A 274,335-nucleotide genomic window follows, 5' to 3' on the forward strand; every position below is an offset into this window, starting at 1 on the left:
ATCAAGAATCAACATGTTACTATTTTTAACAAGAAATTTAAAAAAGATTTGTATTGTATAAGTATTATTTATCCAATACCCGCTAAGTGCGTATATGTATTCCAGATACATCTCAACTTCCTTTAAGCATTGGATACTGTAGTGTACCATTTGGTATAGGAATTCACAAGTACTGAAATTAACGGATTTAAGATGGTACGTTATATCCTGAACTCTAATGTCCTTCTCCATTTTACTCAACACATATAATCAAAGGAAGGAGATAGTTAGTTATTTGCCAGATCCTTGTTTTTAGTTTGAGCTCTGAAAAAGGGCGCGCCCTTTAAAGTACACGCGGCGCATGAATGAATCCTGGTTTTGTGACTAGCTAAAATTTCTGTTAAGCGTTGGCACGCTCTATATCCATGTTACTTTGCCTTAAAAAAAAGCTTTCAGTCTGGCAAATAAATACACTTCGCTACGTAGTCCCTTAAAATTGTATAAAAGAGGCACTTCTTTGATGTACAAATACGTAATATATCTGGAGCCGTCCTCAGTTTAGCTTCAAGTTCCAAACAGCAATAACCTCCTAATCTCCAAGGCTATTGACCCCAACAATTACTTGTACTCTAGTTCCGTCACACAGTTTCCGGTGCCTTATCACTCTACACTCTAGTGATAACGTTTTGTTACCGTTACTCTCCTAGCAGTTGCTAGCTCTATCACTAACACTGTCATTTCCACTATCGCTATAACCCTGATACCTCCTATTCCCTCTTCCTGTCCACTTCACTTTGCCAGAAATATCCAACGCTCATAGTTGAAATATTCCCATATGCATCGGTACATTTAGTACTTAAATGAAAAGCAATTAATAATACAGTATCCAAAATTAATGTGAATCTGCGAATAAAATGGAGCTGCCAATCGCAGCGATTTGGTTTAGACAGTTTTCATATTTGGCCGTAGTAATTCTACTCGAAGTGAACGCGGCAAGGATAAGTTTATTGCCGTGTTCAGACGGACGGGAAGAGAGAGGGATTTATTAAAATTGTAATACTGTGGTGCCGAGGGAAAACATTCAATCCTTCCTCAAGTTGTGAAATATAAGAATTTTCAGCTTGCCTAAGACTATTTTTCCGTTATAATAATTATAGGTTTTCATATGGTATTTTACAAGTGTTGCATCGAAAATTAAATTAAATTGAAACATCAAAGGTTGTTTTACTAAAACTCTCTTTGTAGTCTCTAACAGTTGACTGGAAATTCATTCACGAATTTCACAACTTGTGTTCGTGTACCAACAAAAGCTACTCTATAACATGTATTCTTTAGAGGGTACTAATAATACATTAGTAGTATGCAGATTTATCTGTCTACAGAGTTTACACGAATTACTGGATTTATGACTTGTATTGTTTCAAACACATTTAAAAGTAGTTATTAATTAGTTTAATAATGATATACTATTTTAATTAAACTTGTAATTATATATGTGCCAGTCGGGCTTGTTTTATTTCAAGGACGCTTTTCTCCAATCGAGCTTAGCCTAGAAGGTCTCCTCTTAAAGAAGAAAAATTATTATTCTTCCTATCGAAGATTGTTTTTACATCTTGTTTTATCGTAGTTCGAGGTCAGACTGGTACTTCAATCCTTATTTGTCAGTTGTCGTGTGGTGTACATTATGTAATATATATAATAAATGAACAGAACATAAACATTTATGTCATTAAATAAGGATGAATAAAATGGACAACCTTGCAAAGTTACCACTGAAAACTTAAACTTTAGCATGTTTAGAGCATATCGAAACTACGTGTAATTTATAAAAACATATATTAGACATCTTCTTACGAGAACAGAAAGATAGGAGGACATTTTTTTTAATAAGATGCGACTTAAAACTCGTAGATTCCATTACTCTTAGATTACAAGTTAATCTTCTCTGATAATGTAATCAGTGTAAAAAATTAGTTTTACAGTTAAAAGAACTTGGCCTTGTAATGTGGATTGTCCGATTTTTTAAAACAATGATTCTTGCATCATGATGCTTTACAGATCTTTGGCCCGAAGCCACCGTCGTCTAGAATAGGAACGAAGACTATACAGATTTAGCAATCGAGGCTGTTCTTTCGTGAATTACCAGGAAGTTTTCTGAACTGCCTCTAGTGGATAGACGAAAGGAATAACGACTTTGTGCTCTTTCTGTTGTAGATTTGTTGCTTTTATTTGGAGCTCTGCATGGCTGCTACCTATCAGGGGAAACTATAGATTCCAGGGTAATATATTTCGCTTGGCAGATGGTAATATATTTCGCTTGGCAGATCTGTTTGTTATACCTTATTTTGGAATGTGTGACCCGATAATTAAATGCACTGGGTTGCAAACACTTTTAACAATTTAGATTTTTTCGTGAACAACTTTGAATTTCTTACGCAGTTTGGTTACAGGTGATCTGTGACTGTGAGTACTATTGCAGTCAGATTTTTGTGAGAAACCCTCGTATTTCTCAAACGTTTAATCTTAGAACTCGAGTGCTCTACTGGTCAAGTATCATTGGTCAGAGGGAGGGAGGAGTTGGAGTGATTTAGCGTCTCAATTGAAAACATGATTTATGAGCATTTACTTTACTAAAATATCTTGTGACAATAAACTAATTGAAACATGATAAACACAAAACATCGATAGTAGCATTGTAAAGATTACTATCGTATAGCTAGTGAGACACTAATGTAGCATATAATCCTTTCAAGGCCAACATATGTTGTAATAGGCTACAGCACATCATACAGCAGACACAAAACTGGTACGAGCCGTGTAAGGACTATCGTCGTGTAAGTTAATATGGGTAGTAAGTTATTTATGTATACCCACTCGAGACCAATGCCGATTTTTAAATGTGGTAAAACATTACAACATACAATATAAATACCATAACCAAAGTAGAAGTAGAGTTCTGATAGACTTACATGATCGGAACTTACGGTACAAGTGTTATCACGGTCTTCGATTTTTGACTTGTAAATGAAACGATATTTATTAAATTTGAGAAAAATACGTAAATGATAAATGTTCATATTATCTATCTCATAACTGGATGAACTAGTTTGAAGTTCCTTGCTAAGGTACATTATGTCAGTTGTTTAAGATTTTAAAACTATTTTAAATGTTTAATTTAGTGTTGGCCTGCTGTTTAAAATAACACATTTAGTATCAAGTTGTGTTGTATTTCACACCCAACCCATTTTTTATGGGAAATATCACAAGGAGTATTCTTTAGGAATATGCCAATTGTTTACAGAAGAATTAAAACTATTCTATAACAAATGGTGTAAGATTCTGTTTATCAAAATTGTGAAATTTTGAGTATTTTATATGTGTAAATTAAATTAAAAGTTTCCGCAAACATTTCCTATAACGTTATACTAAAATTTGGGCACAACGTAAAATTTATGATGTAATATGTTCTTGGAAGTAGGAGGGAGTTCTCTCTTAATCGGTTGTCCATTTCATGGGGAATTTCTGTTTGAAACCATCGAAATTACTGATTTAGACGTTAAGTATTCACAAAATGGAGTGCGGAGCAGAGAACACACGTGGCTGCAGCTCAGGAGCAGGACACGTGTCTGACAGTTCACGCGTGTCCTCCGACCCACAGTACATCACTCCACTTCTAATTAGTAGTATTCAACCATATTTGTCTTTGCTTAACGGCCGCGTGCGGGGGAGCCGGGAACCTCTCAACCGTCCTCTGTGTAACGGACGAATGCCCTTCCACTACTGTACATCGATACATGTATATCGATTCTCAAAAATACAAGAAATCTAACTTTTACTTTATCCGGTTTTGTCTCACCAAACGATGAGAAATAAAAAGATTATCTCACGTGGTTATGTAACCCCTCCCGAATCTGTCAGGGTTAGCCATTTTCATAATTTAAGGCATTTTTTGTGCACTCAACTGACCCATCAAATTCGAAATGTAATACAATCAATTTTTGATTGGGTTGATTTTATACTGGTATTATATAGTCCCTGTATATTTGATAAGTGGTACCATCGATACCCCTACCCCTTCCAGGGTTGTCCATTGAGTTTGTTTTGAGAGCCCTTGCACATTTTTAATTTTTAATCGCAATGATAAAACACCGTCTATGTTAAAAATTGGTTGAGTAAAAATGTTGTATCGAATATGAATGCCGTCATCATGAAAATGTTCATTGGTTAAGACTGATTAACAAACTCAACCAAAGTATATGTAAGTACTATCTATGTACCAAGTTTAGTCTGAATCTATTAAGAACTTGGTTATCGTGTTCACAATTATTCCCGCAATGTTGTATACTAGTTGAAACTTAGTTCACCCGCTATATGGAAACCATACGTGATATAAGAACACGTTGAAACAAGCATTATTGTAAATTACCTAAGCATTCTAAAACATTTTTTTTATTTTGCGATATAATGCATAACTGATATTAGTATTTATATTATTATATATTAGTATTGGTATATATATATATATATATATATATATATATATATATATATATATTGTGTGTGTGTGTGTGTGTGTGTGTGTGTGTGTGTGTGTGTGTGTGTGTGTGTGTGTGTGTGTGTGTGTGTGTTCAAGTTCAAGTTCAAAAACGTTTATTTTCTTGTAATATAGAAAGACATACATATTCCATGAGTTCTGTTGAACTCGCGCGGAATAATTTTTTATACTAAAACGTACTTAAGAAACAATCAGTTGGCATGTGATCTATGCTATGTAGCTATTCTTCTATACAACTAACATAATTCACAAATGTTCATAATTTTATCTTTTTAAAATTGTAATGTGCAATTCCAAATCGCATAGTGTAACTATGAACCAGCTAATATTACCAATGTTATTCAATATTAAATTTAAATATAATAGAAAATAAAATAACAATGACCAAGAAATTTAAATATACGAATTATTAAATAAATAGATAAGTATAAATATATATATATGTATATAAATAACAATAAAATATAAATAGAAATAACAAGCTGTGTGTGTGTGTGTGTGTGTGTGTGTGTGTGTGTGTGCACGATCTATCTGAGATAGTAGCTACAAAATTGAAGAATCCAGGGATCCTATGCGACTCTCAAATTCCCTTCGTCATTCAGTATGAAAAAGTACTACCCGGGAAGGCACCTTTTCTAACCAGGAGTGAAGGAGCGGGAATAGATGCCTGCATGTTTTACTGATATTGTTTAAAATGGCACAAATTGGTGGTTTTTATTAAAAAAAAGTAAAACTTTTCACTTTTGCCATGACTCTTCAAGCCTCATTCACACAAGAAACTTCAGCCGTTCCATACGTCACCAGGTCACGTACCGTTATCTAAGTAAAAACGGTTGTCGAAAACTTCACAGCTTCAAATTTGTTTTCAAATATGCGTTGCAATCTCAATTGGCTCGTAATTTGTACCGAGGAATCACTGTATAAAAGGAAATGAATTAACTGCTAAAGGGTTTCGTCTACCGATGTTTAAAATTGGGACAGACACACCACATAATTATTGGGTCCAGAAAAGTTTACAACGAAACAACTACATGATCGACTCAAGTAACTTCTCGTTACAGTAGACAATACTTGGTGTGCGAATAAATAGTGATTAAAACAAGTAATAAAGCAGTAAAGTCTTAATGTTTCGACTTGTAATCGTGTGAGGAGTAGTGTGAGCGGTGTTTGAGCGGTAAGCGGTAAGCGGTGAGTGTGTCGTAACGTCGCGACTGCTGTGGTAGTGAGAGACGTCGGTGGAGGCAGTCAAGTACACATAGCACCAGCTATACAAGATAACCATATTTACAGTTGACTAATGTATTATTTATGGGAAGATGTTTGCAGACATCTGGTTGCGCAAGGCTCTAGATTGCGACCGGCATATTCACGGTGACAAGTAAACACTAGCAGTGGCTGGACAAACATGTCATTGATACCTTATCGCACTATCTCTGATTTGACTACCTTGACTCGCGCTGTCGCATCGAGGTAGCAGCTAGCAGCTACTCCGGCGAGGCGGTGCAGTTCCAGTCTAGCAGCTAACCGAATTTGTAACTTTCCCTCCTTCCACTAGCGTAACCAGAGAAAGATTTCAGAGGAGAGTGGGGATAAATAATGTATTTATGGTAACCATAAAGTAAAATGTATATCCATGTGTGGGGTTAGTAGCTGAAGTGTTCAGATACCCGGGTGTGGAAGATTAAAAGGGTTTCAGACTGCACAACAAAATTGTGACAAATTCAATAAATAATTAGGAATTTGTACCCGATGTCGCCCTGGATATTCGTCTGCGTCAATATTTCATTGTCCAATTTTATTTTAAACCAATATATATATTTTTTTAAATAATCCAGCTCCTTTGAACCATCTGTACATTTCTGTGTAATACCTTAAAATCTAAATAAAATGTAGTTTTTCAGAAAACTCATTATATCAATAAGCAGTTAATTTGGATTTCAGTCAGAAATATAGACAGTTTTCTTGTCACATAAGTGGTTGATTTCGTTAAGGAAGTACTAAAACAACGGCAACACACGTCAAATTGACTTATCGCCCAAGCTTTCCAATGCTTGGACATTGAAATATTAGGTTACATACTAATATTTAAAGTTACGACGAATGCTAATTGGTCGTGACTAGGACGATTGGATGAGAATCTAAGAAAAATTTATTGATTAAATCATATGGCTTATTAATGCAACTTAGTCCAGTAAAGTAATGACAAATATATTCGGTTCTTACATTCCCATTTCTCTGCCAATTGGGGGTTTTTATGAAAGAAATCAAACACATTGGTTATCAGTGCGCGTGGCAGTTGGTGGGTGACTCGAAGTCACTGAAACTAGTCGTGCCACTGTTCCTAAAAACACAAGTTTGGAGCAAGACGAACTGCCATAAAACGCATACAAAAGTTTATTTTTTTATATGTATTTTTTATAAATGAGACAAAAATAAAAAAAATGAGACAGGTGTAGTCTCATGGCAGGGACAGATAAGATCAAAGAGTGAATGGATTTACAAGAGCGACTGTGGTACTGGAGGGGAAAATTGTAGCCATAAACCAGTAGTTTAAAGGTAAAATATGGTTACGTATTTAATGATCGTTGATGAGTAGTATTTCAACGTAGAGGTTCGAATAACGCGTATCAGATGTAGGCTGCTGGAAAATATTTAGAACTGATACGATCATTCATCGATAACGTATAAACTGTCACTGTCAACCTACTCCAGTGTTTATGTATAAAACCTAAAATTGTATTATGAATACAAAACATCAATATGTATAGACCCATGTGACCGGTTTTTTTATATGTGGGATATACTTCATATTTTTTTATTATATGATATGCTTCCTGCATATTATATAAATATCTTTTCACCGGTTACCTCGACAATGAAAACGATATTCACTAGGAACGTGATAAAGAACTGGTAGACTAGAACACCCAGGGCAGTACTCAGCTTTGGCGGCACCGGAAAAGATATTCGGACATTCGGACAGGTCCCGTCCACACGGTCCCTGAATACGTCCCTGGTACGTGTGGCCGGGCCCCAGTAAAACTGTTCAGACAAACCGGTCTGAGTAAGGGGCTGGGTGAATACAACATAGTTTACAGATGACTGTGAACTAAGGAAGAGTTATGATTCGCGTTGGGCTCAATCAACTTATATTTTCGCGTTAGTGATTTTTGAGTTCCTATCTTTCTAAGCAACTGCTTCAGTACGTCATCGTAAGAAAACAGGAAAACGGCATGATGGTAATTAAACGTTCAGTGCCGCTGAAGTTACTACTTAATCGTCGTTGATTTTATTTTGTAAATAACATAATTTAATGCATGGAAAATATATTGATAAATCTGTAATATATTTCTATATATTTCTATAATAAAGAACTAGTTTCATTTTTCTTAAGTGGTACTGGATTATAGTACATACAAAAAGAAATTTAAAGAAAGATCCACCACCATCATGTGACGAAAATGAAATATTATTACATGTATGTTAATCTAGAGAAATTTCATAGCAAGTGTTCAAAATGACAATGACCTTGTAATTTCAGCTGTTAAATGTAATAATCTAATTTCAAAACACGAAAATAATTGTGCAGTATCATTTTAAATATTTTGGATAAGCTCTCAGACAGAACGCTCGTCCTGCCTCGTTGTTCACGCTCTTGTACGGGTATAATAAGCACACAGCGGAATGTATTTATCTTATGTATCTGTCCTCCCTCGTATCAGCGACGGTTCCCATCGAGTAATTATTGAGTTTTTGAATTCGCTATTAGTGTTGTATGGTGAACATCTCTCTGAATATCGCCATCTCTGTTATTTTGCCTCACCTGACTTTTGTAGTTCATAGGTATATTTAAGACTTAAGCTAAATTTAGACAGGAAATGTACTTTGGAATAATTCTTCTTTTAAATCGGAATTTATTGTAGATGCATATCACAGTGTAAACACGACAGTCCAATTGGAACTCTAATACTGTACCACACACACACACACACACACACACACACACACACACACACACACACACACACACACACACACACACACACACACACACACACACACACACACACACACACACACACACACACACACACACACACACACACACACATTATTTGTTTGTTGAATCTATTTATATATTTATGCTTGTTAATATTTTTGAAATTTATAATACTCTACTGCTGTTTTGATAATTATTTATTTTTAAATCTATTTATATATTTATGCTTGTTGATATTTTGAATATTGTTTGTTGATCTTACTGTTTTGGGTTGTTCATGGGGATAGAAAGTGTTCTGGCCAAAAATGTGATATTTGATATTTGATATTTAATATTTTATTATTTATATATTTATTTGTTAAAACTTAATATATTTATGCTTGTTAATTTTTTTTTTTTACCTCGTTTTTGTGAGATGGTTCTTGTTAAAATCTGGATTGTATAAGTAGTAAATTAAGTATATATTATGGGCTGATAGTAAGAGTATAGTATTTGTGCACCATGGTGGAAGAAAGCATAAAAATAAGAAAAAAAACCTTGAATTGCCAACTGCATGTATATTTAGCCTAAGTTATTGCATTATGTTGTAAATAAGTCACACGTGCTTCCAAGCACCTGACTCTGTAAATGTATGTACATTTTTGAAATAAAGGTTTTTGTAAACTCTGTAAACTCTGTAAACTCTGTAAACACACACACACACACACACACACACACACACACACACACACACACACACACACACACACACACACACACACACACACACACACACACACACACGCGGGTATTGTAAAATTTCCCTCGTATATGTGTTAATAATATTGATTTATTCCCTCCTTGCAATTTAAGATTCTTGAGTTCAATGACTTAAGTGCAGACTGATGAACTGTCTGCACCCCCCCCCCCCACCCCTCACAGACTGGCTGATGCCCTTGTGGGGATAAATTCCTAGAAAAATATTTTACATTTATTCTTGTTATTTACTTTGTATGTGACATTGATGGGAATAAACGCAATCAATCAACAATCAATGAATGACTTTCTTAATTCTGAATTATGTAAATAAGAATCGTTACAATAGACCAATGTATTCAAGATGTGTATGTAAAAAATCCAATTTCAGAGAATCACAATTTCTTTACTTGACATTTTCGAAAGTCTTGCATATACTTAAGACATTTTTTCGACCGTCTCGATATTTGAAATGTAGTATGGATCCAGTATGGCCCCTCGGACAACAATTAAAGCGCAACCACTGTTTAATCAAAGGAAAACATATTCATTGATAATACCTAAGTATTGGATATTCTTCGAATTTCCTGATATAGACGTTTTGTTTCATTTCGATTGCATAAAAGTCGACTCTCTTAGACTTTTGGATATGAAATCATGTGAAACTGAGTCATTTATACTAAAACTAAGTGAGGTGATCTTTGTACACTAGTTATTATTTGAGGTCGACTCATTAATAGTCATATGCCAAAGGAACAAAAAGGGTCTCTATATTATGTTTATTGAATTCGCACTGGTCAGGTACATTTACTGAGTAGAACATGCCACTCCTAAACTCTTGCGCTCACTGAGCTCCAATTTTTTACCCCTAGCCAGCCTATGTTCTCCAGTATTTTGTTTCCATGACAATCAGAAATGTGATTAGACTATTGCTCCACAAATAGCACATTCCGTACTCAATTCTCATCTCCCAGAAAATTTATGATAATCAATATGTTGGTTTTATGTGTAAATTATTAAAAGTACGAGTTAAATTTCATTTATATAAATTTTTCTTTAGACGTCCCTTAACATTCATATTCAGGATGAAATTTACCCATAGACTTAAAGTTGATAAATAGAATATTTACCTTCTCTTATTTACCATAAATTATAATAATACAATTAAATAGTAATATGAACTTTCGAGTCTTTTAGGTGGATTTTATAGAATATGCCTGTCGCAACCACCATCGGGGAGATATTTTTATTTTCTCCGAACATGACCCTTAGAATCCAAAGCTACCACAATCCGAAAATGTACAATATATATACGAGTGGGCTTATTCAATATAACGCGAGCTTTATGTTGCGTTGCATTATATTATATTAAGATTAGCTTATAGTAACTGCCGTAATTATCACGGCACACACCGTAACTACTTACTGTATATATGGACACCAGTATTAATCAAAAGTATCAGTTATTCTTAAGTAATACCTTTGCTTAAAGTTATTACTCGTATTTATCTATCGAGTAGTAACATTAAATTGTTTAATGAAATAACAAGAATAACAACGGGTTAAGTGTATATTTTAATTCTACAACGTTAAAAAATGATAGATTCAAAACTGAATAAATACTCATTAAGCTTGAATACCTGTTTTGGAAGATCTGCAAAATTACTAAAAAAATATCTCGTCTCTCCCGACAGTTTTAAAGAGAGTCTCCTAAAATAGTGAGGACCTGAGTTAATAGGTCCTCTACAATATCCTCTGTTAACACTCCAACAGGATTGACAACCGAGATTTAAGCTACCTTGCAGGTAATTGGGCCGCTATTTTGTAAGCTTATCATATTTTTATAAGCTTTATCACCTTTATAATTATAATTTCATAATACCCTTGACAATTTCAGTTATACACAATGTAACACAAATTATTCATTAAATTTGTCTTAATTTGTATAAATTATTTGTAAACATTCATACATTAGCTAGACTTGGCATTCATAACATTAGTTCATCTTCTAAGAAAGGAACTGGTTTATTGTAAGGTCTATAAGTGATAATTGTAACCGAGTCCAAAAAGGTTAAGCTTAAGGTGCCATGTATGTTCTATATCAATTATCCTTTAACACACATCTGTAGTACCAAAGAAAATTAATAGTATTCCAAAACGAGTTGAGTCATTTACTTCACAAGGCAAACGAGGAATAGCAAGTGAAATAATTATCAAATTTGATAAAAAAAAGAATTAGCGAGAAGTTTGTTACTTATCAAACCGTTTTCAAACCAAGTAATTGTATACAATGTTATACATCAGATTAAAAACAAAACTTATTAACAACTAAATTCCTTCAACGGCCTCATCATAAAAACCAACACGGTTTCCAACATCCAAAAGAAATGGATAGTTTTACTATACACGTATTTGTGACATAAATCTTAACGAAAATACTAAGAAAGGGCGAATATTTAGTTTTCACTTACCATACAGTTATAATACACAAAAATACAAAACTGTACGACTTCAAGACAAGGACATCTAATTAAAATTTTATAAATTTTAGAGGTTTTTTTTAGTTGACAATACTGAAATAATTTCAATAAAACGTAACTCACCCAGAGTAAAAAAGGAATTTCTATTTTATAAAATATTTTCTTTAATCAAACTCATCCAGATCAAACATATAAAGTTTGAGAACATTGCATACAGTTAACACTATTTTAATTAAGTATGTTTTGATCTAATCATTAAATGTAGTATTGTGAAGAATGTGTTTTCGACGTAGTCAGTCATAGTGTTATTTAAGTAAAAACCATTGTTCAAAAATAAAGGTATGCTTTAGTATTTCACTTTATTCAAATTGGGAGAGATTTTAAGTAATTTTTATACTGTAACCAATAACCGACGATACAGTCAAGTATACTGCAAGGGTATGCAATCATTATGGTTATCATTTAATAAGAATACAATTCCAAGCACACTGATAGCCATTCAGGTATGTCAATAATGATAATTATTATAAGACATTCCAACCATACTCTCACGTGATAGATAATGAACTATGTAAAGTGGGTCATTATCATTCACCCAAAATACCTATGGTTATGTGCACGCTAATTAAAATCGTGTTAACTTTCACTTTTTAATAAAACAATTTTCATGATACAAATTAAGAATGGAATCAGTGGCTCTATTTTTGGCGGTTGTCGAAGTAGAAGGGTATGTACTGAAAAGGTTAAGAATTGAGATTATACATTTTTTACGCATAATACAAATACAGTATCGACATACTTGACATTCTCAAAACCAACCGTTATATATGAAAGTAATAATTATAGAAGCCAACGATAATACGACTGAACTTATTTAGAAGATTTGTATACTCTCGTCGGCTGACACTATTACTGTATTTACGTGTTGTATGACATTTAAAATCGCTTTGTTACCTCCAATGTCAACGCTCACCACAATTAGCGAGGTTTACGATAGATCCCTTTCTTAAGAACGTTTTCTTTCCATTATCTACATCACGACAATCTAGTGAAGTACAAAGTACACATTGTTCCGGCCCCAGGATTTGTGCCAAAATCTCACGTACCTGCCCTTATTGGACGTTACCTCTGTACCGTTACACCAATCTTATTTGAAGAATCTTTAATGAATGCCTTAAGTATTAGTACAAACTAAAGTACTAATTGCCCTCATAGCCAGAAAACAATCCATCAGATGTAGTATAGTATTAGTACAAACTATACTGCATCTGATGGATTGTTGTCTGGGCTATGAGGGCAAGCATTTATGGATTACCCGTTCGTGCCTCTGGTCTAGTACGTGCGAATGTCCCGGCCTCAGGTTCTCGACCCTTTTGATTTATTGGCGAACCCATAAACTTGTAATGGGTCGCTAGAATAATAAATCCAACGTCCGCAATCTCGAAACGTGATATTCTGAAATTGATTTTCTTGATTTAAGACTTCAAGAACCAATAATCGTTATTGCAAGTACAATAACAAAAATTTTATGTATTGTTGGTTTCTGAAAGAAAAATAAAATGTAAAAAGACAGAAAGACGGTAAACTGAGCATATATCACCCATGTTTATATTACACTTATTGGTCGCCTTGACTGAAAGAGCAAATCCCCCAAAGATCTTCGAGGAGTTCGTAAACACTTATTAGTAGACGCAACGATGGTCTCGGAGGTGTTCGTACACGGCGGCTTATTTGCTTAGTTTTTGAATTAATCTAACTAGATTCTTTTGAGTCTAAATACTCTTATAAATTCAGTGTTTTTATACTACATCGATAATGGGGTAGTCCATAGTAGATGGATATGAGTATCTGAGTAGGACAATAGTTACCTCATAACGTAAATACATGAGTGCAATCTATTGCAAAGAGGGTTCGTGTGATTTTTCCAGGATGAACCCGATTGATGAAAATATGATGCTTGTCTTTTCTAGCATGACTTCATCTACCGTAACGGTTGCATTTTTTAAATCACGTGTGCGTACATAGAAATTGATAAAATTTTATTTGGAATGGTTTATTTGTATGTGCATACTCCAAGAATAATGGAGTATTTAGCAATGACTATTCGATTTCAGAAAAGTGCGTATTTTGTTTCTGTCGGTCGCTGTTGTTTAGCCCAATTTGGAAAGATTATTTTAACTGGTAATTAAATTAGCAGCTCCATATAATGCTTCGATAATAAAAAGCTTTTATTGGCTTGTATTGTATCCTGTAATTTGTAGAAAGTTTTTAATTTATGTTTGATAATGTTTGTTTAACGTTTCGAAGAAAAATTCAAAATTTGCATTGAATTGAATGCTAAACAAGGATAGCTTTGGCAGTTCTCCTATAGTTTTGTGTCTTTATGAAACATTCGTGGTTATGCTCACGCTCATTAAAATCGTTTTCCAATAGTGTTCCTGTGGAATTAAGACATGGAATCTTTCATCAAGCGATGTGGTTAGTAGGCGAGAGTAGAATTCCGTTACAGTAGAAAGTGTTTAAAATTGTTATTATATTAAAAACTGGGACATAGAATTTAAACTTATGATTTCGTTGAGAATCCAGACCCCCTTATACAATTTTCAATTATACACCTCCATGCAAGCCGTTTATTTCCTTATGACGCAAAAATGTTGCCATAGGCCCAATAGTTCCTAACCTAAATAACCTGTTAATTAGTAATAATAATTTTACTGTGTTCTTAATCGGAATCGGAGCTTAGCGCTACCCCCCTGGAATAATATATGAATGTATCGTCAGAGGTTAAAAAAGGAGGAAGCGTTACGTTGTAAACTATCATTTAAAAGACAAGATGATGAACAAACGTAACAGTGACCTATTGCGGTGCTGTAAAATCATATAAAAACTCTAACTTCCTTTTTCAAGATAACTACATCTCAAAATAAATATTGTCTACAGCCCATGGCTTTTTGTAACAAACTGATTGTTGAAACCTTTGTTTTAACGAAGAGTCCAAATATTTTAAAACGTTCAAAGGTCTGTCCCATTTATAAAAATGATCTAAGAGATAGACCTGAGAGCTATAGGCCTGTCTCATTAATTCCAGTATTGTCACAGTTATTGAAGTTTTAGTATATGATCAGCTAAGTAGTTTCCTGGAAACTAATAGAATTCTTTGTATGACTCAATACGGTTATAGAAGGGGTAAAACGACTAATGAGGCAACAAAGCAAATACTAAGTGATGTTCTCACAGCTTTTGAAAATAAGTCGTTTGCTTAGGCCACTGTATGTGACCTCAGTAAGGCATTTGACTGTGTAAGTAATAATGATCTTATTATGAAATTAAAATATTGCAGTATGCAAGGTGTTCTACTTTAATTTCTCAAATCATACCTTTGTGACCGTACACAGAAAGTGTGTGTTAATGAGGTGTGGTCAAAAGAAATAGAAGTTACGTGGGGCGTCCCCCATGGCTCTATCTGTCTTGGCCCCTTTGTTGTTTTAATATCAATTAATGACATTCACTAAATACATTAACAAATTTATGTGCAGACGAAGCTACTTTTTTTAATATCAGCCAAAATATAAATCAACTAAAAGAAATTGTTCATAAAACAGTGACTGATGCTTCACAGTGGTTTATATCAAACGGATTTCTATTAAATACAGAAAAAATTAAAAATATACTGTGGATCAGTACTGGTACTTAAGACCAGTGGATGTTGATGATGAGGATTTGGTTAGTAAAGTCAAATCTATAGGGGTTTCGCTTGATAATAAATTGAGTTGGGATACACATGTGGATTTTATAACTTAAAAATTATCAAGAACAACTTATGTATTAAGACGTCTTATTTTTGTTGTTTCTAAAAACTGTGTAAGAACTGCTTATTTCTCCTACTTCTAGTCCATTCTAAGATATGGTCTCATACTATGGACTAATTGCAGTAGGATAAATGAAATTTTAACTGCTTAAAAGAAATCTGTAAGAATTATTTCATGGTCAAACCCCTTAGACCACTGTAGGCCTTTTTCGTAGTTCCGGAAATACCTACGATAATCAATTTGTATATTTTTGATTTGGTAGTGTACATTATGAAAACCCAGATAAATTAGACTTCAGATCCAATATTCATAACCACAATACCTAGCATCGAAATAATTTAGTAATTGACTTTAACCGTCTTAGTAAAACCATGAACAGTAACAAAGTAATTTCATTCAGTGTATAAATTAATACCATTGGTTAATACATTTTCACAAAAATGTTTTAAAATACATTTTTCAGAAAGAAGCTGTATAGGTGGTTATCCTTTTTTACAGCATTCATGACTTTTTGGAGTTGGTAAAATTGCTTTTGGAGGATTGTTTACTCTTTAATGTTATTTGTCTCAACTCGTTACTAGTTATTTTTTCTTGTTATTTTAAATTAGTCTATAACCTGTAGTTGTTATTATATGTTGTTATTGTTAATTTATTTTAAAATATTTTATTAATTGTTGAATTTTTGTTTTGTTTTTTAATTCCATTGTTTTAAATCTGTTAGTTATCATTTAATTGAAGTAATTTATGTTACCTAATTGAGGGCATTATTTCAACAGATCTTTTTATACCTTAACATAGATCAAACTATAAAAAGTGTGAATTTTAAATGTAATAGTTTATCTGTAATTTATAAATATATATAGATTTGGCGTTGTGCTGCAATAATGACGTTGTTAATACTTGTAAAAAGTCTTTAAACAATAAATTGATTGATTGATTGCTACAGGTAATAAACCAGACAAAGCTGTAAATAAAGCTTGGGCTGTGCTTAGGTGGAGCAGTTGGTTAAACTAACAGGAAGCTTGACTGAGAATGTGAACGTGTCTTTTATGTCTCAGGACAGATACAATGTATGCATCTCGTAAGGAGTCTCATTCTGATGAATTGTGAGAAATAACTGTTTGTAAAGTAACAATATAGCCTTAAGCTTTGCAAACTTGTACATTCCAGTATTTAAGTATCTTTCCTGGATGGATCTTGGCTTTCCAGATTAATGATATTGATGAACTCTATACCGTATTGAGGGACACTCTTAAGATTACGGAAGCCTCTGTCTATTTCTTTAGTTGGATTCACGAACTGGATTTAATTTAAGCTCAACAATTTATTAGACTTCCTTTGCTTCTTGAAACGTTAAGATAATTTGAAAAACTTGCCCATTGTTGTGTGACATGATGCTAAAAATTAATACTTATTACCATTTTCACAGATACGATATATCTGAGAATAGATCGGGTTATCGCGAGATTATTTTAAAGTATAGATTGTTTTGATGTGTTTTCTATCTTCTAATCAGTTTGAAATTTTAACTCTGAAATGCGAAACGCACGCTTAGAGGGGTTGAGGAATGAAAATGTCGGGCGGGGTACAGTCTGGTTACACCACTGGATACGGCCAAGACTGAGGCACAGGCACGACAGCATGTGCGCCACGCAACTGAACAAATATGAACTGGTATATTGTCTCAGCGTTGCCACATTTCTTCACGGTGCTCCATATCAAGTCGATGGGAACCTAGCCGACATTAAAATGAACCGTAGCGTGTTCTTGCTTCTATTTGTGCCAGTCATTTTTCTGCTTTTATTATTTTGAGAAATTCTTAGGCAAATTATTTATAATTTCATGCACCACAAACGTTCACCACTTGACAGTGGTATCTTAAAACAAGCGAATAGAGTGAATCAGCTGTAAGTTTCACATACTGTTAAAATTTGTTTCAATATTAAAAACACAGACCATTGAAACGTTTTCCAAGAACAACATATTCCAAGAAAGATCTTTATAACGGAAGGCTGACACTATAACTCGTATACTTTATGTGTTCTTGATGGAACCCTTTAACACTGAGTAAAATAAAATATCAGCCACAGACCAAAGAAAAGAAAGAGCGTATCACTAAACCTAAAGTCTATTATACCGTTCCAATTGGTAGAAACCAAATATTTGGCGACAGAAGTGTTATAAATTAATAACATATTCACGATTCCATAGACATATAATATATGAGAGATTGGAATAAAGGAATAGGGGTGTAATACGAGGAATGGGTTATGTGAATAAGAATGCTTTATTCCATGAAATATAAACAAATTGCTCAACGTTGTTCTTCTGAATCTCATCAATAGTACCTTCAAATTGATGTAACAACCCTTTGTAACAACCCATGCCCACATCTATAGCTCTTCACCCATCCTTCTTTACTTGTATGGATCGCTGATTAGATGTTGTTTGAGTAAGAAGTTTTATAAAATGACATGTATACAAACTGGTCTCTGAAATTTTGTAATAAAATACAGTATGGATGCATTCTAACCATACATAACCTTTAAATATTGTAATATTTAGTAAATCTTTGCTTTACGGGTAATTATGTTGATTATTTTCACTGGTAAATAACTAGTAATAAATTTGGGTACATCTTCAGTGTGAAAACGTAGCATCGCGATTCCAGGTTCAAGCATAGTCTGATAATATGGTAAGACTTATTGAAACATGTAATTTATACAAATATATCTAATGTTATTCTATAATATTTCAGGCCACCTACAAAAATGTACGTTCAAAAATATATATTTTTTGAAAACTCTGACCTCACATGTCTGTCGACTAGTGACTAGTCGACTAACATATTTATAAAACGATATGATAAGAGTAAACCCATGATATGATAAGAGTAATAATCCTATAAAATCCTTTTTTCCTTGGTGGTCTTGGCTTGATTCAGTTTCTACTCTGTATAATTTAAGACTTTAGAACTGTGTAACTTCTGAAGGATAACTAATAAATGTGATGTAATTTTAATTTGGACGTAAACGAAGTTTTGTAGGTATAATTCGTCAAAGAAGTGTTCTATTTTCTGTGATGTTTGGATTTTAATACGGTTTGACATCCAGTAGTTAACTCTGGGAACACTTATTGTCTATTTAATGGGTCTGTAACGCCTGGAAGAAGTAATATACCGTCATTGGTCGCCAGTGGCTTATATTAAGTTACCTTACTATCTGTACAATACGTATGCAACCCTTACAGAACCAACGACGATGTGATTTGTCTGCAACTCTTGGAAGATCTAAGACTCTGTTAGATATCGTTATAGGTTTCCATTGGCTTATATTGTATTACCTCGCTAAATGTAGAGTACGTTAGCAACCCTTACATAACCAGCGAGATCTCCATCCATCATATGAGGTCTCGGGTGTTCACTAGTGTACGCCAGTAATTCTTAAATTATCGACAATATTGTGTGTTTGTTATCTTCATAGTACTACATAGATTACTATCGTAATATATTTTAACCATTAGGACAGCGACAATAAGGTGATTCTGAAACTCCTCGAGACATCATCTCCAGATTTTTTATGAAAATACCTCACTGATACTTATTAATTATGTATACCCATTAACTACTGCAATGTCAATATTCCTTACGGGACAATTGAAATCGTTATGTATCTTTAGCTGATTTTGGGAATTTTAGAAAAGTGCATGTACTTTATTATAAATATACGTATTTTATTTTATCTATTTTATCTAATCTACTACAAATAAAGGCAGTAAAGCGGTAAAATTTAAAAAATATTATTTTTGTAACACTTGTAGCAATTTAAGCATGTTTCTAAAAACACTAACGTTACTTTGCTATCAAATCCAAGCCCAAATTACATTGAAGTTTCAATGATGATTAACTATTTTCCGTAAAATAGCACTCATTTCACGATTTTAAAATATCTCTGCCAGATACGAATTTCAGTTGAAAGTAATTAAATTTAAGATAGAACTATACTTTGACAATTTTTAGATTTCTATCATTTATACCCATCTAACTATAACTGCATGTGCGGAGTCTTCGTCAGTTAGAATTCGCGGTTCAAGGTCATGTTCAGTTGATTTACGTGGGAGACGACGTAAATTAGTTGGGATATATTTGCAGCAACTGTGTTAAATTAACAGACTAAACATCTTCTAAATACTATGTTGTTAAATTGCTTTCAGACTCCAATCTGTAAATAGTCATGCCATAATAAATAACACTCTTTGCTCATTTATATTTTAAAAGGAAACTTTCAGCTCTTTGGTGAAGGAGTCTATGCTCATAACTATCCTTTCCTAAGTAATAACAAAAGCAACTTACACAACAAAGCAATGCAAAGCTATGCTTGATGTGTTGGAAGCATGGCTTTTACACAACTTTTACGGATACAACATACTTGAACCTCTATCTATGTTTTTTACCTCTATGTTTTTTTACCTTTGTACATGTAATTTTAGATAAAAATTGTTTTAAAAATATCCACAAGTGCAAAATTTTAAAATTATTCTTGCAACTATTTCAAGAATTTTGAAATAAACCGTTTAAGCTGACGATAATATTTTTTTATTTCATGATGTCACGAAGTCAGAGCTCAAATCCTTTCTACACATCCTCCTTCAAATACTAAACTGTGTGCCGCTTTAAGAAGGGCTACTACAAGATGGAAACTTGCTCTAAACGTTGTAACCAATACCTATCGGTCCTTTCAAAATTACAAATAAATTTCTTCTGTCGTAGAAAAACAAAAGTATTTTAAAATTGTTAATATGAGCTCATGGAGACCGTTGAAGATCCATACATTAGTATTGCAACAAATAGTAGATGTCACGTTTTCCAATAATCTGGCTTAAAGCACAAGATATGTTTCCTACCAAAATCACTTTAAATCTCGTTTTAATAAGAATCTCATGGTTTCCAATGCGTTGATTAGTTCATTTTAAGACGCTGGAATGTCTAAAACAATGGTGTACAATTTTGAACAAAAGTTGTGATCAGTATGATTGTGGGTCTTTTCTCTTATAGAACAGCATTTTATAAAACATTTCCTTGTGAGAAGACAGTGAAATTGTATTTTATTTCTTGTCAATGTATAAATGATTTATTTTATTGAACGTGAAAATAATAGTCGAACAGTATGCAGGCATACCTGGGTACATGCAGACCGATTTGACAATCAAAAAATTATACTATAAAATAAACTCAATATAGTTCGTTATTATTACTGTGTCTCGTGGATCGAACTTTTACTCAGCGAGTTGTAAAACAAGATAATTTTACATAAAAGTTAATTCCAAATAACATAGGAAGGAATACGGCGCGGGACATTGTTCCTATATTCTGTAGGGCAGAACTGTATGTAGAGGAACGACGTTTTCCATGCAATTTCTTGAAAATCAAATATATATTTTTGAAGGACATTGGGAAGTTTTAGTGTCAAGAGCTTTCATCGGTTGTAATTGAACGTAATTAATCTGCAAAGAAAGATTTTCCGATTCGTGCAAGCAGAACTGGATGAAACACGACGCAAGGTAGAAATAGGAGTGTTAACTGAGTTTAGTTAGATCACATCATCTTAGTGCCGTATTTTCCTTCTTATCCGTGTTTCGGGCCGGTACCTTACCAGTTTTACAACACGGATAACCCGTGACCGGATGCACACAACGGAACCTTTATTTACGTGCTCTCTTTATTAGAGCCTGTACGGAGAGCACGCACAAGATACATTCAATACGGATAAAATTATGAAGTTGTTTGCAATTCGATCGAGGCAGACAGAGAATGTAACTTAATAGGCGTAAAAGAGAGTATAACAGGTGTGTAGACACCGTACCGGTCGGCTATTGGTGGAGAAGAGAGGTGGAGGCGTGGCTTGCCGAAGACAAAACAGGTGCTTGTTACCGACATTGCGCATTCTCGGCCTTACCTCGGTAAGTGGTACTCCGTCACCGTTCTGCCACACCTGTGCTGTCTTCACTCATCTTCCGGCGCTCCGCGACCAACCAGGTAGGAGGGAAAGCTACACGGGGCATGAGGGATGTCGTCTTTTAATTTCATATTTTGGACTCCGTAAAGTACGTGTTTTAATGGAAGTGTGGTGTGGGTTCAGGTGCGATGTGGCAGTGTTTGTTTTTCTTATCAGCATCGTTACACACGGTAAGTGATAAGAGCTCGCTAGACCCCGCTGCCGCGCCACTACTCGCTAGCACCATCTTACCTCGCTAGCTCTAAAATTTCAACGATGTCGCTTGTACACTTTACGGAATCAAACCACAATTTCCGCGTTTTACATGGAGAACTAAATCACATTTCAAATGTGAGTCTGTTAAAAACTCTCGTTTTTTCAGGATTTCTCTCAATTTCATTAATCAAACTAGAAGCATTTATTTTCTGCTGAGAAAGAGTTGTATTGCACGCTTCAAAAGGAATAAATAAACTGTATAAAATTATCCTTCACCACGGTTTATATGTTTTAACAAATGGCATTAATCAAAATTCAAAATTGGCTATTCATACTGAGTCAAATTGTAAACATAAAATGTTCCAATATACTCTAGAAAATATTGTTTTACAGTATAATAAGTTGCTATATCTCATTTAACAACTTTTATTTTGGTGGAATGGAAAAGTTAAACAGCCCATTCCTTTGCAAAATTGTATACCTTCAAAATTTTAAACTTATTCAAACACGGTATAAACTAAATATCACAACTAGATTATTTAACAAATTTTAGTAAATTATTAGATAATCCTGGATGTATTGGGTACTTTAGATTTGAATCGTTGTGTATATTTCTGTGTATAATGAATATTTTAAGAGTCCATAACTGATTAAAATATATTTAGAAACTCAAATCAGCGAATCGGGAAGAAAAATTAATTAATAGACATACAGCAGTACCAATAAAATCAATTAATTTTGCCCTGTGAAAAGTTTTATAAAATACATAATATAAATTTGTAAAATGTGTATAACTTTTATTTTAATAATACCTTTACTTTTCAAAACATATACAGTGTTAACGCGTTCTTGATTGAAGCTATTTAGATGTTTAAATTAGACTTTAATTACAACTTTTGATCTCATAAATCGTGGACTTAGCATAAGATATGTTTTGCCTTCTTTACATTATATATAAATGTTTATGTATATAAAGGTTTAAATAATTAATTTTAAGAGAAACGATATTTTCATTAGAAACTTTTGATTATCATACGTGCCTGAATTGATTGATTGAAGCACGTATATGGACAACGTTTGAGGCATAATATTTGGATGAAGGTGAATGTGCAAACCACTGTTTAAGTATATTGGACTAAACTCTACGGTCAGACATGTTAACTAAAACAACTATTTGATCTAGGATACTCTAAGAAATAATCGTTCACATATAAACATAGATCTTTTTATGATATTGCATAAAACTCATATTGCAATTTAACGTTACGGCTAAATCACCAAAGTACTCGATGCAATATTTAAGAAATAACTTTAAAACAACTTCGCATATTATTTTGTACATAGTTCGCTACTAAGAACATAATATTAAATTTTACAATTTTCGTACAATTTTAACCAAATTGATGACTGAAACAGACACAATGTTCGATTGGCCGCCATCTTGAAACGAATTATCCTCTGAAACGTGAACTTCAAAATTGGCCGAAGAATATTTTTGTCAAATTTCAGCTTAGCATAATAGACTTCATGAGACATAATAGCCTAGGAGACACCCTAGGCACCCTGAGATTCGTTTGGAAACGCAGGGTCTCAGTGCTGCTTCTTACTAAGATTTAATCGCTCATAATACGTATATCTTAGGACCAGTGATGATAAAATAATGTTTTGGGCACATAACCGTGTAAAACTACCATGTAAGATACTTGGTTAAGTTGAGAAATATTGTACCTAATCTTGGTCTGTTGAGCTATAAAGTCCACATGTTTAGCTTATATACACCTATAAGTGATATCCACATTGACGATAAGAACTTTATCGATACCCGTCACAATTCTAATTTCTAATGTTAATGTTTTAACAGGTTTGATTTTCAATGCAAATAGGTCATATTTTCTAAAGTTTATGTCATCGAGGTTAACTTTTTTACACTTAAGCTGTATTACAAGAGAACTAATTTTTATTAAATACCCTACATTGGATGCGCTGGCTGCCTCAATTGCCCAAAAAGTTTAATTCTGGGAGCACATTCAGAAAGAAAAAATACCTATGGCTAACCTTAATGGGTTATAATAGGTTAATACCTGTATTTTTAGCTTTCATATTTTCTTAAATTTGTATAACTTTTAGGCTGCAAAGCTGAAAGTAAAAAGAAAAATCTATGAAAACCTAATCAAATTATAAGTGTTTATGTTTTTTGTTAATAACTTTTTAATTTTGGCGAATTTCTATCATGTATGTTTTGTGGGATTTACTTTTGGAAAGTTAATAAATACACGGTATTTTTATTCAGGTAACGTAAATTTTTCACTTTTAAGCTTTTCCATAGGTACATCTTAATAGGTGGCACATCCTATTCAGCACTTACATACCGAAATTAATGCACCTTAAAAATATAAACACTTACTTATTTCGTCAATTTCCTCAAAGTTTTTTCTCCAGTTCCTACTTTATATACTACAAAAAAATTACGCTTTTGTAACTTCTGATAATTTTCTGAAATATACATTAACATAACATCTCAATCAAAATAAGTTTTCAATTTAACTTAAACATGTTCTAATGTATTTCTTATATTTCTATTCACATAAACGAAAGCGCCATTACAGTATTATCAAAGTACCTTCTCTCCAGTGCATATGAAATCCTTTTCTTATTTACAAAGATTAAATTCAAACATTGAACTGGTTTCTTGAACGTTTTGCTGTTATAACGATAATTCACTCAAAATGATTTGTTAAGTAAATTTCTCAAATATTAAATTGAATTAAGCTTGAGTGAGTTTTTGTTCGAATTGTTTGGCTAACTTGAAAAATATTAACTTACTATATTTTTGGGACATATACAGTATTATGTATCTTAAATTATTATCCTCAATCCGTTTTTGTGAAGTGCTTACAAGTTACAAGTGGTATCATTTCATTTTACAATCAAGGCCGAGGATAAACCACCCTTGATACGATTCACACTTGGCAGTTTAAAGACAGTTTATTTTTAATTTCCACATCCGGTACTTGGCGCATATTGCAGATAAAACACGAGTTTTAAACTATCATTAGCCATATCAGATTCAAAAACATTAGATACTTTATGTTGTTAACGAATATGAATATCAATTGATGTGTGCAAGAAGCTATTTATTGAATATTTTCTATCTCACACACGTGACGATACAAATAGTGAAAATTTTATAACTATCAGACGACACAATAGACGCTGATGGTATCTTGGCCGTACGGTAATGGTAATTTTATGTAACTTGGTTCTGCCTGATGGTAAACTCGGGTAAGTTGAGCTTGGCCCTATCGCTCAGATAACACCCTAAAGCACACCTCATGTCATTCTAAATAAATTTAACCCTAAAAGGTTTAGATGTTTCACACAAGGAATATAGAATCCGTATTTTCATCTTCATACAGATTAAAATAGAATGCTTGACTATTTATATAGGTCTAGATGTTCTTTACGCTCACACGTCTTAAAGATTCTTTGACAATATTTTTGTCAAGATGAGAGGTTTGTTATAGTTGTAACAAAATAAATAAATTTCAAAAGTCACTTAAACATACAGGTTTGAAATTATAAATTGTGTACTCTTATAGTTACTATGGCTGTTTGATTTATTGTGAACTGTATGAATTTCCCACTTTTTATAGAGACTGCGGTGACAGTAGTACAAGTGAATTCCATAGCCGATTTGCCAAAGATTTTATCTTTGAAAAATATGCACCCTACCTTAATTGTTACATTATCAGCAACATTGAAAGAAAAGATGCCGATTCACATTTGGCTATTTAAAGACAGGTTATTTTCAATTTCTAGTATTTTCACTTATGAACTTTTATGTGGAATTATACCATGAAAAAAATTACCCTTATTTAATCTATACAAACCCTCATCATGAATGAGTCACAACATTTAATATTATATATTACTAATGTTAAAAACTTAATACATCCTGGATTATCTTCAAGGTCAATGATCCTGTTGGCTATTGGTATCTTATATTCAGTGCTAATTTTTAATACAGTAATACTGCATCACTGCAATTTTGATATTATTGTTCCATTATGATGTTCTGCTACTACTTTATACGATGTACAAACTCTGGCTATTTCCCATTACTTCCCCAAGTTTAATTTACCAACAGAAAAGATGAGATGGTGTTCACTGTTACTTCTGGATTGTATTCCGGCACTAATTTTACATGTATTAGTTTGCTGCATGTGCAATGATTATATTTCGTAATTTACATATATTCTACATTGTTATTTATAGATAACTAGAAATAACTATAGTTATCTATAAATAACTTATAGTTATTTTGTAACATAGTTATCAAATGGTGTCAATTAACCGTTTGATAGGTTAATTAACAAAATATTACTTATTGCAAAATATTATACACTTAGCAACAATTGATATATCTACTGGAGATTTAATGTTTATATAACATTTAATATAAAACCTATAACAATAGTAAAGTTTTCATATTACATTAACTAAGACAACGATATTTTTATCTGTTTATAAAGTGAATGAAGAAGTAAAATTGACAAATTTATTGAGGAAGCCATTAGTATCAAATATAGTTTTGAATTAAAAATGCAAAGTTAATTATATTTATCATTATTTATATGCCATTTATTATTATGATTTTCTGAACTTAAACTCTTAAGACTAATATAATATGGGGGTTCCCTCAGAATATAACTATTTTATTTGACTAATTTAAATATTTTCTGAATAGGTTACACAACGTTATTTCATTGTTTCATATCAGTTTTAATGTTTTCAAGGGTAATATTTTTGCTAAAGAAAATTCATATAAATGTATACAAGTAAGTTATAATTTTAAACGAATATTATATTTATAGATATATACATACAAATATAATGCCTAAAAATTTAAGTTAATTTTAGATTAACTGGTAAGAAAAATGCGTTTAAAAGAGGACAAACTAAATTATTTATTAGCTTGTGCATACATACTGCAATAACTTTATTACTATTGACTGTCTCAGTATGGTTCATTTTGAAATAATTGTGATATATCACATAAAGTGAGTACAGTAATTTATTATGTTTATAATAAACATAATTTAACAAAGGAAGACTATACATTTTGAAAGAAATCAATGTTAATTTACTCTGGTACAGAGCGATTTGAAGGCCTGTTCAGACGTAAATTTTACAAAAAATACCAGCTCATCAAACAACATTTAACGAAACAGTACCATTGGAAAGCTTAAATGTTGCTACTTTTATATTGAACTATGTAATGCTATTTTTATATTGCTATTAATTGCGAAATATTCTATAAAGCTTGGCCCAAAGAGCTAAAAAGGTGCTTTTTTAAAAACGTGCCCAATCTTTAATTTATTGAATAATGTTAAAAGTGTTTTAGTATTTTAAACAACTGTATATTTTGCGTAGGGATATTAATTTATATTTAATCGACTTTAAAAAGATATCCAAGTTATTTTCCTTCACAATTAAGATGTAGAATCTCAATTTTACCACAACAAGTCATGCTGAAACACTAAGTTATTGTAGATAGAGTTCAATAGTTAAAAAATAGGACTCTGATTTTTTTTCTTATACATAAAAAATTGATGTGAAAGATGTTAGAATATATTTAAATCGTAAAAATTAATAAAAATACCCTTTTCTTCTGAAGAAAAAATGTGCAATTTTTGTATCATGTGTATTTATACAGTTCGAGTATACGTACCTAAATCGTCCAAAATACTCGGATACTGGAAAAAATACACACTTGGCTGACATAATTTATTGCCAACAAAAGTTCTTGTTATTTCTAATTAGGTTATTATTATTCAGTTGTCAGTAGCTGTCTCCTGAATTTTAAAACTACTGTTGTCACAAAATGCATAATGTCTTTCCTAATAACTTTCTTTGACCTCTGAATAATCTTCAAAATACTTTGATATTTAATATCCCAAGTATCCCACATATTTGATAATCTTACTCGTGTTGAAATATCCGGTAAAACAACATTTTAATTTTCAGTGTAAATACACATTGTGACATACACAGCGATTTTAGGTACAATTGTGATTCCTAATACAATAAATTTTGCCTCCCTAAAAGATGTAAAGTTATTTCTGGTCGAGAATTTATACTTGAACGTGACATAAACAGCATGCATATATATTAGAGCGCATAATTTGTTGATAAGACTGCACGACCGTTTCTCTCGCTCTCTCTTTGGAGGCTGGGTTAATTAATTTATTTTATAGTCACAACCATGTCTGTGATAAATTTCTTGAAGTAACCTTGCAGCATAACACGCCCCTTCTGTACATTGCTTCTCGACCAAAGCGTTTTTACTAGTAATCAACCAGCAGCATAACTCCTGAAAATTTCTGTACATTGCTTCTCGACCGAGCATGAGGCAAAGCGTTTTTATTCGTCATGGGAACACCACCAAGTCTTGTTAGTAGAGTCAGGGATTATGAGTACGGTACTAGTAATCAACCAGCAGCATAACTCCTGAAAATTTCTGTACATTGCTTCTCGACCGAGCATGAGGCAAAGCGTTTTTATTCGTCATGGGAACACCACCAAGTCTTGTTAGTAGAGTCAGGGATTATGAGTACTAGTAATCAACCAGCAGCACAACTCCTGAAAATTTCTGTACATCGCTTCTCGACCGAGCAACGCCGTTTTATTCGCCAGTTTATAGCTTCATTGTTCTTTGTTATTAACTTACCGTTTTATGACTCATACCTTATCACAAGTGGCGACACAAAAGATATGCGCGGCACAGTCGTGCTCTATCGGTACCTAGCCGGGGTGACTCAATCTTCCAGCTACAACCGTCGCGTGTAATGCTTGTGTCGTTATTAATGTCGAGGCGCAGTGTCATTGCACAACCTTGATCCTCTATAAAAAATGAGTCAGAGGAAAAAGGATTAATGATCCGAACAAGATATTGTTTACTTCCTACGCTAAATTTACGATCAATGTTTTGACATGGTAAAACATATCCACATGGTTTTGTCATATCCACAGCTGAATAATATAGTACTGAATAGATGTCAAAATTTTAAAGTGACATAGGCTGTTTAGCTCATTCAGAGACTGCATAAAATCTCTTTTGCAAAATGTAAACTCTTTTGAAAATTATCTGGGGTAGTGACTCAGACACATTGTAACTAAGAAATTAAATTTCCTCAGGGAAAGAAGCATGACTAAAGCATCTTAAAGCCTAATGGGAGAGTTTATTCTTCTCAAATACAGCTTTATACCACCGCAGATGACCTCAAGTTTATTTTACTACAAAAAAAATTATGAGCAACAAATTATAGTTACTCACCCTAATGTTGACATTATAATTTTACATGTGTCGTGTGATTTAGTGACTGTCTTTCGTTAGTTTCGTTTCGACAGTCATGACATGACATTTGTTGACCGTGCGAAACACATATATGGTTATCTTGTGTTTTCCACCGTGTGGGAGGAAAATTGTTGTTGTTAAAAAATCATTAGTTAACTATATAATAAATGGCCAATAGAATATAACACAGTAAAATTTGAATAAATATATTTTACTAAATATAATATATCGTACTATATTATATTAGTATAAATTAATTACTACATATTATAATAAACAAATTAATAAAATAAGTAATACAATCATAAATTATTTATTTAATTATTTAATATGACATGTTTCTAAGTACACAAAGCAAAATAGTTATAACATGGTGCGTATGTATTACATGCCATGGTATCAAGTCATGGTGTATGTAGTAGTATTGTAGTAAGTTATAATTACAAGTAATTAGAACAGAAGGATGTAATTGAGTGTAGTTTCCAATATTCCCATAAAAAAGAAATAAAGTAAATATTTCTCTAGATATTTAAACTTTCAGTATACTGAATCGAATTATACTTCAGTATCATTGATACCCTCGATACTTGCAAGAGGAGCAGTATATGCATACTTGCGTAATACACAGAAATACAATGATGTGGCAGACTCAATTCTGAACACATTCAGCATATTTGATCACTTTCGTTTAGACATATTTTTTATTGTTCTTTGTGTTTAGAAAACAATTGAGTGTATTCTATACTATTTTAATACTACATAATACGAAGTACTAGGACATTAAAATATCAGATCTTTTTAATTTTTTCCAATATTTATAATAATGAATTGTCCTTAGTCTATTATAATAACATTAAAAGCAGTTTCTGTGATGACGATGCAGGCCTTAATGGAAAATGAAAGCTTTGTACGGTGTTTTATGTTTAGCTATGAGAATACTTTCCACTTGTCTGGTAAAATGAACAGGCATAGCGTCTGAATTTGGAGAAACCTAAATAATGCATGTTCGTGATTATCCAAAAGTTTGTGTTTTGTGCTATACACACAACAAAGTGTACTATTCCGTTTTCTTTGCGCAATAACTGGTACATGTTGGACAGGTACATGTACATCTTGGACATGTTAACGGAAGTTTTCCACAATTAGATTCCCCGAATTGCATACTGTAATCGAACACAACCACTATGTTGTTAGGGCTGAACTCTCTGCCAGACAAATTGATCGGTCGGTCTGGTCCTGACTAGAAATAAAACCAGAATTACGTACACTTCACATGATTTGTAGCAGACCTGTAGGTAGCTAGGAAATGTTTACCCCAATCACATTTTGTCAATATGATTTTTTAATTTGAGTTATACTGTTGAAGATTATTATGAATTGAACATTGCCTGTGAAACATCTTTCACATGCTTATTAAAAATGTTTTAAATAATGTAATTAATTATTGATAAGTCATTACACCTAAATTACTAAGTCTGTGATCTTTCTTTTTAAGCTAGAAAGTATTCAATCTTAACTGTCATTTAAATATTAAGTTGCAGGTTAACTTGTATCCACATCACGTTTATCCAGTCAAATTTAGTTATACCTACTTTAATCAATAATTATTATATTGATTAAGTTAGACAGACCCCTTTTAAGTTTTCAACGTATTTTATGTTCACTGTGAGAAGAATGTTTTCAGCAAAGAACGATGAAAGGTAGACCTTCGTTGTTTGCAGATGAGTAATAATTAACTTTATCTTATCAGTAATTACCATTGTTGTCAGTGTAGATAATGTGAAATAGCGCTTCGTAGTGCTGTAATACTGTCACTAGTAAAGCCTACATTCACGACAAACATGCTAACTGTAAACACTACTGTGGAACTTGCATGGTCACAAAAACTCTTAAAATATTCTGAATATTCTATTACATTTTGGCATTCATTTTACAATATTCCAAATTTATGATGTTAAATCCATTTTAATTGAAAACATTTAGTTAACGTTTCAGTATTAAAATTATTTGTTTAAGAATTTAAAGTAACGTCACAACTGAGAAACTTTGATGTTCAAAAACTCTCTCTAATATTTTAAGGATTGAACTCTTATTCTATTGTGCATATCCAGCTATCTTAGTAATATTAATTTTTATTTCAATATAAAAATAATTTAAAAGTATTTAGTTGTGATACCCGCCTTTGGGCGGTTAGTATTTTTATCTGCCGAGAGCATTTTTATTGGAAAATACTCTGGGCAAATATTTAATGAAAGTTGTAAAATATTTATTTCCATACATTTAAATGTAAATAATTGCCTCCAACTTAAAAATTGATCTTCGGTATACCTATCAGAATAAGATAGAATTTCTGATCGTACAAGTCTTATTTAGAGTGTTCTAGCAGAAATCCTCGAAAATTAACAATACTAAAACTATATAGCGAAAGTAAATTTTGATTTGTCAATATATATTGTGTGACAACATGTATATATAGTATGCGACTGATGGTTAATGTATAGGGAATTATTTCATTTTACCAAGGATGATTGGAAATACACCGTTTTTTACATTTTAATTACGAAGGGGTAAGTAAGGAATGTGCTATAATCAGTCACTTTGCATAAAATGTTTGAATAGTAATCCTTCCGTCACTAAGAAAATGCTAAATCATGCCAAACTGTACGAAAAGCACTCAGAGATCTAATAAACTAAAAATTCGTAAAATGTGAAAACGCATATTGCCTTTTAGTATAACCAAAAATGATATCGAAGACAGTTAAAACTATATCTGTTTTGGTTCTGGATATTCATTGGTTTTTAAAAAGGCCAAGTTTTTAATCGCCACGGTTCAAAAATCATCTAATCTAAAGATGTGTATTCCTCTCATATGTTCGAAACTTGCTTGCTACAATATACCTGAATGTGAAAAGCTGCATCAACAGCATTTTTTCAAATTTTTATTAACTAAAAATTTCTAAATTACACTTAAAGCCGTGTATATTATAATAACAAATTGGTCTTGGTAATCTGAGAAAGTAAACTAAATAAAACCAGACCCCAAAAAGCTGTCGTATTAAAGTTCATAGCGCAGCGTAAATACAACGCAAATAAATCCCAATACTTCCAAGCAGGTGTTGCAAAGCATACAGGTCATCGCAGATAAAGATTGTGATTTTATAGACAGGTAATTTGAAAACCAATAATTCCTCATTGTTTCCCTTATCAATTAATAGGTTTCATTGTTGAATGCTCTTTTATTATCAGTTTTTACGACCGGGTTTTCTTGTTCTGTTCTAAGTAATTGAAGTTGGAATGAAGGGTTCAGTCATCAGTCAGTGTTGTGACTAGTGAGCTGTTTGTCAGTAAACTTTTATGTAGGTACGCTGCACTTTTTAGTTAATTGTAGTATGGATTTTTCTATTGAATAACGCGTAGAAATTGTCTTACTAATATCAAAGGGACAACTGGAAACTAATCTGACCATATTATTATTATTAGTAGAACAACAGTTACTAAATTAATAGACTACAGGGGTATAGGCGCAGGGAAACCCTCACTGGTGCCATGAAGACACATATAATTGTGTATAAATGATAAAATATTTTCAAGCTACGTTTTCTTTAACAGCCTTATAAGTTTGAAAATCATATTATCAAAGTGCGTGCTCACTTTTCATAAGAAAATTAATTTATAACACAGCCATAAATGTTTACAAAACAATAATTTATGCATAAACGTATTGTTTGACTACATTTAATTTGAGATATCTAATATGACAATAACGATTGTTGGTAATTTATAATAAAATACTTTATTATCTAAATATTACGATAATATTATTAATATAATGATAATTATATCAACACATTATGCAATGAATTCATATTCACGTGTATCCTATTCGATTATGTAAAGAAATTACAATTTAATTTGTAATTGTACATATCTACAGTATGTTGGACCTATACTGTAGTATGTATTCTCACAGGATGGAGGCAATTACTAAGAATATAAAAATAGTCGACAATGTACAATATTTTAAAATTTATCTAAGGAAATATCTTCCAAAAATTTCTACACAGTATTATGAATCTAAGTAAAATATGCTTACTACTTAAAATAAAAATATGGTAATTTATTACTAGGAACGAGGTGCTGGATGACTAGTGATTTTATACAGTATACAAATATGATAAACTTTCTACAAATTTTATTTAAATTTCATGAAAATCATAAGTAATGTATTTTGTAATGTACCAATACAATAGGTAGAGCCGACAGTTTGGGTTGTCTATATACGTCAAATAACCTTTTTGTAACATAATAGCAGAATAGCCATAGGAAAATGTAATCTTAGAATGTTGAATCCAAAATCTACTTTATGTTTTTAACAAGTGGTTCACAAAAACATGATAAATTATCTGTTCTGTCATCGACAAATCTGAGCCAATAAATATAAACGCATACTATATTTATACATATTTACATACGAATGCATGGCTGCTTGCTTATGCCAATAGTTGTAACGATTCTTCATATCTATTAGTGATCTAATTATATAAAAAATAAGTTGTCCATAACGACGAAACAGCGATTTGCTCCTTTTTTTCATGGCAAAATTAGTATGAGCTGATGGAACTACACAAATATAATTGTAATATTAATACATTTAGGCTAATTAACGTTTAAGTTGTAAAATAAAACTGTAAATCAAACCTATCCTTAGTAACAGCCTCAGTAAGAGTTTAGTTTGACCAAATATTTTGTGTTGTAAGTTTTAGTAATGCATGTTTAGGTCTATTTAAATTGGAAACCTGTAACGTAGGGTAAAATCTTGGGTGGAATGTTGCCGATAATCAAATCTAAACCCCTAACAATCACATTAGCTCGTGAAACAACTTCCCTACAGAACCGTAGCAAATATGGTAGTGTTCTATAGTATAAATAATATACTATATATTTTATTTATTGAGTTACTAATTTAGTCTTCATATTACGATTTAACTAGTTTATAATTGACATTGTGGATAAAAGTATATGCGTATGTAACATATATTAGTGTAATTTCAAAATTACAAGTTCATTTTTGGTAATTGTACACTTATTAGCAGTATGCAGATTGTGTACAATATTGTAATTATACAGGGTGGAATGTTGCTGAAAATCATATAATATAATCATTTAGAAATGCTTATATATGGTTTGGCTCAAAATATAACTTTACAAATATTATTTTATGTTATTGACTACTTTGAATGGTTTTAGTCATTGTAAATTGCCTAACATGTTCTGTAAAGAAATACAGTTTTAGTATAGGACAAGTTCATTTAAGTTATTAGGTTTAGGTTAAGGTACGAGTATGATAAGTGGGTTTCTCGACCCGAGTCGCCGCCGCGACCCTCGAGGACCAGTACGTCTCTTCTTCACCAGTCGGGCTTGTACTATCAAGAGAGCTATCCGTCGACAGTATAACTTTAATACACTGTCATGGAGTTGCTCTCTTTATGGCCAGCCCTAGTCACGTCGTCGACATCACAGTTTGGCTCTTCACTCGAACTCTACATCAGAGCCCATTTACATAGCATTACTTTTATAGCTTTATTTTCATAGCCTAAGAAAAATAATTGTAAAGGACGAATTCGTAACTACAATTAAAATTGCAATCAGATCTTTGTGTCAATTGTGCAATCACAAATGTAATTAATTTTGTTTGAAAACGTCTTTTTTGTTTAAATTTGTATGCATCCTAATTGTATTGTTATATATGATAATTATTGGATATTTCAATAAGTTACAAAATTATTATTTTTCGCTATGTACGAGTATGCATCCTAACCCAAGAATCGTGAAATTCCTTGAAGATCAAGAGAGACGTGGCCTTCAGAATATAATAAGCTAACGTAACTTGTCAAAATTAATTTGATGTTATTGGACCTGACTGCAGGAAAGAGATTTATTTTGTAATTAGTGTCCACTTTGTACCGAGCTAACTCGTAATTTTGCATATAGACATGAGTATTGTAAATATAATTTACAATATATATATATATATATATATATATATATATATATATATATATATATATATATTATATCTTTGTATATAGAATGGTTTAAGTGGCATATAGAGCAACATATAATGGTACACAGCAAAATAATCTACTAAGGAAACCGCTCAAAGACGTCAGTCCCAAATATCATTTCCGTGAGATATCATATTTACCATAGCAATATCCCTTGGAATCAAACGTAGCCTGTGGTAAAGTAACATGATTGTAAATGTAACTAGTTTCTTGAGAGTATTGTGAAAATTGCTACTTTTTATGTTTTATAATTCACATACTATACATTAAAACTTAAAGGGGTTCGCAACTTTTTGTTCAGACTGTGAAAACTTCTTTTGTAAAGGTCTATCTGTTTCCGACATACCTTATGGAATCTTCTCATATACACATAAACACTGATCAATTGATTGTCAGCATATCAATCTTAATGAAGTGGCTTGATCAAGTTTCTTCGCGATTTTGATAACACTATCAAACGCGGCCAAGATCAAGTTAGATCGAGGTAAATCTGGTCAATACAATTTTAACAGTTTATATTTGTAATATTATACTGATTATCGAAAGGAGGATATATCAATTTTTAGTTAACAAATAAATTATAGAAATCAACGGATAAAAATAAGAATTCTACGAAATTAATTCAGTTTATAGCTTTTATACATGCCATCATCCACAGTTGGGATTTAAACTACTGTATCTGCAATAGAATACTTTTGTGAGTAAATATCTCCAAATCATTATTCATAAACTTTAAGGTTAATCATAATCCAAACAATTATAGTATTCAGTGACTAATATCTGACATTGCTGAATGCAAAATCGAAATATTTCTTGCAGTGCACGTTGGGTGCTAATATAGTTTTAGTATTACTTATTCAATATAATAAATAAATGTGTACACGAGACACATACGACTTTGTTAATATCCGGTACGTAAAAGGTTATTTACACGTGTATTTTATTTCTATCTCGTGGTACACGAAAACTTGATGTATAAATCATCGCCAGATCATGAATTAAAATTCTCTTGCGCAGTTCTCCCTTTTGAATTTTAAATTCACAATTATCTTCTGCCGTTTTTTAATCTTCGAGAGGCATTTACACCAAGGTAATATTATTTTAGATTTTTTTGAACCAAAAATATTGGTGTGAAATCCGTCTAAAGTACTGATTTTAGACAATAATTGTAACGCGTCTGTCGGGATTGCGTTAAATTCACAAAGCAAATCGGTGATCAGTATAATTCCTGAGTTGTGTTCAAATTGAAATAATTATACAAATATACACAAAGAATACTGTATATAAACATGGCGCTATGTCATAATCTTATTTTCATGACTTAAGAAACGTTATTTTAATAACAAAAGACTTCCTTAGATTATATAACACGTGAGACGTGAAAGGGAAAAGCGCCAAAATATGTCAAAATCTGCCTAGTTTAACTTTCACTGTAAATAAATTGAAAGGCTACTATAACTGTAGCCTTTTAATGAGATATGCGTCACATTGTTAAACTGGACTATTTAAAACTTAAAAGAGACAATGTATATGATGATAATTTTAATAATGAACAAAATACGATTTAAATTAAGTAAAGCTACATAAAAGGTACAACAAGAAAATAATAAAAGGCCTATTATCAACCTAGTATTAACAAAAACATGAAACTATTTCATTTTAACATGACATGATCACCATAAAACTACACGTGTAAATTGCTGTCTCTCCTTTTAGTGAATGAAATGTTTTTAGGCTATTTCATATGGACATCATGACAGATCATCGCCATAAAGAATATGACGCAAAATTCATAAAGGAGACACTGACGCCTTCTTGATAGGCAGATTTAAGGAGTAGGATAACACTTGTTCGCCGCCAAGGCTACCAATGAATAATCAGCTCCTAGAAAGAGTACAGTACTCACATAACATTACAGTACTCTGTTAAGACTACAGCTCTCATCGACCCAGACATAGGATCACTATCACGTCTCCATAGATATAACCCGATTCGTGAACCCCGAAGGACAGGAGGAGAGTATTGTCAAAGTAGGAGTATTGCCCAGAAGTGTGAACTCCTATCTGCCTACGCAACATACTCAGCTGGCTGGTTCAGCGCGAGGTTAAGCCTTTGGCAAATCAGTGTTCCGGGTTAAATTTATATAGCGAGCTGAATGTATATCCATATTTGTATGTATATTTGTATACATGTAATTTGACCGGAATAGAGTGGAATATTCTTTCTCAGGAAAAGTCGATCTGTGAATAGAGAAAATTATGAGTATTTATGATTACGAAGTATCAATTATGTAATCATGTTATTACATATTATGTAATCCAAGCAATTGAAGTTAGTCTTGTGCACTACATGGAACCATTAAAAGATTTAAGCTGTCTGCAGAGAGGTCTACAATGATCACGATATCTGGCCCCAAATATGACACGTATTCTCTCTTTAGCATCTTTAAAAGTCATTGAGGTTTAAGAGAGAGATTCGCAAAAGCCAGCAGCATAGTTTACACATAATTGCAATGCAACATTCAGGATGTCGATCCTTGACGATAAGGTTCAAGGTTCTGAAAGCAAAACAAGCGATGTAAACTAAAAGCAGACGGATGCTAGACCGATTCAGCACAATAATTCCAAAAGGCTAGTCTGAGCAGAATCCGAAATGCCTAGTAAATGAGCACTGTAAGAACTATCTTAAATAATTAACGGTGTTGTAACTAAACACCACAGTATTTGTCATGTTTCGTTATAGTGGAGGTCCTTTGATGGCAACCATTTAATGAGATATGCGTCACATTGTTAAACTGGACTATTTAAAACTTAAAAGAGACAATGTATATGATGATAATTTTAACAATGAACAAAATACGATTTAAATTAAGTAAAGCTACATAAAAGGTACAACAAGAAAATAATAAAAGGCCTATTATCAACCTAGTATTAACAAAACAGTGAAACGAAATCCATTTCTTTAAGATAAGATAATAAAACAAAACCACAATGACATGTATTTTAATGTTCGTGCAGGTAATAAGTAATCTAGATGCAAACGTTGTATTGCGGAGAATGACTTACAAATCGGCCTTAGAAACATATTTTAGTATTTGATTAGTAATATAATATAATTCCCTCTAAATGGATATTTATATGTAGGAGTAGTGTATGTTGAGCCTGGCATAAGTGTTTATTGTTTAACCTTCCATACAACAGGTCAAATTAGATCCTGAATTAAATAGTTTGCGAGTGCTAGTTGTACATGATGAAAATGAAGAGTGAATAATATTTGGACGAACTTCACAATAACTTATACAAGAACAGTGTAAATGAGCTTTGTGGAGATACGAGCTCGTATATAAACTCCATTCCACACAATTCATAAATTGTATTTATTCTCATTCACAGAGTTGCTTAGCAAAAATCTGCCCAGAGCTGAGGAAAGCAGACAAAAGAATTGATTAAAAATATAATAGGATTATACTAATAGGAACTAGTACTTTACATCGCATGGTTACAATAATTTAATATGATTATCGATTGTAGTCTTCACTATCACAACTTATTACATACTATAATGTAACCAAAGGTACTAAAGGTTGAAATTCCCAGAGTCAACAAATAACAGATACATCGCTGGTAACGATAGGTTCTCGCCTTTCCGTTAATTTGTCATGATTACAGTTCTAATGCGATTACAAGTAGTGATATCACACATAGAAACCCTATAACTAGGACAATACTTACAAATTACACAACTCACATTCATCCAATACTCATAGTTTAGCTAACCAGAATACCCAATTAACATACTATGTATTCTGTACAAAGGTAACTTCTCTACCGGCCACTGAAATGAAGTATTCGTTGACTTCGCTATCTCCTTTGGATTTTCAATTGTTCTCTTGTGATCCATATGGGGTTGGGATGTTATTGATGTAGACTTATCAGGTTACCTCTTTACAACTTTCAAGACGCATTAGCTGTATCGTTGCTGTTTAATCTTTACTGTTGTAATCTTCATTTTTGCTACAAAGATGGCTTTCTACAACGTGGACTTGTATTTCCTAGTATAGTATTTGAATCCAACCGTAAGATTTGCTATCTAATTACCTTCTATCTTTGATTTCCTTTAAACAATTAAGTTGCTATATTATGCGAAACATTGTAGAAAAGTACTAGCAGAACAATGTTGCTGACAATATGGGATAAGCACATCTATCGCAACCAACACTGCAGTTAGATCCTGATTTTTGTTTGGTACGTCGGTCATTCTTGAGCGCATCTTGACTTGTACTCCCAGAAATGATTTCATATTCTATGCTAGTTAGAAAGACTAAAACTTCCCTTAACAGTAAATTCCATTCAAAACAATACAATTATGTGAGAGACAATAAATACAATTATTTATATGTCCATAATGTGATTTTCCATTATTATCTACAACAAGGAGTTATTGAACGAACCGTTATTAAATCACCGCCGTTTTGCAATTCCATTCAGAAAATTTATGAAAAATATTTGAAAACCAGAGCACTCCATTGAGTGTTGTACATTTACAACCCGCTAATTAAATATCTGACCAGATTTAATTCAATGTGCATAATTTAAATTCAACAATTTCTTTGTAATTTTAATAAGCTTTTAGTACACAAAAAGTAATTTTGGATATACACTTTTTTATTTCAAACCTTGTAATTTTATTTTCACCAACAGACAAGATTTACAACTATGTACCGCAAGGCTCATGGATATTCAATTTATAAAGCGACCAACGTCCCAGTGCAATATACGATATGAAATATTTTTTTATTTATTAGTGCAGTTTACAATGTAGTTACTGGTTGATATTTACTGAGGAATCATAATTGTAGAAACTAGATGTTTTACGTGTATGATGGAGAGAGATTAGACTACAACTCAAACGTCAACCTAAAACTTTATGTAATTACGTTTTTACCTTAAAGTGTTACTATTTGGTAAAACATTACACTTGACATTCACTCGTACTGCGTAAACAGAGACTTTAACACTTGTGGTGACTGGATCAAATGGGTTTCAGCTTGTCGTTGTTTCTGCCACTGTGGAAGCTCTTGCGAAGTCTTGCAACCATGTAAACTGTCTAGCAGCTGAGAACTAGTGGCCAGAGCAAGGTCAGGTGGTCAAGGCAGAAAACTCCCTCTGCTGGTGGATGGCGGGAATTCGCCTAACATCGGAGTCCACTGTCTCTTTTCCGAGGTGTCAGGGTATTCATATCGTAGAGTGCTGAACCCAAACTCAGTATTCCTTTAGAACATTCGTCATTAATATCAGTTGTTACATTAACAACAAAACCTATTTTAGGAGATTTGAGAATGAATATTTTAGACAATATTTAATTTACGCAAACATACGAGATACCACTATATATATATATATATATATATATATATATATATATATATATATGGTATATACGGTGGTATATATACCAACCATACTAATGGCCGTTCTTATCACTAGATAAAGATTTTTTATTTCTTTCCTTCAAACTGGAAATTGCTTAAATGCCCCCATCATAATCAACATATCTTGTCGTATGATAAATATGTCGTTATCAAGTTGAAAATTGTAGCCCCTAAAATAGTTTCTAGCTACATAACCACTAAAACGTCTAAGAACGGTGTTTAACTAAACTTATCTCTGAACGTGACAACTACATCAGCACCCTTTTTGTCAATGTAATTTAATTTAGATACACAATATTCATATATATTGCGTTCCTCAATGGCCATACATTTAATTAATTGATTTCTGGTTTTTGTATAAATCACAATCTTTGGCCAGATCTTGCATCTACCGTATAATGAGCATTGTGTGGCATGAATCATAACGTGTTAAAGATACGGTGGTTTGTTGATAATGGTACCAGCTTAATAATAATAAATTATTGTATGGCCAGGACAGTATAAAGCTACTGTTTTATAGCATCAACATTAAACATAGGCGATGCGACGCCTGCCTGTGACGGAAGACGCTCATGGATAGCCAGCCTATTAAGAGGCTGATCGCCAAGTCTGCGTTATCAGAACAACCATGATACTTTGTTTTTGTTTGAAGTCTAAAGGTATATCCTCAGCTTTAATGCGTTTTCTAATAACTCCAAAAAGTGTATTTACCTCTTTTGTTAGGGCATTGGCCGTGACGTATATACGCTCAAAGCTGTGTATATTATACATTTTACGTCTGTATTCGTTTAGATGTTAATAAGTTTTTATTATTGAAATATATAATGATGAAATTGTTATTTCGGGGTATTGTTACCTCAACCAGGAAACAATATGGTGGCTAGCTCAGAGATGGGTCGGGGTCGGTAGTCCTAGAAGGTCTAGAACTTATAATGGAATGGTCTTTAGGGCGCCACCTCATTTGCAAGATACACACACAGGGGGAGAATGAGGAAACTATCCCTGACGCCGGAAGAAGATGAAATGTCCTTAGGGTTAGAGAAGTAAAGGAATATTATTCTCGCTCCGCTGTTATGTCGGGAGGGTAAGGCCGGCTTTTACACAGTATCACTAAGATCAGGTCTAGGTCGACCCCATGGAACTTACCTACTGTATAACTTATAATCAATACTAAAGTTAAAACACCCACAACTAGTCCAGCTCTTCAATAACTTTGACAGATTATTAATAATATCGATTGCTTGGATTAAAATGATCGAATGTTAATATCTACAATCTGTGGTGCAAGTCAACACAATTCTGGCAACTGAACGAGCAGAGAGGATTAATCAATGAGGCACCTGCTTCGATAATTTGAGGTTAATTTAATGCCAAGGCAATAGAAAGTAAAAGCAACTCAATAAATACACACAAAAGAAATCACATGCATCAGGGGTTCATGCCCTAATAAACATAAACACATGCAAATCGAGCGTATCTATAACTAAAAGAGCTGGAGAGCTACAGGTTAATACGACATGAATATCCAATATATGTATATTGTTCATGCAAAATAAAAGTAAACCTTGCTAAATTAATGAGAACAGTTCGCTCAAGCAAAACAGAGCTATACCCTAATGCAGCTATAAATAAATATACTTTTCAAACAAATAGGCTCTAACTATGCTAAATGATAGGATGTACTAGTTTGCTCGAGCAAAATAAATCTAGCCAATACATAGATAATTAGCGGTGGCCACCGAGAAAATAATAAATAGGACACATATATCTTAAAAGCGAATAAATAGAACAATTAATAAATGTTTAAATCACAATATAGACTAGGGAAACAGCCAATATATTCAGCTTAGTTCATATAATTTCACCCTTAAATTGGCAAATACTGAGTCTGATTATGTGTCCCACACAAATGAATAGAGGTCACCGATACGGCCGAAAGTTGTAGTTAAGAGTTAGACTTATCGGTTGAAGTCTGATAAGGTCCGTCCTGGGGTGATAGTGGCGTGTCAAGGTCATCCAGGTGTGAAGAGACGATGCCGGCCGACCGGGATGCAAGGGAACACGTCACAGCCAAACTTGTGTCGTCGACCAGAACCCTCAGAGTCCAAGAAAATCCTCGAAATAATTTCAAAACGACGAGAAGACCTGAGGGTGGCAAACGATGATCCTCGAACTTCAACTTTTCTTCAACAACGTGGTCCTTGCTCGTTAACGACTGTTGAGTACATCAAGGCTGATAATAGCGCCACTTAGGTCCAGCTTGGCTACTGGGTCAATCTATGGATTTTAGATTCGCCGGTAAGTGGAGAGCGGCAATATCCGACCATTTTCGCTAATCATTTACCTTACGGTGTCGGACAATTACGGGCGCGCACCGCAACTGATTAATTTTCTAAACGGGGTGATCAGTCCCGTTTCCGAGTGCAGATAAGGCTTATGATTGCGACGCGTTACAGTATATTTAAATGAACATTAATAAAATGTGAATTAGTAGATAACCTACTTTTCCAAATGGCCAGTTTAAAATTTTACGTGTATTAGTGAACGTGTTGATCGTCATTATATGTGCTTGTTAATTTAAGTGACACATTTTGTTAATTCCTCCAAATGTTTTTTAATGTAGTGAAATGAAAAACCTTTTCTAGTGGAAATCGTGAGTTTTTTCTGATCCATTCTCAAAAAGACAGCATTTTCCTCGTAGCTGTCAGCTACAACCCACATTTGCCGAGTAATTATCCCTAAGAAAATGTATTCAAGGTGATAAGTCTATAAACTGATCCTAGAAGATTTTAAGTTACATCAACCGTGATCTTTGAAATCCGTTATAATATCCTTTGATCTTTTCAATATTATAACTGTGGGAGTAGTACCTATGGGAGTAGTATATAATTTAGCACGTGAGCTGTTGTGCACAGTTGAATTTGAATTATTCATTTTTTTAAGTAACAACACAAAATTGCTTGACGATTCCACGATTGAGCTTTCCTTTTAATTTTATACGCTCACCGTACTAAACTCGTACGATTAAGTAAAGTTACCAATGTCACTAAAACAGTTGGGAAATATTGCCCAGTCCGTATAAAGTGTGTTAAATGTGTTTATAATGGTAGTGAGCTAACGTGAGTGGGAGTTTAGTACTTACTGTGAGTTGGTAGTGGTAGTGTGTGCATGTACCGTGAGGTCGCAGGACACGGATCGTCAGCTGGGAAAAGCGGACCTGTTACCACTACAATGTCCTCTGATTGACTTGGACCTCTTTCATATGTAAACTACTCTTTGAAACTTGTCAATTAGCACCTGCATAAACTAACAATCTGCCAATACTCACCGTTCCCACACGTTCTGTCATCATTAACAGGCACCTGTAAGGAAGTCTTGGTCCTAGTGTTTTATATTAGTCGTGTACCAGCCATGGTGAAATTTGTACAGGCATTTTGAATGTTTGTAAACATTAAGGGAGAGTTCCCAATCTGTTTTATACTTGCGGCTTCCTTAATGTACAGATTATTTCCCGTAGAGTCCTTAATATATAATTTTACGACCTAATTTACAAAATTAAATCAAAAGTGCTAGGTTATCTACATCACGTATTATTATGTTAAATTTGGCTGGTAAGCGCAATAAAATGTTATGTGATCAAATATAATTTTACAAAACGATATCTTGCTTACGTTTTACGCTTTGTTAGTGGAAAATACATCTGGTATCATTTTACAAAATATAAAGCAGTTTTAGTCATACTGCTTTAAATAACGACACGTCATTGATAATGCACCTATGGTGTGGTGTATACATGGTTATTATATTTTTAAACGATGTTCTTCATTCTCATGAAGGCAATACTAGCACTAATTATGTCACGGGAAACGTTGACTCATGGCAGTAACATGCCATACATAGTATGCAGGAGATAAAATGAAATATGTATTAAGGAAATTAACCTACAAAGACTGCATATCAGCCATGGCTAGAGTTCTAAACACTATAGGCGCTAAATTCGGGATTAAAAAATCAATGTTGGGAAAATGATGAAATATATTGAATGAAAGTAAAACTTCACCTTCGAATTTAAAACTTCACATCCATCCTCTCCACAAAACCAATAACCACCACTATTATTAAATCACAATCCAACCTATGGCCTGAGACACAGTTTGATGCTTATACAAAACTCTGCGACGTTAATACAAATCCCAATTCGGAACACAATTTTGCTCGCTGCATTAAGAAATGTACAGAGTGTTCGAAACATACGACGAAATATTTGGAAATACGTATGTCGAATAGATCAATGTAAATAAATAACCCTCAAACACGCTGTCTGTATGTCTATTTTTAATTTAAACGAATCATAACTCAGAAGTGATTTCAGTCACAGCGTTACACCTTAGCACATTTGTAATTTTTATAAGGACGTGAGTTACGGCTAAAAGAAAACCCTATCATTAATAGTTTTAAAATCTTAAAACAAAAGTTTCATAACAATTTATGAATCAAAAGACAAAAATGTTTATGAATGATCAATGTGTGTTTAACACTAATGTACAACCCACTTCATTCAAAGTAGAGCACTTATTTTGTTCATAACCATTAAATAGCTCATTATGTTATTTTTCATTTTCTTAAACTTTAATTTGATCCAGAATAGTCTGTTGGTTTTTTTTATTGCGCAATCGTATGAAAAGGCTGCATTGCTGACATCGATTAACCAATAAATAATAAATAAATAAATATTTATTTTCCAACATTTACATTCATGTTCACAATAAATGAAAAACTTAAGAAGTCACTGACCAAAAATAAGTAGCTGGTCAGTGTAACAGATACACAATACACAAATAAACAGTTTGTAAGCTTGCTCTCACATAAAAAACTAAAAGGTCAACAGACTGCTTTCCCGCGACGTCTGCACAAGACTACAAAAAAAACCACAACCAAAATAAATACATATAGCCGACTTTTATATAATACAGAGTGACTAATAACTAATTAGACACTAAATAGACAATGCAGAGTAACAAAAAATGTTTTGAAAAAAATAAAAATATACAATCTTATGTACTAAAATCATAAAAAAATTTACAAAAAATGTATAAATAAATATATTGAAATAATGGAAAATTAAATTAATTTATTACATAAAATTACATAAAAATATCAGGAAAATCACATACGTACACTTACATGCACACGATAGAACATCCACACTCCAAAACATACATTCACACGTACACACTACTATTATTACGATAGTTTTTACACAATCAGGTTAAAAAATTATGTAATAATGATGTAAACAATTTAATATGTGGTTGCATAAAACTTAAATTAATACACTAGTTAAAAAAGCAATATCAGGTTTTGTAAATAGCCAGGATTTTAGTAAGGAGCAGAATTGTTTTAAGTTATTACTCGATTTGGTTTCATCAGTCATTTGATTAAATAATTTTGGGCCTGCGTATTGAATGGACTGTCTATAGAGTTCTTTGTTAACTGTAGGTAACCTGAAGATTCTACTTTCACTAATTCTAGTTTTATACGTCAAACCACTTGTACCTAAATTTTCCGCTTCTAGTATAAAATATTCTCAAAACTTTGTATACGTATAGATGTTCTATAGGCAAGATTTTCAACTGCACATATAGTGGAAATACGCTATCTCTTTTGCTTCTACTTCATATAATACGGATGAAATAATTTTGTGTTACTTTTATCTTATTTATCACAAATTTATACGTACTTCCCCAGAAACTAATTGAGTACTGTAATCTAGATTGGATTAGGGAAAAATATAAAATACGCATAAGATCTGTATCGCAATAATTTTTTAGAAAATAAAAAGTTCTAATTGATGATCTTAACTTATTATGTAACGCGGTAATATGATCCCCCCATATTAATTTACTATCTATTACTAATCCAAGGTATTTGTAACTATTTACTCTTTCTATACACTGACAGTTACATGAATTTACGTTACAATTCATATTGTGGTATTTTAAGGGCCTTTCTAATTCGAAGTCTTTAAATCCAAAGATTATATATTTAGTTTTTGTTACATTTACCTGCATGTCATTCCGACAGCACCAAATTTGTAAGTAATTTAAATCACTGCTTATCTTTTCGTGTAATATTGCATAGTTTTTTGCAATAATTCTTTTGGCTGAATACTGAAAGAATCAGGAGATGTTGTGCAGGAGATTTTTGTGAGAACACACAGCTATTGGAAAGTTTTCTCATATGCGACAAAGCCTTACAACTGCTGTGGTGAAATCCAAACTGTGTGCTGTTTGACACCACTCCTCTATCCTGGCGCTATGGAGAGGAGTTAGTAGATTTTTTTAGCCTTACATTTTAGTCAGTAAAATATGTTTAAATATGATCTAAGAGCTATTCTATTAGCCCACACCAAACCTTTTCAAGTCTTAACCTCGTATATACGAAATAACACACTGTAATCGTTATTTATGAGGTGTTATATTCTGCTTAAGTATCATTTACTTTCTTTTACAAGAATGGGTGTTTGGATAACTATTTTATCTTATCTACTAATATATTTCTTTTTCTTGTTGATGTCTAGGGAAGAAATACATCCCCCGAGATAGTTCCTTCCGCATAACTGAATATAATTGTAGAAGGTATAATTACGAATGCTTGAGAGAGCAAACTAATATTACAGTGTATACAACCCTTTGAAAAGTTGTTTGGCGTGGTCTAACAATAAAACCGTATATGACCAGTATTTTAATTGTAAATGTGACTTTTTCTTTTTAGTTACATTTAACTTATTTACTGTTATAAAAGTAAGATTTTTTGCTGAAACGGAAAGATAGTTACCTGATACTGGTAACTTTCAGGTACAACGAGCACGTTACCAAATAACTGAATACATCGAAATACCTGAAAAACTGTATGGTGAATATAGTAATATGTTTATTAAATCAACTGATATCCTTACCATCTCATTAACTCTGCCGGAAACCAGAGCCATTTTGTACATTCATTCATAGACCTCAATTTTTGATTATCAGCTACAGCCTTTTGTTAATTAACTACTATTCTACACAAAACCAATGACAAATTTATATTGAAATGCTTACCCTTATCAAGCACAGGCATTTTCCAATGTATACATCTGATTATAACCTTATATTGTTCGTCTAAATGTGCCTTAACCAGAGGATGAGACATACATGAATATGAGACAAGAGGCAGAGATAACTACCGTTCGGGAATGCGGTGGTTTATGAACATTTGCCTTCGCAGGCAGGTGTTCATTTTATAAACAGATTGCCAAACAAAATTAAAAATGCCTCAACGCCCAAGGTGTTAAAAACTCGTATCAAACTCTGCTTGGCGTCAAACGCTTTCTACAGTGTTGATGAGTTTCTGGCATTCAACTGGGAGACCACGCCGAAAGTGGGTGTAATTGGCATGGAATGAACGGGGAGTGAATGTTTGAATGTTGTAAGTTTAAATGTGGCCTTGATGTGGGATGAATTAAAAAAGAAATTACACATGAAAATTGACGTTTGCTATGCAATGTATATTGTCAACTGCAATTAAACGATTTGATTTTATTTGATTTGAACTACTATCTCATCAGCGTACTTCTCGTATCGAGAAATATATATCTGCAAAGTAATAAAACCGAAATTCTTGCTTTTAAAATGAAACGTTGCTTGTAATAAAACATATATATAATTTCAATTTAAAATTTTATGAATAACAGGATTTCGGTCAAACTTCAAATTCTTTACTGAGTGGAAAATCGCAGATCACAAATCCGACATTGACCATGGCGACACCGAAAACGTCTATCGAATAATGCAATAGAATAAGTATTGTTAGAATAAATTAGTAATTCGACTGGTAGGGATGAGGAGCAAGGAGTAAGGAGACGGGCTGACCTTCGGGTGATCCCCAATGAACTGGAAAAGTACCTTTCCAGGGGTGGCACCACCAAGGTGTCGCTCAAGACCGAAGGGGGATCCGAAACCAACCAATGGTTGGGCTCGGATAAACGCTTATTTAGCGTCCGGCAAGAGGTGGCCCTGCTTTCGACAGAACCCCAGGATCTAGGCTAGTGCCCCGAATGTGCACTCTGCGCGGTGACGGCCCTCGGCGCCGCGCAGTAGTGGTGCCAGTCCGGGTATGACCAGTCTCGGCTGGTTTGCCTGGAATCGCACCACACAAATTTGATTTGACTGAGGGTCCCCAAACCTACGGTGTGAGGCGACCCGTGCCTAAGGGATGCATGGCGCAGGGGCTGTGCGTCGTTAAACGGATCCCTTGGGGGTTGGGGGCCCCCCCAAGCGTAAATAGCCTTACCTGGTCATGCGGGGCTCTGGCTGGGCGGACTTTTTATTTCCTCGGTACTCGTGGGACCTTTTATGGATTCTAATAAACACAAAAAACAAACACCAACAGATCTTGATCTGGAAAAACTGCAACAGGCAGTTGCATCCGGCAACCAGGCCTTGGATGTATCTGCCTGTTCCTCAAGCGCTACCACCATCGACGATGATTCAGCAATCGAAGATACAGGCGCAAAGGTTTCTGGACACAGACACTGAAGCATGTGAACTGGACTACAACCTCAAGCTCCCCTTTAAATTGCGCAAGCGTTGGGCGATGGAGCAAAAGAAAGCTGATGGCACCTGGCTTGCGGACAGTGAATGGAGGAGTCACACGGGCAAGATGTCAGCTAACGAAAGAAGAAAGCTGAAAAAGTCGAGGGAGGCAGCGCCGGAGGCAACTGCAGGCGCTGTCTCTCCTCCTAGTGGGAGAGACAATAAAGCTGCCTCAGCTGTATTCTGCAGACGCTTCCTGTCGGAAGATTTTCACGTGGCTCTGATACAGGAACCTTGGATCTGCAAGGGAAAAATATCAGGGCTTTCAATGACAGGGGTGAAAATTGTTAGTGCCCAGGTTGAAAATGCCAAAGCTTGTATTGTTGTAAGCAACAAGGTGGGCAGCATTCCAGTTCTGGAATTTTTTTGCAGGGATCTCGCCACAGTCAGGCTGATGGTGGCTGGGACTGCACGAACGTTTGCGTCATCATACCTACCGTATGATGATGTGGATTCCACACCCTCCAGAGAACTGGCTGCCTTGGTGTACCATGTTGGGAGGACTGGATAGGAACTGGTGGTTGGATGCGACGCCAACTCGCACAACGACGCGTGGGGCAGCACCAACACTAACAACAGAGGTAAGTCGCTTCTGGAATACATAATGTCCCGTAGTATAATGATTATAATGATTGAGTTCTCGAGAAAACTGGAACCGTACTAAATCTATATTGTTTTATTATTCCTTAGTTGTTATGGCTATTAATCCTTTCAACCTTTCAAAGCACACGGAGTCAATAGCATTTTCCCTGCTTTTTTGCAGAAGATTGAGAATTTGTACCTCTATAAAACAAACTTAGCCGCGAGAAATATGGTGTTATCGTGCATAACCAAAAGACTAACATTTAGTTTAAGTCCGAAAAACTCCTTTTGAGGACGATAGATAGATACTCAAATAGTATTCCATGCATAAGTATGTTACAATTACTAGTGAACTGGCCCGTCGATTATCCCCAGTCACATGACTTCCAACAAAATGAGTTATAGGTTTAGCGATAATTACTCTCAATACACTAAATATATATAATAGTTTAAGGAAGGCTTTTGGTGCAGATGCAGAAATTGATTACAAGAAGTCTTCTTGTAATCAATTTCTGCATCCGGGTCTATACACTTAGAGATACTAAAATATAAAATACAATCGTCAGATATATCCAATTAAAGAATAAGCTATATAAAAGTATTTTGATACAATCTATTTTTGAAATATAAAGCTTTAGGTTTCACAGTCTTATTGGTGAAATGATATAGTTATGAGTTGAAGTAATTCATTACTACATAACTTTTGTTATCATCTATTACAAAATGAGTATAAGTAAAATTACCTTATTTGTAAAAGATTTTAAGAACAAAATACACCTGAGACACCGTATTTTTACAATAGACATTTACAAAATTATTGTCTGCAAACCAAAAACTTTCAAACGAAACCTTTATAGGTGAGTGGGCTTAAACAAGAAGGGTAGGCCACTACATAACAACATAACAGTATTTGATAGGAAAATATTAGATTTTTTAATAATTCTTTCTCTAAAAATACAGGCTGACTGGACTATGACACATAAATGAGCTCTCGGAGAATCGAGATGTATGTGGAAGGATATAACCTAGTACACAAGTAGGTCGAAACTCTCCTTAGATCAAGGAGAGCCTTGGTATTATTCTTATGTATAAGTTTGTGTACGGAAAAGCCAACGACCGTGTTCCAGCAGGGGTTGTTGCGCAGAAGAAAAGCTAACAATTTCAGTATGGAAAACTAAGAACGACCGTCTTCATTAATTATGATAGTAGAATAATGTTTATAGCATTATTAATGGCTATATAAGAAACTAAAAGGAAAGAATGGAAATTCATCATTGTCTTAAAGACAATAGCAGACACCGAATCCCATAAAATAAATGAGGGAGTGTACCAGTCCATTTGGGCATTAATGGGAATGTGGTAGCAAACAATGTGATAAACAATAATCTGCAACAACTTCGATTGAACCAGAAGCAGTTCGTGGAGTTCTTAAAGTTCAGTAGGAAAAGTTTCGCTTATTCGGTATGCAGGTTACCACAATCAACGGAAGAAAGAGGAAGTAGACTCTCAGGTGACTAAATAATGCACTCTAACTGTGGCATTAATTTACATAGAAAATGTGATAAAGCGTATTAAACAGCACATCACAATAGTTTTTCACTAGCTAACAATAAGAAACAATCGAGATTTATCTTCTGGACCCTCACGTTGGTATGGAGTTCAAGGAAATATACAGTCTAGAAACTACAGTGATTCTCCAAATACCAGGAATGGAACAATTGGTAACTTACCCTGTATGCCAGTGTGACAGAGAGTACTCTAACAAGGTGGGAGGTGGTGGGACCAAATTACCAAAAAAAGGGAATGCTGTCTTTCAGGAAAAAAACAGAAAGTTATAACAGAACGAAGTGTTTGTAAACAATGTATGGTTCCAATGTTCTTACTTAGCAGTTGCGTAGCCAAACTAAATTTTCGTGGGAGGGACAAATGAAATATTTAAAAGTTTTAAGAAAGTTTAAGGAATAATTACTTTGGAAAAATTAAACATGTTTTTGCTCAGAAGTAGTAGAATATTTGACTAATTTTACTATAGTAACTTTTTCCTGCTAGAATAAATCGTACCGTCAAAGATTTATGTACTTAACCTATTAGTAAAATGTATTTAAAATAGATACAATAAACTTAAACTATTTTTTAACGAAATATTTTGTATCTTCAAATGTAAAGTAATACCTTTCTATGCAGTGTACTGCTTTTACAATCAGTTTTTATAAAATAACTATAACTACAGCTGTTTATTCAATAGTTATTACAAAGTATAATAATAGTTTGATAGACAAACTTAATTGATCCATTTCATCCGATTCTTAAACTTTTGAATCCTCATAAAGAATCAATGACAGAAAAACAGGCCATGTTTTTTTTATATTCATAAGATAACACAAACAGGCTAAAATCAAGTCAAAATGAATTGTGCGTATTATCTATAGAATAGAATATATTTATTCTCTTTAAGCCTTGTGAGCAATGGACATTGTCAATAATAAACATATGGCATTATAATGAGATAAGAAAAAAAAACAAACAGAGATTGTCCTACTGAGCTACCAACAACATCAACATGATCCATTATAAAGTCAGAACATATTATTTAACATTCAGATACGAAGCATACAAGAGCCACAATAAAAGGTACATTAGATTGTGCGTAAGCTTATTTAAGTGATTCATTCCGTTGGAGCCGTATATTAGTTGCAACTGAGGTGTTAATGAAATATAACTGGCCATATGAGAGTGGCTCGCCATTTAATACATCAGAAATATACTGATGAATTTGTTCTTGAACTTTTAAACAATAAGGTCCATTTTCAGGAGTCTCTCTCTGTATAGCAGAAAATGACGCAAAAGCACCACTCTTTTACTCTGTTATTTACCTTATATTATTTATCGAATTCAGATCGAGGAAAATTAGTTCTTTTAGTTCTTAATTTACTAAAACAATTTCTAGCATGTTAATAATTAGTCCATTCTGATAATATGGGTTAAAATGTCATCTGTGACCTACTCTCCTATTACTTTATAGGTTTTTCACCCCAAGCACATTCTAGCTCTCGAAATGTTGCTCAAACAATACATCATTAATAATATACGTATAAAACAGATAACATGAACATTTCAAGCAGATTAACAGTTTGAAGAGGTAGGTGTTGACGAGAAGTGCTTTCCCGCCTGTCATAACAAATGTATGTAGTCAATTAATGCATTTTGTTTGTATTAAACTAGCTAGTACAAATACTTTATATAACATGTACCTATCTAGATACATTGTTCTGCATACGACTAGTCTCAATAATTTAAAGTGAAAATGCCAAGAAAAGAATTAATCAAATTAAATTGGGAGAAAATATAATTTTTTTTCATAAAATGAAACTGATTTATTCCTAACTCTAATGAACGATGAAAGTGTATAACTCTAAGTTAAACCCGACTTAAGTTATACCAAGTAAAGGTGACTAACTCACCGAAGTTCCGAGACACCTTATCAGGTGGACGTAGGCGTGCGTGTTGTAATGGTTTCTAAAGATGCCAGTATTATACACAACACATTTGCTGGCCGTTGCCTTATTAAGATTGACTTGTTTGACAAAACGATTTCGTATATTCAAATTACATAAATGTAATTTTTAAAATGCATACTCTGTGGAATGAATGCCATTAAAAGTAAAAAAAAGTTATGAAAGAAAACACCTAGTTTGTCTTCATAAATATTTTATTCTTAAGATGCTTCGTCAATCATTTCTTGTGTGTAACTCCACCTCAGGACAAATAGACCTATTAAATCAGTCATGTAATGATATTCATTATCGCACTAGTAAATACATAAGTTACGATTAACTAATTATCGTTGTATAACCAGGCATTTAACAAGGTTAACTATCAGCTGAAATGTGTTGTGTTAACGACACAAATCCATTTTCGTTCTCGTATTGATTGATAGTTTTGGAGGCGATACTCGTAATATATGCATTAAATTAAAATTATGATGAAAATTAAAATATTAAATTTAATTAAAAACATTAATTGTATACTTTGAAAAGAGTTCAAAATGTGTATTTAGTATTTATTCTAAACGATTCTGCATTTTTATGGAATTTTAGTTCAAATTTAACATGAAATACTCATACTTAATCATTAAACAAACTTAGCAGTTCAACTTTTTTTATTGAATTTACTTTTGGAATATTCTATATCGGGTAGGTTAAGTAAATGTTCAATTAGTTGACCCATATCTTTGGTCAAGTAAGGTACGAGTACTCCCTTGATCGTGACGTTTACATCAGCATATTAACCGTATTCTTGTGCTGATTAAGCACCCCCTTGAATCTAGGTGAGGTGTTAAATTAGCGTGTAGGCCATGCGATGAATAAGCACCTCCATTGAATAAACCAATAAACATATAAGCCTATTTAATGTGTTAATTGTTATGTTCATTGTATTGTTATGATTTGTTGATTTTCTAATAATACATGAAACATTCTCACGATAAAAACTAGACACTATGCATTCAATTAAAACTTAAAATGTTTGTAAAGGAAAAAGGAATTTGCCATCGTTCAGTGAAACAAAACATCAGTAACAATGCGTTATTTATTATAGTTTGTAATTATGTGTTTAGGTTAGTTATTTACCTGAAGAAGAGATCAGATTGCAGATCTCGAAACGTAGTGTTACTGATTGTTTTGTTTTACTGAACGATGGAAAATGTCCGAAAAACTCCCTTTTCCTTCATAATCCTTCCATCATCAAAAATAAACTTCAAACATTAAAATGATTGTTGGAGAGTTAAAATACCAATGAAAAGCCTATTTCCAACAGGTGTTTCAACTAGTTTGTCATGAGAAATAGGAGGTAACTGACTTAAAACAAACTAATGCGTTAGTAGACATCTCTAGCATTGGTACTAAACGTACAATTAACATTCACAATTAATTCCTTTATTTTCAATAGTGAAAAACTAATGTGAACTCTTACTCAAACTCTTACGTCTATAGATAACAATTTTAAAGATTGTTACCCATATTTTGATAATAACATTAAAATTAATCGTATAATGTATATTGTTAAAGTGCTTTTCATATTGTAAAAGCTTTTCTTTTTCAGACACGTTTAAAGTAGTCCATAATCAGTTTTGTGAGTTAAGCCAAATGAACAAAAACTCCTGATGATTGGTTGATGTACAAACAATTGAGAAATTGAGTGTACTAAAACTCTTATTTTAATGCTTTTTTCAAAGTCACACATCACTAAAGTCGTTATAGTTAAAATTAAAACAGATTAGAGTAGGAAAATTCACTAATTCAGATCCGATAATATATAATCTCGATTCCATAAATAATTTCTTTGTAAATATACCAGTAGATGCGTCAAAATCTTTTGATAAGCTTAATATTCTCCCTCAAAATGTCTCTTATTGCCAATTTAACTTCTCTCAAGTTACAGTCTGAAGTGATGTGAACTGTCTTGAGAACAACTAGCAATGCGGTCGAGTCTGATGGAATTTATATTACAATATTAAGGATATTCTGACGGTTTTTCTTTCAGTGGTTACTTCCATTTACAAAAAGTCTCTAGGTTCTATTTTCCCACAGCTATGAAAGACTGCTTTTGTTTGTCCTTTTCAAATCAATACTTCTCCCCAATCGCCAGCTGGCTTCCGTCCTATCAGCATAATTTCTGCTCTGTCAAAATGCCAAGAACGATTAGTTCACAATGAAATGTCTTCTTTCATTAAAAGGAATTGTCAGTGATCTTTAAAGTTACGGAAGACATTCATATGGCAATGAACAGGAGACAAGGTACCATTTTGACATTATTTGACTTTTCTATAGCCTTTGATTGTGTCTATCATTCACTTTCTTCTCGTCAAGCTGGAAATTGTTGAGAATTATGTTGATCCGTCATTTTGAAACTATTTACTACTTTTATAATTAATAGGACTATGTTTAAATAAAGTTTTTAAAAGACTTTTAAAACCACATTCTATATGACAAGGAGTTACTTTTTATTTTAAGTGATAATACTTGTATTTTTAATTTTGAACATTGAAAACAGTTTTTTTCAACATTGATCCTTCATTCAAAAGCAGTTAGCGATAGACACACGGTTTATAAAAGAGTGTGCACTTTATAAACCCTACATTTTGATGTTTTGTTGCGCTATATTAAAGCGGTTACATATTTTTGAATAAATTCGTCCCAACAATACTTTTTGTCTAGAGCTTTAAAAAGAATACTATGCATCATAGGCGTAAATTTTAATATTTTGTGTTTCAGACTCGAGACCTCTAATTGTGATGCACACTTTACACAAATCTAATGAAACTATTCTAATAGATTCCTGTGTGTAGTTCCGGGGGTAGTCTTATGTTTCTTAGCTCTAATCGTTCTTCGGTAAAACGTTTATGACACCTTGTCAGACTTATCCCATACATACATTTAAACTTACCTCAGTGATTAACTACTAGACCGAATTAGCTAATATTACTTGTATATTACTATTATAATATAACTTTACTTGATTGTGTAGCCTATTAATACCTCCTTACAATCTTTTCACTTCACTGATAATCATTTTACTCTAAAGCATATAACATGATATTTGCTTTATTAAAACGTCTACATTTTTTCACAATCTATGCTGTCAAAATCCCAATAAGAATCAGTTCTTGTGAAACGACCTTGAGTTTTTCCCCAAAAAGAAGAATGCTAAACTTTGTGCACTTCTACGGACTTATATTTTAAGGTAGCGATATGGGAAAAGTCCAATTTTAAAGACATAACTTATACTCATCCAAACCGTTTATAGTTTCTATGTGAATTTTTAATAATTGAATACTTAAACGATAAAGTATATCAAATTGTGAGTTTTTCTCAATAGCGTATAAAATATTTTAAACCCGAAAAATATTTGGATGTATAACAATTATATCTTTAAAATGAGACACCTCACATAACTTTACGACTAAAATTAGGTCTAAAAGTGGATGGGATTTAACATTGATCCTAGGGCTAAAATTAAGATGGCCGCCAGTACAACCGACTCTTAAGGGGAGGCGGTACCCCTATCTTTGTAATGTTAACATAGGTACCCAATTATCTCAGAAACTAATGGACCAATCAACCTAAATTTTTTTATACAACATATATAGGTATTTTAAGCAACTACTGAGTTTTTTTTTGGTGCTTGTATCTTAAAAAATAAATTTTTATGATTTTTTTTTTCAAACCCATATTGAAATATCAAACTTGGAATTTAGAATATTTTTTTTTAGGTACCTAATTATAATAGGAGGCATCTCAAAAAACTCAGTAGGTGCCAAAATACCTATATAAATGTGTGTACAAGTTTCAAGTTGATTGTCCAAGTAGTTTCTGAGAAACGTGTACCTTTGTGTGCAAAAACTGTAAAAAAGTAAATTTGCGGGAAATCGCAAAAAAACGAATATAATGACCTATTTAGCTATGTTATATAATATTTTTACCTATATATGATATGTAATTGGTTTTTATAATTAAATGTGATCTTTATATTAATTAGAATAGGCTATATATGCTTTTAATATTTAGAATTATCTATATTGGAAAATTTGTATATCAAAAGTAACGCGATGCGGGTTAGGCCTATAGTCATAACGGAGTGAAAGATAATACAAAAAAAATAATTAGGCTATATTATTTCAAACATTTTTGAGTTTAGAATACATTTATAAGAGAAATAACAGAGAAAATTATGAAATAGAACTTATACCCAGCCACAAATAGAGTAAACAATAACAAAATTATAGAAAAAAAACATGCAATTTATTTACCGTAGCATTAGTGCATTCCTGGATCATATGCAGGCTCCTCTTCAAAATCCTCCTCAATCCTTCTTTTTTAAATTCCTGGTTTGTCTCCTTGCTTGTCTTTGAAAGTCACTTTATCGCACAATTTGCTCGTCCGCACTCGCTCGTAGTCAAAACTTTTCATTGCGTCAATTGTCCTCTTGCAAGGTTCAATGCCTACTGCTCTAAGCATTTTGCATTTTGCTATGTTGCCATCATTAAAAGTAGAAATAGCATCATAAGCACCAAACTCAAGTGTGTTCAATGTCACAAAATCTTTTTTTGGCACTCTAGACCAGATGACATTATTGATGCTTTCATTGACATTCTGCGTCTTACCGTGTAAACATTTTCGAAGAAGGTCAGGATTTGCTAAAGCCTGAAAGATTGGTTTTCAAGGCTAACATTATAGCTGAAGGAATGCTGTTCTTATGAGAATAATGGCTCTTTAGTGTGCTTTGCCTTGTTGTATTTACACCATGTATTTTCTCCTGACGGGCAAAGGCCATGCTGAGGATTGTCGTCCGTCGAAAGTTTATGAAAATATATGGCCCAAACCGCTGCCTTCATGTTCTGTAGGTTATCAGTATTTTTCCTAATAGCATTTCCATAATAGGTTTGCAATTGATCAATTATGCCATCTGTTAGTCTATTCTTTCCACCTAGTTTGCCGCCATCAGAAAGTGTTACGCCTTTTGAGTCTCTTTTTAGTTTCCTTAGCCTAGACCCCATTCTCTTTTGAATATGGCCTATACACTCCAGTTTCTGTATTTCCACTTCACCATAAGGTTTACTGTCTGCAATAGTGTTTTGAAACTATTTGTATCTCCATCACCTAAATACTCTAAGTAGCCCTACCTAACATTATACTTATTTACTGATCGGTGAAAAATAGCTAAGGCTCCAGCTGACTCCATACCTCGCTCGAGCCTTGATAATTTGCCGAACAAATAGCCTCATGTTGTTGTTTGTCCAAACAATTACAAAATTTAGATAACACTTCTATGTCCATAACTTTTCCTGTGTCAACACTTGTACAAGTAACAATTCCGTTTAGAGAGCTAAAGCCACGCCGTTGCCAAGTGCCATCAAATACCTACTTTTAAGTCGCGTTCGTTCTTACCTAAAGGTTTTATTTTCCTCAACAGCCTCATCCACAGCAGTTTTCATGGATTCATCCATTACCTGTTTAGCCTTGTCTTTTAAAAATTTATTATATCGAAACGGTTTTTTGTTGGAGGTTGCGGAAGATTCATTACGCCACATAACATTTTGCCTGCAGCCATTACCTTTCCCGATAGACCTCAGTCCATACACTAGTCTAATATTTACATCAAAATAGAGTCTTTTTTTCTAAATTAATATTCCTAGAACTATTAAATTTATGTACATATTTACAATGGCAACAATAAATCTCCATCTCAAAAGCCAGGCCAAAATGTTGAGCAGCACGCACTTGTAAACCACTTTTCTTGCAATTTTTACAAAGTGATGAACTAAAAAGTTGATCTGATAAAATTTGCATGTTAATAATTTCATTGTCATAGTTTTCATCACAATTAAACATCTCATACTTATCTATGTTTATTTTCTTTGAAGAGCTTGACTGAGATTGTGTTGACATTTCAGGCCTAGGGGGTTAGGACTCATCTTTTGACATCTCATTAGGGTTAGGACTGGCTGGTTTTCTTTTCCTACCACCAACTCCTTTACGGGGTTTAGCATAACTACTTTTAACACGAGGCATATTTATACATAAACATCTTGTTAGCAATAATAAATATAAATTACTAACTAACACTCACTATATCACTTCACAAAGCACCAAAACACTAAGCAAAACAATAAACAAACAGTATAAAGTCAGAAGCAGAACTCAAAGCTGATGAAATAGAAGTTAGTTCAGGCCTGCCAACACAACAAAAGCAAAATTATAGCACACAAAAAAAAAAAGGTCATATGTATAATAGTACATGTGTGAATAAACGCAAGCGCTGTCACAAATTTCTTCCTGAAAACATGAATGTAAGCATATTTTAAAACTTTTTTTCTGTAGGTTTACAATTTTCAAATATACATGTATTATATATCATTGTGTGCAGAAAAAGCCGCTTAACATTTTAAAAAAATAAAAAAAAAATGTGAAAAAAATATTTTTCTGGGGTACCGCCTCCCCTTAATTTCAACCCCTTATTACTCTTAAATGGACTATAAATCCAACAAATCTTACGGGAAAACATATAAGAGATACATTTTTTTAAATTCCTTTGGAACAGTTGTGTACTCAACACATATAAATAAAAGTTACACACACATGTATAAAGTTACATTAATTATAGATGTTTGTTTTTTTTAATTATACATACATATATATATATATATATATATATATATATATATATATATATATATATATACACCTATATCAACCTTTCACATTTAGTGAAGTGTCCATGCGCTGAAACAGCACCCCCAGGCGTGACGTCAGAGCCCCGTGAGTTGCTTATTCCAGGAGGTGCAAAGGCAAGTCTCTATCGATCTACATACAATATTGTACTTGACAGGCTGACAAAACCTTTGTTGTACGAGAAAGGTTGGAAAAAACTCTATTATAAATATTTGATTAGCAAAACATACGGGTATATTGTTAGGTAAAAAAAAACTATATGTGTAATAAAAAACCGTTACATACTGTTGTTCTTTTTTACAATCTGCATAACTTTCTTGTCTCGTTCGGCCTTTAAAAAAATAAAACATTGAACATTATATGATGTATGTAATGCCAATGAAACTGTGATGGGGATCGCACTTGTGCAAAATTGATTATGCCCGAAGACTTTTGAATTGTTTGTTTGGAATATGAAGGTGAGCGTCAAAAACAACAGATTATCAAAACCATGATTATCAGAAGGTAGAACTATGGTTACTTAATACGCAAGAATGTTTTAAATCCATTGTAATGTTTTGTAATCATAAAAACCTTTTACGAACAGATAAATTAAATTGTTGTCAAATGTTCTTTTAAGAGAACATGGTTGGAAGAAATTAGGAAAAACGTTTATCATGTGCAATTTATCTCATGTCAACCAACTTACGATAATCGACGATAACTGCGAACGAAGTTTTTCAAAACTCAACAACTGCTGATTCTGGTGATTAGGTTCCTCCTCTGTCTACTAAAGAAAAGAAATACATAGAAGATGCTTCTTTAGCGTTGTTTTTTAAATTGTTCCATAAAATTAGGAGGGAAGTAAAAAGACTAAACTTCTTGTATTTAAAATTATCAATACAACGAGCTTCTCAATAACTGTCATTTGCCTGTACCCATTAATGTCAAGTTTGTGGTTTCGAGTCCATATGTGTCTACTTTATTCCTTATTATGATACAAGTATGTAACATTATTGCTAACTGAGTAGAATATAGTACCTGTTATTATTGTGTATAGTCATAAGCCCATGTATTATTCTTCTTCTTCTTGATTCTGTTTTGTCTAATTGGCTCACATTCTTCCCCACAAGATAAGGTGCACGCAGGTACGCCCAACTTCTCGCCATATTTCGTTCTGAGTTTGCTCGTCTAGAATGACTTTTTGCATCTTTCCGACCCCCTAACGATACGTTTCGTATGAAATATACGGTACGTAGAGGATATACCACATAAAAGGTAGAGCTTTTTATTACAATAAATAATTCCTTGTGAAACAAATTCAGTAGATGTATGAGAATGTTTGAACTTCACGATTCCGATCGAAACAATATTCGTGTTAAATTTTTATTATATTTCTCGCATTTTTCGAGGCCACTAGGTCGTTTGACAGACGTTGGAGCTAACGTGACTTAGTTTCGAGCTCCAGCTGAGGTAAACGCGTTTTTAATAGAACTGGTGTTCGCGTTCAATTTTTATTTAGTTTATCGTTTCTTTTCGAGGCCACTGGGCGGCTAGACGTTGGTTTAAGTGTCCCTTAGTTTTGAGTTCTAGTTGAGCTCGGGCTTAGTTGTTTTTAGGGGAGTTACGGTACGAGAACAGTCATCCTAAAATAAAAATGAACTCCATCCTTAATTTCCATTCGATCACTCTGACTCTGCTCCTGTATTTGTGTTTCACACATTCATACGTGTCTGAACTAAATTGGGCACATACCTGTCCTTTCAAACCCTGGGTATTATCTCGCTTGACGACTGTTTTCTTCGCTGTTCAGGGTTTTTATATCCCCATTCATCACATTAATCTTTATGAATTCTTTTAAGCATTGTATTTATTTAGGGGCGTTAGCTCGAAATAATCGAAAGGAGAAACAAGACAAATGAGATCTCCAACGAAAGTGATCCCTATCGCCATAGAAAAAAAACCAAATAGAAAAAAGAACACAACTAGGTAACGATGTCAAAATACGATCTCAATAGCCAAAGGAAAATAGGCAAGTTAAGATAACGATTTGTCTTATAATTACGGGTGGAGTAACTAATGACTTCATAAGGAGAGGTCGATAAATAAAATAATATGTTAGATTATTCGGGCGCGCTATAGAACGACCCAAAACACCACAGTGACAGAGTATGGACCAGTGAAAGCAAATAGTTAACGTTCACAGTAAGACTCTGAGGGATAATTATGTCGTTAAAGACTTCTTGAGAACTCCAAGCTTGCCTAGTCTATGCTAACGTCGAAAACTAATGTAGCACATAGCCATCAACCAATATCGAAAAAATGATACCTTAAATACTTTGCCAGAGATTTTCCAAAACCTCTGCCCTCCTATACGTATACAAAATAACAAGGACTTATACGTTTGTTACACAGATTTTCAGAGGGACTTTGAAACGCGCGGTTCCTCCCACCTGGTAAATGGTAAGCTCAACATGTTATAAGCAAACATTCTCTATTCGGCTGGTGCCGTTTTTCAGCTCAGCGCTTCTTAGATATCATGATAGCACCGGAATTGCAAACAACAGTGTTTGCCAATCTAGACAACCTAGTTATTGTGAGTCCTATTTTGAAGGCCCACCTTGAACTTCTTTATGAGGTTTTTCAACCGCTAAGAAGAGCAGGACTCAAACTCAACCCCGTCAATTTCACCTCTGTATAACCTTACTAAAATATTTGGGTCACGTTGTGAACAATAGGGGCATTAAAACAAACCTAGATAAATCTCGAGCCATTGTGGAATTTCCTAGACCATCCAATTTGAAGAACCTAAGGGGATTCCTTTGGTCTAGTCTCTTTGTATTGAACATTCGTCCAAAACTTCACGACCACCCCTCTCATAAAACAGTTAAAGAATTAAGCCATGTAGCAATTAATGGTGAGAGGAAACGAGCACTCGTTTAAGTCATTAAAGGAAAAATTAACAGTCGTAAATTGACATAAAGGGGTCAATGATCACTTTATTTCAAAGAGACGTCAAGAATGCCGTAGGCATTTCGTGTTTGGACTCTATTTTCATTAAATAACATGCAGAATTAAAATACTACAAGAATATTAACCTAACATAGAAAATATGAAAATTAGCGACACTGAACGCTCGCCCCAGGTGATCAAGACCTTGGTAACACGGTCTGTCGGTGAAAACCATTGATCATGGGATACTGGACTAAAAGAGTTTAGATATGCGTTGAATACATCAAACCACAAATCGGAAAACTTTACACTAGCCATACTGAACTTTTGATGTGATCTGAGATACCAAAAGCAACATAGACTACTCCAGCGATTCCACGGAAAAAACACAAACTATGAATGGCAAAGAACATCAAAGGAATTATTAAAGCTGACATCGCAACTTAGCCCGTGCTTTCCAGAGGTAGTCTCGATATTATATTAACTTAGGCGACGGGACCATAATTTTTAATCTGGGGCGGGACAATTAGTCTGAAAAAGATACCATACCCTGTCTTTTGCCCCAAATCCATGCATCAAAGCTAGCGCCCATTTTTAGCCCCATTTTAAATATTTCGGTTTATAAAATAGAATAGAATCAATAGATCTAAATACCGGTTCAATTTTAAAGGTTCAAATATCATCGAGTTGAAAGACCGTTAAACGGACAAGACTCAAACGAGCTACATAAAAGGTTTGAAAGTATATTCCGGTCCCAACTAAAGAAAAAGGAATAATGAGTAATATGTACTCTCAGTGGCTCAATAATGTTTTGAATGTAAATTGCTTTTGGTGTATATAACAAATGAAAGTGCTTTATTTGCAGGTCTTGTTGACAACACTGCACGAAAATTGTAGTACGCTTCTTCGTTTGCTAAGAACACCTCGCACGTTTCTGTTGCCACTTAGTATACAACACAATGGACGTTAGTAATCTCCGGCTAAAGCTAAAGCATGTAGTTGAAAGTAGTTGGAGTCCGTAGCCTCGGGACAGCTAATAAATGGTGACGTGATTAACGCGTATATACGGCTGTTAGAAATGAGGAATATTTTCAACGTTACCAACCCGAGTATTCGTACACGGCTGCGACCGAGTGAAGGGCGCATTTAAAGGAATAAACCTTTTTCTAAAATATCCATTGCCTGTCTCTTATCATTAAGTCACTATGAAAAAGAGTTATGATCACGTATTTCCAAAACTTAATCTCGTCAGAAGATTTGACTAATTGGTATATCCCAGAACGGAAGAAATGGGAGTGATCCTCAATTGTCTAGACGGGGACGCTGCAGATAATAACATACTTACACTGAGCTTTTATCAACGGGAGACATGCCTTCGGGAGAAACCATCAATCTCTTGAGCGCTTGAAAAACGTACTTCGGGGACTGAGAAGAGACAAAATATTCCAAGAAGATTTCCTTGTCTGCGGTGGGAGACTGGGTGACAACCAACAGAGTCGTCTCGGTAGCCGGCGAGGACGTTATTTTGATCAAGGAACTGAACGAAGCGATCAAAGATTTGGTTTATCCATTTCCGAGGCCCCCGCTATCTAAGGAAGAGGAGAAGGACGCGAAGACAGATGTACACTTGCCGTATTTGAAGATTGTCACGGGTGAAGGAGAGGAGATGGAGAATACTGCTATGATGTTATTGGAAGGCAACAGTTTTATTGACGGTCACACCTCGCTATGCCTGTCGCTACAGCTATTGAGGATTGGAAGATTGAGGATGAAGAGAATCGCGGCACATTAAACTTAAGACCCGTGTTAGCTTAAGGTTATAAATAATGATTTTTTTTTAATTTTGGCATTGATTTGAATATATACTTCAGTGTTTTCAACATCAAAGGATAAATGAAGCTGACAGCCAGCTACATAAAGAAGAAGGACAGTGCATTTCTTCAAACAACTAGTCACAGGTTATAGATTCCTTAAAAAACTCTATGATGTTTTACAAGTATAGCTGAAGTCCTCCTAACCTTTTAACCTGAGATCTCCATCTGAATATAATCTGATTCACTATCAAGTGCATCAACAAATAACCCAAACAAATATTTTTTTTGTTCTTGTTAATTTCAATCATGAAATTTTGCTAAATCCATGAAAATGAATTTAAGATGACAGCAACTTATAATAATTAATAGCCTTTGAATAGTACAGCAGCACTTATGAGTTATACTTCCCCATATCTTGTACATCAGTTACATCATTACATAGATTTACCAGGACAGTAGACTATTCCTTAATCCAAATTGTCTGTATGGTAATATATTTTTCCATTTTTATACAAGCCACTGTTTGACCAAATCTGTGACATGGCTGACAATTTCAATATGGTTTGTCACTTATGAACAATTTTAGAGATAATCACATTTGGAAGTGGACAAATAATAATAGTTTTCCAGCCTCTTTTTGGAAATTGTTCATTTGATAGTGATTCATCAACTAACCAAAATCAGCTGATGAAATCTGCTGTGTGTGGTCTATAGCTTAAGCAGCATATGAACTCACAGCTTCTATTATCTGTATTACATTCCCAGTTGATCTACTTTTAATTTCACTCTTTACTGTCTTAATACAATCATTGATAGTGGCAAAAAACTAAAGGAGTTAATTTTTGAACTACTCATCAAGGTTATATTTCACATACATTTTTTACTTCTACAAAATATTAATTTGTGTCTCCTAATTTTCAATGTGAAATATTTTCATATCCTATGCCTCTGATGGCAAAACATTGTCTTAATCAATGTCACAAAGTTTACTGAAATTTGTACTTTAATCCAAGATATTTTTGTGTGTAATATAGTGGAATTTACTAAGAACTAGTTTCTTAGTATTTTATAGTTGTTTATTCTTGAACCTAATTTAATAATCCACCAATTAGTTTTTCGAAGGTGCTCTCTTTCCTCTCTGTTATAGCTCTTGCTTCAATGTATTCAGTACTGCCATTCCTTGATTTGTTAACAATTCTAAACATCTTCTTACATATGTTTTAAGCTTTCCACCTGTGGACAGGAGCAGATATAAATCTCAAATTGCTGTATTCAGGTATTATTTTAAGAATAATCCTATTAGGCTAAATTATCATCTTGTTAAATATTCTGTTATGAATAGAATAATCCTGTTAACAAACTTATAAAATAAAACAGAAAATATTACAGGATAACAATGTAACATTTTCTAAAGAACCCTTCCATCAAAACAATACTCTGCAAAAAAATTGTTAGTTTCTTGTATTTTCAATTTTTCTGAAGAATTCTCTCTTCAGTCCATACATTGAAAAATTCCAGAATATTTATCTGGATTCCACAAAAGTGTGTCTGGAAGTGAAATAAAACCAGAAGTGTTCAGTGGAGTTTTGATGATCGTCAAGAGTACAGTATACTAAGGTAGGATTTGATTTTACAAATGATTTTATATAAAGTAATAACACTACTTGCAGAAAACAAAGTGATATTTTTATTGTACTATGTCTATACAAACAATTTTTTAGGTTAAACATCTGAACAAAAGTTCTTAAAAAGTAATGGTTGTAAGAGTTGATTTGTAGAGCACTACTATGCTAAATCTTTTAGCTAACAGTTGCAATCCATTTGAATTTTCTAGTAATATTCTCCTTTTTGTATATTGGGTACTTTTATTTGGGTGTTATTCAAATTTAAATTTCAATATAACATGTTAAAAACTTTTCTGTTATAATTATTATTCTCATTTTTTTTGTTCACTTTTAAATGGTGTTTAATCTGAATGTATCAGGTAGCAACAGATTTTAGCATTTTATGACAAACCTGAAACGCAACCACAAAAACAAAAATAAGAAGGCTTTAAAGAGGCTACACTGTCCTTCCTTAAGAACTATAATAAAACGTAATAAACTGCTGTGAATAAAGTTACGACAATTTGTTGAATATGTCGAGCATGCACACTGATTTGCAATTGAGAATAAAAGACAAAAACCATCTTGTTGTCAACACTCTGTTTGCTGCTCATTTAACCTTGTAGGTTCAGGCTATGCAGCTGTAAATGTCTGTATAAAAGCAGTAACTTTTTCACCTTTGTACAGTCCCTCTTCACACGATTTCGATCACCTATACATAGTAGGGAAAATGTTAAGAAGTTATGTAAAGAAACAGTTAAGAGCAAGTTAAGGACATACATGTTAAGAAGTTATATAAAAAAGCAACAAATGAAAGCGAAAGGAAGAAAACAAAACACTGATGTTAAAGTCTATGACCAAAACAAGGAGGTCTGCAAGATCTCATTTTCTCCTTACTTTAGTTTCAAGTCACAATGAAATTGAAGATGTACTTGATGATTTGATTAAGGACAAAACTCAAACTCCTGATTCACAATTTACAGCTCAAAGGTTTCTTAAATGATTTCTTATAAGCAACTCTGCTAACAGTGATTTTAGAATTATATTTTGTAGAGAATGAGCAAAACGAATAAAATTGATATTGGAGATGCTTGGAGCCACTAAAGAGTTAGAGACTTTGTCTTTGTTTTCAAACGAGGAAAGGTTAAGTTGGATGACAAATTGTGAAGCAATGAAAATAAGTAATTTAACCTTTCTATGACAGGATCAGAAAACATACCATATTTTCAAAATAGAGATGAAGGGTAAGACCATAATCTTTTAAGACGATGTGATAGATATGATATGGACCCTACTTGATCTATTTATAATATATAAATTATACAGCTTTACAACAGGAAAAAACAGTTACGAAAGTGTATAAAAGATTTGAAATATTCAGTGAACTTAATGATAAAGAACATGAAGATTTATTTGGATAAAGCTAAAAGTGTTCCTCAGTGTTATTCTAATCATTTATGAAGAAGATTTTGCAAAAGCATGCCTAAACTTTAAAATGTAATGAAAGCTGAAAATCTGAATATTAGGTAGTTTTTTTATACATAACACAGAACAGCTTAAAAAGTTCATTCCCAAATTTAGAGATAGTTAAACTAATATATTTGGCTTTATCAGGTATGAACTGTTCAGCTGAATGAAGTTTTCTATCCCTGAAAAGAAGAAAGTCAGGAAATAGGTCCACAATAGAAGATGAAAAACTGAACAGCTTAATGCTGTTGTGTACTCAGAGTAACACCACACTGAATTTCGACTTCAAAGACGTCATTGACAGCTTTGCAAAGATTCTAAAGAAACCAATAACCTAATTTTTATTTTGCTATAGCTTTTAAATTTTTTTGTGAATCAGGGTCAAAATAATTACTAAATAATTAAAAATAAATTACAGTTTAAATAAAATGAACAGATAGTAAATAGTTTCAGGGTGGGAGAGTAGTTCCTAAAAACTGGGCTTGTATGTTTACTGTTAGTAGAAATATTGTTCCTTTACTGTCTACAGTTTACGATTGCCAGTTGTTGCCAGTTTGGAATATGATGGTTTAAAGGTGATGGATGATAAAACGAATTTAAAAGAAAGTTAAGGGATGAATCCTTCTTAAATAAAAACTTAAAATTGATTTTTACGACAACAAGCATAACTAAAGCACCGCACCCAGTATGGATGTTAAAAACAGCCACGTAAAATACCAGAATGATGTTGATTTGTAGAATTTTTAGAAATCAACACTTCAAAATGCTTATTTCATGCAACATTTTATGATTAAATTTATTTTCTGTTATGATAATTATTATAAAGCTACGAATTTATTTAAAGTTGTTATAACAATCTCTATTCTCAGATTTCAGGATAGGTAAAAAATCAATAATTAAAGTTATAGGTAAATTAAGTTGTCTATTGTAGTAATAGTAGTTACCCTGTTTTACTGCAGATCCTACTATTTAACTGGAACTGATTGTAAAAGATATCAATACTGGGAAATGTGAACATTATGACTGTTTAGGGTTTTAATAAATTATTTTACCTGTATGATTCTTCCTTTAATAATGCAATAACAAACATCTTAAACACTCATTATTTTGGATAGGAGTAAAAGTGCTTTTACAGGTAAAGTTTGATCTTGGTTTTAAAATTTTAGTGTTTTTCTTGTTTGTTGACTAAATCAAAGGTTGTAATATCAAACTTTCGAGTTGTCCTCAGAGAATAAGGGTATCATGATTTAAAAATATTATTTTACAGCCAAGAACTGCAAATACCTGAATAAATGTACACCAAACTATCATGTTTTTACAATTAAAAATGTTTCATGTTTTACCAAAAAAATTTAATAAACTATTACATAGATAAATATGTATAACGTATACTGAATCACCAAAAATCATACTACTGACATTTTTTCAGTGTACAGATGACGGAAAGGCAACTTCAATGTTAAAGCTGTTAGTGTATTCTGAGGAGCAGGTGTGAAGAACAGATGATAATGTTAATTGTCTCTTGTTACCAACTCTGTCAAGGTCCTGTGACTTCGTCACTGTCACTTATTAGATATTTGTTGTCACTGCAGGTCTGACACTCAGCGTAACATTTTCAGTTCTTTCTTGTACTCATAGCCTATGAACTATAAAACAATGAAGAGATGTATTCATATTCAGTGTGTAAAACAGTGTACAAACAAATTAAGTATTTGATAAGGTTCTAGTAACCTACTGATAATTGACTGATGGTAATAATTTTTACATAGTTCAACTCATAACAGTGAAAGTTTGTAAGTTCGTATGAAACTAAAAACTAATTTATATCTAACTAATAATCCATCTCATCCTGACAGAAACAGCTCACCAAGAATTGGTAAAAAATGTTTATTTAGCCATGAGTCAATTTTTTCATTATTTAAATTTTTGTTGCAAGACAAAACCAATGATATGTAAATAAACAAGATTTGGATTGATGTAATAATAACCATAGCAATTCGGAGTTTTTAATATCTGAATATTAAATGACCATTTTTACTTCCTATGTAAACAATAACAAATAGACAACATATACGAGATAAGAAATTATATCCTAAGATTAATTATTTTACAAAGCACAACTAGGCTGATAAATTTGCTGAATGAATGTTGTAATGCACTTGTGAACCTTAGCTATAAGGCTAGAAAATTACATAAAATTTATTCTTCCTAACATAAGTAACTTTGATTGATTTTCAAAACTGTTTCTAGCTAGATTAACATACAAATATAGAAGTTACAGGAAAACTTGCGTTGCTGGATAGAATCAGAAATGTGAGAAAACAAAATACAGACGACTTTCTTCCAAACTCGATAATGCCAGGAGAGATAGAGGTTGAAAACAGTTAAAGAGTCTTGATTCTACGCCCATTAGTCTATGGCCCAGTTATTTTTAGGAAGCTTTCTATAGATGCATCCTCACTAAATTCTCCTACACATCCTGATCCCTCCCATACAGCAAAAAGAATTGTTGCTTTCTCAAAATCACCATTTTTTTTAACATGGTACTGCTATTTCTATGATACCAAATGGGAATGAAACTAGTCTGAATGGTATCTTCTAAGAGTTCACCTAGCATACAGCACCTAAAACCCAACTGTGGATTCTTTCCAGCAGTACCTTCTCAAATTCTGTTTTTAAGCATGGTTAACTAGTAGCTCACATAGATACATACAGTAGCCTTTTTAATTGTTAAGTTCCTTGACAGTCTCATTTACAACCAAATTTCACCCACCCTTAACCCTTTCAGGGCCAGGACCAAATATGAGATGTTGCAAAATTTTTTCACATATCATATCCCCTTGTGACTAGTCAGAAGTGCCAGGCTAAAATTGGCGATTTTGCAGTCTCTTAGATTAAAATTTATAACTTTTCATAAACATTAGAGAATGACCTAAAAGTTGCACAAAATTACTCGTATAGATATATATTATCAACAAAAAAATATATAGATGTAGTTTTAAGTAATTTAAAATTTAAAAAAATAATGTTTTAATGGATTACATAAAAAAAATATATTTTTTTATTTTTTTTGTAAATAACTAAAAAAGGAAAAATAATTTTACTGTAGGAAGGTATGTTATTATATTGTACATTTAGAAAGGAACAACCATACAAAATTTTGTGTTATTTCTCTCATAAATAAATTTTTTATGACACATTTTGTATAAATACGCATAATTGTACTTCGCAACAAGTGATAAAGCAACTGACTCTTACACTGCAAGAAACTTAAAATAAATATTCACATTATGGATGTACCGGTAAAAAGATGATTGTAGGATCCATAAGCAGTTTCAATACAGTTAAAAACACTATTTACCAAGAAACATTTACACAATTTTATTTGAAATTTATTTACACTTTTTCTATTTACAAATATGCTACTTACAATTTCACTCCCGTGAGATCGCAAATTGTCAGTCATTGTAACTACTACACACAATAGCTAAGCAGGTAACACTACTAATATTTACAACCACGAAATAAAATAATGAAGAAGAATCCAGCATACAATAGTACGATTACACAAAAGCATAAAGAATTAACAACAATAGATCGAGTCAGCTGATAATGTCACGTGACAATTACTAAATAAAAATGCATAGACCTCCAAAATAAAAATTATATTCATATTAACTATCTACAAATATACCAGGGAATAAAAAAACATAAAACTTTAATCATTTGACGTCGTATTTATTTAAGAAAACGACGAATATCAAGGCGGCAATATATTGCCGCATGGCGCTTTTCGCGTATGTCACCGACGGCAATATATTGCCGCCTGGCACTTTTCAGACCCGGAAAGGGTTAATGGCTATGACCCTCTTGAATAGACTTGTTTCAAACCTGACTGTAACCAGGACCTATCCCTAATAATATGAAAAGTATCTTACATCAGTTAGCTTTGCTGATTCTCAGCAGCTTACGATACAAAAAAGATATATATAGAGAAAAAGTCTTCCAAAGATGCTTTAAAACATAATTCCTTACCTTCTTTATTTTCATTTTTTCAACTTTTACTGTACTTGTAAGATTCCAACTGTAGCAATGACATTAGGAATATAGGTTAGATTTTGAATATTAAACACTATGAAGGGATTAAGCCAAGGCAAATGAGTGTAATGTCATCAAAGTTCTCCTTAAATAATATTATGCATTAGAAGAAATGCATACAGAGGAAATTGAGAACAGTGTAAGAGGTCAGTGGTGTATCCAAAATTGGAGAGACCCATACCGATATCATATTTCATATTGCATAGGAAATTAGATCAACCACTACTTTTTAAATATTATGTATTCAACTTACAGAAAGTGTAGAGAATGTTGAACTAAAAATAACTAAATGGATTTCAAAAATGTCTTCTACTGTTATATGTTATGTTTATTTACTTAATAGTGTATAAACAATATGTTTTTATGAATAGCAAGAACTAATATATTTACTTTCTCCAATTTTGGATCTCAGCTATTTATATATGTTATTCGTTCACTTATCACGTTCACTCAATGAATTTCTATATGATTTTTAATATGGTAAATTGTACTGATGTTAAATGAAATAGAGGACTTCATAGCCCTAACTTCCCCTCTAATAAACCAATGTATCATTTCAATTCAGTCTTCTCTGGGAATATCCAGCGGAGGACTTGTCATTAAGTGCACTAAACACGTACCCAGAAGCGTAAATTAGCAGCCCCAAATAATTTTTGTTATTGTAAATTATAATAGCCATAGCCTACTAGTACTGATCAATGTGACCCTCAATTCAATTTATAAAGAAGAGTTTATTTTTTAATTCGTTAATGAAATACTCCTGTCAGCTTTTGATATAGGCTATATGAATTCAACACTATTCTGGTGTTACGCAGCATGACACCGTATCATACTGCATCATATTTAGCAGCGATGGTGACTCATATCTTTGATTATGGATCATCAGAAAGATCCAAAATCAAGGCTCATGTTCATGTACAAGTCTGTATCAAAAATGAAGAAATCTTTGATAACTCAAGTAGAACTGCTAATACCACTAAAATTGAAAATGGCTGAGCTCAAACCACTCACATTAACAGTTGATGTCTATGAAACAAACAGTGATAAATGTTAATACTGAAATTACAAGGTAAGTGGACAATATAAACTGTAATGAACTTTTAAGTGATACTTACTACCTATTGAATTCAATAAATTATGCAACGATTGACATTGCATTATATTATGACATTAACAAAATAAGAATTATCATTTCTTAAAGTCTAACAGGATGATTGAAGACAAAATAAGGCGTTTGACACAGATTTTTTTTATTTTCAATTTTCTAATGGTGATATAAGGCCTCCATACAACCTTTTGGTTCAAAATTTAAGGATTCTATCAAATCAAAATTGGTCTATCTGAAGGGACATCTAATTTGAATAAAATGCAATATTTTGTGCATAAAAATCTCTCAAGGGATTAATAATGTGAGTTAGATAACACAAAAAAGCTGGGGGACCATTACACGTCAGTAAACTAAATACTATATAGAAAACTAAATACTGAATAAATAAGATAAACTAAATACGGAGGGCACCGTTTTGAGAGCTATGATGAGAAGTTTGATTCTTTGCACAATGATGAAAAAAGTAATAAATATATACCATAGGGCTAAGCCATTACTCTTGGTCAATAAGAAAATACCGTTTACAATATTTTAAATTAAACTACGCTAAACTTGAATGCACATATTTTTCAAATGCTCTAATGTAAGAATTGAATTTCTAAATCAATTTGTAAACATTCAACAAAACCAAGCTGTACTACTAGTATAGAACAGATAGGAGAACTATCTGTCCACATATTGGTAAGTTTCAAACAGTTGAAAGCACATCATTAGCCTACCCTTAAACAACAAAAGTAAAAGCATAAATCATTGCCTGACAACATTGCACAAGAAAAACAGTGGCCAAAACCAAGTGATACAATTTTGTTAAGAAATCCTGCTTTGTGGCCTGTACTTCTTAATGCGCCACATATTCAAGACCATATTATACAAGGACCATCCTCACTTTAAAGAAAACTAATCCAGAAATGAAAGAAAAAGGTCATTTTGTAATGTGTATTTTACCGGTTAGCTTCAAATGATAAAAAGGTTAAGAGACGTTACTTTCCGAAAATAATACAGTATTTTGTTTTTGCTTGTTTCTATTAGGTTATCAAACCAAATCAGAAACTTCATAATATTGCATCAAAACTATTTTGTTATGTCATGGAATTTCTACCAAATGGTGGCGTTTAAAGAATACAAAAAGTGGATAAAGGCAGGAGGAAGGCTTAGTTCAGGTAAATCGATTTATGACTTATTGAACAAGAAAAATATCAGTGGAAAACTGTTCTTGGTTTTTTTATTTGACACGAAATTTTCAGGTAGAATTTGTTAATACTAAAGCAAATGATTTTTTTAGTTTTCCTCTTTTTTATCACAATTTATGTGCAAAGTTTGGTATATACAGCTTTACTAGTTCTAGAGATAATATCTTTTTGCATAAAATACAAAATGGCGGCTAGCGGCTAAACAACATAGTTCTAAACCTACGTTTATAGTAAAACTTTTTTAAGAAATGAAGCCATAGAAGTTTGTGACACCCTTTTCTGAACATCCTATTTTTATAATACATTAGTTTTACTACATAAAATTGTCTAGCACATATATTTATAGATGCATAGATATTAAATTAAAAAAACTTAAGGCATAACAAAAAAATAAGTGTATGTAGACCATACAAATCATAACAGAATTTTACCATGAACGATATTGCATTTTATAATTAATTTATTCAAATCAAACTCTCTTTAGCCTAAACAGCAGAATAATGTTTATCATTTCGGAAAGTAAGAATAGACATACAAAAAATGGTTTGGTTAACTACCCCTTTCATGGAAAAACAAAAGTGTGACAAGGACAAAACTTAAAACACCTATTACGTTTATGACATTTTCTTTATTCGTGGAACATAAAGGGACCAGCCGTGCCTAAAGACAGCACCATACCTAACTCTGTTATCATGAATGCCTTCAAATATGGTTCTGCTCTAATAAAAACTCCTATACAAGATATGTTAACCATATAGGCAGTGAATAGCGTTATATTCAAAATTAACATCTAATTTTATTTTTGCATATTTTTATATATGTCCTAAAATATTATATTAATAAGAAAAGGGATTCCCCTGTATAAATATACAAGTAAATATTACATTTATTTTCTGCATATATTGACAGGCAAGCCCATACATTGTACCACATCTTCCGTAAAATTGACCAGAACTATCATATGGGGTTTTGCCACATTCTTAGATTTAGAAGTAACCAATCCCTCCCAAATCAATCCTTTTTATTTGAGTTTTAAAAACTGAAAAGGTGTAAATATAAGTATAATGTTATTTAATAATGAAACTATTGGTAAGGGCACATTTCTGTCAAAATATTCTTTTTTATTTTTCACAGATTAGTTGGGAGGGGGCTAGGTTCCCAGGGTCCTGTTCACCGAGTATGCACTTCATAATTACTCCTAATAAATACTATTGGCTTGTGGATGCTATCGATCACAGGGCTTTCAGTGAGGTAATTTATATAAAACAGGACATTGACATTGTGTTAGTTGTACATAAACGCTGTGTACACAAGTCTCAAGTGAACAAATGTTTGAAGGAACTTGCCTACTCTTATCTGACTGGATTACAAATAGAGTGTTGAATATAGAAAATTGCAAAGACAAAATTATAATAGTACTGGTAACTTATAGGCACAACGGACTCTATATCACGATTAAGTCATATTTCTTTCATATAGTAAAGATATTTTCTTTCTGTTAAAGGCCATGAGCAATAGTTAGGTTTGGATACCACACTCAAAGGAACGGGTGCTAATCAAGGTCCCATTTGCTCATTAAACCTCTGCATTTTTATGCCCCTGTTATACTCTCATTACAGGGTTTTGTTTGCAGATCTTTAGCAATATCAACAAACTATTTTACAACCACTCAATAACTCTAAAAAGAATTGAAAGTATTATTTCAAAAAGCAATACATGCTTGTAATACTCAAGAGTACAACAAGCACATGTTCTTATGCTTGTATACAAAATGGGCTCTGGTTGTAGCTGTCTGACAATCCTTAAAGTAGCAACTCCTTTGACAATCAATATTACTTTACTGACTGCATCCATCACAGCACCTTACTTCCTTCATAGATGAATAACAAGAAAGAACAGCTGAATGTCAAAATTGTGTGCACACGTAGTTAGCACTGTGACAGTCAGCAGAAGTTAAGGGATTTTAGACTATTCATTTCAAAATAAAAATAAATAATTAATAGTATATATTTGTTATCTATAGTTAATATTATTAAATGTATAACAGATTTTAAATTTTGTTACTTCTACTCTAACTACCTAAAAATAAGAAAAAAAAACTTAAAACAGGAAAAATTAACTACTGTAATGGAATGAATGTAATCATGCCTTAGTAAAATTTAGAAAGGACCGCAATGGAGTACAACAGAGTTGGCAATGTGAATTAATTACATGGTACTGTTTAGTTCTTGAGCTTACAAGGCCTGTTATGCCACAGGTATCGTCTAAGAACATCTCTTGACTGAAGATGGCTCTAAATAGTGAGGCCGTAATATCTATAGATAGTAATTACAAGTACTGTGTTGGTGTCACAATAAGAGCTGGAAAACTTGGATTATATACATTACTAAATTCTGATAGGATGACTACAAGGTAACATAATAAACCTAAACTAATCTTCCATATGTCAAAATATGGGGGAAAAGGTTGACTGATAAGTCTAATTTACTGCAGGGGACAACTGTTAGAGTAGATATGGCTCTTATTGTTAAAGATTTTTATAAGCCTAAACTTGAAGGAGTACTATCTCCTGCATGCTTTGGCTGGAGGAGGTTGGAACAGAGCTATCTATCCTCCTCTACTTCCAAGGTGACATGACTGACATATATTGCCCACTATCCCTCCTCATGTGGATGTAATATGGAATCTCACACAGGAGGTGGCACCAACCCTCAACCTTACCCATCCTATATCCTGTCACTTTGGAAGCAAGCACAAAGGTCCTTTTAGGACTAAGTGCAATGAAACTTTCTTGAAATGAATTTTCTTGTTCTAAGTGAAAACAGACCTCTTCTAAAATCTAAATTTGAAAGTAAGATTTTCTTAATAAGGTGAAATTATCAAATAATGCAATAATCCTACAACTTTACATAAATATATTTTTTTATTTCTCAATTTACACAAATCATAAACTATTTATAAACACTTCATTTTATATATATATAAAATTTTAGATATACGTTATATATATATGCATGTAATAGTAAATATATGTACATACACAAATGAACAAAATTAACGTACCACAATATTGACTATTACCTTAAAGGTAAGTATTTAAATACACAAATTCCAGCATTCTAATGGATCTGGTGTGGTATAATTGCCTGACTGTAGACTTTTTCCTTTTATTCTCTTATCGCTTCTATCAATCTGCCTCTCATAGTATCTCTTAATCTTTTTAAATTATTACTAATACACTATTAAACTTAAATGATCAGAAAGCATAGAGAAAAATCCACAATATATTATGTCAGATTACATGTTTGGAAAATTACAACAAATGGTATGTTAGTTTTGTTCAGGAGTGAATATACGTTAAAAATATTTGGTGCTTGTCTGTAAAACAGTATTTATATAAATAACATTTACGTATATATTTATTAAAGACCTTTACAATAACATTAAAATGAGTTTTTACATACAAGATTTTAGGCATTCATCACAGAAAAACAAACAAGGTCGGTCATGGCCCATACAATAAACTATGGGCTCTTTGCCAGAACTCAACACGAACCTTCATCAACGTGATGTAGTCAATGAATCATCCAAAAGGGGGCAGGGCAGAGAGTTAAACAAAGGGTTCTCTGAAGTCTTTAGAAATTACCTGCCATTATGGAAATGTTGTCTAGCTGACTGATTTGATCATTTTTAAATTGATTAAAATTTAAAGTTTACGAAACATCACATATTAATAAACCAATATCACATGGAATCAGGACATTTTGTATTCTACACTCATGTCACGGAAAATGTAAATGACATGTGTTTTAAAAGCTTTTCAAAGAAAGATTACATATACTCCCCAACTATTTCTTTCTATTCAGATCAAACTAGCTTTATGTCTTCTTGGACCATGGCAAGCAAATATTAAAAATATATATTCAATTATTCCTCTCAGGCCTAATTGAATACATATATCTTACTGGAACTGTCCTAGCAAAAAACCCTATTAATTAATACGTTTGTATTCTTGGGCTCAAACAACCAAATCTTCTTGCTATAATAATAATAATTAAATAACATTAAGATTACAATAAAAAATGCATTATATTTAATTTTTCTTTTCTGATGCACATTTACACAATCTTTTCTTCCAGGGCTCAGGTAAGTAAAAATAAAATTCCCAATAATTCTTCTTCTTTAAAATAGAGTAAACTGTTCTTGGACGAGAAAAAAACTTTATTAGACACAGACAAATGATTTTCTTGCCACTGGTCCAAGAGAGGAGCATTATTTAAAATTATTTATTTTTTGTTCCCCCCACCTCAGCCCCTAGACCCATTGCTCTGGCAGCCCCACAATCCTCATGTTAGGGCCATGATATCGGTAAATAACTGTGGTTCTTACCTTAATGTTCTTCCATAGAAATGCACAATAAACTTAACTGCAGTATTTACAAAATATCTGATTCTTTACACTATTCAACCCAATTATATTTAAGGGTAGAAACAAATACAAAAATATATACTCTATGTTAGAATGACCAAAATACTCTATTTTACATATAAACAAGCTAGTTGTAATATTTCTACAAGGCTCAATTGGTAGATTAAAGTCAAGAACCTAGGTATTATTTTAACTTGCACATTTGACTTCAATACAAAGTTCTATCCCAACTTAATAGCAAAGTCTATGACAAACAATAAACAAGTCCGAAAACAATACTCTCAGTCTAGTATCTGTACATCAACACGTTTCCTTACCCATTAATACTACTGTAGTGTAGGTGATGTTCTACCAGCTAACTTGTGATCTGTACATGTGCCTACTCAAGCAACTGTCTATAAACTCTTTTATACAAGAACAAAAACATGTTAAAATCTACTCAATAACACAATAAGGGTCAGAATCCACAAAATTCCCATATACACGTAATTTAAAGATCTTACGATAATACTAAAAAATTAAAAGTTTTTACTTAAAATATTACTATAAAATATGCTTTGAGAAATGTTAGCAGAAATCACAATAAACATAGATGTTTCAGATCTGTTCATTCCCAGCACAACAGTTGCATCGTTCTGAACCCAACAAACAGTAAGTAATATAAAAGTAACAACAGTATTAAAATATTAAAACATTGGTGTAATCATTTAAACTTTTATATCAATGTCCAAAATACAATTCACTACTTATACTGCCTCATCCCAATTATAATAACAGTAATGCTTTTACATTACAATTTAAATTCCACTATACTGTGTAAAGTTTGAATCAATATTACAAAAATAACAAATTAAAATAAAATTCTTGATCCTTAGTTATTTTCTATTTTCAAAATCAGGAATTTCTCTACAACAATTTCCAAATACAGTTATACTGTATAACTACAATGACAACAAACTAATTTATTTTATGTACAGCTATGCTACACATAATATATTTTTACACTGAGAACTTTGAGTACAGTGTACTTAAATAATCCAAAAATACATCTTTTTAATACTACTGTATAACAGCAATTTTTCCACTAAACGTGTTTGCAATTAAAAGCATCCCCTTACTGAGTGTAGTACGTAATGTTATGTTGTATTTTGAACACAAGAATATACATTTTTATATTGCTTTATATACTATGCTTTTTGTTAGTAAAAGTGTTAATTTATATGACACTTTACATAACATTTGAAAATAAAATTTAGAATATGTTTTCAACGGCTATTAAACAATATTAAGCTTTTGCATTGTGGTCATGTCATGGTATTGGTACAAAAGTATAATCTATCAAGCAAAAATATAATTATATTTACTTAATTAAGTTATGTGAAATTATTTGTTGGTTATTGGTGTGGGTACGAGAAAATATGTGTGCACTGACAAACTGTTAACTATTCCACTTGTTTAAAGATGAAATACTGTTGTTCAGGCGTCATCATTTTCTCAGCGGGTCTAAGCTCTCTAGAGAAAAATCCTCATTTCCAAAAGACAGTCCTCGGCTAAATCCATCCTGAAATGTTTTTACAAATTAATTATTAACTTAAGCTAGTTGATTAATTTTAGAAAAATATGCTACCATATATTTTGATCGACTAGTTTGATCCATTCCCTGTTTTATATTAAAAAATATTTATTAAATTATTCCAAAACCCTTTCCCTAAGGATAAATTCCATTTCTGACAACATTGCTTCCCAGATTTGTGACAACTGTTGGTATATAGATTGTAATACAAATTGTAAAGCTACGATATTGGTATTTAGATATGGAAAATTATTTTATTGGTAGCTACACAGAACAAAGTTTGTTATCAATTTAATTGATACAATTCCTCATTTATTGAGTACAAAACAAAATCTTAAAAAACAATTAATAGCAAGAGAGTTGAGCATAAAAAACAACTAACTTTTCTTTCATAGGGTTAGTTATTAAGTAATAACTTAATTTTAGTGTAGTTAAGCATAACATTGAAGTGTAGTTGAACAATCAATGTTAAAGGCAAGATGTTAACATGTTCGCTGCTGAATAAATACGTGTTCCAACAGTGAATGTTAGGTGTTCATAGTTTTTTATTTATGTTTTATTTTTGCATACAATTAGTTAAATTGATGTCCTTTTATATATTTTGAGATTTTTTAAATAATACTATTAATAACGCCAATTAGTGTCATTAGCATATTCCTTCATTGATATCACAATATGCGGGTTACGCCAATTCGTGTTTAATGACTATCATATTTAAAATAAAAGAAATAATGTATAAAAATGTAAAAATTCCAAAATAAATAGAAACTTGTTACGTAAATTGAGCAAAACCGTTTTGAATGATATAATTTGATAGTGTTGGCTGCTTGGTATTTTTACCATTCCCACGTAAATGTCAAAAAATGTTTTGAATTAAGGTAATGTCCACTGATTTATACAAGAATAATGCTGGTGCCAGAAGACATAACACTTCTGTAGCACTAGCCTTAGCGTCATTTTTTATTTTCAAAAATGACTTATCATCGATTAGATTGAAATAATCAATAAGAGTATTGTATCTTGGCCTAAGAACAAATGAGAAGGCTGATTAAATTTTTACACAATTTATCATTGGATCACCATCTTATACTAGTTGTGAATAAGAAGTATTATTATTTGTGGTCCCAATTTGACAGCTCTGATTAATTGGATTGGGACCAAGAAATAGGAAGTGAATGGCCACAATTCACAGTATCGAGATCTATCAAGAATAACTTGGTCTGTAGCTAACACTACTACTATATGTCAATTCAAAGGCAGAATCATTATATCTAATGTTTTACTAATGCTTAAGTTACTTTGGATCACGTAGATTGTGACTTATTATGATTCATTTCAAAAATTGAAAAAATACATGTTATGGATACAAAACCCACATGCTAATACTCAAAGACTTGCACGAGACTGATCAAGGTCAATTATGGGTACAGACCAAGTGATAACGTTGAGACATGATGGGAGATCATTTCCTGTACGAAACGGCAAATAGCGTTGGCCGTACCAATCGTGGCAACGCTAAACGCTAATTGGCATTTTCAGCAGTGGACATATTAAAATTTGTATGATTTCAACAATGGTATAACAATCTGTTCCAAGAACCTGAAAATTCAAACTTAATATTTATAATTTAACAAAGTTAAACCCACCTTCATTTCCAATATCTTCCTGTCAAGTAAACCAATAGCATTTTCCAACTCCACTTGGGAAGGTTCAGTCCCAGAAGCACTGAAGTCTCCCATGCCGAAAGGGTCAGCACTGCTGGGTGTGAGGGCAGGGGAGCTGAAAATGTCTGGAGTAGACATGGTGGGGGACACTTTGCTTGGTTACACTGCGTCTGGCATGCACAGGTTTTGGTGGTGGTGCCACTGTAAACAAACAATCACAAATAACAGAGCTGTTAACATCTGATTAATGCTCTATGAATTGTGAAATCATTTATCTAATCATAAGAAAAACTTCTCCATTCAGAGCCATCACATTTAGAGATCAAGCACGGGACTACACACTGATTACAAGCCGACACAATGTTATTCAGCCCTCTCTCTCCAACTCCGACCCTGAACTTTACCGTCTCCACTCCCATTACATTTCATATACCTAGTATATTAATCAAGCAGCTTCGACCAAAAGATTATTAGCAATTTCTCAATCTAACTGCCATAAATGGTTTGGTAGAATTTTTAGTCTTCTAAATCGCTGAAACTGTTCAAAGGTTGGAGGCTACCCACGTGTGTGCTCCCCACACCCTTCCAATTTTCAACAGTTGAACTCAAAGTGCCTCTGCAACCAAGTATAACTCTCAGCTGTTCTTTGACAAGGTGTCATACAGCATACAGACCAAACAGTTTTTTAATAAACACAATTTATAACTTTCAAGGAATTTAATGATAGACTGAAAATCGCTGTAACTTCTTTCTCTTTTGATACAGTTTTCAAACACTTTTTATAATTTCTTTTTGGTACTGTGCAACAATTTTAAAAACTGATGCAACATTTGGAAAGACCAAACACGTTCCAGTTGAGAGGTATCAGTTGTTTGTTGCTACTGGCTTGTGCAAGCGTATCTTTAAAGTGGCCATGCTTGCTTCTGCGTTGACGGATTTTGTCGGAAAAAGTATCGTTGAAATGGTCATAAAAATTTCAAAATAGGTAGTTCTTGTAAAATCTGTATAACCTACTTAAAACAGCCAATGTCTATCAAACGACAAAATCTTAGTTGCTCCCGGCTTGCACAAGCATACCTATAAAATGATCTTGCTCGTTTATGCGTTGACGGATTTCTTTCAAAAAGGTACCATTGGAATTGGTATAAAAATGACTAAATAGTTGGTATTCTATACATTTTTAAACTATACCGGTTTTTATGTTATTTGACTTTAACGTTTTTAAACGGACGCCATTTTGAAAAGGATTAAAAAATTTTGTTAATATTTTATTTTTAAAACTACTGGTTCAAAAGATATAATTAATTTTATAAAAACACATACAGAGAGGTAGACGGAAAACTAAAGGTTTTAGGACATAACTTTATATAAACCTTTTTGCTTATTTTTATGTGTAGAACAAAATCCTAAAGTATTGGAACACTTTAACTGACTGAATACCCATATATATATATATATATAAACACTCAGTATCCCAAGAGTAATCCGACAAACTTCCCAGATGGTTTCCTTTCATCAAAATAACAAAAAAAGTTCATATAAATATATGTCCGGAAATGTTTTGTACACTAGCGAAAGATTTCACCCGATTTTCTATGAAAGGATGGAAATAAAGTGAAACCGATGTTTTATGGCGTAAAGTTAGCTGTTAAATTTATCGGATTTACTGAGATATCAGACAAAATATGCAAAATTCAGTCTCGAAAAACATGCTTTGTTTAGATTTGAAGTATATTACCTATATTAAATGGGTAATAAACACGTCAAATTTTAACCAAAACTTTTATAGAATTTAATTCTGACAAGAATAATGTAAAATAGGTTAATAATAAACAAACGCACAGTTTAAAAAATTAATGTTCAATTAAACCAGTGCATATGAAAAATAAGACAGAATATGCAATATCTGTTTATTAATTGAACGTTCTTCGTAAAAACAAAACTTTTTATATTACAGCAATTTTAGGTATCTAAAGCTATTTTTATATTCATATTTGACATCAATTGAGAGCTTTTACGCTCTAGATGTGTCTTTTGTGAATTTAAAATTACATCCAACATCATATGAATCTGTCCGCGGGCTACCAAATTTTCAATGTTAATCTTATGAGAATAATTCTGTTTCATTTAAAACAGCTGATAACTAAAACACATGTATTGCAGAGTCAGTTATTCTCCATCCATTAATCAAGTTAGTCAGCTGATAGGTTATAACATGTACTAACAAACTTAATTTCAGCTTATTTTTTTATAATAGTTAATAGTCGTAAAAAATATTTTTATTATGATTTGGAACCACCAATTTACAGGGAAATATTAACTGAAGGCAGTACAAATTCGTTGTTTCTACACTGTGCCCTGTGCCAGCATAAAGCTTATTCAAATGTCTAATTATAGGGGTGTGAACGTGAACTGTGTATTATTGTATTTTACATGAATGCAGAGAAACCCTATAACAGCTGCTTACATCCTGCTTCCAATTCGTCTTAAACAATTAAAAATTCATTTTGTATCAAATTTTTACCGACAGTATTATCAGAACAGTAATTGATGTTAATGCTATACTCAACATAGACATTGATTACAGGTGATTTAACAATGCTTTAATGCATAGCTTTGATGTATACACACTTTGGTACTTACACAGTGGTGGTGGTGAAGAGGGGGAAGGTGGTAGTATATTTCCATTGTTGTTGATGATGCACTGGCTGTTGTTGGCCAGATTCTCACAAGCTCTTGGATTGAAATCCTCTTCAAGTTCATCCATCAAGAGCCCTTCTAGTTTAGTTCCCACTGTCGGCCCTGAGTTTATATCTCTGAAATAAAATTAAAGTTTTTGTATAAATCATCAAAATGTTAATCATTGGATCCCAAAGAATTTATTTTCTTTCATAATTTTATGATTTTTGAAGCATATATTGTTAGCAACTTGCAGATATCATTTAATACTGTACTATGGGTTGCCTTACATTAATTAAGAATTGTAATTATTACAAAATGTTTTGCCTCTAGTAGGCTGTTTCCAGTTTGTCATCTTATTTCATAATTTTGCTCTTTTCAGAATTAATTTGGCCCAAGTCTTTTTTGGATGGTTCAGCCTCCACAGGAAAACATTTTGGGGGATTTTAAACTTCTAAAATCCAATGTAGTTAGCACTTATACTGAATGAAGTGCACTGAGAGTCTACAATAACTATTCCCACACTACCTTGGTATCAATCCATTTTGAGTATCATCCTAGCAAAAGTCTTCAACCCATTTTGTAACACAAAAAGGATTGTAATAAACGCTAGAAAAAAAATTAGCATTAAAACACGAGTTCTTTTAATGTACAACAACTTACATACATTGGGTCAGAAAGTTTTACAAAATGTTCCAGACCGTTTACGAAAACTTAGTGCTATATCGAAGTGTGCACATAATTGGGGTATTTTCAGCTTAAGATTGTAAAAGTCGTTATAAAATCAAAAGATATTTTTTTTATGAAAACTTTCTGAGCAAAAGCTATGATCCCAATATTATCACTGTTTATGACTTTTGATGACAAATGATTCTCCTGAGAGCCAAAGAGACACGTAATGACGTAATGAGCCAACAAGAACTGTTGGCTGTAATGTAGAATCAACAAGTCTAGAGAATATTTACTCCCATACGCAAAACTCAATCCACAATAAATTTCAGCCTGTATTTACTTTACCAACAAAAAAAAAAATAAATAAAAAAAAACCAATGATGCTATGTATCTCACAGCCCATGGAAAAGTGTATTGTTAGGGCCATTTGAATAATAACACTTTAAATTGGTATAACGATCTTCACTGTGACACTGTCAGATGCATACTGAACGTAGCTACACAGCATCCGACATTCGACATCAGATGTCTCAGCAACTTACTATCCGAATGAATGACCCTTGTACTAACAAAATCTAGCAATATTGTGTCAGTGCTACTAAGGAACTGTAGTCATTCTTAGCACAATTTATTGTTTTACAATAGTGTAACCTCAGCTCAACATGGTGAATGCACATATCCAGTGCCAAGAGAAAGAGACAATTAAGGACAAAGATCTCTTGTGTTATCATTGCCTAAAGAGAAAGAGACATTTTAGAGTAAATTTTATCTACATATGTATATACTGTCTAGGATATGCTGATGGTCTAATCTGCACTGATATAGTTCTACTTGGTAGTTTTTAAGAGTAAACAAATCTGGAAAACAATCTAAACACCAGTTCTCATTGAAATTATACAATACACCATTAATTCAGTATTTTGGTTAATTGATAATCTAAAATTTTGGTATCCATTAACAAAATACAAAAAGGATAATTACCCCAGCCAACTTTTATAGACCCAATCATATTACATTTTAGGGTGATTTCAAATAGTTACCTACCTCATGCAGGTAGTAAAATTACGCTCATTAGGATAAAACTGTTTTAAATTAAACACATTAAAGTGTATTCACTTGTGGTGATAATCGCTTTGTGCATAATTTCAGTATCATATACCACATACACTTCATATGACTATTAGACTAGCTAATCTACTATCAATAGTAGATACTCATAATCATTGAGTATTCTTCTCCATACAAAATGATATGTTACAGGGAAATAAAGAAGAAAATGTGAAGTACCCAATGAGGTCAGTGTCAGTGAATGGCTTAGACTGGAAGAAGCGAGGGGGCACTGGTGGAGCTGCAGAACTGGTGCCGTTGTTCAGACTGGGGATGCTCAGATTCAACAGCAGCATGGATCCTGCAAGAATCATTTCTTTGTAATATTTTGAGAAGTATTTACATCATTGGTTGTAAGGAGTGATGGTCAATAGGTTAGGCCATTAGAACGTTAACGCTAAGTTTGTGTTAGAAAATAAAATTAATGCAGGTTCAAATTTGTTTATCTATAACCTAAGCACCTGTTAACCTTGTGCTGTTTTGTCCCTTATTCTGTTTAATAAGATGTCCATACATGTGATCAAAGATGAAATGAGGCTAACAAGGAAATTGGGTTCTCTTATATAAAGTGCTTGAATAAGTGCAATATGTTTTGAACATGTCATATACGATTCAATATATAGTAGAGTATCTATCGCTAATCCAGAACTAGCCCTGTTTTTTATTAATAGTCCAAATGAAATTGAATTAGCTATAAAATTTCTATAAAACTAATTTAACACAGGTAAACTAGTACAATTGATAATTTTATCATAGGCATGATTTATTCAGTTCCAATACAAATTATGCATACCTTCCTTATAAACATTAAAATTATACTATCACAATGAATAAACACATGGTCTGAAACAGGCTATGTGATTATCAGAATGAATATAGACTAAAGCAAAACAAACTAAATTTTGATAAAGTATAAAAACTCAGTTTACAGAAATTAGGCTTCAAACCTATGAGATTTAATCATCTCCATTCCTCATTCTATAAATACCCTAACAACTGAGGAGAAGCAAAGGCCCCAAGCAGAAATAAATTTACATGCAACACTAAATATATATATATATATATATACAATTAACCGTCTAGACATGGTACCTGAAATCAGTTGAAGTTATATATATATATATATATATATATAACTTCAACTGATTTCAGGTACCATGTCTAGACGGTTAATTGTAGTTGTGATTGGTGCTTCCACAATTAAAGTAAACTATTACGGCTGCAGAAGTGTTCTGTCAACATTTGGTGGGGCTTGTACAGAGTTACAGAAAAGCTCAGTCGAAGTATAGTAGAGAATTTATAGCATGACCGGTGACTTCGAGATGCGCCGTAGGCAAAGACGGAACTAAAGTGGTGGGGGTTGGAGCGGCTCAGTCTGTTGCCGTATTTAGCCTTGTGAACTTCGGTCTCCAGTCTTCTATACGTGCCGCCCAAAAAACATTCGCTTGTGCCAATTCACGAGTTGTAATACAATTTGTGAATTAATTGCGTTGTGCTCATTACGTTTAAGAAAACGCAAACATACTAAAAGTAATCTGGACAATTTTGATTTGGGTGTAGTTCGAAGAACAATAAATAATTTTCATCGACAACGGGGTTTTGTTATGTTAACTATTGCGTGTGGATCGTTGGCGTTATTGTTATTTTAAGTATACATCATTAAATTAACTTGATACAAGTTGGTAGATAAAACTGAGTTTTTTCTTATTCTACTGTGTATATTGACAAATTAGTTTAACCAGTTTTATATTAATTTTTAATTTAGCAGCTAGGCTATGTCAGTTGAAAATTTTGTAGTGTATAATATGTATCTACTATCGTAAATCCTGAAGCTTACACGGTTAGTATATGATAAATAGAATTTTAATGGCTAACAAAGCGTAACAATTACAATTCTGAACTGTTGTCGTCGTTGGAGATCAAGAATAATATAAATTCCTACCCTTTCCCAATTTATGAGAACCCTTTCTTACCACCAGGTATCTCTACTGCGAACTCATTAAGAAGGGTGAGCTATGAACACAATTTCGGCAGAACATAGTCATTGTTAAGATCACGTACATCCGGTCCCAATATTTCCAAGATTTCCTGTATTGAATTCCCCATCATAAAAGTCCGTCGCCGTAACTTCAAAAGAGTCTAGAAATGTTCAAATATTCTCAAGGTCTCCTATATTAAATTGCTCATCATAAAAGACCACCGTGGTAAGAACATAAGGGTCTAGAAATGTTGGCAAACACTACAATATTCGGCTCCCGCCACCACTATGAGCCGGGAGCCGAAAACTTTCAGTAGGGTTAGTAGCACCGTACTCACTCCCCTACTTTAGATTGTGCCCCCACGCGCTCAACTCCTCCACTCCTCACGCGCATCCCACCAATCATGCTATAACTTCCCTAGAGTAGGTGAATGAGTTAAGGAGTAAAACTGTTCAAGGTTCACTGTTCATTGTTGTTATTGGACAATATTCTGATAGAAGTCAGTGAAATCTGATCCTAACAAACCACAACAAGACTAAAGGTGTGCCATTCCTTGACATACATTCAAATGTTCAGGTATAATTGACAAACATCATTTTATTGTTGCTAGATTAGATCAATCTGTCTATTAATTCTATGATCAACACCACATTGTGTTGGTATGGAATACGATATTAACATATGCAAAAGTTGCAGGTCAGGGCACTGATAGAAGCTCGCTCACTTGTGATGTGAAGCAACAAAACCGCATGATAGGAGTCTGGAACACAACCTCTTCCTCAGGTGGATAACTAATCTGACACACACTACAAACTGGATACATAGAATTGATTTATTTGAACTCTATTATTAGAGTTCAAATAAATCAATGTGGAATGACAATGTGATCCACATATAAAATGAATCAACAAAATAAGGCCCACCCCTGCTTAGATTTGTAACCATTTTGCTTTTGCCATGACCATCAAAATTTACAGCAGTAGACCAGTAGGCCACTGGTCAGTTGTCAGTGACTGGTTATTATAAGCAGATATATTGTGATCATGTGCTCTTAGTTCAATTCATATATTATTTAGGTGCATGTTTCAAGAATAGTGTGCATGGAGTTGACTCATAACATGTTTGTTGAGATTTATGACCTCTGTGTGTCATAACACATGAATTGTAGCGGTAGCGATGGTGCGTGACGGCAGCAGTTAGCGTTTTAGTTAGGGCCATATTACAAAACTACGCTATACATTACTATACTACAATGCCATATTTATATATATATATATATATATCTTACAAATGTGTATTGTATATGAATTTTATGTAGATTTGTAAGATTCCTTACATAGTATAGTTTTAATAAACATAACAAATATAGCATTTAACACAACTTATTTCAAAAATGAAATTTTATAAAAAATAGGGATGGAAGTTGGGTTAGAAAATGTTTTTGGTTATTTAGTCAGAAACAAATATAATTATTACTCATTTCTTATATTTTGCAAACTATATTTAATAACATCACAAGATGTGTTTAAAAAAATAGTTTAATAGTTAATTTACAATAAGCTTTTTTCCAAAATTTTACTTTATGTTACATTATTATATAACATTCTATTCCGTTCTAGAAAAATGTATAATATATTACATTTTGGTTAGCTTTAAATATAATATTACAAAAAAAAACTTTAAAATATTCTATACACCTAAAGTTGGTTCAAACTAGATTTTTTTATATGAAACATTAAAAAGTTTTACGATAACTTAAGTTTTAATGATTTTTATTTGTATTTCAACAATAATATAGTATGTATTAAATTCTTCAATTTATTGCAAAATAAAACAAAAATAATTATGAAAATCTCTTTGATGATTGCTTACAGCAGTTTTCCTCAAATGCTTTGTCAATTCACAGAATATTCAACAAATAAATAACAATTGTATAATATTTATGTATTAGTGCCGATAATAGAGAACGTACCATTAGTACCATTAGTACCATTAGCCTGAGTGCCATTTGGAGGGGTGTGGTTGGTCACATTGGAGTTGAAACTGGAACGCACTTCTGTGATGTCAGAAATGTTGTTGTGTCTGCAATATTCATCCACATCCTGCGGACAATCATTTCTGTTATATTTACTACTACAATGGATCAAACAGAATAAAACATAGAGAGAATAACTGTTGTTGTCTGAGCTCAAAAAAAAGGCCTTGTTTCCTTTACAAGTAGAATAGAATACCTCATCTGTGTGGTTTTGTATTTCAAATTGTATTTCCGATTATGATATTATTTATAACCTCTAGGATGTATATAATTATATTTAGTCATTTAAAAGCTTAGAACAACATTTACGTTTAGCTATCACAATGCCAATACATGCATAAATAGCATTAAAATAAATAAATTGATACATAATTATTTACAAACAAATCAGTTTAACAAATTTGCCTAAGCAGTGATTAAAGCAAAAAATACTATTAGTAACAATTTCAAAGTTAAGATAGTAAATAATATAAACAATCCTATAAACTAACAGCAAAAATGACAATTTCTCTGTAACCGATACTAATGTTAGGAATTTCCTTACTGAGTAGTAAAATCTCGCTATCAGGTATCTCTTTGTTTTCATTTAAGAGCCATGGGGTGGCCATCTCAATTATAAACCCATAAGAGCGATGTTAAACCTCAAAAACCTTTACACATTTATTTTGATCGTTGAGTTATGAGAGATGTCTTTTATTAAAGATACAATGAATATGCATCCAAATGTCATTCCGATATGGTTCTACCTTGTTCATAACAATTTTAAAATCTCTTTACTTATTTGTTTAAATTTTCAAAAATTACACACATTACAATAAAACTGAAAAGCCCCTTATCTTTTGTTATTTTTACAAATGTCTTCTCTATATTCTCCCAAGTACAGAGCTTTTAAAAAAAGAGTATAGTTTTTTTATTATTTGTTGTTACTGTATTTTTTGAATAACTAGCAATACTATTGAAAAATTTAAAATACGTGTATGTAGATTAGCTTTACAACTTACTAAACTCTTTGACCAAAAATAAGGAAGTAAAATGGTATATTGTTAATACTGATCCTATGGGGGACTGAACTCGATATGGCCAAACATGTCAGGATGGCTCAGACAAAACTAATTACAAAAAACCTTATTCGGTAAGGGTGAATTATAAAACTTTGTATTGTTAAGGAGGTCGGTGTACCATATTATTCATTTGTATTACAAAAATGTTCTTTGTTGGATTTTATAGCCTGGAATCTCCTGTTTGCAACAGTACATAACACTTGATCCTTACTTGATTGTAAAACAGCTATGCTAAAAGTACTTTTATAGGAGTATGTCCATTGTTTGTTTACTAAAATTAGAATTATTCCGTCCTAAAACAGAACACATTCTATATTTACTAACAGAATAATAATTGTTACATAGTGGTGTATTCTGTATAATTGATACTCTTTCTTGTGTTGGTTAACCTGGCAAATAGTTTTCGTTTGCCGTTTGTGTTATTTACATGACGTGTAAACAAATAGTGTTATTGGGGTCACACTCCAAAAATAATATTTGTGGGAATGTGGACACTTAAACTTGGAGTAATTATGTCGGTGTGTAGTTTTAATGATAGAGGAGTAGGGATCTCAGAGATACTCTTAAACTGAGGCCAAATACCAATAAATAGTCTAATTTGTACGATTGAACAAATCAACCAAGTGCACATAAGAAATCAAGAAAAAGTACAGGATGACCTCGAGATAAAGGTCAGACATCACAAACATCTTCAAAAAAAGAAAGTTATAAGACAAATTTGAAGAGGAAGAGTGGGTGACGAACCATCATATACACCAGTATTATATTAATATAAGAAATTATGTTGTTTACTTGAGTCAAACTCTACTGTTCTCTGTGTTTTACGATTTTCTGAAAGCTTGACTTTTCAAGACATTGATCTTTTTTCTCAGCAACCACTAAAGGTATATACTTGAATGTGCAATGCTTATAGATATAGCTTAGATACATAGCTGGAATAAAAGAAATTTCCAAAATAACAAATAGTAAAAACTTACATTTACTTTAAGAAATGTTTATAAATTTTTTTTTAATTACAATAAATTAACACATTGTCTAGAGTTATATTTTACACCTGACATATGTGTACAAAAATATAATATTTCAAACAAAAGACAGAAATAAGCTTTTTTCTAGTTTCTGAGAAAAAATTAATTAATTATTTAATTTAAAACCACTGTAACATTCAGGTCAGATATGTTAAGCCAAATTGGACAATTAATATGACTAAGCTAACAAGGCAGGAAAAACTACAAGAATTGCAGGAGTAATTTAGAAGGTTAATAATGTTGTTCCAGGCAGTCATCAATTTCAAGTGTTACAAAACACTAACATTGTAATTATGAGTTCTAACGGGGAAAACCTAAAATACAAATTAGTTCAAATACAAGGTCAGCAAATAAAACACAGTGCTGTGAAAAGCTAAAACTCCATACATGTAAACAACTGATACAAACTCATGATGAATATCAAACTCACCACCACTCTGCACAGCAGCACGAAATACCCCCACAGGCACCTTGGATATACATATACTTGAGGCACAAGTACAATGATACATTACAGTTTCTTCCCTCTGAATAAGAAATATAGGAGGGTAAATATTTAAATCATTACTCTTTCTACCCAAACAAATGAGACATATATATCATTTTTATACAAAGAGATCATTTTTTCAAAAGCCAAACTTGATTTTTTTTTTAAATACGTTGTCTGCCACTCAGTTAACAAAAGATGGATTGACTAGATCCAGTATAAGACAGCAAAATGTGAAATGTGATTCTTCTGAAGGATAATGCAATAAAACCCTTACAGTCCGACAAAACAAGGGTTTATTATAGTAAAAACAATTCCTATATAACTCATACAATCGTTTTAGAGATAACAATGAAAAATTAAATTTTAATTTCAAATCTTTTGCAGGAAGGAATTCCTTGTCTTAACCATTGCTGAGTTAATCCATACATCCCACAGAAGTGGTGATGCCAAATTATCTTGGGAGATAATTAATAATATATTCAATACCTAATTAGTTGTGATGAACTTTACTTTAAACCTCACCTGTATCTGTCCACTTGCAAAATCCATTAATCTCTGTCGGAGAACTGTATTTTCAACTTCCAACTGTTTCACATTCTGCTGCAGAACTATCAATCTCCTCTGCACTTCAAGGTCTCGCCCAGAAGTCTCCAAAAACCGCCTGAATACATATCCACAACCATCATTAAATACAGTAGCAAAAGTGCCAAATTAAAAACTAACCTTTATGAGGGGGGGGGGGGAAATATTTTTGAAACATTTAATATGATTCAAAGAATAGCACAACAAAACTACCTTTAATGTAAAAAAAGAGTTTTGGAGCATTTAACATATTTTATAGAATATACTAATAGCACTTAAACAAAATAGTATTATTTGTTACTTTTAATAACAAAAATAAACATTTTTCTCTTTTCAAAAATTGGCAAAATTATTAACCTGAACGTTGTTGTTAATTTTAAACTACAAGTACATTATGTAAACTACTAGATCTGAAGAATTATAAAGAATCACTTTTCAACTATTTATGGTGCAAACTGTGTCTTTAGAAGTGATTATACTCTTGTTAACTTTGGAATTTTTAGTTTATATTTGTGTGTTTAAAAGCTCTCTAACTAGCCAGATATGTGCTGCAGTATGTTCTAGCCAGATATCATTAAAATAATAAACTAAACTAAACAAACAACCACCTTACTGAGATACAAGAATTGTGGAACCATAACTAAGTGAAATATAGTTTCTAAAATTGATCAGTTCTTTTTAAGTGATATGAAAACATCATGTTATACTTGGAGATAAAATTCATACTTACTTATAAGCGAGGTCAAAAGCCTGGCCAATAGTAAGCGTAATTTCCTCTGCCAAATTTTTGCTGACAAAAACAAAACAGGAATGTTGTTCATTATCCCCAGATTCCTTGGCAATGAAACTAAAAAACCTTTTCTCTCCTTTATCATCAGCACAATAAGAAATTCTATGCAATGGGTACTGATGCATTATACGTTTTGTTTTCGGCTCTTGTATTGCTACACCATCTATACTGATGGTTAATTCCACTTTTGGAATTTTAGAACCTTCCGACTTCCTAAGTTGTTGATTGAATTTTAGCTTTCTTATTCCTTCTTTCACAACTTCAATTCCCTTTGGCTGATCCACTTCTGTGTTACCCAAAAACTAAAACAAAAAATAACAAATAGTTTCATCGCTGAAATGTAGACAGTATGTACTACACTAAATATATAATATAATAAATATATAAAAATAATAAATGAAATTTGAATGAAATATTTACAATCCTCCTAAATCTTCCTGTTCTTCACTTCCCACAAAATATCAAATTGATGTTAAATTAAACAAGATTTGGTGTATTGAAATAAAATTACAGAAAATTATACTTAGATTTGAATTATACTGTAGTTTTAAATCTTATATGTCAAATTAACACTCAATTTAAAACTGTTAAACATTTCTCTATGAATAAAAAAGGCAAGATAATTACTAAAATAATACTTTATGGCTGATGTAACAAAGTTAAAGAGTTAACTTTTATTTTCAATTGATAATAATTGTATGTTGAGTCTATATAAGTAAACAAATAAGTTTATGTTGTAATACATTTGTTTGAATCTCTAAAAAAAACTGCACTTGTTCTACCAGATAGTGAGTTCCATATTCGTAGGTTAAATTTTTTTACAAATACACCATACTGAAATTCTAAAAAACATATGTTATAATTCCACTTGTAAGAATGACATGAGATGTTGCAAGCATCACTTAGAAGTATGTTAACAGTTTTCTCTTTTACACTTTCAGTGTTTAATTACTTGCTAATATAGAAAAAACAACAAAATTTCTCTCTTTTCAGGTTTTGAAAAAAAAAATAAGAATGTACATGTAAACTAAATGTAATACAATAGTTAGTACCTAGCCCTCTCATGAATTTTCTGAATTGGAGTAGTGTACCTCTTTGTTGTTAGACAATGTCCATTGTTCTATATTAACTAATATTTTATAAATTCAACCAAAATGTTAGTTCTTCCTACATATTTTTACAAAATAACTGCTTTAATTATGTGTAATAAATAGCACTCAAACCAACATAGCACACAATTTGATGACATAGCACACAATTTAATATTGTACTATGAATATAATGAAAGTCAATTGTGCAATAGAACTCTTATTTGATATAAATTAATAAGTAAATTTAGTTATATCTAGAACACTAAAATAATAATAATGTGTGTATTCTATTATAATATAATGATATCTTTAGATTAACTTATCTGAAATAAATGTTATAAGTAGGAATATTTACCTTGACTAGATAAGCAATGTGACCCTTCTGTAATGTTTCTGGCTGGTGTATCCAATTCCGGTTCTCTATAACAAAACAGATAACTTAGGCTCCAAACTCCAAAATTTTGAATCCAACAATACAATACTACTCCTGAGAACAATTTGGTAAGAACAGTCATTTAACAAATATATCAGGTCAATTATTCTCAAATGTTTGGTTATTTTAAACTCATTTCGTCTTTCCAGGTAATTAAGTCTTTTGGTTAACCTACTTGTTTAACTCACAATATAATCAATAATTCGTTCTTAAGTGGATTACTATTTTTTGATAAACGGAATCTTTCACTAAATTCAAAAAAATGTAATAATTACACTTCCTTTTCTACAAAACAATCCAGATACAATTTCAACCCTCATATTGTTTTAGACGATAGTATACTTTAATTTTATGGGATAATATACCTGGAATAAACCTACAGATTACATTGCTAATTAAATATCTACTGGTATGATGCACTGTAACAAATAAAAACATTAGTAATTTATAACATGAAGTGATTAATCAATGATCCATTCACATTTAGCTTATGGAATAAGCATTTATAGAGCAACAACAATAAAAAATTTAGAGAGGTTACTGTTCCTACAAAATAAATTATTGAGAATCATTTAATATTTAAGAAATACACATTCTTAAAATAGTTTCCTCGCCGTAGTATTTTCACAGTGTATGATTTACTTATATTTTTAATCAATTATATAATATAAGCAATTTTTGGATCCAATCAAGTAGTCTGTATTAATTTCAAAAGTGTTTTTGACATGGGTAAGTAATTATTACATAGGTTAAAGAAGATCATTATAATGGGTAAGATATAAATTATAATACTATAGTGCAGTGGCGTAGCTACCTTGGGTGGCACCCGGTGCGCAAGTTGGTGGTGTCACCCCATTGAAAGTAAAAAAGCAATATATTTTATATGATAAAGGTCATGGATCATTCATTATTTATAATATTGAAGAAATTGCAAAACAATAATAACCAAGACAGAAAATGAATTGTTATACAATTAAAATTTCTTCTTTCTAGCTTTGACAGCTGCAAACTCAGTAATAACTTCATCGAAATTTATATTTTTTGCCTCGATTTCGATCACGAGTATGGGACAGGGAATCTCCCACAACAGCGTCAGGCTCATTTGCGGTAATCCCCGAATTATACATAGAGCTGAGCTAGTGCTAGTGGAGAAACCTCCGAAAAAGAAATTTTTGTGCTAGCGATTTATTTTTTCTTAAATTTGAGAGACCGGGTAGGTATTACCCCAAAGAAGGTGACACCCGGTGCGGCCCGCCGCGCCGCCCCCCGCCCCTTTGCTACGCCACTGCTATAGTGTACTGCACTTATAGAATCAGCAGTTGACTTTTGACTATGACTATAAAAAAATATGTTCAATGCAATACATATTTGGCTTGGATAGTACAACAAAAGATATTGGCATAATTATTCTCAGACCTATACATCCACTTCACTTTTATAAACTACTTTAAAGTAATCTCTCTAACATTATTAAAAGTATATATCCGAATAACTCTTAAGAATTTTAAATAACTAAAACCACAATACACAGTGAATCACCCTCTTTTATTAATTAAAATAATAAAACATATTGATATACTTATTGGGTGTTTACACAGCTAAGCATTCTGCTTTTTTTTACTCTGTTATTAATTTTCACTTATACTCCAAGACAAATTTCCTTGGCTCTACATACAAGTCAATCCACATATAACTATCCAATCAAAACCTAAATGGTTGTTTAAATGTTGTTTTTATACTGATTTTTAACAATAAATACTGTAATTGAGGACTTAACAGGTCCTTCTTAAAATCGTGTTGTCTGTCTGTCTGTAGAACTCTTGATAGAAAAGTACTAGAGATTTGACTTGTTACATAAGTTTATCTTGATTCAAAAGGAAGATCTCCATTCACCAGTTTCATTATTTTAATTGGGGTCTAAAGGTAAAATACTCTTTAAACTTTGTTACATTATGTTGGATCCTTCAATATTCCATTGTATCAGTTTATTAACTGTGGTAGTTAAAAATTAAAGTAATATTTAGTTTATTCCATATTTGTTTTTGTATGATACAGTATGGTATATGGTTTTGTATGATAATATTGTTTTTGTAATTGGGGTACTTATGCAGTTTGAAGTGGTTTGATTATGGTTTTTATGCAATGATTACCTCTGAAAGTATATATTCAATAGTAATAAAAATTCTTTTCTGAGCATTTTATCCTTTTGAAATATCCAGTAAAGTTTTAAACTATTGTTAAGGCATGTGAGAATCAGCAATAACATTAGGTTTTAGAAAACTTTCTCTATAGACTGAATTTTTGGAAGTGAAGGAAGTAGTTTACGTTTACCTGCACTAGATTTACACTCTACCAATATATTAATGATTATTGTCCAGTCTATATCACATGACATGTAAGTCCTAAAGATAACTCAATTTTGCAAACTAATGTCTCAATTTGTTTGATGAAAAACCAAAAAAATCTTGTACTTATTTTGCTTCAAAGATGCTTTTACTTAAGTTTTTACCTTTGAAACAAAGATGAGCAATCATGGAGGAAGGTTAAATAATTGATCCATGATTTAATTTGCAAGATAAATTAAGCTGTTACAAATTATAACTGTGCATATTTTCAAAATCCGCTGTACAAAAATTGAATTATTTTTTTAAAGAGAACCAATAGCTCACAAAACTGTTTTATCTTTTAAAAAACGTATAGCTTTTTATTATTTTTACGCTTCTATTTAAAAATATTTTGGTCAGTAAGTATTTAAACTTTCACCATTTTAATGAAAAGATTTCCATGGATAATAAGATTTAACTGAAAGTACCCCCAGCAATCTAACCTAATCCTACCAAATAGCACTTCTACAGTGCTTATTTGTAAATAATACAAATCTTTTTCATACACAAACCAATGAAAAAGTTATTTCAACCTTCTCTATTTCTAAGCATTTATAACATGCATAAAAATTTATGTTCTAATTAAATACATATTTCATATTAATTAAGTACTCTGTAGCAACTTTGTTCTATGAATATTTTAAGACAGATACGAAAATGTCAAGCAAGATGGGCTGAACTGCCTCACAACAGCCTTGATCCCAATCAGCCAAAGTGGCCCATCATCTCACCTATTATTGTAATCTTTCTATCCTAGTTTCCTTCAGTGGCGTAACAACAAGGAGGTGGGCGTGCAAGGAATAAATTGTCCCAATCTCTAAAATCATGAAATGGCACCAAAGGTGGAAGTAAAACTGAAACTGAAATATATACCTAAAGAAAGAGGTGTCGGAACAAAGTCACCCACTCATCTTGTAAACCTAATTCCAACCCTATAACTGTTATTTTTTTCTAGATCCACTACATAATAGTGTAAAAATATGGGGAAAAAGTCTGTTTCTTACAAAGTAGGAATACGCCACTCCACATGTTGCGTAACAGGCTTCATTGAGGTTGCATGCAAAATTTCATGTCTATAGTTAGGCTAAATGTCACATGATTGTAGGCATGTTTGTTTATTCTGTTATTTTTACATTCTGATTATGGTTACCCATAAGACCAATGTAAAAATGTTTGCAAACACAGCCAAATCCCATGGAGGAACATGCACCATCATCAAACTCGATCTTGCCTATATAGAAATGTAGCCTCATGCAAAATTTCTAGTAGGTATATAGGTAAGTTCATTCTCGAGATATCGTTCAGATAAAAATAAAATTTTCCAGCCCCTCAAGTGGTAGTGAATTAAATATTTAGTTTGCAGATTCCATGCTACCAAATAATTATAGAAACTCTAGTTTGAAACTTTATTTGGGTAAAAAGTCCTTACGTTACATGTTAAATATTATATTTAACATTTCCCTACTAACGGATTGTAGTTCTTGTAAATTGTTGAATCTTGAAAATTTACCAATAGGCCCTACAGTCCAATTTTTCTAGTTGTTAAAGAGGCTACAACTAGAAAATTAAAGAAAATTACAATTTCGGACTAATTTCAACGCAAATGCTTCTGACACAAATTTGGACCATGTTATAAAGGAATATTCGTCAAAGAAAGTAAGACAGTTAATATGTAATGACTTAGATTATTTAATTTGTTATGCACTAATAATTTTCTCAACATGTATTTGCTTATTCAAAAATAATAATTTGTTTTATTTTAAAGTGCTTCAACTGCAATAGAAATATGTATCCCATAATTACAATTGTATCCTTGTTGTCATCTTATGATACTGTACTTTCCACATAACTCAAACAAGATTTTAGGAGGGAGTGTATTGTTTTAGTTAACAAATAAATTTGAAAACAAACATTTTTTTTAATTTCACACACTTCAAAGTAACCACTAAGGCACATAAATAATACACCAAAATGATTGTGTTACTTTTAGTGAATCTTGTTGGCTGACACTGATATAACCATTATTTATGTGTCTGATGGTTGATCTTGATTGTGTCAAGATAATTAACACATTTACAGATCGTGATTTTATTGATTTTTTAATATGTTGTATGTATTTTGCACTATATATATAAATATACCATATATATATATAAAAACAGTAAACATGTTTTTTGTGTGTAAAAAGCATTAAAAGCCATTCCTAAATGCTGCAAGATATATTTGATAGGTATATTGCAATTACCACTGTGTTAAACTCAATATACAAATCAAACTAAGCATAGGTTTCTAAAGCCCCACTTCAGGTTTTAAGAGTCAGTGAGGCTTTAAAGCCCCATGTTGGCGTGAATGTGTTAAACATGATCTATGACAATTTTTATTATTTATAATTTTTAACCCATTTGCTATTCTCCTTGACATTAATACCTTCCTCGTGGGCAATTCTTCTCTATTTCATCAAAATTTAGACTGTGTTTTTTATACATAACAAATTGGACTGTGTTCTTTATACAACGTAAATACAGAAAAGTCAAGCCTTATGGACTATATGACACTGAAAAAATAAATAAAATGACAGACATTGTTGATTGTGAATTCATATCATACGGTACGTTAAGGGTACCAAATCATGTCCAAGACAAAATTATATAGAAGGATATGTTCTCTCCCAAATGGAAATCAATTGGTTGGTTTACACACTCATTTTTACAAGGCACAAACGGTTTTATTATTCATAAGTTGAACAATATGCTTTGTTTTCAATAATAAAAAGTCAATCTGTTACATCAAAACTTTAAGAATTTAACAATATCCGTGGAAAAAAATTTTTGTTCTCTTAATATTAGTATTAATGTTATTTAATATTAAGACTAAACTTTTTTGTAGTATCGGACATTTAAAATCAACACCTAAGCTCTTTAAAATGAATACCTCTATAATAGTCACAGACTGGTAACTAACTACACATTTAAGTTCCTGGACCATACAATTAAAAAATAAAAGATTTCCACTAATACTATTATTACTTGAAAATAGTTAACTATTTAACTTTTAAAAAGTAATATATCTTATTCAAAATTAAATTATGGTCTTAAAGATTTAAAAGTGGATAAGATTTTAAGTCACATAACTAAAACTGCAAATTTAAGTACAATTTTAAACTGATTCAAAAACGTTATACTAACTACCATTAATTGGTAGAAAAATTATACAGATGAATTTTGACAACTTTCAATACCAAAAACCAGTATCAAATAATGAAGAAAAAACAAGCATACAATTAATACATATAATACATACGCGTCTTGTCAAAATGTTTGTTATTTTGGCCCCATTTGAGTAAGTTGGAATTCCTCATTTTTAAGACTGCTTGAATGCCTGAAACAAATAAAGATTTTCAATCATTCATAAAGTAAATTTCCTTTTTTTTAAACTAGCTACATTAAACTAAGGTTAAATCTAGTTTCTCCCATATGTGTGCGAACACAATTTATCTCGCTCTTGGGTTACAAGAGAAATTTGGAGTTTTTTCTGCTATTCTCTTTTGGGTTAAGTGTTAGTAGAGATCCAAGTTGAGTGTACAAGTAGATCTGATCTCCCTTCTTAAAAGTATATTTTCTTTGTGGCGGTTAAGTAGTCTTCAGAGTTATAATTTGCTTTGGGCACCTATTGCCAGTATTTTCAGATTCAGACACTATTGCTCCACAACCAGCAGACATTAGCAAGTATCCCCTGATTAGTGCATGGTAACCAGTATGACAACCACCAAAGAGAATTCTTTCACAGGAATGTGATAGTCAAAAGAGTCTCTTGTGCCCCATCCTGCATTGTATGTCCTCAAACATATAGTGCTGGGATAGTAAATAAATTTGAACAAATTATATAATGTATTATTATACTTCATTATTCCTAAACTTTTAATTTAAATTAGTTAAACCTAATAAAGTTGAAAAGACTTAGTAATTCTGATTTTAATTTTGTTCATAAGATGTCTTGTTTGAGTATCTGACATCATCTCTAGTAGCAGGAGTCTGCCATGTCCCTCAAGATTGCCAACACGATCCAGTAGTAGCTTAATACCAAGTCTCCTTGAAATGGTTCTTTAATAAGACCGTGTTACACGCTACTGCTCCAATCCACCAAAAGTCCTCAAGTTCTTAAAAAAATCTCCAAGTCGTTGATATAATACTGTGCAATTTAATCATACTCTTTGTTTATACCGATTTGAACTCCGTATAAATCGTTGATACCTCAACGGAGCTTGTCAAGGCAAGCTTCAAAAAACGATTGGATGACAGTCTTCCGCAGCATTCCAGCAACCTGTCGAAAAACTTCGACATGGTGGTTTCCATGAAAATGTTGAACCCGGATGTAGTTTGCAAGAACCTTCGAGGTGGCCTGCCAATGATTAGAGATGGTACCTACGGAAACAATGCTACCGTCTAGAGAGCGGGGAGATATAAGATTGAGATAATGACCTCTCCTGTGCCCTCTTATCTCTAGTTGCTCTGACCTTTGCTCACCTGTGCGAGACGATCTAAACACGAATAATACAATTGTTTCTCATAAGAACTACTTCTTTCTAAATTGTACCCTAGATGTAACTCACGTTCAACAAACACTACAGAAATACAAATCTGAACGTAAACTCAATTAAAAACTACTTATGAAGGCAACCAGACATGTGCACTTAGTCCCAATGCATGTACAATTCACATGGCATATTTAAAAATAAAATTACGAAAATATTTAATTTGAAATTGTATAGTTCTTATAGTGGAAATCCATTAAAAGTTGCTGTGAATTAATTAGTGAAATAAGAAATGATAAATAAATCGTCATGATTACACCGATACTGCTGCAGTATAGTTACATTACAATAAATCTCAACAAACTACACAGGACTGTAGAGCCGACAGGTAAAACTCTCGGTAAAACTTTGGCACACAATGCAAGTTAAATCCTCTCACAGAGCTCCAGAGTTAAGCCTTGCAAAAAGGAATTATAAAAATGTGATAAACCTTATACGATACTCTCTAAGTGTATTACGATGAAACCCGTTTCGAGGTCAGAGCCGTGAACCAGAGCCAGGATTGTACAATGCGATTTATATACCCCCCCTCCAGTGTTTCTTCCTGCACTAATACATTTATTCTAGAGCCAATATTCACACATCAACAAACTACACACTACATTAAATATTAACGAGATGGCAGAAATTAAGTAATACTGACATGTGAACGTTATTATATAGTTCTTAAAATGTCACCATAGAGATATACATTGGTCAAAGAGCGTAACAATACTCAAGTCTTAACGTTAGGGTTTATTCGACATCAAAATCGTTTGTTTTATATTATTCTGAAAACCTACTTACATTAAATTTTACGATATTTTCAGTGAAACTTGCTAAGTGGTTACGTAAACGTTGATGAATCAGGATCGGAGAGCGTTATTTACATACCCCCCATCATAAATTAAAGTATATATACGATTTAAATATTATTACAAGAGTATTTTTCATGATCTCGATTAACAAAAAAAGTAAAGTCTTGTGGGCATGTAACGGTCTTAGAGCGACACATTTTTGACCAATTTTTACGTCGGCGACAAAACACTATCTGCCCTCGGTCCATTTCTGACTATGCATTCCACCCATACACAGTCGGAGTTAACGGAGTCAAAGTCTTTATTTAAATCTTGTTCCCACTGTAATTCGAAAGTTTTACTGCATATATTGTGCATAAAATCACACTTGTCTCCTGCAGGAATTTCTTAACGGAATTCGTGATGATGCGCATAAAAAAAGTTCATGAACATCGTCCGTTGCTCTCACGCGAAGAGTGCCAATCGTCAAACGCGTGGATGACCGTAAACAGTAAATATTACTCTCGATGTTCTTTTCTCGATACGGCTACTCTCAATACTTAATGCCCAGTTGGATTGAAAGAAAACATTTGTTATTATTTAACACTTCATCACAACCACAAAAATTAGATTTCAAGAACTTGACATCTGAGCTTGAAGATCCATTAACAGTTTTGAGGATTCATTCAAGACAACTCTGCCATATTGCCCACTAGTGGATAGAAAATATCATCACTGGAACAAGGCGTAAAGTAAGAATTCCTGCTTTTGAAACGGGGCCGACTTGTTCGTTATTACTGCATTGTTATAATCGTCTATATTCCTTAACAACTCATAGTCCTGAAGTTTGGTTTTCAAGAATCCTAGACTGTCACCAATGCCATTGTTTTGCTTTTAATACTGGGACTCAAACAATTTTTAAATCCATTTATGCTAGAAGTCATTTAGTGTTATAGAATAAATCCGGGGTTTTTTACATATGGGTTTTTATTATATTCAAACGTGCGTAAAACGTTTCACCTTTACCACAAGTGATAAACATATTTGGGTTTACTAGCCATAAAAAATGAAATTATTGATATCGGTTTACCTCAGGCCATTCCTCGACCTATACACGAGTTGGGTCGCCCACCATAACCTGTCGTGTACAAAACGTTTGCCTGTATGTGCAAAACAAACGTTTGGGATTGGCAATGAGAGGTTGATCTCCTCTTTAACCTTACTCTCCCTGTCCTCATGGGCCATTGGCCAGTATTAGGATCTTACCAAACAGAATAACCAGGTTAAGTGTTAGAGAGGGCTTCTTAGCCCTAACTTCGCCTGGTAAAATAAGACATCTGTACTTTACTTTACTTTACTTTAATAACATCCTAGTTTTATACCAATATAGACTATAACTAATCAGAACAATGTCTGTGGTACAAAATCTTCTCAGACCAATTCATTAACCAATGTCTTTCCCCCTCTCCTCTCGAAAGTACCCAAATCACAGGGCTTGCTTCCCATAAGGTAGAGCCACGTTGTTGAGCCTATCTGAAATTTAACTGGGTTATTTCGAACTGGAATGGTCAAACAGACAACGTTTGAACTTGATGATCCTACTCTAGAATTAATACTAACACATATAAATGTGTTAGTGTTGTTTTTAGTATCTAGGGTTGAAAGCGAAGAGCACCCAATAACATTATCGCCAGTAGCCAGGCAATAATCAGTACAATTTCGAAGTCCAACAATTATTTCCAGGAAGCAACTAAAGCTATACTTAAGTGTTTAGCTTTTACGTAATTCTGAATCCGGTACCCGGTATCGGGATGAATTTTCATCTGAAAACTGACTGCGTGTGGTGACGATACGTGCGCGAACATCGTGAATTACAAATGTACACCGATTATCGTTGCGAATGATCGGTTTCACTCGTGTTGGATGACGCAGACTGCACAAGTGGAGGATAATATCTAAGAGGATAAGCAATTTGGCCGAATCGAGTCGACTGCCGACCGGCGCAGAGTGGCGCGGAGTGGCGCTACGACCACAAGTAATAATCACCGACATGCCATACACCGACACCGGGGCCGTGTGGGTTGTGCAATGTTCCAGCAGGGCCGAGCGGTATACTCTACCACGACCACTATTGTGTGCTGCAATACTCGGCATTCCTTCCTATCTGTGATCTGTGCGATTGCCACAATTACTTCTCTGTCATCAGCACAACACACCACAGTCACACCGGCCATTGTTTTCCTTCACAACTACATCGAGCCTTCTTCCACGCCTGCCCTTCAACGGTTACAGATCACCATACCTTGAAAATAAGGCGTAGATACTTGCTTGTTTTAGAATTTCCATTAATGGTGAAAACAAACATCACAATAACGTATAAAATAAACATAACAATACAGCACCAAAACAAAAAACTTTATCTAAAATTATATTGATCGCGTGGTACAATTTACTAGATAATATTAGTTTACTTACCATAAAGTAGACAATTTTAGGTAATCGAAATTATTTCATAATTATTTCATTTTATCAATTTGACAAAAAAACACATAATTGGAGATATAAAAAATTACGGAGAAGTATGGAGTTCGCGAACAGATTCACAATTGCAAAGAGTCGATTTGGTATCAACACGCTGAGCTTCAATGTCATCAGCTGTTTACGAATCATTCCGCGTCAGTTCGAAATACATCATCCAATTTTAAGATATATTACAAGGAAAATAATGGTAGAGTTGTGTTGAAGTTCTGCGACTGGTAAGGTACTACATATTTCAAACTGTTTAAAAAGTACTTCTTCACGGTGACCGTATGTTAAGCTTCAATGTTATCCACCATATAGGTGTCATCTTTAGTCCAAATGGTGAGAATTAAGGGAGGAAATTAGTATATGTACTTCACATGACAGTAAACAAAAAGATATTATTGCGGAAGACAATGATTATTTCATTATAATTCATTCTAGATAGCCCAGGTTCGAGTATAATGACTAAAAATAGGTTTTGTATCCTGCCGGATTACGCGTGATCGTGTTTTTGTCAATTTTTGAGAGTAATAATTATTTATTTATTTGTATAATATGTGTAATTTTAATTTATGACGAAGCCATCCGCCATCACGACTACCGAGTCCGACGATGACCTTCGAAATATTAACACGTGATGATTGGATTGACGGTATGATACAAAACCTATTTTTTAGTCATTATTTAATATCATGTTTATTTTAATTAGTCCGTGAATTATTAGGTACAGCCCTACACAAAAAGTGTTATAAATTCCCTCATAGTTAATAAATTTACTACAGATCCCCCAAATGATGAAAGTTAAAAGAACATAACTCAGAGGACGTCAGAGTAATAGTGGATAGGTCGTGTATTGCGAGTAGCTGGCTAAATCTGCTATCCATTTGGGAGAAGACCGAGGAGATTGCCCAACTGACTCCTGTTGCGTCAGCATTTCTCTTTCCCACGCGGTTCAGGGGAGGCACCACTGTCAGTCACCTCCAGTCCAACCCGATGCCGTAACTCCGCGAACCTAAGGTCAACAACATCCACGGTCAAGGGTTATTGTTCGGTCATAATGTACAAGTCTTGGTCAAAAAAGGACGTAGTAGAAAAGACAAAGGCAAATATTGCTTATCTTTGCCGCTGGTCCTTCTCGAGCGTTGACTTGACGCGCGCTTTAAGGAAACGTCGCGACAACATAATTCCAATGTTAGGTGGACGCACTCTCTTGCTCTTCTGGTTCCAGATGATTAACAGAGAGCGAGCTGAGACCTGCTGAACATCTAAATAACCGCCCCTACATACCGAGTTACTCGTCTAGGATCTCAGGATTGAGTACCAGTACAAAAATAGAAAGATTCGAAAGGTAAGGATGCAAAAGACAATTCCCAGAGTCACAGATGGCATTGGGTATAATGGTCAAGTCGGACGTTGTATCTCTCTATATGTTCTTTCTGATGCTATAAGAATTATTTGCAGATTACAAGAAACGTTGCGTCATTAAATTAAAAGCTTACCGATTTTACAGAATGAAAATTTAGTATATTTGTAATGGCATATACAAGCGTGACAAAAGCAATATTACAGTTACTTATAATAATTTAGCAATCAATTAAAGTCCAGAGTATCGAATTTAAAGATTAAAAATAATTACAAAACCAAAAGGCAAAGCCCAGTACGATGGAACAAAAGTCTAGCTTCGGATTACCGGGTTTATGGCCCAGAGGACAAAGACGCACGTTAACAGGCACAGACTATACGCATGCGTCATAAAATGAATCCTTGGATAGCCGTATACGCCCGAGCCCCTTTTTAGAAGCATCTAGGGCAGGACCACAGGCCAATGACCCGAGAAAACCTGTAAAGTTAAGATGATAGTCGTAACGGCAAAGACAATACCGCCACCGACAACCGATCCCTCTCTTGATCGGCACCTGTTTTGTTGACACAACAGTATTACACACGTGTTAACTGTATTGTAATAAGGTGCAATGTACACTCGGCAAAGCTTACTAAGGTAAACCCGTTGTTAGACGTGCCTCTACCGAGTGATATAGTATCGAGCTATCTGAGCATATCTGCAGCATACCACTGATATCTTGTCGCGCTGATGCCGCACCGTGCTGACTTTGCTGATCAACAATCATGACACCACACTCGGAGTTGTTCTAAATTTTCATCTGGAGAATGTACGTCAGCCAGTACTGACAGTTCATCCTCCGATTCCATCTCCGTTTACCGCTGTAATCTTGACATTGTAATTACTTCTGCCGGTCAGTAGGACATACAGGCAAACTTCTATACTTTGAAGTGTCTTTGTTATTAGTCTGATCACATTTTAATTTTTTTGTTAAACCTGTAAAGGGGTTCTATGTCAGGAATGTATACAACGTATGTAGACAGAAAACAATGAGTGAAAAAGTTTAGGTTTCTGTGGTGTAATTGTCGACATGTGAGAGATTCGGTGTTCACCGGTTAATTTACGTGTTTCAAAGCGTGAGTAAATTTTATTTTTCCATTCATATTTTTCTACTTGAAAATACTAATTTAAAAACTCATAACTTCAATAACAGAAACAGCGAGAGTACATCTAATAGTACAAAAAATAGAAAATACATTTCACCCCAGCGGTAAATAGTTTCACAGCAGACCTGCCGCTGCCCACAGGTATGTCAGGCGGAGTTTCACCCACTCACTGGACAATTGCCCAGTAATATACAGTCCTACATATACATACACAAATTACAGTGTGGCCAGACTATATCAGCATATACTGTAGAAGGACACTTTGGTGAGCTCCGGAAACAAGTGTGTGGACAAACTGACAACTCGCATTTCAAATAATGACGTTTCCTCACAATTGTGGCTAATAATTTAGGTTTTTTAATCAAACCTATCCAAAACAAGGCGTCGGTCGCCAAACGAGCAAACATCGAAGAATTGATCTGTTTCAAATGCCTTTTGTAGATAAATAACGATGCTGTTAGATTGGTTATACTAATAAACTTTATATATACATGATATTGCTATAAGATAGAAAATGAATAGACTCCAAGTAAATATTTTTATATTAAAGTATTTTTTGTGAGTACAAATAATATTTTACCTTAGACCACTGTAACAGATTCCAGAGAAAACTGTTTGAAACTGTAATCATAACATGACTTATAATGGTGCATGGTACCCTTCTCCATGTATACCTCCTTTTCCCACGATCGAGGTTTTGATGATGACGAATTGTCTACGATCAGCACGTTTAAGCGAACTCGAACTGCTGACTCCCAACTTCAAACGCCGACCTAAGGGGTTACATCAGGAGCAGCGATCGAGAGCGAGGACTTACCAAAGTATACAATTACAAGTAGTGTAATCGATTTTTGGCTGGATTAATCTTTTTATTTCTAATTATTTCCCTTTCAAATAACTTTTCTGAACACATAAAAACGTATACAAACGTTCAGATCACTCAAATAGGATTTATAGATATTTAAAAATGGCTTACTATAAGAATGTAAATTAATAGTACGTATATGAGTTATGACTTCAACCATGTTTCCAATGACTTATTATAAGGAAAATACATTTTTAATAAACTATAATTATTACTTAAGGAAATTACTTTTCCTTTTAATTAAAAACATGCGACGCTCTTCTGTCATTTATATATGATATACATACATACTACACAATTTTCATATTATTATTTTCAGCCATTTTAATAACCAAAACGAATACTGATCGTATATCCTGCACCAGGGGGTCTTATCTTGTATTTAAATGCGAAGAATTCGCAGATTACTTCCTTGGATGACAATCTTGTGTCACTGTTTTCTATAATATAAGTAAGTCCAAAAAGTAATAGAAAAATAGCACTTGGACTTCAGTCCTTACATCGCTCTTTAAACAAAACAAATACGTATACATGAGCTTAAATGCAAAGTCGAATTGGTATTTCCCCAATGTAAGAACGTGTTTTGCCTTTGAAAAAAATATTAAGAGGTTCTACTTTAACTCGTATAAAGAGATTTAAATATATTTTTAAAATTGAGTGTAGGACAACAAATCTAGGACAAACAAAGGTAGGCATGGATTTTACGAAAAAAAAAACTTTTAGATAGTCTCAATCATCTTGTACATCCGGTTTGTTTTAACATAATTAGAGCTGCAGTGAACAAAAGCTCTTTCACACGTCTTTTTGAGTGGAGATATGGTATTGCATTTAGTGATAAAACACACGTCTTAATAAATTGTAGGAAACATTTAACGTATCAAAATTTCAAAGATTTTATCTCAAGTTATCACATTGCAACTTGAAATCTTGCAGAAAAAACTTGGTACAAGAAAGCGTTCTGGCACTTATTTTTATGCAACTAATTTCTGCATCATATGCGGTTTCAGCATTGCGGTAGCGCGTTCCCTTGATGTGTTATTTGTAGTTTTTCCTTGCGGATCTGAGCTGTTGAGAACTTCATTTAAATAGCGAATATTCTGTCATTTTACCCTGTGTCAAAAAAATATTTAATGTAATAAGTCTTCGCACATACTGACGCGGAAACATATAAGCCCTCAATTAATTAGTTCTCTTATCCCACAACTTAGTGTAAAAAAAGTTTTCCAAAAAAATATTGTTAAGATTAAAAGATTAATTATACTACATATAATCAAATGCTCCTGCCGTCATGTTGAAATTCACGACAGTTCACATCATTAACGATTCGAAATAAGACAACTTTTCTCCTTGGACGGTCGTCTCCCGAAGTTGACGGCAAACATATCGTAAATGACTTTATTTACAGTCAGGAAAACATCTCATAACAACTAATCCGAATAATGAGATGACTGATACTTGAAGCGTAAGTTATACAGTTTGTAAATTACCTAATTTTAAACATGACTCCTCTAAATTAAAAAAAAATAAGAGGAATAGTATACACTATATGTCTTTCAGCATAAAGAACCGTTTAGTGCTGTTAACAAAGCGAAGAACTGAAAAAAGAAAAGCTCAAATTTTCCTGTAGTACGACATTTTTATACTAATTCTTATCAGACCCCATGTAGTTTTCTCACCGCCCTATCTTCTTCCGTTGCTATTAAGTACTTACTGCAATTTTGGCCCGATTCCCACAGTTTCCTGGCACAAATCACCTGGCAGAAGACAGTAAAATAGTAATCGATAGTTTATTGAAAGCACTAATCCGCTCGCAGAAGTCAGCAGAGCTATCAGTATAACAAACTACCCGAAAATACTTTCTCACTATCTATTCTCATGGGCCTCTTGTCAAATGCTTTTCTTCTCTCCTGATGTTGGTCAAGTCACAATTGTAACAGGTGACACCCAGCTACTCGTATCAACGTCAGCGAGGAATTTAAATTCATTCAATTCGACTGATAATTTAAAACGCCCTTCCTTCTTTTTCGATAATATGAATACCAATCATTAATAACTTGGCCATCTAGCCACCACAGTTGGTGCAAGACAGTTGTCACGGTCTCTGATACGCACCGTCACACCAGCTACTCGAAGAACGTCAGTAATTACATAACGATGTGATTCAAGCGTTGGGTTATCCTGTCGGCGAATACAGAACCCTTGAACTCGTCCTCGGAGTTAGAAACTCGCAATTAAGATAATAATAACAGTGAAGGACACTAGTTGTCGTTAAATAACATCCGTCTTTGCCTGAACCGCTGATTGTCCTCTCGTTGACGGTGATACCCACGGTAATGAATTGGGGCGGTTAGTTTTGGCAGAGACGCGAAGAAGAGGCCGACTTGTTTAAATGCAACAAAATTAAAGTGACCCTTATTAGATTTTAATAAAGATTTATATGATTATTGTCATGAAGAAACGTCTTTTCTTTTTTTATGACAAGAAGTGAAACCTGTTTGTATCTTCATTGTGCCCTTTTCGCTTCAAAAGCCACACATTTGATCGAGTGACACTCTTTTGTGAACGGAGATTTTCTAACCGACTCGACTAACATATGTTTTTAATATCGGCTCAAAAGACCCATACGACCTTAGTTTCAATATACCGACCGTCAACATCTGAAGACTTGTTTTTTTTGTAATCTGAACATTTAATCCTAATGTTCAAAGGTGCTCCAGACATTTAAAATGTAGTACTTTATTTTATTACAGGTAAACTAAATAAAAGAATGATAATGGATTAAATTCCGATGCACTTATCAAAAAACCTCTAATCAAACCTAATATCTGCATTGCTTTTGCAATGATATACGAGCACGCGTAATTCACGACGAAAATAACATTTTGCTGTATTATGTTTACGAGTCATTTGCACTATCCCAATAAACCAAGATTCTACTGACTATTACATTCAACCACGTGTGGAATAGAACGTAAATACATATTTGCTGGAATTAACTCTATGTCATTAATAAATTACCTCAGATTCATTTTAAAAGAAACATGTAATAAATATCACATAATAAATTATACTATAAACGCTATTGAAATATACTTCCCAGTAAAATTAATTCACGAACAAGAAATATATAGGAGTCATTCAGTCATTCTTGAGAACTAGAGGATACTCATGGAGACTTGAGGTACTGGTCATGTGACTGAACACGAAGAGCTGAAGGTCAGGTTAGCGACTGGCGTCATAGTGAGGACTATTTCCTCGAAACAAACACATACATCAGTAACAGACATTGTCTTTCACTGTAACAGTATGTTTTACATACTCGGCTAGTATTGCGGCGCATATCCACTGTGATAGGTAAGAGAGCGCCAGTAACCTATATTATCCTTTACTGTAACATACAGTAGCAAGATAATAATGGATATAAAACTACTGGGTCCCTCAATGCTGATCCTCTTAATCCTAAATACTGATCCATTGTAATTTGTACAACGTATAAATTGCGGACAATCCCATCCCGCAAAGCTTTTGCTTTGGTGGCTATTCTGTTACACGTAGAAAAATAGTACAGCTGCCTCGAAACCCCACAGCAGTTATTACCGTCAGCTGCCGAGACGACAGAGATCTTAATGAGAATTACGTTCTCCGAGCCGATACAATTCCGTGTCAAGTGAAAATCAACTACTGATTAGCCCGATACTTAACAGATACTAATCTGACCACGCAGGATAAAGGATTTTACTACCTGCGTGGTGAGAAACCACTCACCGCAGTAACACCACTCATACCTCAGTGTCAATAACACAAAGGTTATTGCCATTTTTTCTGACCATATCGAGTTTATGGCGTCCCTCGTCAGTGGCGAGCCGTCGCAAGAATGCAGCAGCACGGCCAGGATCATAACGCTTATTGTGACTACCGTGCATTTTATGGAGGCTTTGTATTGTGTGCTCTGAAGTGTTTCCGATACGTGGCAACCAACACGGTACAGGCTTAGCATGCAAATGCAATCTTACTGTTGTTTGGAGGCAATTTACCGAATTGTAATGTTATCAGAGCCCAAGCGATATCCTTTTCAATATATTCTGGAAATGGAAACTGCTGCAACGACTACCGGTTACACGATTCATAATGTTTGTGTAGCCGGAGCTACCGCAAATCCGAAGAAGAAATCAGCTATTCAACAATCTCGGCTTCACCAACGTCTACCGAGCACACAGCTATAATAGAGACGAGGGAGAAAGAGTGCAAAACGCTGCTCAGGTCTCAAAGGAGCCTTCGCTATCCGGTCAAGATCAAGTGAATGTTCTCACCCACCCTCTTAGGTCTCGACTCGACCTTGAGGTAAGTGCCGAGGTAAAGCCATTCCCCACCAGGATACATCTGGAGAATGAAAGCACCTTCTCTCATAGCGAACGAAGAACCTGCAACTAGTGCCGGCATGTATTGGCACAAGATATAAAATACTGAAAAATACTGCACACATATGTATGTTTCTGGCTGTGTCGCCGTCGCCTGCTCCAGTAGTCCAGAATATTCTAAAGACTCCATTTCGATTCCGCAACCAAAGAAAGTTCCAACGAAAGATAAAGAATTGACACATTGGTTCCCAATCTCAAGTCTCACATATAGGAATCAAAACTCCAAAAAAATAAGAATCGACAACAATGGATCACCGTGTGTTACACCTTAGGCCACACGATAAACTAGAATCCTACCCCAACCACACAACTTAGTATCACAACTTAGTTAATACAAAAACGGGTAAATAGCATTTACAGAGCGATGATGAAGAATACGGGTACTGAAACGTCTAAGGAATGGATTGATACCGCACCAAGGGAGATATCTCCAACTGCTTTCAGTCTTCAGCTGCTGCATCGACAAGACGTGTTATAGTCTCTTACTTAATAACACCCGATTACTCGATCTTTAGAACCACTAGGAACAACAAGAAGATGATTTAGAAACAGAACACCTTCTTGTGCAATCGCTTCTTCCTTCGCCTTCAAACGTAACTATATTAAATTCCATAGGACCTTCCCTTGATTAGGGCCTTCCAGGCATGAATCTTTTCTTTCCCGACACCTCATGCGCTCTTCAGCGATGGAACCAAGCCGACTTCATCTGTTTAAAGAATATTATGCAATTTGTACACTCATATTCGACAGAGTTACAAGAGATGGCGTAATAGCGATTTTGAGAAAGAAGCAGTCGATGGAACGATTCGATTCACCAAATCTTCAAATTGCAATTTCCTTCACCTATAAGGTCCGACTGATAAGGGGCTGCCCCCGAGTTAGTTTTCTAATCAAACTTATATATCTCCTATCACCAACTACGAGGTGCAGAAGTGTCTCGGCTCATATTTAGCTCTTCAAGCCAGAACATACGATGACATGTCGTCAAGATTGTCCCGATAAACTTTTATCTGTAATCCGTACTTTCGTAAGTGCCAGTCGATAACGGATTCCGGAAGAGAGGCGAGACAGTGATAGGAACGATCGCTATTTTCCTTAAATTCGTAAAACACAATGAGGACCGTGCCAAATACATCGAAAATATGATATCGTATATCGATATGTGGTAACGGAACATTTTGGGAGTATCGATTCACAACGTCTGCCCCTCCTTAAAGTTCATTTGAGTGCAGAAGAAACATTTACTTCAGTTAACTGATATGGCCTTAAACGATGCTTTATGAACAGGTGTGACAATTTTTCCCCTTCTCAAAAAGAGAGAGAGAGCAACTAAAAATGTTTAAATATTAACTCCTAAACTTCTAACACCTCATATTAAAGACCGTTACAAATTAAGTTGTGAAGTTTAGAGTCCTTAATACATATCCCGCCCCTAAATGGCGCCCTAATTATACTTCATACTTAAAACTAATTAAAAGTTCATTTAATTTGTAAAATTACCCAAAGTAGTTTTAATGATGTATAAAAACAAGTTTAGATTTTTTTAAACTATAAATAAGTTTTTATTCACAGTTATAGAAAATAACCTCCGTTTACCTCACGACAATACCCGGACACGATTCCAAGCGCTGACGCGCATTCAAAACATATTCGTGGTAATATCCATGGGCTTTTGTGAAAATATCGTATTGTTTTAGTACGTGGTAGCAAGCAATCATTGATATTCCAATATGCAAGCTCGATTTCGGAAATTAATCAGGAACCGAATTACTAGACACACGCGTTACCGCTGAGCTGCCTCCCTTGGTTTGTGCATAGTATTCAAGCTTTAATTTTATATTTTAAAATATAATATGCATGGTGTTATGGCAGACGCCACTCCCTTGGAAATGAAATTTTGCTGGATACTCTCCTTGAGAGTTTTCCGTGTTAAACTCTAGTTCCTCTTGATTAGGATAGTTACGATTGTTCCTAAAGTAACGAGGAACCACTGTGGGATCCGTAAGTGTAAATTTGATGAAGGCGCAATCGAAGGGTCTAGAACCTCCAGATTGTTATTTACTTCATCTATAAAATATCTTGGAGCGTACAATCTTCATACTACATAGCCTGGAGCATCCAACCCTCGATATACCACTTATCCTGCGTATGTCAGCCAATGTTGTTTTCGACAATTTAACCAAACTGCTCTATGACCAATTTTATCGTCCGTCCTTGACTTCATCAGTTAGGATGTGTCACTAAACACTCGTTCAGGTAATACCGACCTGTACCTGAGTATTTGAGGTTCCTGGGAATCGGAGATTCAGGTTAAATCCAGTGTAATAATCAGTTTACACAGAGAACTTTGGAAATGGGTTCGCCATTTACGACGTTATCGTTAGTTAACTACTGAATATTGAACGGATCCATGTGTCGTCAGTACGATGTGTCTAGAATTTGAACAGACAGCACGATTAATTAGTTCTTCAAAGAAGACTTTAACTTTGTTCAAATGTGCCATCACGTATCACAATTCATAATTACTTTACTGTTATTTATTGTAGGTCCAACCCGATAAAACAATAATTACGATATATATTATGAAACAATTTGGTCTTCACATTAAATTTAGAATTTATAATGAACAAATTAATATTGTATAGGTAGAACTTCAAAATTTCAAAATATTTATTGAAATTATGTCAGAAATTCTACTTTTTATGCGTCCGTTTTATCATTCGAGGCAATAAAAAAGTTTTCAAATAACAGGCTGGAAGCATCTGATGCAAACATAACGGCTTTAATCTTTCTATAATTACCCATTAAACTCCAGGGAGTTTCAACAGCCAAGTACTGGTACTTACGAAACTGTACTTGAACAACTGAGTTTGCTGCACCAAGTCGTGATTTGTGATCCAATTAGCTGTTCTTAAACATTCGTAAGCTCTCGACTTCCTAAGTCTAACATTTTAGCATCTTACAGTTGAACCTTAAGTCTTTATTTTTACCTCGATGTCTCTAAAACTCGGTTACATTGGCATCAAAAAGGGTTGTTTCCTGATATAACTGATATAACGAGTTTAAAAAAGTTACGATATGATGTTATTTCATCGGCTTGAATTTCAAACGTGCATTTCAGTAACTCTATACCATTCCCTCTGGGGACTGTAACTGTATCAGTTGATAAGGTCTAGTACCTACAAACGGCCACCTCATATTTCGCCCGAAAAATACACGCATATTGTTTTTGTCTTTTGTTTAATGACCATCACGGTATTCCTTCTTAGTCGAGTGAGGTTCGATTTTTAAGTAGACGCATCGCCACTTAATTTACGACATCATCATACAATCTGGATAATTTACATGAAGTATAGATTAGATGCCAAACATTAACATATATTTATAATTCGTTAACTCTGGTCAACTTAAATTTGTAATACTAATATTAAGATATACAACTTTTAGGGTCAGAGTTTAAATTTGAAGAATGGGATATTACAAGCGATAATCCGCTACCGTCTCGCCATTTCATAACTTAATAACGTTTCCGGGTTCAGAATGTCCACCTGATCACATTATAATCTCAATCCAATTGTGCAAGTTGTTACTTTTTTCTGTGTCTCAATACAAAAACTCGACCCTGCATTAATGGTCTGCACTATATTTGTCGTACATTTTGCTACTGTTTACAAGATCAAGAAGGGTACGTAATGGCATGAAAATGCAGAATTGCATGTTGCCCTGCAGATAAGGACTCCTCGAATTGCAACTCCAATGGAAGGTCCCGTTAATATATACATCCACTGCGTCAATTCCAGATATAAATTTACGCGTATTTTCATTGAGTTAAAATAAACACAAATATTTAACAACACATACAAAAATGCTCCTAATTAGAACAAAAATAACTGTACGCACTATTTTGAATCGTGGAATTTTAAATTTGTATTACAGTCGTACACAGTTATTTATATGTTATGATGTGAGTGAAACTGTAGAGACAACTTGAGTGAAATAAAGCTATTGTGTTAGCCGTGTGTACACTGACGATAAAAACCAGTACGACTCACAATATTGACATTTAGATTATCTTTGTACTGACTAAAACAATCATTACAGTGTTTTTATTTTCAAAAGAGACAACAGAAACTGAGTTGAAACACTCAGTCGTAGCTTGAATTCTTGCACTTCAAAAGCTTTCCTATAGGCATTATTTTAATAAAGCAAAAATGATGCTCCGATTAAATACAGAGTAACTTTTGCGATGTATTGTCTCTGGCGTGCTGAGGCCGAGACCGGCGCAAGCAAGGCCCGGACCAGTGACACATGGGCTGGGGCCAGAGCTAGGCCCGGCCTGTGAGACATGGGCTGGGGCCAGAGCAAGGCCCGTCCTATGAGACATGGGCTGGGGCCAGAGCAAGGCCCGTCCTATGAGACATGGGCTGGGGCCAGAGCAAGGCCCGTCCTATGAGACATGGGCTGGGGCCAGAGCAAGGCCCGGCCTGTGAGATATGGGCTGGGGCCAGAGCAAGGCCCGGCCTGTGAGACATGGGCTGGGGCCAGAGCAAGGCCCGTCCTATGAGATATGGGCTGGGGCCAGAGCAAGGCCCGGCCTGTGAGACATGGGCTGGGGCCAGAGCAAGGGCCGGGACTTGTGAGGCATGGGCTAGAGCCAAAGCAAGGGCTGGGACTGGTGAGACATGGGCTGGGGCCAGAGCGTGGCTGGGACTGGTGAGACATGGGCCGGAGCCAGAGTTAGGGCCGGGACTTGTGAGACATGGGCTGGGGCCAGAGCAAGGGCCGGGACTTGTGAGACATGGGATGGGGCCAGAGCAAGGGCTGGGACTTGTGAGGCATGGGCTGGGGCCAGAGCGTGGCTGGGACTGGTGAGACATGGGCCGGAGACAGAGTTAGGGCCGGGACTTGTGAGACATGGGCTGGGGCCAGAGCAAGGGCTGGGACTGGTGAGACATGGGCTGGGGCCAGAGCGTGGCTGGGACTGGTGAGACATGGGCCGGAGCCAGAGTTAGGGCCGGGACTTGTGAGACATGGGCTGGGGCCAGAGCAAGGGCCGGGACTTGTGAGACATGGGATGGGGCCAGAGCAAGGGCTGGGACTTGTGAGGCATGGGCTGGGGCCAGAGCGTGGCTGGGACTTGTGAGACATGGGCCGGAGCCAGAGTTAGGGCCGGGACTTGTGAGACATGGGCTGGGGCCAGAGCAAGGCCCGGCCTGTGAGACATGGGCTGGGGCCAGAGCAAGGGCTGGGACTTGTGAGGCATGGGCTGGGGCCAGAGCGTGGCTGGGACTGGTGAGACATGGGCCGGAGCCAGAGTTAGGGCCGGGACTTGTGAGACATGGGCTGGGGCCAGAGCAAGGGCCGGGACTTGTGAGGCATGGGCTGGGGCCAGAGCAAGGGCTGGGACTGGTGAGACATGGGCTGGGGCCAGAGCGTGGCTGGGACTGGTGAGACATGGGCCGGAGCCTAGAGCCTACAATCCGTCACGACTTTCCCACTCGACCCATTTACGCTTACATCCGAGCCAGGGACAATTGTGTAAAAAAGTAACGGTTCAACACACAGAGCACAGACAAGTAAAGAACAAAGACGCCCATCCCAAATTAACATAGATCAGTACCGGTACTCAGAGTAATGCATACATTCTCATTTCGTTTGGGGATCATATTATGGGAAATGCTTACCTGGAAGTTTACGTTGAAACCAGTGATGTTGAACTTTAGAGCATTGAATTATGTGTCAAGTACTGTAAAATTATAACTTTCTGTTAAAGATAATGTTTATGTGTAAAACATAAAATACATCATTACAGTTTCCAACTGAATTCGAAATGAACTTTGAACAGGTTCGGGTTTAGACCTGGTTATACAGTTTACACTTGACGTCAGAAAGCAATTCTCTCGTAAAGAAGATTGTATAACAACTGAACAGGAAAGTCGCTCTCCAGCGGACAGTAAGGAAAATAGTGTGATAGGAAAGGTCTTGGGTCAGCAAGCCAATAATTTCACAATGAATGTTTTATCCACACTAGGAAAGCTTGTCAACTGGCGCGTCGTTGACCAATAGAACCTGACGTTTACTAGACCTACCTGTACACACGTCTTGGCATGCATCTCATATGGTTTACCAAGTGATAATGGACTAAAGATGAAAATGAATGTTGGTTACACTAGATAACTTTACAAAGCTATCCAGACTTATTTTAACTTCGTATTTTAGTTCCATATAAATTTTATATCGCAAGGGAAAATCTTGCAAGAATACAAAAGAATTAATCATTCCATTCTGAAAATATGAATACAGAGATGAAGTAGAGTTCTTTAACAGCAAAAATCCTCAAGTTTCATAATTTTACGTTTCATAGTTTTCAAACCTCCAAAACAACCGTAACTGATAACCTGAAATTTCCATTAAAATCCCAAAACACAACTTTTATTCAATTTAATAATAGTACTTCGATTAAGGATAACATTGCAGTGGGGCAATCTAAAAGAAATTGGTTTCTTCATCGATCCAACTTTCATAAATATTATATTTTATAGCTGTACCTCAACCCCGATCTGTTGTTGGTGCTATAAAAATAGCGATTAAAAGCAAAATTATCTGATAACAACTACCATTAATACAAATATTATTTTATGAGGCAAAGCTCATTAAGTATCATTAGAACATTTACAATATACTGTAATTTGAACTGGCATGGGTAGTGCGGCATAACATAATAATTATTTAATGAGAAATACCATACTAATACAATTCGTCAATTTTATTGAAAGGTTAATTTTTTTAACTTTGAATGTATTAGTAGGTAAAAATCGAGAAAGTTTTAAATTATAACATGAAGTTTTAAATGCATACAATGAACACAACGATACATTACAAGATCCACTGTCTAAAGCATGCTAAACCAATCATAAAATACAGTGTACAAAACACAATTACAATCTTGAGGTATTTCGGTCTCGCTGTAGTACCATCTTCGGATAAAAGGAGTTAAAAACCACACACTGTGTGAGGAAACAGTGAAACTGTTGTGTCCTTGCTGAAGTTGGCTCTCCTTATCTAGGTCGAAATATCTCAAGATTGTAAGTGATAGCAATGTTTTGTCACTGTTAGTACCTAGAGAATAAACTTTACACTATTAAAGAAATATGCAACTCACTATCAAGCCATGTTATCTGACTGGGCATTGCGATCGTTTAAATTGTTTTTCTACTTTTATGTCAATGTTGTGCCATAGTTGTTTTTTTCTATTATATTTGTAATTTTATTTAAATGTACGTTATAGTATGATATAAATATTGTATATACTTGGTTAAAATTAGTTACAAGAATATGTTGTTGTGATGCGATAGGTTATATCTATGTTTTGGTAAACAGAGTTACTACTACAATATCACAGTGTTTGTTTTAACAAGTTTATATTCTTATTGTTCAGTATAATCGCATCGTTTTATGCTCCTTTTGCGCAGGATTAGTAATCGGGAATAACATTTTGTAAACAAGATTAATGTTTAAGATTATGTAAACTTCATAAATAGAAACTGAAACGTATACGACGGATAATACCATCGATATACAGACACTGTAAGACAATACCTATGGAAGACGCATAGACATTTGGCTTCCCTGGAATTTATGAAAATATGTAAAGATCGAGGTATAAAAATGTATCAATCACGTTGAAAGTTATTTTTGCACCTGATTGCGCAACCTACTAACACAATGTAGCAAAAAGGAAATTACTCTCAGGAATAATGCTTATGGCAGTGATAGGTTGCAACAATTTGCAAAAGGAAACATTGCTACAGAAATAATGTTACCAACAATCTAAGGGACCCCACAGCTTTTAAATCAGCTATTTTTCTACTTCGGATTATAATCACTGAGCTATTGCTAACAGTAATAGCTCAGTAGAGCTATTGCTCTGCATTAATATTGCCTTATCGGAGAGAATAGTTGCGTTACTTTCGAAGTTATACTGCAAACCAAGTAATAAATGGAAACTTCATAAACATGTTCTGCCCATTTTCTGTCAAACTCAAAGTCGTTTCGCAAAACGATTCCTCTAATACAATAAGTAGAAAATGCCCCAAAACAATCTTTGCTGTAAGAACTGTAGATTGAGTCTTTAGAAGCAAATGGTGTGTTTAAAACCTATAATTTCACTTAGAATTTCATTAAAAAGGATTGCCAAAAATTACGCCTGCGTAAATATACAATCACAAAAGACTATAAGAAGTATGGGAAATTATTTAAAACTAGCTATATAAATCACGGAGAACAGAAAAAACAGAGCAATTTACATATGGAGTACGAGCACACCCAATGAACTTAGTCGATGTTTTCTCGAAAATTTCTCGCGTTTTGCCGTATTGGAGTTTACATAAGGTAGAATAAATGTGTACTATGCCTAATGTAATCAAATTTATACCATATCATCATTACATTAATTGAAGAGGTTTGTGCGTATAGCCAATACACAAACATATTCTCATAATGTTCAATTGTTTTACAGTAAAATATTGATTTAAACGATTAATTTTGTTTTAAAAATACCTCCTTCTCCCCAAAGTATTGTCTGAAGCTATCAAAGTAAGCTAGCTTTTGGGTAAAATGAGACAATCGTGTGGCCTCACATTTTCAGGAATGTATTTTATTACTAAGCAACAGAACATAATATGAATTACCATAGTTGTTAAGAAATATTGAAATAACATCAAAATATCCAGTAAATATCAGAAACTACGTACAAACACTTCAAGGTACATGTTAAAATGTCGAGCTTACAATAAACTTTAAATGTTATAAATACATCTTCTTAGTTACTTATTGTTTCGTATAAATTAATTTTTCCTGACTTGAACATATCAACATTCCTTTCACATTATAACACGTACATTGGCAAGTTTAATTTATTTGTTTTCTATAAACAAATAACATTTGTTTTCTATAAAGGAGATTTGCGTTTTGGTTTTGTTGAGGAGAGTCTGTTGCCAATAGGACACGTTAATACATTGCAAAATTATTTAAACAAAACATACGCAAAGTAAAATGACACAATGCAGCAAAACGCTAAATTTTAAAAGCTATAAATGTGCCGATATTGTTATTATACGTGAGTATTCTTGTGCATGTTACGTAGTCCAACAAACATACCTGGACCAAAGACATCCAAAATTATATACACTAAACCGTATACAGCTATACTATACCGTTAGGCTAGCTATACTATACATAAACTATGATGATAGATGACGGAGGCGCACCAGAACCCATCAGGCTAGCAGTAAATTACAAATGAAAAAGCTGGTTTATTGGCATGGCTTACGAGGAAGAGCCCTGGTTTATTACGAACTTATCGTCTGACATAAGAAGTATTACAAATAATGAAGAGTCCTTTATTTTTTATACAAATGTTCAAGGTCAAAACTTACTTAATTTAAGGGAAAGGAATACTTTGAGATAAAATATAACTAAACTGAGATACTCGTATAATCCTATTTTTGAGAAACAAAGCTTTTTTGTAGTAATAAATTACTGCGAAAACATAAATAAACCTTCTAGTAGTTGTAATTTTTCACAAAAAAAGCGAATAAAGTGTTAATAGACTAGCGATATGGAGAAGTAATTGAGTTTAAGGTGGACTACTACGAAACATAAACAATAAAAAGGTTGAAATTTCTTATGTGTACAATTCTAATCACCACTGTGTTTAGTGCAGCTTTCTTAAAACCGTTGATTTGTTAAATCAGGCAGGATTGTAACAACAACATTTACGTTAGAAGTTAGAACAATGCGTGCATCACAATAAATGGTTTATTTACGACCAGAGTGGAACACCGGTACTATATGCCTTTATGAGTAACATATTGTACAAAATGGCTAATTTAGGACCATAAGTCCCTATTTTACAACTAACCCTAATGAATGAATCAGAATGAGCAAAACAAGTTTACAACAAAACAGGTTTGGTAAAAAGCCTATGATTTATGATTTAATTTAAACCCCGGGCTTGACGCCGTAAATCAAATAAAATCCAAGTGTTTACTGTCTGTACGTATTAATCATTTTAAAAATATAATGTAAGGACCAAATGACGAGAGCCAACACGTCGGGTGTAAGTCGAGGTATAGAGACAAAGTTCCGTGCAACGCGAGCTACCGGTGAAATCTACCAGCTACAGAATATTATTAGATATCCTTCAACGTAATCGACCGGAACAAGCTTTCGTTTACTCTCACTGACAGTCTGACCAGGACTGCGGGTACGCTACAGTGCCTCGCGTCACCTTTCGCTCGGCAAACCGTCACAATCTGAACACTTGCTGCGAAAATTTACACTTACACAAACCTAGAACTCTCTTCATATACTGATGAATTTAACGTTACGAAGAACTTGTCACTACCAAAACAAAGTATAATGTGATTATCCATCAAATAACCGTATCGTTAACATGGATTCGTGAGTCCTGGCTAGTACAGAAAATTTGCGTTAAATCTAGAATTAAAATTAAATTTTAAAAATACCGTTCATAAATTGTTAGGAGTCATAATAAAATTAATAACGTTTAAAATTATTTTAATTGTTTCCGTTCCATTACAGATGCAACATAACAAACCTAACAATATTATTTTACTCGCTATATCATTAACCGAGTTATATATTACATTTTCTACTACGTATTACAATATGTTTACCGATACTGAAAATTACTAAAAAATCACAAGAAACAGTGTGCGATTATATTAAATTGCTAGTAACCATTGATAAACTCATTTTTGTTTAGCATACACGAAATATAATTACAAAAATATGAATACGACACATAATTTCAAAATCGATGAAGTCACGTAAAGACAATCAAAATGTAAAATGATAATTCTCAAGAGGATTTCTTTTGTCATACTGTATAGTGCTGTATATAATTTTGCCGTTATTGTACGTAACAAGATATATTACCTAATAAATCCCTAACGATATTTCCAAATCGTGCCTTTAAGCTCTCTATTGTTATTATTGACCTTTAAAACAACATAATTAATAAATACCAAAGGTTTTGTGGGAGGAACAAAATATTGCTATATAGCCCGCTTAGTAATTAATTCTTCAAGACAGTAAAATATGGATCTGAAAATAAGAACTGAGAACGAACATCGATGATATATTCAAGACATTATAGTTTGTTGTGAAGGAAATCAAACAATAACCACTTTCGTGTTCCGTAAATACTGACATCACGAAGGGTTTTGAAACGCTGAACTCGGAAAGGTTTTGCCTTGGGTCGGATGCGCGTTCCGTGCGTGAAAGGGCCTGACCGCTTTCTGTTCTGTGTTCGCACGGGAACCACACAATAACTTCTTTATTCACAACAGAATTGTTTTGTGTGTAACACGCGAAAGTCCACAGTAAACTCGATTTCTACTCACAATCAATTATAAAATTGTACTAAATAAAATAGTGAAAATCTGAAGTCATCCGTTTCCGAATGTGTAATACAACAGAAAGACAGGTAAAATCGAAGCGACTACCAACGTGAACGGACATGACAAAAACACAATAGTCGTCTCACCAATTGAAAGTACTCAGCATTGAACTGAACAAAAGTGGGAAACACCAAAATATAATAACTTTATAACCTTAAAAGAACGAATTACTTAAAAGCGACGGTAAACGTACCTTGGAAGTTAGCGGATACGCAATTGGAGTAACTGCCGAGTTTCGATATAGGCCAGAACTATCAGCTGTAGAGGGGAAGGGGGATCAGCTGGTCAGAAGCGTGGAGGGAGTGACGAGGAGGAGGAGAGGGGCAGCGAGCAGCGAGCAGCACTGACAGCAGCGAACAGCACGACCACAACCTACTCTACTGCACAGGCACAGCATCACAACTGCGACTGCGGCAGCGGACAGACTACAGGCACAGGCAAGGTGAGGCCAGACGGTGACCGTGAGCCTGCACCGTGTGGTGACTGGCAGAGCCTGGTACGGCCGCCCGTCCCCGACCCCGTCCCCTACCACTGCCTCTGCTTCTACTCTGTTCTGTGTTCTCTTCAACCGAGATGCCTGATCAATCAGGATCTCTCCAGATCTAATCTTAACCGTTCTTAAAGTAAATATTCATAAAATCGTGTATCGTAAAAACTCACAAAACTTTGCGTGTTATTAGTATCAAGTTACTGTGACGAATTCAGCTATTGAATACCAATCTCGTATTCATTGGTGTACATCAATAAATACGTAGTCGCTAAAATTTGGTCTGAGGACACGGACGCATCCCAAAACCGGCCAAAGCTTTAAACGGAAGGAACTCATCATAGATTTCGGGAGAAAGAAAGAAACCAAATAAACATTTAATAAACGAAACAACGCGACGCGACGGTCCAAAATCCTTTAGGCTACCTTTTTAGTATCTTTTGCTCGTTAGACGACCGTGAAAAATTAAAACCCTGTTGTAATAATTCAACTTATTCTACGTGATGATTTATAACATGACATAAAATCAAACCAGTATTATATAAGACACTTTTCTTGGTATTGTATATAATGGCGTTTCCAAAACAATGTCCAGCCACACAACTGCCTACGTCACAGTGCCGGATCTATGGAGTCTCAGTTGGCAGAACGGCGTAGACAATGCCAACTGAGTTTCTGCGCTACTGACATTGTGTAAGCTACAATCGTTCTATACACACAGCTCATTACTTTCCCTAATGTGCTTAGTTTCATGTGAAAACACTATTCAGATAGATACATTTTTGACAATTAACATCTTTACCGTAAAATACCACTGTTTTTAGCAGAAGGTTTAAGGTTAATAAAAACAGTACATGAAATACATAAGGATAAGATATACTCTTCATACTAATAAACACCAATCAATACCCTCATAGGCGTATAATACTAAAGATCAATAATTATAAAGATCCGTATAATACTAATTTAGCAATACCTCTGTTGGCACGCAAATGCTTTCTTATTTGTGTTATAAAAAATCTTTTAACCATGGTTATTAAATTACAGTTTATTCTAAATTATTGTGTTGTATTAGCATAAAATACAAAACTGTGGAAAATCTGTTTATTTGTTAATTTCTATGCATGGAAGCGTGACGTCTCAAATAAAGATTATATTTTATATTTTAACTATCAAGAATATTATTAATAAACATACTTTGCTGTACAGTTAAAAATGTTGGTTTTTATTTTTTATGTATAATTTTAGTTGTAGGGGGATAAAACCATTTTCATAAAGAAGCAAGAAACTTCACGCAAACAAAACCTCTTAAGAAATTATTTAATGTCATTATTTAATATCTGTTGATTTTACATTAAAAATGTTCTAGGTGAAAGAAATGTCTTCAAAATTAAAAAGAATAAAATTTAACTGGTGTGTTGGTTTTTTTAGCCCAACCCATGATTTTTATGACAGAGAGAGTTAGTAAGCTGTTGCGAAGTAACTTTTGTAATACTGTACAAGGATAAGATACAAACCTAAATGCTTTGCGACCCACGGGTCAACCCACAGCTCGGTACGGTCTCTCGTTTCCTTGGCCTTTGGATTGGTTAAAGAAAATCGTCCTACACCATCCCCATTGCAGGCTGGAACCTCGTGACAGCAGTTGGTATCGAACCTAGAAAGCTATTTTAACTCATTACGGTCTCTTGTTTCCTTGGCCTTTGGATTAGCTAAAGAAAACCTTCCACCACCCCCATTGTAGGCTGGAACCTCGCGACAACGATTGGTGTAACACCTAATGAGCTATTCAGCTCGCTACGCTCTGTTCAAGTTTGTGAACTTACATCATAAACACACCAATCTTCAGGAACTATTATTTCATTGTTTTAGAAGATAGCTCATCATCGAAAAAGTGCAACGTAGCTGCCATAAAAGCAGCTAACATGGGGACGTAGCTCAACTGACACTGTTAACACCACGACGTACCAATGCCGTATCACTATTGTTGAAATGTGCTGACCATGGACAGAGAGATCTTATAGAATATCTTGCATTCCCAGTTTGACAAAGTTTAAAATGCTACACGTCATACATGAAAATAAAATATACACATATTTATTGATAACTTGGCTTAAATACTGAAATTAGATACAGTTCGGCTTTTCAAAAATATGAAAAAAAGAAAGTGTGTGAAAGATGTTTATTTCAGAGTTGATTAGCTTGCTTCAATAGCCAACCAAGTAAACTCATATGTTAATTAAGTAATTAGTATGAAAATGCGAAACTTTACCATCTACTATGAAAGTAAGTTAATGTACGTAGGACGTGCTGATTTCTTTATCTAATCCAAAGGCCAAGGAAACGAGGGAGCATAGTGAGTTAACACAGCTTTCTAGGCTGTAGACTAACCATCGTTATGAACTTCCAGCCTACAATGGGGATGGTGTATGACAGTTTTCTTTAGCTAATTCAAAGGCCAAGGAAACTAGAGAGCGTAGTGAGTTAACACAGCTTTCTAGGCTGTAGACTAACCATCGTTATGAACTTCCAGCCTGAAATGGGGATGGTGTATGACGGTTTTCTTTAGCTAATTCAAAGGCCAAGGAAACTAGAGAGCGTAGTGAGTTAACACAGCTTTCTAGGCTGTAGAGTAACCATCGTTATGAACTTCCAGCCTACAATGGGGATGGTGTATGACGGGTTTCTTTAGCTAATTCAAAGGCCAAGGAAACTAGAGAGCGTAGTGAGTTAACACAGCTTTCTAGGCTGTAGACTAACCATCGTTATGAACTTCCAGCCTACAATGGGGATGGTGTATGACAGTTTTCTTTAGCTAATTCAAAGGCCAAGGAAACTAGAGAGCGTAGTGAGTTAACACAGCTTTCTAGGCTGTAGACTAACCATCGTTATGAACTTCCTGCCTGAAATGGGGATGGTGTATGACGGTTTTCTTTAGCTAATTCAAAGGCCAAGGAAACTAGAGAGCGTAGTGAGTTAACACAGCTTTCTAGGCTGTAGAGTAACCATCGTTATGAACTTCCAGCCTACAAAGGGGGTGGTGTATGACGGTTCCTTTAGCTAATTCAAAGGCCAAGGAAACTAGAGAGCGTAGTGAGTTAACACAGATTTCTAGGCTGTAGACTAACCATCGTTATGAACTTCCAGCCTAAAATGGGGATGGTGTATGACGGTTTTCTTTAGCTAATTCAAAGGCCAAGGAAACTAGAGAGCGTAGTGAGTTAACACAGCTTTCTAGGCTGTAGAATAACCATCGTTATGAACTTCCAGCCTACAAAGGGGGTGGTGTATGACGGTTTTCTTTACCTAATTCAAAGGCCAAGGAAACTAGAGAGCGTAGTGAGTTAACACAGCTTTCTAGGCTGTAGAATAACCATCGTTATAAACTTCCAGCCTACAATGGGGATGGTGTATGACGGGTTTCTTTAGCTAATTCAAAGGCCAAGGAAACTAGAGAGCGTAGTGAGTTAACACAGATTTCTAGGCTGTAGGCTAACCATCGTTATGAACTTCCAGCCTACAATGGGGATGGTGTATGACGGTTTTCTCGTTAATCCAAAGCCTGAGAAAATATGATCGTAGCGAGCTAATATAGTTTTCTAAGCTTTATACCAACCATAGTCGTGAGGTTCCAGCGTACAGTCGTGATGGTGTAGGGCGGTCTTTAGCTAATCTAAAGGCCGATGAAACGACAGAGCGTACCGAGCTACCATGACTTTCTAAGCTTTATACAACTATTGTCGTGCGGTCTCCTCAAGGCGAGCTTGGCCTCAGACAATGTAAAAATATATTTATTTTTTAGAAATCCTTACTTGGAACGTGTTATTGACTAGTAAACACCCTCAATTCAATTAGATTCGTTGTTTCTTACACATATATCCTAAACTAAATGGCGTATTTGAGTATCCAATCTATAAGTTTTAAAACCGCAATTCTCGTACGATCGTCTGTTCTCGATCGTTCTTTTAGGATTAAAAAAACATTAATTGATATGGAGCTTGACCTACCCTTACATTTTAGGATTTTGTACCCGCTCCTCATGGACCCCTAGAAGAGCTGGTACTGATTGCCTAAAAACGTTGTACTTTTCGTCAACTCTTCGGGCTGCGCGATAGTTTGAGATACTTCGTATAAAAACCAAAATGGTAATAATAATAGTACGCATTAATAATCGTGAGTGGGCAGCTCTGGCATCTGTATTTGAATCATATCGGAATGGGAGGATACTGTAATCAGTGGTATAACTATACCCATGGCCTCGGCCTCCCTCCCTCCCCCCTGTTTATTAAGCTGCATGATAAATCAATCGAGCACACCAATCAATAATTAATTGGATCCAATAATTAATTGGATTGATAACCACTACTATCAAGGCTTGGTGCACTCAAATAACTCGTTTTGTTATTCAATATTCCGATAACCATGTGTACAGGAGAATGGAATGTTTGTAATCTGTATGTGTCCTGTTGGGAGATACGCGTGAAGCTCGGAACGCAGATTATGAGTGGCCAATATACGCTCTTTGTGAAAACTATCCAAACTATACAACCGCGGGTTGAAATAATAATTAAAAAACTGTAATAATTTAAATTATAGGTTTTATCACATAATAGGAGTTTTACAACTTAAAAACCATTGAATCCCGAATGGTCTAAAGGAGGTTTTTATGATAATGATGTCGCTTACACGCTTACTAACTGCGAAAATCTTGTGCATTATAATAAAGCGTTTATCTTTTAGGTTAGCCGAAAGTGTCGGCCACATAGCTAGGAATCTTACAGCGAAGGATTGTACATCAAAGAATACGATTGCTCTGTGTCTCACATATAGAGTACGTAGTTAAATCGCCGAATGGTTCCAGAACGTCAATAAAATACGGAATTGTATCACAGCAAAATCCCCAAAATATCTTAGCCCGGGAATCCCACAGTAAACACTCGGTGGGAAAGAAACAGTGATTTGAAGGAAATCAGGTGCCGAAACAAGGGGAATGTTAGAGGGTGTATATGATGTCATAATATTGAACGCGGAGTTTTCCGAACGACTCGATAACTGCGATTGGCCGACTCTGCAGCTCTTTCCGATAAACAGATAGTCAAATATAATTCTCAGTGGTATATGGTAAGTAAAATATTTGGGGAAGTCGAATATGAGGACTAACCCGCAGAGCTTAATTAAATTATACAAAGCTCCTATAGACGCCTTGTAAGTTCATTTTGTTAAAAACTTCGTTAATAGTTCATGGAAAATTATTAACCAAGTAGTCTGTTACTTGGTAAAGAGCCATGTATTTTGTGCTTAAATAGTATACATTGTGCCAACATATTGAAATTTTTACCCTTCAGAAACAGGAATTATAGCGTATTTAGTCCTACCGGACCATTAAAATGCTGTCGACTTGCTTGCCTGCACAAGTCGAATTCCGAATTGGAACTTATGTAGTTTCAATTAAAATTCCACTTGTGGAGTGTTAGCATGTAAATAGCGTGTTGCTGGCCCGACAGAATTGAACACGCTAAAACCCTTGTTCCTCAAGGGTAGAAATTCTAAACCTTTGATAGATATTGGTACAAACTAGGCACTAATAATTTAGAAATCTCAACTGAAAATTCGACAGTGGGCTGGTCAGCGACATGCATTTGGCGACGAAGCATATCTGGCACAAATGATTATATATTTTCCTCATTACTGCAATGAGTATCTTGAAGATTTATGGATTCAAGGATCAAAATCGTTATGAACGTTATATAGAATATTTTTCACAGAGTGTAACTCTGCAGCGTTCCCACAGTTGAGAGGCACAGTCCCAGATAAAAATCAATTGTCCTTTTGCACTAAAAGGACAGAGCTCCAAGCCCAGAAACGTTCTTCCGTGTAGCAAATATGTTGCAGATTGTATGAAAGAGTAAGTTTTAATCAAAATTGGTTTAAATATTGAATACGACAAATGTCAAACAAGGACATGTATTGAGCTTTTTCTGAATCAAAGAAGATGGTTTTCAGGAGCATGGACATTTTACAAATGATTATAATCGAAATTTATATAAACATATATTTTTAACAAATGCTAATAAAAGAAAGTTTACGAATGATTTTTCGTGAAGGATGAGAAGCCTCTAGGCACAATATCCATCACAGCGTGTATGCATGTTATATGAACACAGCTACAAGATATCAAGAAAGTTGATTCATAGAAGCTACCAGATGCCGGTAATATCTAGCTGAAATATTCCAGAGAGTAGGAACTCCCAAGAGTCAAGATTTTTCCAGAAGCCGGATAATGACTGAAGCAGAGAGCTTCCAGAGGTCAGAGGCTGGAATCTCCTATAGGGCAAAAGTTTTCATGGCTTGGGAAATCCCAGAACATGGAAGATCACAGAGGATTAAATCTTGAAGAAACGAGAAGTTTACAGAGCTTACAATTATAAGCTCTCATAATTCGGAGCCTTCTAGATATTGGAAGCTTACAAAGATCGACGTTTCCAGAGACCAAGACCTTATACGACAAGAGTTTTCATAGAACGTGAACACCCTTATTCCGAGATATTCCGGAGACCGAAAAGCTCCAAGAGGAAGGACGCTTTGGCACCAGTAGATATTGTCAAGAGATCCCATAGGAAGAATTTCTAAAATCAGAAGAGTCTATAGGCCGAAAGTTCTATAGGCGTTGTTTCCAGAGATGAAGGAATTGAAGAGCCCGTGAGCTGTCAGGGACTGGGGATCGCAAGAGGCTCGAAGTTCTTATTAGCAAAAGGTTTCAAAAGGCAATAAATTCCCGGGAATAGAGAAGCTTCCTGAGATAGGAAACGACTAATGGGAACTTTTGGAAGTTGAAAGCTTCCAGAAATTTGAAAATTCTAGAGGTGGAGAACCGAAAGCTTTATAGGCCGAAAGTTCCTACAGACCGAAAGCAAGAACATAAAGTTTCCTAGAGGTTTGGCGGATTAATGGCGTTCAGATCAGATAATCAGATAATGGCGTTTCTAGCTAGATTTTAGTATCTCTCAGAGACTGGGTGAATCCTGACAAAAGTGATCTTGCTGACTGAAGATTTCTAGATTCCATGAAGAGCACTAGCAAGTTGATCCTATTAGATAATAGACAAAACGTAACTTAGGTATCTCGAGATTAAGTAAATCCCGATGTGGTGTGCTGTACTTCAAGAGACAAGCAAACTTTAACGAAGTTAATCTGGTGGAAATTTAGCCAAAACATCTTCTTTTAAGTTGTTTGCAAATTAGTAGCACGCATTTATTAAAACATTAGTTTCGCTAAGCAGTTTAAATACAAATTGTGTGGTTTTTAAAGAGTAGACAAAATTGTATTAGCTCATCTACTCCAGTTGGATTTAAATGGATTGACAACGTTATCCCCATCAATAGCATACCAGAACTTGCTGAAATTAATAGTTTCATTACAGTAGGTTAGCTATCTAGTAGTGATCGTAAATCGATATTTGTTACATGTTTCTAGTTTGTTAAAATAAATCAATGTTCATTAATTGTCTGCTACCTTGATCCATATACTGTTCTGTACAAATTACGGCAAATTACCTTCCTTTCGTGTTTTCGCCACTATTTTTAAAAGGTACAAATATAAAATATTAGTTTCATATTAGTCTTAAGGGCAAAAAGTCCCACAGTGAGTTTTCCTACAGCTACGTGCCTTTTTTGTGCGATGCCGAGCCATGACGTTATTTGCTGTGGGATACTTAAGTATGAGAATCACCAATAGGATTTCTCGTTATGAAATCTCACGAACACAAGAACACTAAATATGAGCATTACAATTTAAATCAAATGCCTCAGACGACCACAGCATATTCTTTTTATTTATGTACTAACTGTGGGGACCCGCAAAAATTCATTATACTCTTCATAATTGCCGTTACATTGAGCTGTATGTTACGCAGCTGTTCAGTTTTCACAATCTTACAAGCATCTGCTATATTGGAGAGTTCTACAGCAGAAGAGTCCTATCAGTATCCACGACACATTTGTGCAAACGTAATGTATATAACGATATTTCAATGGTATCATAATGAGATTTAACACATGGAATTGGTCAACAACCCGAATTAGAACCTCCTACGCGTCCAACAAACCTTCCCTTGGGAAGATATTGTAGGTTGCTCAAGCAAAAAATACAATTGACTCGTGAAAAATAGCGATAACTTGTCCCCGCATCATTTAATCAAACACGGATAACAGTATTTTTTACCACATACAATGCGGGTTTCTATTCGATTTAATGAGCTCTTACTAAAATTGTTAGAAGAGACAGTACAATTTACACTGTGACTGGCAGGGAACTTCACTTTTACCTACAATTATAAAAACCTCTATAAAAATACAAATCCATTTTGCAATTATTGCATGAAACACTGTTGAGGCGTATTCATTCCGAAAAAAATTTGTTCGCCCTACGGGTAGATTGAAAACGAGAGAAAATAATGCATTAGTTTAAAACGTATTACTTAACACCTGCCAGCTTCAGTATTTGCATATGCCTATCTTTTCTGTAACTTGCTCTAGTAAAAGATTGTCAATGGTAGTAAACAAGACAAAGAGTTACAGTCACTCCATATTCCAACGCCTCGAACTGTTTTCTGTTTGACTTTTTTAGTATGGTGGTGAACAGTTTTGTGTAGATTAAACTATAATCTAACGAAAAAAACCAAGCTCATTGGTTAATGACTATAAGTTTGTAACAGTATAGAAGAGAAAGCTTACATTTAGATTAGCATGGAGCAGAATGAATACTTCGTGTTCAAGTGAACTGAGCTGATACTTCCTGAATCCGGACTGGTGTCCGTTCTGTGCAATAGGTAGAGGTTGTGTTGTCAGTCATTACTGAAATGCGTACATCTGTGGTTTCTGGCAACCTCTATCATTTCGTAAATTACTTTTCTTCCCGTATTTGGAAGTTTTTGTAGTTTATGTAGTGAAATAATACGGGTTTGTTATTTTAATCACTTTTTGAAGGCTATGTGGAAAACATTAAAATATATCATTCCTGAGAATTATCGTTTTTAGCAGAACAGGTAACATGTGATAATAGATCGATTGTTCGCCTTTACTAGTTTTACAAACCAAATCATGCGATAGAAATTAGGCATCGCTCAATTCCTCTTGATTTTCAGTTCATTTTAAAGTGACACAACTGATCAAACAAAAACACAACTAGATGAATTGAATCGTACACACCCGAAAGTAAACTAAATTACGAGTAGGCTACAACGTCTTCAAAGTCATATATTGCCTTAAACACTCTTTCTTTTCGTTTATAATTTAATATTGGTTTTTCATTTACGGATATATTTATCTTTCTACAACAGTGAAATAGTATTATTATAGGAACGATCTTGATTTAATACGATATCTGTAGTTTAAATATAAAATTCCGGGCAGACGGTATAGGATATAAAGTTGTGACCAGGCAGTAGACTGTTAAGTGGCGTTAGTGGTTTTAATACAGGCCGATAAAAAACTTCATTGAACAATAACTTTACGATGATGTAGACCAATGAATGTGACTAATTGCTTGCACCGACTGGACCATACATGTCAGAAGAGGAGACATGTGACAGCTGCCACAGTGACATCTATATATCGGATAACCTCACAAGTTTGCTAATCTCTTATTGATACACTAAACTAAAAGATACAAAGGTAGGAAAGTATTGTGTATAGATTTAATAGACAGTTTTTGATAGATCCACCTCTAACTGAAAGATTTTAGAATTTTATACAGTACATAATAAAGAGAAAGAAATTTTAAATAAATCAATGAAATATTAATAGAAGTATGCACCATCCAGTGTACGGTATTGCATCAATGTAGTATGTGCTACAATGAACGTGCTGGGCAGGTGGGCACAATGATAACGGGAAACATCGTCCTCCTCAGTAATCGGTTTGCCAAAACTTGAGGCTGCGTCTGGTTCACTCCCTTTCACAAATTTGTAGTATCCAGTGAATCGTTCCCATACGGTATGACCTGTATAGTATTGCATCAATGTAGTGAGACGGTCAAGTAGTCATGTGGTCAAGTAGCGCTCTGACAACGGTAAAGGTACATGTGTTTCATGTAAGGACAGTGACGTGGTGGATGATGCCATCTTCACTAAAATATTAATGCTAGTAGGGTATAAGGTGATCGAACTCTGTAGGTTCCACACTAGACCACATAATGCTATTTAATGTCAATTGATGGAGGAATGGCTCATTTGTCACTCAACCGACCCATTTTGTGTATGTTTTATAGAGGTTTCTGTATTCTATGTGAAGACTGAGTATGTGGACGGCTTAAATATCAGTGGTAGTAAAGGATGATAGAACCTAGCTGGAGCACTGACTGTGACCAGCTCCACACTAGACCACACAAGGCCCTCAATTTTTCAATTGATGGAGGAAATGGTACATGAGTGGCTCGTTTGTTACCCGACCAACCCATTGTGAGTGGGCTCTATAGAGGATTTTGTGTTCCATGTAAAGGCAGTGAGTTAGTGGATAAGTTCGCTACAATATCACGACCGGTACTAGCAGGGTGTAGGGTGATGGAAACCAGTTGACAGTACTGGCTGTGACCAGCTCCACACTAGATCTGACAAGGCCCTCAATTTTTCAATTGGTGGAGGAAATGGTGCATGAGTGGCTCGTTTGTTACTCGACCAACCCATTCTGTGTACACTGCAGGAAATTCACATCGAAAGTGTCCGCATAGTTAATTGACTCACAAAAATATAATAAGCATCTATCACATGCTAGTATGAAGTTTCCCAGAAAGTAATATTCACTATGTACCCATGATTTCTATTCAAACGCTTGAATTTATCTTATATTTGCATCAAACGTAGGAAAACCATAGTTGGATTAATGTAAATGTTATGCTTATTTATTACTTATGCTGTCCTTTTTTGCCTGTTAGTTCTATACAAAAGAAACCCTCCTCCGGGTTTAAATAGCATATTGTTATACATTCGCAATTAATTGACGAGTCGATCATTTAATATTGAAAGACTGTCAGAAAGACTATCGAGAAACTAAAAACTTTGTTTAAGACTTGTAATGAGTCAGTTATATAATATGTCACTTTTGAATGCATCAGCGATGATGGAAATAAAATTATTTTCTCAATCATTTATACAGGGTGTTTCCTAAAGGTGTTCCAATATTTTGGTATTTTGTTCTAGACGTGAAAATGAGCAAACACTTCATATGGAGGTATGTCCTAAAACGTTTAGTTTTCCGTCTGTCTGTATGTGATTTTTACCAAAAAAGTTATATCTTTTATACCAGTAAAGATAAAGTTATGAAACTTTGCAGTTGTGTTGGCCTTTTTATGCCCATTTGAGAAAAAAATATGAACAAACTATCTTTACCCGTTTCAAAATGGCACCCTATCATAAATTTTGATGTTAAATTCCGCAAAATCGATACCCTGTATGAAAATTTTACAAGAATATTAAAATGTTGTAAACTTTATTCTAAATCTAACATTGGTTGTTTCATTAAAATCGGATAAAAAACAACTGATCAGTACTATTATGTAAACATAATACCATGTTTTACACACTACACAACAGGAAATATAGTTTTCTAAACTGTTTTACTCTGAACAGCTGATTTAAAGTCAATGAGCTGGTTAATGTGAACAGCTGTTTATTTATATAGAAGAATAAATTATAAAAAAAATTGAAAAATTCACAAAGAACCAAATGATTTGTGAACAAACTAATAAAAACGTTTAACAAGTAATGGAACTAAAGGAAGTTACAAAATATTTTGACCCTGAGCTGACATTATTGTTATAAACTCAAGAAAAATCAAAATATTTCTTTAAAGACGTGCTGGGACGGTTTTTAAGTTTAACTAGGCACACAATGTCGTTATGTTTATTGTATAATACTGCGAGATTAAAAAAGCGGACAAAATTAAATAATAAAATGTTTGGCATGATGTGAAGTAAGCTTGTCAGGAAATGTGCATACAGAGGGAGTAGCCCAAGTGTCCGGCAGCACCCGTTCGAGTCCCCGACGTCACAATAGAGCGACACCGCCACCCTCATATTCCGGAATAGTTGGAGTATTTTTTTTATTTTATGGAATCGGTAAAAAGTTTGATTTGTTGTTTGGATATGGCGTGAAACATAAAAACATGAGGTGATCATTCAGGTACTAATGCAGTAATGACTCTCCTTGCCATAAAATATCAATATAAACCAAAATATTAGTTCGGCAGTAAAAAGAAAATGTGCAGTATTTAACATTATTAAAACTTTTTAATCCATTCAGCACCGAAGTTTTATTTTTCGTACGTCTTAAATCTATACTTTAAATTCCACGTCCGATTGTTCAGTTCGATGTACAAATTATTAAGACTACTTTAACTATATGTTGTTTTATTCGTAACGAAATTGTCTACGCCGCTTTTGTTTCAAGAGAAGAAATGTAACGAGCACGGTAAAATCGATCGTTGAAGTCGGTATAACTATTTCCGCTTTACTGCCGGTAATCAAATCAAAATACATGTTTAATGACGCAAACATCTGTCAGAAACATAATAGCCCAAACATATATTTGTGTTCACAGTACAATCTTGGTTGTCAGCAGACGGTTATTTGATATTTAATTGTTGTAATTTACATTTTAAAAATACATTAAAATGAGTTTTAAAATTTACAAATGCGTCAGAAATGTTAAAGAATGGAAACAAGAAACATGAACATTGAAATAGTGGTAACGCCCCCTCCAGACGGTTTAGTAACTAACCACAAGTTCTGCGCGCTATAAGACGTTCGTTGTTATAATATATTTTTTATTATTGAAATTTACTTCATTAAGTTCTCTTTATATGACGGACTGCGATCGTGATCATTCTCGTTTTACTATTCCAAGAAAAAAAAGGCTGCCGAGTGTAGTAAAATTTCTAATTAGGTCGATATCTATAATGCGAAGTTATCGCTTGTAGTCGATAAAGTAATGCCTTTTATATCAGCAAAGATTTTTAAAATAATATTTTATGCGTTTCAGATTAGGTTGTTAATCGAAACGTTACGTCCGTACTTATTTCTTATATATTTGGAAAAACTAGAATAACAATGTTAACCGAAATATGCTTAGTAGAGAGAAAACATTTTATATACACGGAAATCCTTCACGCAGGGGGTTTTATTGACGGGGATATTCCATTTCATCGTAGATAACTAACTGGTACGAAGGGCTGACAACCCCAACCCACCCCATGGTAACCCCAGCCATCGGTCTCTGTACATCGGAGTGTTGTTATAGCGGGGGGCAGGATAACTACGCTCACGCATTATCTTTCTCTGCTTCCTTGGGTTTCAGCTCCCTCTCTACACATGAAAATACACTAATTGAAGCAAATGAGGAATTGAGACAGGTAAAATTTGTTCCACTCTCTCCCGTGTTTCAGCTCCATCTACTATTGCAGGACTCCGATCAAAGTGTCGTCCATCCCCATTGCCATTAGTTAAAGAGCCTTTGTGTGCTGAACACTCCTCTTAGCATATTTCCTGCTCAGGTTCTGGTATAGGCCTAGGTCTAGCTTGGTAGCTTGATTTTGAAACTCCATTGTCTTGTCCTAATTTAGACTGAACTTGTAAGCCACTACAGATGGAGTAGAATTTGGCATATATTGTTTACTTGCTTTGGATGAAGCAGTACACAGTTCACTCATAACAACATCAGTATAAGTTATGTATAATATGTTTGATCTCAGCGATGAGGTGGATTGATCTCTCAGTCACTTGTGGTGGCCTTACTTCCCTGCAGATGCTACTCCACAAGGCACTGCTTCTGAATACTAAAGGAGGTCCTGAAAATCCTTCAGCATACAAACCTCCGTTGGCTAGACTCGCAGAAAGAATTCAAGACCGTAAATACGGGTTTTGAACTGGCTGTTCCACTATTTGGAGCTTAGCGTTGGCGAATGCCTTCGCAGTAGCTCAGCGTAGGAACCATCAGTTACATACGACTAGATCCTCTAATGGAAATGTCCAAATGGAACTTCCTTATGGGATACACGGAGGATATTGCTTTTTTACCGGAGAATTTTAGATGACTCACATTCGTAAGGCCATGAGACTGCTACCTGATGTTTTGAAATTGAAAGGAGAAGTTTCACGCAACTACAACTTCTATTTATGGGCTTCAAGATATAACCTCTTTATAACCCAAGCAAGAACTCTGTATGTTACAGCTCAGAAAATTTAAAAAAGCCGTAATGGATGCTAAACATAGTGCTAATGCTGACTACTTTGCTGTAGTGCCTAATAGCTGTGAAGCAGCATGGGAGATTATTAATTCTTCTAATGGAAGGAGTTCTGGAAAATCAAAACACACCCTATCACCTGGTGACTTCAACAATGCCTCCTTGTCTTCTGTGAGGACAGCCCGTGAAAGTATTCCATCTTCGATCCCTTTTTCTAATCAGTTACTGCATAACCAGGATGTCCCTAGTCTGCGGTTCGCCTGGAACCCTTCACGTATAGTGAAGTTCATGGATGTGTTTTGGCAATAAAAAATATTTGGCTACAAGTAAAGATATCTATGATACCAGTGGTGCTTTAATCATAAGTGCTCCCAGCCATTTTGGAACCTCTCACATTTTCCATTAACCAATGTTTAATGACCGGTTATTTCCCTGACCTACTGAAAATGTCCAAAGTAGTGCCTATTTTTAAGAAAGGAAATCCAGCTTTGGCAGAGAGCTATCAACTAATCAATTTGTTGCTTACTTTTTCTAAAATAATAGAAAAATGTGTAATACACCATGTTTGAAAATTTTTCGAAAATAATCATATTTTTTCTAAATTTCAGTGTAGTTTTTGAAAGGGTCTGTCAACCGTTGGACGCTGTTGAGGAGCTACTTGTGTAGTTGAAAACTTTGAGAGTCAGAACAGCACACTAGCCTCACTTTGTGACCTACTAAGGCTTTTTACTATGTTCCGCATGACATTCTCCTTTCTAAGATGCAATATTATGGTGTAAAAGGTGTTGAAAGTCAGTTTTTTTAGATCTTATTTGGAAAACCGTGCTCAGAGGTTTTGTGTCAATAACATTCTTTCTGAGACGGCATCAATAGAGAGTGGGGTTCCACAGAGATCGGTCCATTACCATTTCCTTGCAATAGTCTTGACGCAGTCAAATGTTAAGTTAATGGGGATCACTTTAGATTGTAAGCTGCCGTGGGGCCCTCATATGAGCAATGTTTGTAGTAGGATGTCAAGAGTAATTTTTTTATTAAGTCACTTGAAAAAGTTAGTTAACAAATCCCAACTTAAATTAACCTATTTTGCTTTTTTCCATAGCATTTTATCCTATGGTTTAACTTTGAGGGGGAATGGCCAGGATATCAATAGGGTTTTATTGTTACAAAAAAAGTCAATTAGAATTATAAAAAGTTCGCCTTTTTTCGCTCACTTTATGTCTTTATTTACTAGGGAAAGAATACTCACAGTTTTCAATCAGTTCATTTTTTGTAATCTAATTAAATTAAAACAAGACATTCACAGTTATCCGTTAAGAAGTTCTGTTCATGCTAATTTTACAAGAAATAGCCATAAGATTGACCAACCTCAATATAGGTTAAGTAAGGCCCAAAATAGTCACCTTTAGCAATTAAAATGCTTAATAATTAACCTGTAAATAGATATAAGAACTTATTGGGCTGTGATACACAGCTGGTTAGTAAAATAATCCTTTTTATAACTTACAAACGTTTTTTGAAATAACAGGAGATGAAATATTTTAAATAATTATTTTAAGCCTATTTTATTTTTGCTGACCTTCTGTGATATTAAATTAGCAACTCTACTTTTCTTTTAATTTTAACCTTTAATTGTCTAACTGTGTTATTAAGACTAGATTTTTTACCAGCTCTCTAGTTTTAAATTATTGAACGGCTTAATAGTCTTATATTTTCATTATGTGTTTTTAATGCTCAATTTTAGTTTTTTCACACAAGTTTTATGGCTTTTTAATTCAGTTTGACACTTTTTTTTATTGTAAGCCAGTGTTGCTAATACTTAGGCCACATACTTAAATACTTAGGCCTAATTCATGTGACGTTGCCTTTATTGTTTATTGTTTGAAATCTAATTTGGTAATAAAAATTAACATCATGGAAGCACTTTGGTTACGTTAGAGATTTACTCACGTATTTAAAAATATTGAATCTTTTAATGTTTACTTTTGTCTTACACAATTTTTTTTTAATTCAACGAATATACTATACATTACAACTGTAAATGTACTGATGAAGAAAAGTTACGCTTGTGGTTTCATGAATTAGATGACAACAAATATTGTGAAACTTAAATTTATTCACTTCCCACAAACTTCAACATAAAATCCACTTCAAATCACTAGTTTTACTGGGACACAACCCCACTGCTTCAGGAACATTCAATGTCAATTCACAACCTGTTTTTATATCATTGGGTCTCTTATGTGAATGTAGGTAAGGCCGAATAGTGGCAGCTGCCCCAATTAAGGTATATAAAATTGGGTGGTTTTAAATTGTAAGGGTGGATGTTACAGATTTGTAACATCTACCCTGAGACTAACTCAACTACCAATACTAAATTACACTATTATTGCTTCAACAATTTTATTTTAATTGAGTACCATTAAGTTGGTTCAATTCCCACATATTTCAATGTATAATAAAAAATTTAAAACCTGATTGGAATTGCACCAGTTATTTCGATTCATGTATATATCCAATAACCTACACGTATGGATTGCTACCATTACCTTAAAAAAAGACCACGATCTAATAGTTTTGTTACAAGAACTAAACAGTTTTTTTTGTATATGGTTAGTTATTGACTAAAATGTCATACTTGAAGTATTAAAATTGACTCATCAAAATAAATAGATAAAAAATCTTATTTTCCTTAGTCAATACTTATTTATTATAGCATTTTTATCATTAATTCAATTTGTGTGGGTACTGTGTGACCACTCAAAATATAAAAAATAAAATACACAATACAACAAAGGTGCAACTAGTGGAGTTTTAAATAATGTGCACCTCAAAAAATGGCATTGGAACTGTAATTTCCAAGGTTACCTGAACCAACCATAGTTTTAAAAAGAATGGAGATTTTACTGAGAATTTATGCATATTCATGGACTTCACCAGCTAAACACCATAACAGTGAATTATATAAAGTAGTAATTAGCTGGTTGGCAGAAGTTCAGCTACTTTGGACTTCAATGATTGAGGTATTTAGGAATGAGTTATAATCACAATTTTTGGTATCACTAAACTGTAGACGAGTACCTACCTATATAATTATCGAGAAAAAAGATCAAAAAAACCACTTCAGGTCGGAAAATTCCGAGGAGAAGCTCCACTGATTAAAGTTTTGGATTTCACTGCTTGAGTTGTTGAGATAAAAGTGGTACTTAGAATTATGTTAGCACGTTGATTATAGGTATCAATTGAACATCGACTAATACCTATATAATTATCGAAGAAAAATTTTTTTTTATCACTTCCGGTCAGAAAATACGCCAGAAAAACTCTACTGATTAGAAGTTCCAACTACTTTAGATTTCTCTGACTGAGGTATTTTTTTTTTATTTTCCTCAGTATATGTATTGAATGCAAAGTGAAAACTGCTCTTTTCCAGACACATCAAGCGTTTCATCTCCTAAAATGGAAAAACAATCTGCGCTGTTTACAGCTTGAACAATTTTTTTCAATATAAGTTTTCCACAAATGTCAATAATTTCATTCTGGACCTAAGGACTAATATAGGTTGCATTTCGTGCACTATTAAAGATGTGGTTTTTAGAACTTTCATCAGTGACTGATCTGTTCCCGAGCAATGCTCGAAAATTGCCCGCCTTTTCTAAAGGGTTTTCGGCCGTCAGTGGCCCCCAACAGGTATTTCATTTTCTCCACAGAATATAATTGTGTCAATTATAAGCTTGAGTGAAGCTCTGTTTTGTTTTTTTTTGTTTCTTCTACTCAGGGATTTCCGAAAAATAACATACCCTTTTTAGACTGTTCTGCACTATTCTACATTTTGCCTGTACGGTAACTCCCTAATTTTTTTGGCAAAAATCAATAATTTCTTAAAATTGTACATAAATAAATTTTTTAACAGTAAACATAGCGTCTTTTTGTTAAAGAAATGTAAAGTAATCATAAAAATTGTACGAACAACAAATTTTTTTCTGTGAATAAAAAGAACCTTTTTTACAAAAACTCCAGATGCAAAATTTTTTATTTCACTAAAAAAAACTATACATGTAACTACAAATGTTATTAGTTATACAAAACATACAATTAGTATAACACTTTGAAAAAATTGTGTATGTTTACACATTTTAAAGTTGATAATTTATAATTATTTGCAATTACAAAATGTCAGTTGGAACACATATTTGATAGATATAGTATAAATTTACAGTAGATAAACATTCAATGAATACGATTAATGTAACTGATAAGAAAATAATACAAAAATAAAATTTGGAATGTTAAGAAACCCGGACATTAATTTAGTATTTTTCAACAGTTACATGCACGTCGGTATAACAGGACATTAGTTTTTCTTGAGATTTCTCCATAGGTTATCACGAATATCATTAGTACCCAGAGGGTTAATTATTCGTGATCAGACCCTCTGGAATCTGTATATGCTACCACCTGATTGGTATTATCTCAAGGGAGGTTTTTCGTTCGTCACCAGCAGTACAATGGCATCACCACTGATGGCTATAGGCATTCGTGATCAGTCTCTACAATTTTGATACATTACTTCTTGGTACTTAATTAGTTCCTTCTGAAATTCCTAGTAATAATACAAACCTGCATTGTTAAAATACTGCATTGTAAAAGTAATTTTATATTGCTATCCATTCTCTCATAGTTCGTTGATTTTAAGCGTATATTAAATTGTTAGTATTAATTTTTTTGTACTGTTTAATAGTATCTGCACTCCAATTTGTGATGATAATGAGAATTTACGTTGTTAGAAATACTGTAAAGGTGGTTTTAGATCAGTGGTGTTCAAGCCCAATAATTTCCTACTTCTCAGAAATGAATAATGTTGTCTAAGCCACAAACTTCAATATACAAAAATGTAAATGCGACTATTTAATAGAATATAATTAATTATTGCATGTATTGGTATCAATTTACAATAACGTGACCATGGAAAGGTATGTTCATTTTTTTTTCCTGAAAACTACAATTTTTCCTGAAAACAATAGTGAAGAAAAAATTCGTCGGCAACGAAAATCAAAGGAGTTACGATTTTTTTTAATCCTCTGAAAACTCTGTTTTTGACAGTACCTCTGGCAATTTTACTGAAATGATGCTGACTAGTACGTTAATCCTGTCAACGATGCCTGCCCGCTGCGCACTGCTTGCTCTTTTAGAAAAAAAATTAACTCGAGCTTGCAAAAGTCGAATCCCAGATCACGTGATGCCCCTGATCCTTAACCCTCCAAGTGTTGTTCGACAAAATTTTGTCGGTTATTTTCCATTCTTAACGCAATAATGCCTGAAAGGCATCAATATAATACAATAATATACTTTCTCCCCAGTTTATATGCACCTGTGATAATAATACTTGGCTATAAATGCCCAACCCATGAAAATAAGTCCATTTTTCATGGTCACGCTATTGTAAATAAATACCCATGTATTTTACGAAATGGTCAAAAGTCTTGAATTGTTTTCATATGGGTACATATCCCAAAAGTATTTTTTAAGAAATTCAAGTTACCACTCAACTCAAAATGTTATCTCATTAACTGACATTTAAAACAAAAAATTCTCTGAAAAGGAACAATATCTGATTAGGATATTGTAATTACTATTTTCAGTAACACAGCTGCAATAAAATTATACATTAAATATAATCACTTTATTCCTAGCAATTCATTCATTACAACATACTATATCTTTAAGTCTGCATTATAATAAGCCTATAAGCAATGGATAACCATACCTGAGAGCCTTGTTTAGGACAGAAAGCTTTAAAGCTGTTTCTTTTTATTGCACTTACACAAATAAAACGGCAGAAACTGTAGATAATACCCAAATAATTATATGGCTAACCTTAATAAGAATAACCGACTGTAATATACAATATTATTATGAGTTTAGAACTCGCTACTTAGCTCACACTCATCACAACAAAATTGAAAGTAGGCTATAGCAGCACGATACAATCCTGTAATGGTTCACGTTCACATCACTGTTTCGAGTTCGGTTCTGTTTCGGTATGTCTGACTTTGGCTATCGATGGTCATGTCGATATTTTAATCAAATCCCAAAGTGTCAAAAGTGACAATCTTATGTTGTTCTGGAAACATGTTTCATACTACCAATTCCTAAAGTATCGAAAACGAATGTTTCATACTTGTTAAAAGAGGAACACAAAATGAATTGCTTTTAATTAGCCTTTGTCTGACAAATTGGTTTGAATCTTTATAGTTTATAAGTAAGTGGGTTGCTTTCAACTGGACAAGTGAACATATTCAGTGAAGCAGGAATACTTTGTTTTTATGGGTTACAAGTAAATAAAAAAATGGAAAGGCAGTCGCGGGACTAATCTACAAAAGTGACTACTTCTTATAACGGACTGTGAATATATATCTTGAAAAAGTACGTTTCCTAATTATTAAATTGTCATTTTTATATTTTAAAATAATATGAGACTTAATTCTTGAACAAAAAAAGTGTTATGTTTTCTATTAGTTTTATACATATTTTTCTATTTTTTCTTTAATTTCATATATTACAATGATCACTAATTTCTAAATATTATGCATACTAAATATTTATACTTTTTATTATTGTCATTTATATTAGTTTCTATAACTTGGTCAGTATCATTTTCATTCACGACAATCTTGTATTTCCAAAATAATTACTTGATTTCCATTATATTCTAAAGACAAAAAAATAAATAAAACTGTGTAGTGGAAAACTCAAAAGTGAAAAACTCAGTTTGTCACTGTTCACCTTTTTAAATGTATAGGAACAACTAGCTGAACCAATAGGCAGTAATCAATCATTTATCTTCCCTGATTTTTACGATAATAAAAACTCTGTTTTTGCAAATGTTTCACATGTAAACATTATTCAAAAATTAGAAGAAGGTAATGCTTTTAAAACAAAAAAAGTCTTATTTCCAACTAACATTGGAAAAAAAACTTAGATTTACGTGTAAACATATTTTATGTTAAAAAACATAGCTGCTTTAAAGCACCATGCTACTAAAGTGTGAGGTTTAATGATAAGTTTGTAATGCAGTTCAAACGTGACAGATGAAAGCTTGTTATATTTAATTAAATTTGTTGAGTGGTTAGAAGCATGGCATAGCTTGCCAGTTCAAGGGGAGGAAACGGGTAATAGAGTAAACGGAATTGGAAACTCACTCTGGACTCTTAAACTGTATTGGTTCACATTGTAAAGACTATAATAGTTATAGTTAACTACTTATTAAATAATTGTAAGTTTAAATATGTAGTAATATGTAAATTTCAAACAGACAACTTAGAAGTAAGGTTCGTGCAATACAGGCAAATGTGTGGTGGATGCTACAATATTTATGACGTATAAGTTCTTGAAGCAGAACCAATGAAAGTCGTAGGTCTAATTAAGGTTGTATCAGCTTCTAGTAAGGTATTTAGAATCAAAAATGTATTATTTTACTGACCAAGACCATGTTGAACAAAAATTCTTTGTTTTGATTTTATTGATATTGATTTTAAAGATATAATTTGTAGCATTAAATGATGTTGTTATCTCAGAGGATGGCTTAGTAGCCCTAGCGTACATAGGTGTGTACATACGTTTTAAGATGCTAACATCGGTACTTGTAAACATTGTAAAAATAATTTGTGGAAAAACAGGACTTGACTGTAGCAACAATGTACACAGTTCTTATTTAAATGTTATTGACTTTAAGTACGGTACCAATCAAGTTGAGTTGTAAATATTGTAACTGATTGTGTTAAACTTGTAAGCGACAGGTGTGAAAAATGTTGTAAACTAAAAAAATCATTCTGATCAGTTTAATGTTAGATTACTTTAGCGACTAATACGCTTTCCATGTAAAACTTATTCTGTTAGTTCTTTGGTGTATGTAAGAAAGAACATAAATATCTTACATATATTCTTTTAGGCAACTATACCAAGGAAAAGAGGTAAAGAATTGTAGAAAATGAGCGTGCAAACATAAAAAAGAAAGACTGACAAGTTAAATTCAATAAATTATAACTTTTATAATCGGAATAAACTTCGTCTTGATTATTTCATTTACGGTATCTAATATTTCCACATGTATTAAATATTTATATAGTATAATGAAGTATTTGTGCTAAAAGGAAATCCCTGAGATAGGATAACTACCTTCATCAGTTACGCTTAAATAAAGTTAAGTGTCAACATGAGTCCAGACGGGCAAATGCTAGTGTTACGAGACAAGCGCGGCCTGAGATTCTAGTGTGGCCTTGGCTCTACACTGATAGTAATGTTAAATACTAAAAATACTTTAAATTTATAATCATCAACAACCAATAACAAATAAATTTAACTATTCCTTGTGATATAAACAGTTAGTAAACGAGGAAAATATTTAATATTTGACCAGGATAGTTTCGTCTGCGGCAAAATTATATTAAAAGAGTTCACACATAACATACTTTTGTTTGAAAAAAATATGAGAAATAAATAAGGAACTAAATTGGTTTTCGCGTCTTGGCACTGTGGAACACTACCACTGTGAGTCTGCCACCGCTGCCCGCTGCCATAAATATAATCCGGATTTCACTTAATTATCCTTATTTCTTGATTGGACATTAATTATGTTTCAAATCTATACATGGTAAATGCCTTGTTAAGGCTGGTTACATGCGTATTTTTTATATTTTTGTGTATTATGAAACATAAATGGTTGAAAGGAGGTAAAGGGGGAATAACGATTTGTTGTCAGTGGGTTTTATTTATATAGCACTATTCTGTACTCGGTGGATAGACCTAACAACACTGTATGAATATTTATTTTTTTAAATATATTCATGCCCTATACGTATATTATATTTTCTGTCATGAGATGAATGAGTGTAATTTTAATCACAAATCAGCCAAGGGAAATTACCTTTTTAATTAAGAGTGAATTCCTCTTCTGCTTTTCCTCCTTTTTATTGTAAGTAAACGTTCTCTACTTTTTATCCACTCAGTCATCACTAACAACCCCAGTGGTGAATTCTCTTCGATTTTACCTTCCTCTTTGGGAAGAATGCTTCCCTTAAGTCAACCACTTTTATTTTCCACCACGGGGCAAACTTTTGACACGTACAGTTCTAAACTCAGGGGTGCCTAACGCGAAGGTTTCATGGCACAAGTTGTACCATAAAGATTTGGGAGGGGAGGATTTTTGAGAAATTACTGTAATAAATTTAAAAACCTAGAAAACTAGAGCTTACCTTTCAGTAATTTGTGTAGATAAACAAGAAGTCACAAGTACGTGTTCAAAGAGGTTAAAGGTAAGTCTCAAGAAATAAGTCTTCAACTAACACTTGTGTGATAGAGTTAACAGACTTTTAGACCTACCATCCGTACAAAACGGTATTGAATTCACCTATGTTCCTAAGGTACTTATGACGTGGGTCCCTAGCTAAATGGGAGCCATATTCTAGGATTTGATGTACCAAAGCACAGTATTTATTCTTCAGATTAGCAACGTTTGTTATGTGTTTCGAATAATGAAGAACAAATTCTAGCATTATGTTGCTCTACCGCAGAAGTCAAAATGTGAGACTCAGAATTCAAGGAAGGTTTTAGTATAACGTCAAAGGTCCTTTACTTGAGATATTATGGTAATGACTTCACCAACAGCAGTATAGTTGAAGACTAGTGGAGAATGTGTGATGAAGAATAAGTAGTGTGAATAAAAGGTTATGGTTAGACACTTCCCAGCACTGAGTATCATCCTGACGATGATCTGACGTCGGAAAAGTTTGACGATTTAGGACGTGATCTGAAGTCAAGAAAGTACTGATCGGAAATGCCTCTGGCCATCAGTGCAAGCTTCGGTTGCATTTTCGACGCAACCCGCACTTCTGACGAAAAAAAATCCTCGAGGTCATACCTAAATTCAAGCTCATACCTCGTCAGCACTCATAAATGTTAACTATTTCTATTTATAGTACGTGCGTATGAATTTACCTACGTACTTATAAAGCCTAATAACAGCTTATACCAAAGTATCTATTTATTATACTTTTATTACTGAAAATATTCCATTAAGCGTTATTCAGCTATTGTTTTTAAATTATCAAAATATTTATACTGTTTCAAATTGTTAGAATTCACGCCTAACGATGGCTTCTTTAATGTTGAAAGGCCTCGTGAAATAAATTTCAAATGATTATATCAATTGTGTATTTTATATACAGCAATAATTTGTGTACCAACACCTCCTTCAATAAAATAGGGACAGTTTTTGCTTGTAAGGTGGGACTGTGTTCAGCACATTGGTAATACTGGTTGTACATCGGGTTTCTTCTTTTTCGTGGTTTGTGAATATCACTTCCAGCGTTGCCAATCGGGTGGTAATTACCACATTTTGTGGTAATTTAAGGTCTCGGTGGTATTTTCAGGTGGTAATTTTGCCCCGGTGGTAAATTGGTGGTAACTTTAAATTAATTAGGGAAAACAACGAACACTGAGAATTCCGCTTTCAGGTAACCTGATTGATTTCCCATTCAACACATTCAATCGATATAATATTACAATATGTAATTCAGATTGTTGTTGTGTTTTTAATACTCTATGCTAAGATAGAAATTGACGGTTGGCATAGTTAGTCTATGATAACAACAACACCAGGGATATTTAGTCTATGCTGTTAGTAATAGTGTTAGTGTTCTTCTTCTCTGAATTTTGGTTTCTATTTTCTTATTTCTTCTAGTGAAGTTATTCAGTTGAGATAAGTTGATCAGTTTAATGGATGATAAGATTTCATAGCCGTGTGAGGTTGGCTTTAGTTAAGTACGTTTTTTTTTCCAAGATACGTAAGATTTCAAGTTTTCTTTATCGTGCATTTTAATCCGTGGACCTAGAATAGTAAAGTATGTAGTGAAATTGTGTAGACTGTGGCCAAGGTATAGGCTACAAAAATGTAGCAATATTTTTTCTTCTCGGACTAGCCCATTATTTTTATTGTGTTCATGTCATAACTGTTAGTAGTGCTTGGCCAATCTTTTCCCCTTGGACCATTATTTTATAGTGCATATAACTTAAGAACGTAGATCTCTTTTTTGCAATGCTATTTTTCTTCTTGGACTATTATTTTTAGAGTGTAGATGACACTTTTGAGAGCTAGCTTTGCTGCTTTAAGTTCATACAAATCATTTGTTTTGTAAATTATGATTAGGGGCCTATAGCTAGGTAACGACCTAGTCCTATTTATGCTTTGTAATACCTACTACTAGCCTATCTGCTCTGCTTCATAATTGTTTTCCCTAAGCTTAACTAAACATCACCTAACTATAGTTAGTGTTGGCCTAACTAATTTACATTTTCCATTTACAATCCATCTAACTTTGAACTAGCTTTATTGACATGAATCTCTAATTGGACTAACTTAAGTTACTAAGATGGATAAGTTTATTATTAAAAGGTAGGCCTAAGCCTAAGAAAGATGAAGATGAGAAAAAAAGACAAAGATGATGATGAAAGTAGACAGAGCAAGTCGTTTGTAGAAAGCTCACATGGTGAATCGAGCAAAAAATCTATTTGGCCTAGTTCAATGTCTCTTGCAATCCCAATGGAGTACGAAGACTTAGGAATAGATCCAGATGATCCAGAACCATTAGGTCAAAGCTCTAGTGAGGAGGACCAGGTTAATATTGCTGCTAGTAGCAAGGAAACTGAGCTTGATACAGACCTAGCCGTACACTCAACTTCAAATACCACCCAACCAAAAAACTGCTGCTAGGCACTAAAATTGTGTCTAGGTTTACCATACTGCCACCATTAGGCCTAGTAAAAAAAGAAAGAAAATTCAATTCAAACTGGTTGAATGACCCCCAGTTCAAAAACTGGCTACAAAAAAAAGTCAAAGAAAGAACCGGACAAGACATTGGCATATTGTAGTGTCTGTGATGCAGTCATGGGGGCGCATAAAACAGAGATTGTGCGTCATGGAAAGTCCCCTCAAGCACCTAAAATTAATCAAGGAGATAGCCACTAACAAAGACTTAAAAAAAATTGTTCAAAGAACTACAACAGATAAAAGTGTCAAACGAGCAGAATTAAAATTAGCCGGCCTAATTGCAACCAACAACCTGCCCTTTTCGCTGATGGATACATTGATTCCGGTGTGCAAATCGGTCTTTCCGGACTCAGAAATTGCTGCTAAACTGTGTATGAAACGCACTAAAACAACAACTGTGATTAAAAAAGCCTTAGGTCCCGCATTCATGGAATTGATTTACCAAAAACTAAGGGCACCAGGATCGTTTTTCTCCTTGATCATGGATGAGACAACGGATCAGGCATCGGTTAATCAATGTGCCCTCACAGTTATCTATATTGATGATGTAACTGGAACGCCAAAAACTAATTTATTTGACATGTTTGAAGTCAAATCTAGCACTGCTGATGAATTATTCACTGGTATGATGAACTCGCTGAAATCAAAAAATATACCCATTGAAAACTTAGTGGGGATTTAGTTCTGACACATGTAATGTGATGGTGGGGCAGCATCATTCGGTTTTTTCACTTTTGAAAATAGAAATCCCCTCACATTGCATGTGTCAAGTGTTCTTGCCACATGATCCACCTGGCGGCAAGTAAAGCATGTATGAAGTTACCAAAGACAGTGGAGGATTTGCTCCGAAATCTTGGGGCTCACTTCAGCAGAAGTTTTGGGAGACAGTCTGCCTTTGTACAGTTCCAAGAGTTTTTTCAAGAGGAAAATCCACAAAATACTATCACCCAGCAGTAACAAGATGGCTGTCATTAAAATCTTGCGTTGACAGAGTGATTGAATGAACAATTTCAACCGTTGAAGGCCTCCTACCTGCTGACCGCTTCTGTCGAAGACCCGTCCAAACACAGTGGATAGCATGTTAGACTGCTATGAACAACCAATTTATCTACTTATACTTGGAGTTTATGTCTTATGTTCTTGGTATGCTAACAGATTTTAATGTAATGTTCCAATCCGAAACACCACTTCTCCATAGATTGCGACCAGAGGTTTCACAAGAATGCTTCAAGATCTGTGTACAAACTACATGGACTTAAACTACATTAAAAATACACCCATCATGTCCATTGAGCATTCAAACCCCCGTCATTTCCTGCAATTAGAACAAATATATTTAGGCATTTCAGGCAACAGAAACATTTAATGACGATATTAAAGAAAAATGCAGAAAAGAAAGATATTGAAGTTTTCTTAAAAAGTATTTTAAGCTTCTATGTGGAATTGGTCACACAAATCAAAAAAAAAATCTAGATTTGATTTTTCTGATGATGAAGTTTTTGATGTCCTCAGTGTCTTGGAGCCAAAAAGTGCCCAAACCTTCAAAGTAAGGTCTTTGGCTCATGTCATTAACAGATTTCCCGTTCTGAAGAAAAAAAGTTGTTGATGTCCAAAAACTCGACACAATCAGTGGAAAAGTCATGCTTTGCTAGACTTCAAAGAGCATAAACTTGATGCAAATGAGTCTGCTATGCAATATTGGAAGGCTGTATTCAGTCTAAAAGACAGTCGCTGGAGATGCTATGTTTTACAGAAATACAAAAAGTGTTTAACTTACTTTTTATACTGCCATTTTCAAATTCATCTGTCGAACGAATATTCAGTGAACTGAAGCATTGCAAAACCAATGACAGAAACAAATTGAAAACAGAAACAGTCGTTTCATTGATGGGTACAAGGGAAAGGAATCCGAAATAGCGGTGGATGTGTTTAAATTTGAACCTACCAAGGAAATGCTCACAAGAAATATATGGCAATAAGAAATTAGGCCTTATTATTATTATTTGGCTTTTAAAAAAACTAAAACTGTGTTAATATAGCCAAATATATTGTGATTCATATTTTGGTCATCAAGTGATATATTGTGAAATAAATTTTGTGTGTATATTATATATATATATATTTATATATAAATAAATATTTGAACCTGAGTTATAGAGTAGGCTAAACACATCATGGTAATGCTAGCCTTCTAAGGTTTTAATTTCAAGACTATGTGTGCCTAGCACTTTGCCTGACATTAAAAAATTGTGGTTAACACATTTAAAAACAGTGATCTAGTGTAATTTTTTCCATAAAGCTACAAGTTGAGTTAAAGGAAAAAAGTGGATTTTTTTAGAACAACACATAACAGTTCATGTGATTTATCATACAAATTTTATTAAACTGTACATCAGTAAAACAACCTATTTTGGAGGTTAGGATATTCATGAAAGAGTGTTGTAAGTATTTTTGCTTAAACCTTGCATGTTTGGTTTTGGTAGGGGCCTTTCCTAAAATAATACTTTGTAGGCCTTTAGTATGTTCAAACCTAAAGCCTGTGCTTAGCTGGTTGACAGTGGAGATTTTAGAAGTCATTTACATATTATATTCCTTTACTCCTTCTTTGAATCACAGCAGGATTGCATGATTAATGTCTGCTTTATCAGTTTACAAGTTTCTATTTAAAACTTTGGCATGGATCCAAGCTCATTGAAAGTTAAATTTTGTTTTTCTGAAACTAACTTTTTCATGCAAAATTTGTCTCTGTAAAAAAGGTAAAAAGTTAATTTTTTTACAATATATAAGTTATGATATTATGCTCTAAAATCAACCATATTCAATGCAATAAAAATCCTGCTCGTTTAAGCCATTTAAGAGTGTCTAACCTAGAAAAACCTGGAAAAGTCAGGGAATTTTATATGTTCAGTTTGGTAGACACCCTGCATTTACAAATATAGACTGTCATACGATGTCGATAACACACTTTAGTAGCCTAAATATACTTTTAAAGCAAGGTGGTAATTTGGGCTCATAGGTGGTATCTTTTTTCAGGTACTGGTGGGAATTTTCCAAAAGTGGATTGGCAACACTGATCACTTCAATCTATTGTATTTAAAAGATTGAGGTTATGATGTTATTGACTTTAATTGTTTGTTGATTAGTTGCAGTATATTTTAAAATTAAATATGTTTGTATACGTGTAAATACTCACACAGCTGTTACATACCACATTTTATGTTGTTTATATCTGTTTACAGTTTAAATTTTGAAATTGTTCAGTTTAGTGGGGCCTATATGGCAAGAATAAACGTAGTTCGTATCAAAGTTAGTCACTTGAAAGGACATTTAGCAGAATATTATTTGCTAGCTTGTAACAATGCTAACGATTTTTATTGCGAAATTTCAGAAACATCTCCCATTGAGTACTTTCCAAGCTCTCATGAGGCTATGTCAAGCAATAAGCTGTGGGTATTAACTCCAGCTAAACGTGCTCTGTGTTTGGAAGATCATTCCGTTAATTTTGAGTTTGGAAATAACCATGTTGTCGGGAAGGAAGTCGTTGAAGAAATTTCGCAAAAAACATACTTTATAAGTTTCAACAATTCTGAAAAATTCTGTTTAACTTGTCTATTTAATTTGAAACCACAGACAGCATGTAACAATGTTCTAAGTTTAAATGGGTATGCTGTGTCACTCTTCCTACATTATTTATATATATCTCAAAAGTACCTAGAGCTTGTTGCAAATCATCTAGCAAAGAATTGTAGTACTTTGTTTAGGCTTCAGGGCAAGGGATTTAAGGTACATCAATCGGAACTTCAAATCAACCTGATTGACCCGGAGAATCACATAATGGATATACAATGGTGGGTGTGAATAAGCCTAATTAATAATATTACATTTTATAAGTGAGTGTATTAAATAAACAAACATTGTTTTAACATATTTACTCTTAAGTCTCTAACATATAGCAATACACTGGTGATTTTAACTGAGGTGGTGTCATTCTCAGTATTGATTTTTACTAATTTTTTTAGTAAAAGTTATATCTAAATTGGGTCTCGGCAGCAAAGCCTACGTATGTCGTATCTTAAAATCTTATGAGTCTTATTTAAAAACATACTAGTTTGCAAGACTCACTTTGTATTTCTTATTGATTTTTCAAATATAAAGAGCTTAACAAGTGAGTAGGAGGCTACAGTATAATAAGCGGCCACCAACACAATTAAATTATAATTATCGATTTAAATATTGATACTATCAAATACGACATTTGACCTATAGATATTCATAAATTATCATTGCCTTCTTTCTTTATTTAGACTAGTGACATCATTACCAGCTGTTGTTATTTTTGTTTAAGTAGGGGAAGGCTAGTGACAACGACAAGAACAATAGCAATGAATAAGTAGATATTGGCTTAAAATGTTTTTATAAACACTGAGCAATGTTTTAAATGGTTCTTGAAGATAAATGACCTTGCTCCTTTAAATCCGAATTGTTCAGTTTGTATTGATAAGATGAAAACTAGAATAAAAGGTGGAAATCAAATAGTGTTTCGCTACAAGAAAAGTGGATCTTTAGTGGGATAATTTTTAGTAGTATTTTGGTATCCTTGTCTTGTACCTAAATTTCCAGCAAATGGGATTCAAAAGGGCATCCAAATAGTTAGTCAATCAGTCAATAATCTTTTATTGTTGTTTACTTGTTACATGTATGACAAAGTTTCAATTACAATAATAAACCTTATGTGCAATAAATGTTATAATAGTCAAAAACAGTAAAATAAAGTATTAACATTATATAAATAAAAATACATAACATAACCTTAGCATAAAAAATAAAACATATCATAACTAACAAAAATAACATTAAACAAACAGAAAATGATTTAACCGTTCTGGGACTTTTCAAGCACACTGTATAATAAGTCCACTAATAACTAAAAACAACATGCTTAAAAGCAGTTTAAAAGACACTTGCAGATCAACCAAAATAGGCCTGCCAGTACAGGGAAAAATATATAGGCATTTATAGGATTAATTACAGAAGTGGCAGTTTTTTCTCACAAACTGGTTAGCTAAAGATAGAGTGCAGAAATTGGGATTTTTCCCAACAAGTCATCTTTGACGCACATTTTTTATGCTTGGGAACATTTTACAATCATTATTGCTATTCTTTGATGCTTTTGAAATCCATCTCAGAGCAGTGATACAAGATAAATTATAGATACAATAATTACAGAGAATAAAGTAGAGTAACTGTGATTTACTCAAGTGATGTCAAGAAAATATTTCTATTTATATTTGGATTCTGATTGATTCACTGATGAAGACACATGAAACCTGTCTGTGAAAATTTCATGGAGGGCATATATTTATTTTATATTATTTTTGACTGGCACAGTTATTTAATGAAAAGAAAATATCAATACTTGGGCGTTTATTTTATTAAATTAGTTAAGGAATATTTCTTATTTTGTAAAAAGTGACCAGAAAAGGATATTCACAGGGCTAAGATGGCGTGTACAACTGTACATGAACTGCGTCAACTACAGTATGCGATGTCGTGGCTTTCTACATTGGGTGGAGCCTTTTCTGCATTAGGGGAAGATCAGGAGAGATGTGTAAGTGTTGATGTTTAAAAAAAAACATTGTATACCTCAAGTTAAAATATATGGAAAGATGCACTTTTAGAATTATTACTGCAAATTTAAAAAGTAACTTAACAACACTCTTTGTCATTATGTAGCTTGACTCTCATTTTATAGCATGTACTTTTATTGCAATGAGAATATTTTACATGGCTTTTCATTAGTTACAGTATCATTTTAAATGGTATTTACCTGTACTAAGTTCATTGCACATAACCTTATGCTGTGGACTTTCTCTTTATCAACAAATTAACAACCAATTTAAGTAAATTCCCATTAATTTTATAGGATCAAACTCCTCCACCATTACTGTCAAGTTTACATAAGATTTTCCCCCATTTAATGAGATATTGATGTAATTGGTCTTTTTATTTCATTGTTGGCATTCAAGTCTCGTGATCAGGAAATTGTATATGGAGGAGTTCAGATTTATTTGATTTTCTTGGATTTGAATCTCCAAGAAAGTAAAAAATTCATCACAGAATGAGAGAGTTATATCATCTATGTACTGAATGATTCCCAGGTTCGAGGCTGATGCATTTAATGTTGTAAACATTTTCCTTTAGTATATATTGAGTATTCATTCTTGTTGTATGACGTCTGTTCTGTACTTGTTGATCATAAATAAAGTTTTCATTATAAATAGATAAAAAAACTTTATTGTGGGAAGATCCATATGATACTCCTGCATCTGTACATTCAACTTTTAATATGAACATGGAATAAATTAAAATAAACTTATATTCAATAGCTAAAATGCAAAAATTGAGTTTTTTTAATAACTTATACTCAGTAGATGAAATACAAGAATTTAGTTTTAAATCGTATCAAGACAATCTGACACAAATAAGCATGTGGAATACATTGTATATTTCAACCATATTTATAGGACCAATGCATTTTTACATGCAAATTGTATTATAATACTGGTCTACAGTGGCGTAAATTGAATCTTTATCGGGGAAAAGAAAAGGATCTATTTTTGGGAAAAAACTTGATAACCTGTTTTAAACTATGAAATGTGGAGCCGTACAAAAATAGTTCATATATTTATACACACACATATTGCAGTATTTAGGTTTCAGATATTTATTTTTGCTCTAAAAGATTGGTTCTATGACCCCTCTGCCTCCCTGCATTTACACTACTGATATCCTGTATAAATATAATTAATTTAGAGCCATATTCACTTTTCAGGCCAAAGCTGCAGGAATGATATCCATTGAACAACTACGGCTTGCTCTCAGACTTGGGGATGATGTAATCATCGCTCAGTGTAAACTATATTTTAGTTTGAGCCTTATACAGCGTGGAATGTGCCAACTTGCTAAAAGAATTATTCAAGAGCAGTATAATAGTATGAAAAAAAGATCTGTAGTCGATAAAAAAACCATTAATATGTGTAAAGGTATATGGGCAAGATTAAAATACCAACTAAAGAAACAAAGGAGATCAAAGAAAAACTTTGGCTTAGGTGTTTGATATATTGATTTTGTAGGTATCTTTTAATCTACGTAAGTTGGTAACTCTCTTATTTACTGCACATCCGGTTGGAGCAGTCTGATACTTTATCGTCTTTACGGTTTTAAGTTAACCTCACATGTTTGTCATCATTCAGTGGTTAATCAATCAATTTTATGTGTACTTGTATATTTTATTATCAGTGTATTAGTTTGTGATCACATGAAATATACATAATGTAATAAATTTTAAAAATTTACATATGGTAGTGTATTGTGAGGTTTAGTTAATTTAAAAAGAAATAGAGTTAGGGACACATTCCCCTTACACAGTGTAGATAATTAAAGTTTACAGTGTATTGTGTCCGTTTTTTAAAAGTTAACTACATGTACAAGAAAGAAAGTTTTAAAGTCAGTTGATCTGTTGCATTTTGAAACAATTTTAAAAATCTATGAGTTTGGATATAAGTAATTGAAGACAGACTCAAAATTAAAAGTATTGTGATAGACTAAGCTGTGCAAAAGTTTTGGTAATGTATATACATAATTTACAACAGTTGAACAATAGTTTAGATCAATTATATGTAGTGTACTGAGAACATAATAATTTTTGTAAGTGTCTTTGTGATTAATTTAATATTATATTGTTTTATCAGCTTTTGCTATAAATTAATTTTAACTGTTATAATATTTATTTTATTTTTATATAAATTAATTTTAAAGATATTGTCTGTTACTTGTAGTTTACCTGCATCAAACTATTATATGAGCCAATCATGTGAAAAGGGAAATCAAATGAAATAATTAATAAAGGATTTTACTTGTTTCATTTTATCATTTATTTTTTTAGTTATAACAATAATGAGTGTAACTAGTAAAATCTAATGTTCATGGAGAAATACATGACTGATATGGCAGTATACTGTATTTTATTTTCTACAAGGGGTGTAGTTTTTCTCTTGTGGAAATCATACTTAAATAACCTTTGTGATTTGGGGCTAACACTGTGAAAAGGATAAAATAATCCATATTTCTTAATGTCTTTTAAACCCTACAGCTGGCATGAAAAGAATTATCGTCGCCAAAGGTCCGTCTGATTTGGTAATGACGAATGTTCGTCACCAAAGTAGACATGTACAGTTATTTAAATTTTAGGCATTTATTGTAATATAAATGATTTTTATTTGATATATTCTTTAACTAAAGTACCGATTTATTATTCTTACTTTGATTATTGTACAACATCGAACATTGTTCTCAACAATGAGCTGTAGAAAAATGTATTTTATAGCATTTTAGTGTTGTTATTACTGTGCCTTAGCTTTCTTAGGTTTTTATTTATTTATATATATATATATATATATATATATATATATATATATATATATTCAAGGGAAAGAGATGGTTGCTTCTGCACATAGTCCTATAAGGACCTTTACACCTCCCTTACTTATGTTTTTTACGTTATAGTTTTAATTGTTCATTATGAGGGAAAACTTTAGAGAACGATCATGTTATCTTAGATAGCTTGTTTTTGATCATCCTATTTCTAGTAATGACGAAGTTCATTCTGACATCGAGGTAAACATAATAGAGCATATAGCAGTGATGTGATTTCCTAGTAAGTGTTCTCGCACAATTGTGTGAGTCAGACAGAGAAATAGTTGTTCAAACTGGTGATGTCCTTAGCTCGCTCATGAACTCATAAAATGTTGTAAGACAACTGTCGCATGTGTGCCGTATGTGAGTGTAAAAATTTGGAAAAGGAAACCAATGTCTTTTGCCCTGGATGTAATTGTGGAGTTCACCATAAGTGCTACCATCTGCTCGAACACTATACCAGACCAGTTCGAGCAGATAGTGGTGAGAGAGAGTCCACAGTCATAGGGTGGACTCCAGTGACTCTGAGTGAAAGATAAAACATTGTATGTATTGTACATATGTAAATAAGATAGGATTCAAATTTAGTATTTCATTTTATTTTTGTTTTAACTGTCATACTAAAAAGTAAGTATAAAAGCAGTCATAAGATTATGTTTACCTCCTGAAAGATATTATTTCTATAGTAATCAACCTATTTAAAAAAAAGTAACCACACTTTTTCATACAAAACCATTTAACAAATAAGTTTTGAGGTAAGAGTTTTTTTGTTCTCTTAGGACAAGAAGCTTAAAAATTGTTCTTAGTCCTGTAAGGACCTTTGTGCTGCTTCCAGAGTGACAAGATATTTTAGATGCGTAAGGTTGGGGGTAGGGGCTGATGGTAGGGGTCCAGATCCACGACGAAGAATTTAGGGCACTAATCTCAAGTTATGTCACCTCAGAAGAAGGGGAAGCCAGCTCTGAACCAGCCTCTCCAGTCAAAGCAGCCGGGGGGGGGGGGGGGTAGCACACCCTTTTGTGTAGGCTAGCAAGAACCTTAGACACCTAGGTAACAAACCCCACCACCAGTCATCTCCCCACAGTAGACTAGACTTATCGATTTACCCTTGCACTCCATAACCTCAACATTTGAGTTAGTAATGTGCCGCTCCTGGACATCCATAAGGTTGCACAGATTTAAGTGATGACATCGGTTTTTGCTGTGCCCAGTGTGGGTTCAACTGGAAGGTATAAATCAGGCAGAAGTAACCCCTGCTGTATAGAGGTATAAGTTTGGATAAATATATAATTTTGGAATCAGCACATTTAGAATAAGTGATATATTTATGATTTTTTTTTAATGTTAAACTTATTGCTATGCAGTTGCACAACAAAATATTTGCTAAAATAATTTCTGAAAAATATATATTTTATTAATTTTGTTAAAAAGTTTAAAAATTTACGTGGAAACAAAAGGTTATTATAATGTTCTGCAAATATTTGTGAATAAATTGACATATAATTGTTTACATTTAGACTAACAGTTATGAAATGGAATACATTATAAAACAAATCTGTGTGGCTGTTGAAATAGATACCATTGCCAGTTCTAGGGTTAACAAAGTTTCATTAAAACTATTTTTTGAACATTTCTTGTGTTCAAGAAAGCACATGTCCAATGGTACGTCATATCTTAATGTGCTTTCCAATTGTACAAAAAAATTCAGTACTTTAAGGAAAAATCATAAAGTGATTGATTATTTGGTCGGATAATTTCATAATTTTTGTTCTTTGATATCCGTAATGGAATGGGAGATAGAAATATATTACATGTTTTGCCCAAATGCCACAATATATGACCAAAAATACATTTAAAAATATCACTTCAATGTCAATTTTTTTTTTTTAATACTTACTACATATTATTTTAATTTCTTAATTAGTTAGTAGTTAATGGTAACAAAATTAATGGTAATTAGTAACAAAACTTAATAGATTATAGAATGTAGCTCTTTTACTTCAAAAACCTATTTTTTTGGACATTTATAAAGATTAAACTAAAAATCACAAGAATAGATGTACCTGTAAGGGTAATCAAGCTAATGCTTTACTTCAAGTTTATCTCGTTTAAAAGATGACTGCAGCGTTGTGCATAATGATTCTATATTGTGGGAACAATAGGAAACACAACTGGAATTAAATGGTCGACAATTTTTAGTAAAATTACATTTTTTAACTTTCTTCAGATTTATTCTTAGTTTTATCACCGAGTTAATAAGATATCATTTCTTATTTTTTGATAGACAATTAGGGATTACTTATCATAGACACTTTTTTAGTTTTGTGCATATAACATTTTCTATGTCATCCACATTGTTCAGTTTATATATTTCATTCCAAGTTGTGTCTGAAATTGTAATAACTGATTGGTTTACATTAAATTTGGAAAAATCTCTGTAACTTACGAATTTTGGTTTTACTTTATTTGTTTTAAAATCTAAATATCACAATAAACAAGTTTATGGTCTGTCATCTTCACACCTCTTCAAACAATCTGCAACTTTAAAAATTCATAGCTCGGAAACTTTTGATTCGATTTAGACCGAATGTTTATGCAATGTAGATACAAGTGTACTGTAATTGACTATGACATTAGAATTTTATAATAGTATAAAAATAAAGCGGAAATTAAATTACCGTATTAACTATTAATCTTGACCAGATGTCCACAAAATTCAACAATTAGTCTCATAATGGACCTCTTAGTCATTATCCTGAGCGTGTAATTTTTAAACCGCTATTAAAAATGTTTAATTTTTAAGACAGATTAAATATTGAATGACAAAAATGTAGGCCACATTATCCTGCTGGTACTTTGCTACCTTTAGTGTTCATAGTAGCAGTACTGTACAGGCAATTGTGAGTTTTTGAGCAGATTTTGTTACTCTACAGTAACCGGCAACTGTTCGTTTTAATGTGCAGACTGCCCAGGGTGGTGTTGCCTCATAGTTACACCAAACTAACACAATACAGAACTGTTCAGAGCTCGGCAGCTCACTCACTTCTGTGACAACTAATCACATTGTGACTACTGCAAAAGATACTTTGTACTGGGTACTTGTCTGTCCCAAGAGTATAAGTTACTGCAAACTGAAAGTACCCTGTAAAGGTACTTTTACAATACAGATATAAGAATAAGAATAATTTATTTTCACTTCTTTTGTACATAATTTTTTTACAAAAATAAATACTTGTGCAGTAAAAAGATTCTTAGAAAAAAAATTACAAAATGAAAACAATAAAAGAGAGCACTAGCTAGCACTAAGAATAATAGAGCATCATGCCAGGAATGACTACAAAAAAATCTTAGTCACATTTACATTTAATCTAGGAACTAAACAACAACAAAAAATATTAATAAGTACCAGAGAAATTATTACATATTACATACAAGTATTTATATTAAATCAAAAGTGAAAATTTAGGACCTCTAAGGTAAAAAACCTGTTTAGAGGCTCCATTGCTAAAATAGAAATAACAAAAATAAATATCAGCTCTCAGAGACATTAGACATATAAGAAAAAGTGAGGCGTTCAGAGGTCAATCTGACTAACTCCATAAAACAGAAATGTTTCGTAACTAACAGTTAAAGTTACTTAAGAATAAAAAACTCTGCTATGGTTTTAGCACATTTTTAAGTAAACTCATTCACTTTTTACTGTAAAGGGAAGCCTTTTAACACTTAATTAAAAAAAAGAAAAAAATATATATCTTTAAAAAAATTAAAAAATACTACATTTGATATGGAGTTAATCACATTGCCAACTGAAAGGTGTTGACAAAAATTCTGAGTGGTTTTTATACAAGTTACTTTATTAAACAAATACAAAGCAAACAAATATCTGTTAAATAAAAAAGTAATCAGTGTTACTATAGATAACAAAAAATAGTAGGCTGAGTTTGGAAACTAGGAAAAAATAAGTCCTAAGCCTAAATACAGATAAAATTTAGGTTCTTTTATCATTAGTCTGAGTAGGTTAATGCAGTCATCATCACTTCCAGGTTCATTTTCCAGGACACCTCTTTCAGTTTTTAAGTTTTTATAATAGTTGTGATGAACTGGAGGTATAAACTTCAATAGGTCCATCATGTCCTTCTTTTTTGCCATGGTGATCGGTCTTGATGTGTGATAAACAAGATCTTGTGGCACATTGGCTAGGTTTTCCAAGGGACGTCCATGTTCTTTCTTTCGGATGTTTATTTTTCCAAATGGCATGTCTGGTGAGAAAGTAACTTTATACTTTACAGCAAATGGTTCGGTTTTTTCTCAATTCTAATCCATCTAATTTTCAGCCAGTTCACTGGTTCACCTTCAACATTTTTTTTTCCTGTTCGTTATAGATTTTTCTAAAGTCTCTGTTGAATAGAAGTCTTCATGGTTCATTTCAGTGAGCAAATATTTGTTCGTTTTCCTGCAACTAAGAATAATATCATACCAATCTCTCGGTGAATAGATGTTTGCTACTAGTTTTTGCTCTCTTTTCAATAAAAGAAAAATCTGAGTCGTTTGGGAGGTAACTATGACCTGGTACAAGGAACTTCAAGTCAATAGTTTCAGTGTTGCCACGCTGATTTTGCAGGTATTTCATAAGAGATAAAACAACTTTGATGTTGCGATTCTGACCGCCACATGAGTCTGAGTACATGACAATATGTTTTGCATTATTGCCATGGATAGTCAGGTGTTTTGTAAGGCAAGAACTTATTTCCTGAGAACCCCTAGAACCTTCGGTTTCAGGCCATACATACATGTAGGCTTTCTTATTATTAAAAACGTGAACACCAAAGTCATAAACATACAGATTTCTTTTATAGTATGCTACAGATGTAGACAGTTTTGGGAAAGCCAAAGCTTTCTGGAGATCGAAAGTTAACACGTAATAGTCATCCGAACATTTACCCTGGTCTTCCTTTTAAACTGTCTCTTGCCTGTTCTGCCTTTCTTAGATGTAGCTCCTTCTCAATTTCTATTAATTTCCTTTCATCTTCATTTGCTAGTGTAAGTCTATTTTTAAAACAATCACACACTTGACAAGTGTCTTTAAGTGGTGGTTTAAAATGCAGATTGAAATTAGTTGAAAATACATGATAATACATTTTTTCTTTAAACCGGAGCTTTTTTGGTTTTCATCACACCACAAGACATACAAGTCATACATTTTTTTTAATTGTTAAGTCAGGGTGTAAATATTTTCTATTGGGGTTGTGCGACCTTGTATAGTGGCTACAGTAAGCAGGGAATGAATTTATATGGTTAAACAACATCGGAAATGTCAACTTTTATTTCCTGGAGTTGAATTTCCTTCTTCCATCTACAACACAGTTTATTTCATTCTTAACACAAACAATTATGAATTCGGCCATCAGACACTTGAAAGGTTTGTCTAAAGTATGTTTTACAAAACCCGAATGTCGACGTTTCTTGACTCTGACAAAAAACGAAAAAACTATGGCTTCTTGGTGGCTTAGACTGATTGGTAGGTCGACGTCTGATAATACTATTCGAATTTCACACAACCGTGGATAAATATGTTTTGTTGGGTCTGATTACCTAAACTGTAAAATGACTTGAAAAGAGTTTCCCTGTCCTCTGGTGATATTTTGTCATTGCATTTTCTTGCACACTTGCACTGTTTGTCATTAAAGACTTTTTCAGCGATTGTATGCCCTGATCTAGTTTTATACTCTTTACCAGAAAGTCTCTTTTTATTGTGTTTTGTCCTCTTCCAACTATCAGGGTTTCTTTTACGTTTACGCCCTCTAACAGCTACAGGGCTAGGCCTAACCTCAACATTTAAAAATAAAGATTCACTGATTTCCTCGCCTAACCCATCATTTGACTGGTGAACCTCATTAGAGTCTGTACTTGAACTTTTTAGGCTTCGACTTAACCGAAATTAAGTATTATTAAGTTTAGTATTGTCTAAATCTGAACCTGGTATAAAGTCTGGATCCGAGTCCGTGTTGTCACCAAAAATGTCACTTTCACTGCTGAGCTCACTCATTTTAGGCTTTTTCCTTATTGAAATAAGCTCATAATATAATCATACAACATAAACAAACATTGTAAAGGTGTAAAACACCGTCATATTGCACAAACATAACCTTTTACACAAGCAGTTCAACAATAAACAACAAATGTCATGGAGACATGGAGTTAATCACTCTGGCTACTGAAACAACCAGTAAAATATTCAGTTGGCAGAGTAGATAGCGCATTCTAGCAGCAAACCATTGAACTGTGGGAGTTAGTCATTTTGCCCACTGAAAATTATTCAGTAGACAATTCCAACCCTGTTAAAACCCGAAAATTAAAAAAAATGGAGTTAGTCAGATTGGCCTCTGAACGCCTCAAGTAATCTTCTAGTGCTAAAACAAAAGATTTCATGAGTCTAAAAAGTTTATAAATTAGAGATAGCTTATACAACTTATATACAGCAATATATAAAAGAATCTAATTAACAGTTAAATAAAAAATTTAACTTGTTCAGAAAAAAAAACAAAATACTACGTTTGAATATTTAAAAGAAAGTTTACATCTTCAAATTTCAAAAGCCACTGTTTCAGACGTTTTTAAGAAGGTATTCTTACCTTTTGATTGCTTTAAGAATGGGGGGATTTTATGATAAATTCTTGGAGCTAAAAAGTTGAAAGTTTTTGTAAAAAAAGTGGTATATGGTTTCAGTAACAATGCTTGATTTGGATTTCTTAATATGCATTTGTAATTATTGTATTGTTGTGTGTGTCCACTTCTGTTATAAAATAGCTTTAAAACCTTATATATAAACAAATTTTTTAGAGGTAAAATATTAAGAGAACAAAATATTGGACGTGTTTTTTCATATTTACTCTTATTTGAAATCAGGTGTATAAAGAACTTTTGTATCATGTTAATTGGATAAATATTTGAATCATAGGTACCGCACCAAAAGACCAAACCATACTCTATTCTGCTTTGAACTAATGAATAATAAAGCATTTTAAAAATATTTTTATCACATATCCCTTTTAGAAAAAAGAAATACCTAATTGTATTGCTAAGTTTATTTTTTAGTGATGAGATATGTACTTACCATTTCAATTCTTGATCCAACAACATTCCAAGATATTTTATAGTGTTGACTCTCCCAACTTCCTTACATGCTTCATGACAAATTTTGTTTTCACATAGACACTTAATACATTTATAAATTACTGGATTACTAAAACTAACCTCTTTTCTTAAACTAAATATCATATACTTTGTTTTGTCTACATTTAATAACATGTGATTTTCTGAAAACTATCACTGAATTGCTTTAAGGTCAAAATTGATTTTATCTTCAACTGAATTTATATTTTTTTTTCTGTGTAACACAGGGCTGTATCATCAGCAAATGAAGTTAATTTCCCTTTAAATTTAGCATTGCAAAAATCAATGAATATTAGAAAAAGGATAGCCCCTAGTACTGAGCCCTGTGGTACCCCTTGGTGAATAACCTTCATTTCACTTAAACAGTCCTCAATTTTCACACATTGTTTCCTATTTAGCAAATAACTATCAAACCATTTGTAAATATTTCCTCTTATTCCAATTTTCAAAAGCTTATTCAACAAAATTTTATGATCAACAGTGTCGAAGGCCTTTCTTATGTCTAAAAATAATCCTGCTGTATAATTCTCTGTATTTAAACCATTAAAAATTTCAGACAAAAAATTTAATAGGGCATCTTCTGTACTCAGTGAATCTCTGTAACCAAACTGGTTTTTACTAAAAAACTTTATTTTATCTAAATAAGCAACTAATTTTTTCTTCATTATTTTCTCAAAAACTTAAGAAAAAGTTAAAAGTAAACTAATAGGATGATAGTTACTACATATATTTTATACGGAGTCGAAATAATCTCATAAAATCTGCATTTACCCATGCGCTCCTTAGCGTCACTACATGTGAAGGTGGGCATAAATTAATCCATAGTACGCAGTCATCAGTACCTGAGTTGGGCAGTATCCAGACAGAGTTCTCAAGGCAACGATTGCAGAAGACAATTTTGAGCATATTGCTTCCACATACGAGTTCCGTGTCAGACCTCGACAAGGTGAGTTCCAAGGAACTTTTTGGAACAGACTTCTTAGAGTATGTTATCTTCCAACATAACTGCTGGACTATACATGGTTTCCATTGGTCTCGAGCAGAAATTTATGAAATTTGACTTCGTCGAATTTACTTTCAGGTTGATTTGGTTAAAGCTTTACAAGCAGCAATTCAATTATTGAAAGGTTTCAATTTCGAAACAAGATTTTTAATTTTCACTGATGCCATCGGAGTCGTGTCATCGGCATACTTGATGAGTCGCCCTTGCTGTAATAATGAACCAATATCGTTCACATCTATCAAAAATAGTAAAGGACTCAGTATTGATTCCTGAGGAAAATCATAGCTTAAGATTTTTGGTTCCAGAAACGGAAGACGTGAGTTCGACCACATAGAAAAGAACTGAGCCACATATGTGGCACACACCGAATATCTTGCGGTTCCAATTTTTAAAGAAGCAAACTGTTATACGCAATCGAAGGCTTTAGGAGAAAAACACATCTAAGGTGGGTTTACTAAAACGAAGGAGGAAGGGGCCTTTGGATTCCGTCGTCTGTATCTATTGGTGCCGAACACGGGATCGGTCATCCCGGGTTTGTGGTAATAGGTAGCAGTACCTTTTGGTAAGTCAAAATGGCGGGTACCGGGGGATTGGGGCTTGGAAAGGATCAGAAGTAGCCGATACGCCCTTCCATTCCAGTGGGAGCGTTGTGATGAGAAATGTGGTAATCATGAATGTGGTATGTGGCGAAAAAGAACCTACACTAATTGCGATAAGGGCAGAGAAAACAATCTCGGCTCGAGGAACTGACTATGGAGGCCCTTGTTCCCTGTAGTTAGTAGTGGAGGTGAGATACCCAGGGGAAACCCCCAATAATCGGTGCTTCCAACAACCATGATCAAAGTAATTCTGGAAAAGTAGGCATTTTCCTCAAATGCATGCATGTTTAAAAAGGTCCAGTCCTCTTTCTGGAGAAGAGAGTTCTAAATGGAAATGTTTGTAGATCGTATGTCTCTTTTCTTGTATCAATCATGAGGATCTTTTCCAGTTTATTACTATTAATGAGACCCTCTTTGGCTACTGTTATGACCACAGATGCTTCCACGTTCGGAATGTTCATTATGATGTTATCGATCGCTGTTTAAGATGGTGCTGACACTCTCGTTGGAGTGTTGATGGACCAGGCAAGACCTAAAGAATACAGAATGTCATCAAATTGTTTTGTTTTTTGGTCCTGGAGATCGAAAACATTTATATTGATATTGCCCAGTATAATGAAATAACCACGGTTCCTAGTCAGGTCTCTCAGGAGGATTTAAAAACTCGAGAAAAAATGACTTATTACACTGGGAGACCGTTAAACTCGCAGTTTGGAACAATTTGATACCTCCAGCATTAAAATTTGTGTCTGACGTGTTTTAATTTTAAATTAAGTTAAGATTGGCGATGAGATGAGATTTGGCGTTTGGCAAAAATAACAACTCCAAACCCTTTGGCAACTTATAATTTGGAATTTTTAGGGATTCGACATTTGTTTTGTCGTACCAATTTTCGGCTACGACAAATAAGCCAAGGGAATGCCCCTCGCTAATTATCGCCTTAATTTGTTGCTATCCATTGCATTTTGGTGAAGCAAATGGAAGAGATAATTTTGTGATTAAGAAATTTTTTAATTTACCTGGCTATCTGAAGAGGGTGCCCTAAAAAATTGAATTATCAGCGATGTTACTGGAGGCTGCGATAGAGTTGGACACGGCCTCAGCGTAGGTATGATACCTATGATGAGCCGTGCTAGTGTTCTCTTGTCCTACTACTAGTACATGGTATACTATGCAGTGTAAAGCCCGGTCGTCGTATATTGCTCCAGTCCATCAACGTTACTCCCTCATGGCGACAACACAGTTCCGCTATGTAATTTGTTATCAACCTGACGTTCTTTTTACAAAGCTGTTTGGTGCCAATTCGTAACGGTGTGGAATGGTATTTACTATCACTTTAGAGATTGAGCTCAATTTATTGTATAATCGAGTTTTCCATTTCCTTGTATGTTTTGTGTCCCACTCCGTTCACTACATAATTTGTGCCCGCTATGAGGACGTAGCAGTGGTCTGCAGAAGGTGCATTTGTCAGAGGTACACGCGACGGTCAATATACCGGCTCCTGGTTTACAGACCACTAACGGTTATTTGCGAGTGCAGATTTTCTCTAACCAGGCCAGAGATGTAGTGAGCATGACTGTCACTAGCAATGGAGATTGTTTTAGCGGGATCTTCATTTGTTGCTCATTATTTCTTCTATTACTTACAACAGAGCTTGTATGCAACTGCTAATTGGTTTAAGCCATGGAGAATCAAAACTAACGAAAATAAATCAGCTCACATAACGTTTACGTTAAATCAAAATTCTTGTCCTCCAGTTACATTGAATAACGTTCATTTACCCCAAGTATTGAATTGAATCATAATTTATTTCCAATTTCGGTATATGAAATAGTGTACAAACTCAAAACTCCTTAAACATAAACAAAGTGTAACAATGTAAAAATTAAGCAGTAATTATAAGTTATTAACGTACAATTAAAGAATCTATTTATATAACTAGTTGTACATTCGTTAATAGTAGCAGTTAATTTATTTTAAGAAGTTGAACTCATTAATAAAAAATATTAGTGACCTAGGAAATAAGCCTACATGGTCCTATAGAAAGCCTGTGCGTAGGCTCGAGTTGCTGTCATGAAACCGTGGACGGATTGTAATTTGTTGTCTTTATTAAATATAAAAATCATGCGTGCTACGTGGTGCGCTCGTCGCGCGCGCGGCCACACACACACACACACACACTTCATGAAATATTGTACTAATGTCAATCTAAGCGACTAATTAAAAGTATTAAAATCTAGAATAGTGTATTTCCAGAATCAAGAAGAAACGACAGAGTATTAACTTATATACACCGGTTGATTGAGAGAATTAAAGTGAAGCAGTAAAGTTAAATAGATAAATTATACTAAGAGCCACCATAAAACCATTCATAATTGTCGGTAGTGGAGTAACAGGTCAGATAAGGAGGGGGGCCAATGTTAGAAGTAGTCCCGTCTGTATTCAGCCGTATAATAATTGATTCAGCCTCGCCAATACTGATAAGAGACAACCATTCATTTAAACGTTTTTTACACATAAATACCGGTGGTGAATCGAAAATGTGGTGATCAGGAAAATATCGACAAAGATTTCTAAATAGAAGATGGGATATAAAGAAAGAGTTAGTTGATTATATGGATTTACTAATTTGCATTGGAACAACTCCAATATTCCGTGCATATCGAGTATTATGAGAATGTGAAGTTGTTGAGAAGATTGTTGTAAAGTTGTTATAAATATGGACGAGGATTGTTTTTATGAAGATTTTACGGATTGACAGAATAGCAGTTTCTTTATATAAGGTATCAGTATGATATCTCCTACATTTTTTGTACCCAGCCTTTAAAATTGGGTTCTGAACTACGTGCAGTGACTGCAGAAGTGTTTTGTACGCTCCGCCCCAGGCTATTATTCCAAATGAAAACAATGACTGGGCGTAGGCAAAATAGGCAAGTTTAATTGCCTTTTCATTTAAAATTTCCCTTAATTGTTTGAATGCAAATATGTATTTCCTTGTTCTTCTCTTCACATATTCAATATGACAAGACCATTTCAAACGCTTATCAAAGACAACGCCCAGATATTTATAAGACGAGACATTTTCAATACTTTCATAAGAGCAAACTTCATTATTATAACTGCCACAACTGTGAACAACTAGTCCGTCCAGGAAATAGTCTGTAGACTCCCTGAGAGAAATGGGCATAAATTTAGTTTTCGAGGTGTTTAGTGAAAGAACATTTTGATCAAACCAACTCTTTAGGACCATAAGGTCATATAGTGCTTTTGAACGAGCATCAACCCAATCGTTGCCCTTAATTAAAATAAGGCTATCATCGGCAAATAAGACAGGTTTGCCGTTCATATTTAATTTAGAAATATTGTTTATGTATATAAAAAAACCCAACGTACTGCCCTGGACAACTCCGTAGTCCACAGGAAGCGCATCACTCTCAGTCCCACAGATAGACACAGTCTGTAGCCTATCCGTGAGGTAGCTTGTGAACCAAGAAAGCGCATTATCATTTACTCCAATATACTCCAATTTTAGAATCAACTTATTTCTATCGATGCTATCAAACGCTTTTCTTAGATCAAGAAATATTAGAATAACACGTAAGTTGTTGGATATTGCGTCATTAATTTGCCTATTGACATCGAACAGAGAATCAGAAATGTTCCTGTCCTCTTTGAACCCATACTGACAGTCACACAGGATTTGATTATTAGAAAGATAGTTTATAAATTGTTCTTTAATTACTAGTTCAAGAATCTTAGAGAATACACTCAAAAGGCTAATGGGACGGAAATTATTTTTATCTAAAAAGCTCTCACCTTTATGCAAAGGAATTACTTTTGCAATTTTAAAAATATCTGGAAAAATCCCAGAAGAAAGACTTCAATTAATTAACTGCAGGAGAGGTTTAGAAAATACATGAATGTTATCCCTTAACGTAGTGGCCGAGATACCATTACGTCCAGGGGCAGATCCCCCGCGCAGTCCAGTCACATGTCGTATTATATCGAGTTCAGTTATAGTGTGTAATGTAAACACGGTATCCAGCCTGTAGTCCGCATCACTCAAAACCGGGTCCCCACTTAAATGAATAGTACTAGCTAGGCTGTGTCCTACTGTGGAGAAAAATATGTTAAAATCATCGGCTACTTGTTTACAAATACTATGAGTTATATAAGGGGTATCTGGAAAAATATTTTGGATTGGAAATGGATCTTTCTTTTTTACGTTACCTGCAAGTTCATTTATAATAGTCCAGAACATTTTAAGGTTATTTTGAGAATTGTTAAGTTTTGATCTGTAATATTTTTTTATATTTTTTAAGGGACTTGCTTAAATTTTGTCTGAGCGTGCGGAAAAATTGATAAAGGTCGTTTTGAAAGGTTGTTTTTTTTCAATCTTTTGCTTATTTTGTCTCTAATTCGAATTAATTTGATTAAATCGGTTGAAATCCATGGTTTTAATTTTTTTGCGGGTGGAATGCCTTATTAGTTGTTTGGAAGAGGCTTTCATAAGACGGGAAATTGTTCTTTCAAATTGCTCTGCACAAGGTGCGATATCCTGGCAACTCATGACAAGTTCCCAGTTCAAGTGAGCGAGGTTATGGCTGAGTAAATGCATGTCCTGTGTAGTGGACTCGCCAGCGAGGTTGTCAGCATGAGGTACAGTGGCAGTGGCAGTGACAGTGATAGTCAGGCCAGTACTGTAGTGGTCGCTCACGCCAGTCGGGAGCACAGCTGATTGTACTTTGATTTGTTCATGTCATAGTAACGTAGAAAAATGTGATCCAGACATGACGAGCAGTTATTAGTCACTCTTGTTGGTTTATCAATGCACTGAAAAAATCCTGAACCCAGTAAAATATTTAAATATCTATCGCTCGTTGCAGTACTTTTAAGTAAGTCGATATTTATGTCAACCAATATTATCCCCATCTTTCTCTTATCTAAATGATTCCAAACGTTTCCAACTGAGATAAAAACAAGTTTAAATTACTGTCAAAGGTACAATAAAGTGCAAGTATGTAAAAGTATTTATTGTAGTAATTAAATTCCATGTAGATACCGTAAACGTCACCGAGTGTTATTTGTGAAGCAGTGGCTAGTAAACGTTTACTGTAGTAAACAATAACACCGTCATTTCTGTTACGTTGCTTGTCCGTCAGCACAATGTCAAACCCCTCCAATGCCTCCCCCTCCTCCCCCTCCCAAACCAACATTCGGTCAATACAATTATATCTAAGCATGACATATCATTTAGGTAAACTAGTAGTTCGTTAAAATTTTTATAGTAGCTCCTAATAATGCAATGACATATTTTTAGACAATCATTGCTCTCCTGACCTTGAAAAAATTTGACAAATGTTGAGTACCAGAAATTTCTAAGCACTTGTGAAAGTTAAAAGAGCCGTCATCGTCCCTGTTCGTGGACAGGAACCCCGACACAGACTACCCCCCAGCTGAGGACACATAATCCTTTACAGTTAAATATAACCATGGAATAAAGAAACGAAATAATCATCAATACATTTAAAAAGACAAGATTTCTATAACACTAGTACTTGAATATAATATATCTAATATTAGACTATACACTGTTATGGTTGTAGATATAGCATCGTATTGTTTAGCTGTAGTACATAAAGATAAATTTAATTGGACTAAGAACTTGGGTGTTTTACATATGATATTTAAAAAAATAGACCCTTAGGTATACACTTAATTAAAGCTATGAATAAAATTACTCAATGTTATGAAAAAATAGTCACAATAAGTAAGATCTAAAAAAAGATGTATTATTGGATGGTAAATTTATATCAACCGGACTGATAGAATTTGTACTCTAGGGAAGTTATAGCATGACCGGTGGGATGCGCGTGAGGAGTGGAGGAGTTGAGCGCGTGGGGGCACAATCTAAAGTAGGGGAGTGAATACGGTGCTACTAACCCTACTGAGAGTTTTCGGCTCCCGGCTCAAAGTGGTGGCGGGAGCCGAATATTGTAGTATTTGCCAACATTTCTAGACCCTTATGTTCTTACCACGGTGGTCTTTTATGATGAGCAATTTAGTATAGGAGACCTTGAGAATATTTGAACATTTCTAGACTCTTTTGAAGTTACGGCGACGGACTTTTATGATGGGGAATTCAATACAGGGAATCTTGGAAATATTGGGACCGGATGTACGTGATCTTAACAATGACTATGTTCTGCCGAAATTGTGTTCATAGCTCACCCTTCTTAATGAGTTCGCAGTAGAGATACCTGGTGGTAAGAAAGGGTTCTCATAAATTGGGAAAGGGTAGGAATTTATATTATTCTTGATCTCCAACGACGACAACAGTTCAGAATTGTAATTGTTACGCTTTGTTAGCCATTAAAATTCAATTTATCATATACTAACCGTGTAAGCTTCAGGATTTACGATAGTAGATACAATTATACACTACAAAATTTTCAACTGACATAGCCTAGCTGCTAAATTAAAAATTAATATAAAACTGGTTAAACTAATTTGTCAATATACATAGTAGAATAAGAAAAAACTCAGTTTTATCTACCAACTTGTATCAAGTTAATTTAATGATGTATACTTAAAATAACAATATCGCCAACGATCCACACGCAATAGTTAACATAACAAAACCCCGTTGTCGATGAAAATTATTTATTGTTCTTCGAACTACACCCAAATCAAAATTGTCCAGATTACTTTTAGTATGTTTGCGTTTTCTTACTTTGTTGGGCGTACTAAAAGAATTGCCAATTGGACTTATTTTTTTTCCTCCTTCAAAATTCGTCTCAGCGTACTTTCAGAAATTACAGTTGCCTCTACGACACGCTGTTGAACTTTCTTCAAATTTATAAGTGTGTTGGTTTCTGCTTCCCTTTTCATAAAATGGGAAGCACTTCTCTTGCTTGGCCGTGTATAACCTTTCTACCTCCAATTTTACTTTTTACATTATGATCCATCTCAAACTCTTTACTTAAAACGTAATGAGCACAACGCAATTAATTCACAAATTGTATTACAACTCGTGAATTGGCACAAGCGAATGTTTTTTGGGCGGCACGTATAGAAGACTGGAGACTGAAGTTCACAAGGCTAAATACGGCAACAGACTGAGCCGCTCCACCCCCCACCACTTTAGTTCCGTCTTTGCCTACGGCGCATCTCGAAGTCACCGGTCATGCTATAAATTCTCTACTATACTAGTATTACTCATTAAATAAAATAGGATGAAATGCTAACAAAATATCATATAAGCATTCATGAATTATTAATAAGTTAATTATGATTTTTGTTTGAGATTATTTAATTTGAAGGATGAAATTAATTGAAATTAACAAAATTCTATTTATATGCCATTTACTCAAATATTTTAACACTAAACGAATACGATTGATATAAATTAATAAAACTATGGATTTGCCAATATAAACTGAAAAATGGACACAACATAAATGAACACATGGTTAAAAAGACTGATTTAATAAACCATTTATAATATACTATTGGTGAAAGAATAATAACATAAAATGTACTCTTATTTATACAGATATGTATTCTTATCAAAATAAATCGATTAATTCTTGTAAAAAATAAAAAAACTTTCTCTAAGCTAAAAGAAAAAAATAGAATAAAAATTTTGTTTGCCAGATATTTAAATTAACAATAACAAAAATACAATAACATAACTAAAATGTGTACCTTGTGCAGAATAGAGTTTTACTGGTCAAACTTGTCGAGATCGGAGAGAGAAGTAATTCTTTCAGTCTCAGCACCCTCAGACACCTTGACGAGAATCTTTCCGTTGAAGAACCCCGCAAAACTGATCTTCTTCTCTCGCTGGAGTCTCCGTGCTCGCCCGAGAATTGCCTTATTGTGGGGGGTTAGGTGCTCATTAATAAACACCGGATTGTTGATCAACGCTGGGTCGACATCAGAGGCGTTGATGTTCTTCCTCCCTCTTGCAGCCGTCAACCATTCTTCTCTCACCTTCCTGGAGATAAACTGTGCAATTATTGGCGGATGGACGTGCTTTTTGGAGAAGAGACGCAGCCGGTGAGCGATAGAGAAATCCTCTTTTCTGAAGGGGACATTGATGGTGCGAGCGACTTTTTGAAGACAAAAGTATATATCCTCTCTATGTGTACTTGGCAGTCCGACGATCTCGATGTTGGCCGAGCGCGAATGCTGCTCGATGTCTTGCAGCTGATTGTTTAGATTACGCACCTCTTCATTTAGCTTCGTGCTTATTTGTTCTAAAGTCACTGCAGCGGGCTTCCAACTTCTGCTAAGAATTTTGCAGCTCGAACACCCTGGACTGTAAGTTTTTCACCTCTGCCGATAAACAATTGACAGATTCTAAAACCGTGTTGATTTTTTCGTCTGTGTTCTTGTTGATGTCTTTTAAAGACTGAAGAAGTTCTGCAATGAATTTTTTATATCGGCATCCTCGTTGCTACAAACCGATGAAACCGAGGCAGTTTCCTCCACACATTTGTCACACTTCCAGGACCTATACTTGCCCTTCGTAAAATTTTGCGTCGAACCGACACGTGAGCACGCCGGGTGAAAGCAGCGCTTACACTCAATGCACTTTGCCACAACATCAGAAGCAACGAAATTTGTATCGCACTTTCACACTTTTCTGACATTTTAAAATAATAAATATAATAAACGGCACAAATAAAATAAAACTAGAACGGCAGGTAATAACCTCAGCTGGACAGGTAGAATCTTGCAATCAGATAAGGCTGGACGTCGAAGATAAGAGGACCGGACTCATCGGCGATCTGATAACAACAAGTAACTGAAGTAAATTATCTGGGCATGCGCTTAGACAGAAGGCTTACATGAAAATCCCACATTTGGACAAAGAGACAAAAGCTAAATTTAAAAACAAATCAAATGAATTGGCTACTCTGATCTAAATCAAAACTTAGTTTGAATAACAAGATACTATTATATAAAACTATCCAAAAACCTGTATGGACATATGGTGTGCAGTTATGGGGCACAGCAAGCAACTCAAATCTAGAGATACTACAACTGTATCAATCAAAATGGTTAAGAATAATTGCAAAAGCGCCATGGAATGTATCTAATAAAACGCGACATCAAGATTTGAACATCCCAACAGTCAAAGAAGAAATAACCAAATTCAGTCGCATTAATCTTTCAAGATTAGAAGATCATCCAAACCACCTTGCGGTAAATCTACATGACAATTCTAAAAATGTGTACAGACGACCACCGAACTGCCATTTAGGTTCTTGAATTAATTATGTTAGTGTTAACAGTGGTTAACATCTAACTCATTTTACACTGTCAATGTTGTTTCTGTATATAATATTTATTTATTGTTCTTCTCAAATTGAACAGATTGTAAATAAATAAAATGTTGTCAACAAAAATTACTTCTTCTGTTTCTTCTGGTTTTGTTTGCTTTTGTTTCCTTCTCTTACTTTTATTAAATTTGGTTTTCATGAGAGTGAAGGGACCAATAGCATGACGTACAACTCCAATAATAGTATGTCATAGCGGTTATCCACAGGAACTGATGGTGCTGTAGAGTAAAATACAGCCACTGTTGATCGCTGTGAACGAGGTCATGTTCTGAGGCGAACTACTGAAAGTTGCTATCGTCACATGAAGCAGACCCTCATGAACGTGACTTGATGACACAATTTCGGTGACTTCTAGATTTGTCCTTATTGATCCTTTGCAGACTTGCCCTAAGCTTCTCCATGATATATCTTCATTTTTTAATGTACGACTTTCTCAGTATTTATGTTCTTTGTGGAGAATACGAGGCTTACCATTTGTTGTTTTATCCACTATCAAAACCGTATTTATAAAATATAACAATAAAAATTGTGCATAAAAAGTAGAATTTAAATATATTGAGCTCTGGATTTAAATAAATACAGAGAACAAAATGGTTCACAGATGTGTACTCAGCATCAGACATTATATCAGTAGTGAAGAGGAAATTAAAAGCTAGGTTGAGTTTCAATTGTCAGTCGACTAAATCAAGTTATGGTCAATCAGACATCGTCTCAGTACTGAAGAGGAACTTAAGAACTAGGTGGAGTTCCGTTAGTCAGTCGATAATATCAAGTTACGGTGAATCAAAGGCAGTGTTATAACATGTTACATAGCGTCCCGGCGCGGCGGAGCCGTTGCGAGGAGGTAGTGGGTGTTGTCTTCGACTAGGACACACGCTGCTTGTGACACAGCCGATTTGTGACACAGTTATTACAGTGCAGCATGCCTTTTTGATGACTGTCCTCGCACCTCGCGGCACAGACGCAACTTCAATCTGCCAGCTTCGTTTAAAAATATCCTATTTCATGGTGGATCTGTGTGTTTTGTGGCTTTTTTTCTTTTTCAAAGGGACCTCTCTAGTAAATTGTACCTAATTTATATTCTTGTAAAAAGTAGTTTTTTTATTTATTTATGTATTTATTATATTGTTATCTAGTTTGTAGTTTAATTATTATCATTATTATTGATTAGTGGCTTATTTTTATCAAGTTGGCCCCTTTACAGCATATTCGATATTAAATATACTAAATTAATTAATGGTTGAGCTTTAGTGAAGTGGGACTGAAACATTTCATTTCTGTTAGTCTGTCTGTCCGCACGATATTTCGAAAACGAACTGACCTAAAGACTTGAAATTTAATATTAAACTTCATTTATATATGAGGAACGGTATTTAAGTTTGATTTTGAACTTGTAAAACTTTATTCATAGAGTAAAACGAAAATATGATAGATTGGACTCAACGTAAAAAGTCAGTGACAATATTTGACTTAAGCACACTCTTACGTTGTAGTACTCTCCCTAGATTACTGGAAATGTTAATTGAACACTACTATAAAACCTAACTTACTAAACAAGTTCTGTACTGTCCACAGAACATCTAGAGAATACAATGCGTTATTTAGATTTGAGATTTTGCATGCAACCTTAGCGAAGCCTGTTGTGCGACACGTGGTATAGCGTGCTCTATACTGGTATGTAAGATTTATTGTAACGTTAACATTTAACCTTTTTCTTTTCGTATGATCTGTACGAGTACACTACGTTTGTATAGCAATCTGACACTACCGAAAAATGAGTAGGTGTCAGACTTTAACAAGGTCAATAACCTGTTTTTCGCAAGGAACCATCACAGTTGAGGTTGGACAACTTCCTTGTCTTCTTGCTGTGTTTGTGGAATAAACCTTTAGAGATGAAAAATTTACCATAATTGATGTGAATGTGCTCATCTGTATACTATAGATGTGTCATTGATAATTTCTAATGAATGTGCCTTTCATACTAGGTATTGACTTCCATTAAAATGAAGTAATAGATCAGATGCCGTTAAGGGGGTTCGGTATGCCCTATCCTTCCCATGTTAATTTGGCCAATTTTATGTACCTTTTTCTCAGAAACTTTAAAGCTATCATCATCAAACTTTAGGACACTACTATTTAGACCTTTGTTAACATTTAGAGCGGAAGACATTATAAAAATCTATTTTAAATTTTTATTAAAAAAAAATATAATTATAAACTATTTTACAAAAAATTAATAAATTTTTTATTTACAACAAATTAAATAAAAACTTCTTTTTTTTACTTTTTTTCCGCTCTAAATGTTAACAAAGGTCTAAATAGTAGTGTCCTAAAGTTTGATGATGATAGCTTTAAAGGTTTCTGAGAAAAAGGTACATAAAATTGGCCAAATTAACATGGGAAAGATAGGGCATACCGAACCCCCTTAAAGCTTTGATGGAAGAAAAAGAAAGCAAATCTAAAAAGGTTGAAAGAAAAGGATGTACTGAAACAGGAAACATTTCATCAACAAGGATTATACAGAATGTTTTTAAAAAACTGGTAGGTTACTGATAATGTGTGAGTCAAATCCTCCCCAAGGATTTATATACATACATACCTATATATATATATATATATATATATATATATATATATATATATATATATATATATATATATAATGTTTTGTTTCTTTGTAACTTGTATAGAATATTTTATAAATTCCTAATGAGAAAATATAATGTTCTTAATCTGTAACACATGGCTCTTCAAAGCTGATGAATACAAATAATTTGATAATGTTAGGATAACGAATATTGTAGATTTATTCACAAAACATTATAAAAAGAAGGCTTTATTTTTTATCAAATAAATATCTTTATGTATACTTAATATTGAGCATAATTGGCACATTTTACAAATCTTATCAATCTTGTTTATAAAAACTCAGCTCTATGTTTCTATTCGTATATCTACAACGTATTTATACTTTAAATTACATTATGATAATTAAAAAACCCAGCAGATATCTACAAATAGGTGCCAGAGATAGGCAAATGTTTAAAAAAAATAATTTTTCCATTGCGCTATTGGTCTGCTCAAACCGTGACTGAATAGGGCATCTTTTGCAAACGACTATTTATTAAAATCCATCATTATACAAATAATTTTCGAATTAAATATTGTTAAAAAGTAATGCCATTTATATTTTTTTCACAATGAATCTAATGCCCTTGTCTTCATATATCATGTTACTGCAAGTGAGTCTAGCCATATGGTTATTTATTAACGTATGAAACTGCTATGTTTGAATCTTGGTTTTATCCTGTCCAGAGCAGGTGCGACACTATTCTTTCATCTCCGGAAAAAGCAATTCAATAATCATTAACATTAACAGACCTGGTGTCACCTTTTGGAGAAGAAAGATATAGTGGGTTTGCTGCTTAAAATAAAGCAGAGAAGGAGCTAGACGGGCGTTTGGGTCCTAAATGGTGTACATCAATGACAGCATGACCTCAGCGTTGAGTGACAGGAAAAAAACATATAAATGTCTGGTGTTGGCGCCAAGTGGCGGATCAGCGACACCACGAATTGTCGCATAGACACACTTCTGTCAGCCAGTGTCGAGTGTTCTCGTATGTACAATACAAACAATAAACTTTAAGTCGGCGGCGCCGCTTAACGCTCACAGCCCAACGCTTACCGCTCGTGTCTGAGGCTTAAGACCAATATAAAAATGTTTTCTATCGCTAAGTGAAATCCCATGGAGTGACATACACCTTCATTGAACACGATGTTCCTTATTTAATAGAAGCTTTATGTCAAAGTTAGTCTACATGTACGTTTGTTTTCAAAATATCTCGTGGATAGGCAGACTAATAAAAATGAAATTTGTTAGTCACCCCTCAAGTGATAAGCTTTGCTAACGCTTAGCCAATAACATTCTTGATAGGTAACTAATTTGGAGGGAATGGATAGTTGACAATGGTAAACTACTCCTAATACTTAACATACTGTGCAGAAATATTTCCAACTTAGCCTAAAAGCCATTATTTCACAATTATCATTAAACAAAGTTGTTAGCAGTAAACTAAGCAGAAATATTTTAAATTACATTACGTTATGTACGAGCAAATTTATGTTGCTCTTTATAGGATGCTTTTCCTTCATAGGAAAACGTGATAAGGATCTAATGACAATGACCACCCATCGACGCAAGCCAAATGCTTGATACATCTAGTTTCATGAAATATATTAAAGCCTTTGGAAAGCAGAAAAAAATAAAGATGAGGTCTCTGATCATGTGGAAATGGAAACACCATTTCACAGGTTTAAAAACATGATAGTGACAGTTTCAGTGACAGACCAAGTGAAGCAATGGATGGCTTGAGGCCATGGAATCATCTAATGACTCGATTTGGGATATTGTGCTACTTAACACTTTTATTATTAGCAAGAAAAAATTCAAAGTTTATTTTCATCGAAAAACTCTTATATGGGAAAGAGAGACTCCACCTCATTGTAAGTTTATATTACTAATAGGTCTGTTAACTTAGGGTGTTGATAATAGCTCATGATATTTAGATGTAAGTGAATGTTTCTTCAAGTTATGGTCAGCATTCCTCTGCTTCTAAAATTAAGTGCATAGGCCTAGGACATTAGAATTGAAACATTAATCCTTATTAGCCTATGTACCAAAGAGCCATTTCTTTAACATACTGAAAGTATTAGCCAAAGCTGTGTGGGTCTAGCCATTATTTCGGAAATTTTCTCAAAATGCATTATAGTAATAGTGTAGAGAATTTTTTCTCAACCGTTTAATTTCAAACATCAAGCCCAGATTCAACTCTGCATCACAAATGATTAGGATGTAAATGTTTGTAAACAATTCCTGAATGGTAGGTGGCTAGTTTCTAATAAGTTTGTATAGTTTTAATTACAGTTTAGCAATTTAAAATTACATTTAAATTTATTGTAATAGATTTTAGGCTATGTCTGATAAATTGAGTTGTATCACTGTTTAATTTGGTATATAATATATTGGACCGTAATATGTATTGTGTACACCATAAAAATATAAAGTATTGATGCAAATGTTGAATTACTACTGGTGTTCATTCATTTCAAGAGAACGTGTAAGTAAGAAGTTTTACTTCAGTTTTGATGGTAAAAAGATAAGAGTTATTCTCCGCAAGGAGAAATATTTCTTTACAAGTAAGTTTATTTCACATATCAAACTTTATTCAGTAAATTTTTACTTTAGCCACTTTCATATTCATTTTTTCTCAACAAGAAAATAAATTAAAGTAGTAGTTGAATATGCTGGCAGCAATGTCTCTGGCCTTTGGTGCTGTCCCATGCTGACGATGATGAATGAAAAACATCCCCCGAGATAGAACCGTTCAGTATAATATTTAATTCCAAAAGGCTGATCACTAATGCTTGAGAGCTAAAAAGATTATAAACTCACCTAACCATGTTATTCAACATAGAAGGGCAGTGGCCAACTGCTAAAGAAGTACAAAAAGAATACAAATTCCCATTACAAAGTAAAAGAAAACAACATAATGGCTTTTCTGACACAATAATAGTAATATACTTAAAGTGCATTCACCTGCATTATGAAAGAGAAAGAAAATCAATTTCTTTAAATGAACTACGTAACCAAATCTAACCAATCAGAAAAAGCAACACCAAAATGACCAAAGAAACTGGACGGAAATTATAAAAGAAAAATGATAAATAAACTTCACCGTGGGGATAGAAACTGTCACCAAAATGACATGAAACAGAAAAAGTACCGAAAAAATCTTAAATTGCCCTTAAATGCAGTTTGTAGATCTCTTTTTCCCACTCAAATTCTCTGCCCTTTTCTCATGTAAATATTGGTAAACCTTTGATTCCTTCTTCTTATATCTACCCCACCTTAGTTTGTAATCCTCCCCCACCTAGAAACACTGATTCCTACTGGTCCCCTAGATCTATAGACTAATTGAGATTTAACCTAAATTCATACACATTCATAATTGAGGAGTGACAAATCAAATCGTGTTTTGTCACAGTTACTAAAATATTGGGAAATCACAAAAAAATTGTTGATCATATGTTTTTAAGCTTTGCAATTCTTTAGGCTGCCTCATTATGAAGTTCATAGATTTAAATTATAATTAACTCTGTTTTTCTGTTAAAAGTTTCCTTTTTTCTTTGTAAAAAGTGCTTAAATAAGTTGGACATAAACACTATTTGAAACAAACGGGTTGGACAAAACACGTTTTGTTTAAATTACTCAAGGACATATCACGCTTTGATCGAACCATATCTTATAACCACGACAATGGATAAGGGGTCATAATAAAGGTAAAACAGTATAGTTTGTTGAAAAAGTGTATTATTTACATTGATTTTAAGTTGCCTACAGTTGAAAATTAAGAAATACATTGATAAAACTATTTAGCATTTAATTCACCTTCAAGAAATCATTGTTTATATTCTTATGGCAACCTCGTCTTACAAAACACTCACACAAAAACTTCATCATTGTCATTGTCTTGATTATTTACTGCCTCAGTGTCATTGATGATTTTCTTGTACCATTCAAAGTATTCACCTGGTAAGATCTCCCAGTCCTGTCCAAACAGTTTTTTGAACGTCCTTTTTTCTTTTCACTTGAAATTGGGTGGCCTAAAAGAAATCTCTTCTAGTGCGATATCCATTATCTTCTTGTCGTTTACTTGCTTTTTGTACAAAGTCACAGAGTTCTCTTCATCCATATCTTCAAAACGGTAGTTTTTTGTAGCTCTCACGCCAACTTTAATAACTTTCTTCTTTGTCACCAATTGTTTGTCTTTATTTTTCACTTGACTTGTCACAGTTGCTCTCTTGGTTATGAAAATTCGTTTCATTACACTAATTTTTTCTAAGTTCTTGAAGTACGTTGACAAGGATTTCGTTATTCAAAGTTTGCCAGTCAATTCCAAGTTGTTTGACCTGTCCAATTTGTTGATACAACTTAGTGTAATCTTCTTTCGATAAAATTGTGACATTCTTTCTTAGAATTTGCTCTACTCTGTCAAAAAATCCGGTCCGCAGGTAAAAAAGCTGTGTCCTTTGACGGGATAATATATCTGAATTTCCTCTAAGGTTGTATTTACTGTGTGCATGTAAAACATAAGTGTGTGGAAGTACTATGTTATTTTTATTTTGAGCACCGCACCCGTCACAAAATAAACGAAGTACAGTCTTACCGTTGAAGTCCATTGTGTTTTAAGGTGATAAAAAAAAGTGCTGATGAGACCTCTGTGCTTCCTTTTCCAGATTGGTCTTCCGTCCAAGTGTAAAAAATAGGGTCCTTTGTGGCCGTCAACTATTACCAATGAATAAAAATTAAATTGCCTTAGATAAAATGCTTCCTGAATGCAAGTTTTAGGCAGCGGCTGGATCTGTTGGAGATCAAAACATAATGAAATGGAGTTATCAGGTTCCGTTTTAATGTAGTCGTAAAATGCCTTTGCTCTCCTCTTGTGGATGGTTTTTTCGGCCATTAACATAGCTTTTTCTTGAGAATTTGGTGGCGCCTGTTTCAATTTTTCTTTTATTACTAGGCACTGGCTACAAACATCAGACGCTGGAGTTCTGAAACCTATGTTGAATTCATTTCTAAAAATGTCTCGGAACATAGAAAAACTAACTTTTAAGCTACCTTCTGCATCAGAAAGCGTTGAGTGATATGAATTATGTAGTTTTCTTATACTACACTGGCTGCTCAGATAAACCCTTTTTGATTTTGTTCTATTGTAATGATTTTCAGTTGCATGCAACCCTGATATAAATTTCTCTAACCTTTTCTTTCTTTGCAATGCTTTTTCTACTTTTTCTATCTCCACCTCTATGTTCAGCGATTGCATCTCTCCAGAATTTACCTTTTTAATTATACTTGCTAGCCTAGTTCGCCCAAATTTGGTAATGGATAAGAAGTTTTCCTTGCAGACTGGAATACGTTTATTATTGATTACTGAAGGAATACAGTACTGAACTGAGAATGCATGTTTACCTGAACTTGGTAGCTCACTACGTTCCTTACGGGGCCTACGCATCTTCACTGGCCTAGGTTGTACTAAACTGGCTACAATATTGTCTTGTCTAATTTATCTGGGATTTTGTACAGTTTATCCCTGAGAATTTTGACATCTCTTGGCCTAATTTGACAACACATCAAATGTCATGTGTTATGTTTGCAAGGAACAAACAACACTGATCCGGTTGGAGCTGAATACCTTTTAAGCTTAACTGCCTTAACCTTAGTTGTTACTTTTTTTTTCTTTTTCTTGAATCGTTGTTAATTAAGGAAACTGGCACTCCACCATCCAACTCACTAATTGAAAACTCTTCCATCACTGAAACTACTGTTTATCCTTTTTAAAACACAAGCAAAAATGCCATAAGTTTTTACAGAACTCACTGTAACATAACCTCTACCACTGTAAAATCAACTCAACATGGTCACAATGACTCCATTGAACCAATAAGAACACTTCGCTGACTGACTCCCATTGGTTGTTGGACAAAAACATGATTTGATCCAAATGAGGGTGTGGACAAAACACAGTTTGATTAAATTCATGATTTTCCTACTTAAGTTACATGGGACAAAACATTTTTTGGTGCCTTTTGCTATGTATAGGTTGATAGAATTCAGTGAGAGGAAAAACACCATGTGCATAACTCAATATCGAATTTTTGGTGACAAAACACGTTTTGATTTGTCACTCCTCAATTTTTTTGCAGTATACGATTTGTCTGCATCTAAAATTCTGTCTGAAAATGAAAATATACTATTTAAAGAAATTACACACATGTGAGCAAGACTACTTTAAAGGTATTTTTGCACAAGCTAAGGCAGCAAACATTTAGACTTTGGAAAGAAATCAGCAGTTTTAATAATCACCTGTGTGCAGCAATGGATAATGTAGTTGAAAATGTAATGTTTTAGAACTATCCAGTTGACTTTGAATTTTATTGTACAAGTTAAATCTGTTATGTTTGCATTTCAATAATTAGTTTTTAATTCATCCGTAGTTGTAAATTCAGGTAAATATGGATGTTCAGTATGCAAATAGTGAACTTTGATATGCATTTTAAGTACGGGAGAGCTATGGGGAATGTTAGGAAAGTTAAACAACTTTGCCAAGAGACATACCTTAATTGTCCATTGCCCAAATCCAAAATATTTGGAATTCACAATAGTCCATGGGAAGCAGATTTTTAAATGGTACATTGATTAAATGATCAACTTATTTAAAGATACTTAATCAGCTTAATCACATTCATAACTGTCATCTAAAAGGACACACAACTCATTTCAGGGGATTGAGATGAAGGAAATTATGCATACTACCTAGTGTACTTGTTTGTATCCCTTCTCTTGCAATAAATCTGTAATTGGCATACAGATATTTTTAGAACTCTTAACAAATATACGTAAAACAAAATTATATTTCATAAATTGCTTCGAATGAACTCTCCTTTTGTACATTGAGCAGACATAAGAAGTATTGTAATATATTTTTTTTAAGTTCAGGATAACAGTTGCATTATCCTTTTTCTTTCATCAGTATCACAAGTAATAAACAATAAACATTAAATGGCAAGTCCTACAGAGTAACCTAAAATGCAGTTGAAAACAACTTGATGCTAGTTATCATATTTGTGAAGACGATAATATTGTCCTCTGCTTTACAATACAGAATACAGTAACAAGACAGCTGATCCCAGTTCTGTTTCGTTGGTTTTCAGTCTGCACTTTATTTCACTCATGTCAGTTTTGCCAATGCGGCTCACACCATAAATCGTCCTATCTTTATCAATGTAGAATCTAGGTGAAAGCTAATTAAATTTTTCGGTGAAACGAGCGAAAGAGTAACAAATAGTAGACAGAGTTTACAGTGAGATTGGATTTAACTTTGATAATTGTTGCATGTCATACAGTTGCCAGAGTAACTAATTTTCATTCTCAATAACTGCTTAAAAATTATATTCACAATATATAATGTATTTTTGTTAAAAGTAAAGAAAAGAGATAGTTAATTTGGGCATAAATTCCTTAAATATTTACTCTCATAATTGGGAAATCTTGGAGAAATCCAGTGACTTGGTACCCTAAATAAAAGTGTATTTCACTTTACAATTATACCCCTAACAAGGTACCACATGCCAAGTAAAAGTACCACTCTAGTCCCCCTTTCTCTTGAGAATTGAAAACTAGACTCGTGTGGTGACAGCACATCCATGTCCATGGTTTTAAAGTTTATTGAATTCAAAACCCAACAAATACAATCAAACTTACTATTAGTTACTTGCTGTGTAATAGTTACTTGTAAAAGATGATTCAATGATTGACATTTTTAAGTGTTACTTCTCTGAGTACATTTCGTTAAAAACATGTATAATTTTTTAGATTATAAAAAAATGTAATTTTCTTATGTCATAAATAAATTCATCCCCTGAAATTACAGGTTAATATATAATATATATATATATATATATATATATATATATATATATATATATAGTAAAAAATTCATATTCTTATCTACAACCAATTTTCCTTGTACCTAAAGATAAAAAATTTTCCAAAACTTTCTTTAAATGCTATACTCTAAAATTAAACCAAACACAACTCAACAAAAAATTACAGCACCACCCACCACCATTAGAGCTTAGATGCAGAGCAGACAGTGATCCCCTGGCATGACCCATGAAATGTTCAAGACTCCCCCAGGTATAGTCAAGGGCAGATTTGAAAATCTACTGCCCGTGGACTATTGCGCCCTCCAGATGACTGCCGTATTGCCTCCTCCCTCAGCCTACCTTTGCCAACCAAACATACCACCTTTGATAATGCTACAGTATGTGACAAGATATATGTCATAAAATGTCTAAAATCTGTTGCCACCTAAAATAACCAATTTTGCTGTTTATATTTTTAAATACACATTGTCCAAGTAGGTTACTTATGATACAGCTAACATTATATGTGAATTTTAGTCCATCATACATAGTTATTTATTTTTTTACGGTATTTGTTTTGGGTGGTTTATGTTAAAAAAATCTTTGATGCAACATTTATCTTATTCTGAATAAAATTTGAAATAATCTGTATATTTTGTTTATTTTTTCATTCTTATAGTCAACAAGACCACTTTGTAACCTTAAAATTATATATGATGAGTATATTTGTTTTTCTTTATCTTATAGAACATGTTTTTTTTTTTCTGAAAAAACAATTATACTTAATGCACTGATATTTTTGTATTTAAAAAACCCCATCTAATATACTAGAAAATGCCCAGCACTTTAAAGTGATATATTCAGCACTTGAAGGGTTAAACAACTATAGAATGTTAATTATTAAAGTAAAATAACATATACACTACATATACAGAGTGTTCAAAAAAAGGGTGTCACAAACTTCTGTGGCTGATAGTACTCAAGATTTCAAACAAAAAATGTCATATCAACGTAAATTTAGTGAAATGTGTTGTTTTAGCCATTAGTCACCATTTTGGATTTTTTTTTTAAAATTACAATCTCTAGAACTAGTAAAGCTACTGATACCAAATTTTCCATATATGTTGGGATAAGAGGAAAATGCAAAAAATTATTGCGTTATTTGCTTTAATATGAACAAAATGGTGCCAGTTAAAAATATTTTGTCGGTCATATAACAAAAAAACCTGCATTGTTATAAAAAATTGCAAGATAATAACTATTTAAAATTTTTTATTACAATTGCAATGATACCTTTCTCAACAAAATCCATCAGCGCATACATACGCATGACCACTTTATACTTGCGCAAGCCAGGAGCAACAATTATTTTGTCTTGTGAAAGGCGTCAGTCGGTTACAAGAAAAGAGCATATTTAGTCAAAACATTTTTTTTACCTTTTAGCTCAGGAATCTGCATGCTGTATTTTAAATGTCCCCTAAGATAATAATCCAGTGGATTTAGATCGAGAAAATGAGCAGACCAAAGTAAAAAAAACCATTCCGGCCAATCCATTTTTCTACAAAACGTCTATCTAATTTGGCTCTTACATTTACCTCAAAATGTGCATTGGCCCCATCGTGTATATAGCACATCTGTGTTTTTTCATTTAGTGGAATTTCTTTTAACAGTTCAGGTAAAGAATCTCTAATAAATTGAAGGTAGTGCCCACGTATGGTGTCAGCTTTAAAATATAGCAAGATAGTTTTCATCTGCCCAAACATTGTTGTTATGGAAATGATTAATCCCATTCCTTGTAAATAAAGCTTCATCGGTGAACAAAACATTAGAAAGGAAACCTAGATTTCTCTCAATTCTATTCCTGAATTCTGTACACAGTTGAGTTCTTTCATTATCCCCTGGAAGTAGAGCCTGCACACTTTGCAAATGATAGGGGTACAGTAACTGGGAATAACAGATCCTCTAGACAGTAATATGAGAACTTACTCCTACCTGCCTCGCTATTCTTTTACATGATGAATTGGGATTTTCTTCAATTAAGTTAAGAAATCTTTCGTCTGTTAGTGGTGTTTCCAACCTCCTACCACAATGAAGTTTGGTCTTAAACTTCCACTTTTTGAAAACATTGTCCAAGTAGGCTACTTATGATGCAGCTAACATTATACGTGAATTTTAATTGACCAAACATAGTTATTGTATTTAGTTGTTCTGCTTGGGGTTTTTTCAGTAAGCTTTAAATCAAAATTTATCTTATTCAAAATAAAATTTGAAATAATTTGTATGTTTTAAAATTTTTATTACTGATTTTAAAATTATTTATACCTGATCAATAAGAAACAAAATTTTAAAAATTCTTTCAGTCTTCTTGTCAAACATAACCTTCCTAAAAATAAACTTGTAAGTATTTTGGTTCTTATATCTAACACATTTGTGAACAACCATCTAAATTTGTGATCAGTTGCCAGATACCTCAATGTCACACCAAACCTTTCATGAGGAGTAATTAATTGCTGCTTTCATTGTAGTTTTTAGTATAATTTTTCAGGTTACAGATGTAACCACAGCCTTAGAATACTTCGTTCATTCTAATATAATTGTGCCACTCATCAAGTTCATATCTAAGTTTGCTTATTAAATTAATATGTGAAAACTGTCAAGGAGGATTTAGCAACACTGGAACATCTCATAGTTTTGTTGTTATTATTAGTAATTTGGTATGTCTTTTTGTTATTACAATATCTTAAGTAATTTAATATTTAAATTATCTCGATAATTTTTATTGAGTTTAACAATTCTTAAATATTCACTTCAAGGTAGGTATATAATGAAGAAATTCTAAAAAAAATTATATTTTATGAAATAAAAGTTAGTTAATTTAACTAAGAATTATGTAAATTCTCTAATTTTCAACCAGTTGCCATTTTGTTTAAAGACAAGATGCCATGTATTTTTAAACAAGGATTAATTCCCATTTTTTTTGGAGGAGGATTTAGGTAGCTTTGTGAAACTTCTCAGTTGCACCCTATCACCACATTTTGTGAAAAAAGGGCAAAATACAAAAATACCTCAAGTAATCTGATCACTATTACCTACAACTTAGCATTGTATTTAAATCATTTAAACAGTTTAAATTGTGGGTTTGTCTTGTTTCCAACCTGTGTAGTAAAAGAAATTATTACACAACTTAGCATTGTATTTAAACCGTTTAAATTGCGGGATAATGTTGTTTCCAACCTGTGTAGTAAAAGAGATTATTACAAGATAAACAGTAGTTACAGAAGATGATATCAGCATGCAATATGATGGGGTAAGAAAAATGATACCAAAGGATTGCCAATATGGTGTTTATTTTAGTGGTAGAGAAAAAATGATACAGGTAACTAACTACAAACCAACTTAATTCGGCTTTATCGAAAACAGAATACAATATTTATTCATGATAATATAACTTGGTTTTTTTTAGAATTTACTTGGATATTGTGTTTTATTTGTTACCTCAGTTGAACCAAGAGGCTGCAAGATGTGCTATCTCATATCAGTAACCAAATTGAGCAATTTGTAACATTAATCATCCATTGATTACCATACCTGTACAGATGTCTAATTATCTAATTGTTTGTTATTCAACCTGACAAGTGGTTTCATCCATCATTACATAATTCTCTGTAATTTGGTATATTCTCTCATTGTATCATTGGTTTTTCAATTAATACAAGTAACTTAAATCTTAATAATAAAATGTTACTTTACATATTAGTTTGTGATTCCGGAGTAAATTAAATATGTTAAAGTTAGGTGGGGATATACACTGTGGAGAGGCATTGCAGTTAGTTTACAGATGCAGTCCTTAAATATCCATGATCTACATCATTAGCAGCAATGTGACTTAGGCTATAAATATTGGACATGGATATCTATTAACCTTAATCTTTACTCTCTGTTAAAATATTATGAAACAGTGTTAGATTTGAAAAAAAATCTTAAAATGCTATGAAATATTGAAGAAGTTTATGAAATTAAATTGAATTAAAGGTTTAAGAGACTTGTATTATTTCAGCTCGGACCAGCCTTCCAGTGAATGATATAATTGCAGTCAAATATCTTCATAACTCCGATCAATCATGCTGCTGCAACGTTGATAATGGTGTGGAGTCAACACACCAAGTGTTTACAGTACATTTTGTAGTCCAAGAGAAACAGAACCAGTGGAAATATAAAAGAGTTGACCTCGAGAGCTCAGACCATCGACAAGTTACTACATGGGTCACTACTCTTGACAGCATGCTCACAGGTTATTCTACTGCTTTTATTTATAAGTACATGATCTTTTAAGTTGTTAATAAATCTATAAAACATCTAGTGCTGTGTGGGCAAAGTCTTTTCTTCAGAAAATTGGTTTCTCAAAATCAATCTTCTAGGTTAAAAATTGTGTGGCAGCTTTTTATCTGTTGGGGAACAAATAGAACTGATAGTTTGATTACTCACAGAATAAAAACAAAATCTAAAGCATGGTTTTTAAACTCGTTTCTTTACTATTAGGCAAAATGATTATGTTAGTGGATATAAACATTTAATTTACAATATTTGTTGTAGCTGGAAAGTGTATAATCTTGAAGGTCAGATTAATTCTAAATTTGGGAAAAGGAAAATAAAAATATTCTTTTCTGTGATCCATTACTGAAAATCTCCACCTGGTGTCCTAGCCCCTATTTGTCAAAAAGTAAGATGGAAAGGTATAATTTCCTTGGAACTAGTTTTCTTTTTTGCTCGTCAAAGAAAATGCATTAAAGTTAATTTTTTATTTCACCTGGTTTCATCAAGTAAGGTATCTGAATTGCTTATACCTTTATCTACAACTTGTTTGAATATCACAAGCAGTATTGTTGCTTTTGCAAACAATACTTATTTATAAATTAGATCAACTGAAACATATGGAAACCAATGTGCAAAATGAATTATAAATGTAGATTAAGATTATTGTGCAAAGAAAGCTTTACTGTTTAATAGCCTACTGGTAAATTAACAAAATGTAGTTTGGACCTTATTTTCAGGGATTGAATAGTGATGAACTTTTGTACAGAAATGATGAAACTCTGTAAATAGTTAACATTGTATTGTTTTAAGTTAATATGACACACTTTCTAAACTTGATGTTTATGAAATAAAGAGATTCTGATTTTTATTATTAAAGTTTGTGAGGGAGATCTTCCTATAGATTTTTATGATCTGAAGCTTAATTCACTGATTATATTTAAATAATAATAAATATTTTTAGTAAACTAATAATAATAACTTCCCTGTGTCCTTTTCTCATAAGTTTAAAATTTGCAGAGGTTCTGACTCAATTGTATTAACAAATATTATTTTGATTCATTTACTTTTATTAAACCATTAGTTTAGTTTACAACTGTTACTGCTGTATACAACACATTAAATGAATTTATTTCCCACATGCTGTATTGAAATACAACTGTACCATAACCAGGATCATTCTAGAGTGAATTTATAATCAATTCACATAACTAAATCTATAATTATATAATTTTATCAGCCATTTACTGTTTCTGCTCTGTTACTTTTAATATCTGAGTTTCTTTGGGCTGAAAGTATTCTTTCAACGAACCACAGACAATACTCAGGTGTTGGCAGTGTCTGATAACTGTATATTTATTTAAACATTCATAATTTATTGGTAGGAGTTACTACTGTATGCGTAGGCTTAGTTTATGTATTCTGTAACAGATAAATGTATGTGGGAAAACCAATTTCAAAGTGTTATATTTAAATATCTTTCTTTTTTCCCTAAGTAAAAATATATTCCTATTAACATTAATCTAACTCAATGCCTATTTTAATTTTTAGCAGTTAAATCTAGAGACAAATTTTTTATAAACAATTATTTATTATTATACTACTTAATCCTAAGGTGAAAACATGATTTTATTCAGACAAATCTAGTGTGTCCCATTGACTGTTAATGTTTTATACTGGAAAGTAAAGAAAATTCATTAATTAATATGTTTTAATGTTTTTATTTTAGAACTGAAGCACAGGCCAAAGCACTTGCTTATGTTTGTTAACCCATTTGGTGGAAGAAAAAGAGGGCTCAGGATTTATAAAGAGGTTGTAAAGCCTCTGATGGATATCGCAGGAGTGAAGGTGGATTTGACAATAACACAACGGTCGAACCATGCACGAGACATTCTCTTGGAAGACAACCTGACAGAGTACGATGGTGTGGTTTGTGTCGGTGGTGACGGCACGTTCTCTGAGATCATGAATGGACTGATCACACGCACTGCACGGGATAATGGTGTGGACCCTAATAATGTGGCTTGTGATCTCCCCAAGCCCAACCTGCGGGTGGGAATTATTCCTGGTGGAAGCACTGATACTGTGGCTTACTGCATTCATGGCACCACAGACATACAGACCGCTGTCATCCACATCATAATCGGTCAGTCATAACAACTTTATTTAGCAACATCATTTAAATTTTAGTGTAAGAATATTATGTAACTTGTTATGTAAATGTTATATGCAAACAACTTCCATTAATTTTATTGTAAACATGATAATATATCTTAGTGTCAGTAACAATACTGAATCAAATGAGACCTCAGTGTTTGAATTGCAAAGGAAGATAAGATCTTGAGTTACTGATAGTGTATATTGAGTCTATGGACAAGACCACTTGTTGACTATAGTCATTCTCCCACTATGTATGCACACTCAATTATTCTGTTTAGTAAGATCTGAAAAATATTTATTCAAAAGCAATGTACCATTGATATAATATGTATGTACAGTACCTTTCGATATACACATAGCACATGTGGAAACAATGTAACATATTGTAATTTCCTTATACAATTATTTTTTGTTACACATTTTTTTAAAGTTCTTTACTAAACTATTCACTGCATTGACCCTGCAACTGGCAGTTAAAAACTCTGTACTGGCAGACTCTGTTTGCTATTTATGCACATTATTATTTAAACATCTGTTTATAATAGTTAGAGTAAAATATTTATTAATACATATTTTCTTTTCGAGTACATTACAAGGAATATTTATGTGTAGTTGAACATGCCTTTTGTATTTCGAAGTAGCACTTTATTTTATTGCTTGAGAAACCCAGAAAAAAGTTAAATGTGGAATTTGTAAAATAAAGCCTTAGAAAAATACAAAAATAATTTTGCGTAGGAAAATCAAAATTATGCAAAATATGTAAAAAATTATTTTTTTTTACCATAAAATTTTCTTAGTCAGCAGCGATGACAATGTTGTGAAAACTAAGTTTTAAATAACAAAAGATACACACTGAGTTGTAAATGAAACTCATAAGTGATATATCACTTGTTAATGAATTTTGTAAGCAAAGTTGTAGTGTATCACAATAATGCTAGAATACCTTCACTAGGAAAAAGTAGTAGCTAGTCACAAATACTTGTTTTCATTAGCCTAATAGCATAAGCAATGTTTACAAAAAATCGTGTTGGCCTGTAGAACAAGAAACAATGTTTAAAACACTTGTTTTGATTCAGAAAGAAATATATTACGCATTGATGTAGCTCATGTCTTTCCCAAACAAAATTTCCCACGATACAATAAAATGGTAAAACTCCCTTACTCACAAGTTCTCTCAATGCGGGCGAAGTAGTAATGGAGTTGCAATCTAACATTTGTATCGTAATTTTAAATATTTTTGTCTTAGATAATACACATTATTATTCAATAAACTATATATAGGACATAACTGTGAAACATTCCAATTAATGTGATATAAAGTGCTACCAATTTAAATGTACTTTAAGATAGAAAAACTTTGTGTAAACAGATTATTGTAAAAACAACTAAGAATTAGTTACTTGCCATTAGGAAAATAAATGTCCAAAAAAGATTAATTACTGATCGTTGGCCAGTTAAATAGTTAATAAATAATGTCAAAAACAAATTTAAACTGAAGTAATAAAAAATAAGTGAAAATGAAAAATTACATAAATTAACATACCTCTTACTTTACTTCAAAAATTTAATGAAAGGTAGTAATTAATTTAATTTTGTAATTTTATTATAAAGTGGCTTACTTAAATATATAACATAAAAATAAAAATAGCACAACCATATTAACAAATAATTTTCAGCATTGGTGGCATTTATAAAATATCAATAGTAAATTTATATGCAATACATTAAATACATATTAACAATCAGACGAGATAAACTGAGGGTTAATTATTAAAACACAGAACTATTGACCTTCACACGCTAGCAGGTGAGTATGAAAATGAATTACAAGTTATTTACAAAAAGTAATTAGTACAGCATTCATAACAGAGTTCATCAATTTAAAAAATCTTATGTTATCCACATCAAACCATTACATACCATTGGAAAACATCATGTATCATATACAAATTAATAAAAATAAATAGTTAATGCAACAACATTTACTAGTCGAAACTTAATATAGAACTCACAAAATAGGTTATAAATAACTAGCAACCAATAAAATTCAAGATCATGTTAAGGTGAGTTTACACTGATACACATGTATGAGAACTTGTGATATATTCTTGTCTGAATACAAGTCTAAAGTTTGAGTTCCTACTTAAATCCCAATACATGTTGACTGACATCTGAGTGTTAACACTTGCATACATGTTGATTCTACAAAAGGAGTTAGTTTTTTTAAATATTAGTTGTTTTCGTATATTGTATGTTATTATTTATTATGCTTAGTGATGAAGTGGAGATTTTATAATTGTCCACTTGTACACTGCTGTTGATAGAATAAAAAAATGAAACAATGGTGGTAGCAGCGTAATTTTTTTAATAAAAGAGCAACTAAGTAAAAAGAGCTTTTACAGTATGCCATTTGGTCTCAATCTTTTTAGCAAAGAAATTTAATTGTACTGTGGCAGTGTAAATTTCCTTTCTTTTGTCACTATCCCGGTACTGCTTGGACTACTTAACATTCCATATGAAGCCCAAATTTTCTCAATTAGTTGCAGTATTGTTTCTCCATTCCAGTACAAAGACCTTCAACACAATGAAAATAGTCTACAAACTAACTGCATTGTCTAAATCAGAAAAGCTTCAATTATCACCTCACACAAGTCATTGTTTAAAAAAAAGTTTGTTTACTTAAAATGTATAAGCATTTGTTGAAACTCATACAAAATGTGTGAGTTTTTGAGTAAATTTTTTTCTGGATTTGTTAATTCAACAATTATCCATGTCTACAAGTGTAACTAATCTTACCTCATAAACATGCAACAGTAACAAGAAGCCAACACAGGTGAGGGTTTGGTCAGAAAATAGCAGGAGTCTCTTTTATTTTTCACCTTCGTTATGAGGAAGTGTTAATTTTCTCTAGTTTATTTTGCACAGCAATGTCTACTAATTTTGATTTTAGCACATTTCTTGGTAACTATTGGAAAGTAACCAAATGTAACTTTAAACTGTATAAGTATAGATAAATTAAGAGCTTAGACTGATATTGACAGTACAAATTGTTCAAAACTCTATAAATAAATCAAATAATACAAGTTTGGCATACTTTAAAAAATTTAAATCATATGAACACAATGTCCAACAAGGTAAAAATATCATATTTTTCCATGTGACAAAAAGTATCTTAAATTCTTAAGGTGCACAAACAACATTTTGATTTGGGGACATTATTGTACATTCACAATTGCAATAAATAACTCAAAGTGTAGTAAGTTAGTATAGTCTAACCAATAAAGAGTATCACTGTTTATTTATTCGTTATTATTATTATTTATTTACTGTTATTACTGTACTGAGGCAACATATATTACTGTTTTTGTGTTTCTTGTTGAATAATGTCTCTAAGGTGACATAATGGGTTTCAGGTGAAAGTGCTGGTTTGGATGTAAGTAGTGTACACAACCAAACCACCTTGCTGTGCTACTATGCCAGTGTCATCTCCTATGGGTACCTAGGTGACATTATACGGGATAGTGACAACTTCCGATGGATGGGTCCTAAACGTTATGATTTCTCAGGTTGGTCCTCAAAACTGATTTAAATTTAATTTTTAAGAAATGTGTTTATAAGTAAGAACCAAGGGTTTATACATTTGGCACTATCTAAAAGCCCATTACTCATAATAGGGATTTATTGTTTTAAAGAGTGATGGTTTTATTTAAATGTTTTTAATTTCTTTGGTACATTTTCTCTAAATTTAACTTTCTCCTCTGTTAACTAAATGCATTAACCAATGTTATTAACATAGAGATAAATCCATTCTTTTATAGTATTTATCCTTTATAATAGCAATGACTTGAAGACAATGTGCTAGCCTAGTTTCATACGGTCACCACAGTTACAAGAAATAATTACCCTTCTTTAGAATCTCAAATCAACTCAGATCTAAATCTTAATTCAAATTATTTCCAATATCTCTTGAGACTATCAATTTTGAGACTAAAATAAAACATTTCTCCAAAATTTACTTTAAAATTCAATAAAGTTTTGATTATTTCAAACTATTACTTGAAATTGTAAAGAGGAACAATACAGCTTCAAACCATAATCCAGAAAACCCTAATTCTATTAATTTCTTATAGGGGAACTTACATCTCAAATGAAAATAATCCTTTGCAGTCTGTACAGCCTATTACCCCTAGACTCTCTACCCAAACTGCCCTGAGTCAAGGGAAATGTTACCCCTAAATTCTAACCAAACTGCTGAGAGCCGTAGGTAATGTCATCCTTGAACTCTTCTATTCAAACTGCCCCAGTCAAAGGGAATACCACCCTTAAACTCTCCTACTCGAACTGTTCAGAATTAAAAGGAATGCCATATCCGAGAACTCTCCTAACCAAAATACTCAAAGTCAAAAGGTATGCCACCTCTAAATTCTCCTACCTAAACTACCCTGGGTCGAAGGGATTGTCATATCGCTGAATTCTCCTGAGACCCAAACTGGTACAAGTCGAAGAGATTGTAGCCTTGTATGAGTGACTAATGGATAAACTCGGTCTTAATAACAAGAATATAATAATAGCAAAATTATGGTAAGCCTACTAGATCAGGTACTATGAAAGGTAGCTTATTTTAAATCTTGAAAAAAACTATGAGTCACCGGCATATTCCTAACAGTTCATACAAGTTGTTAAAAAGATTTAATTTATTCTAATTCATCACCAATAATAGTAGATTATCTGTTTCCAGGAGACCAGATTCTGATGTTATATAACAAAAAATTAACCCTAGAATATATACAGTAGTGCTTAAAAGTCTTGAAATGATCTAATATCTCTTGTACTCATAAAGGTACAAACATAAAACTTTGTACAGTGACATAGGACGAAAAATTCAACTTTTTGATACAATCAGTAGCTCTTCACCATCTCAGGGAGATGGTCTGTAAGGGGTCTGTGGAAAATCTTAAATATAAGCATAGGTCGAGGTGCATACAATTTTAAAGGTCTTAGTAGAACATCATGTCACAAATTAGACATCAAAAGGTTAATCCAACAAAATGACGTTGCTCAAAAGTTTCAATACTGATCTTATGTACAAGTTCAAGAACAGCTTAATTTTATTGTAACCATATCAGATGAAGCTACAAAACTTCACACATGATTACTGTAAATAAACACCTATTTCAAATTAATAATTTGTAGTGGTTAGTAACAATAGCAACACAAAATTGTTAACGTAAAATTAAACTAATTAAAAGGAAACAGGATTTTTCCGGACATTTGCCATCGTTCAGTGAAACAAGAAATCAGTAACACTAAGTTTCGAGATCTGCAATCTGATCTCTTCTTCAGGTAGACAACTAACCTAATACATGATTACAAACTAGGTTAAAATAAACAAATCTTACCAAAGCGTTGTGGCACGCCTAAGTCAGGAATCACAACCTACATGTTGTTTGTCAACTTCACTAACTCTATAAACATGCACTTAATAAAAAACTATACAACATTAATCATTAAAACTTAACTTAAATCCTGTTTCCTTCACAATCCTTCCATCGTCAAAAATAACCTTCAAACAAAGAAACTAATTAAAGCAACTTCATGAATTTTCTGCTGAATTTACAGTTTACTTTTAAAAACTTGAACCGCCACCATTTTGTAACGGATAAAGCTTTTGATGTGCAGTTTGCGACTGCTTGACTAGCCCTTTAAAATGAATGCATATCAACCTATGCTTACATTAAAATTTTCTACCGACTCCTCGAGGACTGTTCCAATAGAATAGCAGGACACTGAATATATCCTCAAGTAGGTAGTATATATATATATATATATATATATATATACATACACACTCTGATCTTATTTTATTATATGTATATATTTTTATTATATATATATATATATATATATATATATATATATATACAGAGAGCTACTGGTGAACATATACTCATTCCTAGAATAACATACTGGCTGGCACTAGCGTGATCTTGATTAAATGAAATCTACTCATTACAGCAAGAGCCAAGGAAGTGAGTCACATTTTATCACATAGCATGTCTTCTCTACATGTAAATTTCTAGTAACATTCTGTAGTCTGTTAACTGCTGTTTTTTCTAATATGAATACTGACACGTTTTTGCAGGGGAACTTTTACCACCTTTATCAGACATTAGTTATATAACAGGTATTACTTTGTGCTTCCCTACTAATTTATGGAGGTGTTTTATTTATTTACGAAATAAGACACTATCAGTTGTTATTGTTGTATGATTGTACAACCTTGTAATTTGATGCTGTATTTGATTAAAACATGCAGAATAGAAATACATGTGATCTTACAATAGTTTGAATACAAATTATTTGGGTGCAGCAAGAGTAATTTGGGAATCAATAAGAGAATAGTTGGATTCTAATATTTGTATTCAGGCTGTTGCATAGAAGGCATTCATTAGTTATGCAACTGTTACTCAAAGTCCAGATGACAAGCCCCATACATTACAGATGCAGCAGTGATAGCTCGGTGAATAGAAGAAAGGTAAATATACATCTTCAGGAGTTAAGGGCTCAATCACAAACCCCTCTATTGTTTCTAATACAGATTATAAAGTTGTAGTTTTAGAAAAAAAAAACTTTCTCAATTTCTTTCTTATACTTGAAAATATTTATAACTTGTTATTTTAAATTGAGAAAAACCACTTGTTTTACTGAAATATATTTCCAAACTCTAGACTTTGTTGGTGGCCACAGTAATTTGTTAAAGTACAGAAACTCGTTTTTAAAATATGATCACTCTGTATTATAAGACTACATGCAATATGACCTTGAGATGCGTCCATTTAATTCGTTTTTTTGCATCCGAATACGATTTTATTAAAAAATTGTTGTTATTTTATTTTTAAATTATAAATCATTTGGTATAGCCTCTTAATTTATTACTTTGTGGTAGTAATGGAAATCATTACTTAAGTAACAGTATTTCAGTTTTTAGTTATTAAGACCAGTATAATTCTATAGTGTCTGTTTAAAGTTATGAATTTAAGGTATGAAGAAGTTTCTGGCTAATCAAGGTTATGAAGTAGAAATCAAGTTAGCCGTAAACTCAAGCAAAACTGAAGAAGATTCTAAATGTTTAAAAGACTGCAAGCGCTGTGCATCACAGAAAGATTTAACTTCAGATGAATCCTCAGTTCAAGGTTAGTAATTTTATTGGATATTATTAAGTTTAAAACATATTAAGTTAGGAGTTTATTTTGAGTTTAGTATCCATTTTAATGTTCTATTTTTGTCTCATTAATCGTTGTATCACAGTAATAAACCATTGTTATTTATATGAGGTTAGTTCTGTTATAAATGTATATAAATGGGTGGTAAAGTAAATTTTATTGATTATTTGCGTATTACATCTCGACTTGTTAGTGGCTAAGTGAAACATAATTATACTTACCGTTAGTGAAGTGACTCAAAATTACACACATTTAATATATTTAACCAGCTGTAAAATCTTTTGATATTTTAATTTCTCCTATGTGGATTGTAAAGTTTATAAAATTAGTTTATATAAAGTGAATCAAAGTAATTTAAAGTAAACTGTAGGTATTTATTTGGTAAGTTTCCCATTCTATAGATAGACAAGTAAAATAAGAAAGGTTTTAATCTCTATAGTGTGTGATATTGTGAGAAAAAATAAACGCCATTTATATAACACTGAGTGAATTTCCATTTATAACTAAGCAATTATTTATCTTTTAGGAAAATTCATTACATTCATTCTTTTAAGAAATATTTTGCCACTGATATTAAATAAATATTTCATACATTTAAAAAATAACTTGAAAGTCAAAATTATAAATTAAAAACATTCCTGCACTTGCTGAATTACTGTTGCATCTGAATTTTAGCGCTTCAGACCATCCACACAAAAAAGTGTCTGATGAAGAATTAGCAGATTTAAAAATATTACTCAGTGATAGTGAAAATTACTTTATACAGAATATCTTAGGCTTAAAAGCCTGACAATAATTGTGAAATTACCTTTGTCACTTCTGCCTCTCACACAGCTGTTCAGATAAGTTAACAGCATCACAGACTGTGTCTGTCCCCTTAGTCCTTTCTCACATACCTCAAGAAGTACAGATGAAATAATTAGTCTGGGCGCGCGGCCGGTCGGTGGTAGGCTATGGCGCGGGGGGAAGAGGGGTGTGTGAATCAGTCATTCCTGAAAACATCACGCCCGCGCCACGGTGGCGGACTTCAAGATCGGGCCAGCCGGAAGGGCTTGGCTGACTTGTGACTCATCTTTCCCTCCAGCAAACCTTCCCTCCAAACAATATAATACCAGTGTGACATCTGTTGTCATAGAGTGAGCATCGTTAAACTTCAGTATTAACAGTGAGTTGTTCTAAGCTGTGTGTATTTACTGTGTGCAGTTAACTGTGAATAATTATTACGTTCAGTGTTTTTGTGTATTGTGTTATTTTGTTTTAGTAAGAAGCTTATTTCATAAGCAATATGTGTGACCGCGTGAAATCAAAACTGAAGGGTAGAGTTTTGCACAGTCAAAGTCGTGAAATTGTCAGTAATGTATATACATTCATGAAAAAGGAGGCTGATGAAAAAACTTTAAGTATTCCCTTGGCAAAGGCCCGTGTCTGAACAGCAGTAGCTACAGGCGCCTCAGAACGTGAAATCTCAAGAATTAATAAAGAGCTTAAAAATTTAACCGTTAATAATGACAATGGTGAAAGTAGCTTTCTCACCCCAAACAAATTGAAAAGGAATCGTAAAAAGCCTATTACAGGATTGGATGACTTTGACAAAGCTCTGATAAGGCGAGTTGTGTACGAGTTCCATCTTCTAAAAAACAAGCTACCAACTGTATCTTTGTTACATGAAGAATTGAAACAGCGGATCGACTTTAAAGGATCAAAATCAAGCCTCAACAACATTCTTAACCCTAGAACTGTTAATCGACATAATTATGTCGGTTAATGCCGCTTTTGTGGTGTTAACCGTCAAAATTTTGTCGATCAAACATTCCCTCGTATAATTACTTTTTATAATATACTCCGGTAACGTATCGATATAATTCATGCACCATTGGATTCGGGAAGAAAAATGCTAAGGAACAGATGAGTTTTATTCCTCTTTGTATTATGGTTATGACGTAGCAAGCTTGTTATTTTGAACGTAAAAGAAAACGCGACGCCGTTTGTTGTGACCGCCATATTGCCGCTGCCGTTCTGTATCACTTTCGTGCCGAGCTGTGGATATTTGTAAGTTTTAATAGTTTTACGCGTGTTTTAGTGTCGTATTTAATGTGTAGTGTGTTGTTTGATGTCGTAGTAGTGTAAACATATATATTTTAGAATAAATCAATTTCTATTTACTGAAATATGTTTGAGAAAATTACCGGCTTTGTGTAGGCTATGGCAAAATGACTTGGCTAAAATTCATTTCACATAGTTTGTTATTGTTTTCACTTACTAAACGTTATTTATAGCACTCTTTTAGCTCTGAAGTAACTATTTATTTTTGGTAAATAGATAGTTTTCACAATAAAATATATATTTCCTGTAATTTCTTTGGTTATATATAATAACTGTTTGGGTTATTCTATATTTTTTTCAATATCTTTAGTTATATTTATAGTTTTCTAACTACATAATATTTCCTATTACTTATAAACCATAAATTTATAAATTTTGATATAGTACAAGCTTTAGAAACTATTTTATATTTTGCTGAATGAAAATCTTTTGCAAAATTTTTGAATAATGGCAAAATTTTACTTTTTTTACTTTTCAAAAAATAATTTATGGCAATTATTTCATTACTACTGTATATTCTATTTTATTCTAAGTAATAAAATATGCAAAATAACATGTATTCATAGATAAATGTATTAGCAAAACTTGTTTTACCAAAGTCTTACGTGTACACCCGATTTTCAGAATTTATACGCATCGCTGCTTTTTGTTCTATAGCTTTATGATGCTTTCATAAATGTGTATAATGTTTATGTTTTTCTGAAACTAGATAAAATTTGACACAGAATGGCTATCTCACTTATAAATATTTCTCACTATAACTTCATTTGCTAGGTATGGTCCCCCCCAAATTTAAGAAATATTTTTCGTAAATTTTATATTTGATTAAAAAAATTGTTTATTAGAAAATTTTTGATGGTTAATTTTACAATATAGTGCAATTCTACGTTTAATTCTGAACACAAAAATATATACTCTTATTTATATTGCTTTGATTTTATATTTTTAATAATTTTTTTTAAAAAAACCTTGCGCGAAGCTCCAAAACAGCCCGACACTACAGGATGAAATGACCGCCAGTTCTAGGGTTAAAGAACTTGGTTTTCGATGGAGAAGGACACAAAATAACCGCAAGCTTTTGATCGAGACTAATGAAATAAGAGGAAAAAGAATTTCGTATTTAAGAGCACTCAAACGTTACAGAGATGAAGGACGTCCAATTATATACTTAGACGAGTCTTATATACTGACAAGTCATGTGTCAAGTTCATCGTGGTCTGACGAATCAACTAAAGGAATGCGTGTTCCCATTTCGAAAGGGGAACGGTTGATCATGATACACGCAGGAAGTGAAGCTGGTTTTGTTCCCAATGCATTGACAATGTGGAAGGCAACGAGTCATTCGGGTGATTACCACGATAACGTGAATACGGAATCAATGATGAAATGGATGAGAGAAAAACTTCTGCCTAACATACCACCAAGATAAGTTATTGTTGTTGATAACGCCCCCTATCACAATGTACAAAAAGACTTCAAAAAGTAAGAAACAATTGATGAAAGATTGGCTTTCTAAACATCAAATACCTTTTTCGGATGATTTGCTAGTCCCGGAGCTGTACAGGGTTATTCTCCTAAATAAACCGAGATTTGTTAGGTATGAGCTTGATGAACTAGTGACCAGCAGTGGAGGACATGTTGTGCTTCGGCTCCCACCATACCACCCGGACTTAAACCCTATTGAACTTATTTGGGCTGAAGTGAAAAACTACGTAGCCAGTAGAAATATTCAGTGCAGTTTTTCAAGTATTAAGTCTTTAGCGGAAGAAAAGTTTTCACTTATAGGTGCAGAGGAATGGGCCAGAAAGTGCGAACACGTGAAAAAAATTGAAAATGAATATGCTTCAGCTGAGCCCCAAATCGACAATCTCGTGGAATCAATGATCATTTCACTCGGCAGCAGTGACAGTGAAAGCAGTGAAAACGCGCCAGATGACTTGAGCGGCATTGAAGACTTGGGTGATTTGAGCGGCATTGAAGATTTGGATTGAAGCGTATGTATTAACTTTGTACATATTTTATTATTATTTATTAACATGTTTTAAATTACTTCTGTCATTAAAAAACTGTGGAGAATGTTGAATACAACACTGTTCTGTTCTATTCTATTATGTAAGGATCTAGCTTTATATTTAAGCCATTTAAAGACAGTTTAAGATTTAAAATGTTAAAACTGAACTTTTATCCTAGGAAATATATTAGGTGAGGTTTATAGGTAAGCCAAAATGTCATTGCTTTCACGCTAAAAGAACTGAAGACCGTACTGAGACTGGGAGAAGCTCGCGCGCCGAGTGTTTATAAATATTAAGATAACGCTTAATTTCCCCCGGAATGAGGGGTCGTAGAAAAAAGTTTTTTAGACAAAAAATGCAGTTTAATCGATTTTCTAAAACTTTTCCATGGGAAGTTTGATACTGACAGAATAATAAAAAACTTCCTCGCAGAGCGAAAATTTCATGTCATAAAATTAACCAAACTAAAACTGTACTTGGTTTTTACTAATTTAGACATTATTATTTTAGAATTGACATTTTTTATACGTATTGGTTGGAAAGACAAGAATGTGTTCTTTAATTTGATATAACTTTTATTACGATAAAGAAATGGCAAAATGCTCATTTCATGTGTTAAATGGAATGAGTTTTGTGAAACGTTTCGTGTGACAGCGAAATAGAACCTCGAGCGAGCCGAACCTTAGTTGAACGGCTAGTAGTGCCAGAGCCGCGAGCCCAGACTAATTATTTCATCTGTACACCTGGATGGATGACCATTTCATTTGTAATATCTGAGACAAAAAGAAAAATACAGATTATATAATTATATAAGTCACTCCTATGCAATAATATTCTATCAACATTTTTAAGAATACCATGCCAAAATATTACTAAATTAAATATTCCTTAAATGTTGTACTTAATTACATAACGTTAAACTAGACAATAGACAAATTTCTTTATTTACATATTCTTCAAGAATAGTAATAGAGTCATATGTTTAAAAGCAAGGGTTCTTATGGCATTTTTCTGTAGTATGAGCACCCTGTTGAAATTTCCAGCAGAGGATCGACCCCACACAATAAGCCCATACCTCATATGGGTTTACTATTGAACCTTATGGTTTTTGTTTTAAACTGTGAGTAAGGAATTAAACTCATAGCATAGTTGATATTTCGCTCATTAGTAAGTCCATTCAGTGTCTATATTTGCAACTGGGTGGCGGGGGGAAGTCGGTCGAGTACTGAATGTCTCAAGAGGTCCGCCGCGCTGTGTCCAGCCATCAACATCGTTGCTACGTCTCAGTTGTTACATGTTACAATAACATATTTCGTGACAGTTGTGTACGGGTGTCTTCATATTGCCCTTTGAATGAATTGAATCATAGTTTATTTCCAAAAATATTTACTTGTATAAAATACATGTATTAATGCATTATTAGGATAAACTCATCAGTTCAAAAGTGAAAAGTTATTCAAGGCAAGGCTCTGATATGAATGGTACCAGATTATATTGATAAGTTGGAAGCATTTATGTTTAGGAATGGAAGTTTGTCCATAGTAGTTGTGATGATATATTTACAAGTGTGAGTATATTTATATGTAAACAAGTTTTGGATATAATAATAAAATTGTATACATGCATCAATGTATTAGTTGTATAAACTCAACAGTTCAAAAGTGAAAGGTTACCCAAGGCAATTGTGATGATAAATTATGCCAGTTTATACAGATAAGTTAGTAACATTTCTGTTCCAGAATGGAAGGTTATCCAAGGCAAGTTTCTGATGGTGAACGGTGCCAACCTTAGTTGTGCCTGCCCCCGCAGTCCTAACGGCATCTCCCCCTATACTCACATGGGAGATGGCTGCTTGGATGTGGTGCTTGTTAAGCATACTTCCATTTTAAATAATCTCAGACTACTTCTTACGCTTTCCAGTAGATTGAAATCTATTGTAAGTACTGTAAATGTTTAATATTTTTGTATATATTTTTAGTCTACATAGTTTTGTACAGTGAACAGTTACACTTATCTGACTAAATAGATGGTTGTAATATCGGTCAAGAAAACGCTAAGACAACCTTATGAAAAATATTTATAGTCTACAAAAACCATGAAATTTCTTTTTGTAGTAAAGGTTTTAGTTGTGTTGATCCTAAGACCATCATCTTCTTACCAGTTATTTATAAAATCTATAGTATTTTGGATTAGCCTGCTAATGGCTAATATCACCGCAGAAGCACCTAGACTGCTAGCCCCAGTGGTGTCTAAGCAATGATGTTAGCAAGAGTTTCTCTGGTACTTCCTCGTAGTGCAGGGGGGAAACGCCTTTTCGGTGGGCTTAGCACTGATGAGGTAGGCGAAAACCAGGAAACTCGGACCCGGTCCTCCAAGGGTATGTGGGGGTTGAGCGTCGGGCCAACTACTCACATCGGAAAACCACTAAGTTCAGAAAAACCAACACAATGCCTCGGATACAGGACGGACTACACGGATTAGACCAAGGCCACCCTTACGGACTTTGAGATTTGGGACGTGGAATGTTAGAACTCTAGCTATACCAGGGGCCATTGACATACTGTCGGAGGAGCTTAGTAAATATGAGATGGATCTGGTAGCTCTACAAGAGACCAGATGGCCAATAGCAGGAAAGCTAAATACCAAAGATTATATAATATATTATAGTGGAAATGAGGAAGGAAGATACCAAAGAGGAGTAGGATTTGCTGTAAGCAGGAAGATTGAGAGTACTGTGATATGTTTCGAAGCTAAAGATGAAAGACTGTGTATAATTAGGATTAAGGGTAGGTTTAAGAATATATCTGTTATGAGTGTGTATGCGCCCACAGAAGATGCGGAAGACGACATAAAGAATGCTTTTTATGAAAGGAAAGCCCTAAGTAACTTAGCTCAAGGAAACCCAGAGGAAGATAAAATTGAAAGGGGCTGGACAAACATAAAGGAAACCCTACAAAACTGTGCAAAAGATGTGTGTGGAAAGAATGAAAGGAAGAACAAAAAACCATGGTTTGACGAAGAATGCAAAGAAAAAGTGGTGCAAAGAAAGGAAGGGAAAGAGACTTGGCTCAACAGGAAACAGGCAAGAGATAGGGAAGAATATAAAAAAACGCTCAAGAGAAACGGTAAAAATACTCAGGAGAAAAAAGAGGGAATGGGTGAACAAAATCCTAGAGAAAGCGGAACAGGATAGGACGGCAAACAATAGCAGAGACTTTTATCGATCGGTGAGATTTTTCAGGAAGGGATACACCCCAATGCCATATGGAATCAAAAACAAATCTGGGGAACTACAGAGCAAAGAAGGGATACAAGTATGGCAAGAGTATTTTAAAGATCTCTTGAATGTAGAAGCATTGGAGGAAGAGGAAGAGGAAACCGAGGAAGTATATAAAAATGTGGAACCAATGGTCCCAGATCCAACACTACAAGAAGTAGAAAATGCAATCAAGGAATTAAAAAACAATAAAGCTCCAGGAGAGGATTCAGTATCATCAGAATTGATTAAAGCAGGAGGGGCAAGACTAGCGAAGGAGATTTACAAATTGATTCTGAATATTTGGGAAAAAGAACTGATTCCAAATGAATGGAAGGAAGCGATAGTTATCCCTGTTCATAAGAAAGGTAACAAAGAAGAGTGCACCAACTACAGAGGAATTTCTCTCCTAAACTGTACCTACAAAGTACTATCAAAGATTTTACAAAAAAGATTAGAGGAGTATACATCCAATATAATAGGTGACCACCAAGCAGGCTTTACTAGAGGTAGATCAACTACCGATCAAATATTCATACTGAAGGAGGCAATTGCCAAATACCATGAATTCAATAAATCCTTTCTATGCCTTTTTATTGATTTCTCCAAAGCATATGACTCGATTAGTAGAAGAAGACTCTGGAAGATTATGGAAAAGTATGGAATACCCAACAAATTAATAAACTTGTCAAAATCATGCATATCAGGATCTAGATGCAAGGTTAAGATAAATGGGGAAATCTCGGAAAAGTTTGATGTAAGCACAGGCGTAAGACAGGGGGATGGATTGACCCCATTGCTATTTAATTTAGCTTTAGAGGAAGCATTACAAGAAGTAAGACAAACAGAAGCTGGAATTACAATAGGGACCAAAATAAATGTTCTTGCATTTGCGGATGATGTTGCAATTATAGCGAAGAGTAAAGAAGAGCTGAAAGTGCTGGTCGCAAAACTCCTAAACCATACACAAAAAGTTGGTTTAAGCATAAATGAAGAGAAAACCAAAATAATGGAGTGTGGGAGAACAACCCAAATAAACAATGAAAATAATATAGAAATAGAAGGGCACAAATTTGAAAAAGTAAACAACTTCACTTATTTGGGAGTAATGCTGACGAATAATAATGAAGAAGACATGAAAATACAACAAAGGATAAATGCAGCACACAGAAGTTTATCAGCATGCCACAAGCTATTAAGCTCTCGACTACTATCACACAAAACCAAACTCCGTATATATAAAACCATTATAAGACCAGTTCTGTTATATGGCTCAGAAAACTGGGTGTTAAGTAAAAAAACAGGAAAACGTTTGATAGTATTTAAGAACAAATTATTGAGAAAAATCTATGGGCCAACCCTTGAAGATGGAGAGTGGAGGATAAAACATAATGTAGAGTTGAGGCAACTATGTATGGACCCAGACATAGTGGCCGAGGTGAGAAGTAGGAGAATGAGATGGGCTGGCCATTTACTAAGGAAGGAGGACAACTCCTTAGTCAAGAACGTCCTTGTAAACAATCCGGAGGGCAGAAGACCACCAGGAAGGCCCAAGTTGAGATGGCGAGACCAGATCAGAAGAGACATAAGAAAACTGGGAAGAAGATGCAATGGATAGAGAGATCTGGAGGCAGTGTGTTGGCGAGGCAAAGTACCACCTTGGGTACCAAGAGCCACGGCAGTAAGTAAGTAAGTATAGTATTTTGGATGTGATTTTCCAAAGTACCTCTATGTCTACCCTTGATCATAAGCATTAGGTTGTCAGCATATCACTGTAACTTTATACCTGTTTAAGTCAAGAAATTTTACACCACCAAAGTTTATAACATTTTGGAGAATATTCTTCATTGAGGGTGTCCTTTCAGGGATGTAACAGTGACAGTATCCTTTCTGAGTTTGCTTCTTTATTGTTAAGTTGATTGTTTAGGAAGACTACTATCAAGTGGATAGTATGGAATGTATCTTCTCCTCATCACTGTCTCCACGGAAGTACATATACAAATCGTTCCTTTTTTCTTAATCTTCTTCCACTTCATCAGTTAGACTGTAAAATATCTAATAGGAAATTTGCGTGCAATTTGCCTATAACTTTGAGAAGAGTCAATACCCTTCCATAGCACAAATAACCAGAGCCTTTTTCCAGTTCTTTGACATTTCAGCTAATCTCTCAAGTCCATATTATCTTTTCTGATAAAGATTAACATCCATCAGTTCCTGTGGTACTTTGGTATTAACCGGAGGCCACTATTTTTGGAACAGTTTTTCTTATCGGGGCCCAAAAACTATATTATTAGAAAGAACAGACTTTATATGACTTAATTGTGAAAATACACGTCAATATGACAAGTATTTAATCGGTTCTTGTTTTCTGACGAGAAGTAGGCAATACTGTCCCTATCTACTTATTACTATTACGTGACATACTTTGATTTAAATTAGGTTATCATAAATATCACTAGTAGTGCCAAAGGCACCACCAAAGCCTGCATTGATATGCATAAATGGGCTTCTGTGCCTGCACTTGTCGTAAAAGGAAAAACATCCCTCTAGATAGTACCTAAATTCTAGCTCAGATTACGTGAGTGCTCGTAATTTTCGAGTTTTAACTTTTAATAAAATACGAATGTATGTATAGGGACAAAGTAACCTCCTTCTCACTAACATTGCTTCCTTTCAGGAGGCAGAAAACAAGAACCGGTTGTCATAGCAAAATTTAATTTTCATAGTAAGTCAAATAAAGTCTGTTCTTTCTAATAGTAATGTGTCTGCTTCTTCAATCTAATTTAGATTGTTTAGGTCCCATATAAGGAAACTCCTAAAATAATAGTGGCCTCCTGGATAATACCAAAGTACTGTTCATCTGCTAAGGACTCTCTCTATCCCCTCCTGTACAGTCCATTGATTTAGGAACCCTATAGGTTGCCTTCTTCTTTACCGTGGCCTACAAGTTATATCTCACTAATCAATGGTCTTTGACTAAGTTTACATTATATCTAAGACCTTTCTTCTAACTTTTGTAATGAAAAGTTCCTTACCTCTATTATTTATGTTAGAGTAGTAACTTCTCCAGAAGCTTATCATGGACATTAATGTCACATCTTAAGAGCAGTGTCACCCTTTTCCTTCTGCATAGTAGTCCAACAGTCCATAGTGGCTGAGACTTCAAAGTACATAATTTGATTTGAGTAACTAAGAAGCCATGCTGTAAACTCAGAAATTCATATTTTTATTACAGAACCAAAGTTAACTCTGAATACCTTGAATGAAGTAAAATAATTACTATGGCAGTGACACATGTGCTTAAATTAATAATGTAAAACATGTGATATTGTAGTCACCAATCTTATCACTTTCAAATGAGGACATGCTGTTGATGGATTCTAGGGAAGTAGGCTGGGATAAACGGTACGTCTTTATTTCTTAATGGGTGGCAACTTCTATTATCACTGCCACCAAACCTCTTGTTATTAGTTCTCTAACAGGTAAACAGGTTATGAAAGCATTATGCATAGGCTTTTAACCGTTCCATCATAAATTAGGACCTGGAATGTAAGACATAGGTCTGAGTGGAATACTGAGTGGAACTTATGATTCCTTTTTGGACCCAAGTTCCTGGATTAAGCTAATGGACTTTTCCTCTGTGGCAGAGGCTGACAGCTCCTGTACCTTGAGCGAATAGGTAAGTTTCTCCTTTTTCTCTTCTTTATATTTGGTTACTTCTTTTGGAGCAGATTTTTCACACTTACTAGCAGATTTCCGGAGTTCTCTCTACTACTTCCATCCCCTGAACACCAGCTATTGTGAAGTTGGCCTAGGCTTCAGTTTCGTTCCTCCTCCTTCCTTTAGTCTTAGCTGGGTTTTGTAGTTTGGCCAAGGACCCTCCTCTTGTTGTTTGCAGAATGAAAGTCAATTGTAGTTATTAGTGCTATATATTTATCCTCTTCACTCCTTTGAATTATATTCCATTCAACCGCCATAACATGCCCTTGTTCTCTGATTTAAGATACCCGAAAAATCATTTAATTTGTGTCTTCCTCACTGCCCGAAAAGTATGTGGTTGTAAGAGGAATTTCTTTTCTTACACATAATCCATATATTCAGCTTCTCCCATGGCTTTAGGCTTTCCTGTTTACCTCTCAGCTATTCAGCCATCTCTTGAATCTCGCAGTTGATAATCAGAACACCATGTTTCCTGTCATTGTCATATTGGCTTAGAGAAACCTGGTCTCTCTGTTTTCTTCATGATTACGGACAGTGTAGCATTCTTTACTTCTTAAATCTGTTCTGAGGTAAGGAGAGCAATTTAAAAACTGGTATTAAGTATATCCTACCTTACTCCTTCAGATAAAATATAAGAAAGTACTATATAGTCCTAACATTGACTAGTAAAATAAAAAGTTAATTCATTCAGTTACTTTGTTAAAAGTTATTCTTTGGATAGGTACATTTTGCTCCTTTTCTTCCCTTAAAAAACCCTTTGTGACTTTTGTTAGCTACACCTCTTTACTACATGTCCCTCTGGAGTTGGTCCATCAGATAAAGGCCTCTCTAACCTCTCTTCTGCCGGGACCCTTTCTATAAGTTTTGGATTTAGCTCTTTGACCATTGGTTTGTACTTAAGAAACATTTGGGAAGTACTGTTCTCTTACCAACCACGTGAATCTCTTCCTGAGTGTCCCATTCAACCATGAGATCTTTAGGCTAAGAATTCTGGTTTGTTTCTCAAGTTCTTTCCTTGTTTGTGTTGGTCCTCCTCAGAAGTAATCAATTTGGCCCAAGTTAGATGTTCAGATTTCTACTGGAAAGACTTCATTCTCCTTAACTTGGTACAAATCATCAGGGTTGTAGGATTCGAGTTCACCCTTTGCTGTTTTTTCTACATTTTTTGGTCAACTAAAGTCCACTGGATAAGATTTTTTCTGTATTGTACTCATGTGTTTTCATGAGTAGTCAGGAGCGGCGTTAGGGTAGGGCGCGGTTGGGCGACCGCTCAGGGGCGCCGGTAGTCTTTTTTCGTATGTAATTGAATTGCAGTTAGGGGGCGCCGAAGAAATCTCGCCCAGAGCGCTGGTAGTGCTAAAACCGGCACTGTGAGTAGTGGATATCTAAAGGTCTAAAAAATCTGGCAGAAAGAGATTGGTATCTTATTTTTAAAAAAATAGTCATTCTATGCAGTGCTATGCTTTACTTAGTGAAGTCTAAATAAAACCGAAAATCACATATTCTTGATCAAGCTCTCCCATGAGTGCATAGCCTATATCATATGCTGTTCCATCTTAGTTTGCAAAGATGAAAAGGAAAGGAAAAGATGAGAGTAGAATAGAAAGAGTAAGATTATTTTTGAGAATGAGGAGTGACAGATAAAGTTTGAATTGAGAAAATTATCTGAAAATATACTATGAGTGAAAAAGCTCAGTGCGTTCATTTCACCCGTCGGAAATGATGTGAAAATATGGAGTATTAGATCAGGTGATCACACCTGATACAGCTGCTGGTCTTGTGTTTTAGCAACGATGTCAGGTTGATGCTATTGACTTTGACATCCAAGAGGTGTATACAAACTCCAAGTCTCATTTTTTGAAAAAGATTTTTGATTTCTCTTTATTTTATTTACTGGATAAACTCATACTTTCTAAGGAAGGATATTTAGAGTACAATTTGTTGGACTGTATTTTTGTGATTTTCTTTGCCATTACAGGTTCTCCCATATCGATTACAAGTTGGACCCAGTATCTTAACTATCCATTTCCTCATGAGTCATGAGCATCCTCCTTTGTGTTCTGTTTGTGATGTACCTCTGAGTGTGCAGGTCTTAACTGTGTTAACAAAATGGCTCTGCTTTACTTTTAACTAAAGTGGATTGCACGAAAGTAGTACACAGGCATTTATCCTGTTTTTTTCATCCGTTCATAACAATTATGGTACAGTAGAGTCCCGCCAATCCGAACTAATTGGGACCGAACCTTGTTCGGATTGACGGAAATTCGGACTAGGCGGATTGTTTGTTAAATAGTACCATTTATCAACTTTCAAGTGCAATTTACGTGGTTTTAAAAACAATTAAATGCATACAATAATCAAATGCAATAAACAATAGTAAGTACGTATTTTAAACGTAATAATAATATTACATTACAGCTTCCTGTCTTTGTACGGTAACATCGCGGTGGTCGAAACTGAGTGCCATTGTTTTGTGCGTAATGAATCTAGTAGAAGCCACCTGTCTGTGGTGGGCGGGGCGAGATGGTCGGTGACCTTTGAAACAGTGTGGCGCGCAAAACTATTGGACTGCCACTACCTCACCCCCTATCCCCCTCCACCACCCACCCCGGTGACGAGAGTGGCGAGACGACAGTTTAGTGCAATCTTCCATACGCGCAGCACGTGCTCTTACTGTGTATTCTGTAGTTTGTGGTTTGCAATTTTGTTTGTTCTTTGCTCTGCTCTGTGCGTATATCCGATATCATTATGGCTAGTAAACGTAAACACAACTCGTGTACGTTAAAAGAAAAACTCGAAGTTCTCAAAAGACTAGAACAATGGTGAAAGTGCTACTCAACTTTCAATTGAATTTGGTGTCGGTAAAGCGACGATCAGTGACTGGAAAAAGAAGCGGGCAAAAAATCGAACAATTTTGCTCTGTTACCAAGTGAAAACACTCTAGGAAAAACGTCAAAACTACTACTGTGTCATCGTATGACAAACTCGATGAAGCACTTTACTTGTGGTTTTCTCAAGAGAGACAAAAAGGCATTCCCATTACCGGCCCTCTTATTAAAGAAAAGGCGCTTCTACTAAACATCCTTATGGGAGGCGATCCGTCATTTTCGGCTAGTTGCGGTTTTTTAGATCGGTGGAAAAAAAAGGCACGGTATCAGGCAACTGACTGTAACTGGCGAAAAGATGTCTGCAGACAGCAAACGCAGCCGCAGAGTATCTTCAGGAGTTCAAAGAAATTACATCCTCCTACTCACCCCAGCAAGTGTACAACGCTGATGAAACGGGGCTAAATTTCAAAGCGTTGCCAACAAAGAGCCTAGCTTCAAGAGAAGAAAAGTCCGCTCCAGGATTTTAAAATGGATAAGCAACGACTAAACCGTATTAGCATGCAGCAACGCTTCCGCCACCAATAAGATACCTTTGATGGTTATCGGTAAATCCAAAAAACCTCGATGTTTTAAAAACATGAATTATGAACGCTCTGCCGGTTTACTATAAAAACCAAAAGAAAGCTTGGATGGATCGTGCTTTGTTTCAAGAATGGTTTGAGAAACAATTTGTGCCCAACGTGAGAGCCTACAATGAAGAAAAATGGACTGCCTGATAGAGCGTTGTTACTCATAGATAACGCTCCGTCCCATCCGGATGACTTAGAGCTGGTTATTGGTGATATAAAAGCCATTTTTTCTACCACCGAACGTTACTTCGATCATTACAACCAATGGACCAAGGAGTTCTACAAGCGTTGAAGCAAAATTATCGGAAAAAGCTGCTCCGAAGCCTGCTTGAGGAAAATGAAGACCTCACAATTCTCCAAAAGCTTAAGAAAATCACGATCAAAGATGTAATTTTCTGGGTGGCAGAGGCTTGGGAGAAACACAAGCGTAGGAGCTCTGCAGAAATCTTGGAAAAATCTTTGGCCTGATCTGCAGTTTGTTGAAGAGATTGTTCCACCTGTAAATGAATGCGAACTTCTTCCTCTTGTAAAAAAAAAATACCGGGATGGCGGAAAATGTAGAGAAGGAGTGTGTTGATGAGTGGACGGCTGTAGATGACAAAGGCTTCGAGGAGTACACAGACGAAGACATCGTGGCACAGGTGCAAGGAGTCCCAGCTGATGACTCATGTAGCAGTGAGGATGAGGGAGACGCCCAAACTACCGATATTGTTCCACACAGCGCAGCTGCAAGTGCCTTTGACCTCGCTCTACGCTACGTCGAGCAACATTGCCGCTGCTACTCCCAATGACGTAATGTTCATTCGGCGTTGTCGAAACATTGCATCGTCCAGTCGTTTTTAGTGTGTTGCGTCAAAAGAAGATCACTGACTTTAGGTCTTAAGAAAGTGTTGGGTTTTGCAGTGTTTTGTTTTACGTTTTTATCCCTTATTGTGTCCCAAGTTAAAGTACAAATTATTTGCTAAGCCTTGCGTATGGGTTTGTACATTATAAATACAGTACAGTACAGTACTATGTTTCATTTATTAACAGTATAAATTCCGTACAATGTATGTATCATCTAACGTTTCAAATGTAATTTCAGTTTCTATATGTCAGTAAGTAAATGCTTTGAGAAATAAAACTTACGTTTTACTATAATAACTGGTTTTAATTTATTTTCCTGCCTTTTTAGCAATTTTAATATTTTCTCCTAGCCGTGTTCGGATTAGGGCGGATTTTCGGATTGGCGGGGTTCGGATCGGCGGGACTCTACTGTATTATAATTTTATCTTTTAATAAGCTTTCTTTTATGTACGTTGACGTTTTATGTTTTTTGTCTTCTCATTGGTTTTCATGAAATTTTGCTTTAACCCTTAGCCCTTGAATTACTTTCAACAAGAACTGGTATCCTAATCGATTTACCACTTGTGGGTTTAAGATTGATTTGGGATTTTTAGTTGTTTTTTGTTATATTTTGTCCTCTTATAGGGGTTTGACAGTTTTATTATTGAAAGTTACTTCGTTACTTATATAAAAACCCTGATCTGAGTAATTTAGATGCATTCATACAAATTTTGAGAACCAAAAATAAAATTTAAAAAATGTAAAGTTGTAAAAGGCTTTTATAGTTTTTTGTTTAAAAAGTTGCAGAAAATGCTTACAATTTATGTTTTTTGTTTTAGGATACCACATATATTAATTGTGTGGATGCATATAACTATTATTTCAATTTCTGTATGACCAAAAACACTTGTACAATAAATAATTTCAAATAAATGTACAAAGTCTAAAAACAAAATTTTAAGACTTAGTAAGATATATTGATAGTAAACTGCACTACAAACAACCAGTTGTTTCAAAGTCGATATTTTCAATTGTATCACATATCGAAGTATATGTTAAGATCCATTTCATTTCAATTTTCAGTGAAATATTCTGAGATGCAGTAGGCGGATCGGCCCCGTCCTGCGAGGCCTCGGCGAAGCAATTGAATTGAATTGAATCACAATTTATTTCCAAAAAATATTTACATGCGTGCAAATTTACTATCAAATTTATATTATCTTGTTACTATACTAGTTAAATGTTTACACAACAACATTATACATAAAAATATTATACACATCAATTTAAAGTGGCCTAGAAAATGAGCCTACATGGGCAGAAAAGCCTGTGCGTAGGCTCGAGTTGCTTCCCTGGAGATTTTGGACGAATTGAATCTGGTGATTAATTATCATATAACATCAACACACACACAAGCCAAAAAACCACATAATACGGTATTGAGATTTATTAGCGTAAATACTACAAATAGTTTAAAGGAAAGATTTAAAGAGAAGAAGAAAAATTAAGGAATGATGTATTATAAGGATCAAAAAGTCAACATGCAGAACAACCTAACATATTACTGGCAGATTTCTTGACGAACTGTTATGAAATAAAAAATAAAAGTATAAAATAGGAAAAGTCCATCTACAGGCATTGGTGCTGTGTTGAAGGGGCATTAAGAGGGGGGAAGCAAGGTCAAAAGTCAGGTCCGTCTGTAGTCAGCCGTGATAATTGCCTCGGCCTCCTCCACACTGATAAGATACAGCCATTAATTTGAGCGTTTCTTACATGTATATATTGAAGGTGATGTGAGTATTTAGTTGTCAGGAAAGTATTTACAGATATTTCTATACAAAAGATAGGATATATAAAGAGAATATGTAGAAGAGAAGGATTTACTGATTTGCATTGATGCGACTCCAATATTCCGTGAGTATCGTGTGTTATGAGAATGTGAAGTTGTAGGGAAAATTGTATAAAAATGTTTATAAATGTGAACAAGGAGTGTTTTAATGAAGATTTTTCGAATTGATAGAATGGCAGTTTCTATCAATACAATAATGAGAGTGCTAACAGTTTTAAAATTCCACTATTTTTAAACTATTAATTATATTTTTTCTTCTTTTAGTAGAAAGGTAAATTGTAATAAGACACACAAACATTCAAAATTACAGTGTTATTTCCGTTCTTGGGTATTGATTTTCCCTTAAAAATCCAAGTAGAGACACAGATTCCAAATGAAGTGAAATAGACCATAGTATTAGAGGAACTTTGTTGTTTATTTTCACCTATTGAACCATGCATCTAAATATTTTCCCATATTTTTAACACTGTGCATGAATAATAACTAAATGGAAGTCCAGACTCGATCATCCTGGTAGAAAAATCTTGTTTATTATCCTTAACTGAGATCAACAATTGCTTTCTGTTAGTTGAGATTTTAAACAAAAAAAAACATTTACTTTTAAACCCTACTACAGGGATTAATTTGTTAACATGATATGCAGGGCTGGTAATAAAACATACACATTCAACAAAAGCAGTAAGTATTGACCATTTAGCTTTAATACCATGGTACTCTTTTTGTTAAACACTGTTACTCCCTATGGCATCTCTCCAAGAACACAAACGTAAGAGAACCAAGTGGTCTGTGTGTTTGTTTTTATTTTGTTAATCATAGTTGTAAGCAGATGTGGTCTCAGTAACAAAGTTACATCTCAGAGTGAGAGCTTAATTCAACCATTGTGTTTTGGCAATAGGTAGCAGTCTGAGAACATTTTTGGGAGGCTCTAAATTTAAGATCTCTAGGAAATTTTTGATTCTTTTTGTCTACCACTATTAATAAAATAGTCATTAAAAAAGAACATTTTTCACAGGTTCAGATAAAAACGTGTATACAGTATGAATTTTAGAAAACACTTAGGTAGATAAAATTAATTCTTATCTTAAGCACAAAACATGAGTTACACTGACTATTAAATCCCGTTATCTGCCACAAAACATATTTTTCTCTGTGTTTTTACAGGTAATGTAATGTAATGTAAATTAATCTTAATTATATATAACTTAGTAAACCCAGACCTGCTGAGAATAGTTCATATCGGGCTGACACTAATGCCTCCGGAATGGCCATCAGTGCAGACTGTTGCAATGCTACCCTGTACTAATGGTGATGAGCAAAAAACATCCCTAGAGCTGGTACCTATTATGTAATACATCAAAATTGCAGAGGATGTGATCACTAATAGGGGAGATGCTTGTACCTTGGGCCACAATGTACCTTAGGCCACTCCTGGTACTTCTCTCTCTCCATGCAGGGAATTTCAGTTTTGAAGGTAGCAGTGTAGTGGCATCACTGCAAGAACCTTTCCCAGCTAACACTCCAATGTCTAACCTTAGTTGTTGTCTGAACATGTGTGAAAGTTTGTTTTGCAAGTGCAAAAGTAAATATTTTTCGACTGAGTTTCGACTTCATTGTTCTTAAAGTAAGTATATGAACACTTTAATACTTGATTCATAAAGAGTGTTCTTATAGGCTTAAAATGATGCTATGATTAGGTTTCTAGACTAACTATTTGTTGAGGTAACTTAACCTAAAAATTGTTTCTACCATCATTGTGTACCAATACAATGGTGGCCGGCCCAAGGTACAATACATAAAGTCTTACAATGCCTTTTTATTACTTTAGGTGCCAAGGAGCAAGGAAGGGATCAAACGCCCGAAAGTCTGTTCAAAATCTGCAGGAGGCTATTAAACTTGTCCTTGAATCAGGAACTTCAATTAGAAATGCAGCAAAACTGTGCAATGTATCGCGTATATAAATTTACACCAGAAAAGATTTACAATATGGACGAGACGGGAGTATCTTCTGTCCACACTCCTCCAAAGGTTATTGCCTCAAAGAAACTGAAACAGGTAGGAGGGATTACCTCAACTGAAAGAGGATTCAACACTACAATGCTTGCGTGCATAAATGCAGTAGGAAATTCAATTCCGCCAGTTTTTGTATTTCCTCGTGTAAATTTCAAAAGTCACATGCTTCATGGAGCCCCGCCTGGAAGTATCTGCACTTGCCACATTTCTGGCTGGTCCAACACTGACGTCTTTGTAGAATTTTTAAACCATTTCATTAAGGACGTGAAACCAAGTCAGAATGATAAGGTATTGATTATCATGGATAGCCATGAGTCTCATATTTCTATTCAGGCCATTGAACTAGCAAGAGGAATGGTATTGTTATGTTAACAATACCACCCCATACTAGCCACAAACTCCAGCCTCTAGATAGGGGAGATTTTTGTCCTTTTAAGACATATTTCAACGATTCTTGTAAAAGTTGGTTTTTGTCAAACCCGGGGAAACCATTGACAATTTATAACATTGCAAGTATCTGCGGTAAGGCCTACCCATTGGCTTTCACTCCCTCAAACATACTATCTGGGTTTAAATCATCTGGTGTGTGGCCTTATAATAGGAACATATTCCTTGACCATGAATATTCAGCTAGCCTCGTAAGTGACAGGCCCAACCCAGAGTCCAGGACTTGTGTCATCTCCCCTCAGACTAGCACTTTGATAAACGCTGAAGAAATGGTTGATGACCCAGGTTTCCCCCCTGATCATTCTAGCTCAATGATTGTCTCTCCTGCCACAGGTCCTACTAATATAGGCCTAGATGTTTTCGCTCATGGATCCTCATCGTCATCGGATCCCATTCCTTACAGTTTTTGTATCACAATGGTTTCCACTCCAAGCACTTCCACTGGCAAGCCCCTAACCCCTAAATCAGTAGAGGAAATAAGACCATTTCCTAAAGCAGAAAGAAGAAATCCTGCTGTTAAGGGTAGGAAACCTGGTCGATGCAGAATCTTAACTGACACCCCAGAAAAAAAGTGAAGTAGCAACTGAAGCAGAAAAAAAGAAGAAACTGACCTTGAAAAGAAATATCAACGTGAAAAAAATCAAGTCTAAATCTAGGATTTCACTGTTTGATGATAAACTTGAGAAGAAGAGTTCCAAAGAAAATAAAAAGAAAGTAAAGAAAGTAGGCCCAAAGAAGAGAAAAATTGAAGATTCGTCATCAGACAGTTCATTTGCCTCATTTATATCAGAAGAAAGCAACGTTGGAATAAAAGACCTAATTGAAAGTTATGACCTACAGGAGAAGGAAGAGGCAAAAGATGAAGACATATTTTCTGAGGGGCCAATCAAAAACCAGCTTAATAAATGGGTTCTCGTAAAGTTTGAGACAAAAACCTCAATCAAACATTACGTTGGTCAAATAAAGAATCTAGTCAAAGGTTATCCTGTAGTTAAATTTACAAGGCGTATAAAGAAGTCTTCTGTTTTTGTATAGCCTCAAGAAATTGATGAGGGGGAAATTCAAGAAGAAGACATAGTTGTTATTCTTCCATCCCCAGTTGTTGGTAGAAGGGGACAGCTGTCATTCCCGGTATCGTTTTCTGGGCTTGAAGTTTGCTAAATTGAGCAAGATACAAAATGTAAATTTTATGTGACTGAAATGAGGCCTTATTTTACTAGTGACTGTTAATTACATGAGCACAGAACATAATTAACTAGGCTGAATAATTAATTTAGTTATTTATAATAAAGACACGGTTTTATAAGTATTAGGCCTATTAACTTAAAATTAAAGAACCTGATTTAGGTCTAATATACTTTGTATTGAATCTTAAATACACTTTGTTATTTGATTTGTTTTTCATTTTTACCTCTTCACTTTGATGTAAAATGTTTTGGCCCAAGGTACACGGAGGTGGCCCATGGTAAAATACGGGGTTGCCCAAGGTACAGTTAAGGTGGCCCAAGGTACACCTACCAAGATTTATTTTCAAAATTACTTAAAAAATAGTAAATACGAAAATTAAGTATTTAAATAAATTCCATAAGATCCTAATAACATGTTTAATTCATTGAATTCGAAAACATGTCCAAAATAGAAATAACTTTTGAGTTACGGGCGAGAGAACGAAACTGGCCCCCTACAAGCATCTCCCCTAATAAACTTACCTAACCATAATTTCACAGAAAAAGTTTAAAGTTTTTTGGTAGATAATCTTATCACACAAGGTATTGTGATCAAAACCTCAACCACATTTACTTCATTGGGTCTCTTTGGATAAGTGTAGCTCCTGATGGTTAGGCAAAGATGAAAATTGAAGAAAACAAGAACAACTCATTCCAAGGATTGTTGTACTCTAATAGGCAGTTGTTTCAACATCTTTCCGGTTATGTACGGATAATATTGTATTCAAAAGTGCTTTAAGAGTGTTTCTTTATAATTGTGCCAGTTAATTTTCCACATCAACTAATATTTTTAAATGTGATGGTTCATTACTGAAGTTTTATTTGTTTTAGTATGACCTGCCTTTTGTGGACGTACATCGAACTACTCAGTTTTCAGTGAAAGCAGTGTCCAGGGAGGCCACGGATGTCTCTGTCTGGAACTGTGATGGAGAAGTGCTTGTTGATACTTCCATTTTTATAAGGTAAATTCCATTGGCATATATAATTACTGCACTTTTATTTTCATTCAATCTATGTTTAACAATCATAGTTGATATGCTGACCGAGAATTTTAACTAGTTAATGGTCACTGATTCGTGTATTCCACAAAAAACGTGATATTTTTAACAAGAAATTTTATCACCTTCAGAGTTGTTAGAATTTTTATTACCTACAGTGTTTTTACTAAATTAAAATTACTGTGTGAATTTTGAGTTTAGCTCCAGTTCACCTTCCTCTTAGTGCAGCATCTGGAATCTGACGCTGTAAAGACTTGACTCCTGGTATCTGGAGTCATGTTCGTCTGAAGAGATCCAAAAAGGTCGGTGAGGAAGAAGTTCAAAATTAACTCTTTACATCGTTTCAACATCAGAGACGACTACTACGCTAAAAAATAAAGTGTAATTATAAAGTGTAAGAAGGTTTTCTCATTGTCTCATGATGTGTACAATTGAGTGCATTACAATGTTTTAGACACGATTTCAGATAAACTCAACATTTATATTGAGATGAGTTTATTTGCATGTTTTCATAACTAACATCGAGAACTCGTGAAAACCTTAATAATATTGATGTAACAACTTATCATGAAATCTTCGTAAATATTGGCTGTTAAGATTTGAAGAATAGTTTAACCTTGAGTAATACTTCCTCGGTAAAAAGCTATTTGAAACATTTTGCTAACTCATTGTGGAAATTTTCAGAAAAACTGTTATCACAGCAAGAAGCGTTATAATATAAAATGAATTCTACATTTACCTTCACAACGATTTGTTGTCACACCTTCATAATCAATTGCAAGAATTTGTGAAAAATTGCATTGCCCATCATTACATCACAAAATCTCAGCCATTATTGAGAGCTGATAGTTAAATATGCAAACATATTTTAAAACGAATTGGAACATAATTTATCACTGTCAACACGAATATGGACATAATTTTATAATGTTGAAATTTGCCAATAAAATCTTAGTAATATGTGAAAAACTATAACTTTTAGTAACAACCTATTTAATTTTGTTGGCATTTTGATTAATTTTAAAACACTGAAAAATAACATTATAATATTAAATTAGTTGAGTAGTTTATTTACATTTGTATGGCTTCGTACCATAAAACACATAATTAATATAAGATTCACCATTTGTAACTTTTGGGAACATAAATATTGAAGCTTCAAACATTAAACATAGTTTACTTGTAAATTAGTTTTCACTGAGGAAATTACTAACATTTTATCAACCTAACTTGAAATTTTATATTTTTTCTACAACAAAATTAAATTTTACTCCAAGTGTGGCAAATAAACCTCCTTTTAAGTTAGTTCACCCGATAGCCTGGTTATCCTCCAGCCAGAGAAAAAAACAAGAAATATTGGGTTTTAAAGATGTAATGATCATTTCACAAAAGCCATCATAAATCTACAAACAAAGAAACGTTAAAAAAAAAACAGTTTTGGAGAATCCGTAGTGACATATTCTAATGAATATCATTGATCGTAGCGATATTTAGAGATAGATTTTAGAAACAGCAATGTGAAGATTCATGCAAATCCTATAATTGGAACCGCAATGGGGAAGCCTTAAATGCATGGTAATTTTACATAAGTGTAAATTTTTATTTCAAGCATTTATAGTTTTTATTACAGTTGGAATGGGAAAATTATAAATTTTTTACTTTGTATCAAGTTTAAACTTGTATTGCTCTGAACCCTCAGATGCATCCTAATTTTAACATATGGTAAATAATGTTGTTTTGTTTGCATTAAACATTTAATCTCTTAAAAAACCAGTTATTGTATAATGGAACTTTTTATTTCCTTTATTGGATAGTAAAAATAAGTATTTGCTATCGTTTTAATCGTTATGGAATTTTAAGTTAAATATCATGTTGTTATATATGTTAAAGAATCCAATAATTATTGTTGGATATATATATTGGTTTGTATTTGTACTAGTTTCATATAAAATGATTCATATGAATGGTCAGGGGTGGAAAAGACTGTGAGTTATATGAAAAATATTTTAATAATGTTTAATTTAATAAATTATTCTTATTTTCATAAGCGCAAGATTTCCATGATCCTATTACTTATTATTATCAATATATACCAATATGTAAAGTACACAATATTTGCTCAACCATGTCAGATATTCCACAACCAATAGGCCTACATATCAGAACAAAGTACATAATTTTCTACACACAAAGTAGCCGTGGTGGGAAGGATTGATTTAATATGAATGTTGAGTTTAGCTACAGTTCACCTTCCTATTAATACATCGTCTGGAATCTATTGTTATTACTTATTGTTATTGTTGTTACTCGACTCCTAAAATCTGGAACCATGTTCGTCTAAAGAGATTGAATTAAAGTCAACCATGAAGAAGCTCAAAACAAACAATTTACATCGTTTCAACATCAAAGGCACCTAGATTACAAAATATATAATATAGTGTAATCCATGTGAATTAGGATTCTCAATGTCTCATAAGGTGCACAATTCAGTGTACAAACAACTCTGTTGCTCCAACGTGCATAGAGATTATGTCGGTAACATAGTGGTTGTTATGTATGAAATATTTTGTAGTAAATCTTTTGTTATGTAACTAGGTTTTTGAATGATAGCTGGTTATATGTTAGAGATACAAGCAACAGTTAGCTGAGAAAAGTAAAATATCAACAACAAAAAAGGCAGGGAACAGTAGAATTTGAAGGGAATCATGGAACCAGCTTTGCCGTGACCAATGCAATCTGTATTGATACTCTAGCCATGACAGCTACCTGTCATGGCTATCTACCCCTCCCACTCACGCTGCACAGCTCTCTGTTAAAGAGTTAATGAAACAATATAGTGTGAAGAATTATCTATTTAAAGCTAATGCTAAAATATAAGTACTGATCTGTATTGACACATGATATTTAAAAGTACTATTTAAGAACTGACTCCCTCTCCTATTAATAAAACTCACCTGTTGCTTACAGTATGTTTACATACAAATCTAGTTTTTGAATTTTTCATATGTTGAGTCTAATCAATTTGATTCAATTAAACAAATTTTAACCAATTTCAATTTTTTCAGAGCACATTGTCAACTTCTGCAGATATTTTTCCGAGGTGTTGAACCATGCTTGGAAGAAGAGAATCCTCGGTGTTTTTGTTTTTTATAGTTAATAATGACGAAGCGCATACATAAATAATTTTCTTTGTTAAAATGTCACCAGGTTATTGGTTTTTATAATTGTTATTGATTTTTACATAAATTCTGAATTGTAAGACTTGAAATACAGATATGCGTATATATTTTTATATAATGATACTGTCGGTAGGGTTAAATATTACAGTGTGATTTAATTTCTGGCTGTGTATTTAATATTTGTTATTACGAATTAGGCCTATAAAAATTCCAATGGTTTAGGCTCCTTTGTTATTTATTGTTAATTAAATGTATAGATTTTATGTTCCATGTTTAAGATTAGTTTTAAATTATCTATTTTATATATTAATTTAAGTGTTGCCAATGTATTATTACTGACTAGTACAATATTATGTACAATTGCCATGTTGGTTGATTTGGGCTGGTATTTTCAAATCAAATCTTCATATTAAAAATAACTTATTATGTCATAGTTTTATGACATGTCGTTCAAGACTACATTTAAAGAATTTGATCTGTAAAGTAAAATGTTGACTTTGGTACCTGCATTTGCTACATAACTAAAATGTGTCTGAAAAGTATAGGTTAGTTATCCCTTATTACTTGGAGTTTTAATATCAGTATTTGAGATTTTAGTCCTTATCAATACTAAATAATTCAATACTTCACTATTATCAGAACTAAAAAGAAACACATTTTCAAATATATTTTTTTATTGAAATTTGGTTTATATTCATGTTCTGAAAAATAAGTTTTCTTATCATACTTTTTATAAGGTTTCATGAATGCTTTATTATAGTTACAAGTGTGAATCATAAATAAAAATAATTGGCATGTATTCCTTATCATTGATTATAATTATTTCCAGTGACTTTCAAGTTATTATTTTATCTTATTATTAAGGAATGAATGTGTTTCCATCGAGACCACAACAATACGGAGTAACAATATGGGTTGGATTTTTTAGTTGTGTGCCACTTACATTATACTGTGGGGTTCTGTACTAAAATTTGCTAAAAATTGATTTGTAGAAGATAAGTCTTCATTTTAAAAGCTGGTGCTTCCACATGTTTTTGCTATTTCAAGCTTGTCAGATGTAATAATATTATGAGTTGCAATGATGCAAACATGTTTTACCAATGCAGATAATACAGTACAAAAAATCATCTCTAGTTGATATTTTACTAAAATATAATTTCACAGCTAGATGGTTTGTTTTCTGATCTTCTGTAACCCAAGTCATTTCTAATTATTGATTGGGCACCCACAGGATACTTCTGGATAAGTTCTGCACCATTTTTATCCAATGAAAGACATGAACTGTTGTTAGGGTTAAATGTTACATTGTGATTTAATATCTAGTTCATGGCTTCATATCTTTCATTAGATGGTACTGGTGCAGAAATTGGAGTATCATATGGGTACCCAATCATTAATTAAGATTACAAGACCAGATTAGAAAACAAACCATCTTGCTTCAATCAGTTTTGCAGATCATTATTTGCCCAGAATTGGCAAGCAAGCTATTTTCCACAAATTCTCTGTGCCACTTGGAAATTTGTTGTGCTGGTTGCAAATTAAAGTGTTGGGCAGTAAATCTTCATAAAATTGTGGTTTTGTTATGTGTTCTCGTTACAAAGAATTATATATATTATATATTTCTCAACATTCTCAACCAACACATATGAAAATACTCTTGGCTAAAAAGTTTCCTTTTTACTTATTTTTAAGATTAATGGATCTTTGCGGATCTTAAAACTCTTTTCTGGGGTGTTGGGAATACTCTTATCTGAATCTTATTAAATTGTATAAATCTTCAATGTCATGTATAGATTTAAAATAAATATGTCTTGAAAAGTAAAGCATTTATTTTGTTATTAATACACCCAAGGTAATGAGAATAAAGCTTGGAGGCATTGTACGCTACCCTAGTCTTAGAGAGGTAAAACGAATAATACACAGAAAATCAATTACTTCATAATTATTTACTGTTTTATTTTATAATTATTGTTTGAATTTTCCAACATTTTGATATAAAGTGTGTCCATCTTAACTATTTTATCATTGGTATCTCAAAATTGACTAAATTTACAGAAAAGTTTAATTTACAAGTGGGTTCACCTACTTTTTAGAAACAGTTAAAATATGAATTTAGAACTTTAAAATTGTATTCTAGAACATGTTCCAATATGGTGGTTAACTTTAAATCTCATTGAAATATATATTTTATTGCAATTTAGGATATAAAACATGTTTAAATGTTTTTGTTCTTCACAATTTTATATTTAACTTGTTTTGGAACTAAAGCCAATTTTTTTAAAAACACAATTTTGAGATATATTTAACTTTGAGTGCTAGTCATCCTATTATATGACTATTATATATTGCTGACCATTTTTTCCTTTTTTTATGTATAACTTAACAACTATTTATAGTCTATATATATATATATATATATATATATATGTAGACTATAAATATATATATATATATATGTAGACTATAAATATATATATATAGATATCTCGATTACTTCATTTAATCATTTGAAACTTCATTTTAATGATATATGACATACTTATACTCTGGAACTAATCTTATGTTACATTTAAATCTCACAACGTAGTATTTTATAAAGAAGTAAATATAAATAATTTGTGTAAAAAATGTTTTATATTTATTATTAAATAAAAAGGCCTAAAATAGTGTATTTCTGAATTACACGGTTTCTATGGTTACATTATACATGTTTTATTTTAATGTAATTTTTTTGTAAAAGTAATTTTTTGTGTAAAAATTGCTGATAATAACTTTTGTGATGAAAACACTAGTTAGTGACAACCACAGACTTCACAATCACCACTAATAGTGCTGTGAACAAGTTATACTATATTAGACTTGAAATATTGCTTTACAGCATATATAAAAATTCAAAAACTATGATCAATTGACTGGCTATTCTATCTATCGCAGTTTCATCACCTTATCAAATGACGAAGATTAACACTAAAAAATATTAAGAACCGTTGTGTGAGTAATTTTAAACATAATAAAAAAGCTAATAACGTTATTGTTAAGTGAACCATTAGTATCACACCCTAGTTCAGTAATAAAACCTTAGTGTGAGTAATAAATTGCCTACATCAGAGGTTCTCAAAGTGTGGGGCGCGACCCTCAAGGGGGGCGAAATAAAGATTCAAGGGGGGTCCATGCTTGCTTGAAAAATTAATTTAATTTATTTTCAAAATAATAAAGCAAACGTTTTATTTTTCAAATTACAGCAAGTTTACGTATAACTTTTATTTATTGTCGTAATAGTGCTGAATATTTTATTTTTCTTAGTTTATTTGGCAGTAAAATACTGTGAGTGTACACCGACATGTTCCCAGTACAGCACTGGAGATCACTCATGGTAGCGTCTGTTTGTTGTGGTTTCGCAATGACTTATGAAGTATCAGCGTGACCGATCAGCCCCGGACTTTCCTGGAACCCTCATTACTCCTACTCCTACCGCCAATACGAAACGTCTAGTGCAGTTCCACGTTTTGAACGTAGCACCTCTCCATGTTTTGTGGTTATTTTCATAGATACTTTGGCTGCAACCATTGGTAGAAGTGTAGACGCATCAGTGAAGGCAGGTACGAGTAGTGGCATCAGTGACAGTCAAGGTCAAAATGAGGACCCAGACGACACGGCAAGTGTAACCAATCATTCTGCAAATCCAACTGGACAACATAGCCAAAGTGCGCAAGTATAGCAACAGTTATTTATCACTAGGTTTTATAAAAAAAAACATAAATGGCCAAGAACGGCCATAGTGTGTAATCTGTCTAGTCGTCCTGGCCTCTGACAACATGAAACCTAAAATAAACTAAAAATACATCTTGACACTAAACATGGAAATATCGCAAACAAACCTAAAGAGTTTTTGAACAAAAGCTTAAAAGTGTTAAATATACAAAAAATGCTTTTTCCAACATTTCAAGTGTACCCTCAAAGGCTTTGTTGGCATCTTATCAGATTTCTCACAGAATCGCTCAGAAGAAAAAACATTATTGGATAAAACCTGATATTACCAGCAGCGATTAATATGGTTTCAACTATGTTTGGAGAATCCATTGGTCAACAGTTGAAGGCCATACCGATGTCAAATGATACGGTATCAAGAAGTATAGCCGTAAAGACGTGTGGGATTTCGGAAGATCTTCATGCGCAATTGATGGAGAAGGTGAAAAATTCTCATTTTGTCATACGAGTTGATGAAACTACCGATCTTCATAGAGTTTCTTATTTAATATGTTATTTAAGATTCGTTGATAGTGATGCGATGCGGGAAGAGTTGCTTATTTGGGAGACGTTTTCAGCCGGTACCACTGGTGAAACCATTTTCCGAGTAATTGATACATGTTTGCAGGGTAATGACATATCTTGAGTAAATGTACAGGAATTTGCACAGATGGAGTTTGGGCTATGTAAGGAAAGTACACTGGACTTCGAGGGTTGATCAAAAAGGTAGTTAGGTGGACACACTGCATAATTCATAGAGAAGCTTTAGCAGCAAAAGGTATGACCCCAGAACTTGATGAAATTTTACACGTGGTCGTTAAGAAAGTCGATATCATTACGGGCAGTCATTTAAAGGGCAGTCTTTAAAGTCTCGAGTTTTTAAGATTCTCTGTGAAGATATGGGTTCAGAACACACAGCTTTACTGTTTCATACTGAAGCTCACTGATTATTGAGAGGAACGGCTTTGAGCTTAGACATAAAGTCCATGCATTTTTGCTTGAAAAAAACCACCAAAACTCAATGGTTTTCACTTACTCAAATTTTTTTCTGCGATTGCCGTACATGTCAGATATATTCGAGAAAATAAATGTACTAAACAAATCTTTACAGAAAAAATGCAAACCTTTTGCAATGGACTGAAAAGGTGAACAGCTTTGTAAATAAGCTAAGTTTGTACGAGGGTGGTCTAAAAATTAACAATATTGAGCTATTTCCTAATCTTAAAATCATGGTTAAGGAAATGGAGCTCAAAATTATTCCAACGAATCCAAGGAAATGCTTTCTTAAACACTTAGGAATCTCTTTAAAAAATATTTTGATGAGGACTTGGATGATTCGGCATAGCTTCAAAACCTGTTCAAACGATCCGTAGATGAGTGCTCCCTCAAGATAATAGAAACCAACCTTATTGACCTCTAGGGTGGCAGTGAGCTTGAAAGTAAGTTTAAAGAATCTTCTCTCACACCCTTCTGGATTGATGTACTAAAGAAATCAAATCAAAATCGTTTATTCTCCAAAAAGAAAATGTACAAATGATATATATTAATATATTTGTTGTCTAAAAATATACAATTACAATAAATATTTGGTTTTTGATGTATATTGTGTAAAATAAATTTATATTTCTAATTTAATTTTCTGAGAAATTCTCACATAGCCTACTAAAGCCTGTGCGTGAGAACGAGTCACCACAAAGTACTCGATTGGTATTTCAAACCTTAAAACTTTTGTTATATCTTAAAGCAAATTAAGTAAAACAAAATAAAGTAAAAATAATGTTTTATAGAATGAAAAATAAAACTAAATTGAGAATATATCTTAGATGAAGTAAGTGAATGGAAATAATTATTAGAAGGGCAAAACGACCAACTGTCGTAGATCAAGACCAAGGACAGGCCTTGGTGCAACTCTTAGTTAACAGACAGACATCGGAAAAACTGCGTACAAAATTCACCATTCCTTATCTTCAAGGGTTGTTATCTATACTTATGGCATCAACGTATTAGTCTCGCATGACCTCCCCCAGAAGACACGCACACTCAAATTCACATACACACACGCACGTGCAAACGCTCACGTGCAGCACACACACACACACATATTCGCACACTTATATGTACACAAAAACTAAAACTAAAACTCGCTCACACTATATTACTTATTTCCTAATACATACAAGCCAACATACATACAATCATACTAGCTATATACTTGTCCAAACAAACCCATATGCTTCCAGTATGTTTCAAACATACCCACTCACTCACGCTTACATCCTTACATGCCTTTTACACCAACACTTATATTAGTTTTTTCCGCTTCCCATCCTAACCCACATCATCTATTGTCTATAATTTGATGTAATCAAGAATTCAGTACGATATCTTCCCACCAAATTTAGCCAATTAATAATTCTTCTTTTTAAAGAAAACATTGTTATATAATTAGTATTTTTTATGGAATCCGGCAATTTATTGAATATAATGTGTGCTATATAATATATATTAGTAGTAGAGAAGGTTTTAATTAATCTCGGAACTCTAGTCTGTCCTGTAGTAGCATATATTGTGGAATATTCATGAGGCAAAGCGTCAAATAGGTTTGGTTGATTTTTAAAAACGTAAATAACAAGTGCTTTGATGTAAAGCTGTCTAACATCCAAAACTTGCATTTCATTGTACAAAGCATCCGAAGAGTACCTTCGACACCTCCCCAATGCCGCCTTCATAATAGATTTCTGTGTGACGAGAAGTCGATCTATAACTGTCCTGTAAGCGCCTCCCCATGCTAAAATCCCCCCTCAATAATTGACTGCACATATGCGAAATATGCCATCCTAATTTCTCTAATTGTCAGTACTTCATGTAATTGTTGAAATGCGAAAATCATTTTCCTTAATCTCTTATTTATATAACTTATGTGTACAGTCCACGTCAATCGATTGTCAAAGATAACGCCAAGATATTTATACTCATTAACACGGTCAATTATGTCACAAGGGCAATCAGTATTATGAGTGAAGTCGTCGCATACGTGGAGCTTAATACTATTAATCGAAGTGTCGCTGAATTCACGTAATGATAAGGGCATAAATTTTGTTTTAGCAACGTTCAAGGTTAACAAATTTTGATCAAACCATTTTTTTATTTTTGACATGCTTTGAGCTGCTTTTACAAAAATATCGTCCCACGTTTTCCGCTTGGAAAAAAATTGCAGTGTCATCAGCAAAAAGATACAAGCTACCGGAAATATTGATTTTTGAAATATTATTCATGTAAATTAAAAATAATAATGGTCCAAGAGTACTCCCCTGGATTACACCATAGTTGATGGGCTTCAGGTCACTATTAACACCATTGATAGTTGTAAACTGCTCTCTGTTGGCCAAGTATGTTTGGAACCAGTTAAACGATGTTCCACATACGCCAATCAAATGAAGTTTCTAAAGCAATTTTTTCCTGTCTACCGTATCAAATGCTTTTGCTAGATCTAGAAATATTAATAAACATCGGTTACCTTTGCTTAATGCCAAATTGATATCTTTCGTTACTGAGAACAGCGCATCGGCCACATTTTTAGATCTCCTGAACCCGAGCTGGCGATCTGTCAGAATATTTAATCTTTCAACATAATCTGTGAGTTGATTTCTTACAATTTTTTCTAACACTTTAGAGAACACACTAAGTAAGCTAATTGGACTTGGACGGAAGTTAGATTTTTGTGTAATATCATTGCTCTTAAACAGTGGAATCACTTTAGCAACCTTGAAAGCATCGGGAAACATTCCGGAACGTATGCTATTGTTAATAATGTGTAGCAGAGGTTCACAAAACAGCTGAAAGTTGTCTTTAAGAAAGGAAGCGGAAATGCAATCGTACCCTGGAGCTGAGCCTCCGCGTAGGCTACTGACACAGTTGTTTAAGTCTTATTCCGTGACAGTTCTCATAGTAAAAACAGAGTCCACAGTATAGTCGTTATCGTCTACAACAAGCGGACCGCTCGAGTCGATTAAGCTAGCCAAGTTAAATCCAACCTGTGAGAAATAGTCGTTGAACTCGTCGGCCACCTGTTTACCTACATCATTCATCGTCGCGTACTGTCTGTTACCTGTATACTGTTCTAGAGGAAATCCGTCATTTTTATTAGTCCTTCCACTCATTTTGTTGACGGCTTGCCAAAACATTTTAGGGTTATTACAATTATTGTTAATTTTTGTCCTAAAGTAGTTCTTTTTTGTAGTCCTTATAAGTCTGTCCAGTCTGTTCCTGTATGTCATGAAATAAAGTTTCAAATCAGTATTAAATGGTTGTTTTCTTAAAAGCTTACTCAATTTATCTCTTTTCCTGATAGACTGTACTAAACTTTCTGTAATCCAAGGTTTCAGTTTACGTAGTCTCGGTTTGGGATTGGTAATATTTTTACACATGTTGTCCGTACAACCAATTTTGAGTGAAAAGGCATTGAAAATACTCACTCTATTCACCACTACTTATTCTTGTGAAACTGGGTTTTCTGCTCTAGCTGTCATGAAGAGTAAAATATCGCTTAAGACTATTTGACCAAGGAACGGACCAAGGAGGTGCGTTATCAGAACTGATACCGTATTTAGACAAACTATGCTTAAAGAGAAAACAAGCACATACTTACTTCACATTGAAGCTCTTTTTATTATTATTACTTTGAGTTATAAGTAACATTTATTTACTGTAGTAGCTAAAATACATAAATAATAAATTATAATTGTTTGTTTAATTTCGAATAACCATATTGCCCCACTAAGCTCATTGTAGTACCTATGCATAAAATGTGCAAAACTAAGCAAATAAAGGTTGACTGTAAAATTTCAAAAGCGACTCACTTACATAATACACTTACACTTAGGGGGCCCGTCTACAAGCAGGATTATACAGGGGGGTTCAAAGTAAAAAGTTTGAGAAAAGCTGGCCTACATGATTATAACAAATGTATTATTACAAAAATATCATCCACCATAACTGATACAAAATCAGATCGCATGTATCTAATATGTTTAAACTGTAAAAAGAAGAAGATACATATGAGTACTATACATAAATATCTACTTTTTGATGCAAATGTCTCATTTATTATCTTATTAGGGGACGGCCCACAGAGTCAGAACAAAATCTCAAATGAGAGCGTAAATTGTAACTGTACATCAAATTAAAGGTTTCTATTATGAAAAAACATTTCAATCTATACAAAATAGGCTTCTATTGTTCTTTATATCCAGTGCCAATTGTCAGCGTTTTATTTCTGTAACTAATTAAAAGATTTTTAGAATTATAATTTTTTAATTATAATTATCTGCTCATCAAGATAAGATAAGAAAGATACAAGTTGGTACTGATATCTGCTCCTCAATTTTCTGATGTTATTGAGGTCTTTGTGCTTAAAGTGGTACCTAAATGATCAGTTTTTAATGGTGAAGTGATATATATGATAATCTAAGGTTTGCCCAATAATTTGTGATTAAAATCTCTTTTTAATTTTGATGCAGAATTATACTGCCAGTTACATAAAATGGGCCTTCAGATAAGAACCCTGCTCATGAGCTGACCTTTGGACTGTAGATAACTTCCTGTAAACTGGCTTTTGAAGAGGAAATTCAGCAACCTAGCTCAACTATAGATCTGCGTTGATTACTAATAGATCAACTAAACATCCACACAGGACAGCAATGAGAAATCTCAGTCCAGCATTAGTTATAAGGACGCTTTATTATCCAACAAAGATTTTGCTGCTGCCACCAAAGCCAATGTTAAGGATAGTTTTACTCTTGTTAGTAGGAAAAGGACGTGTTTCTTCTGCCAAAAGAAATGAACCAAATAAACTAAGTTCTACCATTGTGGACAAGAGTGGGCCCAGGCCTAATGTATCAAATAGGCCTAGGTCTAATGTGTCAAATTAGCCTAGGCCTATAATTGGTAAAAGAACTGACTGCTTAATTAAAACTGTGCCTTGTAAAAAATGGCTCTTTGTGTCTCGGCTTTCCGTAGAAGTAGGTAAAGAGGATCTTTCGTCCTATCTGAAAGATATATTTGAGTGTGAAATTGAATGTGAAGAATGGAAAACTAAGTATGACTCTTACAGATCTTTTAAAAGTGTGTGTGCCAGAAAACAAAATTGATATTGCACTGGAAGCTGACACTTGGCCAGATGGTGTCCTTGTCAAAATGTTTCGAGTTCCTCGAAGACCAGTTGGCGATGAGTCTTTTTTGCCCAAGACCTCCTTGGAAAAGAACCCAACATAGATTACCCCGTGTCGTGTGGTGTAGATGATTCGTATAGTAGTGATCTGACTGGGCCTATTGATAGTTTAAATAATGTATCTAGACGTTGTAAAATATTGTCGGTCAATGCTCAATCTCTTGCGGATAAACAGTTTGAAGTCGAAATTTTACTTTCAACAAAATGGTTGTTCTGTCTTTTGCGTTTGTGAACACTGGTTAAATGAAGATAATAAGAACTGCATCAATATAAATGGCTATTTGTGTGCAACAATGTACTGTCGGAACACTAAGTCAAGAGTGGTGTTGCAGTGTATGTTAAAGAAGGTGTCAGTTTCCAAAAAATAGACGTTAGCCACATGTGCCAGGAAAGTGACCTTGAGATTGTGTGTGCAAAGGTAAGGTTGGATAACTTAGAAGTCCTCTTAGTCTCTCTTTATCGTGTTCCTGATGGAAACCATGAATCATTCCTTGAAGGACTGGATAGGCTAATGATCCATTTACTAGATTGTTATAGCCTACCAATTATTGTGTGCGGGGACTTGAACATTGATATAAGGTTACCTCGAAACTTTTCGTTACAGTTTTTGGATATGCTTCGTTCGCACAACTGTTACTGCCTTAACCTCGAACCTACAAGAGGTACAGCATGTATTGACAATGTTTTTTCAAATTTGCCAAAGCTAACAATTAAAACAGTGGTGCTTTACCCACCACTATCAGATCACAGTGCTCTTTTGACTACTGTACTCTTGCCTGACTCCTGCACCAGTGCTCAGAATGTGCGTTTGTTGAGAAATTTTAATAACCATAACCTTGAAATTTTTTGAACAGTCTCTTGGAGGCATAAACTTGGGAGGAAGAATTTCAGCAAAATTTCAGTAAGTTTGATATTTTTTTTCTACTTATTCATAGAAAAAATGGACAAAGTTTTCCTTTTAAGACTGTTAAATTCAGTGGTCATACGCATAAGAAATCGGGTTCCTAAAAAATTGGTATACGGTTGACCTCTTTATGAAGAAAAAGACATGTTGAAAATGTGCTATGACATCTACTTATGGGCCCAACGTTACAATATTTACATTGAAGCTACAAGACGTTCGTATCTCAATGCGAAGAATGACTATAAAAAATGTTGTTCTTCAGACAAAGTTTAAGGCAAACGCAGATTCTATCGCTTGCTGCTCCAAATCAGTGTAAAAGAGCTTGGGAATTAATATCCAATTCTCTACAGAGAAGAAAGCCAATGTCGCCTGAAGTCGACCAGCTAACTCCTGAGAGATCTTCAGCAATTTTCTTTGCGTCTTCGGTGGAAGAGAGATCCGCAGCTCCACTGGTTCATCTGTTACAAACTGCTATGCTCTACCTACAAAATATGCCTCGAACTGTTTCAGCTAATTTCAAGCTAAAGAAAGTGTCTTATGATGATGTGATAAAAATAGTAAAAAATCTTAAGCCTAGCAAGTGTAGAGATATCTTTGATATCAGCTGTGATCTTGTAAAAAAAGTACTGTTAGTAATAGTACAGCCTTTTGACAGTCTGTATAAACGAGTGTCTAGATAAGGGATTATTCCCCGATGTACTTAAGTTATCCAGAGTTGTCCCTATTTTTAAGAAAGGTGACCCGTCTAGTCCTTCCAGTTATCGACCGATCTCTGTGGTGCCTGTTTTTTCTCCAAAATTATTGAGAAAGTGGTGATACACCAGGTTAGTCACTATTTTGAGTCTAACCGATTGTTTTCAGAATCTCAATTTGGCTTCAGGGGTGGCTTGTCGACAGTGGATGCGGTCGGGGGTCTGTGGAGGCCGTCCTTGGTGGATTTGAAAATCGCGCGGGTACGGTCGCCACCATGTGTGATCTGACAAAGGCCTTCGATTGTGTTCCGTATGACATTCTTCTCATGAAGCTAGAACATTATGGCGTTGATGGTGCCGAGCTTAACTTATTTCGTAGCTACCTTAAAAATCGCACTCAGCAAAGTTTAGCTTTGGAAACAAAACTTTCTGAGGTGGCAGGGGGTAGAGAGTGGAGTACCACAGGGGCTCGGTCCTTGGCCCTTTCTCTTTCTAGTCATGATAAACGACCTCCCAAAAAACATTTCTATATGTAAGTCAATTATGTATGCTGACGATACAACATTGTTTTGTAGTAATTCTAATGTAAGTACTCTTTTTAACCAAATTGACAACAGTCTTAAGGAATGTGAAAAACTGGTTTGATAATAATGGGCCTTTTGTTAAATGGTAATTAAAACGCAATCTGCTCTTTTCACTCTTAGCTCTCTAGAACTTGGATCACTAGATATAAGCTTTAGCAATAATGTCAAGCTATTAGGAATCAACATTGATTCAAAACTCTCATGGGTTTCCTCACATTCAGGGTGTGTGTAGCAGGCTTTCTAGAGTAATATATCTTTTGCGTAATTTGAAAAAGTGTATCCCAAAAATATATTTAAGAATGGCCTATTTTTCCTTTTTTCATTGTATAATCTCTTATGGTATACTGCTCTGGGGTTGTAGTACCAGTACAAAAAAAAACATTCTGTTACTCCAAAAAAAAGCAATCAGAATAATTACTTACTCTAATTATAGAGCTCACTGTAGACCATTGTTTATAAGTGAACAAATACCACAGTTTTTAATTTGTACATATTTCATTGTCTAGTTAGAGTTAAGTTGAGGATTGATTCTTCCTTGTTTAGGAGTGACATTCACAACTACAACACCAGATACAGAGAATTTACTTGATTTACCACATGTTAGGCTTAGCAAGACACAAAACCTCTTATTCTTACGTAGGCTTAAAATATGTTCAACAAACTTCCTAGAAATGCTTGTGGATATTGATTTTTAAATGTTTTTAAAACAAAACTGTACAGCTGGCTACTGAGGAATCCTTTTTACAGTGTAAAATGAGTTTTTAGATCTTTCAAACCATTGACATTAGCTTTAATTGATGACCTTGCCTTATCTGTGATATAACTGTTTTAACAATTTTGAATGTTTTGTATATAATGGAATTTTTACTTTTATTAACTGATGACCTTGCCTTATTTGACATATTAATCAACTATTTTAAATTCTGTGTATATCAAGGATCTTTTAAATGTATGTTTTTACTTTATATTATCATTGTGCATTACCTTAAATGGAATTTTAAGTCTTAATTAGTTTTGGTCCATCAAATATTGACTGACTTTAATTGTTGTACTCCGCTTTATCTATGCTCCCATTTGTTAATTGTTAGTTTTAATTTTATATGAAGAATTGATTTCATTACTTGAACTCTATTTTAACACTAAGTGAAGATGTACCTGTAAAGACATAAGTAGTATTAACTATTATTTGTTTTGTAATGCCTTGTGGCAACTTGACGTCAACTGTATGAGTTACCAACTTGTTTTTTGTTGCAATAAAGACTTTGACTTTGACTTTGACTTTGACTGCAGCAAAGCATAGTCTACCTTTGTATTACTCCTGGCCATCTAAGTACAGTGCAGCTGTCAAGACAAGTCTAGTGAAATTTCAAAAGCAAGTGATAGTGTCAAATTTCAAAAATATACTCATGTTCAACTTCCTTACTAAACACCACTCCACTACCCATTACTATATCAGTTTACACTCCGCAAATAACCACTTCAACAACAAACACCCCTCTCCAACCATCACTATCACTATTTCTCCTCCTGTACAAAAACAAATTAGTATAGAGGATAGTTTTTTAGGCTATTGCAAATTATTGTTTGTTGTATAAGAAATCAAATTTAATGTGCATGTCAAACCATTGGTTGTAGGAGAATCAAATAAATGTATTTGTGCCCAACAATTTTGTACCTGCTCATGTAGTGTGCAGAAAAGTTATAAAAATGGAGGTGTACGAATTTACATTTTAAATTAGATTAAATTTGCTGCTGTAAATGTATCACAATTTTGCTCGGAGTGTACCTACACTTGTACACACTTTAAATGTTGTATTAAATTATTGGAAGCAAATGTTATTGCATTAAGCATACACTTCGTATATAGATCCCCAAGTGGTGATGTCAATCAGGGGTGCAATGCAGGGGGAGGGGACGAACAGGACCTGTCCCTACCCCCCAAGAGCATTTTATTTCAAAACAATTGATCCCCTAGTAGTCTATTTTCAAATAGCAATAACATTTGTGTTGGAACTTATAATTCAGTCATAATCAAATATATTCATTCTAACTATTTTAATTTACGAAATACACAACACTGTACATATAATAATTCAATTTTGTTCAAAACGCTAAATATTTGAATCTTAGTGTCAATCACTAATTACGAAAGTGCGATTAGTTCTAGCTATTTCTTGTGGCTTCAAACTGTACCCAGTACTTTCAGTAACAGAGTACAAAATGTACTCGTACTGATTTAGAATCATGCAATGAATATATACTGTTACTGCTAAACGAGTCCGAGTACTTTGTACCAGGAACGGTTTTAAACTTGTAAAGAATCTGCATCATGAAAATATCAGTAACAGTAACCTGTACCGGGTACTTTTGGTTCACCACCACCCTGGGCAGTTTCACAATTTGCACGTTAAAAACAAGCCGTTGCCAGTCACTGTAAATTAAACAAAGCTCCTCAATTTAATCTGTGTTAAAAATTAAATGTTTTAAATAGTGGTTTACAAACTTACTCACTCAGGATAATGACTAAGAGTTCTCTAACATGAACAATGCTGATTTTTGTGGACTATCCGGTCCCGGTTAGGAATGAAAGTTAAGATGGTAATTGATAATAATATTATTTTTATACTATTTTAAAATTACATATTGAATTACAGTAGATTTGTTTATATATATATATATATATATATATATATATATATATATATATATATATATATATATACTTTTATAAACATTTTGGATCACTAGTTTCCAAGGTATGAATGTTTAAAGTTTTTTTCGTTATGGACATAACAACTGGAAGTTGTTTTTCATAGTTTTATATGTATAAATGCAGAAATAAAGAATCTAAATTTCAATATAACTCCTACTATTGTATCTTTATTAGTTAGTTTGTAATGAACTTTCAAACCTGGGATATCTACACATTTTGATCCAGACAAAAAGATTTGGGTTTGGTTTTGATTTGTTATTTAGACTTAACTATTTTGCTAATGTTGATTAAATTTTGTTTTAGTTAAATACATGTCATATAAACTTTATTTGTTGCAGAAGATTTTAATTATCCCTGTATAAGCTTCCTGGTGATTGGTGGTAAGAGTCCTTAACTGTAAACTTAATACACGCTGACCTGATATTTCTCCTCTTTTTATTACTTCAGAAGTGCTATAAAATATCGATTCTAGGACCTAATATATCAAAACTTTCCTGGGGGAGAGCCCCCGAACCCCCCTACTGATCCAGAAGGTTTTTCATACCCCAGACTCCTCCATATTCTTTTCACCCCCCAGAGAAGACTTCTGGGTATGTCACTCACTGATGTCGAGGGTTTTGTGACTAATTTTAAATGTACTATTACATTTTAAAAGTTACAAAAACACAAACAAATGCTAATCATTACTGGAGATTCCAATATAGAAATGGGTAACAGAAGTACAGATAATGCAGTTTCCTTAAGATTTAAAAATCTTCTAATAATCAACCAACTTGCTTAAACTCCTGTATTGACAAAGTTAATGTTAACAGAAACCTACATGGCGTCACTCGTGGAGACCACTGTTTTTCAGATCATGTGTTACTTTTGTTTTATATGTATTCTGTAATAAATCTTGTAGGAAATCAAAAGAAATTTGGTGTTAAACATAGTAGATTAAAAAAAGGAATATATTGATTTGTTTGTATTTTGTTTAGAAATAGAAAATTGACAGATAATAAATTACAGTCGACTCTCGATAACTCGAATTTCAAGGGAACGGCTGTTTTCTTCGAGTTACGTGTAGTTCGACTTAAGAATAGTTCGAATTATAGAGGTAATATTTCACTAAATTCGACTTACAAAGGTAAACAAAATAAAATTCGAGTTATAGAGGTACAAATAAAGTATGTTTTTTATTCCCTACATCCTTTACAAAACTAATGTATGTACTGTAACTACATACAGCATTTGTACTTACTGTCACACTGCAATGTATGCCTACAATTCATACGTACATACAATTCAAATTTGAAAATAATCCGTAATCTTCTTCTGCCTAAGGCTTTTTTCAGAATTTAAGTCTACATATAGTGTTCTCAATAACAACAACAGCAGAGAACACGTTGTTTGGTACGTCACTTGATTGTTCTAAGCAGCTACGTAAAGTGTTCACAGCGGCCTTGGCTACCTTGGTTGTGATGTCCGGTGGCTGCTCCATGCTGTCGTCATTGTCATCATCAGAGAGGACGTCTTCACTTGTTACAGTTGCGATGATGTCTTGGTCCGATAACGATCCGTAGACTGAAATACCCTCGTCGACATTTGCAAAATCATCAAAGTCTAAATTCGGGAGCTCGTTATTTATCACGGTCCACTCAGCTTCAGCGTTGGGAAGTCTCGGTTCTAGTTCATGGTCATTGTCACTTGGAACATCTTGGTCCCTATCTATTGCAAACCCACACGACTTAAAACAATTGACAACAGTTTGTTTTGTTACACTTTTCCAGCACTTGTCAATCAACCGCATGGCTTGTAACAGATTGATTGAACACTCCTTTCCGTCTTCAATATCAGCCATAAATCTTCTTACAACTTCAGTTCTGTAAAGAACTTTAAAATTCTTAATAATGCCCTGATCCAGAGGTTGTAATTTTGATGTCGTATTTGCTGGTAAAAACTGGACCTTTACCCATTTGAGCTCAGGAATAGTGTTGTGAGCACTGCAGTTGTCAATAAATAAAATAATTTTTCGCTTCCCTTTGCCCATTTGCTTATCTAACTTAAGTAACCAATCTGCAAACAACTCCGCATTCATCCATTCTTTCCTATTTGCTGTGTAGTCAACAGGTAATGACTTTACTCCAGCAAGCATCGAGGTTTTTTTGATTTCCCTATCACTAGAGGTTTTAACATATTCGTGCCTGTCATGTTTGACGCAAGCAAAAGAGTAATTCGTTCTTTGCTGTGTTTGCCCCTGTGACATTTTTCAGGGAGACACTTAAAGAACAGAGCAGTTTCGTCAACATTGAATACGTTTTTGAGGTCATAATCTTTAATGAGATCTGGTAATGAAGCCTTCCAATCAACTACTACGTCATCGTCTACAGCTCCACTTTCTCCACAAACTTTCTTAAAAGAAATGTTGTGCTTTCTTTAAAATTTTCAAGCCACCCATTGCTGGCTTTAAACTCTATGTGGCCCAAAGATCTAGCAAAGTGCTCAGCTTTTTCTCTTATCAATGGGCCGCCTAGAGTAATATTTTTTTTCTCTGGACTGTTTAAACCATTTAATCATGCACTCTTCTACATCTTTAAATTCAGCATTTCTTTTCCTTTTACATTTTAAGTTACCTTCGAAAGCCCTTTGTTGAATTTCTTCTTTGTTTTTCAAGATCGTTGACAGCATGCTGCAAGGAATGTTGAAGTCTGCGGCAATGTCTTTCTTTTTCCTCTTCCCTTCACCCACTACCTTTATTATCTTCAACTTGTCCCCTATATTCAAAGTTTTCACTTTTCTAGTGCTCACGTTGTCACTCATACTGTACTGTAGTCACTCACATTCACTAAACGCAAAACAGGGTTAGACCGGGAACGAGAACGTGCCACTCTATTGACTAAATGCGTGGGAACTGACTGCACACGGCACTGACGTTTGGCAGACAGTCGGACAATTCAGCGACATGTCCAGACCTGTTCGGCTAGGTCCATGACCTAACACAGGTTCGCTGTAAACACAGCACAGCTTCGAGTTAGCGAGGGTTGATCTGAAAATTTTGAGTTGTAGAGGTAATGTATTTAAAGACTTCGACTTATCTACTGAACTTCGAGTTATAGAGGTAATTTTTCTATCACTTCGAGTTATTGAGGTAAAATTCGGGTGCAAAATTAATTCGAGTTACGCATGTTTTTTTTTCGACTTAGGCAGGTTTTCTCAAGGGAACGGAAAAAAAATTCGAGTTATCAAAGAATTCGACTTATTGAGGTTCGAGTTATCGAGAGTTGACTGTACATTCAACATAACAAAATTAATGTACAAACACTATTTGATAAATGTTTTTAAAAAGTATGTAAACCTATGGCACTTTTGCTCTCCTTTAATTAAAGTATCTAACAAGACTAGTTTTAAAACATCCAAACTAATTAATTGGTATACTCCTGCCTTACCAGATACAAAACCTAGAACGTCAACCCTTTATACAATTTAACAAATTCTAATTAGGGAAGGTTCTGTGTACTACCAGGCTACATATAATTTCTACTTACAGAAAAAACTTACCAAAAAGAATTACAGCAGGCAAAAAGATTAACAGTCAAGAACTATATTGGAAATACCACAGATCCCTGCAAGGGATGCAGCTTGGTGATAGATAAGCAACCAATCAACCTATAGTAATGACGTCAATCTTGATCCAGGTTAATTTTTTTTCAAGGACTCTAATCAGTCATGCAAAGGAATAAATCCAAGCCCCTACAATCTAGAATTTTAGTCATGATACCACTTATCAAAATAGACAATCATAGTTTATTGTAGTTGAAGGTAGATGAGGTTGTCAGTTACTGTCCAAGGGTTAGCTTGAAGGGTAGACCTTTCATCTCTGTATAATTTAATTATACTAGATCCATCAAAGTTATTAAACTGTTTTGAAAAATGTCACACTTATAATAAATATAGTGATAAACGTATTAGCCTACCTTTTATCTGTAGCACTTAAAAATCTACACAATTTTATATAAACATTACTTCAAAAATAACTTTGAAACCACTATAGAACTTTTGTGGAGCAAAAATAACAGCGGTCCTGTTTTCATCTGGTTCAATTTTGACCTCCAAAGTAATTGTTAAGTAGTGTTGAAAAGTTTATTTAAGACATGAGTGGTGTCATATGTGGGGAAGTTGTCTGGAAATAAATGAGGTGTGGATTAAAATACCTAGAAAACCTGAGACTCTTTCTGTACTTGAGTTATATCCTGGCACATTAGGTTTCCCTGGAGGACATCATGCAGAAATGTATTTTGGGCAGTTAGCAAAAAATTTGTCTTGGGAACAGATAGTGTTAACAATTTTATATTTTATTCTGGTCCTTGTAATTCATACTTAGACTGTTTAATATCATTTATAATAATACAAAGAATGCATTGCAATAAAGTCACTAGCACTCAGTTTCACTTCAAGTAAAATGAACTCCAAATGCAACTTTGAATCCTTTTAAAGAAATGTACTCCTTCCAGAGTGTTAAAAAGAGAGAACCACAGTTAAAATGTGAAGATTAGGCCTACAGCAAACCTGCTGACACCTTACACTATTGACTAAAGGAAATTGGCTTTGTTCTGTATACAAAATATGTCCCTGTAGTGGATAGTGATATATTTTATTCTTCTTACCTGTAGTATAGATATAACCAAAAAACTGGCAAACACGAATATCATTGGAAATGTCTTAACACTTTCAAGGCAGCGTGAAGTCTCAACAGTCAACCTACAGGAAGTTTTCCCCTTGCAGTGTAGAGCTAACCTCAATGAAATAAATTTTCATTTATTCGGTAAAAGCTGGAGTCAGCTCTAGACTGTCTGATAAAGATAATTCTGACCTCTCATCCATTGGTGCTATCAGTCTTTTCCAATTGAAACGCCTGCTGAAAAAACTTCTGCAACCGATACAGCATGTAAAAATGCATTCATTGTATGTAGCCAATTACATCTCCTCTATGTTATAATGAACTTCTATTTACAGCACAGAGTGTGTCCTGTCATGATCAGTCATCTGGACATTGTTAGTTTTTTATCACCTCACATCTACAGACATCAGTGTTCCCTAAATTTATCAAAACTGTATGAGTGACCATCTTTTAAATCATGTCGAAAGTAATAAATTCTTGGCTGACTCTACGCATAGTTACAGATAGAAAATGGTGACCTTTTCTGTTCTGCATTTTAAAAATAGAGATTTAGTATCAATCATTTGCGAACCTCTGATTGGCTGAAAGCATTTTTAGTTTTTTTTCATGGTACACTTCTGTGAAAATTAGAATTCTACAGAGCTGATGAGATAGTACATCAGCTCCTGCCCTCATCACTAAGCATAGGTATCATACAGGTATCCTGGTACCTTTCTTTCTTATGATCAGTGACCATTTTAAGACCATGACAGATGCTTCACTGTATTCATTACAGTTTTTTATATAAGATTTTGATGTAAAATGTAATTTAGCGAACTTCCAACAAAAAATGAATGACAAATTAGTATTTTTTGCATTTTTTCTATACTGATATATTTTTAATTTTAAATAATGGCTCCAAGCTGAATTAGTGTTTTGGAAGCAAATGCTTCGGTGTATTACATTTTGATTTCTAGCCATTTAAGTAAATGTAGTTAAAAAATATACTTAATTTTTAATTCTAGACTTATATAAGACAATGACTGAGATAGAAAATAAATAACACAAAACTACAAAAGTAAAAAAGCTGTATATCAAGTAACAAATATACAACACATACATGTATCAATATCTCTTGAATAACACATGAAATCAAAAGTCTACTTTTGTTTTTTAAAACTAGACAAGGTAATCTGTGATGTTAGCATATACACCACTCTAATATAAAATTACCAAATATACATTGTGTAATTTCAATAAACAGAGATATAATTACTTATTAAAACTGATCCTTAACACACTGACACATAAGTCATATATTTGGCCATTAAAACACATATTTGTACAATAGACTTACGTCATACAAATACATACAAATAAAAGCAAATTAACATATACAGATAAAACTACCTACAGACTAACTTTGGAAGACTAGACTAGATGTATCACTTTTAAAGAACTCGTCAATTTTGTAAAAAAGGATTGTTCAACAGCCAATTGTATAAAATATTCCTAAAACTATTGAAGCTACTATAATGAGCAGAAATGTGCAGTCTATTAAATAGCCTTATGCTAACAATTTCATAAGAGAATTTAGTTTTACTTAACCTAACAAAAGGTACATGAGTTTGGAGAGAATTTCTAGTAGCATAAGAGTGAACATGCTCATTGAGGACATAATCATTATTAACATTATTTTTTGCAAAAAGTAGATAAGATAAAAATATATAGATTTACAACAATTAGTATTTTACTGCAAATAAAGAAGGGTCTACAGTGCTCAAGACAATGGGCGTTGTTGAGAATTCTGACTGCTTTTTTTTAATAATCAATACTTCATTTATACTGCTACAGTTACCCCATAATAATAGACCATATGTTAATTACACTTGAAAAAGGGCAAAGTAAACCATTCTAAGATAGTGTTTGTCTACTCAGTGCTTCAAATGGTACAAGAGATATATGACCCTGCTCAATCTTTTACATACATTATTTATATGAGAATGCCAGGTCAACTTTGAATCCAGAGTTATACCTAATAAATTAACCACATTATCATTATAATCAGCTTGAAGTCTTAAGGAGAAAACCATATTTTGAGTTTTTTTCTAAATTCAACAACAGAACATTTGATTTATACCATTCATCTGCTTCATCAATCATACATCTTAGTTTAAGCTCTCTTTCATTCTGATTATTTACTGTTGTAAAAAAGTGAAATCATCAGCAAACATTACTGATTTATAACTCACATTGTACTCAAGATCGGTTAAACCATAATTAGAAATAAAAGTAGGGCCCAGAACTGATCCCTGTGGCATGCCAAACTTTACCTCAGAAGATTTGAAAAAGATTGCCATTAGTAAAAATGTTTTGTTGCCGATAACTGAGGTAGGATTTAAACAAAGAATTTTGAATGCCTGTTACACCATAGAATTTAAGTTTTCTCAACAGGATGTCGTGATCGACACAGTCGAAGGCCTTGGAGAGGTCGCATAGAACTGCGCAGGTGTCAAAGCCTGCATCAAAACCAGCCAAGACGCCCGAAACAAGTCCCCCAACTGCATCGGTTGTCGACATCCCGGCTCTAAAACCAAACTGACTACAACTAAAGAGATTATTTGTTTCAAAATATAAGTTAACCTGGGTTTTAATGATGGCTTCAAAGACTTTAGAAAAAACTGGTACCAGAGAGATAGGCCTATAACGATTTAACACTTCTATGATTACCCTTCTTAAAGATTGGCACAACCTTTGACACTTTTAATTTACTAGGAAAGATTCCCTCTTTAAGCATTGCATTTAGACACATGGTGAGAGGGACATTCACTCCACTACACACCAATTTCACTAAATTATTTGAAACATTATAAATATCACAGCTTTTGGAACTTTTTAACTTTAAAATTACTTTCACAATATCACTATACTCTATCAGGCTGCCAGGTGAAGAGGCTGAATGTGTGGGTAAGTGTTGCACCTCTAGGAGCTCATCTGGCTTTGTATTTGCTGCAGGGATTTTCTCTCGGATTTCATCCACTACCAAAATGAAGTATTCGTTGAAAGAATCAGCATCCGGAGTAGCATGTTGTTGTTTCGGTTGAGTCTCGTGTTTTATAATTTGCCACGCAGCTTTGCAAGTGTTACTTGAGGACTGAATAAATTCTTGGTTAGTATGAAATTTAGCTTGTTTTAGAGCACCGCATAGCTCCACTATGAACAGTACTGATTAATTTATATCTTTTAAACACATTTCTATTTCTAGGACTTTGTTAGTTTAAGCATTGAACATTTCCAAATAAGATATTTAATGAATTTCTTGAGATCTTGTCATTATTTGGGGGTGCTAATATTAAATTGTGAACATCATTACTTAAAGTTCTTACATAGGTTGAATTGGCCGAGTTTAGGTTTCTTTCATCTTGTTGGCTACAGTTTCTAAAAAATGTTGTGGTGTACTCGCTGTAATGACTGGGACTGGTGGATGATGGTAGGGGTGATGGTGTAGGCGCTTCCCTGAGTACCTCTTTAATAGTCACTGGGCTGCTGCTGATAGGTGTTGAAATTTCCTCATGTACTTCCACAACAGCGTCACAAATTTGCTTGGCTAGCCATTTTTTTCCCTTTGAATTTAGATGTAATCCATGATGAGTGTGCAGCTGTCTCATTGCTTTGCTTACTTCCACAATAGATACATATCATATTTACTGCATAGCTCTTTCAATTGCAATATTAGTTTTCTTTTGCAGTTTGTTAACACTTGACCACAGCGGGAGGTTGTATCTAATTGGCAAGTCAACCAGAATAATTTTATTGTTCCCAGTATGTTAAATTGTATTCTCCATACTATCTATTGCAACATCAGCCTCATTTTAGAGATGTCATTAGAGCCACAAACAATCAACAGGACATCATTCTTGGTTTTTTAACTCATTTGTAATATTTCTGTAATTTAGAATTTCACTGCTCCTGCCTCCTGGCCTCACAAACCCAACAGCAGTTCGGTTCTTTGATTCTTGTTAATGTACCAAGCCAAATCTCTCCCATGACTGTCAGAACAAATAAAAAATTTACTTTTGTCATTCACACTAACTCTATTTTAGTGTATCGTCCATATTTGCTTGATAGTTACTATCAGTGCACTTCCTCGAGGGTACTTTGTTTTTCCCTTGTACTTTTGTTTGAAGAGAGGATGTTTCTTGCCTCTTTCGCAGGCACCACAGTATTTTTTATGGCCTTGTGTTTGGAAGCTACTGCCCTGATAACATTTGGGATTAGTTTATTTTGTTGCGGCTTTCTGGAGATGAACTTAGGGGTTTGTAGAGGAGGGAAATCACTTTCTTGATAATCAGCTGACTTACACATATCTGTATTTTCACCAAGCAACTTAAAACTGTTACTCAAAAGTAAGATCAATTCTGATGGCTGAGTAATGTTCTGTTTCAAGGAAACCTTGTTTTTATTAATTAAACTTTCTAACTTAATTATTTCTTTCCTCTCTTTTTAATAGCAAGATTTCCAGTGTAACTATTTCTATTTGAAGGTTTTGCATTTTTTTTTAAAGCCTCTTCCAAATCACAGTTAAGAGTTACTACAACCTTATTTAAACTCTCTACCTCTTTTAACAATGTATTAGTTATATCATGTGATAAAATTGCTTCTTGTTCTTCTTCATTTGGTTCTAAACAATTTTCACAAACCCAATTTTTTTATTTTGAGAATTTGTTGTATTCTTCTAAGTTTAGATTATAGAACATTTAAAATGAGTCCATTTGGAACAGTTTTTGCTACATAACAAAGCCTTGCTACACTTACATAAAAAACTAATATATTTATTCCTTTACTACTAATCAAATTATTAAACTAAATTAATTTTACAACTACATTGGTCTCACAAGTTTAACTTGTTTTATTCATATCTGTATTTTTATAAGTTATATATGCTAGTTTATTTTTAGGCATTGATTACAACACCAATTATATTTTCTCATATAGAAGTACTTAAGTCTTTGTATATCCACCTTAATAGCTTAATCCACTTTTAGCAGGTGCTCAAAAATAAAAGCTTCCATATTTGTCCCCTTATGCAGATTACACTGTCTCGTAATTTACGAAAACATTCACGTTTGTCAATATCCAAAATTTACTTACATTAAAACATAAAACCAATATTTAATACTTTTATTATTTTGTGAGGCCTTTCGATATCATAAGGCCTTTCGATATCAAAAGGCCTCACAAAATAATAAAAGTATTAAATATTGGTTTTATGTTTTAATGTAAGTAAGTTATCAGTACCAATATAAGCTCGATCTACAACAATATCCAAAATGATTACCTATGCAAATATTCACTTTTGTAAGTTGCTGGGTTAGGTAGCATTCTATAATACATAAGGCACATAGATTTCTATGTATTTAGATATAGAAATTGGAAAAGTGATGTTTGTTTGAAAACTATAAAACTATTAAATAACATATTAGTATCGAAAATAAATTAATAATAAAACTGGATAGCCACTAGCCGTTATATACAAGTTACAAGTTTTAGGACAGTGTGTGTATGCAAAAATAAAGTGTAGAAGAAATGGTCATACACTTGGCTGAATTAAAATAGAAATGTTTACCCCACAAAAACAATGTCTTAATCTAAATTATCATTTAAATTTTTCTCTTCAACTTCTTCTATCAACAAATACTTGACCAGCCCTTTTAAAGTTAAAAAGTAACTTAAATAAAAAGAAAAGTCTAACATTCAAGTATCTTCTTTAGTTACAATATTCTTAATGTAGATATTATCACTGAACATGAAATATGTTTTTCCTAAAGGATCTAGTTTTGTCTCTCCATGCATCCAAGAACTTGTGTTGGTAATAAATTTAATCAAATTTTCAAGAGCACACACTGAAGCCATGTCCTGAGACTGAGCTGTGGTAAGACCAACTCCATAGCATACCCTTGGTAGATCATTTGTCAGCGATACCAAACTGATAAACCCAGTTTTATTAAGTTTTGGAAAATCAGAGAGCTGAAACCTAAACCCTAAGTGCTTAGATAGTTTTTTAAATTATAATTTTGGTTGCCTTTTTGACATGTTTTTATTCTGTTTGTCCTGAATTTCATTTTTTGATTGTGTGCTTATACCATTTTAGTCAGCTGGCTCTTTGGACTTTACAACTTCCAAAGAAGAAGCATATCATCAAGTTTTGAAAACTTTTCCGAATTAAGATTTAAACTTGGCACAAGTGGTTCTTTATCAAAGATGGATTGTTCTTAAAAAATAATATCTTTTGAGAACCAGAGGGAGACACTCACATTTTTTCAAATTTAATGTAATAGCCTAATCTTCAAGCATACTTTCTGCTGCTTTTTTTCTTAACTAATTTTTTACTTGAACCTGAACCAATATACGATAACTCTCGTACAGTTACTTCTATTGAGAATATATTTTTTTAAATCTTGGCTATTTCCTTAGTTAAGCTTTGGTCTTGATTTGTGATTTAAACTTAACTATTTTCTACAATACTTTGTTAATGTTATAAATAAATTTCGTTTTAGTTAAATATAATTCATATAAACTGTATTTGTTACAGAAGATTTTAATTATCCCTCTATACAGTTCCTGGTGATTAGTGGTAGTCGTTTAACAGTAAACTTTATACACTCTGACCTCATCTTTTACCCTCCTTTTATTAGTTCAGAAGTACTATAAAATAACAATTCTAGAACCAACCTAATATTTCAAAATTTCTCGAGGACGGCCCCCGGTCCCCCCATCGAAATAAGGGCCTGCCATGCTCCCGACTCCCCGGTGTTTCAGACACTCCCAGAGAAATTTCTGGGTGTGCCACTGGTATTGTTATATAGGAATGCTTAAAGAGAACTTGTAATGCAGAACAGAAGGGTTGTAATGACATTCTTGAAAATTAAATAGCAGATGTTCTTTCCCAAGACTCAAGAGCATATTGGTAGGGGCAGAACCATATTTCTAAAGTACCTCATATAAAATAAAGCGCTAGTAATTAACAGTAAAAGAGGCAGATCTAATATGTGGAGGATTTACCTCAGGGCTTAGACATCACCTAAACTTGGGTAAGGAGTACCGGTATATAATTCTGGTATTTGGAATACTTACAGAACATGGCCCTTTTGGAAAACATCTAATAAAAATGTGTTTGAGCCAAACTAATGAATGCCTATGGAGAGGCAGAAAAATCAGAGGAATATGATCTTGGAGGAAGTTGTAAATGCCCTGGTCAGTTTAATGAGGAAAAAGTGCCTAGATGCTTACTTGCTTAGCACAAAGGAGACAAGAGAACAAGAACTTTGAAAGATAATTATTTTTTCAAAAGCCTTATATTAGATGGCTAAAATGAAATAAGGACATTTAAGGAATCGTAACAATACAACCATTGCAACAAATTTGTGTGTGTCATGTCAGCGCAAACATTGGAATGAAAATGTAAAAGGTTCCACTGGAGCTGTCACCATAACGTGGCTGTTGCAACGGGTTCTGGGTTAGTACTCGTGCTGGAACAATGAGACACTATGCGTTCAGGGGCCATATTTTTATTCCCGCCCTTTTTCCTCTCCCTCTAATATTATTTATTATGGATTGGGTATTCACTTCTAGTCAGCTTTTTTATCTGTAACAATGTCTCACAGCTCTTATATATCGACAATTTTAATCCGTAGATAATAAAATGTTGTAATATTTTCCTCTTTTATGTTATTACCAACATCTAATTTTGATTTAAATCAAATTATACATTAATATTTTTAATTAAATTTGCCATATTTCATATAGTTTGTAGTATTAAACCCAAACTAAACTAAATAGATGATGTAATAAAATTATTTTAACCCTTTGCACTCAAAAGGCCAGCAGCACTGGCCACACCAAGGTTGCAGACAGCTCTCGTTAGATTTGCCGTAGTTTGTCCTCACAACTCGTATGGCCATTACAGATGGCTGCCCTAATTTCATTGACAGCTCAGCGGCCATATTTGTTGTTTGCCTTCCCAGATCGGCATTAATTTTCAATATCCTCTGCATTATGTGCAAAGTAATTTAAAATGTTTAAAGAAGAAATGAAAACTAACTTAATATTTATTTTTAGTGAATCTTTCTAAGACAAAGATAAACAAACATTTTGGGAAAGTTAACTCTTGTACATATATTGTTAAAAAGATATGTAAATAAAATATTATAAAGTAGGCATTTACAGTTATGTTATACTCAGACATGAATTATTTTACATTTTTCTCAGTCTTTATATTTTTTTACGGAATAAAACTTATAAAAATACACATCTATGAGTAGTCAAGAATACTTAGCACACGTCTTCTAGTAAAATTTTTTTAAAGTTTTTATCCCTTCAATCACTTTAGTGTATTATGTGCCATTCGTCTTATTTGTACAGTTAATGTTTAGAAAACAATTATAGCCCAATTTAAAATTTACCTTTTAAGTTTTACCTAAAAATTACTTTAAAAAACATCTGCTCGATAGGTTTCAGTACTCACCACTCATTATAAAAGAAAGAGAGTATTAGAAAACAACTGCTATTTATTTATTTATTTATTTCAACGGTAAACCATTTTGTACAACATAACTTATAACAAAGGTGGCAGCTATCCATAACCAAGCTTTTTACTTAATATTAATCAAAACACAATCAGAGAAAATTAATAATAATAACATAAAGGATTATGGCGAGTTAAAATAAGGTTTATAATGAGTGTAATGATATCCATGGAATCTGAACAACAATAATTGCAAGTTAACAACAATAATAACACGTAAAGAGTCTGGACGAGATAATAATAAAAGTAGCAGCTAAATAACAAAAATTATATAACAATAATACACGTATAGAATCTGAACACAATAATAATAACAACGGAAACAGCTAACAACAAAAGTTATATAATAATAATGGCGAGTTACATTATGGTCTATAGTGAGATGATATTTATATAATCTGAACAACAGTGATAACACGTATAAATCTGAAAACAATAATAATAACAACAGAAACAGCTAAACAACAAAAATTATATAATAAAAATAATAATGGTGGGTTACTTTAGGGTCAATAGTGTTATGATATATATATAGGAATCTGGACAACAATAATAACACGTATATAATATGAACACAATAATAATAACAGTAAACAGCTAAACAACAACAAATTAAGAACTAACACAGTTGCCCGTCATAGTAGCTTCCCCAAGCGCGATCGAAATGACTGATAAGAGGATCCAAAAAATTCCACACCACCTGATACCTCATTACCTTCTCTCATAAGTCTGGGAATACAGCTGTGGTAGCTGTAAAGAGAAGGAAGTGCCCTCTTGAAAAAGATGTCCCCGGAACGAGTGGATGTCGGAATTCGAAACTCGAGAAGAGAGAGAAGACGAGGGCAGTCTAGAGCACCGTTAACCATCTTATCAAGAATCAAGATGTCCGCCATCCTTCTTCTAGTCGCCAAATGTGGAAGGCCAAGGGAGATCCTCAAACAGTCAACAGGCGTCTCCAGGAACTGATAGCCAAGACGTAGTCCGATGAGCCTCAAGAATCTGATCTGCACCCGCTCAAGAGTATCAATGTGCCCTGTCAGGTAGGGACACCAAACAACAGATGAAAATTCTAGGATCGGACGCACTAAGGTTTTGAACAGTGTTGTCAATGTAGTTGGGGATTGGAAGTCTTTCGATGTTCTGCATAGGAATCCCATTAGTGAATTGGCCTTGCTGCAAATGCGTGAGATATGATTCCACGGACTGAGATCATGAGACATAACGACCCCAAGGTCCTTAAAACTGCAGACTTTATTTAGTGATGAGCCGAAGAGAGTGTAGTTGAATACAGTGGGTGAGTCCAGCCGGGAGTACGTGAGTACAGCACTTTTATCAGCATTCAGGTCCATCCCATTCCGCTGACACCAGGCTACGATATGATCTAAAGTATCCTGTAGTCGCTGACAGTCCTTAGGAGAGTTCACTTCGACAAATATCTTGATGTCATCAGCGAACATGAGACAACCCGTAGAGATAACTTCGCAAATATCATTAATGAAAAGACTGAAAAGGAGAGGAGCCAAATGCGAGCCTTGCGGAACACCAGACGGGGCTGGAAACATTTCAGAGTAAGAGCCGGCAAACTTCACAATCATTCCCCGATTAGTCAGGTAACTTGACAGCCACTCCAGTAGAGATCCCGTTATACCATAGCCTCTCAGTTTAGAAATGAGAAGATTGTGGTTGACTCTATCAAACGCCTTTGAGAAGTCGAGCAGTATGCAATCGACCTGCCTCCGCCTGGAAAATGCAGATGTGACATAGTTATGTAGCACCAGGAGATTGGTAGAGGTCGATTGACCACTCCTAAAGCCATGTTGTTCCTCAGCGATTACATGCTTGAGATCAAATACAAGTTTATTCACCACAAGGCTCTCAAAAACCTTTGCAAGCACCGACTGAATGGCTATCGGCCTATAATTAGTTACATTGGATCGCTCACCAGATTTGAAAATAGGGGTGATGAAACTAATCTTCAGATTTGCAGGGAAGGTGCCACTGGCGAGCAGTGTGTTGAAAAAAATTGAGAGATGTGGAGCCAAAACTGGACTGCAGTACTTGATCACCGCAGGAGGTAGAGAGTCCGGACCCATTCCCTTATAGGGATCAAGGGCTTTAAGTTTTGATTCCACTTGTTGAGCAGTTAAAACGAGGCTATGTAGGTTGACAGAAAAAGTCAAAGTCATATGATGGGAGTGACATGTTGGTATAGACTGACGAAAAGTAATCAGCAAATAGCTTGCATTGGCCGCTAGGTTCATCCACTTCAACATCATTATACACCAGGTTCGATGTGATGTTTGCTTTCTTCATATTGTTGATGTGTGCCCAAAAAACCTTAATTTTATTAGGAATGGCGGACTCCACATAGTTTGTATAGTCACGATAGCACTCACCGGCTAACTGCCTGCACCGATTTCTAAGTTTTCTAAAAGAATTGTATAAGGAGAGATCACCAGTCTCTTTGAAACGCCTATGTACAGTTTTCTTCTCGATCACCAGGCGCCTGAGCTCAGCAGTAAACCACTTGGGAAAAGTTGATCTTTTGGAGTTCCTAATGGGAGAGTTAAGCTTGATAACATCGGCAAGGTTCCTACAGAATAGAGTGAAGTGTTCTTTAGCTTTAGTGGAATCAACCGTTGGGTAAGACAATCCCTGGATCCGGGCAAAGACGGCATCCAAGTTGCATCATCTGAAGTTGTGACTTGAACAAGGGTTCGAATTGGTCTTCGCACAATTGAGGTTGATTGAAAAATTTAGTGGTGGGTGATTTAATTCCTCGGGGATTATTACATCATCAGCTGGGCTTACTATCGTGTCAGTAAAAGGAGTAAAAATTAGGTTGAGAATAACACCTCGGTGATTTACAATCCTGTTGTGCTGATAAAGCTGAAGCAGTTCTGCCAAGCCGACAAGACTTTGAGAGGCGCTGCTGAGCGAACAGGAAGACGTATCTTTCCAGTTTGTGTCAGGTTGATTGAAGTCACCAAGAACAACAAAGTTATCGATTGCAGGATTGGATGAGGCTACATCTATTACGGCATCACAAATACGTTCATATTTGGAAATAGGCATGTTAGGGGGAATATAGGCTGCACACAGAATGAGAGGCAATGCCTTAGTATGAACCTTCACGAAGACGCACTCAACATCAGTCACAGAAGTAGTTAGTTGGGCGCAAAGAAGAGAAGAACTAACAGCAATGAGGACACCACCACCACTGTCCTTATCGCTATTACTTATGGATCTATCACACCTGAATGTGGAAAAGTTGTGGAGTCCCAATTCTGAGTCATGAATTCCAATTGTAAGGTTGGTCTCGACCAAAATTAGTACATCATGGACACACGTAGCCGTGGCTTGTTTTAAAAGAGAGAACTTAGATCTAAGTCCATTGACATTTTGGAAATATACATTAAGAGTTGGTTTACCGTTGATACAGGCTAGTTTTTTGGATATATTTTGGATATTTGAATAGTTGGGACGCCATTTCGGTACTTGATTGTCAGGTTCTTGGCCCCAGCATCAGTCCTCCTCCTCAGGTCATCCCGTAGGTCATTCAAATACTTAGCCTCCCCAGGAGTACGATCCCTAGCAATGGAAATACCAGCAAGTGCATCATGAAAGCCAGATCTGTCAACGGTAGAGAAGTTCCCCGTAATTTGACTGACTTCAGATACATTATTAAGGATAACCTTAATAGGTTTACTTTTCTCAGGAACCATTTTGCCAACTCTGAAGTAAGTAAAATTATATGTGATAAGCCCTGGACACAGGTGATTAAAGAGAAGAGAGACGAGTTTTCTTATCATGGTCCTTTTTGGTACCCGTATCATGACTCTTAGATTCAGGAAGCTTGAAAATCATAAGATTGCGAGCACGTTGAGTCCGGTCATTCATCTCAGAGATTATCATCTCCGGTGATGTTATGTTAGTAGCAGGTGACTGCTCAATAGCTGACACCCGCTCTTCTAGGCACGAAAACTTGGTCTCAAACAGAGTGATTTTAGAATTCAACTCATCTATCTTTTGTGGAACATCAATAAGTTTATCAATTTTCAATGACAGCTCCGTTACACTTTTGGTAAGAGTGGTCAGTTGAGTGACAAGTGAATTTCAGAAGGCTACCATTAAGAGTGGCCGAACTGTCTTGTGGGTCCTTACAGTCCTTCCTTGTGCAAAACCATTTTATATTAGAATTACCGCTTATGCGTTGATATTCCTGTTTAGTCATCCTTACGCAATCCCTATGATGCTATGATTAGTGGCCAGTGGTGCTGGCCTTACAAGCTATGGCCGTATTATATCTTGGCCAGTACAGCTGGACATACGAGCTGAGATAACATTAAACTTATGGCAAAACATAATCCACGCTTCTGTCAAAATGGACACGGCCAGTACAGCTGGCCATACAAGCTCCAAGGATAAATTATAAATACCGCCATTGAGTGCATAGGGTTAGTGTCATATGTTAGTAAAAAGCGCTAGTATTTCAACCACTCTTTATTAATTAGTGCTTCTTTTAACCATTCCAATTAAACAAATACAATATACACGACACAACAATTAGTAACAAATGAATATGGTGTTTCGTTGCAACAGAATTGTTCCACGGCTGTCATGGGCACGTTGAAACGGTTCTGTGTCTGGAATGGTTTAGCACATCTCTAGCATAGATATTTTAGGTTTACATGCAAGTAGCTTGTCCATATCTCTTCAAAAGAAAAAAAATACATTAAATAACTGTGCATAATGTCACAAAGTCAGTGTTCATCTAAAAGCTCTTCTACAAGCTTGGCCTGTTACATGTCAATTACTTGACGTAGTTGAAAGTCCCCTTCAAGGAGGTTAAACAATGTTCAAGAAATTTAAGTTTCAGTACCGTATCATTGACCAGTCCATGTAAAATCACTTTACCAAAGAAAATGACCATGAACTGACTGAACACAGGAATGTATTGGGAGTGACGGAGTCACAAATTGCTTTGGAAAATAGCAGAACACTCTAATGGACTTTATTATATAAATGGGCACTAATTTCTTTCCTTTTCTATATCTGCAAACCCTTATCGCCATGAACCAATTGCCTGTTAAAAATAGCATGAGACACAAAGTTCCAAGAAGGCTTAACCAAGATAGAAAAAAAAACGGACAATTAACAAATTTGTAAATTAACCGAGTCATTTTACATTTCAACATGTGATATAGTAACACATGATTGTAATGGGGTTACTTTTTTGGATTAAGCGGTAAGACTACTGTGACCATATTTTCTGACATGAAACCCAGGACATGTTTACATAATGTTAAATTGGACAACGAAATTAACCAACTGGGGACGAGATGGAAGTGTATGTTCAGATGACGAGACTGTATACAGACACATCATTGCCTCTGGTCTCCAGATGGTTTAAATACCACACCCACAATATAATTGGAATTCAAGTAATCAATAAACACAAATAAAAATCAATTGAAATATATTTCTTAATAATATGTACAATTACGCAAAACATCCTTCATTTTTTCCTTTTGGAACAAGACAACTTGTTTAGCAGTGAGTTTTCTTTATTTTTCTCAGTCATTTAAATACAAGATTCCCACTAGTTCATTTGAACAATTACGAGTAATAGAGCTTTGAGAAAGACATTGAAATTTTTTTCTGAAAGCCAAAAGTTGTTAATTAAGGAAAATGCTCTTTCAACATATGCATTAGTGCCTGGAAGAGATAAAACAAACTCACAAATTTTTTTGATGTTTGAAATTGCTATCTCTTGCTTTGTCAAATCCTTGAAGAGACTGAGCCATCTTTGCTCAGTGGATGGTTTATTTTAAGATGCGATTTTAATATAACCATTTTGTTGAACATTTCATCAGGTTACATGTTGGCATACAAAATCTTTTTAAACAATGGTGAGCTTCTTCCAATTTTTTCCCCATTCGAGTTGCTGTCTCAAACTTGTCCAAGTTTCACAATAATGAACTCTGTTTCGAATGGCAAAGTATGAGATGGATTTGTTGATACAGATCATAACGTGAGCAACGCAGCCCATACTAATCAAGGTTTTATTGCAGCTTATAGATAATTTCTTTAATAGATTTTTAGTTACTTTTCTCTTAGCACCACCAACATTGGTATATGTATTATCTGCTGACAAACCAACTACTTTATCCACAAGTTAATGTTTGTTTAGAGTCGAAAATACATAATCAATTAATTACTCACTGATAGTCCATCCAGATAAAGTTACTCTAAGTTACTTAACACTACATAGAAATATTTTACTACAATTGGCAGTAGTTTAACAGAACCAAGATTGTATGAATCAACATTACTGAAAGACAGGACGTTTCGGCTAACTCTTCAGTCATTTGTCTTTGAGTTTTAGGAGCTAAACATTTTCATCATACCCTAATATTTTGTCCTCTCAAATGAAAGCTTTGGCTCAAACAAGCATGACATAAGCTTTGATGTACAATCCAGAGACTTAAAGCTATAGTTTAACCATGTGATAGGCAATTACCGCTTCGTTAGCAACAAGTTCATTTTTCTGAGAATCGCCATCAATACAAGTTACTCATTCAATGAAGTTATTAGTTCATTGATGTATTTGCCACAATAGCAGAAACAGCATATAAATAATTTTAGATTTCAGGTGATCTTTTGTGTCAGACTTGCCTTCAGAGGCAATACTGATTTCACTGTTAGACTTTTTACACAATACCAAATGTGGATTATTACGTTTAGCAAATGAAGGATACCCTATTTGAAAACTTTTTAACGATTTAAGCAATCACTAGAAAGGCAACAAGGTAAAAATGCTACGTACGACTCAACCACTAGTCCATTACGCAATACCCAAGACGTGATGCGGGGTGAGGGAGTGTGACAGATGAGATTTCTGCTGAGTTTTCTAGCTATCGCATCGGCTTATCGGTAAAACTAGAATGGCTTCTGCTCTCCTATCAGAATATGCATAAATGGTCAATTGGCATAGTGCGTACGTAATACATATTGGCATTATTATCAAACCTCAGCCTATGTTGGAGTAGGCTTGCATTTCATATATCCTGAAATCCGGTACACAGCTCAGGAATCCGGGACTGTCCCAGAAAATCCGGGATGTATGGTCACTGTAGATAAGACTCATTACATTCTGTTGGATCCTTTTGATACAAAGTTGTGTTTGTTTATTTGTCATTGTTTCATGTCAAAAGTGTCTTTACATCATTATAGTAAGCAAACAGTTAAAAGACAGACATTGGTATAAAGTAAAAGACAAACATTTGTATAAAGTATAAAAATATATAAGATATAAAATAATATAAATCTTATGTTATGATATGTACATGGGAAAAACAAAATAGACTAATTTGCCAATCTTGAATAGTCAGAAATTTATAAATATTAGATTTTACAGAACCAAAATTTAAATGGTTATTGCATATCTGTATACAGACAACATAGAATACATAATGGTGTATGTCCCTCTGTGGGATTTGGTTGAACATTATTAAGTCTATAGCTCGAGAATGAAATGAGCTAGCAACATTTGAAATTTTGTATATTTTACTTAACTATCAAGTGACTATTAAGTAAAGTGTCCTGACAAAATTCTTCTGTCTGTGTGTTTTTACTGTTTTTACTGGATATTTCAAGATCGAATTGAGCTATGGATTGGTGTACTCCTACCTTGCAAAAAATTAGGTTCTTTCTGGTACATTACTATGCATATGTACAGTATCACTGTATTTAAAGTTTACTAATCCTTATACAACACTTCAGCCTATATTAAAACAATACATAGGTTTTCTCCAAACATTTAATCTTACTTTAAGAAAAAAACCATTAAAAGCATTTAAAGAACTAAGAAAGAAAATAGCAGTGCAAAAAGTTATAAGTACCCATAAAACCCCGGACATAGTTTTATTTAAATTTGAAAGATAAATATTGTAACTAATTAAATTCATAATAATAACTTTCACCATACCTACCAGAACTACTACAGGTAAACCGCTTACAAAAAGACACTGGACGATTTTAGTTCACGCAGGGTGGGGTGAATACCTCTCCGCTGCTGTGATGCTGCTCTCTCCCATATCCCCACCACTGCTCGGCACTGGCCGGTTGCTCTATTCCCTGACCTGGCCACTGCCACTTGACGGCTAACCTATAACCAAAACGCAAGCTCTCTGGATACGTCTATGGCTACATTAGTCTTTCAATTAATATTTTAAGTTTGTATACGTCTACACACAAAAATACAATATACTTATAGAACAAGTAAGTAGCTGCAATGTAAACAAAATAGCGCGAGTGAGACACGACTCAGACAGTGATAAAACAGAGACAAGGAGATGCTTGTCCCCCTCCCCACCACTGGAGGACTGGAGGGGGATCCCTCCTGCGAGTGGCTGCTCGGATATTTGCTTCTGCGCAGGTTTCTTTGTGAGCGGTGTGTCTATAGCATCACAGTTGTGGTTAGACAATTCATTTTTATTTTACTACTATTTGGGGTAAATAATCAAACTATAATCTTACCCACCTAAGACCTTACATATCTATACGTGACATATTTAGGTACGTTCTCATAAAAGAAATCCGAAAAAAATTAACTTTCACATAAGGGTAGATATAAAATAAAGTCTGTGTTGAATATGACACAAGGTTATCAGTGAAAGTAACTGCCAGAGATTCAATCCATTATTTCAATGTTCTAAGCTTATTCAAATCATCCTCCTGAAGAAAACTATAAATGGCGAGCGATTACTATTATCTGAGTATTCCTTGGTTCTCAGTCAGTGCTGCATCAACAACCATATTGCATAGTATTATGCTTTCTGAATAACAATGGCCACAATACCATCATTAACTTATTTCACGAATTTTAATTTCTTTTTTTTTAATTTAAAGGAGAGACCGATCCCCCTTTTAAGCCTTACTCTGCCCGTCCTCATGGGCCACTGGCCTGTGCGAGGATCTTATCAAACAGAATAAAGGGGAGAGTTGATACAGTACAAGGCCAATGGTACTGATAAAAAGTGCAATGGTCACAGACAGGATTTGAACCCGCGCTATCTCTAACTCAGACCCAAAGTCTAACGACTCAGACCGCTCGGCCATCGGCACTCCCAAATCATCCAAGTGAAGCATGTGTTTCTGAGTGTTTTGTAGGATTAGGTTCAAGAAATGTAATTATTTATTTTATAATAATCTTTGTGGTTTTAAGAGTGAGTGTGTGATTATAATGTAGATATGTGTTACTTCAAATTGTGAAACTTTGATGTTTAGGTGAGTTCTAAACTAAGTCTCTTCTAACCCAAAAAAGAAAGTACTCAAATGAGTACTGTAATATACGGACATTTATTTCAGCCATGTCTAAATATTTAGTATCCCATTACATATGGAACTGCCGTTGTAAAAATATATTTCGTTGGAGTTTAGTGTCTAAGTTCACTCAGTATTCTTTTTTTAAGACAAAGAAAATAAGACAAATTTACGAGAGGGGAATACAATTGCTGATTTGTAGTTCAAGGCATTGTAAAATTGAATTATAGAGATTTGTGCCTTCAGGAAACTCAGCTTTCAAAATCTACCAAGCTTGTATTTATTTAAGAAATTTCATTTTACAGACGATTTAAATTTATATTGACACAGATCAGTGATAAACACAAATACAAGACCACAAGTGATTTATGATCTATGCCCAACAGCATAGATTGGCAGTATTTGAATGGCTTACTTCTCAATTGGGAATCAAGCTTAATAACAGTAGTTAATGCAGGGACTTAATCCTACAAAACGTTTGTATATGAGAATGTGTGTCTACATGCAACTGTATGAAAAGTCAAGTGAATGCATTTGGTTGTAAGTTAAATATCCTTAAAATGGCTATTACTTATAGGGTCTCACAATACATTGTAATATATTGTCATCACAAAAAATTATCTTCAATTAAGTCAGACAAATTTTGTGTGCCAATGTGTTTCAGACTGATTAAACACCAGAGTAAGGAGTGTGTTTCCTTGTGGCAATCAGCAGTGAAACAGAGCAACATTACAATAGATGAGCCGCTTTGAAAGCGACCTGCACGAAGATTTCTTGCGCATGGCGGAGGGAGGAGCAGGAGCTCGACCATACCTACCGCCACCCCCTCTTTAACTACTCGATCTATTTCCTTTACAAGACACAAGTGGGAACTGAGTGCTTTGCTTTCCTGTGTTGGTGTTTTGGAGTATCACGCTATGTTTTGTTATGGGATAACAAATATTATTATTTATGTTAAGAATAGTCCATTGCATATCTTTAATATGTTAGTACAATTAAGAAGTATTTTAACAAATGTTTATCATTAACAGCTGTTTTTATTACTGGGTTTGTAAAACAGCTGTTATGTAACACATACTCTACGAATGGTAAAGTTGCGACAGAGAAGTGGTTAGTAAGGAATGTGAAGAGGGAAATGAGTCCGCGCTTATTCTCTCTCTCCACATCTCTCTCTCCTTCCTCGCACTGTTCACTTAATAGGTCGCTTTCAAAGCGGCTCATCTATAAATATTATTTACACATTGACTTCGCTGTGCCTGAAATCATATGCTGCGATCCATTGTGCTGGAGCTACACACAGGTTTACCTACAATTTTAACCTTCTTTCATCATTGTACATCACTTGCAATCAAGCATTGTTTGGTGACCATTGTGCTATCATAGCATTGTGCACGAATTGCAATCTTACTTTTGTGCTGTCAGTTTCTAGTCCTCAATTTTGGTAAATAAAAAATATTTAATACATGTATAATATATGTATAAATAAACAACCATTTTCCTACATACCACTAGTAAATATAAAGTCATCAATGTTTTTCATTTTGAACATTATCACCATTGCAAGAGACATCTTAGTAGTTTGGGTTCGTCCAAGTACTTGGCCAAAGAACATTATGATGTCATCATAATTCAACTCAATCCAGTATTTAAAAATACACTGTATTGAAATAGCCATTTACTTTTGCCATTTGTAGTTTGGCTGAAAATTTCAAGCTACTTATTCTGTTTCCATTAACTCCAACCGTTACTTGAGATCTGGTGGCCGCGATATTTATAAATTACAAGTGATTATTAGGGAATAAACTACAGGGTTATCATGAAAGTCATAAATGTTGCAGCTTCAGTAATTCGTAGGAAGATAGTAGGGAAATGTCTAGATGTCGTATTGGTATCTCTGAAAGCCTCCAACCCAAAAGTTTGTTTAAAAGCTGTCCTAACCTCAATATCAGTTCTTGTATTGTTGTTGTGGTGGGTTTAGTGAGTTACTATGTTCTCGGATAAAGATAAAGCAAAGTGTGCTTTGTTATTGGCTGAATTAAAATCTGTAGTTTTAGTTCTGACGTGAATTTGGAAGAGTTCCACCACACAAAAATAGCACGTTGGTTTAAACAATTGGAAGAAACTGGATCAGTGAAGAAACAGAAATCAACCAGAAGACCAGGTGTACCAGACGGAACTGTTGAACTAATTAAACATTTAGCAATTACAAGTCCAGGGAAGTCCATCCCTCGTTGATATAAGTTAAAGGAGTAGTTATATTCTTCAATGCTTCCAGAAAATCTTTTAACATGTCATTGTGTAACAACTTCAAATTCCACCTAGAAGAACTTATATTTGCTAAATTGAAAAGCTATCCACACTGGCCAGCTGTGATAAAGGAGCAAATTCCAAATGACAAAGGAAAAACCCTTAAATACACAGTAAAATTTTTTGGCGATCACACAACTGCCACTATTAAAGAATCAGACATTTTAAATTACTTTGTGTACAAAAATATTTTTGGTAAATTTAAAACGGACAACGATAAAAATAGAATCTTCAACAGAGCCCTGGAAGAAGCAGAAAGTGTCGCATTAAAATACAGCAACCAAGATGAGGGCATACCTATCTCTCCAATGCAGCAGAGCATATTGGAACAGTCAATATCAGACCTTACTCATGATATACTCGAAAGAGACCAAAATAATATTGAGGAAAATCTTACTATGGCGGCAAAAATAGGCTCAGCACTTTTGGAAGAAAATCTAAGATTGAAGGAAAAAAATAGCAGACATCTGGCCAAAATAACTAGTCTAGAAGCTAGTATAGAGGAACTTAAAACAATGGAAGATAAATATCTCGCAAGTATTGAGAACAATCAACAAAAAATAAAGGATCTCGAGTCACAGATGGTTAAAGAAAAACACTACCTAAATGAAGTAAAGCAAATTTTTGAGGAACATGACATCAAGCAAGCTGAAACTATAATCCAGCTAGAGAAAAAAATTAAGAGCCAAGTATATGACATTAGGGTCTTAAAAGAAAAACTACAATTAATATCAGAATCAGGCTCAAATAATCCCATAAAACCAAGAGCAGATTCCCAAACTCAAAATGATCTTCCTTCAATAACATATGTGCAACCAACTTCAACACCAATAAATGTAGACATTATTCTCCTAAAAGAAAAATACGGTATCCTTGAGGAAAAACTCTCAAACCTAGAGGCCAAATTAAAATACAACACAGAACAAACAGTAACTTTACCTAAAAACAAGCATATAAAACTAAATCGCACTTCTAGTAGCAATCAAATGCCTCACAGAAAATCACAGAACAAATTCAGCGTCTCACTACAAGTGAAAAAAATGCTAGAAACAGAAAATAACAAAATCCATGGATGGAGTAATCAACATACTAGAACCTTCATTGCAAGCATGCCCCAGCCAATAAATGCAAGAGAACAAAATCAGTCTGCTACAACAACTGGGAGAGTCTGTCAAACTCCGACACAAAAACAGTCTACCACAACAACAACTGGGAGAGTCTGTCAAACTCCACCACAAAAACAGTGTACTACAACAACAACTGATGATGGTCCAACTACACAGCTGGCAACTTTTCTTATCCACCAGTACGAAGATGAATCTCCTCCAGAGAAGAACAAACAAGTCATAAAGCAGAATACTGGATCTGTGATATTCTCGCAGGACAAAACTAACCTTAGAGTAATGAGTGGGCCACCTTTAAATGCGTAACCAAAAGACAAGCATGAGAGCTTTGAAAACTTCTTCACAAAACACATAGATTTCTTTAGGACACATATGGGAAGAAATTATAAATTTAGCCACTCTAGTACATCTGAAAGTTCTCTAAAAACTTACTCTTTTTTCGAGAATGTACCACATCGACAAGAAGACATTAAACATTCAAGCAAAATTATCATTCCTCAGAATTAACCATCTTTCACCAAAATGCTGACCGCCTCTCCAATAAAATAGACATCATGAATGACCTCCTCACCAACATCAACCCAGATATAGTAATTATATCAGAACATGGTCTTTCTAAACAAAAGTTAGAGAACAACCACATAGAAGGTTATACCATTATCAAGAGCTTCTGTCGAGAAAAACATCAAAAAGGGGGGGGTTGCAATTTGGGTGAAGGATGAAATAAAAACTTATGCGGTTGGACTCGGTGGAAACAGGCTGAGTCAGGAGCTGATCTGCGAGGTGTCTACAGACAGCTAAATGAACAATAGGAAAACAAGCCATTTACATCATTTGAATCTACAGACCTAACATCAACTTTGATGCAGCCATAGACATAATATCGCAGACTCTAGAAACCATCCCTACCTGGAACAGCCCCATAGTGATTATGGGTGACATCAACGTTAACTGTCTGGAAACAAACAGACAAAACACAAAACTTCAAGAAACCTTAAAATCTTATAACACCTCAAGACTTCAGCTACCACCTACACGTGTCACCCCATATAGTTCCACTTCTATTGACATAGTCTGTTCTAACAAACTTCATACGGAACCAGTAGTCACTATCCTAAACACATTTATCTCTGACCATACAGGGCAAATAGCCACATTACAGAACCTCAAAACTAAAACACCTGACCAAATAACATTCAACAGACATTTCAGCGACAAGAACCTCTCACTTCTTAATAATCTACTGAAACAAGAAACATGGTGTGACGTGCTAACCCCCAGATCAGCGGAGGAATCCTATAACAAGTTGACATACCATATGGGTATAGCATGCCCTTACATCCGCACTCGCAAAAAGTCGAAAAAAAGGCAACCTATTAAGAATGACCAAGAAACGATAGAAAAGCGCAACCAATATCTAGCGGCTCAAGAGGAATATCTACTGACTGGGACGGAAGAAAACAAAGCTAGAGCAACAGAGAAGGAGAAAATCTATGACCTTCACCTCAAGGCCCAAAGAAAACTTATGACATCTGAGTTCTTAAATAAGTCTGAAAATAAAAGTAAAGCAATATGGAGTGTTATTAATAAAGAACGATGTAAAAACAACAACACCAATGAAACAATACATCTTAAATCTAATGACATACTAATATCGGCTCCCCTGGATGTAGCAACACACCTAAATGAATACTTTGTAAACATTGCCAACGAAACACTAGCACAAGCTGTCTACGATGGGAATCCTGTTACTCCAGATTACAGACTTCAAGTAAATGACTCTCTTATTCTTTGGCCAACATCTCAAAAGGAAGTTAAGACGACTATAAGAACATAGAAAACGAAAAACTCAGCTGGCTTTGATAACATTTCCACAAGATTATTAAAAACTTGCAGTGAGCCCCTATTAAACCCCCTAACTACTATAATCAACAACTCATTTGCAGAAGGAATTTTTCCATCAAAACTAAAACTGGCAAAAGTCTATCCGAAACTAAAAAGAGGAGACCCAACTCAGGTCACTAACTACCGCCCAATCTCTCTACTTCCTTCAATTTCAAAAATCATAGAGAAAATTGTACTGTCTAGACTGTTAGATTTTTTTTTAAACATAACCTGTTCCCTGATAATCAACACGGCTTTATAGAAGGTAAATCAACATCAACTGCCCTGGTTAGAATCGTTGAGTATTTAATAAGAGCACTAGATAAGGGCGACACAACAACTGCTATCTTTCTAAACTTCACTAAAGCATTTGATTGCCTTAGTCATGACAAACTCCTCAAAAAACTAGAAAGCCGAGGGATCACAGGAAAAACTGCAGATTGGTTTCGGAGCTACTTATCAAGGAGAACTCAGTCAGTAGAAATAAAAAGTACAGACCAAGGAAAGAAAATAACAACTACCTCCAGACCTTTGCCTGTTGATAGAGGTGTTCCGCAGGGATCAGTCCTGGGCCCTATCCTTTACATTATGTTTGTGAGTGACTTTCCTGATTACTTAAAAAGGTATTGCTTCATGCTCATGTATGCAGATGACACGACACTCCTGCTACAAAATAAACAACCTTCGACCTTGGAAATAAACACATACATTGCCATAAATATGGCAATAGAATACTGTCAAGCAAATGACCTGGTATTGAATCAAACAAAGACTCAGCAACTAATAATGGGAAGGAAGAAAGAAGAAATGCTGGAATTGCCGGACGCTGAAAGAATGGACAACGTAAAGTACCTTGGAATATTAATTGACGAATCTCTTACTTGGAGTGACCATATCAACCAACTATGTGGGAAACTTAGCACAGTTTTATATGTTCCTAACGCGCTTAAAACAAGTTGCTAGCCCAGAAATAGTAAAATGTGCATACTATGCTCTTTTCGAGAGTCACCTGAGGTATGCAATAACTGTCTGGGGCAACTCCTTTAAATTTAACAACCAAAGGGTACTAGTGCTTCAGAAAAAAGCAATCCGTATACTAATGGGAACAGGACCTCTAGAATCGTGTAGAGGTGCTTTTAAACAGCTAAGAATACTAACCTCAGTAGCCCTGTACATCTTAGAAGTAGTTGCATATGCAAGTCAACAACGTCTGACAAGAGGAAATGACGTTCACACCCTCAACACAAGATTCGCACAAGACTACATACTTCCCACCCATCGTCTGACTCTCTACGAAAAACAACCCACCTATGCTGGTGCAAAATTTCTTAACATCCTGCCACAAGAGTTCAAGAACACCACGGAACAGCAACAACTCCGACGAAAACTGATCGACTGGCTTCTTGACCGGCCTTTTTATACAATAGAGGAATTCCTGAACTGGAGGACTAACTACCTGACCACATCTCTCAAACCACTGTAATTTATCTCAATTAAAAAAAAAAATTGTATTTTGCTTAATGACACCATTCTTGCCTCAATGATAATGAATAAAGTATATTGTCTATTGTCTGTAATTGAAGGTTTGAATTAGGTATTCCAAAAATAACAGTTCACAAAGTTTTGTGTAAAAACTTAAATTACACGCTTATAAAATCAAGATACTGCAGGAATTGAAACCCAATGATTGTGTAAACCATTAAAATTTGGCTGTTGATATGTTGGACAGAATAAGTAAAAACAAATCATTTTTAGATTATATAATTTTTACAGACACTGCTACTTTCCATATGAATGAATGTATTAACAGACACAATTCATAGATATGGGGCTCTGAAAGCCCACACATAATTGTTGGGAAACAAAGTCATTCGCCTAATGTTAATGTTTGGTGGGGTGTAATGAAAAATCGCGTAATAGGGCTTTTCTTCTTTGCTGAACAAACAATTAATGGAGTTGTGTATCATGACATGTTAACCAATTATTGCTTTGCTCAGCTAGATGAACTCGAAAACATTCATCAACTTCATTTCCAACAAGATGGTGCTTCCCCACACTTCAGTGCATTGGTCACGCCTTGAACGAAAGATTTGGAGATTGATGGATAGGCCGCAAGGACCTGTGCTGTGGCCTCCAAGGAGTCCAGACCTGACATTTTGTGATTTTTCTTTTGTACATCAAAAGTGTTGTTTATTCATAAAAACTAACCACTTAAAACACAGGATTAATGAAGCAATAACAACCATAACCGAAGAAATGTTAACGAATGTTTAGAGAGAAGTAAAGTATCATTTGGACATTTGTGGAGCGACTAAGGGTGCACATATTGAAATTTATTAGTTATGTAAAAAAACTGTTTGAGATGACAAATTAGATGAATAAACAACATTAACTGTAAGTAATTCAGGTTTTCTTGAAACCATGTTCGAAACCGCACTATTCTTTTATGATAACCCTGTATTGTGCTTTTAGCAACTATGTAGAAAGGTGAGAGAAATGCTATCAGGTCAATTTAGAAATGAGATTGTTATAACTGAAGAAGGTAGGCTAATATTGTGACAGCAAACCTACTGTGAAAACATCCACATGGCAAAGGATGAATAAATAATGGCTGCACCCTGGTCACACAATCATGTTTGATCAGATAAGTTAGTTTTGTTACAAAAAGTATTTAGAACCTTTGCAGAAGATTTATGAATTGAGCAATATATAGGATGCAGAAGACTTAGAAGGATGGAGCAATATAGAGAAATCCACTGCTAAAAAGTGACTTTTTACATTTTTGCAAAATCCTCTACAAGGACCTCTTTAAAATAGTGCATCTCCATGCCATGTTCTACATTTGTCCTACTCTCGGATCAAAAGGTATAAATACCCAAGTTTGAACGTTAACCACACACCAACTCGTAGAGCTAAAATAACAGAAGTTACAATATAATTGAGCTTTTTTCTGTATTTCGACACATGCAGCAAATTATTTACAAACAATACCTTCCATTTTTTGTGTATAAGAAAGAAAAAAGGTATCAGCTTTTGGTGCTTTTCAATTAAAATGTAACTTTGAAAATTCATACCCGGAGACTTGTGATCCGATAAGACTAAGTACATGATAGGTAGGTACAAGTTTACTGTTTTTGAGTATAAAATTTTAGAATTAGATGGAAAAAAGTTAGTTACTGTTAAATCAACATCTTAACTTTTATTCTTGACAAGGCGGTTAAAAAGATTCAGTATTAGTTTCCTTACGGAGCTCTTAAAGCCATTACATTGGGTATGTAATTTTATAACCTCTATTTAAAATGTTTAATTTTCAACACAGATTTCATTGAGCAGGTTTTGTTAATTTATAATGGCCGGTACCTACTCGATTGAATGCGCAAACCACCAGACTGCCAAGGCAATATCGTGACTAATGAGATCACCTAACGAGATCAGATGATCCCCCTAAAAAAAGGATCTGAAACACTTAATGGCATTTTACACAGTTCTGTCTCTATAACGCTTTGGCATATTTAGCCTGCACAATTAAAACACAAGTATTAACACAATTATTATTGGAACAATTTTTTTACAAAAAACAGAACATTTTCACACTTGTAATGCTCATAATTTTGTAAAAAAACTTTCATGCTAGATGTCAATGCATCATTCATGCAACACAAAGAATCTCATTTTTGACATTTTATCAGTACTAGGAGCTAATCCGTATATTCAACAAGAGAATACCTATCAAAAGAGACTAAGAATTAAGAACTG

The 274,335-nt window shown here is 33.8% G+C and overlaps 4 protein-coding genes and 1 long non-coding RNA gene across 7 annotated transcripts; 3 read left to right on the forward strand and 2 right to left on the reverse strand.

Moving 5' to 3' along the window:
• Nucleotides 1–77,180: 77,180 nt before the first annotated feature.
• Nucleotides 77,181–146,155, reverse strand: LOC124369124 (PTB domain-containing engulfment adapter protein 1). Of its 3 annotated transcripts, none has more exons than XM_046826887.1 (10): nucleotides 145,925–146,155; nucleotides 101,573–101,650; nucleotides 95,811–95,875; nucleotides 94,305–94,666; nucleotides 93,515–93,653; nucleotides 90,351–90,480; nucleotides 86,580–86,700; nucleotides 84,585–84,757; nucleotides 81,924–82,142; nucleotides 77,181–80,265 (listed from the first exon to the last, which is right to left on the reverse strand). In XM_046826887.1, the coding sequence occupies exons 2-9, from the start codon at nucleotides 101,628–101,630 to the stop codon at nucleotides 82,027–82,029; spliced, it is 1,164 nt and encodes a 387-aa protein (XP_046682843.1). In that variant the 5' UTR covers nucleotides 101,631–101,650; nucleotides 145,925–146,155; the 3' UTR covers nucleotides 77,181–80,265; nucleotides 81,924–82,026. The 3 variants fall into 3 exon arrangements, with proteins under 3 accessions (XP_046682843.1, XP_046682844.1, XP_046682842.1); XM_046826888.1 differs by lacking the exon at nucleotides 145,925–146,155 and adding an exon at nucleotides 125,633–125,888 and having other exon boundaries at nucleotides 90,360–90,480; XM_046826886.1 differs by lacking the exon at nucleotides 145,925–146,155 and adding an exon at nucleotides 125,633–125,883.
• On the forward strand, nucleotides 79,283–86,836 carry LOC124369125. Its single transcript, XR_006923040.1, has 2 exons — nucleotides 79,283–79,355; nucleotides 86,553–86,836. It is a non-coding gene; the product is annotated as an uncharacterized LOC124369125 (long non-coding RNA).
• LOC124369472 (leucine-rich repeat extensin-like protein 5) lies at nucleotides 118,846–119,409 on the reverse strand. Its single transcript, XM_046827481.1, has one exon. The coding sequence runs from the start codon at nucleotides 119,407–119,409 to the stop codon at nucleotides 118,846–118,848; it is 564 nt and encodes a 187-aa protein (XP_046683437.1).
• An 8,908-nt stretch (nucleotides 146,156–155,063) lies between the features above and the next one.
• On the forward strand, nucleotides 155,064–159,996 carry LOC124369126. The gene is made up of 3 exons (XM_046826889.1): nucleotides 155,064–155,832; nucleotides 157,478–157,592; nucleotides 158,817–159,996. The coding sequence occupies exons 1-3, from the start codon at nucleotides 155,201–155,203 to the stop codon at nucleotides 159,099–159,101; spliced, it is 1,032 nt and encodes a 343-aa protein (XP_046682845.1). The 5' UTR covers nucleotides 155,064–155,200; the 3' UTR covers nucleotides 159,102–159,996.
• Nucleotides 159,997–182,849: 22,853 nt separating this feature from the next.
• On the forward strand, nucleotides 182,850–229,671 carry LOC124369127 (ceramide kinase). The gene is made up of 8 exons (XM_046826890.1): nucleotides 182,850–183,087; nucleotides 193,130–193,363; nucleotides 195,113–195,529; nucleotides 198,957–199,109; nucleotides 202,584–202,736; nucleotides 208,621–208,817; nucleotides 224,503–224,633; nucleotides 227,735–229,671. Exons 1-8 carry the CDS (start codon nucleotides 182,961–182,963, stop codon nucleotides 227,820–227,822), a joined length of 1,500 nt encoding a protein of 499 aa, XP_046682846.1. The 5' UTR covers nucleotides 182,850–182,960; the 3' UTR covers nucleotides 227,823–229,671.
• Nucleotides 229,672–274,335: the final 44,664 nt, after the last annotated feature.

The sequence above is a fragment of the Homalodisca vitripennis genome, chromosome X, assembly GCF_021130785.1.
Source record: "Homalodisca vitripennis isolate AUS2020 chromosome X, UT_GWSS_2.1, whole genome shotgun sequence".
Taxonomy (NCBI): domain Eukaryota; kingdom Metazoa; phylum Arthropoda; class Insecta; order Hemiptera; family Cicadellidae; genus Homalodisca; species Homalodisca vitripennis.

Excerpts from the sequence above, each read along its gene's own strand:
- LOC124369126 (XM_046826889.1), top strand. The coding sequence starts at position 155,201 with ATGTTGTTTATATCTGTTTACAGTTTAAATTTTGAAATTGTTCAGTTT. Across the intron at positions 155,833-157,477 it reads CACATAATGGATATACAATG|GGCTAAGATGGCGTGTACAA; the intron begins GTGGGTGTGAAT and ends GGATATTCACAG. Across the intron at positions 157,593-158,816 it reads GGGAAGATCAGGAGAGATGT|GCCAAAGCTGCAGGAATGAT; the intron begins GTAAGTGTTGAT and ends TTCACTTTTCAG.
- LOC124369127 (XM_046826890.1), top strand. The coding sequence starts at position 182,961 with ATGGAATCATCTAATGACTCGATTTGGGATATTGTGCTACTTAACACT. Across the intron at positions 208,818-224,502 it reads CCAGTAGATTGAAATCTATT|TATGACCTGCCTTTTGTGGA; the intron begins GTAAGTACTGTA and ends TATTTGTTTTAG. Across the intron at positions 224,634-227,734 it reads GATACTTCCATTTTTATAAG|AGCACATTGTCAACTTCTGC; the intron begins GTAAATTCCATT and ends CAATTTTTTCAG.
- LOC124369124 (XM_046826887.1), bottom strand. The coding sequence starts at position 101,630 with ATGAGGAATTCCAACTTACTCAAATGGGGCCAAAATAACAAACATTTT. Across the intron at positions 90,481-93,514 it reads TTGCAAGTGGACAGATACAG|GATGTGGATGAATATTGCAG; the intron begins GTGAGGTTTAAA and ends GATTGTCCGCAG. Across the intron at positions 86,701-90,350 it reads TGGTACTAATGGTACTAATG|GATCCATGCTGCTGTTGAAT; the intron begins GTACGTTCTCTA and ends TGATTCTTGCAG.
- LOC124369472 (XM_046827481.1), bottom strand. The coding sequence starts at position 119,409 with ATGTCTCACCAGTCCCAGCCACGCTCTGGCCCCAGCCCATGTCTCACC.